Here is a 243,793-nt window from a genome sequence, read left to right on the forward strand (position 1 = left end):
ACCAAAAAATTAACCAAGGTAGGCACTAGGCAGGTAGTAACTGTCTTTATAAAGGCAGGCATAGTTAACAACAGCACATGCAGCAGCCACTTCATGTTCCCCTGTGTCCGACAACAGGGGCCAGGAACTCACCTTCCACCCAAGCCTGGTTGATTTTCAGGAAGGTGAGTTTGTCCACAGAGGCGTGGGAGAGCCGAGAGCGCTTCTCTGTGACCACGCCACCGGCCGCACTAAAGCATCTCTCTGAGAGGACACTGGAAGGAGGGCAGGATAGGAGTTCCAGGGCGTACTGGGAAAGCTTGCTCCAGATGTCCAGTCTCTTGACCCAGTACTCCAAGGGGTCCACGGGGCTGTCGGTGTCATTGAGCCCACTGGATGGGGATCAGTGAATAATGGCGCACAGCGCCTATGCATAAAAATGGCGCCGCATTAAAAACATACGCTTATCGCTATTTATCGTTAGTACTGCATAATAATGGCGCACAGGGAAAAAAGAAGAAAAACGGCACACACTAACGTTATTTATCAATAGTTGCACACACTAACGTTATTTATCAATAGTTGCACACACTAACGTTATTTATCAATAGTGGCACACACTAACGTTATTTATCAATAGCGCCCTATATAAGGCAAACTGCAGATGGTATTTAACTCCAAAACAGTGAATGGATTTAATGTAACACTGTCAAGGTTAGGGTTAGGAACCACCAGGGAGGTCTTAGGGTTAGGAACCACCAGGGGGGGGTCTTAGTGTTAGGCACCACCAGGGGGGGTCTTAGGGTTAGGCACCACCAGGGGGGTCTTAGGGTTAGGCACCACCAGGGGGGTCTTAGGGTTAGGCACCACCAGGGGGGTCTTAGGGTTAGGCACCACCAGGGGGGTCTTAGGGTTAGGAACCACCAGGGAGGTCTTAGGGTTAGGAACCACCAGGGGGGGGTCTTAGTGTTAGGCACCACCAGGGGGGGTCTTAGGGTTAGGCACCACCAGGGGGGTCTTAGGGTTAGGCACCACCAGGGGGGTCTTAGGGTTAGGCAGCACCGGGTGGGTCTTAGGGTTAGGCACCACTGGGGGGGTCTTAGGGTTAGGCACCACTGGGGGGGGGTCTTAGGGTTAGGCACCACCAGGGGGTCTAGGGGTTAGGGATAGGTACAGGGAGGGTTCTGTGTCAGAGTAGGGTTAGGTATAGTTACAGTACAATATACACCACCAGGGGGTCTTAGGGTTAGGAACCACCAGGGGGGGTCTTAGGGTTAGGCACCACCAGGGGGGTGGTTAGGGTTAGGCACCACCGGGGGGGGGGGGTTAGGGGTTAGGGATAGGTACAGAGAGGGTTCTGTGTGTTAACGCTAAATAACAATAAGGCTTTAACGCTAAATAACAATAAGGCTTTAACGCTAAATAACAATAAGGCTTTAACGTTAAATAGCGATAAGCGGCAAACGGATTAGCGGCAACACTGTGCGCCATTATTCACAGGCGCCATTTTCAGATGGATGCCGCTGGATGACCCCATATAGTCAGACACCATGGTGGTCAGTCGTTGCTTGTGCTGGTTGGTGGTCAGGGCCGGCGCTACCATAGAGGCAGAGGAGGCAGCTGCCCCAGGGCCCCAGAGCTTGTAGGGGCCCCCAGTGGCTACAAGAGGAAAAAAAAATTTTCAAATCGGCCTTATAGTTTTTGAGAAAATCGATTTTAAAGTTTCAAAGGAAAAAAAATACACATTTAAAAACCTGCCGACTTTAATGGTTGATAGCAAATCCACCTTAAATGCTAGAAACCCTAAATTTGCAGGATATGTTACTGAGATCATTAGGAATAAGAGGAAAAAACTATTTTTCAAAAAGACCTTATAGTTTTTGAGAAAATCGATTTTAAAGTTTCGGAGGAAAAAAGTATACTTTTAAATGCGGTAAATGTCACTTTTAGTAGCAAACCTAACGGTAGTGTAATTTTACATGCATCAAACGAAAGCGCAATAAATCTCCTGACAGGGTTTCCAGGGGGTCCATACGCAGCCGCAGCGCTTTGGCCAGAGATCGCTATACAGCCGCAATATGGCTGTATGAAGATCCCTGGCATTTTTTTGTCTATTTTCCCAATTTTGTTTTTATGTTTAGAGTGTGGGAATTTTTTTATTTTTTTTTTAAATTATGTGGGGTCCCCCCTCCTGAAACTTTTTAACCCCTTGTCCCCATGCAGGTTGGGATAGCCAGAATGTGAAGCTCCGACTGATTGGGACTTCACACCCTGACTATACCAGCTGCAAAAAAGGTCCCCTAATGCCGATTTTTGTTGCGGGGTATATGTTGGGGGGGCCCCCCAGGTTTATTTTGCCCTGGGGCCCCATTGTTGCTTAAACCGGCCCTGCTGGTGGATGCTGTGGCGGGCACCTCTGTTCTGGGCTGCTGCACTGCATACAGGCTCTTGCTTAGGCTCTTCAGGTCTCCGGGGCGCCAGTTGCTGCTGCTGCTGCTGGTGCTGGTGGTTGTTGTTGTGCTGCTAGTGGCAATGGCAGGCACCTCTTGCTGGCTTGGCAGAGCAGTTACAGTGGGGGTGGAAGGCTGGGGGAATGCTTCCAGTAGTCTGCGCACAAGGGCCTCCTTCAACTCCCTTGTGCGTTGCTCGGTGGTGGATGGCGTCATTAAGTCTCCCAGCTTCCCCTTCAGACGGGGATCAAGCATCAAGGTAATCCAGATGTCCTCCCTTGAACGCATCTGGATCACCCGGGGGTCCCTGCGAAGGCAGCGCAACATGTGCACAGCCATGGGAAACAAGTGGGCCCTGCCAGCAAGATCTTCCTCGTCCTCGCCATTGTCCCATAACGCATGCCTGTCCTCTTCCTGTGCCATGTCGTTGTCCTCCTCAAACCGCCATCCACGTACAACACCTGCTGCACTCTGCTCCTCCTCCTCCTCCTCATTCAGGTTAGGGACCTCCAACTCTTCCACTACCTGCTGTGAGCCCTCCTCTGAGCTGGACTGTGCTGCCATCTGCTCCTGTTCTTCCAACTGCCTCAGGGCTTCATCCCCACGCTCAATTAAATTGTCCATTGCCTGCTCCAGTAGACAAACCAAGGGTAACCACTGGCACACAGAGGCCCGCTCCTCACTGACCATCTTGGTTGCCTCCAGGAAGGGACTCAGCACCAGGCATACTTGCTGCATCAGTGTCCACTGAGTGGCAGTAATCATGGGGACTTGCTGGTTGCTGGGGACACTTGGGTCTAGCATGTAGGCCCTAAGAGCCAGCCTGTGCTGACACAGCCGCTCCAACATGGCCAGAGTCGAATTCCAGCGAACTGGCATGTCGATGATCATCCGGTGTTGTGGCCTTCCATAATGCTGCTGTAAGGTGGACAAGAGTGCAGAGGCAGTGTCTGACAGGCGGAAAAAGCGTACCACCGCCCGGGCATCCTGCAGCAGCTCGCTCATCCCCTGGTAGGTGCGCAAGAAGCGCTGCACCACAAGATTGAGCACGTGGGCCAATCAGGGGATGTGCTGGAGGTTTCCCTGCTGCACTGCTGCCACCAGGTTGGCCCCGTTATCGGCTGCCACATACCCCACTTCCAGGCCTCTGGGGGTCAGCCACCTCCGCTCCTGCTTCCTGAGGGCGGCCAGGACGTTGGTGGCCGTAAGCCTCTCCTTCCCCAGGGTCACCAATTTTAAAAGGGCTTGGCAGTGCCGAGGCTTGGCGCTGCTGCTGCCGAGGCGGGCTTGCTTTCCGGGTGCAGAGGGAGTGTCGTGACAGGACCCTTCTGCATCCCCCCTGATCCCGCGTGGTGGCACCACTAGCTGGGCTGATGCGCTCTTGTCCTCCCTCCCTTCCATCAGTGTCACCCAGTGGGCCGTAAAGGACAGGTAGCGACCTGTCCCAAATCTGCTACTCCACGAGTCCATGGTCACGTGGACCCGCTTGCCCACAGAGTAGTCCAGGGAACGGGCCACGTTTTCCACCGCAAACTTGTGGAGTGCTGGGATCGCGCTCCTGCTGAAATAGTGGCGACTGGGGACTTGCCACTCGGGGATGCCAAATTGGAGCAGCGTCCGCATGGCGCTCCCCTCCTGCACCAGGGAGTAGGGAAGCAGCTGTGATGCCATGGCCCGGGCCAGCAAGCCATTTAGTTTGTGGATCCGCCTGTGGCTTGGAGGCAGAGGCTTGGTCAGACCCTGAAAGGTGTCGCTCAGCAGGGTCTGACGACGCTGGGATGCAGGGGAGACAGAGGAGAGAGACGAACACTGGCTGCCAGCCTCAATGTCTGTGTCCTGAGTAGCCGAGGTGGAAGAGCGCTTGCGTGCTACTACTGCTGCTGCTGTGGGGGATTCACGACCCTGAGGGAGGGATGATGCTTCTGCGCTGGTGGGCCTTCTGCTCTCAGGAACCCCTGCCAGCAGTGCCTGCTTCCTCTTAAACTCCGCATACTCGCGGCAGTGGCGGCTTCTCAGGTGGCCCTGGAGTGATGAGGTACCCATCTTGCTCTGACTTTTCCCACGGCTCAATCTTTTGCTGCATAACCTGCACACCGCATACCTTTTGTCATCAGTACATTCATCAAAGCAATCCCACACTGGTGACTTTAATTTACTGCGGCCCCCACTAGCAGAGGGTGCAGCGGAACAATGTGTGGTAGTAGTTGCCGGGGGTTGCATGGTGGTGGTGCCGGCTGAAGCAGTGTCCTGTCTACTTCCTCCACGCCCACTGCTGCCGATGCCCCTGCCCCTGCCTGACATATGGCGATATCCTTGCCTAGGCCGAGGTGACTCGTCATCCTGCTCTGCCTCTGACCATTCTTCCACGGACTCAGCAGGCTGCACATAGTTAGGGTCCACAACGTCGTCATCATCAGCAGCATCATCATAATCCAGCTCTTCCTCTGACTCCCCCGCCTCCTCTTCTGTCCCTACATCCCCAGACACAGACCCCTCTTCTTCATCACCAGAACTCAACAACGCTTGTGATTGTGGCCCGATCTCAATCTCTGCCACATCAGTCCCCAGTAAGTCCTGAGCTTCTTGCATCAGCAGGTTCCCAGATGCTGGACTGAGGGACAGAACGCTGTCATCCTGGGAGGGCTGCTGACCAGTGGGTGCTGGGGTGGATGTCACAACAAGCGTGGGACGTTGGCTGCTGCTGCTGCTGCTGCTTGGAGTGGTGCTCACAGTAGAGGTCTGGGAGGAAGTCATGATGTCCATGAGTACGTCAGGTTCCATTTGCTCAACCACCACACTGGGAACAAAAACTTTAAAATATTTGGACAATGGCGTCCGCTGACTCGGCCCAGGCTTTGCTGCCCCCCTTTCTGCTGCATCACGACCACGTACAGCTGGGCGTCCTCTCCCTGGACGTGGAGCAGTCCCAGAAGTGGCTGAGGCAATTGAACTCCCTTTCCTCTCACCCCGCGAAACCCTGCCAGACATGTTGCTAGTAATGAATCACTGGATGCAGTGGGCACAGTACAAGGTCACTGAAGGATGCACCAGGCACAGTACAACGGCACTGAAGGATGCAGTGGGCACAGTACAAGGTCACTGAAGGATGCAGTGGGCACAGCAGTGGGCACTGGATATACAACTAGGTCACTGAAGGATGCAGTGGGCACAGTACAAGGTCACTGAAGGATGCAGTGGGCACAGCAGTGGGCACTGGATATACAACTAGGTCACTGAAGGATGCAGTGGGCACAGTACAAGGTCACTGAAGGATGCAGTGGGCACAGCAGTGGGCACTGGATATACAACTAGGTCACTGAAGGATGCAGTGGGCACAGTACAAGGTCACTGAAGGATGCAGTGGGCACAGCAGTGGGCACTGGATATACAACTAGGTCACTGAAGGATGCAGTGGGCACAGTACAAGGTCACTGAAGGATGCAGTGGGCACAGCAGTGGGCACTGGATATACAACTAGGTCACTGAAGGATGCAGTGGGCACAGTACAAGGTCACTGAAGGATGCAGTGGGCACAGCAGTGGGCACTGGATATACAACTAGGTCACTGAAGGATGCAGTGGGCACAGTACAAGGTCACTGAAGGATGCAGTGGGCACAGCAGTGGGCACTGGATATACAACTAGGTCACTGAAGGATGCAGTGGGCACAGTACAAGGTCACTGAAGGATGCAGTGGGCACAGCAGTGGGCACTGGATATACAACTAGGTCACTGAAGGATGCAGTGGGCACAGTACAAGGTCACTGAAGGATGCAGTGGGCACAGCAGTGGGCACTGGATATACAACTAGGTCACTGAAGGATGCAGCAGTGGGCACAGTACAAGGTCACTGAAGGATGCAGTGGGCACAGCAGTGGGCACTGGGTATACAACTCGCCGTCCTCCCAGTGTTGCCAACCTTTTATGTTATTTTTTTACTGACAAATACCTAAAAATTTACTGACAAAAGATTGTTTTTACTGACAAAATCCCCTGCGCCGCACGCAGAGCGGCGTGCCAAAACTGGGCGTGGTTATGCAACAGAATGTGGGCGTGGTCATGGGTGGGGCCAAATATACATGATTTTAGTAGTGCTGTAAAAGGTCTGCCGGGGAAGTTTGAGCTCTGCCATAGTGTTTCCCCTCCTTCCCCTAAAATATATGTAATTTTAGAGCATTTCACCAAAAATCCACGTAATCTGGCAGAGATTCTTCCAAAATACAGATAATATGGCAGTGGTTCCCTAAAAATATATGTAATCTGGCAGCAGCGATTCCCCCAAAATACACTTAATCTGACTGCAGTGGTTCCCAAAAAATACCACTGCCTACCTATTGTGGGGACACCTATAGACCTGGGATTGTCTATAGGTGTACCCACAATAGGTAGCCAGAGGTATAGATGTCCCAGAACAGGTAGCCAGGGGTAGAGATGTCCCCAGAACAGGTAGCCAGGGGTATATGTGCTCAGTATATGTAGCCAGAGGTATATGTGCCCAGTATATGTAGCCAGGGGTATATGTGCCCAGTATATGTAGTCAGGGGTATATGTGCTCAGTATATGTAGCCAGGGGTATATGTGCCCAGTATATGTAGTCAGGGGTATATGTGCTCAGTATATGTAGTCAGGGGTATATGTGCCAGAGGTATATGACCCCAGTATATGTAGCCAGAGGTATATGTCCCCAGTATATGTAGACAGGGGTATATGTGCCCAGTATATGTAGTCAGGGGTATATGTGACCAGTATATGTAGCTAGAGGTATATGTCCCCACTATATGTAGGCAGGGGTATACAGTATGTGCCCAGTATATATAGCCAGAGGTATATGTCCCAGTCAGGGGTATATGTCCCCAGTATATGTAGGCAGGGGTATATGTCCCCAGTACAGTGTTCTCCCCAGGGCTAATTAGGTGGGCGGGCCGCCCGGCTGATTTGAAACCCCGCCCGCCTGGTGACGTGCTCGCCTAGGGCTTCTAAAACTTCACATAGGAGCGCTCCATTGCCTGCTTTCAATCAGCGCCAGCCTCTCACAATAGCAAAGGCTGAGGCTGTGCACTGCAGGAGCGCTCCTCTACCCCTCAGCTCAAGCATTTTGGTAAGACAGGGATTGGCTGAGCGGGTTGTAAGGGGCGGGACTCATGCACCGATTCTCCCTCCCGCCCTCCAGTAAGTAGTAGTAGATCTATGATCTGACAGAGCCTCTCTCGTCAATAAAGAGAGAACAGGCATGCTGGAGCCTGAGCAAGCAAGGGGCAGACTGGCAAGGGGGAGATTTCCTCTGTCCGCATCCCTCTGGTATGTAAATGCCTTGCTGCAGCTGTTTGTTTTTGCCCCGCATCTCAATTATTAACCCCACCCCCAGCACAGTGTTCATACTTTCCTGATGTGCCGGAAGATCTTGGATGCCCGATCATTAGCTGCTGCCAAAGGTGATTCTTCCCGTGCAGATATGCAGGCTAGGACAGTGCCAGGCAGAGTGAATGGAGTAGGGGGTGGAGAAGCAGCCAGCAGGACAGCACAGGCGTCACTCGGTGAGTCTGTTCTTAAAGGGAAGGTTCAGGGACGATTAAGAAAAAAAAAATCCGCATCCACTTACCTGGGGCTTCCTTCAGCCCGTGTCAGGCAGGAGGTACCCTCGGCGTCGCTCCGCAGGCTCCCGGTGGTCTCCGGTGGCGCGCCCGACCTGGCCAGGCCGGCCTTCTTCTGCGTTCCAAAATGCGCCTCACGGCGGCGCGCTGATGTCATCGGACGTCCTCCGGGCTGTACTGCGCAGGCTCAGAACTACCAGCTTCCTGATGGTTTATGGCCAGCCGCAGTCCTCCCTGAAGTTTTAGTCTCCTGTCTGAAGTCAGATAGTCTGGACAGGAGATCTGACAAAAGTCATTTTTTTCCCCGTGTAATAAAGTTGAGTAAAGCCAGGCTGAGGAGCTGCGGTTTGATTACCATCAGCATAGTCATAGTCCGGACTCAGGAGGAGATCAGGTTACGTCTTTTCACACATACAGCTTGTGCAATGTTGCAAGGAAGGGCTTCCGGGATGGCTTCCAAATTTGTTTAGAACTCTTCATGTAAATATCAATGAATAAACTATGTGCATTGGTGGTGTCAAATTCCTGCTCATAACTATTGCAATTCACATGGCTGTTAATTCCCATGGGTGTTAAGGTCCGTACACACGCCTGACTGCAGGCAACGACGGGTCCGTCGTCACCTCCCGCTGGGCGGGTTTTCAGCAGACAGTCCGGCGTGTGTACAGTCTGTCGGCGGACTGATAATGCTGTACACACGCCGGACTGTCGCTGGAACGCCCTCCCAGCACAGGTGACAACGGACCCGTCGTTGCCTGCAGTCAGGCGTGTGTACGGGCCTTTATTCCTGCAGGGGTTATCATAATCCTTATCATATCTATAGCCACACACTATCTGCAATACCCTGGGACAGGCCTCCTCCCCCTGCAGGAATAACATCAATGTGAGTTAACAGTCATGTGAATTGCAATAATTATAAGCAGGGACACACTGGAGCCTGTGCAGAGACTAAGCAAGTTTATGTGCACATGGTGTAAAATGTATTGGTTATTGCATTTCACATGCATGTTATTTCATATTAATGGTTTCCTGGGGGAGCGCGGTATTGCAGATAATGTGCAGGGGCCATATATCATCATCAGTTATAAATATGGCCCCTGTACACTATCTGCAAAACAACCTGCCTTCAGGAAATAACATCCATGTGAAATAAGCCATGTGAAATGCAATACTCATGAGCAGGGACACTGAAGCCTGTGTAGAGTGGCCATACATCAGGCAACTTGGCGGCTGATCAACCATCCGATTTGATTATAATCGAAACGGATGAAAATCGGTGCCACCAAGTGCATGTCCGATCAACACCATTACCAATTTCGGGCAGAAATTCGCCACATATCGTTTGAACAAGCTGCAAGATGTAGGGCAGCCATAGTAGATCAAGTGCACAGAGGTAATGGCCAGAGGATATCGGACCTCTCGCCATCGGAGTGACGAACACGATAAACCCCCCGGTGCTGTTCCACCTAGTGTATAAATGTGCATTTATACAATACCTGTCCTATGTCACCTACCGCTCTGTGCCCATCCCTCTTCTGGTTCATCCTCTTCCATTAGCGCCCCATATGCCGCCAACATATAGTGCACGTGTGACATCAAATGCACCCTGCGCTAAACGTCCCACCAGGCTACTTTTTCATGCCACCCGGCTGGAAAAAAATTCTGGGGAGAAGACTGCAGTATATGTAGGCAGGGGTATATGTCCCCAGTATATGTAGGCAGGGGTATATGTCCCCAGTATATGTAGGCAGGGGAATATGTGCCCAGTATATATAGGCAGGGGTATATGTGCCCAGTATATGTAGCCAGGGGTATATGTGCCCAGTAGATGTAGCCAGGGGCATATGTGCCCTTTTTGTAGGCAGGTTTATATGTGCCTAGTATATGCAGTAGGGGGTATATGTCCCCAGTATATGTAGGCAGGGGTATATGTCCCTAGTATATGTAGGCAGGGGTGTATGTCCACAGTATATGTAGGCAGGGGTATATGTCCCCAGTACATGTAGGCAGGGGTATATGTCCCCAGTATATGTAGGCAGGGGTATATGTCCCCAGTATATGTAGGCAGGGGTATATGTCCCCAGTATATGTAGGCAGGGGTATATGTCCCCAGTACATGTAGGCAGGGGTATATGTCCCCAGTATATGTAGGCAGGGGTATATGTCCCCAGTATATGTAGGCAGGGGTATATGTCCCCAGTATTTGTAGTCAGGGGTATATGTCCCCAGTATATGTAGGCAGGTGTATATATATCCCCAGTATATGTAGCCAGAGGTATATGTCTCCAGTATATGTAGGCAGGGGTATATGTCCCCAGTACATGTAGGCAGGGGTATATGTCCCCAGTATATGTAGGCAGGGGTATATGTGCCCAGTATATATAGCCAAGGGTATATGTCCCCAGTATATGTAGGCAGGGGCATATGTCCTCAGAATAGGTAGCCAGGTGTCCCCCAGCAGGAGGGAAGCAGCGCAGAGAAGGAGAGCTGTGGGCACAGTGGGGAAGGGGGGCCATCCCCCCCTCCTTCCCTCACCTGGGGGCTCTCCCTCACTCGCTCTCCCCTCTCTGCAGAAGTAAGTGTTGTGCGGCGGCTGGCAGCGGGCGGAACTTACCTCAGTCTCGTTGAAGGCGCGGGATGGATTTGCCACTAGTCTGGTCTGGTCCAGACTAGTGTTGGGCGAACACCTAGATGTTCGGGTTCGCGAACGTTCGCCGAACATCGCCGCGATGTTCGGGTGTTCGCGCCGAACTCCGAACATAATGGAAGTCAATGGGGACCCGAACTTTCATGCTTTGTAAAGCTTCCTTACATGCTACATACCCCAAATTAGCAGGGTATGTGCACCTTGGGAGTGGGTACAAGAGGGAAAAAAAAATTTGAAAAAGACCTTATAGTTTTTGAGAAAATTGATTGTAAAGTTTCAAAGGAAAAACTGTCTTTTAAATGTGGAAAATGTCATGTTTCTTTGCACAGGTAACATGCTTTTTTTCGCCATGCAGTCATAAATGTAATACAGAGAAGAGGTTCCAGGAAAAGGGACCGGTAACGCTAACCCAGCAGCAGCAGCAGCAGACGTGATGGAACAGGAGGAGGCGCAGGAGGAGAAGGCCACGCTTTGTGAGACACAACAATCCAGGCCTTGCATGAGGACAAGAAGCGTGCGGATAGCATGCTTTGTACCGCCATGCAGTCATAAATGTAATAAAGATAAGTGGTTCAATAAACAGGGACCACGCGGCAACGCTAACCCAGCAGCAGCAGACGTGATGGAACAGGAGGAGGCGCAGGAGGAGAAGGCCACGCTTTGTGAGACACAACAACCCAGGCCTTGCATGAGGACAAGAAGCGTGCGGATAGCATGCTTTGTACCGCCATGCAGTCATAAATGTAATAAAGATAAGTGGTTCAATAAACAGGGACCACGCAGCAACGCTAACCCAGCAGCAGCAGACGTGATGGAACAGGAGGAGGCGCAGGAGGAGAAGGCCACGCTTTGTGAGACACAACAACCCAGGCCTTGCATGAGGACAAGAAGCGTGCGGATAGCATGCTTTGTACCGCCATGCAGTCATAAATGTAATAAAGATAAGTGGTTCAATAAACAGGGACCACGCGGCAACGCTAACCCAGCAGCAGCAGACGTGATGGAACAGGAGGAGGTGCAGGAGGAGAAGGCCACGCTTTGTGAGACACAACAACCCAGGCCTTGCATGAGGACAAGAAGCGTGCGGATAGCATGCTTTTTACCGCCATGCAGTCATAAATGTAATAAAGATAAGTGGTTCAATAAACAGGGACCACGCGGCAACGCTAACCCAGCAGCAGCAGACGTGATGGAACAGGAGGAGGCGCAGGAGGAGAAGGCCACGCTTTGTGAGACACAACAACCCAGGCCTTGCATGAGGACAAAAAGCGTGCGGATATAGCAGCAAGGCTTTTTGCCGCCATGTAGTCATAAATGTAATACAGATGAGAGGTTCAATAAACAGGGACCGGAAACGCTACACCATCCCAGATGTTCATTGGTCATGTTACTTGGTTGGGGTCCTGGAGTGTTGCGTAGTCATTTCCAATCCAGGATTGATTCATTTTAATTTGAGTCAGACGGTCTGCATTTTCTGTGGAGAGGCGGATACGCCGATCTGTGACGATGCCTCCGGCAGCACTGAAACAGCGTTCCGACATAACGCTGGCTGCCGGGCAAGCCAGCACCTCTATTGCGTACATTGCCAGTTCGTGCCAGGTGTCTAGCTTCGATACCCAATAGTTGAAGGGTGCAGATGGATTGTTCGACACAGCTACGTCATCTGACATGTAGTCCTTGACCATCTTCTCCAGGCGATCGGTGTTGGAGGTGGATCTGCACGCTTGCTGTTCAGTGGGCTGCTGCTGCATGGGTGTCAGAAAATTTTCCCACTCCAAGGACACTGCCGATACCAATCCCTTTTGGGCACTAGTTGTGGCTTGCGTTGTTTGCTGCCCTCCTGGTCGTCCTGGGTTTGCGGAAGTCAGTCTGTCGGCGTACAACTGGCTAGAGGAGGGGGAGGATGTCAATCTCCTCTCTAAAGTCTCCACAAGGGCCTGCTGGTATTCTTTCATTTTGACCTGTCTGACTCTTTCTTCAAGCAGTTTTGGAACATTGTGTTTGTACCGTGGATCCAGAAGGGTATAAACCCAGTAATTGGTGTTGTCCAAAATGCGCACAATGCGTGGGTCACGTTCAATGCAGTCTAGCATGAATTGAGCCATGTGTGCCAGAGTCCTACCAGAATCCTCATCATCGTCTTGTGAGCGTTGTGATAGTTGTTGTGATGCATCCTAGTCGTCACCTTCCTCCTGGTCTGCTTCTGCTGACCATTCGCGCTGAATTGTGGAAGTCCAACGTGCACCGCTCTGGCCCTCGTCAGTGGTGGCATGAAATTCCTGCTCCAACTCCAGCTGTTCCTCCTCCTCTTCTTCGTCATAGCTGCTGGGGCCAGCGTTCCCTGAGGCGGATGGCCTGATGTTAGTACCATCACGCTGATCGTTTTCTCCTTCAGATTCCCCCAGTTGCATCATGACAGCTGTTTCCTTAATTTTCAACATTGACCTCTTCAGTAAACACAGCAGTGGTATGGTAATGCTGACTGAAGAGTTGTCACTGCTCACAAGCAACGTGGATTGCTCAAAATTTTGGAGGACTTGGCAGAGGTCCAACATGTTGGCCCAATCGGATCCACAGAAGCTTGGCAGCTGTCCGGATGCGCCTCGGTACTGCGCCGTCATGTACTGGACCACTGCACTCTTCTGCTCACAAAAGCGGGCTAGCATGTGCAGCGTAGAATTCCAGCGCGTAGGGACATCACACAGCAAGCGATGGTGGGGGAGATTGAAGCGCTCCTGCATCTTGGCGAGTGCCCCCGAAGCAGTACTGGAATTTCTACAATGTTTGGCCACTCGACGCACCTTCAACAGAAGATCGGCCACGCCTGGGTATGTCCTCAGGAACCGCTGAACTACTAGGTTCATCACGTGCGCCAGGCAAGGGATGTGTGTCAGCTTAGCCAACCTTAAAGCGCGAATGAGATTACTCCCATTATCACACACAACCATGCCCGGTTTCAGGTCCAGCGGTGCCAGCCACAAATCCGTCTGTTCCTTTATTCCCTTCCAAATTTCCTCCCCTGTGTGCTGCTTATCCCAAAGGCAGATCAGCTTCAGCAACGCTTGCTGACGCATGCCAACAGCTGTGCTGCACTGCTTCCACGATCCTCCTGCTGCTGGGTTAGCGTTTCCGGATGAGGTACAGCTTTGAGATGTGTTGGAGGAGAAGGAGTCAGAGAGGTAGGTGCTGCTGTTGTTATCCAGTGGGAGGGACGGCGGTGCAGCTGCAACACCCGCGCTGTAGCAGGTGAGGAATCGCTGCCAGGCTCCACAAGGTTCACCCAGTGCGCGGTAAGGGAGATGTATCGACCCTGGCCGAACGCACTCGTCCAGGTGTCAGTGGTGAGGTGAACCTTGCAGGCAACGGCATTCTTCAAGCTTCGGGTTATTTTGCTGACCACGTGCTCATGCAACTCAGGCACTGCAGAGCGCGCAAAGTGGTAGCGGCTGGGAACCACGTAACGTTGGATGGCCACTGACATCATGCCCTTGAAGCTGTTTGTCTCCACCACTCGATATGGCAGCATTTCGCAGGCCAGAAGCTTGGCTATGCTGGCTGTTACTGCCACGGCCCGGGGGTCATTTGCTGGCAATTTCCTCTTGCGCTCAAACATCTCCGACACAGATAACTGAACCGTAGCGCTGCACACGGAAGGGCTGTTGGTTGTTGTGTTTGATGAAGACTGGGAGACCTCAAGAGCACTACTCCGGAAAGTGACAGTGTCAGCGTCGTCTGATGTTTGTGAATGTTGTGAACCACGCAATGGCTGGGCTACCGCTGCTGCTGAGGTGGGTCTGGTGGTGAGTCTGGTGAACCCAAGGGAGGCAGTGTTGCTGGTACCCTGTCCTGCCGAGTTTGCCCACAGAGTGGGATGTTTGGATAGCATGTGGCGGCTCATGCTGGTGGTGGAGAGGTTGTTAATACTTTTTCCCCTGCTCAGGCGGGTCTTGCACACCTTGCAAATCGCCATGGTAACATCCTCAGTGCAGTCTTCAAAGAAAGCCCAGACTTTGGAGCACCTGCCTTGCTGGCGATTTCTGTTTGCTCCTCTTTTGCCTCTCACTTGAACTTCCACGCTTGTGGTGCCTGAAATTGCGCGCCGCCTACCTTGTGGCACAAGGCGAACTCGTGCAGCAGTGGGTTCTTCAACAGACTCATCTGTGCTGCTGCTACGACGCCGATGTTCTCGTTCACAAACAAAATCTGGGTCTCTGTCCACATTGTCCATACCCTCCTCTTCCATCTCCTCAAACTCGTCATATGTCATTGTGGGGGGCCGCCGCCGTGGAGTAGAGCTCCCCAGAACAACCTCTGCGCAGCTCACTCCAACGTCGTCTTCCAGATCTTGTCGGCCGACCTTCTGCAATTGCAACCCCTCCTGCCCAACTTGCTCTGGGATTTGGGTTTCCGAGTCCTCCTCGGACTCGACTTGTATTTCAGTGCGCGGTGCATTTCCCACAGTTAATGGTTGTGAATCCGGTCACAACATTTCTGGCTGTTCCTCCATTGACCTTTGAAAGGTGGAAGTTTGTTGGGCTGGGAATAGCTCCTGCGAATACCCCATTGTGTCCTGAGGTAATTCATCGGACTGGTTATCTGGCAGTTGTGTGCGTGGTGTCGCTGCCGGTTGTGTCAGCTTTGTGCCCACTGGCTCCTTGTAACTGGCTGAGGACTCGGACCTCGTGCGTGATGTGCTGGTGCTGCTTAACCCACTGCTGGACGCTTGAGAGGTCATCCAAGTAATTATCTGGTCCTGTTCTTTTGGATTTGTGAGGGTTGTTGTCCTGGACAACATGGGCGGTATTGAGTGGGTTTTCTTGGGTGCTCCCCTGTGGCCTGTACGTGAACCATCAGGGGAAACACCTCTTCCCTTGCCCCTCCCTCTTTCACCGGATTTCTTCCTCATTTCACTTATCCTTACAGTACACGCTGACTGGCAGCAGTACAGTGGCAGTACAGAAATGCTATACAGTACCACTATTCCCAGCCAGGGCCGGATTTGTGGAAAGGCCTGGGAGGCCCGTGACTAGGGCGGAGCCAAGGAAGGGGCGGGTTCCAACAAGGCAGTCAAACTCGTGTGTGTGTCCCCAAAGCCGACCACACTGTTCCACGGAGATGAGGGATAACATTGCTTGTCAGTAGCAGCCGCTCCCGCCCCCTCCCCTGCTCTGCTCTGCACACACAGAAGCATGTCTGTGTACAGCAGCGGCGGCTACAGACAGGGCAAAGAGCGGGCAGCTTTGCTAATATGACAGGAGAGGAGCAGTGGCTGTATCACTGCATCCCTGCTCGCTGTCATTCTCTATAGACGAGTGTTAAGCTGCCCCACCCCCGCTGCCTCTCCCGTGCTTGTGTCTGTGTCCCGGCCAGCTGAAGCACAGCAAGAGGAGAGGAGTTCAGCTCAGCGTTCAGCCACGATGTGATAGTGAAAAGGTCCTGGCCTCGCATCCAGCTGTGAGAGGACATTTATGATTCAGTGGAGGAGGGGACCCGGGAAGTGTAAGTTGATAAAGATTAACTCTCTCTGTGCTTGTGCTGAACTCATCAGGTTTAAAATGAGACCTAAAAACAGCAACACAAACATGATTTACATACCTGGGGCTTCTTCTTGCCCCCCATAGTGTTCTTGCCCCTCAGTTCCTTTCGACTCTATCATATAACTGGTACCCCTCTTAAAAAGTTGCAATTGGCCTGAGTCGCAGCTATGGTGCATGTAATGTCCTGTGTGCGCAGTGCCTCCTCAATCATGCTCCTCAGCGGCTGTGCCCAGCGTCCCCAGCCAGTAACATGCTGATTCTTTCCAAACCACACGTGCAGAACGCTCTGGGCCACGACTGCCTTGCCTAGCTTCTCGGAAGCATGATCAAGTACATTACATGCACCATAGCTGCGACTGTGGCCAATCGCAGATTTTTAAGTGAAGCAACAGCAGATGGAGATGAGTCTAAAGGAACTGAGGGGCCAGAAACACTATAGGGGGAGAGGAGGGGGCTGAAGGAAGCCTCAGGTATGTGTCAATCGTGTTTTGTTTACTTTACATTTTCTAGAATTGTGTGGTGGTTTTACTTAATTTTAAAAACAAACAAAACTGTACTTTTACTTAGCCCCTTCCAGCCCCCCATAGTCCCTGAGAGGTCCCAAGGTATTCTCTGGGCCCCCTCCGGTTTCCCACTGGTAGCTGCATAAGTTTGGCGACTGGGACTGCAGGCGCACCTACTGCGTATGCACGGTCCCATCCATGTGTTCTTCTCTAGTATACCCCCCTCTCCATCCTGGCCATTTAACCCATACTGTGGCTTCCAGTACTGGTGCCTCTGTCCTCCTACATAAGGGGTGAGAGGGGGTTCTTCTGGCTACTTATACTGCTAAGGGGGGGAATGGTTACCTATACTGGGGAAAGTGGTCTTCTGGGTACCCATACTGCTGCCTGGGACCCACTTGTTCCTTGTGGTTGTGCTCTTATCTGTGTACAAGCACAACCGTACTGGCCCAGTCCAATAACACGAAGCTGCTCGTGCACAAAGAAAAAGCCATACACAAGTGGCTTTGTGCTACTGGAAATATGCGGCTCATGCTTGCGCATGCCCAGTACAATTGTGCTTGAACACAGATGGAAGTGCAGCCTCAAAGAAGAAGAGGGTCCCGAGCAGCAGTGGTGAGGTCTGAAAATGCTCAGAGGGTCCCAAAACTGGACCAGTGGGCACCAGGAGGATCTACTATAGTAAGTATCTAAGCTCATTTTTATTTTTGCTTCAGGTTCTTCACTTTAGGGGCCCTGACACACCAAAAAAACGTTTTTGCAGGTAGTTGTTTTTTAAAAATGCTTCCATAAAATTTGCATTGAAAATGCGGTAAAATCGTGGCTAAATTGCAGCGATCAGGATTTTTTGAAAAATCGCGATCTCGGCTATTTTGCTGCAGTTTTAATGTAAGTCAAGAGAAGCATTTTTTGAAGAAGAAAAAAAACAGCAAAACACTTTTTGGTGTGTCAGGACCCTAAGATTGTATGTTTGGAGAAAAATTGTATGTAAGTTGGGGGAAAGGAGGGGGGCGTGGACCTCCTATTGGTCAGGGGGGCGGCTGGTGACAGTGGGCCTTGGGCGGTAAAAAGTACAAATCCGGCCCTGAGCACAGCAAGAGGAGAGGAGTTCAGCTCAGCGTTCAGCCACGATGTGATAGTGAAAAGGTCCTGGCCTCGCATCCAGCTGTGAGAGGACATTTATGATTCAGTGGAGGAGGGGACCCGGGAAGTGTAAGTTGATAAAGATTAACTCTCTCTGTGCTTGTGCTGAACTCATCAGGTTTAAAATGAGACCTAAAAACAGCAACACAAACATGATTTACATACCTGGGGCTTCTTCTTGCCCCCCATAGTGTTCTTGCCCCTCAGTTCCTTTCGACTCTATCATATAACTGGTACCCCTCTTAAAAAGTTGCAATTGGCCTGAGTCGCAGCTATGGTGCATGTAATGTCCTGTGTGCGCAGTGCCTCCTCAATCATGCTCCTCAGCGGCTGTGCCCAGCGTCCCCAGCCAGTAACATGCTGATTCTTTCCAAACCACACGTGCAGAACGCTCTGGGCCACGACTGCCTTGCCTAGCTTCTCGGAAGCATGATCAAGTACATTACATGCACCATAGCTGCGACTGTGGCCAATCGCAGATTTTTAAGTGAAGCAACAGCAGATGGAGATGAGTCTAAAGGAACTGAGGGGCCAGAAACACTATAGGGGGAGAGGAGGGGGCTGAAGGAAGCCTCAGGTATGTGTCAATCGTGTTTTGTTTACTTTACATTTTCTAGAATTGTGTGGTGGTTTTACTTAATTTTAAAAACAAACAAAACTGTACTTTTACTTAGCCCCTTCCAGCCCCCCATAGTCCCTGAGAGGTCCCAAGGTATTCTCTGGGCCCCCTCCGGTTTCCCACTGGTAGCTGCATAAGTTTGGCGACTGGGACTGCAGGCGCACCTACTGCGTATGCACGGTCCCATCCATGTGTTCTTCTCTAGTATACCCCCCTCTCCATCCTGGCCATTTAACCCATACTGTGGCTTCCAGTACTGGTGCCTCTGTCCTCCTACATAAGGGGTGAGAGGGGGTTCTTCTGGCTACTTATACTGCTAAGGGGGGGAATGGTTACCTATACTGGGGAAAGTGGTCTTCTGGGTACCCATACTGCTGCCTGGGACCCACTTGTTCCTTGTGGTTGTGCTCTTATCTGTGTACAAGCACAACCGTACTGGCCCAGTCCAATAACACGAAGCTGCTCGTGCACAAAGAAAAAGCCATACACAAGTGGCTTTGTGCTACTGGAAATATGCGGCTCATGCTTGCGCATGCCCAGTACAATTGTGCTTGAACACAGATGGAAGTGCAGCCTCAAAGAAGAAGAGGGTCCCGAGCAGCAGTGGTGAGGTCTGAAAATGCTCAGAGGGTCCCAAAACTGGACCAGTGGGCACCAGGAGGATCTACTATAGTAAGTATCTAAGCTCATTTTTATTTTTGCTTCAGGTTCTTCACTTTAGGGGCCCTGACACACCAAAAAAACGTTTTTGCAGGTAGTTGTTTTTTAAAAATGCTTCCATAAAATTTGCATTGAAAATGCGGTAAAATCGTGGCTAAATTGCAGCGATCAGGATTTTTTGAAAAATCGCGATCTCGGCTATTTTGCTGCAGTTTTAATGTAAGTCAAGAGAAGCATTTTTTGAAGAAGAAAAAAAACAGCAAAACACTTTTTGGTGTGTCAGGACCCTAAGATTGTATGTTTGGAGAAAAATTGTATGTAAGTTGGGGGAAAGGAGGGGGGCGTGGACCTCCTATTGGTCAGGGGGGCGGCTGGTGACAGTGGGCCTTGGGCGGTAAAAAGTACAAATCCGGCCCTGTTCCCAGCAGCTTACCAAACACACAGGAGATACTCACTTCCCAAACAGTTCTCTGCTGCTTATATAAAGCCTGCAGGCTGCTTGTAAGCCAATCAAGAAGTGCACATACACATTCCCAGCAGCGACACAGAGCACAATGCTATACAGTGGCGGGTGAGCGGTGTACCACTATTCCCAGCAGCGACACAGAGCACAATGCTATACAGTGGCGGGTGAGCGGTGTACTACTATTCCCAGAAGACACAGAGTGGCAGTAAACAGAATGCTATATAATGTGGCTGAGCGAGGTACACAGAGTGGCAGTAAACAGAATGCTATATAGTGTGGCTGAGCGAGCGGTGTACTACTATTCCCAGCAGACACAGAACAGTAAACAGAATGCTATATAGTGTGGCTGAGCGGTGTACCACTATTCCCAGCAGCGACACAGAGCACAATGCTATACAGTGGCGGGTGAGCGGTGTACCACTATTCCCAGCAGCGACACAGAGCACAATGCTATACAATGGTGGGTGAGCGGTGTACCACTATTCCCAGCAGCGACACAGAGCACAATGCTATACAGTGGCGGGTGAGCGGTGTAGCACTATTCCCAGCAGCGACACAGAGCACAATGCTATACAGTGGTGGGTGAGCGGTGTACTACTATTCCCAGAAGACACAGAGTGGCAGTAAACAGAATGCTATATAGTGTGGCTGAGCGAGGTACACAGAGTGGCAGTAAACAGAATGATATATAGTGTGGCTGAGCGAGCGGTGTACTACTATTCCCAGCAGACACAGAACAGTAAACAGAATGCTATATAGTGTGGCTGAGCGAGGTACACAGAGTGGCAGTAAACAGAATGCTATATAGTGTGGCTGAGCGAGCGGTGTACTACTATTCCCAGCAGACACAGAACAGTAAACAGAATGCTATATAGTGTGGCTGAGCGAGCGGTGTACTACTATTCCCAGCAGACACAGAACAGTAAACAGAATGCTATATAGTGTGGCTGAGCGAGGTACACAGAGTGGCAGTAAACAGAATGCTATATAGTGTGGCTGAGCGAGCGGTGTACTCAGGCCCGGGCCTAGACTTTATGCCGCCTGAGGCAATTTTCAAAGAAATCGCCGCTGCCCCCCGCCCCCCCCCCCCCAGCCGTGGGTGTGGGGGGCCGCCCGAGCTGGAGGGGACAGCGGGCAGGAAGGGGGTATTGGGCCTAGCGGCGGGGAGGGGGGTCGGACCCCCCCCTCCCTCGCCTGGGTCCCCCGTCCTCCGCTCCCCTCCAGCTTTAACAAGGTCCGTGCTGGCTGCAGCTATTTGTAAGAGGCAACAGGAAGTGACGTCAGTGGAGCGCACGCTGACCTGAAACGAGGAAGAGGTGAGTAATCCCCGCCCGTTGCCTCTTACAAATAGCTGAAGCCAGCACGGACCTTGTTAGGCCCAATACCCCCCTTCCTGCCCGCTGTCCCCTCCAGCTCGGGCGGCCCCACACACACACGGGCGGGTGCCGTCCCCCCCCCCCCAGAAGTGCCGCCTGAGGCAAAAGTTTCACCCCGCCTCATGGGCGGGCCGGCCCTGGGTGTACTACTATTCCCAGCAGACACAGAACAGTAAACAGAATGCTATATAGTGTGGCTGAGCGAGGTACACAGAGTGGCAGTAAACAGAATGCTGAGCGAGCGGTGTACTACTATTCCCAGCAGCGACACAATGACTGGGGGGACCCTGGCTAGCGTGGCTGGAGCGCGAACTACCCTGCCTGCCTACCCAAAGCTAAACCCACAGACAAATGACGGAAATATGACGTGGTTCGGGTATTTATTTACCCGAACCACGTGACAGTTCGGCCAATCAGAGCGCGTTCGGGTCCGAACCACGTGACCTGTTCGGCCAATCACAGCGCTAGCTGAACGTTCGGGGAACGTTCGGCCATGCGCTCTTAGTTCGGCCATGTAGCCATACGGTTTGGCCGAACACCATCAGGTGTTCGGCCGAACTCGAACATCACCCGAACAGGGTGATGTTCTGCAGAACCCGAACAGTGGCGAACACTGTTCGCCCAACACTAGTCCAGACCAGAGCAGCGGCACCAGAACTTCCGGCGCTTGGTACGAGACGGAGGTAAGTTCCGCCCGCTGCCAGCCACCGCACAAGGCTGATTGGCCGCCCTTATGGACGCTGCTGAATTCCTTACGGAATTCACGGGCAGCTAAATTTCTAACAAAATTTACGGTATGCCGTAAATTTACGGGTGGTTGGCAACACTGCGTCCTCCTGCGTGCCTCCGTTCAGCCGCTATCAGCCCCGGTAACTGGCTAAGTTGCGGCAGTCAGGGTCTTCTGCACATGTGCTGGAAAAAGCCCCGAGTAAGTATCAAATCTTTCTTTTAGGATGTCTCTGGTTTACTGTATTGTGTGTACCTGTGGCGAAATTTCAGCAAAAGATATTTACCTTAGGTAAGGGAAGCTTCGCGATAGGGAAGCAGGAAATTTGGGCACCTGTGGCTAATTGGCTAGTTGGGCCCTCCATAGTCACTAATGCAATATATTGCCTATAAGTTGCCAAAAGCAGAAATTTGGGCGCCTGATAAATAGTGGGTATCCGAGAAAGTGTGTGGGTGCTGGTGAAGGATTCCTAGGCAGCATAAATCCAGTAATGAAGGAGGAGTCTGCACACAGACTTGTCAGGAACTCAAGTGTTTAATGTCCCATTACACACATGCAATTTAAATCTCACCAAAAGGGTGTCGGGCTTGTCCAACTAAAATGTTTTGTTTTGAAAATGATCGTTTTGAAATTCGTTTGAGAATTGTCCTTTTCTAAATTATCATTTAGAAACATATTGTTTTAGAAATGTACCTTTTTTTGTATTTACGTTATCTGCGGCAGTGAAAGGAGGTGTTAAAGTTAGGCATCAAGAAGGGGGGTATTAGGGTTAGGCGTCATAAAGGGGGTCTTATGGTTATGATGGGTACACACGTCAGATAAAAGTCTTTGGAAAATGGAAGATTACAAACCAATTTTACCCCCTTCCATGTAGTATGAGAGCCACACCTGCACAGTCTATTCTATGGAGCTGAACTCCCCATCAGATAAAAATCTTTGCAAGGTGCTGCACACAAAGATGCTGTACACATGCAACAGATCAGTATCTGCAAAAGATCAGTTCCTGCAAAAGATCCGTTCCTGCAAAATGCATTTATAGTCTATGATATCTGCAGATCTCGTACACACCTTGTTTAACGGACAATTATCTGCAGATCAGATCCACCAGGGTGGATCTTCAGATCGGCAGATAATTGTCTGATCTGCAGATGAATGTCTGTTAAACAAGGTGTGTATGAGATCTGCAGATATAATAGACTATCAATGCATTTTGCAGGAACGGATCTTTTGCAGGAACTGATCTTTTGCAGATACTGATCTGTTGCATGTGTACAGCATCTTTGTGTGCAGCACCTTGCAACGATTTTTATCTGATGGGGAGTTCAGCTCCATAGAATAGACTGTGTAGGTATGGCTCTTATATTATACTACATAAAAGGGGGTAAAATTGGTATGTGATCATTCATTTTCCAAAGACTTTTATCTGACGTGTGTACCCACCTTTAGGCGTCAGGAAGGGAGGTTTTATGGTTAGGCGTCAGCAAAGGGGATTTTAGGATTAGGCGTCAGAAAGAGGAGTCTTAGGGTTAGGTGTCAAGAACGGGGGTTTTAGAGTTAGGCGTCAGAGTGGGGGGGGGGGGGGGTTTCTATGTGAGAGTTGGGTTAGGTTTAGTTGTAGTACAATATGGGTAATACTTACCAATGTTTTACAATCGTCATTACCACTGTAAATATCTTTCCATTTTCATTGTTAAATATAGACAATATTTTGACATTTCGGCTTCGCCTCGTGGCCCTTTTAATATTGGTATTTTAATATTTGTATTATTCTAACGCAGATAAAGATAAACAATTTTAAAAAAATTGTTAAAGACAATATTTTAACACATCGGCTTCTGGATAGTTCTGGGTAGTCTCCTCCACCTCCACCATTTCACAATCCTTTTTGAATATATTCTGCAGGATAATTCTGCACATTTTGTCAGTTTTCTCCATCAATAACATTAGCTGTTTTGAAAAAACGTGCACATTTTCCTTCATTTGAACACACATGTTGTACAGAAAATTCCTGCAGAAAAACACGCACAGAAAACTGACAAGTGTGTCCCAGGCTGTCTCAACACACTTGGTTTTGTTAGGCCCGTTTCATACTGGCAATCGGATCTGTGAAAATGGATCTGAACAGTGAACACCGGTCGATCACATCCGTTTTCACTCCATTGCCAATCCGTTTCCCTTCCACTGCTTCTGTTTCGTTTTCCCCACATCCCCCCCAGACCACCCACTCCCTTAGTGAATTTTTCTATTTTCTATATTCCCCCAATGCTGCGCTTCAGCTTCCGTTTCAGGTCCACTTGGCTGTGGTGTCTGGAAAAATTGGTGCTGCAAGAAACTTGTAGTCTGTTCAGCGGAACGTACGGAATGGTGCAGTACAAACGGACGCATGTGAACGGTTCCATAGGTTAACGTTGGATCCGTTCACAATCCGTTTGTTTTTTTATCGCAAGTGTGAACCAAGCTTTAGGATATTGGTCACACTTGAGGCCATAATAAAAAAGAAACATTCTCCCGCAGCTGAATCTGCATTCTTCCCTGGCATTGGGAAGTATTATGTGCATGTTCACAAGTGTGACCCTACCCTTAGAGAGGAACTCCAGTGAAAAATAATGTAATTAAAAAGTGCTTAATTTTAACAATAATTATGTATAAATGATTTAGTTAGTGTTTGCTCATTGTAAAATCTTTCCTCTCCCTGATTTACATTCTAGTAGCAGTAGGGTATTGTACCGTGTTAGCATCAGTAAAAGCAAGAAGTTTTAAATCAGGATGATACCATTTATTGGCTAACTACAAATGAATAAGAATAAACAAGCTTTCGGCCTTGCAGCCTTCGTCAGGTTTACATCCTGTTAGTTTGCAAGCTGGTGGTACAGACAGCTTATATACATGCAACATCAAAAAGGAAAACAGATATTTTTTTCAAGCATAAATACGTCATTAAGATGCCTTAATACAACCAGACCATCTAAATGAGGTAAGATAAGGATCCTTGTTTACTCCATTGCTCACAGACCTGGTATTAGGATTGACCCAGAGGTATCGTAAATTCTTAGTTCACAAGTTCAGCTAGAGTGGCTGAGACCGTTCATATATCATCAATCTCATACCAATATAGAAAGTTGTTGTCCTTATTCAAACCCTTCTGCATAGCTTTGAACCAATTTATAAATTTTGTTTCTGCTATTAATCGGTCATTTGACGTTTTGAAGCCGCCCTTCAGGGCAGTGACACGAAGATCATCCATGCTGTGTCCGTTGGACCGAAAGTGTGTAGCAACTGGGAGTCCAGATTTGGTATCATTAATAGTGTGCCTGTGTCCATTCATACGTTTGCGCAGTGTTTGTCCAGTTTCTCCCACGTACATAACATTGGGGCATTTAGCACACATGATCAGATATACCAGATTGGTGGACCCACAGGAAAATTTACCTTGTACTCTGTACTCCTGTTGTGAACCTGGTATCGTTACCCTGTCAGTGGAGTAAATGTGTCTGCAGGTCCCACATATTTTTTGTCGGCAGGGTGATGTTCCGTTTTGTTGAGGCCTATTCAAAGAGCTCCTGACAATCATCTGTTTTAGATTGTGTGGTTGCCGATATGACAAGAGAGGAGGTTTAGGGAATATCGTTCTAAGTCTGTGATCCTTGTGTAAAATGGGATGACGTTCCTTAGCAATCCTCCTTAAGATTTCCAGGTGTGGGTTGTAGGTGACAACCAAAGGGACACGTTCCTCTTTCTGGTTTTGCTTATATTTCAGGAGTTCAATCCTGGGGATGTTGCTGGCTTTCCTGATTTGGGCCTCAGCCATGGGAGGACTGTAACCTTGTTTAATGAAAGTGTTCTTAAGGTGATCCAGGTGCTTGTCTCTGTCCATCCTGTCAGAACAAATCCGGTTGTACCTTATAGCTTGGCTGTAAATTATAGAGTTCTTAATGTGCTTGGGATGAAAACTGTCATATCGTAGGTATGTGGGACGGTCTGTAGGTTTGCGATACACAGAGGTTTGTATGTTGTTACCCCTGATGTATATGGTGGTGTCCAGAAAGTTTATCTCTGTGTGAGAGTAGGTAAGTTTCAATTTGATTGTAGGATGGAAGGCATTGAAGTTCCTGTGGAACTGGAGATCATCCTCACTTGCGGACCAGATGATTAAAATATCATCAATGAAGCGGAAGTAGGCCAAGGGTTTTATGCCACATGCATTGAGGTATTCCTCTTCGATTTTGGCCATGAATAGATTTGCATACTGTGGAGCGAATCGCGAACCCATTGCCACGCCCATCTGCTGTAAATGGAGGTCCTGTCCAAAAGTGAAATAATTATGAGTGAGAATGAATTTGATCAGTCCAGTAATAGGCGTACAGGATACCACCCACCTCCTGAACAAACTGACAGCCATCGGCCCAGTACCTGAGGGAACCATACTGGCCACGATGGACGTGGAGTTCCTGTACACGAACATTCCCCATGATGATGGTATTGCGGCCTGCCGTAAATATCTTCAGGGTCAGGGCATACCTGTAAAGCCTATTACTGGACTGATCAAATTCATTCTCACTCATAATTATTTCACTTTTGGACAGGACCTCTATTTACAGCAGATGGGCGTGGCAATGGGTTCGCGATTCGCTCCACAGTATGCAAATCTATTCATGGCCAAAATCGAAGAGGAATACCTCAATGCATGTGGCATAAAACCCTTGGCCTACTTCCGCTTCATTGATGATATTTTAATCATCTGGTCCGCAAGTGAGGATGATCTTCTCCAGTTCCACAGGAACTTCAATGCCTTCCATCCTACAATCAAATTGAAACTTACCTACTCTCACACAGAGATTAACTTTCTGGACACCACCATATACATCAGGGGTAACAACATACAAACCTCTGTGTATCGCAAACCTACAGACCGTCCCACATACCTACGATATGACAGTTTTCATCCCAAGCACATTAAGAACTCTATAATTTACAGCCAAGCTATAAGGTACAACCGGATTTGTTCTGACAGGATGGACAGAGACAAGCACCTGGATCACCTTAAGAACACTTTCATTAAACAAGGTTACAGTCCTCCCATGGCTGAGGCCCAAATCAGGAAAGCCAGCAACATCCCCAGGATTGAACTCCTGAAATATAAGCAAAACCAGAAAGAGGAACGTGTCCCTTTGGTTGTCACCTACAACCCACACCTGGAAATCTTAAGGAGGATTGCTAAGGAACGTCATCCCATTTTACACAAGGATCACAGACTTAGAACGATATTCCCTAAACCTCCACTCTTGTCATATCGGCAACCACACAATCTAAAACAGATGATTGTCAGGAGCTCTTTGAATAGGCCTCAACAAAACGGAACATCACCCTGCCGACAAAAAATATGTGGGACCTGCAGACACATTTACTCCACTGACAGGGTAACGATACCAGGTTCACAACAGGAGTACAGAGTACAAGGTAAATTTTCCTGTGGGTCCACCAATCTGGTATATCTGATCATGTGTGCTAAATGCCCCAATGTTATGTACGTGGGAGAAACTGGACAAACACTGCGCAAACGTATGAATGGACACAGGCACACTATTAATGATACCAAATCTGGACTCCCAGTTGCTACACACTTTCGGTCCAACGGACACAGCATGGATGATCTTCGTGTCACTGCCCTGAAGGGCGGCTTCAAAACGTCAAATGACCGATTAATAGCAGAAACAAAATTTATAAATTGGTTCAAAGCTATGCAGAAGGGTTTGAATAAGGACAACAACTTTCTATATTGGTATGAGATTGATGATATATGAACGGTCTCAGCCACTCTAGCTGAACTTGTGAACTAAGAATTTACGATACCTCTGGGTCAATCCTAATACCAGGTCTGTGAGCAATGGAGTAAACAAGGATCCTTATCTTACCCCATTTAGATGGTCTGTTTGTATTAAGGCATCTTAATAACGTATTTATGCTTGAAAAAAATATCTGTTTTCCCTTTTGATGTTGCATGTATATAAGCTGTCTGTACCACCAGCTTGCAAACTAACAGGATGTAAACCTGACGAAGGCTGCAAGGCCGAAAGCTTGTTTATTCTTATTCATTTGTAGTTAGCCAATAAATGGTATCATCCTGATTTAAAACTTCTTGATTTACATTCTGACATTTATCACATGGTGACATTTTTACTGCTGGCAGTTGATGTCAGTGGAATGAGATGCTGTTTGCTTTTTTGGCAGTTGGAAACAGCTGTAAACAACTATTTCCCACAATACAACGAGGTTCACAGACAGGAAACTGCCAGGACCATGATCCTGACATCACACTGTGGGAGGGGTTTCACCACAATATCAGTCATACAGAGACCCCTGATGATCCGTTTGAGAAAATAATAGATTTCTCATGGGAAAGGGGGTATCAGCTATCAGAATCAGATTCACCTTTATTTGCCATTTACCACAGGAGTCATACTCAGAATTATTTGTGGTTCACATGGCATAGACAAGAACAGAAAAGTAATATCAAACAGGATAACCAAAAACGCAAAACAGACAAAATAAAGATGTGCATTGGTGCATATAACGTCCAACATGTAATATTTCGGGGAGATATATATATAAGGTCCACATAGAGTTTGCATGGGATATGCATAAGGTCCAAAGTTAGTTTAGTTCAGTTCCAGCCAGGCTCTAACCGCAGGAGGGTCAAATTACAGCGAGTTGGGCTATCGCAAATCAAGCGTCTCACTGGCAAGTTGTTTCTCCGCTGAATATCGGCAAAGCGTGCCATGGCCGTGTAAGACCACCTGAAATACCCACACACCTTCCTGGACTGCTTTAGGACGTCCTGTAAGCCTGGGTACTTACACATAAATCTCTGAATTATGAGATTCAGCACATATGCCATGCAGGGTACATGTGTCAACTTTCCCAAATTCAAAGCCGAAAGGAGATTGCTGCCATTGTCACATATCACTTTGCTGATTTCCAGTTGGTGTGGTGTCAGCCACTGATCCACCTGTTTGTTAAGAGCAGCCAGGAGAGCTGGTCCAGTGTGACTCTCCGCTTTGAGGCAAGACATGTCTAAGATGGCGTGACACCGTCGTACCTGGCATGCAGCATAGGCCCTGGGGAGCTGGGGCTGTGTAGCTGGAGAGGAGATCGCTGCACCAGTAGAGTTGAACTGCCACTCAGCCAAGGAGGATGACGATAGCGAAGAGGATGTAGCAGGAGGAGAGGAGGTGGCAGGAGGCCTGCCTGCAAGCCGTGGAGGTGTCACTAGGTCCGCTGCACAGCCACGTACTCCCTGTTTGCCAGCGGTCACCAGGTTGACCCAATGGGCTGTGTAAATAATGTACCTGCTTGGCAGACCAGGCATCCATGGTCAGATGGACCCTTGACCCAACGCTGTGTGCCAGGGATGACACCACTTGCCTCTGAACTACATGGTACAGTTTGGGTATCGCCTTTTTAGAGAAATAATTCTGGCCTGGTATCTTCCACTGCGCTGTTCCAATGGCCACAAATTTACGGAAGGCCTCAGAGTCCACCAGCTGTTATGGTAACAGCTGGCGAGCTAACAATTCCGTCAAGCCAGCTGTCAGACGCCGGGCAAGAGGGTGACTGGCAGAAATTGGCTTCTTCCGCTCAAAGATTTCCCTCACGGACACCTGACTGCTACTGTGGGCAGAGGAGCAGGAGCCACTCAAGGTGAGTGGCGGAGTGGAGGAGGGTGGCTGTGATTGTGAAGGTGCAAGGGAGAAAGCGACTGAAAATGATGCACCTGAAGGAGGAAGAGGAGGAGGGTGGCTTTTCTTTTGTGTGTTGCTTTTCCCCTGGTGCTCTTCCCATTACAGTTTGTGCCTTTTCTCCATGTGCCTTCGTAAGGCAGTTGTCCCTACGCGGCTGTTGGCCTTTCCAAGGCTCAATTTTTAGATGTAACAAAAGGAAGAAGTCCCGCTACACCAGTTGGTCGGGTGAAAGTAGAAATCCTTTATTGATATTTCAATCCATCATCAGTGTTGCAATAAAAAGCTCACGCGTATCGGAGCATGGAATGGCTCCTTAATCATAGCATACTAACATGAATGGCTATATAGTGCATTAGGCCACACCCCTAAAGGTGTGAACCCTGTGCTTAAAGATATACACAACATAATATTTAAAAGGTGATTAATAGCACCATAATGCATATATAAAAAATCCTCATTTTAAAAACAATAGGCACAGCATGACATCACATCTCAAAAACCTACCAAAATCTCTACCCCATATTTAAAATAGACTACAATATCGCACACATGGTGGATAGTATTCATTAGTATTAATCATAGAAAGTGTTTAAATCAAGTCTGGAGTTTAATCCTGTAGGGGATCGTGTCCCCAATTTCCAAATCCAGAAAGCCTCCCGTTTCAGAAGCTTCCCATAGATATCACCTCCCCTCATTGGGTATGAAACCCTTTCTACACCATGGAATCTAAAGCCTGCCATATTGCCCGAATGAACATGAAAAAAGTGCCTAGAGACACTTGACGCATGGGTAATATATTCTGCATTTCTAAGACATCTCCCTGCGCCATGATAGTGCTCAGAAATTCTCTGGCGGAGAGGGCGGGTGGTACATCCCACATATTGAACCGCACACTCCACACAAGTAACCAGATACACGACATTGTGAGTGTGACAATTAATATATTGTCTAATATCATGGCTAGTGTGTCTAGAGAGTGAAACGGCCTCCCGGGTCTGATCGTGAACATGGCAGAATCTACATGTACTGTATCCACATCTGTATGAACCCAGATATCTCAACCAAGTGGGTCTGGGTCTGTTGGTGCTCTGAAACAAGCTAGGGGAGAGCTTCGAACCTAAGGTAGGAGCACGTCGTGAAGAGAAGCCACAGCCCTCCGCCAGTACAGCTTGTAATTTAGGATCTGAGTGGAGAACAGGCAAGTATTTTTTAATGATTTTTACAATCTCAGAATATTCTAGACTGTAAGAGGTTACAAAGTTAATACCTTTATTTAGTCGCCTGTTCTCCCTACCAGATCGGGAGGACAGAAGATCGGCCCTTGTCTTGCGTAGAGCCCGACTCCTGGCCTCCAAGATATGATTGTCCCGATATCCCCGAGCTTTAAGCCTGGATCGGACCAGATCTAATTCTTGTTCTATTCTATCTGGATCTGAGCAGTTCCTAGCTGCTCTAATCATTTCTCCATATGGGATGGATCTTAAAGTATGTTTTGGGTGGCAGCTAGTGGCTAAAAGTAAGGAATTGCCCGCACACTCCTTCCTAAAGGTTCTGGTCAGTATTCTCCCTGTTGCGACACAACCAGTCAGATGCAAATCCAGAAAATTCATTTCAGTGGCATGATAGGATATGGTAAAGGATAAATTTAGATCATTATTATTACAATATGTCAAAAATGTCGGGACGTCTCTCTCCGGCCCCCTCCAAACCAGCAGCAGATCATCTATGTATCTAGAATACCAAAATATAGACTCCGAAAAGGGGTTGCACTCTCCAAAGATGCGGAGCTCCTCCCACCATCCCATGTACAAATTTGCCAGGGATGGGGAGAAATTGGCTCCCATAGAAGCTCCGCATCTCTGGAGATAGTACACCCCATCAAACATAAAATAATTTCTGCTGAGCAGATGATCCACTGCTAGAAGGAGGAAGTCACAGACAACAGAAGTGAACGATCCATATTTCCTAATATGAAAATCCAAAGCTCGAAGAGCTAATTTGTGAGGGATCGAAGAATACAGGGAGGCTACATCCATTGTGACCCAAACAGAAGATTGGTCCCAATGGAGAGATTCTAAACTGGATAGCAAATGGGTTGTGTCACGTAAGAATCCAGGTAAGCGGCGCACTAAAGGTTGGAGACACCCATCCACCCACTGTCCCAGGCGCTCCCCCAGAGAACCAATCCCAGCCACAATAGGGCGGCCCCTGGGAGGAACATCCGGCTTATGGACTTTGGGTAAGTGGTGGAAAATGGGCACTATGGGTGCCTCCACCAAGAGATACTCCCGCTCCTTCTGGCTGAAAATACCCAGTGAAACCCCCAAATCAAGTAACTGCTGAAGCTCAGCTTTAAAGATCTGTGTGGGGTCACTGGGTAGGACCTCATAAGTGGTTGTATCCTCCAGCTGCCGCAGCGCCTCTCTTTGGTAGGCAGATGAATCTAGGACCACCACAGCCCCCCCTTTGTCTGCATTGCGAATGACTATCGCTTTATTATTCTGGAGGGACTGTAGTGCTTCCTGTTCCTGCCGTGTCAAGTCGGAAACCGCCTTATTAGCTCTTTTAATTCGCATAAGATCCTTTTCCACCAAATCCTGGAAAGTATCCACAATGGGGGTTCTGGCCTGGATGGGGTAGAAGCGGGAATTGGAGGTGGCCACGGGGCCCAAGGCCGCCCCGGAGGCTGGGCCATCACTCATGCTGGACAACTGGTCCAACGTGAGGATGAGAGAAGCCTCCTGGAATGGAGGGATCTGCCCAGCCTCCGGGGCGGGAGAACTGTGGGGCCCCGGGGACACCCCCGACTCGCCCCCCACACCATCCAAGCCATCACCCCCTAAAAAGTACTTCTTGACCATCAGGTTGCGGACAAATTTGTTCACATCCAGCATGGTGTTGAAGATATCAAAGTGGTATGAAGGTGCATAAGATAAACTTATGAAGCTGTGCCTGACCAAAGGACCTAAACAAGCCTCCATTGATGTGAGTAGCCACCCCCATTCCATGTTGTATACTAAAGGGAACTTAGAGGACTGGATAAGAAAGGGGGCTATTCCCAAATCTTCCCATGTCCAGGAACTCATTAGGGGCTTTACAGCAGCCAATGAGGAACATTGTAAAGGCAATAATAGCACCACAATTTCCTCTATACAGGACAATTTGCAAGCTCCTGACACATGCAATATAGATATGTCTAAGGACAGTGCTGTTTTTCCTGGGCAAGATCTTGTTATTAATAGATCAACTTCAGATCCTCTTTCAGGTGCACAGGCAGCCAATCAGGTTGGTTTAGAACCAGCAGAGTCAGAACCCGATTTTGCATTGGACATTTTAGGTGAACTTTTGATGTACCCCGATAAGATCGACAAATATATGTCTGTTTTTTCTAAGCAGCCAGGAATGTATAATATTGATCCTGCTATAAATCTGCAATCTTCCTTTTCAGGTCTAGAGGGTCTATTAGACAAAGAAACTCGATTGTGGTGGGACATTACTACTTTGAAACATTATGTGGCTGAGGGAATGATTCCTAGGGGGTTACACATTAAGAAAATCCCAACTACCATCTATTCGAACCAGTTTGTGATCGAATGGAACCAGGTATTAACCGATTGTTCCATTCGTCTCATGAAGCTGATTATAGTATATGAGGAACAAAAATTGACAGACATCAAAGTTCAAATCTCAGATACTAGAAGAGAACTGAACAAGTTCTCTTCTTTTGAACATTTTGATGAACTTATGAACAAAATGAAAGAAAATGTCTCCAAACTAGAGAACCTAATTATGAACACTAAACGTACCAAATTCCTCAGAGATTCTGGGGACTATAAAAACAATGTTGTGTATGAATGGGGTAGGTGGGAAACATTGTATAGATCACCCAGATCTATTCTCCGCAGACCTAGACACAAAAAAGTTAGTTTTAGCTCTGCAGACAGCATGGGTTCAGCCCCAGACTCACCAGACAATAGAGAGGAGAGGATACAGTCCGTCTTCTCTGGCACTCCCAAACGGGGGGGGGACCAGCGCGGACCGACTACACAAGAAACCCCTCCGGGTCAACCGACCTATTACCAACGCCCCAAGAAGAACAGGGGGAGGTACAAGAAAGGGAAAGGGGGTGGAAACGGACCAGGAGGGCAGGCCGAAAGAAACGGAAAGTGATCTATCCCCCAGCCATTTCTAATGTAATTAATCTATCTAGTGTTGAACTCTCCCAAGCCCAGATTTCACTCCTCTCTAGGGGTTTATCTTATGCACCTTCATACCACTTTGATATCTTCAACACCATGCTGGATGTGAACAAATTTGTCCGCAACCTGATGGTCAAGAAGTACTTTTTAGGGGGTGATGGCTTGGATGGTGTGGGGGGCGAGTCGGGGGTGTCCCCGGGGCCCCACAGTTCTCCCGCCCCGGAGGCTGGGCAGATCCCTCCATTCCAGGAGGCTTCTCTCATCCTCACGTTGGACCAGTTGTCCAGCATGAGTGATGGCCTAGCCTCCGGGGCGGCCTTGGGCCCCGTGGCCACCTCCAATTCCCGCTTCTACCCCATCCAGGCCAGAACCCCCATTGTGGATACTTTCCAGGATTTGGTGGAAAAGGATCTTATGCGAATTAAAAGAGCTAATAAGGCGGTTTCCGACTTGACACGGCAGGAACAGGAAGCACTACAGTCCCTCCAGAATAATAAAGCGATAGTCATTCGCAATGCAGACAAAGGGGGGGCTGTGGTGGTCCTAGATTCATCTGCCTACCAAAGAGAGGCGCTGCGGCAGCTGGAGGATACAACCACTTATGAGGTCCTACCCAGTGACCCCACACAGATCTTTAAAGCTGAGCTTCAGCAGTTACTTGATTTGGGGGTTTCTCTGGGTATTTTCAGCCAGAAGGAGCGGGAGTATCTCTTGGTGGAGGCACCCATAGTGCCCATTTTCCACCACTTACCCAAAGTCCATAAGCCGGATGTTCCTCCCAGGGGCCGCCCTATTGTGGCTGGGATTGGTTCTCTGGGGGAGCGCCTGGGACAGTGGGTGGATGGGTGTCTCCAACCTTTAGTGCGCCGCTTACCTGGATTCTTACGTGACACAACCCATTTGCTATCCAGTTTAGAATCTCTCCATTGGGACCAATCTTCTGTTTGGGTCACAATGGATGTAGCCTCCCTGTATTCTTCGATCCCTCACAAATTAGCTCTTCGAGCTTTGGATTTTCATATTAGGAAATATGGATCGTTCACTTCTGTTGTCTGTGACTTCCTCCTTCTAGCAGTGGATCATCTGCTCAGCAGAAATTATTTTATGTTTGATGGGGTGTACTATCTCCAGAGATGCGGAGCTTCTATGGGAGCCAAATTCTCCCCATCCCTGGCAAATTTGTACATGGGATGGTGGGAGGAGCTCCGCATCTTTGGAGAGTGCAACCCCTTTTCGGAGTCTATATTTTGGTATTCTAGATACATAGATGATCTGCTGCTGGTTTGGAGGGGGCCGGAGAGAGACGTCCCGACATTTTTGACATATTGTAATAATAATGATCTAAATTTATCCTTTACCATATCCTATCATGCCACTGAAATGAATTTTCTGGATTTGCATCTGACTGGTTGTGTCGCAACAGGGAGAATACTGACCAGAACCTTTAGGAAGGAGTGTGCGGGCAATTCCTTACTTTTAGCCACTAGCTGCCACCCAAAACATACTTTAAGATCCATCCCATATGGAGAAATGATTAGAGCAGCTAGGAACTGCTCAGATCCAGATAGAATAGAACAAGAATTAGATCTGGTCCGATCCAGGCTTAAAGCTCGGGGATATCGGGACAATCATATCTTGGAGGCCAGGAGTCGGGCTCTATGCAAGACAAGGGCCGATCTTCTGTCCTCCCGATCTGGTAGGGAGAACAGGCGACTAAATAAAGGTATTAACTTTGTAACCTCTTACAGTCTAGAATATTCTGAGATTGTAAAAATCATTAAAAAATACTTGCCTGTTCTCCACTCAGATCCTAAATTACAAGCTGTACTGGCGGAGGGCTGTGGCTTCTCCTTACGACGTGCTCCTACCTTAGGTTCGAAGCTCTCCCCTAGCTTGTTTCAGAGCACCAACAGACCCAGACCCACTTGGTTGAGATATCTGGGTTCATACAGATGTGGATACAGTACATGTAGATTCTGCCATGTTCACGATCAGACCCGGGAGGCCGTTTCACTCTCTAGACACACTAGCCATGATATTAGACAATATATTAATTGTCACACTCACAATGTCGTGTATCTGGTTACTTGTGTGGAGTGTGCGGTTTAATATGTGGGATGTACCACCCGCCCTCTCCGCCAGAGAATTTCTGAGCACTATCATGGCGCAGGGAGATGTCTTAGAAATGCAGAATATATTACCCATGCGTCAAGTGTCTCTAGGCACTTTTTTCATGTTCATTCGGGCAATATGGCAGGCTTTAGATTCCATGGTGTAGAAAGGGTTTCATACCCAATGAGGGGAGGTGATATCTATGGGAAGCTTCTGAAACGGGAGGCTTTCTGGATTTGGAAATTGGGGACACGATCCCCTACAGGATTAAACTCCAGACTTGATTTAAACACTTTCTATGATTAATACTAATGAATACTATCCACCATGTGTGCGATATTGTAGTCTATTTTAAATATAGGGTAGAGATTTTGGTAGGTTTTTGAGATGTGATGTCATGCTGTGCCTATTGTTTTTAAAATGAGGATTTTTTATATATGCATTATGGTGCTATTAATCACCTTTTAAATATTATGTTGTGTATATCTTTAAGCACAGGGTTCACACCTTTAGGGGTGTGGCCTAATGCACTATATAGCCTGCGAATACATTCATGTTAGTATGCTATGATTAAGGAGCCATTCCATGCTCCGATACGCGTGAGCTTTTTATTGCAACACTGATGATGGATTGAAATATCAATAAAGGATTTCTACTTTCACCCGACCAACTGGTGTAGCGGGACTTCTTCCTTTTGTTACACATGGACTTTGGCTATCGATTTCCGTGCTCCCTCTTGGTCATACATGTGAGTGCAGCGGTCTCTTTTCCTTCCTTCTTGTATTTGCTCAATTTTTAGAGGCAGAGAAAACAGATGGCATTGCTCTGATCTAAGGCAGACACACTAAAACATTTCCAAACCGCTGATCCCCGCTGGGGTGATGGCACTATGGTGGCATCAGCAGCTGATGCTGAAGGGCATGTTGGCTGGCTGTACACAGGTGACGATAAATGGCGCCAGACACTGCCACCAGCTGTTTCTGATGACAAGCTCCCCCTGCTTCTTTCAGCAACTGGTCTCCTCCTATGCCTCTCTGACTCCCCCTCGGAACTGTCCCCTTGGTCATCTTGTCTCTTGGGAAACCCACGTGGCATCCGTATCATCATAATCATCCTCCCCAGCTTCGCTTGCCTCAGACACCTCATAAACTGCACCAACAGCAGGTACTTCATCATCCTCCTCCTCACACGTTACGTTCATAGTGTCGCCTAACTCAAACATATGAGGTGGTGTAACTTGCATAGCGCCTTCATCTTGTTGTAACAATAATGGCTGTGAATCAGTTAATTCCCCACCAAATAACTCCTGCAAAGTGTCAAATGCAGCGGATGTGGTGCTTGTAGAAGCGCTGGTGGCTGAGGAAGATGAGGTGTTTTTTTGTTAAATAGTCAACCACGTCCTGACAATCTTGGGAGTTGATGGAACGTGCCTTCTTCTGAGCACTGTACTTTGGTCCAGGGCCACACGAAATCACATCAGCATGACCTCAAACAGACCTGCCGGGTGGCCTTCCACTGGGCCTGCCTCTGCCTCTACCTGTTTTGTCCATATCGGGGAAGGGGAGGGGGGGATGAAGTGAACGGTATGCACTGACTTGACTAATACAATGTGCAGTCCCACAGGTGCAGTGAAAGGTATGCAGTGACTGGTATTACAATACAATGTGCAGCTGTCACACAGGTGCAGTTAACAGGTATGCACGGTGTGGTATATTACACAGCGTGCGATCACACAGGTACTGTGAACAATTATGCAATGACTGGTATTACAAATGTGCAGCTGTCACACATACAGACACACAAGTAACGAACAGGTATAGTGACACTGCGTGCGCTCACATAGGTAGGTGAGTGCACTGAACAACAGATAGGTATATGCAGTGATGGGTATTACAAATGTGCAGCTGTCACACACACACACACAGGTACCGTACAGGTACAGTGACACTGCGTGCGCTTACGTAGGTAGGTGAGTGCACTGAACAACAGGTAGGTATATGCAGTGATGGGTATTACAAATGTGCAGCTGTCACACACACACACACACACACACACACACAGGTACCGAACAGGTACAGTGACACTGCGTGCGCTCACGTAGGTAGGTGAGTGCACTGAACACTAGGTAGGTATATGCAGTGATGGTTATTACAAATGTGCACCTGTCACACATATACACACACAGGTACTGAACAGGTACAGCGACACTGCGTGCGCTCACGTAGGTGGGTGGGTGCACTGAACAACAGGTAGGTATATGCAGTGATGGGTATTACAAATGTGCACCTGTCACACACACACAGGTACCGAACAGGTACAGTGACACTGCGTGCGCTCACGTAGGTAGGTGAATAAGTTTGCGTGAATAAGTTTGCATGCGAACCGTTCGGGCCATCTCTAGCGATGTAAACCATGCCCTGTGATACGGGCATTACCAGAAGACTCTAATGGACACCAGTGCAAATTCTACGCTGGACCCCACAATCAGCTTTCCTCAGACACCCAGGTGTAAGTAGTTGAAAAGGAATGGTTTGTTAATGATAACCACAAAGCACACATTCAGGTGATCATTACTACAGCACCAATAAAGAACTAATTCAGTGACTGAAGGAGGACCCAATGTGGGCCCCTTAGATCCAGGGCCCCAGTGCAGTCACCGCCTCCGTATGGGCCCTTTTTCACTAGAGGCAATTTGATTCAAATCGCAAAACGATAGCGATATTTAAATCGCTAGGTTGCTGATTTTGAGAGCGATTGTGCAATACAAATGCATTGCGTATAAAGAATCGCAATCGCATAACAAAATTAATGAAAAATTGCTATTGCTGGCGCTTGTGACTTGCGATCGCTAGTGGAAAGCACCCTATCCCTTATTGCTACACCTCTGCTGGCAGAGAGGCCAACCCATTTTCCTCTGCTGCAAGCTGGAGAAAAGGTTTTAACTGGTGGAAAATTCTATAGGTAGATAATAAATAGTGGATAAACTTCTTGCAAAATTTATATTTACAACTAGCCGACCAGCGGCGTAGCATACGCCACATAAGAGGGTAGAGGGCAGGAAGGGGGTATTGAGCACAGCAGCAGGGAGGGGGGGTTGGACCCCCCTCAACTGGGTCCCCCATGTGTGCTCTACCCCCAGCTTAAGCTCAGCAGGAACCCCCCCCCCTCACCTGGGTCCCCCATGTGCACTCCCCCTCCAGCTTAAGCTCAGCAGGAACCCCCCCCCCCTCACCTGGGTCCCCCATGTGCACTCCCCCTCCAGCTTAAGCTCAGCAGGAACTCCCCCCCCCCCTCACCTGGGTCCCCCATGTGCACTCCCCCTCCAGCTTGAGCTCAGCAGGAACCCCCCCCTCACCTGGGTCCCCCATGTGCACTCCCCCTCCAGCTTAAGCTCAGCAGGAACTCCCCCCCCCCCCCCTCACCTGGGTCCCTCATGTGCGCTCCCCCTCCTGCTTAAGCACAGTAGCAGCCGCCACTATTAGTAAGAGGCAGCGGGCGGGGATGACTCACCTCTTCCGTGTTCCATCGTGCGTTCCACTGTCGTCACTTCCTGCAATGTATTGGTGTAATTTGCCTTTTTAAAACAGAAGGAAATCTGCAATAATTGAGCTATAAGGGCCCTTTTCCACCTGCAGTCGCTAGCGTTCACGCTGAACGCTAGCGATTGCTGAATCGCAAAACCGGCGATTCCCCGATGTTTTGCGGCCGCGATTTTGCTATGCTATGCACTGCATAGCAAAATCGCGGCAAATATCGCTCCGCCGCGCGTTCGCGTTCGGGTAAAAAACGAATCGCGGTAGTGGAAATGACCTACCGCGATTCCTATGTTAAAAAGCAAACCGTAGCGATTGTAAAATCGCTAGCGGTTTGCGACTTTGCGATTCAGCCAGCGCAAACGCGCTGGTGGAAAAGGGCCCTAAGTGAACATTTGTGGTTACCCACAATGCACTGCTACTAAATATGCAAACTACCCCTTTTCCCCCTTGGTAAGCCAAGCAAGCATCCAGAGCCGCTGGTGTATAGCAAGCATATAGCTTTAAATTTTACACAGTCATATCAAACCCACATGTAGACAGCCTGTTTCAGCCTTTTGGTCCTCATCAGTACATGGCAGGGATTGATACGGCTGTATGAGATAGGGCTTGGACCAGTACAACAGAGTAACCAAGCAGCTCAGGGTGACCCAAACCACTCGGAATGTATAGGGGGATAAAAGGGACCAAAAAGACCTTCCTACTAAAAAAAGCAAAGCTTGGTGTAATTTGCCTTCCTAAAACAGAAGGAAATATGCAATAATTCAGCTATAAGTGAACATTTGTGGTTACCCACAATGCACTGCTACTAAATATGCAAATAATTTCTTTTCACCCTTAGTAAGCCAAGAAAGCATCCAGAACCACTGGTGTATAGCAAGCCTACAGCTTAAAATTTTACACAGCCATATCAAATCCACATGTGACAGCCTATTTCAGACGTTTGGTCCTCATCAGTACATAGCAGGGGTTGATAAGGCTGTATGAGATAGGGCTTGGACCAGTACAACAGAGTAACCAAGCAGCTCAGGGTGACCCAAACTACTAAGAATGTATAGGAGGATAAAAGAGACCAAAAAGCCCTCCTACTAAAAAAAGCAAAGCTTGGTGTAATTTTCCTTTCTAAAACAGAAGCAAATCTGCAATAATTCAGCTACAAGTGAACATTTGTGGTTACCCACAATGCACTGCTACTGAATATGCAAATTATCCCTCTTTGCCCTTGGTTTGATATGACACTACTTCTTCTTTTTGATTGGACCAGCCCATTCTTCTTGCTTGGACCGGCCCTGGGGGCAGGGCGCTACTTCTTCTTCTTGCTTGAAGGTTGAGGCACTTACTCTATTATATATATAGATAAGGGCACTTTTCCACTAGCAATCGCAATCGCAAATCAGAAAGCGACTGATTTTTCATTAACTTTGTTAATTGATTACCATTGCGATTTTTCATACACAATGCATTTACATTGGACAATCGTTCTCTAAATTGCTCCAGAAAGCGAAATTGCGGTAGTGGAAAATACCTACCGTAATTCCTCTCTTAAATTAGCAACCTAGCGATTTAAAAATTGCTAGCGGTTTGTGATGTAAATCAAATCACCTCTAGTGGAAAAGGGCCCTAAGTGAACACTGACCACAACTACAGTTTATTTGAAGCTTTGCCACCGTTTGATGCACAATCCGTTGTGTTGGTCAGGGGTTTAAGCCTCAGGTAACAGGCCAAGCCTCTACAAAGCACATCCACAGATCTGGCTGAGATTTAGGAGCGGAATTCTCCCTCTGAGAAGGAGGAGTCGTTGCCAGGAATGTTGTAAACGAAAGCGAGTAGAGGAAGTCTGTGCTAGGGGAAGTTACAGAATGTGCTTTAATCGCCACAAGAGGAACTGAAACGGGACTTTCTGAAGGCAAATTCCATCCTCAAGGTACTATTATTGTGTCTGAGAAACACACAGAGGCTGCAGTATTCAAGTACCACAGAGGCTTCTTTGTTAACTGTTAAATGGTAACAAGAGAAATCAAGCCTGATGTGAGAGGATTACAAAGGCATTGGTTCTCCTTTAGAAGGTGCTACTTCTGGTTGTTGTATTTCAGCTGTGCCTCTATTACCACTGACCCAGCATGAGGTGGCAGATAAGATGTGTTGACTCTCCTGGAGGCATACTTGCCACAGGTGTGTGATTTGGACACTGCTGGAGCCGAATGATCAGCGTGACCGGTCTAAAGGTACCTATATCGAAATAAATTATTGCACCATTCGCTCCAATGCAACGCTATGGGCCATTGATCTGCTGCCAGCAGCCGATCGACCTAGATTTTCCATCCAGACCGATCAAGCAAATCGATTGAAATTGGTTGTAAATCGATCGGTTGGTCGATCGATCATGCTTCCTGCTGCATAAATTTCTAGCCGATTCGATCAGCTCGGTCTATTCGGCCATATATTGATGGCAGAAAAATCGACCAGTGTACGGGCCCCTTAAATATTTTATTTTGAATAAGTAGCTAAAGATGACATTTTAAAAATGAATAGGCACAAGTTACTCTCTCACTATTCAATCCAGCAAAAAATTTAAAATTCTTCAGTTTAGACACTTGAGGTCCTTTCACAGCTCGGCCGTTGTGTTGCTATTTCAGTATTATTTTTTGTGCAAATTTCCATGCTTGCTTTTATTTTGTTGTTATTATTGATTTAGAAAGTGCCAACATATTCCGTGGCGCTGTACAAAGTAAGAAACAAATGTGGGGTACATAATACAGACAATGGTGTACACTAATATACAAAATACAGAAATGGTGAATTGGTACACAATACAGAATTGGTACAAAATACAAAATTGATAATTACAGTGGCAAAAGTAACATGATGAATAAATGCAATTTTTATGAAAAATGTGAAACCAATTTTTCTGTGAACACTAATGAATTTACATGACAATCCATCTAACTCCAAATTCGCATTTGAATTTGAATGCAAAACACAATTTTTTAATGCACATTTTCTGCATTCCTATTGACTTGCATTGAAACCTGAATTGCACATTGCACTCAAAAATAAGCAGAGCTGCCGACCAAATTTAAAACGCAAAAAAAAAAAATCGTATCGGCAAAGTTGCATATGAATGCAAATGAAATGCAACTCCATTGAACTACATTTGATGTGCGGCAATCTTGATTTTGGGAATTCGCAAATCGCACACAATTTTTGACACATCTGAACCCCGCCTTTGTGAATATACTGCACGGCAATTGCACAATTTCACTTTACAAATGAGGTTGCAAACAGGGAAGTAAATTGTGTTGCGTGTAGTAAATTATTAACATGCTGTAGCTTTGGGAAAAGTTGACTTGTAGGATGATGACGTTTATAAGGCTCCTTCACAATAGAATCAAACAAGACCTTAGATCTTCTAGAAAGATAAGAGGCATATGTAAATACTAAATCATTATTTGTATTCTCAGACCAGAGGTATAAGACAAGACGCAGAACATTTATATCGTGCCTTTCTCCTGGTGGACTCAAAGCATCAGAGCTGCAGCCACTAGAACGCTCTATAGGCAGTAGCAGTGTTAGGGAGTTTTGCCTAGGTTGTCCTACTGGATAGGTGTTGACTTCTGAACAGGAAGAGCCCAGGTCTCCTGTGTCAGAGGCAGAGCCCTTAACCAGTACACTGTCCAGCCACTGCTGTTCTTTCTGTTATTTAACTCTCTAATTTGATCCTTTCTTTTTTTGTTTTGTGTTGGGTTTTTTTTGTTTTTTTTGTTTTGTTTTGTTTATTTACTTTTTGTTTTGTTTTTTACTTTTGCACTAGTGGGATTGTATGGAAGCCACATCTGTGGACCCTCCATGGAATTTCTGGAATTAGTGTACTTGGACTCTGTTACGCTCTGAATTCTTGTCCAGATCAGCTGAACTCTGCAGATGCTTTTCAGAAGGGTAATGACAGTATAAAGTGCATCTCTCTGTCTGTTGTACAAAAACTTAAAGGAGGGAAATAGGAGCAAGACTGAGGATTACGTCCAAAAATTGTCACTAAGCCTACAGCATGGTAAGTAATTTAAATGTATCCTATAGTTATAGTTATAATAAAGCTGCCAATTGCAATCCCTTTGTAAACATGCCAGTTGTCTGTCTGCTTGCTAACCTTATGGGTTCAGTACTTTAGTTTATATCACATAGAACATACCTCCCAACCTCTGGAGTCAGGAAAAAGATAAGATATACCCCCTGCCACACCCAAATTTTACATGTGCCTCACCCTCTCTCTCCCATATACAGTTCCTTGGTCTCGAGTGGCCCCCCTTCCTCCTTTATACAGTTATCTGTTGTCTAGTGGCCCCCTCTCTAACCCTATACAGTTCTCTGTTGTCCCCAATTCGCTTCTCTGGTAGTCTAGTCCACCCACCCCCAATGGTTTCCCTTGTCATCTAGTTCCCCTCGTCCCAAATGGCTTCCCTGGTAGTCTAGTGCCCCCCCCCCAATTGACAATAGATTCCCAGACTTTCCAGTATTGCCCCCTCCCTATTCTCAATGGCTTTCCTGGTAGTCTAGTGTCCCCCTCATTCCCAATGGCTTTCCTGGTAGTTTAGAGCCCCAATATTCCTTCCCTGGTGGTCTAGTGCCCTCTTCACCATCCCTAATGGCCCCCAGGTGATCTAGTGTTGTGCTTGCTTCCCTATATAGCTCCCCTAGTTGTTATACTCACCACGGTGGTCTCCTCTGTCGTTCCCGTGCGCGTGTCTTTAGGCGCGCGCGAGCGGGTGCGCTGAGCTTTATAGTCCATTCTGGGTCTTTACGGAGTATGGCGTTACGCTGTACACGCACACACGTTAACTGTTATGCGCGCATGCACAAATCATTGCGCGCATAGAGAGTTGCGCACTGTGCATGCACAGGCGTTAATTCCGGCGCCAAGTTCAATCTGCCACAGTATATAAACAGCACTGCCCTATATTGCAGTGCTGTTCGTTCTGACAGTTTGTGGCATTTGTACTAGTGTTCCTGGTGTATTATCCGTTTGATTCCTGTTGTGACCCCGGCTTGTGACCTCTATTATCCTCTGATCTCCGCCTGTCCTGACCTTGGCTTGTGACCTTGATTATTCTCTGATTGCCGCCTGCCTCGACCTCTGGCCTGTTACTGGAATACCTCTCATACCTACTCCGCTAAGCAGCGTCCCCTGTTCTCTAAACCACTGTGGGATCATTTTCAGCGCAACCTGGTGGGCACTAGGCAGCGAAGTCCGGCATCCCCACTAGGGGGGTGTTCCAGCATTCCCACTAGGGGGGTGTTGGTGAAGACCCGTGGTCATTTAGACTCTGTGCTGAGGTGGATCTATATCAGTGGTGCGGTCAACAGTTCCCGTATCATAACACTAGTGGTCTAGTGTTCCCCTTAACCCATATGCCTTACCTGGTAGTAAAATGTCTTCCTAATGGCCTCCCTACCCCATCCACAATGACTTCCCAGGTAGTCCATTGCTTTCATGTGTCCCCTATATGCAACCCCCCCCCCCCCTCCCATCCCCCCTGCCCTTGTGTCCTAGGCTTCCTCCTTCTCCTAGACCAGCCAATTAGCCTTTGGGGAGTCAGGCCTGACTTCATTCCTCTCTCCCTCTTTATGGGCCCCCGTCTTGCATCCCCTATATAGAAAGTAGATACTCTGAGTCATTGAAAATATTAAAAAAAAACGGGCTCAACACAACCCAATTTAATAATGACACTGTCCAAATTCTTCAATAATATCCACTAAACTGCATTAACCAGAATAGTGTGCATAAAGTCTTACAGTAATACCACGTACAAAAGTTAATACAGTTTAAGACGCAATGATAATATCGTGCGTACTTGTCAGCCTCAAACACACCTGATTGACACATACAAATTAAGTTACCGTTCATGTGTTACTTATAAGCATCATGTATTACTGCAGGTTAGTAACGAAAGCGAACTACGGTAGGTTCCCACTGTTATGTTTTATGCATTTAAATACTGTGCGTAACACGCAACATGTCTACAGCTTATGCGTTACACTTACACTACACCACAGTTTAGTATATATACCCTGTATTGTCTCATTCCTGTTAGTGGAGATATACTGTAACCAATAAACAGAATATATTCTGGTTTAAAGCAAGATCCTAATTTTCTTGAACACGGTCAAAGTAATCTTAGGCTTATGGTGACCCAGAACCGCTGTCTGAGTGTCCTGATTTTTAAGTAAACCTTTGAGATAGAAAAGTGCCACTGAGAGGGACTCACCTTGGGAGGGGGAAGCCTTCTCTGCAATCTCGTTCCATTCCTGGGACTCCCTGCGCATGCGCGATCGCTCCAACTAGCTCGGGCTCTGGCGGAAATAGCCAAGCCTGATCAGGTCTGTACTGATGCACAGGTGCAGACGGCTGGTGCCTGCGCTGAAGCATGAAACTGATCCAGCCCAGCTACTGTATTTCTGAAGAAAGCTGAGCGGGATGGAGCTAGCGTGTATGCGCAAGGCGTCATGAAGAGCCAACAAGCAGACTTTTGGGTGTAACTGTGAAGGAGGACAGTGGAAGCCTCTTTAGGATCCAGAGGCTCCCTGTCCCAAAGTATGTACCCCCTAGGGAGACTTTTTTTTGCTACAGGTACACTTTAAAGCAGCCAATATAATATGTCAGCAACACAACATTTGTATTCCTATATTGTGTTGTGAATTCATTTCTAGTTCTTGGACATCCAGTCCATAGTGACTAGAGCAGGGCCGGATTTACCATATGGCACTGTAGACATGTGCCTACAGGCGCCTGATGATGGAAAGGCGGCTCACTCTCCTCCCCTAGTGCCTCCTTCCTTATGCAGGGTCTCGAGCTGATCCAAAATGAGGTTACTCACCCAGCTCTCGGCATTCCACCGATGAGATCTCCCTTCAGTAGAGGCACCACTGGCTACTTAATACGGAGGGTATCTGTGACTACCTAATGCTAAGGGACAGCTGTAGCTACCTATGATGGGTAAGGGAAGTAGAGGAGAAGTGACAGCTGGGACAGCCAGCATACTTGTGCTGCGCTTCAGTTGGGGTTTGTAGATTCAAGGAGAGCGAAGTCTAGGGTGCCAGGACATCTGTGCCTATCGACTCCTATGATGTAAATGATGTAAATCCGGCCCTGGGCTAAAGTTACTATAACAGCCAGCACAGGGAAATGATGTCAGCTGATTTTCCTGTCTTTCTTGTTTTTAGCAGAAGGAAACAGTACAGTATGTTGCAACACCAGAGCTACAAAAGGTTTAAAGCAGTCCAGCGTCCAAAAAGCTGTCTTGGAAAAAAAACACAGAGAACCCGAAATACAGGAAGCAAGGATACAGAAGACTTCAGGAATAGGTACGGTACATTATTTCATCTAATATTCATACAGAGTGCAGGGTTGTTGGTGGGTTTTTTTTCTGTCTTTCTTGCTTGAGTTCTCCTTTTTTTGCAGAGAAGCTGCTGACTGCTAAAAAGACATGCAGGGAAGGGAAGTAATAAAGGGAATTATTACGTCACATTAAGGAAAATGTTAGTGTTTGAATAAAGAATCATACTCCAACAAAGCAAGAATGCTGCGTGTAATAAAAGTACTATTCAAAACACTGCGCTGATATATAGCATACAATGGGTGTGGAAAATGGTGGTGCGCTTCTTTACAAAAAATAAAAACAGCATAAGGCCTCTTGCACACTGCAAGCGATTCCGATTCCGCTTTTTAATCGTTTTTTACCTCCGATTCCGATTTTTAATCTTTACTGCATGCTACGTTTTTTGATCCATTTTTCTGTTGAATGTATTCAGGGAAAATCGGAATTGAAAATCGGAATCAGAATCGGAAAACGGATTTGCAGTGTGCAGGGAGCCTAAAGCATATATAAGATAGCGCTACAATTCCAAGTATAAGTCCACAAGCAGCAAATTTTGACAATAACAATCCTAGTTGGATAGCTGCAGTCCTAAATTCCTTTCCAAGCCAGGAGACATGCCTGACAGGATAGGATTCCTCAATAGATGAAAGCCTCCACCACACCCTCAGGTTAGGACACTCACCTTTAGGGTGGGTCTCACAACGCCTCTGGGATGTCTACCTAGGCAATCCCCAGCCTGTCACGATCCTCCTGTATGCTCTTATGCGGCTTGGAAAGAATATTCACCGCAAACATAAAATACACATGCTTCCTTAGAGTATTAAATAAAAATACACGAAGCAGGTCTTTTTGGCGCTCTCTGGCTGCCATGCAGCGCCGGGTATGGGCGCCGCTATAACAATAATGCTATAGCTCCACAGCCACATTCGTGTAATTCGTATGTCAGCAATAGCCAGACCCACACATTACACCACCAGGGGGGGAAACTCGGCTTCTCCCCCCGCCCAGCTGACCAACGCCAGGACAATACGTACGCAAGGTAGTCCCTAAGCCAGGCTTTCTCAACCAGGGTTCCTTGAGTACTCTGCAGGGGTTCCTTGGCATTTTCTCCCAAAGAGGAGGAAGTAAATAGCACATAATATTAGGGGATTCTGTAAAAAGAAGCACTAAATTGGGGGTCACCGTCAGAATAATTATGAACAAATTAATAAAATGCACTAGAATAAGGAGATAATATGATAATGAGGGGCATTGTAATAAGTGGTAGTGAAATAAACAGACACACCTACTTTTAAAGTCCATGCCAACTGCAAAATAAATGCAGGGGTTCCTTGAGAGCCCCAAAAATATTTTCAGGGTTCCTTGAGATCCAACAATTATTTGCAGGGTTTCTCTGGGTTAAAAAGGTTGAGAAAGGCTGCCCTTAGGCCCGGTTCACACTTGCGGTTGTTTGCCAAACGGACCGGATGACCTGACCGGATCCGGATCGGAACCGTACGGTTCTGATCCGGATCCGATCCGGATCCGGTCAGGTTGCATCAGGTGTCCATCAGGATGCGATCCGGATCCATTTGGCAAAAAAACGTTAAAAACAAAAAAAAAGTTGGGGGTCTGGGAGGTCAGCAGAAGGGGGACCTGTGGAATCAGGCCCTCTGCTGTTTAGCACTCACCTCCACCTGCGACATGCTGCCAACATCTCCGGATCCGGATCCAGCTGTGCTGCTCCACTCCAAAATGCTTGCCCATGTGTCCCCATCCAATATCGCCGCAACAATCCCCATAGGAAGTGGGGTAGAACATCCGGATTTCTCAGCCTGTGTGTTGTGCGCTCTCCGGTTCCCATTGGTTTGTATTGGCCGGATGGTGCACTCCGGCTCCGCCCCGGATACGGCTGCCGGAGGAGCCGGATGAAAAAATAGCGCATGTTGGAACGGAGGCCGGAGTCCGGATCCGGCCCGGATCCGGTCCGGCTCCGGTTCGGCAGAACGGACGCATGTGAACGGACGCATAGGCTTTCATTGCTATGCCGTGCGTCCGTTCCGTCCGTTCTGCAAGCGGTGCGGCTCCGGCACGGCGATTCCGGAGGGCCACCGCAAGTGTGAACCGGGCCTAAGCTGAAGCAGAGCTAATGTTTTCTAAATAAAGAGCACTGCAGCTATTCCTCCCTTCATTTAGGCCTAGATTTCAAGGAGGATGTTTGTAAAACAAATGCAATGAGACTATAGCATGCATGGGTTTATATAGGTGATTTTCAAGTCTTTGCAAACATTGTAAACCAGGCGTTTAAACACCTGAATACGCTATAGATACATTGTGCATGCTTTTTCCATGAGTTTATAGATACTTTAATGGCCTCAAACACAGCACACTGCATTTAGTTACATAATAAAAAAAAGTAATAATTTCAACCAACAGTTAGCAATCCCTCATTTATTTGTTTTGAGAGCATGTTAGCGATCCTTCATTTATAGACTTTGTGTGAGCATGTGCCCTATCCCCCCCCCCTCCCCGATTTTAAATGACCGCAAGTATTGATGCCCCCAGTATAGGTAGCCAGGTATAGGTGCCATCAGTATAGGCAGACAGGTGTAGATGGCCCCAGTATAGGTAGACAACTATAGGTGCGCCCAGTCTAGGTTAGCTAGGTATAGATGCCCCAGTATAGGTAGCGAGGTATAGGTGCCCAAGTATAGGTAGCCAAGCCCAAGTATAGGAGCCACCAGTATAGGTAGCCAGGTATAGGAACCCCCAGTATAGATAACCAAGTATAGGTGGCCCCAGTATTGATAACTAGGTATAGGTGCCTCCAGTATAGATAACCAGGTATAGGTGCCTCCAGTATAGATAACCAGGTATAGGTGCCTCCAGTATAGATAACCAGGTATAGGTGCCTCCAGTACAGGTAGCCAGGTATAGGTGCCTCCAGTATAGGTAGCCAGGTATAGGTGGCCCCAGTATAGATAGCCAGGTATAGTTGCCCCCAGTATAGGTTAGCTATGTAGGTACCCCAGTATAGGTAGCCAGGCTGTACCCCCTCCCCTGGCAGCTACTCCTGTACCCCCTGGAGTCGGGCGGCCCCCTCCTCCACCACAGTTCCTGGGTCCCCCTCACTGCATCCCCGTGCGGGATGCAACAGTGACCTCAGTTGTGACCCACAGACACTGAGATAGGAAAACGGTTCCCCTGTATATGCGCCGCTACTAGGAGAGCCGCTCTCCGGTCTCACTGCCTGCGGGTCACACCTGAGGTCTCTGCTGCATACCCCGCCGGGCATGCAGAGAGGAGGATTTGGGGACCAGGAGGTAAAGAAGCAGTGGTCAGGGAGGAAGTGGGGTGGGATAACACCCCTTGGAAGATGCCTCCTGACGCACACGGTTCAGGTGGCACCATACTAGGTTCGCACCTGGGTGCCCCCCTAGTATCAGGCAGCCAGAGGTGCTCCCTAGAATTAGGCAGCCAGAGGTGCTCCCTAGAATTAGGCAGCCAGAGCACTGTTTTAAAGTTATAGGTTATTGGTTTAATTTACATTGTGAATTTTTGATATTGCTAAAATACATTTTTTTTCTGTACAGATAAATTTTCCAGAGATTTAAAATACACATAAGAGAAAGGGAGGGGGAAAGTGAAGAGAAGCAGAAATGATACCATGCTGATGCAATGTGAGCTTATTGCTAGTGGTAAGTGGTAAGTAGAGGTCTCAGATGGCTAACCTCAGGAGCTAAGACATTGATGTGCGCACTGTATACTCCGTTACTTTATACTTCACCAACCTCAGCGCTTTTCCTTAAACAATTGCAAATGTACAAACTGTGCTTTTTAAATATTATTTCAAACAAATATATTTACAAAGAAAATAAGTAATGTACAATGCATCAATGATGTTATATTTACAAAGCTTGCCAGGCTTTCCAGCATCAAAACTCAACACCAGTAGCATGCCTAACATTATGTATATAGCCTAGTACAGGCATGGGCAAACTCGGCCCTCCAGCTGTTACGGAACTACAAGTCCCACAATGCATTTGCCTTTATGAGTCATGACTGTGGCTGTCAGACTCCTGCAATGCATTGTGGGACTTGTAGTTCCTTAACAGCTGGAGGGCCAAGTTTGCCCATGCCTGGCCTAGTACGTCTAACAGGTTTGATTGGCTTAAAGTGGACCTGATCTCTTGCACAGGGGCAGGCCCGGATTTACAGGAGCCTATAGGCACAGATGTCCTGGCACCTTAGACTTCCCCCTCTATGAACCTACAAACACCTGCCGCACCGCAAGGGTGCTCCCTGGCCCAGCTGTCACTTTTAACTTACTTCCCCTGCCCGTCATAGGTAGCTACAGGTGCCCTTTAGTATTAGGTAGCCAGAAGTACCCTCAGTATTAAGTTGCATAGGAAAAGAGGGATGGAGGAACTTGAGGAGCAGAGTGAGCCGCCTTTCTATTATGTGGGATGTGGGAGGAAACCAGAGTGCCCGGAGGAAACCCACGCAGACATGGGAGAACATACAAACTCCTTGCAGATAGTTGCAAGAGAGTTTAGCTTGTCTAATTCCCCCTCATCTGTGACTAAGCACAAGTTGTAATTTGATCTCTCAGCTGTGTCAGCTGGCTGCCTCCGCAGAGCAGCTAATTTAAAAGCACAAGTTGTTAACAATATGTCTGCTTCCATTAAAGCAGGAAGTAGACCACACTGCAGATTTATTGCAGGATTTATTTCACCAATGTTCTTCTTTAACAGTTATTATGTTGTTGCTTATCTTCTAGAGCAGAGAGGAAGTTCTGAGTTCAGGTCTGCCTTAAGTCTTGTACACTCATTAGATATGTTACAGCTTTTTCATTGGTGGGAGGGGGTGGTGCTGCGTCCAAAAGAACCCTGATTGGAGGGAGAGGGAGGGACTGACAGAGGTGGCAGCTTGAAACTTCCCCTGCCTCAGCCGCTCAGGAATAGACTGTCTATACCGTGGTGCGCACATACGCATTAAGGATCATGGTAACAGGCACGACCCCTACCAACCCAGCGGTGGGGAGGGTTTCGGGGTGGCTTACAAAATGTCAGTTGGGGCTTGAGCCCGGGTAAGCCCCAGTGTAGCGCCGCCCCTGATGGTGATGCTGATAATGGCATTTTGGTACTGAAGTTATTTAGTGTTTTGAAAATGTCCAAAAACTTTAAATAACCTTAGTAAGAAGATGTTATTAGCGGCATCAGTGATACATTACCTGGTCCCGGCGATCCCGTCTCCTCTCCACTTCCACTTTAGTTTGCAAGAGTCCTGCAGCCAGTCAATCACCATGCGGAGACTGAAGCCGCATGGTGATCAGCTGGCTGCCGGACTCATTCAAACTAAAGGGGCCCATACACCTAACGATTTTCCCGCCGATATACAGCAGATTCGATCACTGTGACCAAATCTGCTGTGAAATCGTTGCGCAAACGCTGACGGAACGATCGATTTCTGTCCGAAATCGATCGTTCCCGTCGATCCGTCCGTGCGGAAGATTTTGCTCAATCGCCGGCAGGTCGGTAGTGCATTCATAGCGGCGTTCGAATGTCCGACAACCGACGCTAGCGGCAATACATTACCTGATCCGGCCGGCGCGTATCCCCGCTGTCACCGCTGCTCCTTCTCCGCTGGGTTCCGGCAGGAACCTTCACTTCCTCCTATCCAGACAAGAAGTTTAAACAGTAGAGCGCCCTCTACTGTTAAATTTCCCCGGACGTGAAGTGAAGCTGGAGCCGAGCGCGGAGAAGAAGACAGCGGAGACCTGGGGACTCGCGCCGGCCGGATCAAGTAATGTATGCAGGGGGGGCGGCGGCAGCTTCACAGATGGTGAATTGGTTTCAGGCTGAAATCGATTCACAATCTGTTTGCAGTAAAGGCAGCCTTACGATCCCTCTCTGATCAGATTCGATCTGTTGGTCGATCTGATGGCAAATCGACCAGTGTATGGCCACCTTAAGTAGTAAGTGGACGATGCGATGGCCCCGAAGCAGGTAATGTATTCAAATCCCCTGCCTACTCTCACACTGAACCCTCCCTCTACCTGTGCCTCAACCTGACCGCTCCAGCCCCGCTGCCTAAGCCAGGACCAGCTGCCTAACCCAGGACCAGCTGCTTAATCCAGGACCCGCTGTTTAACCCAGGACCCGCTGCTTAACCCAGGACCCGCTGCCTAACCCAGGAGCCACTGTCTAACCCAGGGCCCGCTGCCTAACCCAGGACCAGCTGCCTAACCCAGGACCCGCTGCTTAACCCAGGACCCACTGCTTAACCCAGGACCCACTGCTTAACCCAGGACCAGCTGCCTAACCCAGGACCAGCTGCTTAACCCAGGACCAGCTGCCTAACCCAGGACCAGCTGCCTAACCCAGAACCAGCTGCTTAACCCAGGACCCACTGCTTAACCCAGGACCAGCTGCCTAACCCAGGACCAGCTGCCTAACCCAGGACCAGCTGCTTAACCCAGGACCCGCTGCTTAACCCAGGACCAGCTGCCTAACCCAGGACCAGCTGCCTAACCCAGGACCAGCTGCTTAACCCAGGACCCACTGCTTAACCCAGGACCCACTGCTTAACCCAGGACCAGCTGCCTAACCCAGGACCAGCTGCCTAACCCAGGACCAGCTGCCTAACCCAGGACCAGCTGCTTAACCCAGGACCCACTGCTTAACCCAGGACCCGCTGCTTAACCCAGGACCCACTGCTTAACCCAGGACCCACTGCTTAACCCAGGACCAGCTGCCTAACCCAGGACCAGCTGCCTAACCCAGGACCAGCTGCCTAACCCAGGACCAGCTGCTTAACCCAGAACCCGCTGCTTAACCCAGGACCCGCTGCCTAACCCAGGAGCCGCTGCTTAACCCAGGACCCGCTGCCTAACCCAGGACCAGCTGCCTAACCCAGGACCAGCTGCTTAACCCAGGACCCACTGCTTAACCCAGGACCCGCTGCCTTACCCAGGAGCCGCTGTCTAACCCAGGACCCGCTGCCTAACCCAGGACCCGCTGCCTAACCGCTCCAGCCACCCCGCTGCCTAATGACAAAATCCCCCCCCCCCCCCCCCCCCGCTGCCGGAGGCAGCAATGGTACAAGCCATGATAAGTGGCTAGGAGATTAAATTATGGCGCCCGATAAGTAGCGGGCACTAGACGACTGATATTTATCAAGCACCATAATTTAACCTTCTTGCCGCTAATCTGGGCTTGTACTATTGACGTCTACGGTGGCACCATTTTTATAGGCGCGTGTCCTTCGCCATTTTTATCTGATCCCGTAGGGAAGTGTTTGTAAACACTGGGAAGCGGAGAGAGGAAGGGGATGGGGCATCTCTTCAGGAGATAAAAAGCAGGCAACACAGGTCTGGTTTTATCATGTTTATGATATATGCTCACAGTATCGGACTGGGAGGTGGGAAAGCTGAGGAAATCCACTTGCTTGCCAAGCAGCAGTAATCATGTGTTGCTGTTCATAGTCAGGGCTGTTTCTGGCCATTTTGGTGACCCAGGCAATGCACCTTTTGTTTCACTACCCCAATCTTGCAAACAGAAAGATAATAAGCTACATCAATTAGTTTAGCAGGCGCCAATAAGAAATTGATGGTTTACATAGAAATAATGTTGTTTCCCAAAATAAGTTTGTAAAGGATACACAAATTATTACCAGGCCCTACACATCGCACTGGCCCAAACTCACTGAACTCACATAACAAACCCTTCCAATAACAGTTTTAAAGGGTTTGTATCCACTTCATAAACATGATACAGTCTGGGTCTTTACAGCTGAGATATTGTCCTGCAAATCCAATCAGAGTTACAACAATCGACACAGCAGTGCCCATTTAGGTGTTAAAATTACCATCCATCCCTTTCTCAATGGAACCAGCAGTTGGTTATAAAAATTCCATAAAACACAAATTCCATATTGTAGTGTGCTAAAACTAGCTCTGTGGTGCCCCCTCCCACAGTTGGCACTCCAGCAGCTGCCAGGTATGCCTATGCATACATTTGAAATCGGCGCCGGGAGATTTATCAGTATATGGCTGATCCTGCTTCTGCACAAGTCCCGGCCGTGTTAATTACTATTCCCCCTCCAGGCCGCCATGGATAGTGGGGAATGATATAATTCCGCTTCCAGCGATTGCTGGAGGCCGAATTATTGTGTTGTAAAAGCAACTTCGGCTCCGTCTTCTGACGGTGCCGACGTTACTCACTGAGCGCCGCTATACATGTAATTCCTATTATAGTCTATGGTGGCACCAGCTGCGGCCAAATCTAGCAGCGCTGAAAAGCACTGCTCTGATGCCTATGCCTAAAAATGGCCCTGTTCACAGTGAAGACTTGCTACAGGTTTCTATAGGGAATGACAATACATGGTTTCTGCTGCTTGGCCAGCAGGTGTATTTCCTCCTCAGCTTTTTCACCTCCCAGTCCGACACTGTATGCTTAACTGGTATTATTCACTCTGAAAAATATATATATAGATTTACAGTATATATATATACATATATATATTACATGGGTTCACTAAGTAAGCATTCATTTTTGTCCCTTCATAGATTCCACCTTTGGGAACAATGGACACAGACCGATGTAACATATTCTGCTGTTCCTGGCTTCTTACGTTTATGTTCCTGCCCGGCTACACTGCTCTGCTTTGCACCAGGTCTCAGAGACAGACGAACAATGATCCCTCACTGCTCACGCAGCTGGATTTATCAAAGTGTAACATTAGTAGACTTCAAGTAAGTGATTTCAAATTGTACCCCAATTTGAGAATTCTGGATCTCTCTAATAACCATCTAGAAGCTCTAGACTTTGCAGTGTTCCAGTTCAACGCCGTTCTTGAACACCTGGACATCTCACTCAACAGACTCCATACTCTGGACTGTAGTTCACTGCAATTTATAAAAGGCATCAAATATCTGAATATGTCCTATAATCATTTTGAGACAGTGGATCTTTGCCAGGAATTTGGCATGCTGAGAGCATTGGAACACATCGGACTAAGTACTAAAGAGATAGCTAAAGATGATTTTATGAATATTACACATTTGGAGCTTAAGAGTGTATATCTAGGACTTGAAGACCTTTGGAAATATTATAACGGTAGTCTGCAGTTACTGAAAACTGAAAAGTTACATATAACTGCTCCTCAGAATCTCTTGTCCTCATGGTTGTTTTATGATGCCTTTACTGTAGCCACTGTGCTGGAAATCTCCCAGATCAGATATCCTGCAAGTCCTTTTTTATACCTTGACAACAACTCAAGAGTATCGACCCTTATATTCAGTGATATTAAGGTACATTTTCATATCATTAGTAGATATCTAGAGACTGTGTGGCATTCCAGCGTTAAATATGTCTCCATTAACAGGGTAACCATCATAGAAGAGTTTAACTATCTACCCATTAATGTCTCAAAAGGCTCAATAGAATCTTTACAAATTGAAAACGTTATTCCACAGGTGTTTGTATTTTACGAGCATCCCTTGAACTTATTTTCAAAGATGCTTCTTAAGAATTTAACTCTGTCCAATGCAGAAATTACTTACTTCATTTGTCCTCCATACCCAAGCATTTTCCAATTTCTGACCTTGACTAATAACGGAATCACTGATGGAGTTTTTCAGCAGTGTGATACCCTACATGATCTTCAGTATCTTAACTTACACAACAACAGACTAGAGAAGTTGCTTTATGTGTGTTCAATGACTTCAAGGATGGATTCTTTAAAGCATTTAGATGTAAGTGACAATTTTTTGTCCTATGATCAAGACACATGCTGTGTTTGGTCAGAGAATTTGGTCTTCTTAAACTTGTCAAACAACAAACTAATGGATTCCGTATTTAAGTGTCTGCCAACAAGTCTGGAGGTTTTGGATCTCTCTCGAAATAACTTGCAAAGTGTGTCCAAGGACATTAAAACGTTAAAATACTTGAGGGAACTGAATCTGGCATTAAATCAACTGAATAATCTACCAGACTGCAGTCAGATGGGTAAGAAGCTGGTAGTCCTAAATCTTGATAATAACATTATACTTTCTCCATCGGGTGAATTTTTCCAAAACTGCCAAAATATAAAGACAGTAAGTGTTCAAAACAATAAATTTGTGTGTAACTGTGAAATACGATCATTTGTAAGTTCAGTCCAGAAATTTCAAGGAAAACTTGAGGGATGGCCCACATCCTACAAGTGTGAGCTTCCAGAAGAAAACAGAGGAATAATCCTCGAGGAATTCCATCTGTCTGAGATATCATGCAATGTTTCCCTTTTAGTCGGCATTGTGGTCGGTTCCACTTTGATTCTGGTACTGCTGGTGTGTTTTACATGCAAATATTTTGATTTACCTTGGTATATTCGGATGATTTTCCAGTGGCTCAGAAAAAAATACAGAGCGAGGAACATTGATATGAGACAGATACAGAAAGGTAAACATTTTCATGCCTTTGTGTCCTACAGCCAACATGACGGTGATTGGGTTAGAGACTTTTTGATACCAAACCTTGAGAAAGAAGGTGGCTCAATAAGAGTCTGCCTCCACGAGAGAGACTTCATTCCTGGCAGAGCCATCATTGACAATATCATCCACTGCATAGAGAAAAGTTTCAAGTCTATCTTTGTTCTTTCTCCTAATTTTGTTCAAAGTGAATGGTGCCATTATGAACTGTATTTTGCACAGCATTCGTTGTTTGGCAAGAACTCTGAAAACTTAATACTAATTTTGTTGGAACCTATACCTCAGTATCTTATTCCCAATAAATACAGTAGACTGAAAGCCTTAATGAAGGAAAGGACTTACATGGAGTGGCCAAAGGAGAAAGGTAAACATGGCCTGTTTTGGGCTAACCTCAGAGGAGCAATTCAAATAAACCTTCCTATTGAGGAAGAAGAGTTGGTGCAAGCGGAGGAACCTGATAACCATGGAGAACTTGATGTTGACAGCCATTCAATTAGCTTACATGAAGCTAAACTGTGACAATGAACATGACTAAGGGCCGGTTCACACTGACGGCAGGCGGCGTTGGGGCGGCCAGGAAGTCGCGTCGTCCTGTGACGTCCCGTTCGGTGGCGGCGGTACAGAGATCGTCGCGATCGGCGTTTCTCGTCCCCGCAGGGGGACATGAAGCCGCGCCGGCTAGCCGTCCCTGGACGTTGCATGCGGCTTCTAGGGACGGCCGAAACGATGCGTTAAATCGGGATCAGAACGCCGCGTTTATGCAATCGACGGTAATCGACGGTAACCGCGCAATGCTAAACGCTCCTATTCACTTGAATGGGAGAGTTTAGCCGATGGGTCCCGAACGCTTGACGGTAGACGCCGCCAAGCGTCCGTGTGAACCGGCCCTTACAGGTAGCTACACACTTGTAGATTGCCACCCGATTTGGCAAAAAGGTTGATCCCTTTCTCATAAGAGAGGGATAAATTCCTTTCACACACTGTAATCTATTGAAAGTCCATCAAACTGCAGCGTTACACTGGTTAATCCAATGCAACTCTATGAGCCATCATGATCAAATCTGAATCGAATGGAACAGCAAAATCTATAAATGTGCGGCTAACTTAAAGTGAACCCAAAGTGAGAGTGATATGGAGGCTGCCATATTTATTTCCTTTTAAACAATACCAGTTTCCTGGCAGTCCTGCTGATATATTTGGCTGTAGTAATATGTGAATAACACCAGAAACAAGCATGCAGCTAATATTGTCAGATCTGACAATATTGTCAGAAACACCTGATCTGCTGCATGCTTGTTCAGGGTCTATAGCTAAAAGTATTAGAGGCAGAGTATCAGCAGGAGAGCCACGTACCTGTAACTGGTATTGCTTAAAAGGAAATAAATATGGCATCCTCCATATCACTCTCACTTCGGGTTCACTTTAAAGAACCTATGTACAAGTAACAAAAGGCTTGATGCAGAGGGGAAAACAGGAGGGAAAGAGGCTTCAGCCAATCAGGCTGCATTAGTTAAGTCTGCGGGGAAGTACAGAAGCATAAAAGGACAACCCAGCATGCCCTGCAACTTCCTTTTTGTGTACCAAATTTTGTGTGTACCAAATAAGAGTCAGGTAAACTGGGGAATGATAATTTATCAACAAGAAAAGTAATAGAGATTTTAACTTTTGGATTGCCTGTTTAGCATCCTTATTACTTGTTTACCAGATAAAAATAGTTTTTTAATTTTTTGCCTTACAGTTACTCTTTAAAGGACTTCCGAGGCCAAATGTTCCCCCCAAAAATTAAAAAAGTTAGATACCTGCATAACTTTGGTGGACACAGAGGACGCCGTCCGCGCCATCTGTGCCATTCCGCCGGGTCCCCGCCTCTCAATATCCCCTTGAATGGCTCTCGACCCCACGGCCCGATCCACGCTACAGGAAACATCCTGTTGCATGGATCGGGGAGTTGGCTCTAGTGCTGCGCAGCCGCAATAGCGGCAATGCGGAGTACGTAGCCGCGGCCAGCGCTGGCGGCCATCTTTATACAGGCAGCAGAGCCCGACCCTGGCTGTGGGGTCAGGAGCCATTCGAAGGGATATTGAGAGGTGGGGACCCGGCGGAACGGTATGGAGGGCGCGGACGGCGTCCTCTGTGTCCACCAAAGTTATGCAGGTATCTAACTTTTTTATTTTTGGGGGAACATTTGGCCACGGAAGTCCTTTAAAGAGGAGCTGTTATGTACAGGGTCTCAGAGAAAAAAAACACATATATCAGTAGCTAAATATTGGCTGTACTTACATTACATATGCATTTCACTGTCCACGTTTGGATTTCACAGAATTTTTATATAGTATTTGCAGAGATTGATGCTCCTGACAGCTCATGGCAGGTTCCATGTTTGACTGTCTTGTATGAAGCCAATTGTGATGTAATATCCTCCCTTACCCTGCTTCCTGATGATTCGACTCACAAAAAAGATCTGGATCAAAGATCCTAATGGCTCATGATCCGGAAAACACTACTGTGCAGTGAATATTAATTAGCCATGTGGCTCGGAACAATAGCGGACTCATGCAGTATACTCGGAACATGTGCCCTGTGAACAGCACATTGATTTTTCAGTGCTGTGAGCTGGGCTGCAAGATACAAGCTGCTGTAACATGAGCCTGTAACTTCTCACTGTGAAAGCAGCCTTAGGGCGGGATAGGGAAATGAAGGGGAGGACCAAGGCAGTGCAGTAGGGATAAGAAGCAGCCCCAGCATGCTTTGCAGTATCTGTTATGCGGCCTGCCGGCCTCCTTAGGAGCTTGGGAATAAAGAGGCTTGCTATTCAGCAAAAATCAAAGTAAAAGAGATTTTTAACTTCAGTATTGCCTTTTTGGCTTCCTTCTAAACTGTTTAACACAGGAGAATAGAGGTTTAAATTAGCTTTTGCAGCTTGACAGTTACTCTTTAAGTTGGACTTTGGGGGTGGTCAAGTTATTGGAACCTATTAGCGAGACCCATTGTACTTGAGTAGAGATGTAGGCGAACAGCTCGTGAGCTGCTTGCCACAAATAGCCGGCCTCTACTACTTCCAGGTCGCAATGTCCCGGAGTAGTACGCATGCCCTTCTTTGCACACGTCCTTTAGTACGACGCGCATCGCCTGGCCAGGGCATGCATACTAAAGGGCACATGCAGACACTGGCATGCGTACTACTCCAGGACATTGCGACCTGGAAGTAGTACACGGCCAGACTGCACATAGAGATTTGCTGGCGAGCTGTTCGCCAGCATCTCTATACTTGAGTAGCGCAACTGTTGGTGCAGGAATGAGCGCTAAGAATGGTAATGCCCTTTAGTAACATGTACTACTAGAGTACTGCGGGTCGCGTTAATAACCAGTGGTACATACTGCCGGAAGTAAAGGTAATATTGTTATGCGCTGTCTGTGCAGAGGAATATTACCGCAAGTCACCGCACCTGTCCCAAAGCGCGACAAGATAGCTGGTTCATAGCACTGTTCTTTACTGCTGCAGCTGCCTCCTATTTATAAAGCAACCATAAATGAGAGAAAGAAACAGTATTGATGCTTTCTTATCCCTGCCATGTTATCATTGCAGATGTGGTTGGCTAGCAGACTGCAGTCATTTATCAAGCATCACCTGCTTGAAGGTAAAAATATCAATGCATGTCAGTGGGGAAAGGTTTCAGATTGTTCTTTTCTTACAGGCTAAGTCAGTGCACATTACAACAACAACAACAACAAATAACATTTGTAAAGTGCTTTTCTCCCGTGGGACTCAAAGCGCATAAGCATGGCTCCGACCATCGTGGTACAGAGGAAGAATTTTATAAATCTGGAAATGCCAGGCTAAACAGGTGGCTTTTCAGTCTGGATTTGAATAGCTCCAGGGATGGTGCTGTCTTTACTGGATGTGGTAGGGAGTTCCAAAGAGTAGGGGCAGCATGACAGAAGGCTCTGTCTCCAGATTTTTTGAGGTGCACTCTGGGAGTGACCAAGTTTATAGAACTTGCTGATCTGAGGTTGTGAGAGGTGTGGTGCAGCTTCAGCAAGTCCTTCATGTACCCAGGGCCCAGATTGTGCAGGGATTTGAATGTCAGCAGTCCAATCTTGAAGAGTATTCTCCATTCTACTGGTAGCCAGTGCAGTGAGCGAAGGATCGGTGTAATGTGACAGTGGCGAGGCTGGTTTGTTAGCAATCTGGCAGCAGCATTCTGCACTAATTGCAGGCGACGCAGGTCTTTTTTGGGGAGGCCAGTATAAAGGGCATTGCAGTAGTCCAGCCGTGATGTGATGAAGGCGTGGACTAGGGTTTGAAGATCCTCTGGGGGAATCAGATGTTTAATCTTTGCAATGTTCTTCAGATGAAAGAAGGAAGATTTAACTACAGATGAAATTTGGTTTCTGAAACTCAATTCCCCATCGATTAGTACGCCAAGGCTGCGCACAAGGTTGGAGCTGTTTATGTCTGAATTCCCAATCCTGATTGGTGTTGCTTTAGGATAGAGCTGTTTTGATGGCGAGCACTGGCTTTGGACAAACAGGACCTCAGTTTTGTCAGCATTCAGTTTCAACCAGTTATCATTCATCCATGCCTGAAGCTCAGCTAAGCAAGAGTTTATTTTTGGGGTAGGGTCTGTTCCACTAGGTTTGAAGGACAGGTATAGCTGTGTGTCATCGGCGTAGCAGTGGTACGTCAGGCCATGTCGTTGGATAAGTGTACCGAGTGGCAACATGTAGATTGCAAACAGCAGAGGGGATAGGATTGATCCTTGTGGCACTCCGAATTGTAGAGGTGCAGGTTTGGACATTATAGGTCCTAGGGATACTCTCTGTGTTCTGTCAGTCAGGAATGATCTGAACCACTGGAGGACTGATCCACTGATGCCACAGTACTCCTGCAGTCTGTTAAGCAGGATTTCATGGTCAACTGTATCAAAAGCAGCTGAGAGATCCAACAGGATTAGGATGGAGCATTCCCCTCTGTCCCTTGCCATGAGCAGATCGTTGCAGACTTGGATGAGGGCTGTTTCACAGCTGTGGTGTTTCTTAAAGCCAGATTGTAGAGGGTCCAGGATGTTGTTTACTGACAGCCTGGTTTCAAGTTGCAGATAGACAGCCTTTTCAATAACTTTACCTAAGAAGGGGAGGTTGGAGACAGGTCTGTAGCTGCTCATAGCATCTGGATCCATGGAAGGTTTTTTAAGAAGGGGCTTGATGATTCCTTCTTTTAGAGAGGTAGGAAACCTCCCTGCTTTCAGAGAGCAATTTACTATTTTGTGAAATGCTGGACCTAGCAGGTCAGGGCATTTCAGCATATGTTTAGTTGGTCCAGGGTCCAGGTCGCAGGTTGTCTGGCGGAGACGACAGAGGATGTCTGAGATCTCTTCCTCACTAATACTTTTGAAATCAGTCCAGGGTGTTAGGTTGTTTTTGCAGCGAATTCCTTTAGTTGCATGAGTCTTGGGTGCTGTGGACTGAATGAGAGACCGAATAGAAGATACTTTGTCAGCAAAGTAGCAGGCAAATTTCTCACATAGCTCCTTTGAGGGAGTTATAGTGGGTTTTAGACAGGATGGATTACATAGTCTATCAACTGTGCGGAATAGTTGGGCTGGTCTGTTGGCGGCCTTTGCGATCTCCTGTGATAGGTAGGAGGATTTTTTCTTGGTGATCGCATTTTGGTAGCTCTACCGGTGAGAGACAAGGGTGTGTTTATCGTTTGAATCCTGAGATTTTCGCCACTTCCTTTCATTAGTACTGAGAAAATGCATTGCAGTCAATGCTTCTCTCCCATTGCATCGCCAAATTATCACACTGTGCACTATTAGCACATTTTTCATGAAAAGCCATTCTAATGTTTTAGAATAATTCTCCACTTCACATCACTAGTGAGTATTTGATTTCTGTCACTTTATGAATATGATGAAAATGGTAAGTTACATGAGATTAAAGGGAAGGTTCAGGGAGGGTGGGTAAAAAATCAAAATCAATTTCCACTTACCTGGGGCTTCCTCCAGCCCGTGGCAGGCAGGAGGTGCCCTCGGCGCCGCTCCGCAGGCTCCCGGTGGTCTCCGGTGGCGCGCCCGACCTGGCCAGGCCGGCTGCCAGGTCGGGCTTTTCTGCGCTCCAAGTCCTGGTACTTCTGCGTCCCACGCCGGCGCTCTGACGTCATCGGACGTCCTCCGGGCTCTACTGCGCATGCGCAGTAGTTCTGCGCATGCGCAATAGAGCCCGGAGGACGTCCGATGACGTCAGAGCGCCGGCGTGGGACGCAGAAGTACCAGGACTTGGAGCGCAGAAGAGCCCGACCTGGCAGCCGGCCTGGCCAGGTCGGGCGCGCCACCGGAGACCACCGGGAGCCTGCGGAGCGGCGGCGAGGGCACCTCCTGCCTGCCACGGGCTGGAGGAAGCCCCAGGTAAGTGGAAATTGATTTTGATTTTTTACCCACCCTCCCTGAACCTTCCCTTTAAGAGGGTCTCTCCTTTATAAAAGTGCATTTATCACCACTATATAAATAGGACCCTATGTTTAATAGTTACATGTTTTACAGTAGATCAAATGTCAAGAATGTTTACACTTACGTTTACATACCAAGAATGTTAATACTAGCGTTGCACACAAAAAATATGTTGAATAAAGCACAAATAGCACAAATTATTAGTAGTAGCTGTACAATAACTATTTCTACTATCTGACACTGTGATTTCTTCCACTTTGTTCATAAAGTGTGAGCGCTTTGAGTCCGAAAGAAGAAAAAGCGCTATACAAATGTTCGGATTATTATTATTATTTTAATTCATTACAAGGTACTGTTCTTTACTTTGCTCCACTATATGACAGGTGTTGTACAAAGTACAAGCTTTGATAGTTGTTCTTTAAAGGACAGAGACAAAACAATAAAAGTACACTCAGTGTAAATATTACAAGTCAAGGACAGTATACTGTATAAGTTAAAGTGGTAGTAAACAGGGGGAGAAGCATTTATTTTCAGTTCTGTGCTGTAACACTTTCAAGTCATAATAGTTTCTTAGCAGTTTCAGCATTGCTGTTTCTGCTGGATCATTTAGTGTGGTTCCGCATTAAGCATGGCTACCACCTGAAGGAAGAAGCTGTTTATATGCATGGAAGTTTTTGTTGTAATTGACCGGCATCTCCTTCGTGAAGTCATAAGTTGGAAGATGCTGTAATATGTACGAACAGAGGCGCCAAGCAGAGTAAAACAATGTTCTAAAAATGATAAAAAGAGAGAAGTCGAGGTGGACTTACCTCCCTCTGGTAGTGGACATATACTCAAATGCAGAGTAAAAAATATACAATTTATTCACAGCTCCATAAAATCGCAATGCGTTTCGCGGTCAACAGTCCCGCAGCGGGACTGTTGACCGCGAAACACATTGCGATTTTATGGAGCTGTGAATAAATTGTATATTTTTTACTCTGAGTATATGTCCACTACCAGAGGGAGGTAAGTCCACCTCGACTTCCCTGTTTTTTATCATTTTTAGAACATTGTTTTACTCTGCTTGGCGCCTCTGTTCGTACATATTACAGCACGATTAAGTCCACCCCTGGTGGAGGGGTTCTTTCCACATTTTTCCTATCTACAGAGAGCGACTTTTATACCTGAGTGGAGTCAGGTACTAATACTCCCCACCTGCCTGTCAAGTGGTTACCTAATGGTAACCCACCTTTGTGAGTATAAGAACCTTTGACATTACATTATATATTGTGCTTACCAGACAATATTGCACTATTGCCTCTTGGTGTCCTCTGTTTTGTTTTTATAAGTTGGAAGATGGAGTGAGCAGGGTCAGAGGCAATCCTGGTTCTCTCTTTCTGCATCTGCTAATGTAAAGATCCTGCAGGGAAGGCAAGCTACAGCCAATAATTCTTTCTGTTGATCAGAGGATGCGCTGCAGTCTCACCTTTTCTCGTATGGAGCATGAGCCGAACCAGAAAATCATAGTTGATGTCATGATGGATTCGATGATTGCAGTGTAGTACTGCACCATTCGTTTTTGTAGTAGGCCAAACCTTTTGAGCTGCTGTAGGTGGTACATCCTCTGTTACACTTTTTTGATGATGGTGACAGTATTTTTGAATGACTCTACCCAGGTCAGCGTAGATACATTTATTATTAGGGAGAGGTGCTTGAGGGGAGCTCTTCTACAAATTGTAATAAAACGTATCTAAATATAATATCATAATTCTAAGCTGAGAGGTTCTCTGCGACAGTAAGTGAAATTCTGATGCTTTGCACAAAAACTTACATGTGTAATGTGTCTCCCCTGTTTACTAGGTACTTTTTTTAATTAACAGACCTCTGGCAGTTATTAATTATTTATACAAGTAAAAAACGTTAACGGGACCCTGAGCTTTGATTAAAAAATTTTACTTACCTTGGTCCACCCCCCCCCCCCCCCCCCCACACACACACACACACACACACACTCCATAGCCCGCAAGGTCCCCGGTGTCCTCCTGGTCCCTTCCGTGGTCCTGGTCCCAGCTCCAGTAATGCGTCACTTTTGGCTGAATGAAAGAGACCTGCGCATGTGTGGATCTCTAAGTCTGAACCGCACATTCGCAGGAATTTTACGCCAGCCGGCGTAAATTATTTTTTATATTATTTTTTAAATGCCATCATCTTGCTTTTGAGATGTTCACCTGACCACTCAGCCTCTTACCTCTCATGGATGTGCTAGCAGAGAGCAAGTTAACTTTTTTGCAGGTCATAAAAGGCTTACTTGGGCAGAATGTAAAAAAAAAGTTTTAACATTTCTGTTCTTATAAATGTGTAAAGTTAAATAAAGACATTTTTGGATATCTTTACTTGTCCGTCATGTTTTACATTTTCCTGCAGGAGCTGCTGAACAAATAAATATGGTTGCACGGTATCAACATGATGATAGGGGCAGCATGGTGGTGGTGTAGAGAAGGGCTTCCCAACTCTGTCCTCAAGTACAGTAATGCCTGGTACACACCATGCAATTTCTCATCAGATCAACATATTGAATCGATAATGTCCGACAGGCAGGCCCGCCATCAGGGGGGGACATCCGTGACTCCCGTCACGGGCCCGGGCCTGCAGGGGGGCCCCATCCCCGCCGCGGCCCTAGCGGGTGCCGCCCGACCGCCGCTCAACCTCCCCTGGCCGCTGCTCCCTCCCTCCATCCCTCTAGCCGCCGCCTCCGCCGCCGCGTCAGACCTCGATCAGGCGGCGACAATAGTGCGGGCGCTAGGACCCAGCGCCCGCACTGATATGCGGAAGTGACGTCACTTCCGCATATAGAGCGGGTGCGTCCAGCGCCCGCTCTTACTGGTCGGGTCGCCGCTGATCTTGAGGTCTGACGCTGCTGGCAGCCTGGCAAGGTAGGGGAAGCAGCGGTGGCGGCTGGGGGGGGGGGGCCTCCCTGTCACTCACTCACTCACTAGCTAAAGGGCCTCCCTGTCACTCACTCCCTAGCTAAAGGGCCTCCCTGTCACTCACTCACTGCCTAATGGGGCTCCCTGTCACTCACTCACTAGCTAAAGGGCCTCCCTGTCACTCACTCCCTAGCTAAAGGGCCTCCCTGTCACTCACTCACTGCCTAATGGGGCTCCCTGTCACTCACTCACTAGCTAAAGGGGCTCCCTGTCCAGGGCCGCCATCAGAAATTTTGGGGCCCCTCACAAATCATCAGTCCGGGCCCCCCCCCCCCCCAAACTGAGAAATGTGCGTAGCCATTACATGTTGGCAGAGCTAGTTGGAGACTTGCTGTCCACAAATTAATCACGAATAACCACGGTGGATACTCGTGATTCAAGTTAGCTCTAATTGCCACAGCTGAGCGGCTAGATGCGGCGGGGTTAATTACCCAGACCGCCGCTCTCCGCCCAGCGTTTCAACGAGGTGCAAGTTTCCGAATGGACGCGTTGCAAGCCTCGATATCGAGCACTTCCTCCTTCAAGCCGGAAGGAGGAAGTGCTCCATCATTTTTTTAGAACCTCCCAGTTTTATTTTCTGTTTAAAAAAACTAAAAAAGTAGGTTTAATGCTATTGTCTCATATGGTAATGATTCAGCTTTTCCCATAGTCTCGCAGTTAGCAATCATGTGACCCCCAACAAGACAAATTCAGCAATCATGAGTCCCCCAACAAGACAAATTCAGCAATCATGAGGCCCCCAACAAGATAAATTCAGCAATCGTGAGACCCCCAACAAGACAAATTCAGCAATCATGAGGCCCCAACAAATCATGAGGTCCCCAACAAATCATGAGGCCCCCAACAAGACAAATTCAGCAATCTTGAGGCAATGAGGCTCCCAACAAATCATGAGGCCCCCAACAAGTAAAAATTTAATCATTAGGCCCCCAACAAGACAAATTCAGCAGACATGAGGCACATAAATAGACAGCATTTCACATAAATAGGCATAATGCCCCCTTATTATGGTAGACACCTCTCACCTGGATTCTGACAGGGACCCCCAGGTTAGGTAGTGAGTGACATGGAGCCCTTTTAGGTAGTGAGTGAGTGACAGGGAGCCCCTTTAGGGAGGGAGTGAGTGACAGGGAGCCCCTTTAGCTAGTGAGCGAGTGACAGGGAGCCCCTTTAGGGAGTGAGTGAGTGACAGGGAGCCCCTTTAGCTAGTGAGTGAGAGACAGGGAGCCCCTTTAGCTAGTGAGTGAGTGACAGGGAGCCCCTTTAGCTAGTGAGTGAGTGACAGGGAGCCCTTTTAGCTAGTGAGTGAGTGACAGGGAGCCCCTTTAGCTAGTGAGTGAGTGACAGGGAGCCCCTTTAGCTAGTGAGTGAGTGACAGGGAGCCCCTTTAGCTAGTGAGTGAGTGACAGGGAGGCCCTTTAGCTAGTGAGTGAGTGACAGGGAGCCCCTTTAGGGAGTGTGTGAGTGACAGGGAGCCCCTTTAGCGAGTGAGTGAGTGACAGGGAGCCCCTTTAGCTAGTGAGTGAGTGACAGGGAGGCCCTTTAGGGAGTGAGTGAGTGAGTGACAGGGAGGCCCTTTAGCAAGTGAGTGAGTGACAGGGAGGCCCTTTAGCTAGTGAGTGAGTGACAGGGAGGCCCTTTAGCAAGTGAGTGAGTGACAGGGAGCCCCTTTAGCTAGTGAGTGAGTGACAGGGAGCCCCATTAGGCAGTGAGTGAGTGACAGGGAGGCCCTTTAGCTAGGGAGTGAGTGACAGGGAGGCCCTTTAGCTAGTGAGTGAGTGACAGGGAGCCCCATTAGGCAGTGAGTGAGTGACAGGGAGGCCCTTTAGCTAGGGAGTGAGTGACAGGGAGGCCCTTTAGCTAGTGAGTGAGTGAGTGAGTGACAGGGAGGCCCCCCCCCCCCAGCCGCCACCGCTGCTTCCCCTACCTTGCCAGGCTGCCAGCAGCGTCAGACCTCAAGATCAGCGGCGACCCGACCAGTAAGAGCGGGCGCTGGACGCACCCGCTCTATATGCGGAAGTGACGTCACTTCCGCATATCAGTGCGGGCGCTGGGTCCTAGCGCCCGCACTATTGTCGCCGCCTGATCGAGGTCTGACGCGGCGGCGGAGGCGGCGGCTAGAGGGATGGAGGGAGGGAGCAGCGGCCAGGGGAGGTTGAGCGGCGGTCGGGCGGCACCCGCTAGGGCCGCGGCGGGGATGGGGCCCCCCTGCAGGCCCGGGCCCGTGACGGGAGTCACGGATGTCCCCCCCTGATGGCGGGCCTGTCCCTGTCACTCACTCACTTGCTAAAGGGCCTCCCTGTCACTCACTCACTAGCTAAAGGGCCTCCCTGTCACTCACTCACTTGCTAAAGGGCCTCCCTGTCACTCACTCACTCACTCCCTAAAGGGCCTCCCTGTCACTCACTCACTAGCTAAAGGGGCTCCCTGTCACTCACTCACTCGCTAAAGGGGCTCCCTGTCACTCACACACTCCCTAAAGGGGCTCCCTGTCACTCACTCACTAGCTAAAGGGCCTCCCTGTCACTCACTCACTAGCTAAAGGGGCTCCCTGTCACTCACTCACTAGCTAAAGGGGCTCCCTGTCACTCACTCACTAGCTAAAGGGGCTCCCTGTCACTCACTCACTAGCTAAAAGGGCTCCCTGTCACTCACTCACTAGCTAAAGGGGCTCCCTGTCACTCACTCACTAGCTAAAGGGGCTCCCTGTCTCTCACTCACTAGCTAAAGGGGCTCCCTGTCACTCACTCACTCCCTAAAGGGGCTCCCTGTCACTCGCTCACTAGCTAAAGGGGCTCCCTGTCACTCACTCCCTCCCTAAAGGGGCTCCCTGTCACTCACTCACTACCTAAAAGGGCTCCATGTCACTCACTACCTAACCTGGGGGTCCCTGTCAGAATCCAGGTGAGAGGTGTCTACCATAATAAGGGGGCATTATGCCTATTTATGTGAAATGCTGTCTATTTATGTGCCTCATGTCTGCTGAATTTGTCTTGTTGGGGGCCTAATGATTAAATTTTTACTTGTTGGGGGCCTCATGATTTGTTGGGAGCCTCATTGCCTCAAGATTGCTGAATTTGTCTTGTTGGGGGCCTCATGATTTGTTGGGGACCTCATGATTTGTTGGGGCCTCATGATTGCTGAATTTGTCTTGTTGGGGGTCTCACGATTGCTGAATTTATCTTGTTGGGGGCCTCATGATTGCTGAATTTGTCTTGTTGGGGGACTCATGATTGCTGAATTTGTCTTGTTGGGGGTCACATGATTGCTAACTGCGAGACTATGGGAAAAGCTGAATCATTACCATATGAGACAATAGCATTAAACCTACTTTTTTAGTTTTTTTAAACAGAAAATAAAACTGGGAGGTTCTAAAAAAATGATGGAGCACTTCCTCCTTCCGGCTTGAAGGAGGAAGTGCTCGATATCGAGGCTTGCAACGCGTCCATTCGGAAACTTGCACCTCGTTGAAACGCTGGGCGGAGAGCGGCGGTCTGGGTAATTAACCCCGCCGCATCTAGCCGCTCAGCTGTGGCAATTAGAGCTAACTTGAATCACGAGTATCCACCGTGGTTATTCGTGATTAATTTGTGGACAGCAAGTCTCCAACTAGCTCTGCCAACATGTAATGGCTACGCACATTTCTCAGTTTGGGGGGGGGGGGGCCCGGACTGATGATTTGTGAGGGGCCCCAAAATTTCTGATGGCGGCCCTGATCTGATCAGGTAAAAACAAAAGATCGGAAACCTGATCGGACCTGTCAGATATTATCAGTTTAACCCATTGATCTAATGGGAAGTTGCATGAAGTGTTCCGAGGATTAAACCCCCATTATCAAGCACCGACATGATTGGCTGATGCGGGATACATGTAGTTTTTGATTGCTTGAGAGTCAATGTTAAAAATAGGCCTAGCTAAACCAGTACTATGCCCCACACTGTATATTTACTAGGGATGATCAATAAGATGCAATTTCTTCTTAAATTATGAAAATTTTTATGCAAATGTATGCAGTTTGAAAATGGACCAATCAATTTAAACCCAGGTTTAAATTGATTGGTCCATTTTCAAGCTACATATATTTGCATAAAACATTGCATACATTTGCATCAACTCAGAAGAATTTGCATATCTTTGATCATACCTAATAATTACTATAAACTCCGTATTAATGTTGAAATACCGTAATTAAAAACAAATTAAGACAAAGAACAGACTTAACTTATGGAAATGTAACAGGCAGGGGCGTAGCAATAGGGGGTGCAGAGGTAGCGGCCGCATCGGGGCCCTTGGGCCAGAGGGGCCCCGAAGGGCCCTCCCTCAATTACAGTATTAGCTCTCTATTAGTCCTGTGCTCATAATAACCACTTCTAATAGATACTTTGATTAGTGGTAATCATTAACAAACTGTTCCCTATCCCCTTCTTGCACCTCTGACACTGTAGTTGCCATTGGCAGGTTTTGGTGCGTCGTATCAATTGTTATGTATAGAGTGCTAGGGGGGCCCCATTGTAAAACTTGCATCGGGGCCCACAGCTCCTTAGCTACGCCACTGGTAACAGGGTTTATTACTGTATAAAGAGGTGTAAAAGTAACTTTATGAATCCTGCAAGGCCAGGATTTTTTTTCTGGTAGCTTGAGATTTCTGGTTAACTGAGTTCTGGTTAACAGGGGGTTACTGAACCCCCAACGGTGCATGTTTTGCAGAAAACCAAAAACATTTACAGATGGGGTAATAAGAGTCTGAGGGGAATTTATTAACTACATCTGTGGATTTCCACAAAATAAGTACTATTAATGGGAACTGGAAAAGGTGCTCTGATTCAGTGGATAGCACTCTTGCCTTGCAGCGCTGGGTCTCTGGTTTGCATCCCAGTCAGGGCACTATATGCATGGAGTTTCTATGTTGTTCCTGTGACTGCGCAAGTTTCTTCTGGTAGCTCTGGTTTCCTCCATCATCCAAAAAATATACAGGTAAGTTACCTGGTTTTGCCCAAACTTGTCTCTGGACTATGATGGATATATGACTATGGTAGGGATTAGATTGTGAGCTCCCTGAGGGACAGATAGTTACACAACTACAAAAAGAAAGATGTCAGCACTATATAAATAGTAAATAATAATAGGTAGCATGAATTTCTCTTTCTGCTGGTCATGTTACGCAAAACTGAAAACTAACTTCAGCCACATCAGGATTCAATGTTGACAGTCACTGCTAGGTATCATGGGAAATGTAGTCCTATGTGCTAGTAGCTGGCAGGAGGCACTGGCAGCATTAACATCAGCTGTACAACTAATACAGTACATATAGAAGGGATAGATTAGTGATGTCATCAAAATATACAAAACCTGTGCACAGGGTTGATATCATGCTATGCAAGCAACAATCCAGTAGGAGGACCAAGTGATGGAGGCCTCACTGTCCTGTTTTTACTTGAGAGTAAATTTTACCTGTAAAAGAAACTGTAGGCATGAGCAATTTAGGATGACTTGTTTATTAATTTCTACTGGTTTAAATTAGAAATCAAACTGCTTAGGTCTGTCAGTGGGCAAGGGTTCCACGTTCAGTCCTGTTCTTAAATGTAGGTAGAGAAGTGGGACAGCTCATAATGTCATGTGGTAGGCAATCTACAGTGTTAACCATTTAAGGATGACGCTAATTGAGAAATCTATGCCCTGTTTTGATGCTGATCTGGCTGCCAGGGCGTAGATTTCAATCCTTAGATGCCACTTTTGTCGCTCCCGACAATCTCGCCTATGTCTCCCCGCCGCAGCTCACTCACTCTACCGTCTCTATAATGGCAGAACCCTGTGAGCTGTCCATCAACGAAGGCGGCTCCTATTGGCTTACATTGACAGACAGGGTCAGGAGCCAATGAAAGCGGCTCCTGACCGGCTCACAGGAACTCTGCCGTTATAGAGACAGCAGAGTGGGTAGCTGAGGTTCCTGGTGTGCGACGGGTATGTGCAGCGATTCGCCGGTATTTGTTGGTGGACCACCATTTCTGGTACCAGCGGTCTCTGGCCCTTTAAGGGGGCAGAGACCGCTGGTACTTAAGTGGTTAAAGCACTACTTCAATCTCATTTTTTGAATGCAACTCTGATAATACATTTGCATTAATTAGTAACATGCAAAGTTTTGGGGATTTCACAGATGCTGTATATACTTCTGTGACTGCTGGGAAGTCATTTATGTAGGTTATCAATAAACTTAATTTATTTTATGGACAACAGAGGTGTGCAGATTCTGCACAATAAGTTGCTGGATGTAACACATATGGGGGTATCAGAGATTGAAGAGTAGGGATAGTTGGAGATACAAAGAAGTCCTTTTTTTTTTCACTTTTTGAATTCTGTGATTGGAAGTGTTGGACTCAGAAGTGTTGGACCAGTCAGAGAATGCAGAATTTTATTGCGGTAATCAGAATACCACGCAAATTTTAGGCCAATCACAAGACTCAGGAATTCTTGGCAGTATCCAAGTCTTGTGATTGGTCTAAAATTACCACGGTAAAAAATGATTGTAAATATCAGTTTTAATGTCAAATGTGCATGAAAAATGTTTGCTCCAAAGAAAAATGATTGCTTGATATGCAAATGATATGAAAGAAGAAACAGAGTGACGGCTTGCAGTGTGATGGGATTCTGCCATAACCCTTTGAACATACCAAGCCCATTAATGTGGATTTTATTCCTCGCCCTCAGCAAATTCTATCCCATTAAGTAGATCACAAGCTCTGGACCCATCTGAAGAAGTAATAACATTATCTTTTGTTTACATTCCTTTGTCAGATACATTCAGTAAACATTAGCAAACTGTTGAAACTGAGCTGTACTGAGCTAAGAAGCAGAGAGCTGAGAAGTGATCACTAGATAGATTTTAACCACTTAAGCCCACGGGGTTGTTTATTTTTTGCATCTGAGCTACTTTAATACATGCTACCATAATTAAAACCCATGTATTTTATTTGCCCATTTGTCCCACTTATTACACCATTTAAATTAGGTCCCTATCACAATGTGTGGCGCCGATATTTTATTTGGAAATACAGGTGCATTTTTCATTTTGTGTCCATCACCATTTACAAGCCTGTAATTAAAAAAATATATATTAATATACTACTTTGACATGCATATTTAAAAAGTTCAGACCCTTAGGTAACTATGTATATTTGTTTTTTTAATTGTAATTTTTTTTTTTTTAATAAAAAAAAATGTATTTGGGTAATTTTTGGTGTGGGAGGTAAACAGCTAATTTTAAATGTAAAAAAATATATTTATTTAATAAAAAATGGATGTGGGTGTAGTTTTACTATTTGGCCACAAGATGGCCACAGCCAACAAGTCCTGGAAGCGGGATTGTATGCTTCCAGGAAGCATTAGGAGGATGGGAAACTTTTTGTTACTCAGAAAAACCGCAACCTCTGATAAGAGGCTGTCGGTTTTTCTGTGGGGGGCTTAGATCAATGAATGGGATCTATAATCCCATTTATTGATAGCTGAGCTAATGGCTGGTGGCGGGAGCGTGCGAGGGAGCGCGCATGGGAAGGAGCCCGGCCCGCGGGAGTGCGCACAGCCTATCTAGACGAGAATGTTCGGCCAGATAGGCCTAAGTGGTTAATATATAAATAAAGCATCTATGCAATACAATGCGATGGCAACTTTTAGAGCAGATAAACTGTACTTTGGGAATTTGTAAATTGTAAACAGACAGAATTACTTGTGCACAAATGTAAATATGGTAACTGTATGGGTAATAAAAAGTAGGAAAACACATTGTAATTGATATGTCACAGTTTTCTCCCACTTTAATATATTACAGTGGACTAATGAACAAGAGCAGGCATCTACATATAGCAGGAGATTGCATCTTGAGTTTGAGCAAATTATTTGAAACCCAAGTAGCCTCTGAGGAAGTGATGCTGTGGTCATGAAATGTGCATCCACGTGTGATTAAATGCATTATGTTTTGTGCCGTTTCCGTTTCTGTAGTATGTTTAGGTAAATAATTGAAATTCATGTTTTTTTATTACAATTTGGACGGCATGATGATATACACAATGGGCTCTATACACAAAACTTCTCATAAATGACTTACTTATCACCTAACTGATAAAAAATAACTTTTTGGCACATTTACAAGCAAAATAATCACTAATATTATTTAATATTTGATATTGATTCAATATTACTTTTCTTACCTTAAGGAGACACTGAAGGGAAAAAAAAAATAATTATGATACAATGATTTGTATGTGTAGTACAGCTAAGAAATAAAACATTAGTAGCAGAGACATAAGTCTTAGGGCTGGTGCACACCAAAACCCGCTAGCAGATCCGCAAAATGCTAGCAGATTTTTAAACGCTTTTTTTTATTTTTATGAGGCGTTTTGCTAGCGTTTTGCGGATTGCTGCTGCGGTTTTCAGTATAGTAGATTTCATATATTGTTACAGTAAAGCTGTTACTGAACAGCTTCTGTAACAAAAACGCCTGCAAAACCGCTCTGAAGTGCCGTTTTTCAGAGCGGTTTGCGTTTTTCCTATACTTAACATTGAGGCAGAAACGCACCCGCAATCCAAAAAATGCCTCACCCAGGCATTTTTCGTTTCTGCAAAACGCCCCCCGCTCTGGTGTGCACCACCCCATTGAGATACATTGACCAAGCAGATCCGCAGCCGCAAGCGGATCTGAAAACGCCCAAAAAGCCGCTCGGTGTGCACCAGCCCTAATACTGTTTCCAGTACAGGAAAAGTTAAGAAACTCCAGTTGTTATCTATGCAAAAGAGCCATCGAGCTCCATGACTTTCAAAGTCTCAGAGAGCTCTGTCTTCTGAAGCTTACAAGTGTCTGTAAATGTATTTTCTTTTTTTTCTGCATAGAACGGTTCAAAGGTTCACTTGCTTGCTCTGGAAAAATCATTTAGAATGCTGAGTGTAATGTGTAAACTGCAAATATTAGAGAATGATGCAATGTAATTAAAAAAAACTATATAACTGAAAATAAAAATATGATAATATTTTCTTTGCTACTAATGCTCTAGTAATTATCCTTACTACACAACCAATTCATTATACCATATATTTTTTTTTCGCTTCATCGTCTCTTTAGTTATATTTTATTATTGCTTTTTGGGGCCCATATGCAATTCACTTTTTCTCTTGAGTTTTCTCCTTGGTGATATTTTCACAACTTATTAATAAAATACGTTTTATACCCCCAGCAAGCAAGAAAATACTCAAAATAATTTTGATAGTACTTTTTTGTTATTTTTTCAACTGCAAAATGGTTAAAAGTTGTTTTAACCAGTTCACATCCTAACTACAGTATAATCACGTCGTTGTAAGTGGCTCATGAAAGCCACACGACGTGATTATAAGTCACTTCACTTTAATGAGCACAGCGTGCGTGCTGGCACGCGCCTGGGCTCATTTACCCCCCTCCCTCTAACTACACTAACTAAGGATTCCCTCCCGGGGGTCCGATCCTCCCACTCCCCGCTCGATCCCTTTTACTTGAGCATATTCTTCCCCCATGCTGCAATGCTGGATAAGCATGAAAACAACATATCTCACCTCGTTCCAGCGCGATCAGCCTCCCCTCCGTGCATCACCGCTGCCTGTGTCATTATGCCAAATGGATCGGGTCCCGGCTTGATGACGTCATCAAGCCGGGACCCGATCCGTTCGGCATAATGACACAGGCAGCGGTGATGCACGGAGGGGAGGCTGATCGCGCTGGAACGAGGTGAGGTATGTTGTTTTCATGCTTATCCAGCATTGCAGCATGGGGGGAGGGTTGGGGGGGTCAGCATTTCGCCACACATGGCTATCTGGGGGGGGGGTGACACATGGCTATCTATAGGGCAGGGGGGGCAGAGGCACACTTTGCTATCTATGGGGGGGGGGGCGCAAATGGTCTGGCTATCTATGGGGAGGGGGGAATAATGCAGCACATCTGGCTATCTATGGGGGAAGGGGGGTTTAAGCAGACCATCTGGCAATTTTTTGTGGGGGGTGGGTGTCAAAAGGACATTTAGCATTTTATATGGGGGCTAATAGAGGCACATTCGGCTATACTGGGGGGGCGTTAAAGGGGCACACCTGGCTATCCATAGGGGGTGGGGGGAATAGATGGGTACATCTGGCTGTTTATTGGAGGGGGGAGAACAAAGGGGACACCTAGCTGAAAATGGGGGTGTGGCATAAAGGGGCATATCTGGCTTACAGAGGGGCACATCTGGCCTTTTTGTATAGGGGAGGGGCTAATAAGGGGTACATCTGGCTATCTATACTGGGGGAGATAAAAGGGGCACACTTGGCTATCTATGGGGGGATGGGGGAGTAAAGGGGCACACCTGGCTATCTATGGAGGGGGGAGGGGCACATCTGGCTAACTACGGGGGTCGGAGCTAATAAATGGGCTTAGTTTGTTTAAAATATGTATGCCTTCAGCGTATATTAGTTATTTCGGCAAATACAGCTTGTGATTACTGATAAAGTGCAATGCAAATTTTTTTTTTAAAATACACCTTTATTTACAAGTAATATATTGTTATTGTTACCATACATTGTACTAGGAACATAAATTAATTGTTGAAATAAACAGGACACATGGGCAAATAAAATGTGTGGGTTTGATCTACAGTAAAACTTTTTATTTTCAAACTGTAAGTGTTGAAAGCTGAGAAATAATGACTTTTTCAGTTTCTATTCTCCTTCTTCCTTTTAAAATACATGCAAAATAAAATAATTCTTAGCAAAATGTACCACCCAAAGAAAGCCTCATTGGTGGGAAAAAAAACAAGGTATAGATCATTTATGTGTGATAAGGGCTGATAAAGTTATTGGCTAATGAATGGGAAGCGTGTGAAATGTTGAAAATTGCTTGAGATTTTTAGGGGGAAAAGCCCAGGGACGTGAAGTGGTTAAAGAGAGGATGAAAAATTATCTTCTACAAAAAACTAAGGAGAAAAAGTGAATTGCATATGGGCCTGGGAGTCTAAAAATATAGCATATATAGGGCCATATGCAATTCACTTTTTCACATGAGTTTTCTCCTAGGACATCATTTTTCACTTTCAATTTAAAATAACTTTCCAGCACTTTTCAACTAAAAAAGTACCAAAAAGTAGTTGGAAAGGTGCTATCAAATTTATTTTGAGTATTTTCTTGCTTTCTAGTGGTTTACAAGGCATTTTATTGACAAGTTTAAAAATATCAACTTGGAGAAAACGAAGTAGGAAAAGTGAATTGCATATGGGCCATAAGGTGAAAACAGAGGAAAATAGGTGAAAAAGCTTTGTGAATCATGCCCAATGCCAATAAAGCCCCATTTATTTTTGTTTTTTTTTATTTATTTCTTGTTTAACAGATTCATATGTTTTTAAAGCAGATACCTAAGGCTGCAAATACTGTACCAGCACAAATAGTATCGTACTATGCCATGTATTGATAGCTCATTGAAAAAATGAAGGTTCTGCCATTTTGTATTGGACAAAAACAACACAGCTTATGCTGCTATCTCCCTCTAATGCCGGGTTTTTTAAAAATAGTGTCATAGCTCAATTGTGTTTTATCATAAGAATGTATACATACAATCTTTGTTAATAATCACATTTTGTAATGAATAGTAGAGATGCCGCCGCGCGGTCTGGCGGCGGGGCGGTTGTCTCCGCGTTCAGACCGGCGGTTTCCGCACAGCAGCATGTGTCTGGTTTGCCTGGGCCTTCTAGTGCACACAGATGGAGAGCTACGCGCGCGCGTGCTAGAAGGCAGGACCTTTATGCCAGCAGGAGAGGTATCAGCTGATCAGGACGATCAGCCGATTCCAGCTGAACTCCTGATTGGCTGAGTGGCTGGGGCGGCGCTGAGGAGCGTTGGAGTATATATACATCTTGCCTTTCAGTTGCTGGTTGTCTACCGTTGCGAATACTTACATGTGAGCACTCAGACCTCAGTCAGATCCCACAGTGTGTTACCTGGGAATTCACACTTAGCCAGATTACGCTCTTGTTATTACTGTGTTATACTTTAGACCAGTTCCAAGGTGTTGAGACCAAGGACCTCACACCCAAGCGTAGGATTATTGTGTCATTGCTGTGTTATACTTTAGACCAGTTCCAGGGTGTTGAGACCAAGGACCTCACACCCAAGTTAAGGATTACTGTGTCGGGGGGCGTGGCCAAGATGGCTGACTAGCTAGACGTGCTTTCAGGAGCTCCGCTGCCCAGTTTGCTGAAAATAGGCTAAAATACATTCAAACTGCCTTCAGAGAGTGACTAATAACTTGCTAAAGGTTGCCTGAACGCAGAGACACACTGGAGTCGTGGTGTCTTCCACCTGCCGAGAGCTTAGAGGGAGATTCCAGCCACAGACTGGCTGAGACGTCAGACTGGGAAAGTGTGCCCGGACCGAGCAGATCACAACGGAACCTTAACAGGTACCAACCATATTCCCTGATGCCTCCCAAAGCTCTTAAAAACAAAGAAAAAGAAGATGGGGCTGACATGGCTGAAGCCCAAACTGCTACACCTGCACAGTCTAAGTCGGCACGAACAAAACAAACTAAAGAGGGAGACAGCATGGCGGAACCTACGGAGGAAGGGCCCCTGCCACCAAGCACCACTGAAATATTGGAGGCTATACATATCTGCCAGTCTACCCTCACCCAGAAAATTGATAAGATGGAGATCAACCTGGGGTTGCTGCGAGAAGATTTTAGTAAAATCAAGCACAGAACTACTGAACTCGAACAACGTACCTCAAACTTGGAGGACACAGTCCAGGTGCATCGGATCGCTGTTCCAGGCATCCAGCAGAGACTCACACAGCTGGAGACCCATGCTGTTGATGCTGAAAATCGTAACAGGAGAAGTAACCTCCGCATTCTCGGGATACCAGAGAAGGCAGAGGGAACAGACATGGAGTCCTTCATTGAATCTCTTCTCAAAAAGCTGCTCCCGGAGTCCACATTCTCCGCATTCTTCGCGGTGGAGCGAGCACACCGCCTAACCACGCGGAAGGAAATTCCAGGCAATCATCCAAGGCCCATTATACTGAAGCTACTGAACTTCAAAGACCGGGACGAAATCCTCAAAGCAGCAAGAAAGGAAGGGAATCTCTACTATCAAAACTCTCGACTGATGATCTTCCCAGACTACACTAATGAAACACAGAAGCAGAGGCGCTCGTTCCAGCAAGTTAAAACCAAGCTACGTGAGCTACAGCTGCCGTATTCTATGCTGTTCCCTGCAAGATTGCGTGTGCAGGAGGGAGATAAGGTGCATTTTTTTGAAACCCCAGATGAGGCTACTACCTGGCTTGATGCTCTTAAAAAGCAAGGGAAAAAGAAATAAGGCTTTCCACACGGCCAGGTTATAACGCTGGCTTTTACGTGAGTACAGGAACTTTAGTGTTTCCCCTGAATATATTGCCTTCTAAACTGCCCTACACTTATTAATGGCTGCAACTTGTTTTTTTGTGGCTCATCCATGTGCTTATACTTTGCTTTTAACTACGCCATCTTGGTTGCTGCATAATGTGCAAGGGGATTTTTCTCTTTCCCGCCTTGCATACCCTAAGCCTGCCTTCGTTAACTCCCCTTAGCCCGGGAAAAGTAACTCCTCCCTTATGTATGATGGAGGCCATTCCTCCATCCCTTTCACTGCACTTCTGGCTTTGCCCGGGAACTTAACGCTCCACCCATGTAACCTTGCAGACTTTTCTGTTCTATAGTGGTTCTGATATGCTGCGGGACTCAGGCAGACACATTGCAAAGTGCCTAGCAATCACATGTTCGAGCGAAACCATCATCCTCCCTTTGATATGAACTACTCCATAGAATATTTATGCAGATAATTCTTGCTGTATGATGGCAGGGCATTCGTGAAAAGATTGCAGTCTCTGTGCTCTCTACAGCCAGCATCATTTATTAACCTAATTTTGCATTTTGTTCAAGTTTTAACCTGTTATACCACGACATGTTTCTTCGTTCTATCTGTATAGTACTTGTTACACTGCTATTATTCTTTTACAAATGCTGGGATATATGCATTCACAACGGGTCTCATGCTATGCTTAAAGAGCTATGTGCTTTTGAACTGGATATGCTACTACATAAAATGCGCTAATACCTTAATCATAAAGGAAAGGGGACCGGCTACACTATATCTAGCTCAAGGGCTAGTGGAGGGATGGTGTGTTGGTATATATTTCTATCCCTAGAATAGATTAACTGACCAATCTCCCCTTGACAGGCATATAGTAGACGTGCTGCATCAAGAAATGCTCTTGGCTCTTTCTAACGAGTATATATTGAATATAATACAAGCATCCGCTCTTTTCCTCTCTTTCATAATGAAAGGTTACTATCCGCTATTGTTATATATTATATATATTTATATTTCAACCTGATAGGTAAATTCCCATCACCCTGCTCTATAGCTATATTTGAGTAATGCAGGTAGCCACTTAGCAATACCTAATAGTGCAATTACATTTTGCATACTCTGAACCTCTTCCCATAAAGAACAATAAGGGTGTTTCCACCAGAGGGCGCAATTTTCAAGCACTATAAAGACATTCCTTTGCTGATATACCACCTGGCCAGATGATTCAATAGGAGAGGAGGTCATCAGAAAGGAAAAGAGAAGTGATCAAATGAATAGGAAGGAGAGGAGAGGAGGGGCGGGCAGCATCCTTACTCTGTTCTGGATCTTATGTGCAGCTAGTCAAATGTAGGATGTATGTGGATAACCGGTCCCTATGTACATATATCTTTATTTCCTCAAAAATATAACTTAATACAGCTGTACTGAAATGAGTCAACTAGACTATTCATGTATGTAGCAAAGACCTTACTTAAGCAATACTTCTCATGCTGGCTGTGCTTTCCTGCACAGTGATATGCTGTGGTGTTGGGGACTCCAGATCCTCACATTACATTAGACTTCTGTTTCCATCACTAGTAGATTGGGTGGTGTGGGCTGCTGCGGGGTGGGCCCTATACCCCGGCCGGGGTTGGGTCCCGTCACTGAGCTGTGACTATAATAGTCCAGTTTAAACCCCGATCCTCCCCTGGCCCCGTCACTGGGGCCCCCCCGCAGGGGCCCACTGATAGACACCATGCACATGCGCTCCATTCAGTGCACGAGAGGTGTTCCTAGCATAGCACACAACTGCGCATGTATAATGTATAACACAGAGTATGGGTACATAACATATGCTTATCTAATGTAACTATCCCAGTGACGCAACAGAAATGTTAATAGCTAATATTAAAGTTTTCTGACTCCTGGTAGTAAGGCACAACCAGGTGCTGCTGGGCAGCGGAGCTGCTCTACTTTGCATCGTCACCCCCACACACAGGTATTGTCCTGAATTAGATAAATGCCTGTGGTCTGGAACGGATCTAGGTACCTGGGTGTTATATAAGTTAGGGAAGAAGCTGTGGTAACTGTTTATTTGTTTATGTTCGGGTTTATTACCGCAGCAGGGCACTGTTTATATGTTTGTATGTATAGGAAGAAGTTTCTTTATGCACATAATTCCCATGTTACATCTGAAGGTGTTCTGGAATATCCCAATGTTCAATTACCTGTGATATGTAAAAAACAATTCAAATTTCACTCACGTATATTGATATTTCTACCACTACAATATGGAAGCACCGGTTAAAGTTATCTCTTGGAATGTTAGGGGGCTACGCTCCTCTTTCAAGAGATCATTAATGTTTCAGTACATTCACAAATATAAACCCCACATTCTTATCCTACAGGAAACGCACTTAGATAGCCCCTTGGTGAAAACACTACACAAACCATGGGTGAGCAGGGCTATACATTCAACCTATTCCACTTTCTCAAGAGGGGTCTCGATCCTAATCAGTAAAGCACTAACATATAAAATGCTACACACATATATTGATCCGGAGGGAAGATACATTATCTTGCACATGTCAATCTTTGGAGTTGCCTTCTGTATAGTAGGAATATATGCCCCTCCCCCATTACAAACTGCATTGATACACCAAATAATGACTAAATTACAAAAATATCTCCCAGCCAAGCTGCTCCTTATAGGAGACTTCAATGATATACTAGAAGTCCCAAAAGATTCCACAAATCGCACTAGAGCGCCGAATGCTGAGTTGGTACAATGGGCAGATGCTATGTCGCTTACTGAGATTTGGAGATGGAAGAACTCCGAGAGAGTTGCTTTCTCCCATTTTTCCTCCACTCACAGATCTGCTGCCCGTATTGATTTGGCATTTGGTAACACAGATTTACTAACTCATGTTCACTCAGCAGCGTACTTACCTAGCGGTCTATCTGACCATGCGCCACTTGAGATTACTTTGTACATTGGTGCATATCGTAATAAGTCTATATGGAAACTACATCCAAAATGGATTGCAGATAAAGATATGGGAGGGGCAATTTCTTCAGCCATCCAAAACTATTGGGACATTAATGCAGGTACAGCTACTCCCCAAAACACATGGGATGCCTTTAAAGCCACTATTAGGGGGGAATACGTTAATCGGATTTCAGCCTGTAGAAAAGAACATGACCTTACTTTAACGCAACTAGTCCAAAAGGAAGACCAAACTACTACGACATATGCAGCCACCCCTGATGATGATTCTTACTCTAATATGATGCAAAGTAAGCGACTATTAAACTTACACATGACGGATTTAACTAAAACTTCCCTCACAGAGTGGCAGCAAGCTGTGTTTGAGAAACGAGACAAAAATGGCAAATTATTAGCAAACATAGCCCGCAATCCCTCTGAGCAATCAAATATTCCAGAAATTAGGCTGGAGAACGGTGCCATAACATCTAATCCCTCTGAAATTCTGTTACAATTCCAGCATTACTACAAGAACCTCTATACCTCCAAATTCATAGGCGATAGAGTGCAACTTGCCAGTCTCCTTTCCCAGATAACGCTGCCAACTCTAGACATAGACTCATCTAAAGCAATAGATAAAGACATTACGGAAGAGGAGGTGGTGGATGCGGCCCTATCCTTCCCTTCCCAGAAATCCCCAGGCCCTGACGGGATACCAATCGAATTCTATAAAAGGTATATAAGAATATTGGCACCACATCTAACCAAATTATATAATCATAGCTTGTCGGGCACCGGCCTACCAGGCTCCTTTTCCCAGGCACATGTAATTTTAATACCCAACCCGGAGAAAGACCCACTGGAATGTAGCTCCTATCGCCCCATATCGTTACTAAACAATGATCAAAAAATACTTACCAAAATCTTATCCTCCAGAGTTAATAAATACATAACAGAAATCATAGATCCAGACCAAACAGGTTTCATGCCACAGAAAACAACAGATATTAATATAAGACGTATCTATACCCATATTCAAATGTCCTCTGATATAGTTACCCTGAGAGCAATTGCTTTTCTAGATATACAGAGGGCATTCGATTCGGTCGAATGGATATATCTTTGGGAAATTTTGGACAGGTTCGGCTTTGGCCCCAAATTTGTTTCCTGGCTCAAGTTAATATATGATAATCCCAAATCTAATATAAAAATCGGTCAGACATTATCTTCTGATATATTTTTATATAGAGGCACAAGGCAGGGATGCCCTCTCTCTCCGGCCCTCTTCGCGATAGCCATAGAACCGATTGCAGCGGCTTTACGCCAACACACACACTTAAAGGGCTTTCGCGTGGGGGGGCTGGAGGAGAGGGTGTCCCTGTATGCCGATGACATGGTACTCTATCTAGAAGACCCTAGCAGCTCTATTAAAGGTGCACTGGATGTTTTTAATAACTACTCCCCTTTATCGGGTTTACATGTTAACTGGTCTAAGTCTAAATTATTACCCCTTACTCAAAATGCACCTATACAAACCCCAATGGACTCAGTCACCAAAATTAAATATCTAGGTATATGGATATCCCACGATTCGCTTGACTTTTATCAGGACAACCTCCTTCCCCTACTTCAGTATACCAAGCAAAAACTCGCTGGTTGGAAATGTCTTCCCCTCTCGCTAATAGGAAGGATCAACTTAATTAAGATGAAACTTTTGCCCAAATACACATACATATTTAGAAATTCCCCCATATGGATTCAAAAAAATTTTTTTACACAAATTAACTCTTTATTATGCAGCTTTATATGGAATAATAAAACTTCGCGCATCAGTCTTAGGAAGTTACAGCGGCCATGGACCGAAGGTGGCTTGGCCTTTCCTAACTTGTACAAATATTTTATAGCTAGCCAACTTGTCACAGCTCATTGGTGGCTGGTTCAGGACCATTCTAACTCTTCCATGATTCTGGAGGCGGCACACCTTGGCTCATTTGAAGCACTAGCACAGATTTTATACAGAGGTCTAAAAGCACCGTATCCACTACTAATTAATATGAAAGTTGTTATCAGGGCCTGGAATGTAGTGCACTCCTGGTACAAAGCTCCATATAACCGAGTTTCTCCTAACATACCTTTATGGAACAATCCAACTCTTATACAATTCTTTAAAATTCCGGACCCAATTATCTGGATAAAAAAAGGGGTCTTCCAACTGTCACACATTATTTCCAACAGTACCTTAACTGACTTTGACACTTTAAAAGAAAATTTCTCTTTAACTAACTCGCAATTCTTTAGATATATCCAAATAAGACACGCTTTTCGCACTCAATATAAAGACGGAATAGTCAGGCTACAAACTACTGAATTAGAAGACATCCTCAAAAAAGAAGACCTGAAAAAAGCTTTATCTGCCCTATACCAACACATAATTCTTCTTACAGAGCCTCACTCATCGATATATAAACAGCCCTGGACTAACCTAATCCCTAGTATTGACGACGAAGACTGGGAGAATGCCCTTATAAAACCTTTTGAATACTTAATTGCTACTAAAGACAAACTTATACAATTTAAAGAACTACATAAAGCTTACATGACCCCAGTTAAATTAGCTAAATTTAATGCGGCTGGCTCTGGTAACTGCTGGAGATGTGGGGAGGCGTCAGCAGATTTTGACCACATTTTTTGGGTATGCCCTAGAATAGTCACACAATGGGTTGAAATATGCAAATACATTACACGTATAACCAAAATAAATGTACACCCAGAACCACTACATTGTCTCCTTGGTGAAGTAACAGCCTTGGCCCCAACTAGAGCCCAGAGATCCTTAGTTGGATTACTACTATATTATTATAGAAAATGCATACTATTACAATGGAAGCAATCGGACCCCCCGTCACTTCCATACTGGAAAAACTTAATCAATTCCTCTCTACACTTATACAAAGCTGCTTACATTGCTAGGGGTTGTGCTTCCAAATTTCACAAGGTATGGGACATATGGGTCAAAAATCGGGACACGGCTGTTCCAGACTAAACTAAATATATCAAAAAGAGGGTTAAAGGCTAAAGGATGATGATGTTGCCTCTCTTACTACAGAAATTACAGTAACTGTTGCGATATTGCGATATACAGTACAGAGTTTATTGGCATAACTAAACAGATGTCAACATAATTTGACAGTTGTACTAAATAAGTGAGTATGTGACTCTACTCAGTATAAATATCCGGGGAGATTGAACTAAAATAATATTAGGAGACATGGGAAGTTTCTCTGTTTATTCACCATGATATACAAGATATAAACTCATTGCTATGTGTTGAATACCTCAATATATTATTATAAATGTAGAATGCTTTGAACATGGGTCTATAGATGCAAATCTTCTTCTTATGGATGTGTTCGTTGTTATCCCCAATCTGTGTTAGGGGATATGTTGTCTTCATTGTTTTTTCTTGTTTCAAAATTCAATAAAAAGAATCTTTAAAAAAAAGGATTACTGTGTCATTACTGTGTTATTCCTTAGACTAGTTCCAGTGTGTCGAGACCAAGGACCTCACACCCCAGACTAGGATTGTGCTTTATATCTGTTATGACCATTTGCTCTGTCGACCTCTCTCTTGCTTTCTGATTTGGTACCTCTGCCTATCTGTCTACCAGTTGCCAAACCTTGCCTGTACCTGGTTACCGAATCAGCCTTCTGTCTTTGTACCTTATCTGCTCGTGTGTTGCCGACCTGGCTTGCCCGACCCTCCTGGCTGTCACTTCCTCAGAGTGTTCAGTCTGTCTGTACTACCCATGACACTATTCCACCAAGTGTTAGCTGCAAGGACTCTTGCTCCTCAGAGAGTCCTACCTGCAGAGCAGCCAGTGGTCTCTACCCCATAGGAGTCCCCTGGCTGCAGTACAGTCTGATTACCAGTTTACCAGGGAATCACTGGCTGCCAGATTATCTCTATCCCCTCTATTAGGAGATAGTCCCTCCACAGCCGAGGGCCACCTGCTCCTCAGGTGGTCTCTGGCAAAAGTAATCTGTGTCTCCCGCCTCTCAGGAGATAGCCTACAGTTGCACCAAACACTTACACTTCATTAGGTGTCCAGAGGTTAGTCATACTTGTATTATTGGTGATTCTGCAGATCATCCATAATCAGGTATACGGCTTCTTGCACACTGCAAGCGATTCCGATTCCGCTTTTTAATCAGTTTTTACCTCCGATTCCGATTCTGATTTGCAGTGTGCAAGGAGCAAACTGCAAATCTGAATCGGAATCGGAAGTAAAAACAGATTTAAAAACGGAATCTGAATCGCTTGCAGTGTGCAAGAGGCATACATCTGTATTGTTGATGATTCTGCAGATCATCAATAATCAGATTCTCTCTGTGTGCTGACACCAATCGTTACAGAACGGCAGACCTGAAAAACAAAATGGACGCACTCAACAGCCGTCTTGATGGACTAACCACCTCGGTGGAGACTTTCATCAGGGTGTTGGACGGCCAACAGAGTCAGATTACTGCTTTGTCTGGATCCATACAAGTCCTTCAAACGCTGTGAATGCAGTGCGATCTCCTCCAGTTACAGACTTGCGTATGCCTGTACCCGAAAGGTTTTCTGGTCATAGATCTGACTTTCAGAACTTTAGAAATCGAATATTGTCTTATTTTGAGTTGAGACCCAATTTATCAGGAACTGAGGCACAGAGAATTATGTTTATTAAGACCCTTTTGTCAGGGGACTCACAAACATGGACATATATCCTCCAGGCAGGGCATGAGGCTTTGTCATCGGTTGAGGAATTTAAGGACATGGCCATAATTTACGATGATCCGGACATTGCTTCTACCGCTGAGCGGAAGCTTAAAACTTTACATCAGGGTAAGGATCCGGTAGAAGTCTACGCAGCTGAGTTCAGGAAGTGGGCTGATTGTCAGCTAGGTGGGGGACATTTGCTTTGTTAGACTGTTTCCTATCAGGATTATCAGATGCAGTTTATGATCTGATGCTGGGACACCCTGAACCAAAATCAATTGATGAGGCAATCTCTTTAGCAGTACGGGTTGATCGCCGTTTGCGCTATCAGAAACAAACCCGGGGTAGGAATACTGTGAGATATGTCTCCTACGCCTCTCCTCCACCCGTTTCACCTCCGCCAGAGCCAATGCAAATTGGACAATCAAAATTGACACGGGTGGAAAAGAATCGCAGGAAAACAGAACAACTCTGTTTGTACTGTGCAGAGGAGGGTCATAAGGTACAGAATTGTCCTAAAAAGTCGGGAAACGCTGCCGCCTAGGTGTAGTCAGAGGTAATACCCTAGGCGCTCAGTTATTACCTCTAAACAATAATCGTCTGCTCCTTTCCTGTTCTGTCACATGGGAGGGTCAGACTGTTCCCACTGAAGCTTTTCTAGACTCTGGTTCAGCGGCTAACTTTATAGATTACGAGTTTGCAAAGAATTTGGGGATTCCCCTACTCCCGTTAGACCAACAACTATTGGTCACTGCGGTAGATGGCTCTCCTCTGCAAAGTAGACACCCCCTTTCTCGGACCCCTGAGTTGATGTTCAGTGTTGGGGTGCTACACAAAGAGAGTCTGCAGTTTCTGGTCCTGCGTATGGCCACCTCCACCATTATTCTTGGCATGCCATGGTTACAACTTCACTCCCCTCAGATTGACTGGGCTTCAGGTCAGCTATCGATCTGGTCTACCCATTGTCATCATCACTGTTTAGCAAAAGTAACCGTAGGAAACACCAAGATTCAGGTTAAAGGGGTGCCAACTCAGTACGCCGAGTTTGCTGACGTATTCTGTCCCAAATCAGCAAATAAACTTCCCCCTCACCGTACCTTCGACTGTCCCATCGATTTAAGAGCTGGTTGTATGCCTCCTAGGGGTCACCTCTATAATCTATCTGGCCCTGAGAAACTGGCAATGCAGGAATATATTAAAGAGAACTTGGCCAAGGGTTTCATCCGTCCCTCTCGTTCACCAGCAGGGGCAGGATTCTTTTTTGTAAAAAAAAAAGATGGAGGCCTTCGTCCCTGCATTGATTATCGGGGCTTGAACAAGATTACAGTGAAAAATCGTTACCCATTACCTTTGATTGATGATTTATTCACTCAGGTTACCAACGCCAAGATTTTCTCTAAACTAAATTTGAGAGGCGCATACAACCTAGTTCGAATTAGGGATGGTGACGAATGGAAGACGGCCTTCGACACACCCGACGGGCACTACAAGTATTTGGTGATCAGGCGCGGAGCTAGGGGGGGTCGGGGTAGGTCAAGTGCCCCCGGGCGCCGGGTCCCTAAGGGCGCCCAGCTGAGCTGATTTTTTTTTTCTGCGGAGGGGAGCAGCGCAGAGAAGAGAAGAGGGAGAGCTATGCGGACGGTGGAGAAGGGAGCCATCTCCCCCCCTTCTCTCACCTTAGGGCTCTCCCTCCCTCCATCGCTGTCCCCTCCGTTATTGTCCGGGTGCTGGCGCAGCGGGCGGGACTCACCTCCGTCTCGCTCCAGCGCCGGCCGGAAGTTCGGATCCCGCAGCCGCTGCTCTGGTCTGGACTAGACCAGAGTAGCGGCAGATCCATCCGCGCTGCGACGAGACGGAGGTAAGTTCCGCCCGCCGCTGCCAGCACCCGGACATTAATGGAGGGGACAGCGAGGGAGAGAGAGCAGCTCTCCCTCTTCTCTGCGCTGCTCCCCTCCTGCTGGGGAGGCAGGGAGGGGGACACCTGGCTACCTACTCTGGGCATATATACCCCTGGCTACATCTACTGGGCATATATACCCCCTGGCTACATCTACTGGGCATATATACCCCTGGCTACATCTACTGGGCATATATACCCCTGGCTACATCTACTGGGCATATATACCCCTGGCTACATCTACTGGGCATATATACCCCTGGCTACATCTACTGGGCATATATACCCCTGGTTACATCTACTGGGCACAAATACCCCTGGCTACATCTACTGGGCACAAATACCCCTGGCTACATCTACTGGGCACATATACCCCTGGCTACATCTACTGGGCATATATACCCCTGGCTACATCTACTGGGCATATATACCCCTGGCTACATATACTGGGCATATATACCCCCTGGCTACATCTACTGGGCATATATACCCCTGGCTACATCTATTGGGCATATATACCCCTGGCTACATCTACTGGGCATATATACCCCTGGCTACATCTACTGGGCATATATACCCCTGGCTACATCTACTGGGCATATATACCCCTGGCTACATCTACTGGGCATATATACCCCTGGCTACATCTACTGGGCATATATACCCCTGGCTACATCTACTGGGCATATATACCCCTGGCTACATCTACTGGGCATATATACCCCTGGCTACATCTACTGGGCATATATACCCCCTGGCTACATCTACTGGGCATATATACCCCTGGCTACATCTACTGGGCATATATACCCCTGGCTACATCTACTGGGCATATATACCCCTGGCTACATCTACTGGGCATATATACCCCTGGCTACATCTACTGGGCATATATACCCCCTGGCTACATATACTGGGCATATATACCCCTGGCTACATATACTGGGCATATATACCCCTGGCTACATATACTGGGCATATATACCCCCTGGCTACATATACTGGGCATATATACCCCTGGCTACATCTACTGGGCATATATACCCCTGGCTACATCTACTGGCAATATATACCCCTGGCTACATCTACTGGGCATATATACCCCCTGGCTACATCTACTGGGCATATATACCCCCTGGCTACATCTACTGGGCATATATACCCCCTGGCTACATATACTGGGCATATATACCCCCTGGCTACATATACTGGGCATATATACCCCCTGGCTACATATACTGGGCATATATACCCCCTGGCTACATATACTGGGCATATATACCCCCTGGCTACATGGACTGGGCATATATACCCCCTGGCTACATATACTGGGCATATATACCCCTGGCTACATATACTGGGCATATATACCCCCTGGCTACATGGACTGGGCATATATACCCCCTGGCTACATGGACTGGGCATATATACCCCCTGGCTACATATACTGGGCATATATACCCCTGGCTACCTACTCTGGGCATATATACCCCTGGCTACATATACTGGGCATATATACCCCTGGCTACATATACTGGGCATATATACCCCCTGGCTACATGGACTGGGCATATATACCCCCTGGCTACATATACTGGGCATATATACCCCTGGCTACATATACTGGGCATATATACCCCCTGGCTACATGGACTGGGCATATATACCCCCTGGCTACATATACTGGGCATATATACCCCTGGCTACATATACTGGGCATATATACCCCTGGCTACATATACTGGGCATATATACCCCCTGGCTACATATACTGGGCATATATACCCCCTGGCTACATATACTGGGCATATATACCCCTGGCTACATATACTGGGCATATATACCCCCTGGCTACATGGACTGGGCATATATACCCCCTGGCTACATATACTGGGCATATATACCCCTGGCTACCTACTCTGGGCATATATACCCCTGGCTACATATACTGGGCATATATACCCCCTGGCTACATATACTGGGCATATATACCCCCTGGCTACATATACTGGGCATATATACCCCCTGGCTACATGGACTGGGCATATATACCCCTGGCTACATATACTGGGCACATATACGCCTGACTATATATACTGGGCACATATTATTCTCCTGGCTACATATACTGGGCATATATACCCCTGGCTACATATACTGGGCACATATACCTCTGGCTACATATACTGGGCACACATATCCCTGCCTACATATACTGGGCACATATACCCCTGGCTACCTGTTCTGTGGACATCTCTACCCCTGGCTACCTGTTCTGGGGACATCTATACCGCTGGCCACCTATTCTGGGGACATCTATACCGCTGGCCACCTATTCTGGGGACATCTATACTGCTGGCCACCTATTCTGGGGACAACTATAGACCTGGGGCTACCTATTTTTGGGGAACCACGTCAGATTGAGTGTATTTTGGAGAACTGCTGCCAGGTGAGAGGTGTCTACCATATTAAGGGGGCATTCTACCTATTTATGTGAAATGCTGTCTATTTATGTGACTCATGACTGCTGAATTTGTCTTGTTGGGGGCCTCATGGTTACTGAATTTGTCTTGTTGGGGGCCTCATGATTTGTTGGGGGCCTCAAGATCGCTGAATTTGTCTTGTTGGGGGCCTCATGATTGCTGAATTTGTCTTGTTGGGGGCCTCATGATTGCTAAATTTGTCTTGTTGGGGGCCTCATGATTGCTGAGTTGGTTATGTTGGGGGTCTCATGATTGCTGAATTTGTCTTGATGGGGGGGGCTCATGATTGCTGAATTTGTCTTGGAACATGCTGGAAGGTACATACTGAGGGAGGGTGGGTGAGCGTGAGCCTGCTAACCTCCATATACATTTGGCTCCACCCATAACCACGCCCACATTTATTATGTGACCACGCCCCTTTTTGGCGCGGCGCAACCTTGACTTTGGGGGGCGCATTAATAGTCTTTGTCCCCGGGCGCTGAAAACCCTAGCTACGCCTCTGTTGGTGATGCCCTTCGGGTTGTGTAACGCCCGGCCGTCTTCCAGGAGTTGATTAATGAGGTGTTCAGAGAGGTGTTGGGGAAGTTCGTCTTAGTATATCTGGACGATATATTGATCTTCTCGTCCAATCTCTTGGAACATCGAAAACATGTTAAGTTTGTATTAGGGAAGTTAAGACAGAATCTGCTTTACTCTAAATTAGAAAAATGTCTCTTCGAAGTCACCTCTGTTGCCTTCTTGGGGTACATTATCTCTACGTCTGGCCTCTCCATGGATCCTGGGAAAGTCTCTGCTGTTTTGGAGTGGCCTCAGCCTGTGGGATTGAAGGCACTCCAAAGATTTTTGGGCTTTGCCAACTATTACAGGAGATTTATAAAGGGATACTCCTCAGTGGTCTCGCCTCTCACCAGTCTCACCAAGAAGGGTGCTGATACTTACCACTGGTCAGCAGAGGCACATTCTGCTTTCTCTACACTGAAAAAACTGTTCCGTTCTGCACCCATCTTAAGACATGTGGATGTCACCTTCCCCTTTATCGTGGAGGTTGATGCCTCAGAGGTTGGGGTGGGGGTTGTATTGTCTCAGCGCTCGGGTTTGCAGGGCAAACTCCACCCATGCACCTACTTCTCTCGTAGGTTTTCACCCGCAGAGAAAAACTACGATATAGGCAACCAGGAGCTTTTAGCTATTGAATTAGCTTTTGAAGAGTGGCGACATTGGCTAGAAGGTGCAGAACATCCTATCACAGTTTATACAGATCATAAAAATCTGGAGTACATAGAGGGCGCCAAGAGACTTAGCCCTCGTCAGGCACGGTGGTCTTTGTTCTTTTCAAGATTCAGATTTGTAATAATGTATGCCCCTGGAAGTAAAAACATGAAGGCCGATGCCTTGTCCAGGTGTTTCGAACCCGAGACAGTACAGCCCTCAGCCCCTGAGACCATTCTTCCTCAGAGGGTAGTCCTGGCAGCCACTGAGACCTGGAAGGATTGGACAGTCACTCTGAGTCCTTACCAACAGGATGTTCCAGAGGGGAAGCCCAGGGGGTGATGTTTGTACCACTGCCTTTTCGTCTGCAACTCCTACATCTGTTTCATTCCCACAAAAATGCTGGTTATCCCGGGGCCACCAGAATACAGGATTTACTGGCCAGATGTGCTTGGTGGCCTACGTTAGCAACAGATTGTAAGGAGTTTGTGAGGGAATGTGCAGTGTGTGCCAGGAGTAAGCCTTCTCGCCAGGCACCTGTGGGTACTTTACAATACCAGTGCCAAGTGAACCATGGACTCATCTGTCCATGGATTTTGTAGGAGAACTCCCCAGGTCTGAGGGCAAGACAGTCATTTGGGTGGTAGTAGACAGATTCAGTAAGATGGCTCATTTTGTTCCATTAAAAGGACTCCTCTTGGCCCAGGAATTGGCTGATCTTTTTATCCAGCACGTTTTCCGGTTACATGGTATTCCGGAAAATGTAGTGTCAGATCGGTGAGTCCAATTTGTATCAAAGTTTTGGAAAGCTTTCTGCCATCAGCTGGATATGGACCTTGCATTCTCATCAGGCTACCACCCACAGACCAATGGCCAGACTGAGAGAGTTAACCAGTCCCTGGAGCAATTTCTCAGATGTTATGTCGCAGATGCTCAGTCCGATTGGGTAAAATTTTTGCCATTTGCGGAATTTGCGCACAACAACCTGAAAAGTTCCTCTTCAGGATTTTCCCCATTCCAGGTAGTGTCGGGAAGATCACCCAAGTTTGCCCCATTACCTGTGGCGTCTACACCATTCCCAGCCTTGGAGGATTGGCAGAGAGCTTTGAGGGAGATTTGGGGAATGGTTAAGAGGAACTTGGGGAAATCTTTCCAGACCCAGAAAAAACAGGCAGACAAAAGAATGGAAGTTTTCTCCGGGAGACATGGTATGGGTATCCACTCGGCATTTGGCCCTGAAGCAACTGTCACCCAAACTGGGTCCTAGATTCATAGGACCATTCCCAGTGGCCAGAAAGATTAATAATGTCACTTATGCGATTGATCTCCCAGCCAGCATGAAAGGTGTGAGATCATTCCATGTGTCTCTGTTGAAGCCGGCAGTGCACGTGGATTCCTCTCCCCCCCCCCCCCCCCTCTGTGTTGGTTGATGACGAACCTGAATATGAGATTGAAAAGATTCTGGACTATCTCTTAGTGCAAAAATCTGTGCAGTATCTGGTCCACTGGAAAGGATATGGTGTGGAGGAAAGAACTTGGGTGCCAGATTGGCGCATGCATGCGGAAGAATTAAAGAATTTCATGACTCACATCCTGAGAAGCCGGGTGGGAAGTGTCCGGAGACCACTCCTCAGGGGGGGGGGGGTACTGTAATGAATAGCGGAGATGCCACGGCGCGGTCTGGCGGCGGGGCGACTGTCTCCGCGTTCAGACCGGCGGTTTCCGCACAGCAGCATGCGTCTGGTTTGCCTGGGCCTTCTAGTGCACACAGATGGAGAGCTATGCGCGCGCGCGCTAGAAGGCAGGACCTTTATGCCAGCAGGAGAGGTGTCAGCTGATCAGGACGATCAGCTGATTCCAGCGGAACTCCTGATTGGCTGAGTGGCTGGGGGCGGCGCTGAGGAGCGTTGGAGTATATATACATCTTGCCTGTTAGTTGCTGGTTGTCTGCTGTTGCGAATACTTACGTGTGAGCACTCAGACCTCAGTCAGATCCCACAGTGTGTTAGAACCAGGTGGACCTGGGAATTCACACTTAGCCAGATTACGCTCTTGTTATTACTGTGTTATACTTTAGACCAGTTCCAAGGTGTTGAGACCAAGGACCTCACACCCAAGTTTAGGATTGCTGTGTCATTGCTGTGTTATACTTTAGACCAGTTCCAAGGTGTTGAGACCAAGGACTTCACACCCAAGCTTAGGATTACTGTGTCATTACTGTGTTATTCCTTAGACTAGTTCCAGGGTGTCGAGACCAAGGACCTCACACCCCAGACTAGGATTGTGCTTTATATCTGTTATGACCATTTGCTCTGTCGACCTCTCTCTTGCTTTCTGATTCAGTACCTCTGCCTATCTGTCTACCAGTTGCCAAACCTTGCCTGTACCCGGTTACCGAATAAGCCTTCTGTCTTTGTACCTTATCTGCTCGTGTGTTGCCGACCTGGCTTGCCCGACCCTCCTGGCTGTCACTTCGTCAGAGTGTTCAGTCTGTCTACCCGTGACACTATTCCACCAAGTGTCGGCTAGCTGCAAGGACTCTTGCTCCTCAGAGAGTCCTACCTGCAGAGCAGCCAGTGGCCTCTACCCCATAGGAGTCCCCTGGCTGCAGTACAGTCTGATTACCAGTTTACCAGGGAATCACTGGCTGCCAGATTATCTCTATCCCCTTTATTAGGAGATAGTCCCTGCACAGCCGAGGGCCACCTGCTCCTCAGGTGGTCTCTGGCCAAAGTAATCTGTGTCTCCCGCCTCTCGGGAGATAGCCTACAGTTGCACCAAACACTTACACTTCATTAGGTGTCCAGAGGTTAGTCATACTTGTATTATTGGTGATTCTGCAGATCATCCATAATCAGGTATACATCTGTATTGTTGATGATTCTGCAGATCATCAATAATCAGATTCTCTCTGTGTGCTGACACCAATCGTTACACATTTATTGCTTGTTAAGCGCTGTTCACATCCAGGAAAATAAATCTACATTTACCAACTAAAATTGTTACATTGTTGTAGACATATTGTATAAACCACAGGGATTAAAAATGAATTTTGAATTTTGCTTGACTGAGCCTAATTTACCCCATTTCTATATTCAAAGTCTAAGGTTTGGTTTGGCCATGGAGGGTGCCTTTCATCAGACATATACAGCATGTCTGCACTTTCTGATGAAGGGGACCCTCCGTGGCCCCGAAACAATTGTCAAATGATGTGTTGACTTGCATTAAGGAATAACTACTCGTACAAACTTACTCTGGTGTGCTAACCAAACCTTGGACTTTGCTACTTGTACTAGGTGTTTCGCTTCGCACCTTGGTTATGCACCTACATATGGTAAGGTGTGCCAATTCCAAAACCCCTGACCATTTCTATGTTCAATCAGGGGAAAAAAATATCCCTCAGTATTGTGATATTTCAGATGAAATGACTGAGGCGCGCTACACCTGCTATTGCCGAAATTCTGTTTTGTCCCCACGTATATTGCCTGATGAAGCGGGCTTGGCCTGCGAAACGTGTTGCACTGCACTTTTTGGGGTACTATATAATAAATGTGATTGCCACTATTCAGACAGTCTTGTTTGACCAGGTTTTGTCCATTTTTATCCTGCTGGCGCCTCTGTTCTCCTACTGCGAATCTGATTAGAGAGAGATCTGCCGGCTGCCCGTAACTGCAGGCCAATTCTTGATCAATTGCCGACTCGATGCTGTCCTCCCTAGTGTCTAAAGCCCCCACCCCCATGTCAAATGCCCCCCCCCCCCCCGCGTTGCCTAATGCACTATAGTCAGTTTATCTGGAGTTGACGTGCTACATGAGGGGCCTGTCTATGCAGAGAGCACATTGGAAGTTCACCGGATAGCATAACTGTCTTTCTTTGCTCTACCTTGGATCTGTTTGTCTCCCCGCCCCCGGCAGATTCTGAATCTGGACATTAGAGCTGTACGCTCATTACGGTCACATGACAGTGAGTCTGGAGCTCTAGCAGCCTGGTCAGAAGCTCTTGCTTTGCGAGGATGGAAGCTGGAGCGAGAAGAGGAAGCTATGCTTTCATCAGTATGCTCCAATGTGCGCTTTGCATGGGGGTAAGGGTGTCACATTGGAGGGTCAGCTAATCAGCAGGTCACAGCATTTGGCCAATATTTAGGGGTGTGGACTTATCTGTAGGGTAGCTTAACCCGCAGTAAAATATGGTACTTGTTTCTATTTTAAGCTAGTCCTATAAAAGATGCATCATGAAATATTCTGTCAAATGTCTTTTATTAGGTTTTTAAAAAACAGTAACAACAAAATTAGTGCAGCAACTAAGTACAAAGCCGAGAACAATGTTACGATGGGGTATATTCACTAAACTGCGGTAATCAGAATAGCATGCGTAAGTAGAGCATAATGCAAAATGGCTTTACCGTATACATGTAAGCAATGATAATAATATAATACCATGCATGATGTATTTGTAAATTGTGCATAACAGGTGCAAACACACCTAATGGAGACATGAGTTAAAGTCTACCAAAGATGAAATTTAATAAAGCATTTATACTTACCTATGGCTTCCTTCAGCCCCATTTAGGCCATTGGCTCCCTCGCTGTCCTCCCGGTCAGGGCCGGATTTGTGGAAAGGCCTGGGAGGCCCGTGACTAGGGCGGAGCCAAGGAAGGGGCGGGTTCCAACAAGGCAGTCAAACTCGTGTGTGTGTCCCCAAAGCCGACCACACTGTTCCACGGAGATGAGGGATAACATTGCTTGTCAGTAGCAGCCGCTCCCGCCCCCTCCCCTGCTCTGCTCTGCACACACAGAAGCATGTCTGTGTACAGCAGCGGCGGCTACAGACAGGGCAAAGAGCGGGCAGCTTTGCTAATATGACAGGAGAGGAGCAGTGGCTGTATCACTGCATCCCTGCTCGCTGTCATTCTCTATAGACGAGTGTTAAGCTGCCCCACCCCCGCTGCCTCTCCCGTGCTTGTGTCTGTGTCCCGGCCAGCTGAAGCACAGCAAGAGGAGAGGAGTTCAGCTCAGCGTTCAGCCACGATGTGATAGTGAAAAGGTCCTGGCCTCGCATCCAGCTGTGAGAGGACATTTATGATTCAGTGGAGGAGGGGACCCGGGAAGTGTAAGTTGATAAAGATTAACTCTCTCTGTGCTTGTGCTGAACTCATCAGGTTTAAAATGAGACCTAAAAACAGCAACACAAACATGATTTACATACCTGGGGCTTCTTCTTGCCCCCCATAGTGTTCTTGCCCCTCAGTTCCTTTCGACTCTATCATATAACTGGTACCCCTCTTAAAAAGTTGCAATTGGCCTGAGTCGCAGCTATGGTGCATGTAATGTCCTGTGTGCGCAGTGCCTCCTCAATCATGCTCCTCAGCGGCTGTGCCCAGCGTCCCCAGCCAGTAACATGCTGATTCTTTCCAAACCACACGTGCAGAACGCTCTGGGCCACGACTGCCTTGCCTAGCTTCTCGGAAGCATGATCAAGTACATTACATGCACCATAGCTGCGACTGTGGCCAATCGCAGATTTTTAAGTGAAGCAACAGCAGATGGAGATGAGTCTAAAGGAACTGAGGGGCCAGAAACACTATAGGGGGAGAGGAGGGGGCTGAAGGAAGCCTCAGGTATGTGTCAATCGTGTTTTGTTTACTTTACATTTTCTAGAATTGTGTGGTGGTTTTACTTAATTTTAAAAACAAACAAAACTGTACTTTTACTTAGCCCCTTCCAGCCCCCCATAGTCCCTGAGAGGTCCCAAGGTATTCTCTGGGCCCCCTCCGGTTTCCCACTGGTAGCTGCATAAGTTTGGCGACTGGGACTGCAGGCGCACCTACTGCGTATGCACGGTCCCATCCATGTGTTCTTCTCTAGTATACCCCCCTCTCCATCCTGGCCATTTAACCCATACTGTGGCTTCCAGTACTGGTGCCTCTGTCCTCCTACATAAGGGGTGAGAGGGGGTTCTTCTGGCTACTTATACTGCTAAGGGGGGGAATGGTTACCTATACTGGGGAAAGTGGTCTTCTGGGTACCCATACTGCTGCCTGGGACCCACTTGTTCCTTGTGGTTGTGCTCTTATCTGTGTACAAGCACAACCGTACTGGCCCAGTCCAATAACACGAAGCTGCTCGTGCACAAAGAAAAAGCCATACACAAGTGGCTTTGTGCTACTGGAAATATGCGGCTCATGCTTGCGCATGCCCAGTACAATTGTGCTTGAACACAGATGGAAGTGCAGCCTCAAAGAAGAAGAGGGTCCCGAGCAGCAGTGGTGAGGTCTGAAAATGCTCAGAGGGTCCCAAAACTGGACCAGTGGGCACCAGGAGGATCTACTATAGTAAGTATCTAAGCTCATTTTTATTTTTGCTTCAGGTTCTTCACTTTAGGGGCCCTGACACACCAAAAAAACGTTTTTGCAGGTAGTTGTTTTTTAAAAATGCTTCCATAAAATTTGCATTGAAAATGCGGTAAAATCGTGGCTAAATTGCAGCGATCAGGATTTTTTGAAAAATCGCGATCTCGGCTATTTTGCTGCAGTTTTAATGTAAGTCAAGAGAAGCATTTTTTGAAGAAGAAAAAAAACAGCAAAACACTTTTTGGTGTGTCAGGACCCTAAGATTGTATGTTTGGAGAAAAATTGTATGTAAGTTGGGGGAAAGGAGGGGGGCGTGGACCTCCTATTGGTCAGGGGGGCGGCTGGTGACAGTGGGCCTTGGGCGGTAAAAAGTACAAATCCGGCCCTGAGCACAGCAAGAGGAGAGGAGTTCAGCTCAGCGTTCAGCCACGATGTGATAGTGAAAAGGTCCTGGCCTCGCATCCAGCTGTGAGAGGACATTTATGATTCAGTGGAGGAGGGGACCCGGGAAGTGTAAGTTGATAAAGATTAACTCTCTCTGTGCTTGTGCTGAACTCATCAGGTTTAAAATGAGACCTAAAAACAGCAACACAAACATGATTTACATACCTGGGGCTTCTTCTTGCCCCCCATAGTGTTCTTGCCCCTCAGTTCCTTTCGACTCTATCATATAACTGGTACCCCTCTTAAAAAGTTGCAATTGGCCTGAGTCGCAGCTATGGTGCATGTAATGTCCTGTGTGCGCAGTGCCTCCTCAATCATGCTCCTCAGCGGCTGTGCCCAGCGTCCCCAGCCAGTAACATGCTGATTCTTTCCAAACCACACGTGCAGAACGCTCTGGGCCACGACTGCCTTGCCTAGCTTCTCGGAAGCATGATCAAGTACATTACATGCACCATAGCTGCGACTGTGGCCAATCGCAGATTTTTAAGTGAAGCAACAGCAGATGGAGATGAGTCTAAAGGAACTGAGGGGCCAGAAACACTATAGGGGGAGAGGAGGGGGCTGAAGGAAGCCTCAGGTATGTGTCAATCGTGTTTTGTTTACTTTACATTTTCTAGAATTGTGTGGTGGTTTTACTTAATTTTAAAAACAAACAAAACTGTACTTTTACTTAGCCCCTTCCAGCCCCCCATAGTCCCTGAGAGGTCCCAAGGTATTCTCTGGGCCCCCTCCGGTTTCCCACTGGTAGCTGCATAAGTTTGGCGACTGGGACTGCAGGCGCACCTACTGCGTATGCACGGTCCCATCCATGTGTTCTTCTCTAGTATACCCCCCTCTCCATCCTGGCCATTTAACCCATACTGTGGCTTCCAGTACTGGTGCCTCTGTCCTCCTACATAAGGGGTGAGAGGGGGTTCTTCTGGCTACTTATACTGCTAAGGGGGGGAATGGTTACCTATACTGGGGAAAGTGGTCTTCTGGGTACCCATACTGCTGCCTGGGACCCACTTGTTCCTTGTGGTTGTGCTCTTATCTGTGTACAAGCACAACCGTACTGGCCCAGTCCAATAACACGAAGCTGCTCGTGCACAAAGAAAAAGCCATACACAAGTGGCTTTGTGCTACTGGAAATATGCGGCTCATGCTTGCGCATGCCCAGTACAATTGTGCTTGAACACAGATGGAAGTGCAGCCTCAAAGAAGAAGAGGGTCCCGAGCAGCAGTGGTGAGGTCTGAAAATGCTCAGAGGGTCCCAAAACTGGACCAGTGGGCACCAGGAGGATCTACTATAGTAAGTATCTAAGCTCATTTTTATTTTTGCTTCAGGTTCTTCACTTTAGGGGCCCTGACACACCAAAAAAACGTTTTTGCAGGTAGTTGTTTTTTAAAAATGCTTCCATAAAATTTGCATTGAAAATGCGGTAAAATCGTGGCTAAATTGCAGCGATCAGGATTTTTTGAAAAATCGCGATCTCGGCTATTTTGCTGCAGTTTTAATGTAAGTCAAGAGAAGCATTTTTTGAAGAAGAAAAAAAACAGCAAAACACTTTTTGGTGTGTCAGGACCCTAAGATTGTATGTTTGGAGAAAAATTGTATGTAAGTTGGGGGAAAGGAGGGGGGCGTGGACCTCCTATTGGTCAGGGGGGCGGCTGGTGACAGTGGGCCTTGGGCGGTAAAAAGTACAAATCCGGCCCTGCTCCCGGTCATCCGTGGCCGGCCCAGTCTCCCTCTCCAGTCGGCTCAGTCCGGATGTATTGCACGTGTACGGCCCGGCCGCACACCTCCTCCATCACACTCCTGTCACCTGCAGCATTCTGCGTCTGCGCAGTAGTACTGCACAGGTGCAAAACACTCCTGGTCACAGGGGCGTGTTGGGAGCACGTGTGTGCCGCTGGGTCACGCATGCACTGTACTACTAGACTGGTGGCAACTTGTGGAAGAAACGGGCCTACCAGCGGCCCGGGAGGATGGCGAGACGTACAGTGGCCTAAAGAGGGGTCTGAAGGAAGCCCCAGGTAAGTATAAGTGCTTTAAATGTAATCTTCAAGTTACTATTCATAAATAACAAATATGCTTAATATAGTACCGCACATAGTAAACAATGGTAATTAGTTACGCGCAGTAATATTTAAATCCTGTGAATTATGCATTACACTGCACAGCAGATCAGTGAATATAATCCAATGATTACAAAAGTAGATAGTAGGGCGAGGTCCATTGTTAGAATGACCAGGTGCAAGGCATACCGTATAATTTAATTGGAAAACTTGAGAAATACTAATGATAATAATAATAAAACAATAATGAGATAAAACAATAATGAGAAGAAATAGTATCAAAATGATAGTCATAAGCTCACAATGAAATGTTCTAATTTATGTTGTAACACTTGCTAAGAGAATTGCAAGAAAAGTAATCTTCATATAATACTTTATCAAACTAAAGCTACCCATACACTGCCTTGATTTCCTGCCGATATACAGCAGATTTGATCACTGTGATCGAATCCGCTGTGAAATCGATAACGCAAATGTTGACAGTTCAATCGATTTTCATCTGAAATCGATCAATTCCGTCGATCTGTCCTGGCTGAAAATTTTGCTAGATCGCGGGCGGGTGGGTCAGGAGCAGTAATCGACCAACGCAGCATAGCGGCAGTGATACATTACCTGTCCATGCTGACACTTTCTCTGGCTGGCCTGTCTCTTCATTACTTCCTGTCTCCTACTGTGACAAGCCAAGGTTTAAACAGTAGAGCGCCCTCTACTGTTTGTACTTCTGCTCGTCACAGGACGGGACAGGAAGTGAAGAGGAGGCATGCCAGCCGGAGAAAGTGTCAGCACAGACCTGGGACTCACGCCAGCGGACAGGTAATGTATCACTGCTGGCTGGGGGAGCACACGGGGCGGCGAGCAGGCGGCAGCTCCACAGGTTGTGAATCGATTTCAAGCTGAAATCGATTAAAAATCTGTGTGCAGTAATGGGCAGCCAACAGATCCCTCTGTGATCAGATTCGAGCGGAGAGGGATTTATCTGTTGGTCGATCTAGTGGCAATCGACCAGTGTATGGCTGCCTTAAAAATTCTTTCACTGTACATTTGACTCTCCATGAAAAAATACTGAATTTTGATAGACCTAGGACACCACTGGCCAAGATAAGGAAGGCCATTGTTTGGCAAAAAAGAACAGGGTGTTTTTAATCATATTTTATTTACTGTACATAGTGCCATCATTTTCCATGGCACTGTACATACAGAGTGCAATATAGACAATAATGTGGGCCATAAATACATACATATTTCTTGCACAGTAAAATTCAAACATCCAACAACAGAAAAACAAAATATAAACATCATGGACGGTACATGGTTCATTCTGACCCATATCTGTTTCCAGTGTAATGGGGAGTACTATCTCCAGATAAGTAAAACAGCCATGGGGATCAGAAAAAGTGTAGAGAAACCGAGAGCCTAATATAGTGTAGTATGTTAAGCATAAATGAAGTAAAGGTTATCGTGAGAAAATTATACTCACAAACGTGGGTTACCACAAAGGCAACCACTGTATAGGCAGGTGAGGAGATTAGACCTGTCCTCACTCAGGGATCAGAAGTTGCTCTCTGTAGATGCGAAAGGGGGTAGATCACCCCTCCACCAGGGGTGGACACGGTATAGCAGTAGGAGAACAGAGGCGCCAGCAGGATAAAAGCGGATAAAAACTTTAAAATTTGCTGGGAGTAAGTGGTGGACTTATCTCCATAAAGCAGACACGAAAGACTGTCTGAATAGCAGCAATAACATTTATTAAATAGTTCCCCAAAAAAGTGCAACGTGTTTCGCAGGCCCAGCCCACTTCATCAGGCAATAAACGTGGGGACAAAACAGAATTTCGGCAATAGCAGGTGTAGCGCACTGATGAAGCGGGCTGGGCCTGCGAAACGCGTTGCACTTTTTTGGGGTACTATTTAATAAATGTGATTGCTGCTATTCAGACAGTCTTTCGTGACTGCTTTATGGAGGTAAGTCCACCACTTCCTCCCAGCAAATTTTAAAGTTTTTATCCGCTTTTATCCTGCTGGCCACTATGGAGATCAGGTTCACTCTGGGCTACACAAAGTTGTCCAATGGGAGTTATCATTTATATATGGACATAGGGGCCATGGTGCAGTCCTGGTGGTCTGGAAACGGTTCATTGTTTATGCCTTGTCCATGTCTCTTTGATATAGTAAGCACCACAGGGATGAAAACACCCTGGCCTTGCAAGCTTGGGTTTGGGTTGGAAACATTAGTTTAAGGAACAAAGAAGCTTAGTGGGTGGGGCAGTGAAATTTGACTTCTGGTGCAGATGTGGATATGTCTCTAAAGCAGGATGATGATATTATATGTGCCTAACTGAATATGGGCATTTTAAGGATGTTCTTGAAGGTATCAAGGCATGAAGCGTGGTGGACAAGATGTGGAAGGGAGTTACGGTACACATGAGTGAAGAATCTTGTAAGAAGTCCTGAGTGCAAGAGTGAGGAGGTGACTACAAAGGAGAACAAGAGGGTTTAATGTAAGTAACAAAGTTTCTGGGTCAGATGCTATCTAGGAATTAGAGAGGAAATGTATGGAGGGGGACAGCTTATGTCAAGCTATAAGAGAGGGTTAGGAGTTTGGTTAGGAGTAGGACTTTGTACTGGATCCTCTGAGTAATTGGCAGCTAACTGACAACTATTTAGAGGGCTATTTAAGGGGTGATCTGCTAACAGGTGACTTTTTTTTGTATTCCAGTTTTAAAAATCAGATCACCCCTTTAAGATTACCATGTGTATAAATGGCTGATCTGATTTTTTTACTATATTAATCACATCCCATAATTATCTTAAAAACAAGGAACACCAAGAGCCCCAATAGTGTAATATGTACTGGTAAATGGTTACTAGATAGAGTGAATATTAATACTCACAAACCAGGGTTACCATTAGGCAACCACTGTAAAGGCAGGTGGGGAGATTGTCCTGACCCCACTCAGGAATAAGAAGTCGCTCTCTGTAGATGAGAAAAAAGGGGGTTCAACGCTCCACCCAGGGTGGACTCAATATTATGCAGGAGAACAGAGGCGCCAAAAGGATAAAAAGAAGCTAAATGAGTTGGTAAATAGAGGAGGTAGTGGTGGACTTACCTCCTCCAAGTAGACACACAACGACTGTAGTAAAGACAGTCAATATATTTTATTTATTAACTCCAAATATGCAGCGCGTTTCGCAGGTTTGATCCCGCTTCATTGGGCAATAACAATGCAGCAATAGCATATGTGGTCAGTAGAAGAGCCAGGCACCTCTGTGAGGTAACAATATAAAAGATACTTAGCCCATTCTGGGCAAAGTATCTTTTATACTATTATCCACTTGTGCACTTTATCTCTATAGGCTGTTGTTTTAAATGGTTTTAATATTTTTTGAACTATCATGAGTGTCAAACATATTTAATTATGCAACGGGACAGGACAGGAGACAACAGGAGCCCAAATAGTGCAGTATGTCACACTGGTGGAAGAAAAAGTAGTGGTAGGTGAATAATACTCACAAGGGTGGGTTGCAGAAGGGCAAGTGAACACAGTAGGCAGGTGGAGATGCACAACCCCGACTCCACTCGAGTTTCCAGACAGGACAGGACTGGAGTAGGTCGTACTCTTGTAAAAAGATATACAGCCCAATCGACCTATAGGGTGGTGAGGACCACCAAGGATCAAAATGGGCTGATACCCCTCCTGAAGGTAGGTAAAGGCACAAGACAAGGGGAAAGAGGCACCCAGATGTGATAAAAAATATGTTAAAAGCAAATAACATGATAAGAGAGTGAGGTAACTTACCCCAATGAAGACAAATTCATGTGTTAGATTATTTTTTATTATTTTTATAATGCATGCTAATTAAAAAATTAATCGAACACATGAATTTGTCTTCATTGAAGTAAACCACCTCACTCTCTTATCATTTAATTTCTTTTTAACATATTTTATCACATCTGGCTGCTTCTTTCCCCTTGTCTTATACTGAATTATGGATCATGTTGTAATAAAGATCATTTAAAAAAAGTTGACAAACATCTGGAGTGGTGCTTTTTCTAGGGGTTTGCTTTGTTATTTGTGGGATGGCATCATCTGTGTGCAACTTCCCTATGGTGTCTATGGAACTGAAAGCTCTGTGGAGCCACCGCATATAACACAGGGAAGCCTATGATGTTTCCAAAGCATTAGGCTGCCAACAATAAGAGGATTTGGGGTACTGTGGTGTCCTGGTGCATTTTACTTGAGTCTTTATGAGTTAAAACCATGTCTGTATTTTGAATTTTACCTGGATATTCCATTAAAAACAATTCCTGATTGAAAACTGTACCTTATAAAGACCAAAAGTTGCTTTCCATCGCAATCTAAATGAACTATATATACATTAATGATTTTACATTTATTAGTAACTACTATGTGTAATAATGTACCATCAGAAAGCACTGCACTCTGAGATGAGAGCCATATAGTGTAGCAGCCCCATGGTCTGTTACTGCTATGCTTCTGAACTTGTATTCCATACAATGCCCAAGGCTAGCTATCTACTACACAATATTTACAAACAACTAAAGCTATTTCCATAGTGGCTGAGAAACAAGGCAATCAAATCAAAGCATGGTTTTTGTATAAACTGATCTCCTGCCATTTCATCACCATTATTATCCTACTGCTTAAAGGGATGATCCGAGCATAATAAATAAAAAGATCTACTTACCTGGGGCTTCCTCCAGCCTCTGGCAGCCATCCTGTGCCCTCACCGCAGATGCGGACAGGCATTTACTGCGCGTGCGAGACCGCGCTCACATAGCCTGGAGCGTTCTGCGCAAGTGCAGAACTACTGCGCCTACGCAGAACACTCCAGACCACGTGAGCACGCGCGAGTGGCACTCACGCAGGCGCAGAAGATGTCGACCTGGCCAGGTCGGCATCTGCAATAGAGGGGACCTGGGGCCACCGGCTGGGAACGGAGCTGCGGCAAGGGCACAGGACGGCTCCCAGGGGCTGGAGGAAGCCCCAGATAAGTAGATCTTTTTTTTTTACTATGCTTGGACCTTCCCTTTAAAGAGAACCCGAGGTGAGAGGGATATGGAGGCTGCCATATTTGTCTCCTTTTAAACAATACCAATTGCCTGGCAGCCCCGTTGGTCTATTTGGCTGCATTAGTGTCTAAATCACACCTGAAAAAAGCATGCAGCTAATCTTTTCAGTTCTGACAATATTGTCAGAAACATCTGATCTGCTGTATGCTTGTTAAGGGTCTATGGCTAAAAGTATTAAAGGCTGAGGATCAGCAGCATACCTAGGCAACTGGTTTTGCTTAAAAGGAAATAAATATGGCAGCCTCCATAAAACTCTCACCTTAGGTTCATTTTAAATAAAAGTGGTAAGTAATATTTGCCATGAATAGGAAAACTTGGCTTCCACGAAGAGCAGATCTCAGAGTCATTTACAAGATCTGCCCATCTAAGGCTACTTTACATCCACTCAGCAGTAGCTGAGATTGAGATTAGGGGCTTGATTCACTAAAGTGTGATAACTGCTGTGATATCACAGCAGTTATCACGTGATAAGTGCTATCACAGCAGTTATCACGTGATAACTGCTATCACATATCATAGCACTTATCACGTGATAACTGCTGTTTCACGTGATAACTGTTGTGATAGCACTTATCACGCTTTAGTGAGTCAAGCCCAATGGCTTGCATGCACATTTGCACATCCAAAGCTTCTAGGCGTGATAACTGAGTTATCATGCTTTTGTGAATCAAGCCCTATGGGTCATACCACAAAACTTTTCATTATTAATTAACCACTCTATGTGATCGGAATGTACTATGCGATCAGAATACACTATTGGCCACAACTAGTGGCCAGCACAATAGTCTTCCTGTGCACTTTCACTTGGTGCATACTAAGACTCAGGCTATGTATTTTCATGCTTACATCAAGGTCATACCTACAAATAGTGCCCCCCACATGGCCAGGGGGGCCATCTGCCAGGGGTCATATAAGAAGTATGTCCACCATGACCCACCCCAATAACAGGGAAGCCACCACAGTTTGGCAACATGAACACCTGCTCTGAAGTGGGGTGGCCCTGTACTGGAGGTAAGTAGGGCATGAAGTTGAGGTTCCCTATGACCCTGCACCTCCTTTCCCACAAGGGCTATTCACCCTAAAGTTACGCCTCTGGCTCACTGGTTGATTGCTCACTTATGTACTCGCTTTGGGGAATTTCATGATGTAAATCTGATAATTTGATGCTAATTGCTGCCTTTACATTAGCCCAAAATAAGGTATGTTTGTTTCTGTCTTTTGGCCATTCCAGATATGTTCTTTTTGTCATAAGAGCTTTCAGTTTGGAATACTTTGAAGGAATGATATACTGAGGGATTGGCTCAAGCAAAATTAAAATGAGGTTGTCCTTCTTTTCAGTAAGCAGCTGTTGATGAGCAAAGTATAGTTCGTAATGACACCACTCACTTTGAACAAAGTGAGGAGATAAAATGAAGATGGACTTGTAGCTCCTCTCAATGCTGTTGATAATGTTTTCAACAATGGGCTTTCCAGGCACAAAATTCCTCTCATGCTGACAGATGCGTATTGAGTTGTCCATGCTCTCTATACTTGGCAGCATAACATTCTTAACCCAAGATGCATCATGTTCACTATAAGAGACAAAAGCATGAAAGTCAAAATCTTTATCTAGTTCCCAATAACCACTCTTGGATCTTCTAGATCGGTGCTTTGACTTTGTCCACTGCCAAATCATTTTTAAATACCAAAGCACATCACAATACTTGCACACCCAAAACAACAGCGCAAGACCAACAATTACAGGAACAACAATAACTGGGACCAGTATAAAGATGTTGCAGTATATTTCAGGTATGTAGACATCTAACAAGACAACCCCTTCTAAGTTGTCCGGGCGATCACAAACATAATTATTTGGCCAGCCAATCACTTTTTTAGTTGAACGCTTTGCTTCACCTATGAATTTCCTGATTTCACAAAAACAATGGAAAGGATTTTGTCCAATGTCCAAATAGGTTAATCTTAGGCATTTGTGCAGAAATTCAGTTGTTGGGTAAGGAATTTGGTTGTGTGCAACATTGAGCACCATTAATCCAGGAAACAAAGAGCAATCTGGCAGATCAAAGAAACGATTATAAGCAAGGTTAAGGTATTCCAATTTATCAAAATAAGTCATGTTTAATGGCACAAGAGATATATCATTTTTGGCCAGATTCAACCATGTAATATTCTTCGGCAAACACTTAAAAACAGAATCGCCCAAAGAACAGGAACTCAGATCCAGCTTCCTTAAGCTCTGGGACCAGTTGCATTCTTCCTCACTGTAATCGAGCTGGTTCCGACTAACGTCAAGGTATTGTAAGGAAGACATTTTGTTTGTCATTGAGCTCACCCTCGCTAATTTTTGTAACTTATTGTCTGCCATTTTCAAAGTCTTAAGCTTAGTTAGATTCGCACAGTTTTGAAAGACATCGTCTGTCATTGCATTACTGGAAAAGTCAATGTGTTGAAAGTTGCTAGGTTTTAAAGGACATTCCATAAAAAGGAAATTGGCTGACGTTATGGTCAAATTTTCAATGTTCATTTCAGAAAACAATCGGTACAAAATTGTCTGATCAAATATAAAAACTTTACATTGAACACGGGTCACATAAAGCTCCTTCATTGAAGAGTGAGAATAGTTAAATGGAGCTCTAAGGATCACCCCTAACAAAGTAAAGTCAGATAGTTCAAATCTTTCAACCGGCGAGTGCCATATAACCTGAAGGACGTATGTTAGAATATCCCATCGTAAAGAAAGATTGCTCATAGTTAAATGGGTGACCCGGGAATTATAAGCTATTACTTTAATATAGTCCTTCATTCGTTCCTGCCATGTGTCAAAATTGGACAGTTCCAAAAACTCAGATGTATTGACAGCATCAAAAAGTATGGAGATGGTGTAATTTTGCATTGACAAGGAAGAGAGATGAAGCTTTGATGTATTGAGCATGAGCAGGCTGCCATTTTCATACTCTCTTAGGTTATCCAAATTCAGGAACACATTTTGAAGTTTAAGGTGAGAGATGCTGCTTAAATCAGATCTTCTAATAATCTCTGCTCCTAATCCTAAGTGTTCAAGTTGTACTAGATTCGTCAAACCTCTACATACAGACAGTGTTCTGAAATGGTTATAGGAAATATCCAGATGACGAAGGGTATCTGGAAATGTACAAGAGACATTCTCAAGCTTGTTGTTGGATAAATCCAGATGTTCCAAAAGTTTGTTGTCATCAAATAGTTGCCTGTCCAATTCGATGACTGCGTTGTATGAAATGTTCAGAACTCTGAGATGGAGCAAGTAGTTGAAGTTTGTCGCTTGAAGCTTTTGGATATTATTATGTGATAGATCCAGCACAGTTGTTTGTAAAGTCAGATTCTCCGGAACGGCACCCAGTGACTGGTAAGAGAAGTTGCTTACAAAGTCCTTATTCTCCATGATTGGTTGTTCCACACAATGCACACTTATAAACATCGAGGCAATGGTGAAGATGAGGATGCTGGATTCAGCCATGTTGCTTTCTTTTAATGGAGTATGTGGGTTAAACCATATTTTCATAATAGACTTTTTCACCTACAATTTAGAGAAATAAAATTAATTGGAAAGGACCTAATTTACCAAAATGTGCAATACTTACTGGAATAACGACTTCAATAATAACAATATATTAATATTAAATTAGATGATGATGATGACTGCTGGTAAATAATGATGCAGCATTTCTCTGTTATTAAATACACATGAAAAAATGAAATTATTCAGTGATTCATCTCTAATTCTAATCGGTGCTGGGAATATGTGGAATAATGTGCAGAATTTTTTTTTCTAGAGTTCTGACTGCATTTGTATTTGCTGTGAGCAGGTACTGAAAAATGAAACACAAAGAGCAGTCTTCCTTACACATTTATACAGTAATAGCAGCATGTAAAAAAAATACACCCAGCAGATTAACCACATTTTGCCACACTTCTGGGTAGTGAAAGTATAAACCGGTGTGGGAACAGCAACAGCAACAGCACCATGTGATCGTGTCCTCTTGCCTAGGCACCAACACAGAGGACAGTCACTTTGGGAAGGGGGTCAGGGCATGAGGCCTAATGCACTGAGACCTTTACTGTCTCACTAAGCATAGGGAGACCTGTGGAGTACTGAGGTGGAATATGATGTTGTTGTGCAATAGCTACAGGTCCATAATAATAAGGGAGGTTTGACATCAGAAAGTGAAGTGGGTGGGGCTAAGTAAATAATGGGGGAGGAGGCAAAACCACCAGTGTAGCTAAGATAGTCAATGAAGCAGTGCCCAAATTAAAGGAAACCTTAAAGTGGATCCAAAATAAACTTTTACTCATTGAATAATTGTGTTCCTTTCATATAGTTTATAGGGCATTCCTCAAGCCAAATACTTTTTTGTTTTTTTTAATACCCTCCCTATAAACTAAACAAACCTCGCCCACAGCTTTTCACAGTGCCTTGGCATTTTCAGACAGTAGCAAGGGCTTATGGGAGCTCAGTCTGGGCAGGAGGAGGGGGAGGTGTTACTAGCCAGAGATTTCAGAGGCAGAGGGGAGTAGGGAGGAGGAGAGGGGACTGACTTTACACACAGGCAAGCTGATAGCATCTCCAGCCCTCAGCCTGTGACAATGTGACAAATAGAACATGGCTGCCCTCATTGTATCACAGGAATAAATAATCATAAACTGTCGAAGCTGTTTGCAGATAGATTTGCTGTGTAAACTATCTAAACTTTAGATAACATATATAGACCAGTTACTTCTTATAGTTAGTTTTTCATCTCGAACCTAGTTTAAAAGTTTAAATCTAGTTTAACTTACCTGGGGCTTCTACCGGCTACCTGCAGCCTTCCTGTGCCTGCATCGTGACATACCAATCTTTTGGTCCCCTGCAGTGACCCAGTTTTGGCAACTCTGCCCACTGTGCTGCCTGCGCCCACTGCACCGGGAGCATCCTGCGTATATGCAGTACGCGATTTTCTCGCATGCGCAGGAGGCTACCGGTGAAAGAAGCATGGTCGAGGACACGTGTGGTCAGGGCCACGTAGGCACAGTGGCCATCGACTGGCTGAGTTGCCAAAAACGAAACTGAGTCGCTGCAGATGACTGGAGCATCGGTCTGCCACAGCACGGGCACAGAACAGCTGCAGGGGGACAGTAGAAGCCCCAGGTCAGTTCATTTGGATTTTTTTCTTTGCCTTAAGGTTTTCTTTAATAGCACTGCTTGGTTAAATTTGCCTTCTTAAAACAGAAGGAAATTTGCAATAATTCAGCTATAAGTGAACATGTGTGGTTACCCACAATGCACCACTACTGAATATGCAAATTATCTCTTTTCGCCCCTGTAAGCCAGACAAGCATCCAGAATCATTGGTGTATAGCAAGGCTATAGCTTTAAATATTACACAGCCACACCAACGCCACATGTAGATAGCCTGTTTCGGGCTTTTGGCCCTCATCAGTACATGGCAGGGATTGATATGGCTGTTTGGGATAGGGCTTGGACCAGTAGAACAGAGTAACCAAGCAGCTCGGGGTGGCCCAAACCACTAGGAATGTATAGTGGAATAAAAGAGACCGAAAAACCCTCCTACAAATTCCACCAAGCTTTGCTTATTAGTAGGAGGGCTTTTTTGGTCTCTTTTATCCCCCTATACATTCCTAGTGGTTTGGGTCACCCCGAGCTGCTTGGTTACTCTCTTTAATAGCACTGAAATGGAACATACAGTATATGCAGGGAGAGGCCTTTTCTAAACACTGGCACTATGGAGGTATAAGGCTGCTCTTTATGAAACTTTACAATTGTTTTAATTTTCTTAGCTATAGTTTAGATTTACTTTACAAGCCTTCAAAGATGGAAGTAGGTTGATTTGGCACGCTGTCTTAATACACGCTCAACCTACTGAAATGCAATGCTTCGCTTAAGCACCCAATAACAAAGCTATTGGCAGACACCTGTGTTAAGCAAAACAGTTTACGCAACATGCCGAAACTTAGTAAATGTCCAAGACACTGAAGCCGAGATGACAGACGATATAAATTGCTTAGGGATAGGGACTTATTAGGAGGGTTAGAGGCAGGGACAGGGTAGCGAGAGACTCATATTTTGTTAAAGTAAGACAGTTAAGAGTTAATACTGGGGAGAAGGTTAGGCCTCGTTCACATTACACGCGTTGCTGTCTTATTTCAGCAACGCATGCAGGATGCAGACACACACGACATCAGAAGTGCATAGACTGCACTGGCTGATGTTCATACTGCATGTGTAGCAGACCAGTGTGGTCCACAAATCTAAAGATAATTGGGCAACAATTTGCCCGTAGCAGCAGTCCCCACATACTTGATCATCTTACCCATACTAGAGATAGTGGGCGGGGCAAACCTTAACATAGAGACATTTCAACAAGGTAACTGACCAAAAATAGGTTATAAGCCACCTTAATATATCAAGTATCAAAATTTATTTAAACAATTGGGAACATGCAAGAAAAGTCTCAAAATGACATACACATCAAATGGAAGCACATATGATTCAAAAATTAAAATTGCCTAAGCAAAAAACTGATGTAGCCATCAAAAACAGCATTCATGATAAGCATTCCGGTTTAGTAGAACAATTGGACAATCCCCTGGTGTGGTCCACAAACGCATGCTGCTTGCATTTTTTGCCCAAACGCATGGCTGTCCCATTCACTACAGTGAATGGGAATCAGCCACGCAATGCATGCAAATGCAGATGACGTGCGATCGTATGCGTTGCAGTCCGATCGCACAGCCATGTGAAGAAGGCCTTAGATACAGGTGTCAGGAAAGGAAAACCTCTCTGCACTGACAACCTCCCTGAGTACTTTAAATGCCATTTTTATACGAATAAAATTTGGATTCGCAACTTAAATGTGCCCTCCGCCTCATTGTGGATTGAATTGTTGTTCTGCTGAGGAGGTGGGCACTTCTAGTGAACTGCTGGGTGTTTTGTTGCACCTCACCTCTACTTTTTATGACAGGGGGAAGAAAAGGGTTAATATTAGGTAGGAGGTTAGACACCAAGAAGGAGTTAAGATCAGGGGGAGGTTAGGGTTATGTGCCAGGAAGAGGATTAAGCATTCGAGGAAGAATGTAGTAATAAAGAGAACCTGAGATGAATAAATAGAAAAGTTTTATACATACCTGGAGCTTCCTCCAGCCCCCTTCAGGCTAATCGGGCCCTCGCCATCCTCCTCCACCTTCTAGATGTTCCAGTAGAGGCACCATTCTCCTAGACAGTCGGGGCGTACTGCACAAGTGCTGCTCGCCCCCGAGGCTGGGAGTGTTCTGCGCCTGGCACCGACTGGAGCATATAGACAGCGGAGGAAGACAGCAAGGGGGGAGGGGGGGGGCTGGTGGAAGCCCCAGGTTTGTATAAAACTTTTTTATTTATACATCTCAAGTACACTTTAAGCATTAGGGGATGTAATATTTGTGGGATCAGTATGGGTTAGATGATTGACGGGGAGCTATACCAAAACACCAATGAAAACACTGCTGCAAAAGCACGCAGAATGCGGAGAATTTTCTCTACAGTCAGAATTAATCTGAGTTTAGGCCTCGTTTACAATTCATGCGTTGCATCCAATCACACACCAACTGCGCTGCCGTAGGTTGTGCTGCTGATCTCAATCCCTACAGTGAATGGGTCAGCTTGTGTTGCTGTGCTCCGCATGTAATCAGACATTGCAGTCTATGCACTTCTGATGTTCTTGCGTGTCCCACACCATACTGTAAACATACAGAACATCGCATTGGACTAAGTAGATTCAATAACCAATGTTTAATTACCTAAAATTGATGAATTAATCAATCAGGTGTCAGGTATCAATCATTAATCTTCCAAATCTCTATGCAAAGTCCAGTTTGAGCCTAGGGGATTTAACACTCAGCGATAGCAAGACCAAGAGGCAAGTCAGAACCCAGGTAACATCTCTATTGCTTACCTGAATGGCAGAGTAGGAAATAGCTATACCAACACTCTGTGTATTGGTAGGAGGCACTGACACAAACTGCACTGAGTCCATACATACCCTGGACGACCTCTGTGTGCAGCGATTGCTGCTCTCCCCTGCAGTCGCTGTGGGCTCACAGTGTAAGGGGATTGTGAAAGTGAAACTACAGGTCTGACTCACAATCATGAGCTTATTACTTTCTGTAGATTTGATAAACATACAGTGGAGTCTCAGTTATCCCCGATGGGGATCGGCTGATGCTGGATAAGTGTGCTTTCTGGTTGCTTGAGACTCTGTGTTAAAAATAGATCATGAACTCTGTATTAAATGTTAAAATACTGTAATTGAGAGTATATTAACCTTGGGGGAGCTGTGGAACCCAGGCTTTAAGCCCAGGAGAGCCCATAAACAGCTGCGTGCTAAAAGGAAATATCAGGCAAAATGATTAAAAATAGATTTACTTACCTGCGGCTTCCTCCAGCCCCCGGTGGCTTGTGTGTCCCTCACCGCAGCTCCGCTCTCAACGGGTCACCCGGGTCCCCTACATAGCCCCAGGTAAGTAAATCTGTTTTGCCTGATATCTCCTTTAACCACTTCACAACTGAGGGGTTTTACCCCTTCAGCATCCAAGCAATTTTCACCTTTCAGCTCCTTCCATTCATTTGCCAATAACTTTATCTCTACTTATCAGAATTAAATGTGTTAAATGTGTTTTTTTTATCACTAATTAGGCTTACTTTGGGTGGTAAATTATGCCAAGAATTATTTTATTCTAAATGTTTTTTTATGGAAAAATAAGAAAAAAATTGGAAAAAAATCCTTATTTTTTAGTTTTCGGCCATTATCATTTTTAAATAATGCATGCTACCATAATTAAAATCCACGTAATTTATGTGCCCATTTGTACTGGTTATTACACCATTTAAATGATGTCCCTATCACAATGTCTGGAGCCAATATTTTATTAGGAAATAAAGATGCATTTTTTTCAGTTTTGCATCCATCATTAATAAAAAGCCCATAATTTATAAAGTAACAGTATTATACCATCTTGACATACATATTAAAAAAGTTCAGTCCCTAAGAAAACTATTTATGCATTTTTTATAATTGTAAATTTATTTCATTGTGTTTTTTTACAAAAAAAATAAATGTTGGTAACTATTGGGGAGTGTGGGAGGTAAGGGGTTAATTTAAAATGTAAAAACAGGTCTTTGCATTTAAAAAAAATACTTTTAGATGTAGTTTTACTATTTGACCACAAGATGGCCTCAGTCTTTTTTTTTATACGTCCTGTAAGCAAAATATGTATGCTTACAGGAAGTGTACTGAAGATGGGAAACTTTTATTTATTAGAATGATCGTGCAGCTTCTCATAAAAGGCGCCGATAATTGCTACGGGGACTTAGATCAATGATTAGGAATTGCTTTCCCATTCATTGATCTCCTGGTGGGCAGATGGCAACATGAACGAGCGCACAAATAAGCGGGAGCGGGTACAGTAGTGGTAGCAGCGGGAGTACGTATATTTACTCCCCTGGGCGGTTAGATGAAGTCTGCAGGGGAGTAGATATACTGTACTGGAGCTGTGAAGTGGTTAAAGGCTGAGATTGCTGGTTAGTTGAGTTCCGGATAACCAGGACTCTGCTGTACATATATACTCAGTGTTGATGCTGGTCAAGTATGGCAAGTTAAAAGCAGCACAGATTTCGTCACGCTGTTTTACTTTTATGAGTAATGAAGTATTACAAATAGTTTTCAAAAGTTTGTGAGAAAAGTCTCCGAGTAGAAAATACAAGCAATCCGCTCGTCAGACTTCACTTTTTATTTTCCCACTGACAAACGTTACTGATTTACTTCTACCTCAGTTTTCATAAAAGAGCCCCAGCGCCTGAGTTCATAGTGAGTTCATAGGTGTTATCTAGGATAACATACATGTATAGGCATATGCCAGCATGTAACAGACGAGCTGTACTTACAGCGCTTGTTGTTGTTGTCAGAGGTGATCGCCATACATTGCTGTGTGCCGTGGCACCGCTCTGTGCAGTTGTGATAGAGCAGGAGGAAGTACAGATCCTTGGCGTATAAATAATGCACTGCACAACCTTCCAGTGGGCGTCTCTCCTTTCTTCGCTGGCTCTTGTTTTGCAAATACAAAAGGTGTATTCAACTGTTCAAATCACAAGCAAACTTCCCCTTATGCTGCAGCAGAGTGAAAGAAAAGCTTGCTTCCATTATTTTTATGCAGTGGGCTGTATCACATTGCTTGTAAATGATTTCTATGCAAAAATGTTTACATTACATTTGTATGATTTAAAACACAACACTAGGCAGGCAACAGAAACATTGCGTGCACGATGAAGAAATACATAATTAGAGGCAGGCCCGGATTTATATCACAGGAGCCTGTAGGTCCTGGCACCCTAGGCCTAGACTTTGCCCTCCATGAACCTACAAACCCCCGCTGAACTGCACCACAAGTGTACTGGCTGGCCCCGCTGTCACTTCTCCCTTATTTCCTCGCCCGCCATATATAGCTTCAGGTGCCCCTTAGCATTAGGAAGCTAGAGGTGTCAGGAACATAGCAGCTAGTTATGAGGCTGGTGATGTAAGGAATACAGGAGTATATTTCTATCATTTTTCTAATCTGCTGTGTATTATGTCAAAGGTGTAGATATGCCAGGCTAGATTCATGGACTGTTCATGTGATTGTGTGTGTGGGTCAATAGACCTACATTTGCATTGAATTCCTCTGGAAGCAGGGGGCTGGGATATTAGCATACAGTTCCTCTGGACAGCCAGAAAACAGGTAATTAGGAAACACTTAATCAGACAGTTGCTTTGTAGCCTATACCGGTGGTCCGACCCTGTTGTCTGAATACTGTCGCAGAGGTGTATGGTGCTTGGAAGCAATTGTCACCTGGACTGGCTGCAGTATGCTTTGAAGCAGATCACACCAGCCTGAGCCAGGACTTTACATATGATATCCTGCTGGAATATGAAAGCCTTGCTCAAGTTGTCACCTGGGGATGGGAAATCTCTGTAACGATCAAGAGCGTACAGGAAAAAGCCTTGAAATTTGCATGTCACAGCTAGCCCAGGTGTGACAAGTGGCTTGGCAGACCGTGATGTCACAAACGGGGAAATTGCGTTAGTCTTGGGGCAAGAAACTGCCTCTGGCCAGGAAATGGCTTATTATGCCAAGAGCAGTCAAGTCCCCACCTTTGATTTGCTGTGAAATACACTTTTAAAACTAGTTCCTCCCCTTCCCAATGAAGTTGCAGCCTCCAGGCGTATCTCACAGTATAAAACAGAAGCTAGGATAGCCACAACTCATAGCTCTCTGGAGATAGCAAGGAGGCTAAGGGCTGCCCGACTACTGGTCGAAGCGGCGTTCTCCAGACAATGACGTTCAAACAACGCGGTAACGTTTATTTTTCCCTTTTATTTCGGCAACCTGTCTTGTGTGTATCTTTGTAAACTCTTAATCTTGTAACTTTTTACTTTGTAACTTTTTTACTTTGATTTTTGTACATCTTTTGTATATATTAAGTTCTTCATTGTTCCATGTTTTTTTCTGGAATATTAAATTGTTATTTAAATAAGTTTGACTTCTGCTGTACTAAACGAACACTCATAGCCTAGAAGAGACTGAAGTGTAACTGTGTATAAATCCATGCCTAATTGTACGTTTGGGCAACCCTACCGTATTAGATTGTAATTGCATTGTGTGTGGGGGTGTTTGTCATACGTTGGCCTAAAGCGCGCAGCTGACCCAACGTACGAAAATGCCAGTGCGAGTAGCTCGACAGCAGAGTGGCTAACAGTATTGTTCGGAACGACTGTTAGTAGTTTTGCTTCACTACAGTGTAAGATTGCAACTGTGCGTGTGTGTGCGTGGCGTTCCCGTATTCGGCCTAAAGCGCAAAGCTGACCCGAATACGAAAACGCGGATTGCGTGCTGAGCACTCGACAGCCAAATGGACGTGTCTAGCAAACCGCTAGTGGTGGCAGTAAGGAACTTTTAATGGTGGTCACAGCCTTGTCTGTAGCTTGACTAAGGCTGCTCCCCGCTTGATCTGGTCAAACCCCCAGTCGGGAACCGTATACACAGGCGTGCCGCGGACCGGTTCCTGACATAGTTGGCTGGCAGTGGTGGGATCGTTTAGTACATTAGTACGCAGTTTAGCTTGCTATTCTGAGTACTAAAGGCTGGAAGCTTGCTAGAAGCAACTAGCCTACAGAAGTCTACTCAGTGCAGAATATATATACTTTTTTTTCTCAAAGATAAACACTTGGCATTTTGCTCCCCTCCCCTTTTTTCTTTTTATTTTGCAACACGATGGCTCAGAAAGCATCCAGCTATGCAAGGCAAAGCAAAGAGATACTACTCAACCTGTGTGAGCACAAAGGCATCGAGACGGTGAGCGGCCAGACTAAGGAGCAGTTAGTTAGTGCGCTCGAGGAGTATGATGAGGCAGAGCAAGCCCGTGCTTCAACGCCAGCGGATGCAGCTCACGACACGCCAGATGAGGAATCGCTCCCGCCACAGGATGCGAGTGAAAACGATGTCCTGGATGATCCACCGAACACGGAGATGACATCTCTGGAAGCTGATCTACAGCTACTGAACTCGGCTGATCCTGAACTGCGCCTAAAGCTGATCCTACTGCACCGACAGGCAGAGAAGGAACAAGCGGCACAGCGACTCCAGGCCGAGAGGGAACAAGCTGCACAGCGACACCAGCTGGAGATGGCTAAACTTCAGCAGCAGAACCGGTCTGCGGGACCCGCAGAACGCGAAGGTGAGCGAGTCCACAGAATCCCCCTGGATAAGTTCCCCGCTATGGACAAAGACTCTGACATAGACACTTTCCTGCAGGGGTTTGAAAGGACTTGTCGTCAGTGTGGGGTGCCCCGTGAGCAGTGGGCCAGATACATCACACCAGGGCTGAGAGGCAAGACCCTGGAGGCGTTTTTGAGTCTCCCCCAGGAGGAAGAAACAGACTTTGAGGAAATTAAGAAAGCCATTATTGCGCGATACCACCTCACGCCAGAGGTGTATCGCAAATGTTTCAGGACAGTGCAGCGAGGTCCTAATGACAGTTACCTGGATCATGTGTGCAACCTGCGTACTGCCTTCCAGCAGTGGTTAAAAGGACTGTCAGTCAAAACCTTGGATGCCCTGCAGGAGCTGATGATAAAAGACCAGTTCCTACACACCTGTCCTGTTGAGGTCCGGCTGTTTGTGCTGGATCGAGAACCAAAGACAGTGGATGAAGCTGCGGAAATGGCCGATTCCTACACGGCCCATAGAGCACCCGAGTCCCGGAGGACTACTCCATCCAGCTGGAGGGGAGAACAGATTGCTAAACCTGTTTCACCCAGCACCCAGAGGAGGCAAGCACCGCTGTCTCCTGGATTCAGGCAACCAACCACTGATACCCGGAAATGCTTTGTATGTGACAGGGTGGGTCATATCAGCATGACTTGCCCGGAGAGGAAGAGGGAGGCCCCAAAATCCAGTGAGGCCTCAAACCCCAGTGAAGTCCCAACTGCTTTGTGTGCTACCAGGAATGCCACTGGCTATGCAGAGAATCTGCAGCTTGTCACGGTTGGGGGTACAGTTGCCACTGGGCTGAGAGACACTGGAGCAGAAGTGAATCTCATATATCACCAGCTTGTGAACCCCGAGCAGTACATACCTGGGAAAATGATTGCTGTCAGAGGGGTTGGGGGTGTCACCCCCGCCATACCCACCGCCTTGGTCCACCTGGATTGGGGGGCCAGCAGCGGAATGAAGGAAGTTGGGGTAACTGACAAAATCCCCACCAACGTTTTGCTGGGTACTGACCTGGGATGGTTAGTAGCCCGGTATGAGCCTAATCTAACCCCCGTGGAGCCCGCCTCCCCAGCAGAAGTTCAGGACTCTTGCAAGGTACTATTTGATAACTCTGTGCAAGTGGGGGGTGCTGGTGGGCCCCCAGGGGCTACGGACTGTATACTAGGAACCAGCCCTAGTGATTCTCCAGTGCCTAGGCCTGGAGTGGGACATGTTGATACAGAGAATGCAGAAACGGATGATGTCATTTATGACGCATGGACTATCGATGCGATCGATGCAGGAACTGTTGATGCTACTGGTGAAGTGCTGAGTAGCAATGTGTGCAATGCTGCAGATAATGTTGATGTTTTATGTGATGTCCCAAATGACAATATATGTAGGGCTGATAAGGCTGATGTCATATGTGTTGTGCTACATAATGCTGTGTGTCATGTGGACACTATGTCAGCTGCCGGAGTAACCAGCAGTGTTCGCTGGGCTGCAGCAGATGAACTGCCCACTGAAGGGGCAGACGGCACCAGGCCAGATCTTCCTCCTTCAGATGTTTTCAAGACCAAAGGTGATGTGGTTTATGATATGTGTAATGTGGGCGCTCCCTCAGCTGCCGTGGTAACCCGCAACGCTAGCGAGTCTACAGCAGAGGGACTGTCCACTGAAGTGACAAATGTTGCTGGGTCAGCAACATCCACTTCGGAACCTGACCCTGAGGGCCCAGGAGCCCCTCCATCTGCAGCCTTCCTGGAATGTGTGACAGGCAGCACTGAGCTTTCTGGGGCTGTTCGATTTGACAGCAGCCTGGAAGAGTTCAGGGGGCTAGCCAGCAGGTCACCAGCTGGGAAGGGCGGGCTGAGAGGGTTCTGGGAAGTTATTCCCTCGGAGCTGTCCGAAGTGGAGGAGGCAGACCGGCAGATAATCGTTCCCCAAAGGGACCGAGAGATAGCTCCTGCCACTATAGAGAAAGTGCGGGTAGTGACGGTCGGAACCCGTCCCCAGCTGCAGCACTGTCTCTATGGTCGCGAATTCACGGTCGTCACTGACCCGAATTCCCCTGGTTGGTTACGTCAGGTTGCCAAGGGCAACGACACATTGCAGCAACCTGACCTAGCTTTCCAGTCGTGTAGCTTGGAGCTAACTGACAGGTGGGGAACCCTCCTGAGGATGCTAAAGGGTTACCCCACCCGGCCAGGCCGTCAATGTAGGCTTTGGCAGGATGATTCATTAGAATCATCTGCCAGCGCCATCTGGAAGAGGGGGCTTGTCAGGAATATAGCAGCTAGTTATGAGGCTGGTGATGTAAGGAATACAGGAGTATATTTCTATCATTTTTCTAATCTGCTGTGTATTATGTCAAAGGTGTAGATATGCCAGGCTAGATTCATGGACTGTTCATGTGATTGTGTGTGTGGGTCAATAGACCTACATTTGCATTGAATTCCTCTGGAAGCAGGGGGCTGGGACATTAGCATACAGTTCCTCTGGACAGCCAGAAAACAGGTAATTAGGAAACACTTAATCAGACAGTTGCTTTGTAGCCTATACCGGTGGTCCGACCCTGTTGTCTGAATACTGTCGCAGAGGTGTATGGTGCTTGGAAGCAATTGTCACCTGGACTGGCTGCAGTATGCTTTGAAGCAGATCACACCAGCCTGAGCCAGGACTTTACATATGATATCCTGCTGGAATATGAAAGCCTTGCTCAAGTTGTCACCTGGGGATGGGAAATCTCTGTAAAGATCAAGAGCGTACAGGAAAAGCCTTGAAACTTGCATGTCACAGCTAGCCCAGGTGTGACAAGTGGCTTGGCAGACCGTGATGTCACAAACGGGGAAATTGCGTTAGTCTTGGGGCAAGAAACTGCCTCTGGCCAGGAAATGGCTTATGCCAAGAGCAGTCAAGTCCCCACCTTTGATCTGCTGTGAAATACACTTTTAAAACTAGTTCCTCCCCTTCCCAATGAAGTTGCAGCCTCCAGGCGTATCTCACAGTATAAAACAGCAGCTAGTAAAGCCACAAGTCGTAGCTCTCTGGAGATAGCAAGGAGGCTAAGGGCTGCCCGACTACTGGTCGAAGCGGCGTTCTCCAGACAATGACGTTCAAACAACGCGGTAACGTTTATTTTTCCCTTTTATTTCGGCAACCTGTCTTGTGTGTATCTTTGTAAACTCTTAATCTTGTAACTTTTTACTTTGTAACTTTTTTACTTTGATTTTTGTACATCTTTTGTATATATTAAGTTCTTCATTGTTCCATGTTTTTTTCTGGAATATTAAATTGTTATTTAAATAAGTTTGACTTCTGCTGTACTAAACGAACACTCATAGCCTAGAAGAGACTGAAGTGTAACTGTGTATAAATCCATGCCTAATTGTACGTTTGGGCAACCCTACCGTATTAGATTGTAATTGCATTGTGTGTGGGGGTGTTTGTCATACGTTGGCCTAAAGCGCGCAGCTGACCCAACGTACGAAAATGCCAGTGCGAGTAGCTCGACAGCAGAGTGGCTAACAGTATTGTTCGGAACGACTGTTAGTAGTTTTGCTTCACTACAGTGTAAGATTGCAACTGTGCGTGTGTGTGCGTGGCGTTCCCGTATTCGGCCTAAAGCGCAAAGCTGACCCGAATACGAAAACGCGGATTGCGTGCTGAGCACTCGACAGCCAAATGGACGTGTCTAGCAAACCGCTAGTGGTGGCAGTAAGGAACTTTTGAGGGGTCACAGCCTTGTCTGTAGCTTGACTAAGGCTGCTCCCCGCTTGATCTGGTCAAACCCCCAGTCGGGAACCGTATACGCAGGCGTGCCGCGGACCGGTTCCTGACATAGTTGGCTGGCAGTGGTGGGATCGTTTAGTACATTAGTACGCAGTTTAGCTCGCTATTCTGAGTACTAAAGGCTGGAAGCTTGCTAGAAGCAACTAGCCTACAGAAGTCTACTCAGTGCAGAATATATATACTTTTTTTTCTCAAAGATAAACACTTGGCATTTTGCTCCCCTCCCCTTTTTTCTTTTTATTTTGCAACACGATGGCTCAGAAAGCATCCAGCTATGCAAGGCAAAGCAAAGAGATACTACTCAACCTGTGTGAGCACAAAGGCATCGAGACGGTGAGCGGCCAGACTAAGGAGCAGTTAGTTAGTGCGCTCGAGGAGTATGATGAGGCAGAGCAAGCCCGTGCTTCAACGCCAGCGGATGCAGCTCACGACACGCCAGATGAGGAATCGCTCCCGCCACAGGATGCGAGTGAAAACGATGTCCTGGATGATCCACCGAACACGGAGATGACATCTCTGGAAGCTGATCTACAGCTACTGAACTCGGCTGATCCTGAACTGCGCCTAAAGCTGATCCTACTGCACCGACAGGCAGAGAAGGAACAAGCGGCACAGCGACTCCAGGCCGAGAGGGAACAAGCTGCACAGCGACACCAGCTGGAGATGGCTAAACTTCAGCAGCAGAACCGGTCTGCGGGACCCGCAGAACGCGAAGGTGAGCGAGTCCACAGAATCCCCCTGGATAAGTTCCCCGCTATGGACAAAGACTCTGACATAGACACTTTCCTGCAGGGGTTTGAAAGGACTTGTCGTCAGTGTGGGGTGCCCCGTGAGCAGTGGGCCAGATACATCACACCAGGGCTGAGAGGCAAGACCCTGGAGGCGTTTTTGAGTCTCCCCCAGGAGGAAGAAACAGACTTTGAGGAAATTAAGAAAGCCATTATTGCGCGATACCACCTCACGCCAGAGGTGTATCGCAAATGTTTCAGGACAGTGCAGCGAGGTCCTAATGACAGTTACCTGGATCATGTGTGCAACCTGCGTACTGCCTTCCAGCAGTGGTTAAAAGGACTGTCAGTCAAAACCTTGGATGCCCTGCAGGAGCTGATGATAAAAGACCAGTTCCTACACACCTGTCCTGTTGAGGTCCGGCTGTTTGTGCTGGATCGAGAACCAAAGACAGTGGATGAAGCTGCGGAAATGGCCGATTCCTACACGGCCCATAGAGCACCCGAGTCCCGGAGGACTACTCCATCCAGCTGGAGGGGAGAACAGATTGCTAAACCTGTTTCACCCAGCACCCAGAGGAGGCAAGCACCGCTGTCTCCTGGATTCAGGCAACCAACCACTGATACCCGGAAATGCTTTGTATGTGACAGGGTGGGTCATATCAGCATGACTTGCCCGGAGAGGAAGAGGGAGGCCCCAAAATCCAGTGAGGCCTCAAACCCCAGTGAAGTCCCAACTGCTTTGTGTGCTACCAGGAATGCCACTGGCTATGCAGAGAATCTGCAGCTTGTCACGGTTGGGGGTACAGTTGCCACTGGGCTGAGAGACACTGGAGCAGAAGTGACTCTCATATATCACCAGCTTGTGAACCCCGAGCAGTACATACCTGGGAAAATGATTGCTGTCAGAGGGGTTGGGGGTGTCACCCCCGCCATACCCACCGCCTTGGTCCACCTGGATTGGGGGGCCAGCAGCGGAATGAAGGAAGTTGGGGTAACTGACAAAATCCCCACCAACGTTTTGCTGGGTACTGACCTGGGATGGTTAGTAGCCCGGTATGAGCCTAATCTAACCCCCGTGGAGCCCGCCTCCCCAGCAGAAGTTCAGGACTCTTGCAAGGTACTATTTGATAACTCTGTGCAAGTGGGGGGTGCTGGTGGGCCCCCAGGGGCTACGGACTGTATACTAGGAACCAGCCCTAGTGATTCTCCAGTGCCTAGGCCTGGAGTGGGACATGTTGATACAGAGAATGCAGAAACGGATGATGTCATTTATGACGCATGGACTATCGATGCGATCGATGCAGGAACTGTTGATGCTACTGGTGAAGTGCTGAGTAGCAATGTGTGCAATGCTGCAGATAATGTTGATGTTTTATGTGATGTCCCAAATGACAATATATGTAGGGCTGATAAGGCTGATGTCATATGTGTTGTGCTACATAATGCTGTGTGTCATGTGGACACTATGTCAGCTGCCGGAGTAACCAGCAGTGTTCGCTGGGCTGCAGCAGATGAACTGCCCACTGAAGGGGCAGACGGCACCAGGCCAGATCTTCCTCCTTCAGATGTTTTCAAGACCAAAGGTGATGTGGTTTATGATATGTGTAATGTGGGCGCTCCCTCAGCTGCCGTGGTAACCCGCAACGCTAGCGAGTCTACAGCAGAGGGACTGTCCACTGAAGTGACAAATGTTGCTGGGTCAGCAACATCCACTTCGGAACCTGACCCTGAGGGCCCAGGAGCCCCTCCATCTGCAGCCTTCCTGGAATGTGTGACAGGCAGCACTGAGCTTTCTGGGGCTGTTCGATTTGACAGCAGCCTGGAAGAGTTCAGGGGGCTAGCCAGCAGGTCACCAGCTGGGAAGGGCGGGCTGAGAGGGTTCTGGGAAGTTATTCCCTCGGAGCTGTCCGAAGTGGAGGAGGCAGACCGGCAGATAATCGTTCCCCAAAGGGACCGAGAGATAGCTCCTGCCACTATAGAGAAAGTGCGGGTAGTGACGGTCGGAACCCGTCCCCAGCTGCAGCACTGTCTCTATGGTCGCGAATTCACGGTCGTCACTGACCCGAATTCCCCTGGTTGGTTACGTCAGGTTGCCAAGGGCAACGACACATTGCAGCAACCTGACCTAGCTTTCCAGTCGTGTAGCTTGGAGCTAACTGACAGGTGGGGAACCCTCCTGAGGATGCTAAAGGGTTACCCCACCCGGCCAGGCCGTCAATGTAGGCTTTGGCAGGATGATTCATTAGAATCATCTGCCAGCGCCATCTGGAAGAGGGGGCTTGTCAGGAATATAGCAGCTAGTTATGAGGCTGGTGATGTAAGGAATACAGGAGTATATTTCTATCATTTTTCTAATCTGCTGTGTATTATGTCAAAGGTGTAGATATGCCAGGCTAGATTCATGGACTGTTCATGTGATTGTGTGTGTGGGTCAATAGACCTACATTTGCATTGAATTCCTCTGGAAGCAGGGGGCTGGGACATTAGCATACAGTTCCTCTGGACAGCCAGAAAACAGGTAATTAGGAAACACTTAATCAGACAGTTGCTTTGTAGCCTATACCGGTGGTCCGACCCTGTTGTCTGAATACTGTCGCAGAGGTGTATGGTGCTTGGAAGCAATTGTCACCTGGACTGGCTGCAGTATGCTTTGAAGCAGATCACACCAGCCTGAGCCAGGACTTTACATATGATATCCTGCTGGAATATGAAAGCCTTGCTCAAGTTGTCACCTGGGGATGGGAAATCTCTGTAAAGATCAAGAGCGTACAGGAAAAGCCTTGAAACTTGCATGTCACAGCTAGCCCAGGTGTGACAAGTGGCTTGGCAGACCGTGATGTCACAAACGGGGAAATTGCGTTAGTCTTGGGGCAAGAAACTGCCTCTGGCCAGGAAATGGCTTATTATGCCAAGAGCAGTCAAGTCCCCACCTTTGATCTGCTGTGAAATACACTTTTAAAACTAGTTCCTCCCCTTCCCAATGAAGTTGCAGCCTCCAGGCGTATCTCACAGTATAAAACAGCAGCTAGGATAGCCACAAGTCGTAGCTCTCTGGAGATAGCAAGGAGGCTAAGGGCTGCCCGACTACTGGTCGAAGCGGCGTTCTCCAGCCAATGACGTTCAAACAACGCGGTAACGTTTATTTTTCCCTTTTATTTCGGCAACCTGTCTTGTGTGTATCTTTGTAAACTCCTAATCTTGTAACTTTTTACTTTGTAACTTTTTTACTTTGATTTAAGTTCTGCATTGTTCCATGTTTTTTCTGGAATATTAAATTGTTATTTAAATAAGTTTGACTTCTGCTGTACTAAACTAACACTCATAGCCTAGAAGAGACTGAAGTGTAACTGTGTATAAATCCATGCCTAATTGTACGTTTGGGCAACCCTACCGTATGAGATTGTAATTGCATTGTGTGTGGGGGCGTTTGTCATACGTTGGCCTAAAGCGCGCAGCTGACCCAAGGTACGAAAACGCCAGTGCGAGTAGCTCGACAGCAGAGTGGCTAACAGTATCGTTCGGAACGACTATTAGTAGTTTTGCTTCACTACAGTGTAAGATTGCAACTGTGCGTGTGTGTGCATGGTGTTCCCGTATTCTGCCTAAAGCGCAAAGCTGACCCGAATACGAAAACGCGGATTGCGTGCTGAGCACTCGACTGCCAAGTGGACGTGTCTAGCAAACCGCTAGTGGTGGCAGTAAGGAGCTTTTGAGGGGTCACAGCCTTGTCTGTAGCTTGATTAAGGCTGCTCCCCGCTTGATCTGGTCAAACCCGCAGTCGGGAACCGTATACGCAGGCGTGCCGCGGGCCGGTTCCTGACAAGTGGTACCCTCAGTATTAAAGGATACCCGAAGTGACATGTGACATGAAGAGATAGACATGTGTATGTACAGTGCCTAGCACACAAATAACTAGGCTGTGTTCCTTTTTTTCTTTCTCTGCCTAAAAGGGTTAAATATCAGGTATGTAAGTGGCTGACTCAGCCCTGACTCAGACAGGAAGTGACTACAGTGTGACCCTCACTGATAAGAAATCCCAACTATAAAACACTTTCCTAGCAGAAAATGGCTTCTGAGAGCAGGAAGGAGATAAAGGAGGTCAATAGTTCATAGATTTTAACTCTGGCATACTTCAATGAATGTGGCATGAGCAAAAGCAATAAAACAGTTAAAACTTAAAAAGTAGATTTAAACATAAAATAAAACTGTGGCATATCTTAAAAAAATCATTTTTAGGAGAAAGAAGAGAGATACAATCATTTATTTCATTAGTTTACTTTCGTCTTGGGTGTCCTTCAAGTAGCTAGAGGTATTAGGTAGCCAAAGGTACCCTCAGTATTAAGTAGCTAGTGGTGTTCCCGACTGAAGGGAGATCTCGTCAGTGGAATGCAGAGAGCTGGGTAAGTAATGTCTTATTTACGCTCTGCTCGGGACTCTGTACAGGGAAGGAGGGAGGCAGTAGGGGAGGGGAGCGAGCCGCTTTTCCATCATCAGGCGCCTGTAGGCACGTGCCTACAGTGCTCTGTGGTAAATCCAGCTCTGAGTAGAGGTTTACTTTGGTGAAATCTGCATGCCAGAGGAAGTGCCCATATACTTGTCTATGAGACATTCCTCAGCACATTAAATCGCTGTGGTATATCTTTTCTGTTTTGTGTTTTTTGTTTTCTCATGGTACTTTATCAATAATTGCAAGACCTTATTTGTGAAAGTAACAGTAATATACCCTAATGACATACAGTATCTAATGTGAGTACACATCTCACTTTTTTAACACTTTGAGCTGTATGCAATAAACTGCATACAGTTCACGTGCAGTGAATTCTGCCCTATTCTTTGGGGACAATTTATAAAAGGCTGTGCGGGGGAAAAAAATTGGGTTTGAGAAAATATCGCGTTCGGTATTTTAGACTTTTGTGTGCTAATTTGTAAAAATTTTCACCGGTGCGTTAGAGTTTGGTAAATTACGGAAGCCTATTGCCAAAAATCTGTCCGTAACAGCAGAAGAGAGTGGAAAGTCACTGTGTTATTACAAACTGTTCCATGCAGTGAGGGCATTACAATAGTAAGAGGCATCCTAGACATCCCTTTAGATGTACATGTTTTGTTATACTGCCTCTGCTTGATCTGAATCTGTCTATTAGTCTTTCATAACATTCTATTTAATTGCCACAGCTTAGATGAATTTCCAAGAAACTTTACACATGCCATGCTTAGGTGATTTTCCCCACTAGCTCCTACACATCTTCAAACAGGAACCCAAGAGGTTAAACAACCAAACAGCCTAAGGTATTCAGGGGAAGCCTGTTTTGTTCTGAACTCGTTCTGCTGCTGCCTGGAGGGTTTAAAAGCTTGTCCCACAAGCAAAGGCTGCGGCTCCTATTAGATTCCATCATCCAGACTTGCAGAAAACAGGGGCTGTTTCTATTGGCTCCCTGCTCCTGTCAGTCACAGCTGCCTCTGCTTCTGCTTGTGAGTCACGCTCCTAGCACAGTCTCCTCGCACGGATACCACATTGTTTTGTGGCTTTACCGCTTGTTGTAGGTTTTATGAATTGACATTTACTGACATGTGTTGAGATATTTACCAAACAAGTCCGTCATTTACCTCGCTGCTCGGTAATTTCAGCTTTTCATATGGTAACCGCATTTATGAATTGACATTAAGTGCTCAGTAAAATCAGCTAATTTCTGCATTACCAAATGTGGTAATGCTTTATGAATCGACCCTATTGTGCGGTTGTAAGGCTTGACACACTATTTGCCCACAGATCTGCTCCTATGCCCCAATCTAACACCACCGTCTTCACCCTGTGTGGCGTGTCCCCTCTTGAACAGGAGGTGAGGAAATAACACCTGCCCAACTTCGATTACACTCAGGCATTTAAATGGAACCTAAACTGAGAAGGATATGCATTTTTCCTTTTAAAATAATACCAGTTGCCTGACTCTCCTGCTGACAGGGGTGAGCCTGGGGTGCCTGGCACCTGGGTGCAAGATTTTCTCTGGCGCCTATGGGCGTGGTTAAATTAACCGCGCCCAACCACATAACTACACCCACACCTTCTACCTCTTTACGCATGCATGTGATACCCCATTCCTACCCCTCTTACATGGGTTTGCTCCTGGCTGGCTTTGGCTGCCTGCAAGTCTGCTAGTCTCTGGACTGACTCAGGCTGAGAGGCTCTGCGAGTGCGACGCAGTCACACACTGCGTATTTATGGCTGCCTGCGGCCACCCTACTCTCGCTCGCTGACGTCGGCTCCTCCCCCCTGCCAAGCCCAAGGTGGGCTGCATGTATCTTTCCCATTGCGCCGCGCAGCCTGCCAGTGTTGCCAACCTTTCACGTTATTTTTTTTACTGACAAATACCTAAAAATTTACTGACAAAAGATAATTTTTACTGACAAAATTTCCCCACTAAATGCACATAAGAGACAGCTTTTCCCCATGTAAATGCACATAACAAGAGACCGCTTTTCACCAGTAAATGCACATAACAAGAGACTGCATTTCACCAGTAAATGCACATAACAAGAGACTGCATTTTACCAGTAAATGCACATAACAAGAGACTGTGTTTCACCAGTAAATGCACATAAGAGACCGCTTTTCACCAGTAAAGGCACATTAGAGACAGCTTTTCACCAGCAAATGCACATAATAAGAGGCAGATTTTCACCAGCAAATGCACATAATAAGAGGCAGATTTTCACCAGCAAATGCACATAATAAGAGGCAGATTTTCACCAGTAAATGCACATAATGACAAACAGCCAGTGTCCCCAGAATATATAGCCAGGGATATATGTGCCCAGTATATGTAGGCAGGGGGTATATGTGCCCAGTATATGTAGCCAGGGGGTATATGTGCCCAGTATATGTAGCCAGGGGGTATATGTCCCAGTATATGTAGTCAGGGATATATGTGCCCAGTATATGTAGCCAGGGGGTATATGTCCCCAGTATATGTAGCCAGGGAGTATATGTGCCCAGTATATGCAGCCAGGGTTATATGTCCCCAGTATATGTAGCCAGGGGGTATATGTGCCCAGTATATGTAGCCAGGGTTATATGTCCCCAGTATATGTAGTCAGGGGGTATATGTGCCCAGTATATGTAGCCAGGGGGTATATGTGCCCACTATATGTAGCCAGGGGGTATATGTGCCCACTATATGTAGCCAGGGGGTATATGTGCCCAGTATATGTAGCCAGGGGGTAGCCAGGGGGTATATGTGCCTGGTATATGTGCCCAGTATATGTAGCCAGGGGATATATGTGCCCACTATATGTAGCCAGGGGGTATATGTGCCCACTATATGTAGCCAGGGGGTATATGTGCCCACTATATGTAGCCAGGGTTATATGTCCCCAGTAAATGTAGTCAGGGGGTATATGTGCCCTGTATATGTAGCCAGGGGGTATATGTGCCCAGTATATGTAGCCAGGGAGTATATGTGCCCACTATATGTAGCCAGGGGGTATATGTGCCCACTATATGTAGCCAGGGGGTATATGTGCCCACTATATGTAGCCAGGGGGTATATGTGCCCACTATATGTAGCCAGGGGGTATATGTGCCCACTATATGTAGCCAGAGGGTATATGTCCCCACTATATGTAGCCAGGGGGTATATGTACCCACTATATGTAGCCAGGGGGTATAGGGTCCCCGTTTAGGTAGTGAGTGATAGGAGTGTACCCCCTCTTCCCTCTCCTCCCTCCCCTCTAGCCGCTGCTGCTCCCGCTCCCCCCTCACCTTGCATTAGCTTCAGACCTCAATCAGCGGGCGACCCGACCAGTAAGAGGGCGCCGGACGCACCCGCTCTATATGCGGAAGTGATGTCACTTCCGCATATCAGTGCGGCGTGCTAGGTCCTAGCGCCCGCCCGCCTGATCGAGGCCTGACGCGACGCGGCGCCGGCGGCCGGCTAGAGAGAGGGAGGGAGCGAGCTTCGGCCACAAGGGGAGAGCGGCGGCGACTCTCAGAGGCAGGCGCCTGGGTGCCTTGCACCCGCAGCACCCGCCCAGGCTCGGCCCTGCATGCTGATCCTGTGTCTCTAATACTTTAGCCACAGCCCCTCAACAAGCATGCAGATCAGGTGCTCTGACTGAAGTCAGACTGGATTAGCTGTATGCTTGTTTCAGGTGTGTGCTTCAGGTGTGTGCTTCAGCCACTACTGCAGCCAAAGAGTTCAGCAGGACTGCCAGGCAACTGGTATTGTTTAAAAGGAAACATCCATATCCCTCTCAGTTAAGGTTCCCTTTCAGGTGCAAGATATAGAAGCTGAATGTAGAGTAGACAAATAATCTACCAGAGCCAAACAGGAACAGACAGTAGCAACCCAGAAATAATCCAAGGTCATACCCAAGCAATCAGATATATTGAGGTACAAAATGCTAGGCAAACTCAGGTCACAGAGGCAATCCAAAAGGTCGGTCAAGGCAGCAATCAAGGGAACAAGCAGGGTCAGAATCCAGGTAATCACAATATTCACAGATATAGAGCACCCAGCAGTTAGCAGGCTAACGCTATCATGAGCAATGATCAAATGAACAGAGCAGACTTAAATATCACAGGCATCCAATCAGTGGCCGGCCACACTCCCAACAACCAATCATACAGTCGCAGCACACCTGCCTGAGTGTCAGCTGACTAATGGATCAGCTGACACTGAACACAATTAAGCCTGTTTAAAGAGACTCCGTAACAAAAATTGCATCCTGTTTTTTATCATCCTACAAGTTTCAAAAGCTATTCTAATGTGTTCTGGCTTACTGCAGCACGTTCTACTATCACCATCTCTGTAATAAATCAACTTATCTCTCTCTTGTCAGACTTGTCAGGCCTGTGTCTGGAAGGCTGCCAAGTTCTTCAGTGTTGTGGTTCTGTGATGCATCTCCCCCCTCCAGGCCCCTCTCTGCACACTGCCTGTGTATTATTTAGAATAGGGCAGCTTCTCTCTTCTCTCTTATCTTTTACAAGCTGGATAAATCCTCCTCTGAGCTGACTGGGCTTTCACATACTGAGGAATTACATACAGGCAGAGCTATCTGCACTCTGCAGGAAGAAAAAGCCGGACACTTCAGTGGAAGATAGCTGCAGGGGGAAAGAAACACACAAATGATCTCTTGAGATTCAAAAGGAAGGGTGTATACAGCCTTCTTGTGTATGAATGTATTTTCTATGTGTGGACATACTGTACATCAATCTACTTCCTGTTTTGGTGGCCATTTTGTTTGTTTATAAACAAACTTTTTAAAACTGTTTTTAACCACTTTTAATGCAGCGAGGAGCGGCGAAATTGTGACAGAGGGTAATAGGAGATGTCCCCTAACGCACTGGTATGTTTACTTTTGTGCGATTTTAACAATACAGATTCTCTTTAAGTGTCAGCTGACTAACAATGTCAGCTGACACTAAGTCTTCCTGCGTCTGAGCGCGTATGGCTGACACCTGAAGCCGTATGTGCGATCCCCGTCCTGGCAGCAATGTGCACGCACAACCCAGTCGGGAAGGCCGCTGTGGTTGTCATGCACGCATGAAGATCTGGATATGTGCAGATTGGAGGGCCCGGCGAGAGGAACAGCTGCATCGCGGGACACCTCAGGTAAGTTCCTGACAGCGGTAAAAATTTACACACGTAATTATACTTAATGCAGTTTATTGCATACACCCTTTGATACAAGGTAAGGAAGTCAGTGTACAGCTTGTATAACAGTGTAAATTATTTAAGAAGGGCAAAAAATCAGATCCGCGAAATTATAAGCCTGTAAACGTAACACCAGTTTTTATTTGAGGGGTTACTAAGAGACACTATATGAAACTTCATAGTAGAAAATAATCTTATTTCTCAGCATCAGCATGGGTTTACTAAGGACAGGCAGGGCTGGCCCGCTCATGAGGCGGGGTGAAACTTTTGCCTCAGGCGGCAAAGTTCTAGTGGCGGCATCCGCCCATCTGTGGGTGCGGGGGTGCCGGCCACCGAGCTGGAGGGGTAGCTGGCAGGACGGGGTATTGGGCCTAGCGGTGGGGAGGGGGGGTCGGACCCCCCTCCCTCCCCTCCCTCGCCTGGGTCCCCCGATCTGCGCTCCCCTCCAGCTTTAAATGTAGCGTAAGCAGCCGACAATTTTTTCAAGACTTGCCTCAGGCGGCAAAAAGTCTAGGGCCGGCCCAGAGGACAGGTCCTGTTTAACTAACATGCTCAGCTTTTATGAGGTAGTGAACGCTAATGTGGGTATTGGGAATGCTGTAGATGTGATATACTTGGACTTTGCAAAGGCCTTCGACACTGTTCCCCACAACAGTCTGGTGCAAAAGTTAAGGGATGCAAGGACTGGGGAAGAGTCTGTGTGCAACTGGCTAATGGACAGAAAACAAAGAGTTGTGGTCAATGGATCATATTCAAAGTGGATGACTGTTAGCAGTGGGGTTCCACAGGGGTCAGTACTGGGTCCAGTGCTCTTCAATAAGTTTATTAATGACCTAGTAGATGGTGAAGTAGAAAGCAATGTTGCTATTTTTGCAGATGATAGAAAATTGTGCAGAATCATCAACTCTCAGGAGGATAGTGTGAGGGATAGCGGACCCGCTGCCAGCAGTCATGAGGCAGCGGGCTCCGCTTCCCGGATTCTCACAGTCGGCGTGCAGCCGAGCGGGGCTGTGCAGTCGGCGGAGTCCGTATGCTCGGCGGACTCCGCTACGCAATTGCCTCCTGTGGGGTCTCTTTCACCGGCACTCACCCGGCGCATAACGCGTGCGCGCGCAAGGAGGCAGGATCTTTATGCCTCAAGACGGGGAGTCAGCTGACCAGGCTAGTCAGCTGACTCCATCTCCACTGGGGATCGGCTGGGGCTCCAGGGCGGTGCAGGACAGCTCACTTGCTACAAATAGGACTTGCTACTCAGTAGCAAGTTGTCTGCTGTCGTGAATACATTCTGTGTTAGCGCTCAGACCTTAGTGCAGTTCCCTGGTGTTGATACTAAGGATTTCACACCTTAGCTTAGGAATATTATTGTATATTGATCTGTGTTTTGACTCTTGCTATCCCTGACTACTCTATCTCTTGCTGATCTTGTACCTTTGCCTATCTGATCCTTGTTGCCGACCTCTGCCTGTTTACCGATTACTCTTCTGCCTTCCGCTCCTGTACTGCTGCCGAACCCTTGCCTGTCTGACCTTTCTCCCTTCAGTGGAATGTCTCCCACTGGAGGGTTATCTCTGAGGCTTGCCTCTCTGAGACGCCTGCCCCAAGCAGACGATTACTGCTGGGGGTCGAGATTCCTCACTCAGCCTGGTTAGAGGATCTCACTCACGGGGTTCCCATTCAGAGGTAACCACACCTCTGAGGAATTGCCGTGTGGTGGACATTTCCACTTTTGCTGGTGTCCAGAGGTTAGCAATATATCGGATTATCGGTGATACTGCAGATCATCAATAATCGGGTATACATCTGCATTCTTGGTGATACTGCAGATCGCCAATAATCAGATTCTATCTGCGTGCTGACACCGATCATGACAGATAGTGACATATTGCAACAGGATCTGTATAGGATGGCTATATGGGCACATAAATGGCAGATGAAATTCAATGTTGAAAAATACAAAGTCATGCATTTTGGTCCTAACAATTGTCTAGCACCATACAAAATAAACAGGATACAGATGGGAACATCAAACTTGGAGAAGGACTTAGGAGAACTAATCGAGAGCAAGTTAAATTGTATTCAGTACCAAGCCTCTGCAGCTATATTAAATAAAATTTTAGGATGCATTCAGGCCCGGATTTACATTACAGGAGCCTATAGGCACAGATTTTCTGGCACCATAAACTTCACCCTCCAGAAACCCACAAACCCCCGCCGGACCGCACCGCAAGTGTGCTGGCTTACCCAGCTGTGACTTCTCCCTTACTAGTCATAGGTAGTTACAGGTGTCCCTTAGCATTAGGTAGCCTGCTAGTGGGCCCCGACTGAAGGTAGATCTTATCAGCGGAATGCTAAGAGTTAGGTGACTAAACTCTCATTTATGCTCTGCTCAGGACTCTGCATAGGGAAGGAGGGAGGTGCTAGTGAAGCAGAGTGAGCCGCCCCTCCATCATCAGGCGCCTGTAGGCGCGTGCCTACAGTGCCTTATGGTAAATCCGGCCCTGGATGCATTAAAAGGGAAATAAAAACTTGGGATGCTAGCATAATATTGCCTCTGTTTAACTCTCTAGTAAGACCACATCTACTGTAGAATAAGGAATCCAGTAGTGGGCAACGCATTACAGGAAAGATATTGCAGTTTTAGAGCAGGTTCAGAGACGAGCAACAAAATTGATTAATGAGATGTAAGGTTTCATTTACCAGGAATGATGAGAGCCTAATAGGAGATCTAATTAACATGTATAAATACATCAGAGGGCAACATAAAAAAGCCATTTATTTAGGAAATGATTCTTTACAGTAAGAGTGATTAAAATGTGGAATGTATTGCCACAGGAAGTAACTATGGATAATTCTATTTATGTGTTTAAGGGGGGCTTCAATGGTTTCCTTGCTCCATCCATGGCTATAATTACTAGGTAATTCCCGGTGGTGTTGATCCAGGGATTTTATCTGATTGTCATCTGGAGTCAGGAAGGATTTTTTTCTCTTTTGGGGCTATTTGGACCATGCCCTCTAAGGGGTTTTCACCTTCCTGTGTATCAACAGGGATATGTGAGGGTGCAGGCTAATGTACTTTATTCTCTAGTCGAACTCATATGTCTTTTTTCAACCCAAATAACTATGTAACTATGTAATATAACTCAATACAGACATTAATGTCTAAACCACTGTAAATAAAAGTGAGTAAACCCCTAAATGAAAAATGTCAAAATTATGTCCGGTTAGTTTCGCTCCCCTAGGTCATGTTACTCATCAGCGTTACAAGGTCTCAGATGTGAATGAGGAGCAGGTATGTTAAATTTAATTCTATCGCTCTCACACGCTCTCACACTGGTCACTGGAAGTTCAACATAGAACCTCATGGCAGAGAAGTTGAGAACTCTCTGAAAGCTTAATAAAATAATTGTTGTTTTACAATAAACATGGCCTAGGCTATAAGAAGATTGCCAACACCCTGTAAATGAGCAGCAGCATGTTGGCCAAGATCATACAGTGGTTTAACAAGGCAGGTTCCTCTCAGGCCAGCCATAGTTGTCCAAAGGAGTTGAATGTAATTTCTTAGCGTCATGTCCACAGGTTGCCTTTTGCAAATAGACATATGAGTGCTGGCAGCATTGCTAAAGATGAGAAGCAGTGTGCAGTGCTTCCTGGGGAGCACAGTCCAATGTAACACACAAGGACTGGCACCGCTGTATGTATCAAAGCTCTTTATTTCATAAGTGTGGCGTAAGTGAAAGGCCGCTGTTTCGGGTGAAAAACTTTTATCAAACTGCAATAGCCATTTTATATATATATATATATATATATATATATATATATATATATATATATATATATATATATGTATATTGATAAAGGGCTTTCACCTGAAACAGTGGTCTTTTACTGATGCCACACTTATGGACTAAAGAGCTTTAATACATACAGCGGTGCCCGTCCTTGTGTGCTACTTTGGTACAGAGTATATGACAATAACAAGTTTATTGCTTTTGATTGTTTGTCCCTAAAAATTATTCACTTGACTTAGGCCTCAATTCTAAACTACGCTAAAATTCAATTAAAATTAGGCCACAAGCACCTTATTTGATATTAAACTGGATGCACAGCAATCCATTATTCTAAAGGTGCAGATCATAACCATGCTTGGCATGTAGTATATACTACCATGTCCTTTATATGATGCTGCTATCCTTTATGTACAATGTGATCTGCTAAACTTTATACATGATATTATTTTTGTTTAGGCACTAGGAGGGTGGATTCGACAAAGGTATTTGGTTGGCGGTTTTGTTTTAGGCACTTGAGGGGCTAATTTTTGGCACTAGGAGGAGGGATTAGGTTTAGGCATTAGGTGGGGCAGTTTCATTTTAGGCACTAGTAGGGTAGGGTTCAAGTAAAAATGGGCGCCGGGTAGTGCATAGTAAAATATAGGTAATGTAAAATACAGATAATTTACTACTAGCAGCACCACCTGGCATCACCGCAATATGTACTCTACAAGAGCTGCCGCAATATGTACTCCTCAGGGTGCGCCTATGGCTGTTTTTCAGTCCATTTTTTGCATTAATTGTTAAAGTGCTATTCTTTGTATGCATAGCCATTCCAGCACGGCGACCCCAGAGCTGCCCTAAAGGTGGCATTTAACAAAACAATCCCCTGGACGATTCATCATCCGATTTGATCATTATGATCATGCAGTTTCACTTCGTTTGACCATTTCTGAAGGATCCTAATAATTGATTAGGACAATCGATTGCCCAGGGGATTGTATCGATAACGGTCACCTTTAGGTTAGATGCCCTGAGCGAAACTAGACTTTGGTTTGGTATAGTTAGCAAATATTCCCCAACATTGGTACCCAGATGTGCCCCCAGTATAGAGAGAAGATGTGCCTCCCCTTAGTATAGGTAGCCAGCTGTGTCCCAGTGTTAAGTTGCCCCCTTCCTCCTAGTATAGGTAGCAGATATGATATAGGCAGCAGATGTGTTCCTGGTATTAAACCAGGCATGGGCAAACTTGGCCCTCCAGCTGTTAAGGAATTACAAATCCCACAATGCATTTGCCTTTATGAGTCATGACTGTGGCTGTAAGACTCCTGCAATGCATTGTGGGACCTGTAGTTCCTTAACAGCTAGAGGGCCAAGTTTGCCCATGCCTGTATTAAACGGTTTTCCGAGTATAGGTAGAAGAAAAGAAGAGGGTCCTGGTGAGCAGTGGTGAGGTGGAGGAAGATTGTAGAAGCCTCTAGATCATCCAGAGACTTCACTCTACTAAGGTTAAAGGGACCCTGAGCAGTAAAAAAAACCCTGAAATCTAGACTTACCTGGGGCTTCCTCCAGCCCCCCATAGCCCTTAAGGTCCCCCAGCATCCTCTTCAGCTCTTCCTTGGTCCCACTGGTGGCTCCAGTAATCTGACAACTTTGGCTGAAGTCGCGCATGCCAGTCCCTGTAAGCATCCTGCGCATGCGCGGTTCAGTGTTTAGAGAACCGCGCATGCGCAGGACACTTACAGTGACCGGCATGATGACGCAATGGGTGCACGCCGGGGGGACTCACGTAACTTCAGCCAAAGTCACCGCATTACCGGAGCTGCCAGCGGGACCAATGAAGAGCCGAAGGGGATGCCTGCTCAGCAGGGCCGGCCCTAGACTTTTTGCCGCCTGAGGCAAATTTGAAAAAATTATTGCTGCCGCCACCGCCGCCAAGCTGGAGGGGTAGCGGGCAGGACGGGGGTATTGGGCCTAGCGGCGGGGAGGGGGGTCGGACCCCCCCTCCCTCGCCTGGGTCCCCCGTCCTCCGCTCCCCTCCAGCCTTAAATAGATCAGAAGCGCTACTCGTAAGAGGCAGTGGGCGGGGAGTACTCACCTCTTCCTCGCTCGATCCAGCGTGCGCTCCACTGACGTCACTTCCTGCAACGCCGTCCACTTACAATACAGTGGGCGGCGTTGCAGGAAGTGACGTCAGTGGAGCGCACACTGGATCGAGGAAGAGGTGAGTCCTCCCCGCCCACTGCCTCTTACGAGTAGCGCTTCTGATCTATTTAAGGCTGGAGGGGAGCGGAGGACGGGGGACCCAGGCGAGGGACGGGGGGGTCCGACCCCCCTCCCCGCCGCTAGGCCCAATACCCCCTGTCCTGCCCGCTACCCCTCCAGCTCGGCGGCCGGCTCCCCGCACCCACCGACGGGTGGATGCCGCCCCTAGAAATGTGCCGCCTGAGGCAAAAGTTTCACCCCGCCTCATGAGCGGGCCGACCCTGCTGCTCAGGGTCACTTTAAGTATCTAACTTTAATTTTTTCCCCCCACAGGTTTACTTTAAGACTGGGATCACATGAAATGTTTTTCAAAGGTGACGCGTTACTGGTTGTAACAGTGATCATTTACAAAAACATGCACAGATTGTCTCAGGGAAGGTATGTTCCCTTGCACCAATCAGTGCTACCTTTAAAGCCACTGGGAGCATGCGTGGATCTGTGTGCACATGCACTAGGCACAGGTATGCACTCGTGGGAACTGCCGGGAACATGTTCACATGCGCAATCTCATATGCATGGCAACAGGGCAGCACGCATTTGAGGCAATATTTTGAGCCTTGAGCTTCTGATAAAGTTTCATAGGGCATAGATATACTGACTTCTATATAACTGTATGGAGGTGGGAGAGGGACCACTAGACTAATGGGCACACTTATGCATTGAGTAGAAGCACATTCTACCAATTCAATGCTACATGCATCTTATATGTAACACCTAGCTGTTCCATTCATAAGTACCAAAGCATTTTTGCAACAAGCACCACCATCTGTGTTGCAGAACAATGCAATAGTGTGTGTGCCCAGGCCCTTGATTGGAGCTGACACTATATACCTTATTATATTTTAGGGGGATATGCCGCCAAATGTGATGTCTGTTGCTCACACTGCTAAACTATGCTTTTTAAGTTAATAGACATAAATGTCTATTTTATTACATCTCATATGGCTGTATAATAACTAGAGCATTATTTTTGTATCAAAGCAGAGGTGGCTTCATCCAACAATTTGCAGGCCCACTTTCTTTGAATCACGCTGCTGCTAAGTTCATGAACATTTCACCCAGTCATTGACCACACCCACTTTTGCTCCATAGCCACACCCATTTTCATATAGCATGCCGCAGGTATTCTCCAGCTTGGTATCCAGAGGTCACGGGGATATTTCAGGAACCTCCGTGCACAAGTGCTTCATTCTACTGGGTATGCACAGCACAGAGGTATGTCCATGCTGGGTCCACAAATTGTCCGTACCTCTCCTCATTCCCCCTGGTCCCCATAATCACTCCTTGAAAAATTAGACTTCTGCCTAAAGAAGGAGGCAGGCTTGCTGCAATGTTTCCTCCTATCCCTTTGCCATTAAAAGTAACTTTCAGTGGAGGAAGTTGATACTTACCTGGGGCTTCTTCCAGCCCCGCAGTCTATCAGGTTCCTCACTGTCCTCCCCAGTCTGCTCCATTTTGCCACTGTGACCCCAATTAAAGTCCGAAATTGGCTTAGCCACAGACTACTGCACATGTATGGCTTCCGTTCTGTACCTCCTCGATCACGAACTGGGCAGGCACAGAATGCTCCTGGCCATGGGAGCGCGATTGAGGAGGTGCGTGTGGCCAGAACAGCACATGGGTGACAGCGACACAGCGGAGTGGACCAGAAAGGACAGCGAAGGACCTGATAACTCAGAGGGATAGAAAAAGTCCGAGGTAAGTAAATGTTTACTTTTTGCATCCAAGGGGAGTGAATGGGGCACTGAAAATAAGAGAAAGGTAGGGTGATGGGAGGAAACAATTAGGCAAGCCTGAGGTGGACAACCGTCCACCTCAGGCTTGCCTTATTGTTTCCTCCCATCACCCTTCCTTTCTCTTCTTTTCGGTGCCCCATTCACTCCCCTTGGATGAAAGTACAACACACAAGTATGTGGAACCAGCATGAACGTACCTCTGTGCTCTTCGCCTCAAGTCAGGTGTACCTTAAAGAAAATCTGTAACCAAAAAAACTCACCTAGGGGTTACTCACCTTGGGTGGGGGAAACCTCCGGATCCTATTTAGGCTTCCCTCGTCCTCCTCGGTCCCACGGTGGCGGTGAAAATCCTCCCAGAGCGGCGGCGATGTAAATATTTACCTTTTGGCTCTAGCTCAGGCGCAGTATCCGCTCCTTCCCAGGAAGATAGGCGGAAATAGCCGATCTCCGTCGGGCCGCTCTGCTGCGCAGGCGCAAGTCTACTGCGCCTGTGCAGTAGAGCGGACCCGACGGAGACCGGCTATTTCCGCCTATCTCTGTCAGAAGAGCCGCAACAGCGCCCCCACTGGAGCCTGGAAAGGTAAATATTGAACAGGCTGTCGGGTCTGTTGGGCCGCTGTTCGGAGGGCTGCAGGGAGACCCCCGTGGGACAGAGGAGGACGGGGGAAGCCTCATTAGGATCCTGAGGCTTCCCCCTCCCGATGTGAGTACCCCCCAGGGGACGTTTTTATTGTTACAGAGTCTCTTACAGAGTCTCAAAGTGTGCCTATAGCAAAAAAAAAAAAAAAGTGCCCCTAGAGGGTAATTACCTTGGGTGGGGGAAGCCCTGGATCCTAAAGGGTTAAAGAGGCTTACTTCATCTTCCTCCACATCCCTATTCCAGTGCTGGGACTCTCGAAAAAGAGCTTGTTGGCAGCTTGCACAGATGCACTAGTACCATCCCGCTTAGCAGAGCCGGATCGGGTCCACACTACTGCACAGGTGCTGGCGGGACGGTGCTAGTGTGCAGAGAGGCCACACTTCGGGGATCCCAGCGCTGCAATGAGCTGACGTAGGAGAATGGGGGAAGACACTTTAGGATCAAGAGGCTTCCCTCTCCCGAGGTAAGTATTTCACTTTTAAATTTTTGCATGCTCACAGGTTTACTTTAAAGATACTCTGTAACAAATTTTTCAGCCTTAGTTCTTCTATCCTATAAGTTCCTATGTCTGTTCTAATGTGCTCTGGCTTACTGCAGCCTTTCCTAATTGCACTGTCTCTGTAATAAATCTTATCTCCTTTCCTCTGTGGTGTCTGTCAGGCTAAGGCTTGAATGTGTGGAATGTGCAGGGCTGCTTGTGATTGGATAGAAGCGATACACACCCTCTGCAGGCCCCCTGCACACTCTGTATGACTCACACACTCTGTTTATGTGAGCCTATCACAAGCTGGTTAGTTTGTTTATAAACACTGCCTAAAACTGTTAATTACAAGCCAGGATTGCAGCAGAGAGTGGCAGAAACAGCACAGAGGGGCCCAGGAGAAAATAAGGAATAGAATGGTATGCTTTTTAGTGTAAGAATATTAGAGTACAGATTCTCTTTAAGCAGCTGATTGTGTTGAAGTAATGACTGAGGAATGTCTCCAATCAAGGCCAACTGAAGTGACAAGAATAAGGAGGCTGACATATTTATTTCCTTTAAACAGAACAAGTTGCCTGGAAACCCCGCTAATCTATTTGGCTGCAATAGTATCTGAATCACAACAGAAACAAGCATGCAGCTATTACTGGGCCTGATCGCTGCTGAACGGCAGACCGCAGGAGGACAGCAAGGGACTCACATGTGCTTATGGAGCTGGAGGAAGCCCCAGGTGAGTATAAAATATTTAGGATCCCCCAGCTCTGGTTTCCTTCAAGAATGAGACTCAGTTATTGTGTTCAGGATGTTAGCCTGTAGTTGTACAGCTGGTAGGTGCCACCCAAGTCATCCACCTATTTAGTAATGCCCTAAATCACTGATGTTGGCATGATCAGCTCCACTGGTAATTGTAACTGTAAAACCTGATGCGTTGCCATCAGCCTTTGGTTTGTGAGGTAAAAGTATGATTGTTCTTGTGTCTATCAAATTAACTGAGTAGCTTTGCAGTAACTACCTTCATTCACTAATGCCCTGCTGCTGAGAGCTGTGTAGAACTCCTAGTAGTAATAATGTAAGTTTCTGAGGAAAAGTCCCTTGAACACATTAGATTAATATCTAGGTCACTTCACCACACCCAGCTACCAATGTAATGCAAAAATGCTGCAGTGTTTCCTGAAAGGCTAGACGCCTGTGTGCAGCTGCACAATATAGCCTGTAACACTGAAGCATAACATCGCCTCTCTTCTGGGTGTGTCCACTACTTAGGGGATTTTTTGGGGCATTGGTGAAGGGAGGCCATGAAAAAGTGATACTTGTTCATCTCCAACCTCACACCTGAGACCAGGGGTGTAACTACAAATCACAGGGCACTTAGCAAAACTTTCATGGGGCCCCCTTAATGTTCACACCCCTTCCCTTGCCTCCCCTTGGTGGCCCTCACATCATTGGGGTCCATCATGCAAGAATCATAAAACAAGTGTGGTCATCAGGAGGATCTTCACACCCATAACAGGTGTAGCCACTAAACACTTGATCTGGAGTATCAGAGAAAGGGAAGCTTAGTAGTTGGGGCCCTCCCACACCTCTGGGCCCCTCTGCAGTTGTTGGGGCTGCTCCCTCCTAGTTACAGGGTGCATATCATTTCGGCGCCGCTCAGTTCGGTGCGGTGAGAGCCGAAGGACGGCTCTCACTGCTGCTGCTAAACTCCAAGGCGGCGTTAACTACTATTCCCCCTCCGAGTTGTCGCAACTCGGAGGGAGATGGAATTCGGTGTCCGGCAGCCGCCAGAGCCCCGAATTAGTGGTGCGCGCCTCGCGAAGCATAGCATTGCTGCTATGGGGTGCCCAGTTTCGGTGCTCGGCTCACAGAGCCACGCGCCGAAATCAGCTGATGCACTAGTTACACCCCTGCCTAAGACTAGGCCTCTTAATTACCAGGGTAGTACTGAAGAAAGAAATTTCCCGGTAAAAAGCACCACTTTCATATCATAATTCCTTCATCCAAAGAACCAATTCCATGCAATTATGTTCAAAAAGTTACAAAAGTTTATTTAAAAGCCCCCCAAAAACGTGTCATTCATACAGACCCTTCTGATGAAGAGCCTGTTTTAGCCACACTATGCATTAAGGGATTATCATTGCGTGGACTCTTCTCCAGACCTCATTTTCTCTTATGGGTTTGTATGGTCATACAGCAGGTAGTATCATATCTTAGTATTTGCACTGCCATTGCACTTGGGCTCATTCACTTGTATTCCTATTATATGAATATTGTTATACTTTACTACTATTTATTATTTAATAACTGATGGTTGTTGCTTTCATCTAGCACTTTTGTGTACACTATAATTATTGCATGCTATATGTTTACTGTATGACCCGGGTCATACTCCTGTATGGGATATTGCAGCCCCTGCTGGAGAGGTTTTGTCCTTGCAGTATCTGTATTATGACATGGGCTGTTCGGTCCTTGTTATTATTTTAATTGTTTTTAAGTCAAATGACACTTTTTTTTGGCAATCAAATAAACTTTTGTAACTTTTTGAACATAATTTCATGGAATTGGTTCTTTGTTCTTTTGATCAAGGAATTATGATATGACACAGATGCTTTTTACAGGCGTTGCGTTAGGGGCACGTTATGCGACCTTAACGTCCCCTAAAACGCAACGTCTTGGTGTGAAAGAGGCCTAAATATTTTTCTATAAATGTTTTGGGATTGTAGAATAAATCATGTGAGTCTCCATTAATTCTTAAGAAATGTGCTTTGATATAACAGTGCTTTGTCTTCAAGTCTAATTTCATGAGACTCCTTCCTCCTTCCAAAGCCGCAAGGAGGAAGTATCGGAGTTACATGAAACATGCAAGTAGTGAACTCCCCATGAACCTGTCACGCTTGTTTGGTACTGAAACAGTGCTGAGGTGTGGTGTTCAGGAGTATTCAGGTGTTCCGAATTCAATATGCCAAATACAAACACCAACACTAGTTATTTATCCTTTGTTGTATCACTACCCTGGTAATTACAATAAGAGCAACAGGTACGCACCACTATAAGAACAATAATTATGGCTATGCACAGTGTGCTAGGGAAGAGATATGGATAGAACTGAAGAAAGAAATTTCCCTGTAAAAAGCACCTGTGTCATATCATAATTCCTTGATCAAAAGAACAAAGAACCAATTCCATGAAATTATGTTCAAAAAGTTACAAAAGTTTATTTGATTGCCAAAAAAAAGTGTCATTCGACTTTAACCTATTTTGGTTCCTGGACGTAGAAACTACGTCCAGGAACCATGCGCGCTCCCGCGGCCGATCGCACGCGTGCACGCGCGTGATCGGCCCGCGGTTTGTTAGCCAGGCAATCAGTGAATCGGGCTATGGTGCCCGATCACTGATTCCTCTCCCCCGCTGAAAAAGCGACAGCTTCTCTCGGAAGCTGCGCCTTTTCTGGCTGTTACCTCCCCCATGCGTCGCTCTAAGCGTATGTTACGCTTAGAGTGACGTCATGTAAACAAACTCATGGCCGCCGCCTTCTTCTGCCCAAAAAGTAATACTACAACTAAAAGTAAAAAAAAATAAAAATGAACACACATTTACATTATAAACCTATTGTTTACATCCCACCCTCCCAAAACTACCCAAATAAAATGTTAAATATAAAAAAAAAAAACCATTACAATTAAAAAAAAAAAAACATGTAAATATTTACCTAAGGGTCTAAACTTTTTAAATATCAATGTAAAGATGATATATTTCTATATTTTTTTTATTTTAAACTTGTAAATAGTGATAGATGCAAAACGGAAAAAAATGCACCTTTATTTCCAAATAAAATATTGTCGCCATGCATTGTGATAGGGACATAATTTTAACAGTGTAATAACCGGGACATAAGGGCAAATACAATACGAGAGTTTTAATTATGGAGGCATGTATTATTTTAAAACTGTAATGGCTGAAAACTGAGAAATAATGATTTTTTCCATTTTTTTCTTATTCTTCCTGTTAAAATGCATTTACAGTAAAGTGGCTCTTAGCAAAATGTACCCCCCCCCCAAAGAAAGCCTAATTGGTGGTGGAAAAAACAAGATATAGATCAGTTCATTGTGATAAGTAGTGATAAAGTTATAGGCTAATGAATGGGAGGTGAACATTTCTCAAGTAAAAACGACGGAACGCGAATGGGTTAAAAACAATTAAAATAATAACAAGGACCGAACAGCCCATGTCATTCCACCACAGGGGATAATACAGATACTGCAAGGACAAAACCTCTCCAGCAGGGGCTGCAATAGCCCATACAGAAGTATGACCCGGGTCATACAGTAAACATATAGCATGCAATAATTATAGTGTACACAAAAGTGCTAGATGAAAGCAACAACCATCAGTTATTAAATAATAAATAGTAGTAAAGTATAACAATATTCATATAATAGGAATACAAGTGAATGAGCCCCAGTGCAATGGCAGTGCAAATACTAGGATATGATACTACCTGCTGTATGACCATACAAACCCATAAGAGAAAATGAGGTCTGGAGAAGAGTCCATGCAATGATAATCCCTTAATGCATAGTGTGGCTAAAACAGGCTCTTCATCAGAAGGGTCTGTATGAATGACACATTTTTGGGGGGCTTTTAAATAAACTTTTGTAACTTTTTGAACATAATTGCATGGAATTGGTTCTTTGGATGAAGGAATTATGATATGAAAGTGGTGCTTTTTACCGGGAAATTTCTTTCTTCAGTACTACCCTGGTAATTAAGAGGCCTGGGCTCATATGCAATTCAGTTTTTCACCTGAGTTTTCTCCTAAGTGATATTTTTAAATTTCTCAATAAAATGCCTGTTGAACCACCAGCAAGCAAGAAAATACTCAAAATAATTTTGATAGTACTTTTGTACTTACGTCTCAGTACTTTTTCAGATGAAAAATGCTGGAAAGTTATTTTAAATAGAAGGTGAAAAAGTATCTCCTAGGATAAAACACAGGAGAAAAGTGAAATTGCATACGGGCCCTGGTCTTAGGCAGGGGTGTAACTAGTGCATCAGCTGATTTCGGCGCGTGGCTCTGTCAGCCGAGCACCGAAACTGGGCACCCCATAGCAGCAATGCTATGCTCTGCGGGGCGCGCACCGCTAATTCGGGGCTCTGGCGGCTGCCGGAAACCGAATTTCATCTCCCTCCGAGTTGCGACAACTCGGAGGGGGAATAGTAGTTAACGCCGCCTTGGAGTTTAGCAGCAGCGGTGAGAGCCGTCCTTCGGCTCTCACCGCGCCGAACTGAGCGGCGCCAAAATGATATGCACCCTGTAACTAGGAGGGAGCAGCCCCAGCAACTGCAGAGGGGCCCAGAGGTGTGGGAGGGCCCCAACTACTAAGCTTCCCTTTCTCTGATACTCCAGATCAAGTGTTTAGTGGCTACACCTGTTATGGGTGTGAAGATCCTCCTGATGGCCACACTTGTTTTATGATTCTTGCATGATGGACCCCAATGATGTGAGGGTCACCAAGGGGAGGCAAGGGAAGGGGTGCGTTTTCTATTGCGTTTTGCACACACACGTGACCTGGGGAAAAAAAATGGGAACCGCAGAGGGAAATGTACACTAAATCGCAGTAGTACGTGTTTTTGATACGCGTCCATAGACTTTCATTGCGTCCGTTTCTGTGCGTGACGCACAGAACTGCGTGCAGCAATGCGGATGAGAAACGTATGTGTCTCATACGCATACATGTGAACGAGGCCATTGGAAAGCATGGATAGGCGTTTCTATGCGTATATTGTACCCGTACGCGTTCCCTCAAATGGCTAGGAACGCACATAGTCTGAACAGGGCCTAACGTAGCCACATACGGGTATAAGCACAGCATGCTGCACTTTCATTTAACGTGCAGCTTTATACTCGTATGCAAAGTGGGCACTGTGAACAGCCCATTGATTTTTAACTGCTGTGAGTTGGGCGGCGTTACAGGCTGCTGTAATGTGGGACTTTAATGTCCCACTGTGAAAGCAGCCTTAAAGCAATACTGAAGTGAGCTGAAAAAAAAAATTAGATACTCACCTATGGAGAGGGAAGGCTCTAGATTTCAAAAAGCCTTCCCAGTCCTGTCTCCATCCCTTTTCCACTGCCAGGCTGCTGGTGAAGCTCTTCATCCAGCCTGGCCTAATACCTCTCTGGCCTTTCTCAATTAGCCTACGAAAGTACTCGCGCCACCAAGTGCTTCCGAAGATGAGACGATCCATACTGCACATGCCCAAGTCCGGACTCACCCTTGTGCAGTACAGATGCGCCCATCTTTGGAAGCACTCAAGGATGCAAATGCTTCCGAAGTTTGCCGTGGGGTTCCATAGGTTAAAAAATTCAACTGAGGACAGCAGTAAAAGAGGGATGAAGAGAGGAACAAGGAGGCTCTATGGGAGACTTCCCTCTCCATAGATGAGTATCCAACTCAGTTTTTTTCAGCCGCACATTGTGATGTCATGATGCGTGGTATACGTACTGTGCTTGTATATCAAGACGTTGCTTGTTTAAAAAGTCAAAATGTCATACAATGTAATGTTTTTCTTGTCTTACAAAGCGCTTCCAAGTTCGTCCAGCAAGCAGTGGCGACCCCCGCACAGCTCCTCCTCACCGCACCTACCACAGCTGGTAGAGTTCTGGGTATGCAAAGTACACAAAATCGTGTGAGTGCGATCATGGTGCGCGTGGCTCAGGGCAACGCATGCGCAGTAGCCGCCTACTGGCAGCAACCGGCCAGCTTTTGTTGTGGGCACAGGATGACTCCAGGAGGCTGCCAGAATCCCCAGGTAAGTTAAAGGACAACTGTAATGAGAGGGATATAGAGACTGCCATATTTATTTCTGTTTAACCACTTAACCACTTGATGACCCAGCCTTTACCCCCCCTTAAGGACCAGCGCTATTTTTTGTGATCTGTGCTGGGTGGGCTCTGCAGCCCCCAGCACAGATCAGCTGGCAGATCGCCCCCCTTTTTTCCCCCCTATGGGGATGATGTGCAGGGGGGGTCTGGTCGCTCCTCCTGGCTGGCATGTTGCGGGGGGGCACCTCAAAGCCCCCCTCCGCGGCGAAATTCCCCCCCTCCCTCTCCTCCCTTTCACCCCTGGTGATCCGGGCTGCACAGGACGCTATCCGTCCTGTGCAGCCAGTGACAGGCTGTCCCCTGTCACATGGTGGCGATCCCCGGCCGCTGATTGGCCGGGGATCGCCGATCTGCCTTACGGCGCTGCTGCGCAGCAGCGCCATACAATGTAAACAAAGTAGACAAATGTCTCCTACGTTTACATTTAGTCTGCGAGCCGCAATCAGCGGCTCGCAGGCTATTCACGGAGACCTACTCCGTGATCTATCAGTAAACTGGCGCTCGCGCAAGCGGCCTTTCCTGATTAATTAGGGAGGACCTGGCGACGCAGATCTGTGTCGCTGGTCCTCCAGCTACCACTTTGCCGCCGCACGGTATGAGTGTGCGGTCGGCAAGTGGTTAAAGGAGAACTGTAGTGAGTATTATATGGAGGCTGCCATATTTGTTTCCATTTAAGCAATACCAGTTGCCTGGCTGCCGTGCTGGTCCTCTGCCTCTAATACTTTCAGCCATAGACCCTGAACAAGTATGCAGCAGATCAGATGCTTCTGACAATTTTGACAGATCTGACAAGATTAGCTGTATGCTTGTTTCTGGTGTGATTCACACACTTCTTCAGACAAATAGTCCAGCAGGGCTGCCAGGCAGCTTAAAAGGAAATAAATATGGCAGCCTCCACATACCTCTCACTACAGTTCTCCTTTAAGGACCACAGACTTATACCCCCCCCCCCCCCCCCTCCAAATGACCAGGCTATTTTTTTACAATTCAGGCCACTGCAGCTTTAAGAGCTAGCTTCAGGGCCACAAAACTCTGCACACAAGTGATCCCCTCCCCCTTTTTTCTGCCCACCAACACAGCTTTCTGTTGGTGGGGTCTGACCGCTGCTTCAGGCATTTTTTGTTTTGTTTTTATTAATTATATTGTCTTTTTTTATAAAAATTACAATTTTTTTTCTTTACAGTGATCCCTACAGCCCCCCACCTCCCCTTCCCCACCCACAATTGGCGTGCAGCAGTCTGCAAGAGGTTAAACAATACCAGTTGCCTGGCAGCCCTGCTGATCTATTTGGCTGCAGTTTTGTCTGAATCACACCAGGAACAAGCATGCAGCTAATCTTGTCAGATCTGACAATAATGTCAGAAACACCTAGGGCTGGATTCACAAAGCGGTGCTAACTGTTAGCACGCTTGTGAAAAGCCCTCTTCATGGCTAAAGACAGTTTGGGCGTGCTAACTAGCGCTCGCGTGCAAAGGCACAAACGGCGTATCGCGGTGCGACGAAAACGGCCTATAAGGTCGTATTCAGTGCAACATTAAGGTCGCACCCAATTCGACCTTAAAGTTTTGCGCGCTGGACTTTGCGCGCAATCCAATTTTTACTGGTGCGTGCTAAGTACTTAGCACCCTAGTTAGCATGCCCAAAACCTTTAGGCGTGCTAAGTAGGTTAGCACCGCATAGTGAACCAAGACCCTGATCTGCTGCAGGCTTGTTAAGGATCTATGGCTAAAAGTATCAGAGGCAGACTGCCAGGCAATTGGTATTGTTTAAAAGGAAATAAATATGGCAGCCTCCAAATCCCTCTCATTTCAGTTGTTCTTTAGGCCTCTTGCACACTGCAAGTGATTCCGATTCAGATTCCGCTTTTTAATCAGTTTTTACATCCGATTCAGATTCCGATTTGCAGTGTGCAGGGAGCAAATTGCAAATCAGAATCTGAATCGGATGTAAAAACTGATTAAAAAGCGGAATCGGAATTGGAATCACTTGCAGTGTGCAAGAGGCCTTAAACTGATCTATTAATTTGACTTAAAGGACTTGCGCGGTGAAAATTAAAAAAAAAGTTCAGTACCTGCTTCAATTTTGAATCCACGGAAGACGCCATCCCCGCCCTCTGTTTACTTCCGCCGGGTCCCGGCTCTTGTATCGCACTGCCCACCCCCCTTGGCTCCCGACACCACACTCGTTCCTCAAGTAAAATGGCCGCCGGAGCTTGCCACAGCTGCGCAGTCTGCATAGACTCGAGTGCGGCTGCGCAGCTCTAGGGCCTCCCTCCAATACACGCACAGGAGACAGCCTATAGCGAGGACGCGGCGGGAGGAGCCCTAGAGCTGCCAGCCGCACTCGCGTGTATGCGGACTGCGCAGCCGCGGCAAGCTCCAGTGGACATTTTACTTGAGGAATGAGAGCCCGACCCGGGCTGTGGGGTCAGGAGCCAGCCCGGAGGGCAATAAAAGAGCGGGGACCTGGCAGAAGTAAACGGACGACGCGGATGGCGTCCTCCGTGGATTTAAAATTGAAGCAGGTACTGAACTGTTTTTTTATTTTTCACCTTGTAAGTCCTTTAAAGGGGACCTGAAGCAAGTAAAATGATTTAAAATAAACACATGACATAGCTGCAAATGAATATTACATACTAACCTCACCATCAGTCCCTCTCAGAAGCTCACCATTTTCTTCTTACAGTGATCCCTTCCAGTTCTGACAATATTTTGTCAGAACTAAAATTTACCAGTTGCTGTCAGTTATTAATCAGCAGCTGTCAGTTACAACTGAATGTGCAAGGTAATGTCCATGTTTCTCTATGGCTCAAGTGGATGATATTACAGTTTAAGGCCCAGTTCACATTGGCGTTCTGAGCCAAAAGGATCCGGTGAGCGGATCCGGTCTCCGCTTCACCGGATCCGGATGGCTCGGTCCGTGGCCCGGTTCACATAGTGAAAACGGATCTGATCAATGATAGATCGGATCCGTTTTCACTCAGCAAATACATACCTTATTTTCAATAGTAGCCGGCAGTAGAGGCTTCCTCTTCTTCCGCTGTGATTACACAGCGCGTCATGTGACTAGTCACATGACGCGGAAGATGAAAGCCGCTACCGTCGGCTACCACTGAAAATAAGGTATGTATAAACCCTCCCTCACCCACCCGCCCGGCTGCTGCATCCTCCCGTCGCTAGATTCGCAGCGGCCCATGCCCCCATCCCCCGTGGAACGGTCCGTTTCTTCACTAGTGTGAAGAAACATTCAGTTTCCCATTGCCCTAATGCTGCAGTATTTTTTGTCCAGATCCGTTCCGCTGGGCAGAACGGTCCGGAAAATTAGGGTCTGCAGCATTTTTTAGATCCGTGGACCGGAACATATCCGTACCAACTGACGCATGTGAATGGATCCATAGGTTAACATGGCATCCATTCACATCCGTTACGTTTGTACAATATACGTTCCGGTTCCGGAAAAAAACGCCAATGTGAACCAGGCCTAACAGTGTGCTGACCAGGTAGCTGTTATGGGGTAATGGCCAGTCTTAAAATGGACGACGGAGAATTCCATTGATCACAGTGGACAAATGGGACGCAGGAGAGGAGAAAGAGATTGAGGAGTAGACTACACAGGAGGTAAGTATGACTATTGTATGGTTATTTTGACTTTTTATTTTCAGTTCAGGTTCTCTTTAAGTTTCCCAGTCTAGAGACAGTTGATGGAGTCTTCCTTTAGCATTCCTTTCTTCAAGCCATTATACAGGAGTGATTTATAGTAGTGCTCTGCAGCATACATTATAGATAGAGCTGTTTGCAGAGATGAGTCCCTCACACTGACCATGCACTGTGCCACTAGAGAGAGAGCTGCATCCTGTCTCCTCCAGCCAGTGTACGTGGCAAGCCATGGGGGAGGAGGCTCCCAGCACATCACTGGAAGGAGGGACGCTGAACGGTAAGGAAGTTTTGTTTCTATTTAGTCACTCTGAGTTCTGCGCACAAATGTATCACTTCTCCAGCACATTCATACAGACATGACGCTGCAGTGGCAGCGGAGAGCACCAAACATGTCACAGTGTAACCACTTATTACTACCACTTATTACTAGTGCTACCAATAGCTGCCTATGTCAGCTGATTATCACAACATTACAGTATTACAACATGTTCATACATCATTGTGCTTGTCGTCTGCCTCATGCAGTAGGACAAGCCTATTACTGCTTATTTATTTATACACTGTAATCTGCAGTAATATTTTGATAATAATTCAAGTCTTTCCACTTGATTTGCAAGGCTGCATTTCAGGTATTTCCCCAGGGGAGGCGCTGCAGGCTTAGAAATCTCTCTACAGACAGGGATTTCCCACAGCCAGAGAAGTCATAGGAGTGACGTCACGGTGTCAGTCCCCAGCACTAGAGGGAATGGGTGTAGTGGGGTGGAATGAGGGCTCCTGTCTGCAGCACGCTCAGGAGAAAAGTTTTACTTTATATTTGTTTCAGTGTGCGTGGGCTGCTTCTTTACTATACAAGTCTGATGATCATTTATTTTATGGATCGGAGATTATGAAGTTGTCAAGAAATAAGGATTAATTGTTTTAATGGGTGTAATGAAATGAAGGAATGAAATGAAGGAGGGGTTATTATTTTAACCCATTCTTGACTAAATAAAATAGACCAGTACTGTTATAATTGATTGCTTATCTGTCTGAGGGAAAACAATGGCTTTATAGAAAGATTACAAGTGTTGTTTGTTGTCTTTGATGCTTTTGTTATGAGTTTTGTTGGGACTGGAGCTGTAGGCAATAACAAGCCAGCAGGGGGAGGGTTAATCCCTGAGCATACAGCGTGGCAGTGTGGCATCTAATCTCCTCTCCGGCTGCCGGGAGCTCTATGTGAGTATATCTGGCTTCAACATCACAAAAACATTAATGTTTGCATTTAGGAATACGTTTATTTTTGCAGACATTGCCAGTGTACAGCTCTAAGTAGAAGGAGCAAACAGTGTCACTAATAGGAACTGCTGGGGGAGGACAGGTTATTATTTTAGAAATCGTCTTTGTAGGGCTGGGAGATCAATGTTATTTCTTGACAGTTTTTTTTTTTTATTTTTAAGTTATAATTTTACAAATGGCACTTTACATATTTTATGTTGGTTTTTGCCCCCGATAAGTTTATTATAGAGATTTAAAAAATCGTGTGTTTGGAAGCAGTGATAAATTGATGGCTTCGGTGTTATTAAACTATTTACTTTGTGGTTATATAATGCTAGCCTAGTATGCAGCACTTTACAGAGTACATTAAACTGACCATATCTCTTCTGAAAGACGATTTGCGTTCCCTGCGGTACCACACGTTATGCGGCCTCGCAGTCCTATGATGTCCATGCACAGAATACATTTTAATGCAATCTCCTTGAACCATTGCAAAACGATTCTTTCTAATGTTTAATCAATTAGATCTATGTCATTTAATCAATTAGATCTACGTTTTCTGTCTCTCCCATTTAATAAAACTATTGAATACTAGTAGACCCAAGCCCATTTAAAAATGGGCTCTAGGTTTTTTGTTACATAGTTAGGCCCCGTTCACACTTGCGGTTTTGTCAAAACCGCACCGGATGTCCGGACCGCACCGTATCCGGACCGGACCTGATCCGTAAGGTTCCTATCCGGATCCGGTCCGTTTGCATCCGGTTTCCGTGCGGTGTGAACACGGTTGCGGTCCGGATCCGGTTTCTTAAGGAGATAACAACCTGTTATTACCTGGGGTCTGGGAGGTCAGCAGAAGGGTCTGGGGTCATTGTTGGAGACAGGTGGACGTGTGGAGACCATCCGTGGATACAGAGACTGCAGTTGGGACCATGGATCCAGGCATTTTAACTCGTATACCTGGGAATTCTCTGTTGTTCGCCTCCTCGTTATCAGACTAATCAGACATGTTGCTGCCTAGAGCTCCATAATGAAATCGCTGCTGCCCCACCTGAACGCTGGGCCCATGTGGTCCCCATCCAAAATGCATAGGAAGTGGGGTAGAACGTCCGGTTTTTGTAGCCAGTGTGTTGTGCGCTCTCCGGTTCTCATTGGTTTCCATTGGCCGGATGGTGCAGTCCGGCTCCGCCCCGGATACGGCTGCCGGAGGAGCCGGACCAAAAAATAGCGCATGTTGGAACGGAGTCCGGATCCGGTCCGGATCCGGTCCGGCTCCGGTCCGGCAGAACGGACGCATTTGAACGGACGCATAGGCTTTCATTGCTATTGCCGTGCGTCCGTTCCGTCCGTTCTGCAAGCGGTCCGGCTCCGGCACGGCGATTCCGGACGGCCACCGCTAATGTGAACCGGGCCATAGTTACATAGTTATTTTGGCTGAAAAAAGACATACGTCCATCGAGTTCAACCAGTACAAAGTACAACTCCAGCCCGTCCCCCACATACCCCTGTTGATCCAGAGGAAGGCGAAAAAAAACCCACCAGGCATGTTCCAATTAGCCCCAAATGGGAAAAATTCCTTCCTGACTCCAGATGGCAATCAGATAAAATCCCTGGATCAACATCATTAGGCATAACCTAGTAATTGTAGCCATGGATGTCTTTCAACGCAAGGAAAGCATCTAAGCCCCCTTTAAATGCAGGTATAGAGTTTGCCATAACGACTTCCTGTGGCAATGCATTCCACATCTTAACCACTCTTACTGTAAAGAACCCTTTCCTAAATAAATGGCTAAAACGTTTTTCCTCCATGCGCAGCTCATGTCCTCTAGTCCTTTGAGAAGGCCTAGGGACAAAAAGCTCATCCGCCAAGCTATTATATTGCCCTCTAATGTATTTATACATGTTAATTAGATCTCCTCTAAGGCGTCTTTTCTCTAGACTAAATAAACCCAGTTTATCTAACCTTTCTTGGTAAGCGAGACCTTCCATCCCACGTATCAATTTTGTAGCTCGTCTCTGCACCTGCTCTAAAACTGCAATATCTTTTTTGTAATGTGGTGCCCAGAACTGAATTCCATATTCCAGATGTGGCCTTACTAGAGAGTTAAACAGGGGCAATATTATGCTAGCATCTCGAGTTTTTATTTCCCTTTTAATGCATCCCAACATTTTTTTCGCTTTAGCTGCAGCGGCTTGGCATTGAGTACGATTATTTAACTTGTTGTCGATGAGTACTCCTAAATCCTTCTCCAAGTTTGATGTTCCCAACTGTATCCCATTTATTTTGTATGGTGCTAGACCATTGGTACGACCAAAATGCATGACTTTACATTTGTCAACATTGAATTTCATCTGCCATGTATGTGCCCATATAGCCATCCTATCCAGATCCTGTTGCAATATGACACTATCTTCCTGAGAGTTGATGATTCTGCACAATTTTGTATCATCTGCAAAAATAGCAACATTGCTCACTACTGCATCTACTAGGTCATTAATAAATAAATTGAAGAGCACTGGACCCAGTACAGACCCCTGTGGGACCCCACTGCTAACAGTCTCCCATTTTGAGTACGATCCATTGACCACAACTCTTTAGGTGCGTACACACATGCGACTATAGTCGTTTGTAACGATCGTTCCCCGATCTTTACCAACGACGATCGTTACAAAAAACGAACCAACGACTATTAAGGCAAACGACGAACGAGGCAAATCGCTACAAAACAAAGTTCTGTCTTGGCGGATTTTTACCACCGACGATCGTTAGCAAAAGTGGTATATCATTGGAAACGATCGTTCGTACCAGGCTGGACATGCGCATTTCTCTTTTTCTCCAAGGAACTTTACAATTTTATGCGCAGGCGCATTAAGTGCTTTACGTGGTGTAACGTTCGTTCTAACGATATGATCGTTACACACTTTTTACAACTAACTTTACTTCGGTCGTTCTTTCGTCAATTAAAAGATCGTTCGTCGTTGACAACGAACGATCGTTGTCGCATGTGTGTACGTAGCATTTGTTTTCTGTCCATTAGCCAGTTCCCTATCCATGCACACAAACTCTTCCCCAGTCCTTGCATCCTCAACTTTTGCACCAGACTTCTGTGGGGAACAGTGTCGAAGGCCTTTGCAAAGTCCAAGTATATCACATCTACAGCATTCCCAATATCCATATTAGCATTCACTACCTCATAAAAGCTGAGCATGTTAGTCAAACAGGACCTGTCTTTAGTAAACCCATGTTGATGCTGAGAAATAAGATTATTTTCTACTATGAAGTCATGTATAGTATCTCTTAGTAACCCCTGAAATAGTTTGCATACAACTGATGTTAAGCTTACAGGTCTATAATTTCCTGGATCAGATTTTTTGCCCTTCTTAAATAATGGGAAAACGTGGGCTGTACGCCAATCCACTGGGACTCTGCTAGTTGCAAGAGAGTCACAAAAGATAAGATAAAGGGGCTTAGCTATAACTGAACTTAATTCTCTTAGGACCCAAGGATGCATGCCATCCGGGCCAGGTGCCTTGTCTATTTTTAATTTATTTAGTCTTGCCTTTACTTCTTCCTGCGTTAAGTATTTAATATTACAGTTAGAAGATTGAGACTCTTCTGCCTCTGTAATTTGCAACAGTGCTGTTTCCTTTGTGAAGACAGAAGCAAAGAAAGCATTTAATAACTCTGCCTTACCTTGGTCGTCCACCATTGAGTTCCCACCCTCATCCTTTTGTTCTTTTGTTGTTGTTTTTTGCCGCTGCCAGTGCGCACACCCGCCCACCTCGCTCGCCCGCCTCGCTCCCTAGTCCCACCCAGCTGTCTGTGTCCCCACATGCGCAGTACGCAAATAACAGGGACAAACACTGGACGCAGCGACACAGGTTTTATAGTATAGGATGATCTAAAAGAATTGCAGTTATTTAAATACCCTTGTCAGATGTCAACCTGTTATTAGCTGTAATGTGCTAGCACATCTGTTTTGGCGGAGCAGTGCTTTTCGGCGCTGCTAGATTTGGGCGCAGCCGGCGCCGCCATATACTATAAAGGGAATCGCAACTGAGCGGCGCTCAGTGAGTAACATTGGCGCCGTCAGAAGACGGAACCGAGGTTGCTTAAAAACACAATAATTCGGCCTCCAGCAATTTCTGGAAGCTGAATTATATCATTCTCCCACTATCCATGGCAGCCGGGAAGGGGAATAGTAATTAATACGGCCCGGACTTGTGCAGAAGCAGGATCAACCATATTCCGGCTGTATCCTGCGCCCAAGTCTACCGGCGCCGATTTCAAATGTATGCTATTTTGGCCCCATGCTAAGGCTGGAGTCACACTGTACGCAATGCATAATGCACACGTTATGTGTGTGAACTGCAATGGAGACTGGACATAGGCGTTCATTCAAAGCCTGCATGCAGCAAGTTAGAATAACGCGATCTGTTACAAAACAGATGTAAACAGTCTCAAAGAATTGTAAGGTCAGTGAGTTGACATGCAGAATTATTCTGCAACGCAACTGATGCAGTGTCAAAGGACCCTTAGGCCAGGGACCCACTAAAAAGTGCAAAGCGTTATAGCAATCACTAGCAATTTGTGGTAGCACTTTTTCAAGTGATTTTGGATGCGATTTCCCTGCTCCTATACAATACATTAGACTGGAAACGCTCCCAAAATGCTGCATGTCCTGTGATTGTGATTTACCTGATCACAGTCACTCTAGTGGAATCTGTTCCATTAATTACATTGGCAGACTATTCAGGGAAATTGCTAGAGATTGAAAGCAGTCCCTAAAGGCTCCAAAAAATGCTTTAGTAGGATCCTACCCTAAGGCCTGGAACCCACTGAAAACCGCAAACGCAAAACGCAACCGCTAGCGTTTTGTCTGAGCGGTTTGCAAGCGGATTCATACGCGTTTTGGGTTGTGTTTTGCAACATTGTATTTTTTTCCCCAGCGGGTGCCTAACGTTTTGCGTTTTTATCCTGATTGGTCCTGTGAATTATTTTTCATTTTGTTACAGTGTGCTGAACCGCAAAACGCTAGCAAAACCGCTCAGTTTAGGTTTTGCTGAGCGTTTCCGCTAGCGTTTCAATACTTTACATTGAAGCGCTAACGCTCCCAAAATGCTGCATGTCCTGCGTTTGCGTTTCTGAGAAACGCAAACGCTCCTGTGGAAGTTGCCCCATCCATTAACATTAGCCCAGCGTTTTGGCAAACTGCTAGCGTATCGCAGCGCTGCCAAAACGCTGCCAAAAGCGCTCCTGTGGGTTCCAGCCCTTAGAGAGGTTTTCTAAACATGTGTAGCGTTTTTTGGAGCGTTTTTTGTAGCATATTACAAATATTGTTACAGTAAAAGCTGTTACTGAACAGCTTCTGTAACAAAAACACCTGGAAAACCTCTCTGATCTAGCGTTTTTCAGAGCGGTTTTCCACTTTCCTATATTTTAACATTGAGGCAGAAAAGCCAAACAAATCTAAAAAATGCTGCAGCCCCTGACTTTTTGTGTTTGTTGAAAAAATGAGTTGCTTTGGTGTGCACCAGCCCATTGAAATACATTAGCCAAGCGTTTTTCTATTCCCAAGCTCCAGAAGCGCTCTGGTGTGCACCAGCCCTAAACATGCCTAGAATTGCTCTGAAATCTGCTTCAAAAACCTCTAGCGTTTTGCAGATCTGCTAGAGGTTTTTGGTGTGCACTGGGCCTTGTGTGCACTGTTGGGTATAAAGCCGCATGCTCATAGAAAACTGCTTGCAGGAAGTGTCCCTGTGGTGACCAATCCCCTCTTCATTTTTTTTCCTGCTTGTTTCTCAACTTCATCAGGTTTGCTGCTAACTTCATGTATTAGGCCCCTTTCACACTTGCGGTTTTTTAAAAACCGGAACGGATGTCCGGACCGCACCGGATCCGGACCTGATCCGTACGGTTCCTATCCGTATCCGGTCCGTTTGCATCCGTTTTGCGTGCGGTATGAACACGGTTGCGGTCCGGATCCGTTTGAGATAACAAGCTGTATAATAATACCTGGGGTCTGGGAGGTCGGCAGAAGCTCTGGGGTCGTTGTAGGGCCTCACCTCCTCGTTATCAGACGTATCGGACATGTTGCTGCCGGGGAGCACCAGTGTGAGGTTGCTGCTGCTCCACTCTGTGGGCGCTGGGCCCATGTGTCCCCGTCCAGGATGGCCGCTGTAGCATGGAGGAAGCTTGGGAGGTGGGGTGGAGCGTCCGTTTTTTACGGCCAGTGTGTTGTGCACTCTCTGGTTCTCATTGGTTTGTATTGGCCGGATGCAACAGTCCGGCTCCTCTCCGGATACGTCTGCCGGAGGAGCCGGACCAAAAAATAGCGCATGTTGGATCTTACGCCGGAGTCCGGATCCGGTCCGGACGGAACGGACGCATGTGAATGGACGCATAGACTTTCATTGCTGTGCCGTGCGTCCGTTCCGCATGCGGTCCGGCTCCGGCACGGCGATTCCGGACGGTGACCCCCAATGTGAACCGGGCCTTACTGTGCAGGGAGACATCATTAATATAGATGCAGACTCCCTGTGGTGACTGCCAGTATAATGGATACAGAGGTACCACTGGTAACATTTATTTCTGTATATTTCCGTATGGGGGTGGGTAACAAAAAAAACAACTGGCTTGAGCTTTGCTGGGTGTGATGTTACGCTCAGACAGCACCTTTGTACTTTGTACCTTAATGTTTAAGGAATGACTCATTCTTTTTTGCACTGCTGGATTACTGTGCTACTTTGAATCTCTCCAGAAAACCTGAGTAAACATCATCTATTTTGGCAAATGTAAAAATAGAACGTCTATAATTTGTCAATATAAATAAATGCACATACATTTTTTTTCTTCTTTTTGAGTGCAGGTGAGTTTGCACCACATGAACCGGAATTACTGTGGGCTGAACTGGATTTTGCACAGGGCTGGTCAGATTTAGAAGATGATTAATCGAGTTAATAGTAATCAAACGTTTGCCTTCCCTATCTGATTACTTCAACCTACAAAAGTTCTACTCATTCTGAAAGCCCCTTTTAGGGCCCATTCACACTCAGACGGTTACAATCACTATCTCAGGTTCTCTTTAACCATTTCAGCCCGCTGGGATTTTTCACCTTATGCATCAGAGCAATTTTCACCTCCCATTCATTCGCTAATAACTTTATCACTACTTATCACAATTTATTGATCTATATCTCGTTTTTTCCGCCACTAATTAGGCTTTCTTTGGGTGATACATTTTGCTAGGAATTATTTTTTTATAAATGCATTTTAACAGGATTAATAAATTAATCAGAAAAAAATGGAAAAAATTCATTTCTCAGTTTTCGGCCATTATAGCATTTAAAATAATCCACGCTACCATAATTAAAACCTATGTTTTTTATTTGCCTGTTTGTCTCGGTTATGACACCATTTCAATTTTGTCCCTATCACAATGGATGGTGGCAATATTTTATTTGGAAATAAAGGTGCATTTTTTCCGTTTTGCGTCCATCGCTATTTACAAGCTTATAATTTAAAAAATGTTCGTAGTATACCACCTTCAAATGCATATTTAAAAAGTTCAGACCCTTCGGTAACTATTTTGTCTTTTTTTTTTTGTCTTTTTTTTTTTCCATAAATTTTATTTGGGTAAAATTTTGGTGTGGGAAATAGTTAATTTTTAATGTTATTATATGTGTAAAACCTATGTAGATGTAGTTTTACTATTTGGCCACAATATCGCTACCTTGAGGGTTTTTTTTTCCCCCTCCTTGTGCTTCTCGCTAAGCGCAAGCACAAGGGGGATGCGGAAATTTTTACATGTAGAAAGACTGAAGCCTCATGTAAGAGCAGTTCGGTTTTTCTGTTGGGGACACGGATCGGTGATCGGGAACCATGTTCCCGTTCACTGATCCCAGGTCTACCGGGGGACACCGCAGCAGAGCAGCTGCCCTGATGTGAGCTTCACGTTCGGGTGGCAGAAATGGTTAATGATGAAGGATCTAAACTTTTCTGCTTAAAGTAGCCATGAACTAAGGAAAATATTTTGTGGATTAAGCCCATGGTGGGTTAGATTAGCTGTACCTGACCTTCCTCAGGGTGCTTGTTGTCTTCAGGGTCCCTCCCATTTCCCTATCCTTCTCTCGCACAACTCCCAATACTTAACTGGGCGCGTGCGAGTCTGAACCGTGCATTCGCAGTGAAAGAAAGCACTTGTGCACGTCTTTTGTGCGCAAACCCTTCCTTTTACTGGGCATGCACGGTTCAGATTTCGCAGTTCAGTTTTGTTTGTGTATGGCCACGGGCACTGCCTCCACCTTATACAACTGACGGGACAGTCAAATATTAAAGGGTCGGGGAGATGGATGGACCCTGATATGACTAGTATGAAGAAGCAGGCACGGATTTACCATAAGGCACGTGCCTACGGGTGCCTGATGGTGGAGAGGCGGCTTACTCCCCTCCTTGAGTGACTCCATCCCTCTTCCCCTATGCAAAAGTCCCAAGCAGAGCGTAAATGAGAGGTTACTCACACAGCTCTCAGCATTCCATGGATGAGATCTCCCTTCAGTCTGAGGCCCTAGTAGCTACCACTTAATACTGTGGGTACCTCTGGCTACCTAAAAACGCAATATAAATGTTGTGTGTCTAATGCTAAGGGCCACCTGTAACTGCCTGTAAAGGGCAAAGGAAGTAAGGGAGAAGTGACAGCAGGGAAAGCCGACACACGTGCGGTTCGGCAGGAGTTTGTAGATTCATGGACAGCAAAGTCTAAGGTGCCAGGACATCTGTGCCTACAGGCTCCTGTGATGTAAAGCGGGATAAAACTCTGACATAACATTCAATAAAAAATGTGATTTTCTACCTTTAATTACCCATGCAGCTATCATATTTGCTTTTGTGCACAAGTAATATTGTCTGTTTACAAATTACAATTTCCCAAAGTGTAACGATTGGGGAATTATCTCCGAGGTCAGCACACAAGCTGTGCGCTGACACTGCGGAAATCCTCCACAAGCGTCTGAATAAGAGAACCCAGATTTGGTGCGAAGCACCTGTAGAGGGGAATTCCCACCGGCAGATGGAGCTGTGGAGTACAGAGGAACAAACCCTCTGCACTGCCACAGATGCCAGATAGGAATTGTACGAAGGGAAGCAATGCAGGACAAGATAGCCCCTAATGAGAGAGAGAGAGAGAGAGAGCACAGAGACAGAATGTATGTATGTCCACCAATCTAGTCGCCACACCAGCGAAGACCAAGTGGGAAAGCAATCGCCAGAATGGCGATCGCTAATAGTGACACGAGACTGAGTAAAGACAGAGCATAGGTGAAGTAAGAAAGGCACAGCAAACAATAACAATCAGAACGCCAAGGAAAATAACAAACGCACTTGCTAAACGCGGTCTCCGCACGAAAAGCGCAACAGAGACAAAACACACCAACCCTGAATAACAAAAGAACACAGGAACCACAAACAAACAACAAAGACGCTTGCTAATCGGTTGCCTTACCTCAGGCAACAGCAAGCGTTTAATCCAGACCGACAGATAGGCCGACAACAGAAACAAGTGAGAAAGGACCCACTGCTCTTCCGAAAGAGCGAGTGCGATCCACACAACAAGACAAACAGAAGGAGCAACCAGCAGCAACTGCAGCTGAGGTTAAACTCCAGGACAGAATACAGGGAGATCCACCGCCTCTAACGCTAGGGCAAGTGCGATCCAAACAGACAGAGCGATTTTCAGTCGGCCGCCGCTGGCGACAGAGCAATCGCAACGGAAAGACAAAACGATTCACTACCGCCAACCGCTGGCGACAGTGCAATCGCAAGGACAAGACAAGACAGAATAGGCAGTACAAATATAACACAAACCTGACTGCACTAAATAGGAATGCAAGGAGCACTCCCAAAGGGTAACTACTCTAAGCTAGCAATAATAGCCTACAATGAGCAGAGGGCTGAGACTCCAGGCAAGTTAGCAGGAACAAACCATCATGACCAGCAAAGAATTCTGGGAGGAGATGGTATTTATACTGCAAGCCATCAAAGGAAGCAGCTAAGCAATTTGCATGACAAGTGGATGCAAATTCCTCATCAGAACAGCAGCTCTGCAACTCACAGAGTGAAGATAGGTCTCTTTTCCAGAGACCTGCAGCACTCAGACCTAAAAAATGGTCAAAAAGCTGTCTGCCTGTGCAGACAGCAGAGCAGATCATTACACAAAGTACAGTTTATCTCCTCTGAAAGCTGCCATTGCATTTTATTGCATAGCTGCTGTATTAATATATAGAATCTATCTAGTGATCACTTCTCAGCTCTCTGCTTCTACAGCAGAGAAAGCTCATTTTCAGCACAGCTAGGAATGTATACTAATTGTACCAGACTAAGGAATGTAAACAAAAGATAATGTCATCACCTCTTTTATGCGGCCAGAAGCTTTCCACTGAACCACGGAGCTTTCCACCGAAGAATAAAGTGTTTAACTTTTTGAATGCTGTTCTGCTACAAATGTTTTTGTGGTAGATTTTATGCTGTAAATCTTTTAGAATAAAAAAAGAAATGCTGAGTTTTATTCCACTTTAATCTACAACATACTATCTCATTTGAGGTGTATTTTAAGAATAAGGAAGCAAGCGGGATCAGATTGGATTATACTGCAGGATAGAAGATGGAAGACAAATTTGTCCTTGTATGCTGCTATTTTGTTGAGCAGCTAGCTATACTTATGGCTCTTGATAGACAAGTAATAAGAATGACAGCTAGACGAAATGGAATCAGTAGGAGATTTGTTTACTCCACGGATTTTGGTGCACAAAAAAAATGAAATGATATCTTTGTAGACAATCCCACTAACTGTAGAGTATGCTGTAATTAATGTTTTTACTCGGATGTTTTAACATAGCTGTTTGCCTTGTTTGTAGCTAAAATGTCGAGTGAGGAAAGTAAAGCAGACGAGGACAGTGCTGGGGATAGTACGGAGACTGTACAAGCTAAGATGGCAGACCTGGTGTTGGGTGAGAATTGGAAGGTCGCTCCAGAAGAAAGCCCACAGAGCAGCCAGGAGCACCAGACACCTGATTCTGAGCCAGCTCCAAACTCCGAAGCACCAATAACCCAACAGCCGAAAACCCAGGATAACCCGCTGGAGTGTTGTGAATCTGTGAGCTTGGAGCCACCAGCTGATAACCCACCCAACCAAGAAGAGCAGGAACATCCTGTAAGTCTGTTTTTTCCCTACATAGTCCTGTGAACTAGAGATTAGTGATAGGATGCTAGTTTTCAAATGTGTTCAAAAAGTGGGTGTGGTCATGGGCGGAGGCAAATGTACAGTCCAAACCACTGCCCGCTTGATCACCACAACTCAATGTACTCCTTCCCACCTGCCCTTTCCCTGGCTCACCCAAACTTCCCCCACCATATTACTCCCAACCTTTTGCCCCCCTCCACCACTACCACATGCTATTCCTCCACCTGCTTCCTTAGCTTGTCCCCCTACTTTCTCCCTCCACCCTCTCATCCCTAGACCCCCACTGGTCCCTAAACTACCAGCCACCTCCCTCCCAGCCCCACCACACTCCTCTTGCATCTGCAGACCTCACCATAATAATCTCATTCCCATCCCTACAACCCCCAGGCACTCTCTCCCTCTGTTTTGTGGTTTCTGGAATGCCAGATCTGTCCGCAACAAGTTCACATCCAACCATGAGCTCTTCCTCTTCAAATTATTATTATTATTTATTTATAAAGCGCCAACATATTACGCAGCGCTGAACATTAATTTAGGTTACAGACAATATTTAGGGGTGACATACAGCAATATGACAATACAGGAATACAAGAAAACCAGATCATACACCATAGCATGAGTACCAGGTAATGCTTAGTCAGTCACTGGATGGAGCATGGAGATTAGGCAAGTTAGGTTCACTCAGATGCATAGCATGGGTGCACAGTAATGGAGGTGCAAGATCAGGTAGGACACAAAAGGAGGAGGACCCTGCCCAAAGGCTTACAATCTAGAGGGAGAGGTAAGGACACGAATGGTAGGGGACCAGAGTTCAGCTGTAGGTTTAGAGCACTTGTGAGGGGTGGTAGGCCAGAGTGAAAAGGTGAGTTTTGAGGGCTTTCTTGAAGATGTTGAAGGAGGGGGCTGCCCTAATGGGTGGAGGTAGGGAGTTCCATAGTGTTGGAGCAGCTCTTGAGAAGTCCTGGAGGCTTGCTCGCCCTCACCTTGCTCGCCCTCACCTTGCTCGCCCTCACAGAGACATGGCTCACCCCCTCTGACTGTACCGCAGCCGCTGCTCTCTGAACCTAGCTGCCATCCAGACATAAGGAGACAACACGACTGGAGGAGGGGTGGGTCTGCTTCTTTCTGCATCCTGCACCTTCCGGGTCCTATCACCACCCCCTTCCCTGCACTTCTCATCCTTTGAGGCCCATGCAATCTGCCTGTACCAACCTCTCCCAGCCATCATTGCGGTCCTATATCACCCTGCATCTGCTCCAACTTCACTCTTCCTTGACAAACTGGCCTCCTATTCTCAAAGTCCACCTCCCTCAGCAACCTGGACATCGCACCTTTCCCTATCACCTCCTCACCTTCACCATTTCCCCATCAACCACTTCTCACCCCACCCATCAGCCTGGTGGATGGCAGAGAGACCTAATCTCAGCCCAAATGTCCTAGCAAGTCCCCTTCTCTCCCTCTCCTCCCACCTACCCACCCTCACATGCCCCAATGAGGCGGCTGCACAATATAACCTGGCCCTCTCATTTGTTTTAGATCAAGCTGCCCCCTCAATCTTCTGCCATAACAAGCCCCCAAACCCCCAACCTTGGCACAATATCCACACACGCAACCTCAGGAAAGTAACTCGAGCAGCTGAACGGAAATGGAGGAAATCACGTCTCAATTCTGACTTCCTAGATTACAAGGCCAAACTCCTACTCTTCCACACTGCCCTCTCTGAGGCTAAACAAAGGTACTTTGCAGCACTGATTGGTACCCAAGCTTCCAACCCTCGACGGCTTTTTGCTACCTTCAATTCCCTTCTCAACCCCACTCCTCCACCTCCCAGCTCCTCCCTCTCAGCCAACGACTTTGCCAACCGCTTCACCACTAAAATTGCAACAATATGCAATGAAATTTCCCTCCTCCATTCCTCCCTTCCCAATACCTCTCCGGTTGTCCCCTTGCCTTCCCTACCAGCTGTTCTCCTGTCTCATCAACCCCTCACCTCTTTTCCTATTGCCACCATTGATTAAGTCAGCCTGCTGCTAGCAGCTAACCCCCCCCCCCTCCCCGACACCTCCTCCCCCTGCGATCCTGTACCCACAAATACCCTTCACCCCCACTTCCCTGACCTGGCCCCAGTCCTCCCCTCCTTGTTCAACCTCTCCCTTTCCACAGGCACCTTCCCCAAAGCCTTTCGAACAGGCCGCTGCACTTCCCCTGCTGAAAAAAAACCTCATTCAACCCATCCGTACCCTCAAACTACCGCTCAATCTCCCTCCTTCCCTATGCCTCTAAACTCCTCGAACGCCTTGTCCACCAACGCATTACCCAATACATCAACACCAATGCCCTACTTGACCTCCTACAGTCTGGATTCCAACCTGCACTCTCAACTGAAACAGCCCTTGCCAAGGTGGTCAACGACCTTACCCTTGCCAGGGCCAAAGGCAGTTATTCCATCCTGCTCCTCCTTGACCTTTCTGCAGCATTTGATACTGTAGACCACCCCCTCCTCCTCCAATCAATACAGCCCATGGGCATCCATGGTCTTGCCTTGGCCTGGATCTCCTCCTACCTATCCAATCGCTCCTTCACAACTTCCTTCAATGTACCTCCTCAACCCCTGCCCCCCTCTCAGTCGGGGTCCCCCAGGGCTCTGTTTAGGGCCCCCTTCTTTTCTCCATATACACTTCCTCATTAAGCAAGCTTATCTCCTTCCTGGGCTTTAAATACCATCTTTATGCCGATGACACTCAGATTTACCTCCATACCCCTGATCTCTCATCCTCCACCATAAACAAGGTCTCCTTATGTTTCCCAACAATTTCCTCCTGGATGGCAGCTAGGCTCCTGAAGCATAACCTAGACAAAACTGAGTTACTGATCTTTCCACCCCATGCTGCTGCACCCCTCCCAGATTTCCACCTCACAATCGACAACACAACCATTCGCCCTACCTCCCCAGGCCCGCTGTCTGGGTGTCACCTTGGACCCTGTCCTCTCCTTCATCCCTCACATCCAAAACATCACCAGAGCCTGCAATTTCCACCTCCGTAATATCTCCAAGATTCGCCCCTTCTTAAGCCCGGACAGGACCAAACTGCTCATCCATGCCCTCATCATCTCCCACCTTGATTACTGTAACGCCCTCCTTTCTGGCCTCCCCTTGAAACGCACTGCCCCCCTTCAATCAGTGATGAACGCGGCTGCAAGACTCATCCATTCTTCGCACCGCTATGCATCCACATCTCCCCTCTGTAAATCCCTGCACTGGCCCCCTATCCGTTTCAGGATAAGTTTCAAGATTCTATGCCTGGCGTATAAATCTGTGCACAAAAACCTGCCCTACCTACATCTCAGCACTTGTTCACAGGTATACACCAGGTCGCCCCCTCCGATCCTCCAATGACCTTCTCCGCACCGCCCCACACATTTCCCGCTACCATGCCCGCCTGCAGGATTTCTCTAGAGCCGCCGCCACCCTCTGGAATGCCCTTCCACCGCCCATCAGACTTTCTCCCTCCTTCAACACATTCAAGCAAGCCCTCAAAACCCACCTCTTTAAAGGGAACCTTCACTGTGGGCGAAAAAAAAAAATTCACTTACCTGAGGCTTTCCCAAGCCTCCTGCAGCCGTCCTGTGCCCGCGCCGGTCCTTCGGTGCCCTCCTGTCTCGCGCGGGCACAGGACGGCTGCAGGAGGCTTGGGAAAGCCTCAGGTAAGTGAATTTGTTTTTTTCGCCCACAGTTAAGGTTCCCTTTATCGTGTGCTCCTGTCCTATGACAGCCTGTACTTGCATTACTGGGCCTACCTAACCAGCCCATATCGCATGATCATGTATTTTGTACAATTTCCCTTGTATAACTTTGCTCTATGTTGTATAACCTTGTTATGTCTGCCATCCTTGTATCATTGTATATATTTATTGTCCAGCGCTGCGTAATATTTTGGTGCTTTATTAATACAATTAATAATAATAATAATACATGATCCTAGCAATGGTGAAATTCAAAGACCCACAGCCCAGTAAAACATAGGATTTAAAGACCAACTGTAACGAGGGATATGGAGGCTGCTGTATTTATTTGCCTGGCTGTCCTGCTGATCCTCTGCCTCTAATACTTTCAGCCATAGACCCTGAACAAGCATGCAGCAGATCAGGTGTTTCTAATGCTGGGAACACACGAGACGTTTTTTTTCCACGCTATTCTACGCTCTATCGATTTACCACTCAATTCTCCGCTCAATTCTCATATCTTCCTCTCGTTTTTCTTATCTTTTTTCCATTTACTTCTATGAGGATTCGAGCGGTAAAACGATTGAGCAGAATATCGGACATGACGGAATTTATCAATCAAACGCATCTATCGTGCGGGAAAATGAAACGTGCGTTCCCAGCATAACATTTTTGTCAGATCTGACAAGATTAGCTGCATGCTTGTTCCTGGTGTGATTCAGACACCACAGCAACCAAATAGATCAGCAGGGCTGCCAGGCAACTGGTATTGTTGAGCAGGAAATAAATATGGCAGCCTGCATATCCCTCTTCCTTCTGTTGTCCTTTAAAGAGACTCTGTAACATTAAAAAACGCCCCTGGGGGGTACTCGCCTCGGGTGGGGGAAGCCTCGGGATCCTAATGAGGCTTCCCACGCCGTCCTCTGTCCAACGGGGGTCTCGCTGCAGCCCTCCGAACAGCCGGCGACAGACCCGACTGTGACTTCAATATTTACTTTTGCAGGCTCCAGCGGGGGCGCTGTGGCTGCTGTCGGCTCCGAAGTAGACAGAAATACCCGATCTCAGTCGGGTCCGCTCTATTGCGCAGGCGCCGGAGACTTGCGCCTGCGCAGTAGAGCGGACCCGAAGGCGATCGGGTATTTCCGCCTACTTCGGAGCCGACAGCCGTCAGAGCGCCTGTGCTGGAGCCGGGAAGGTAAATAATGACGTCACCGCTGTACGGAGGGCTGCAGCGAGACCCCCGAGGGACGGAGGATGGCGTGGGAAGCCTCATTAGGATCCTGAGGCTTCCCCCACCCGAGGTGAGTACCCCCCAGGGGACGTTTTCACGTTACAGTTCCTCTTTAAAGCAAACATCCATTCCATTTTTCAACCTTCAATTTTCTCACGTTGGGGCTCCTTGGAAGTTTCTGAAGACAGGTACTTTCATACTGAGCATGTGCGAGCCTGGACTTGCATGCAGTATGGATTTGCTCATCTTCAGATATACTCAGGGACCCGAGTACTTCCAAAGGCTGCCTGAGGAGGGCTGAAGGAGGTATTTGACCAAGCTGATCAAAGAACTCCACTGGCGCCTGGTGGTTCTGCTCACTTCGGGTATACTTTAATTTCATTAGTTGCCCTAGTTACCATAACAACCATGTGAAGTGTGATAAAATAAACCTGTAATAGAATAGACGCTTTTTAGATTATAACTAAGCAATCAGATCCCCCACATAACAATTAGGCAGAATAATACCCTACAAAACAGAGCATTCATCAATGAGTGCACCAAACATCACAAAAGCACATCATTAAGCATCAGCTCCAATCAACATAATAAGGTCCTGGGCACACCATCTTATTGCTCTGCAATGCAACTGTCTGTGCCTATTACACAAATGCTTGTTACCTACCGTATGTTTCTCTCTTTAGCAGAGGTGACCCCATTCATCTATACTGAATGGTAGAGCTCTGTGTTGCACTGAAAATGCACGCAGCAGTGCAGTGTCAGAACATACTGCTGTGCAGCGCATAAATGTGCTTTCTACACACTGAAATATCCACTAATACATAAGGAGCACCCCCCCAATAAAAAATATACAAGTAGGCAGGCAGAGTCCCCTCATGTATTATTAACCTCCCCGGCGTTCTATTGAGATCGCCAGGGAGGCTGCGGGAGGGTTTTTTTTTTTTTATAAAAAAAAAAATCAATTTCATGCAGCCAACTGAAAGTTGGCTGCATGAAAGCCCACTAGAGGGCGCTCCGGAGGCGTTCTTCCGATCGCCTACGGCAAGCATAAGTAACAAGGAAGGCTGCAATGAGCAGCCTTCCTTGTTTGGCTTTCCTCGTCGCCATGGCGACGAGCGGAGTGACGTCATGGACGTCAGCCGACGTCCTGACGTCAGCTGCCTCCGATCCAGCCCTTAGCGCTGGCCGGAACTGATTGGTCCGGCTGCGCAGGGCTCGGGCGGCTGGGGGGACCCTCTTTCGCCGCTGCTCGCGGCGGATCGCCGCAGAGCGGCGGCGATCAGGCAGCACACGCGGCTGGCAAAGTGCCGGCTGCGTGTGCTGCTTTTTATTTGAGGAAAATCGGCCCAGGAGGGCCTGAGCGGCAGCCTCCGGCGGTGATGGACGAGCTGAGCTCGTCCATACCGCTCAGGAGGTTAAGCAGTGCGCTCCAACTGCAAATAACACAAATAGGCAAAATTTCCCATACATAATTGCACACCGCTCAATTGAATGTGTGGAGATTCTGCCTAATTATGAAATTTTAGGTGGTGAGCACTTTACGTGTACTAAGTAGCCAGAGGTTACCGCCAGTATTAGGTAGTCTCAGGAGCCCCCCGCCCCCCCCCAGGCCATCCAAAAATTGCAAGTGGATTTTTAACATGCCTGACTGTGCAGTCTCCCTTCTTTCTCTTCAACGTCCAATGCTCTGTCTCTCATCGTGCAAGAGTGAGATCACTGTAGCCATGGAGATGGGATGCTGAAGATGTGATGCTGGATAACATGAGTATGTGTATGTATGGCATAGGGATTAGGGCTCCTTGACAATCAGGGCCCTAATCCCTATAGCAATCTGGGCACAGAGCCCATAGATCACAAAACTCAGTCCTCGAGCGCCACATCCATGCTTGTTAAGGATTTTGTATTGTTATACCCTGTATGCTGTTGTACAGCGCCACGGAAGATGCTGGTGCTGTATAAATCATTAATAATTATAATAGTCTGTTTCATTCCCCCCCTTATTTTTGTCTAATCACAAGTTGTAATTTGATATTTCCCTTGTGTCACATGACTGCCATGACAGATGGCAGATAAGCTCATTTGAAAGCACAGGATGTTAAAGAGAGTCTGAAGCGAGAATAAATCTCGCTTCAGACCTCATAGATAGCAGGGGCATGTGTGCCCCTGCTAAAACGCCGCTATCCCGCAGCTTAACGGGGGTCCCTGACCCCCCCCCCCCAAATCCCCTCCGTACAGCGGGGGAGCGCTTCCGCATTGGGGCAGGGCTAACCGCCGCAGCCCTGCCTCCCGCGCGTCTATCAGACGCGTACCTCCGCCTCTCCCCCGCCCCTCTCAGTCTTCCTTCACTGAGAGGGGCGGGGGAGAGGAGGCGATGCGCGTCTGATAGACGCGCGGGAGGCAGGGCTGCAGCCGTTAGCCCTGCCTCCAGGAAGAGCAAAATTTACGAGCAAGTTGGTCGTTAATTTTGCAGGGGGGGGGGTTTGGGGGGTCAGGGACCCTCGTTTAGCCGCGGGATAGCGGCGGTTTAGCAGGGGCACACATGCCCCTGCTATCTATGAGCTCTGAAGCGAGATTTATTCTCGCTTCAGAGTCTCTTTAAAGAGAAACTGTAGCCAAGAAATAAACTTTATCCCAATCAGTAGCTGATAGACCCTTTCCCATGAGAAATCTATTCCTTTTCTCAAACGGATCATCAGAGGGCTCTGTATGGCTGGTTTTGTGGTGAAACCCCTCCCATAAATGTCATCGCCTTACAGCACTGAGGTACTGACATCGCGCTGTGGGAGCCTGGTTGCATTGTGGGAAATACTGCCAGCAGTAAAAATGTCACCATGTGATAAATGTCATAATGTAAATCAGGGAGAGGAAAGATTTTACAATGAGCAAACACTGACTAAATCATTTATACATAATAATTGTAAAAAAAATAAGCGCTTTTTTTTTCCTACATTATTTTCACTGGAGTTTCTCTTTACCAATATGTCTGCTTCCATGAATCAGCAAGTAGAAACAGTGCAGATTTTAGGATTGGTATCCGCTCTAACAAAGAAATGTTTTTGTTTAAAGGTTATAATGCTGTTGAGTATCTTATAGAGAAGAGATGGCGTTCTGAGTTCAGGTCCACTTTAAATAAATCTTCTGTTTGTTGTTTAGGACCCAGAAACATCCGCCAAGGGAAGTGGCTGGTCTACCTGGGGAACATGGGGCAAATCCCTGTTATCTTCTGCCGGTGCCACTGTAGGTGAGGTGACTGTCAGTGGTATTAATGAAATGTTAAGCCACTGTAATACAGATGCATTTGTGCATGTTATTTGTGTTTAGGAAAGTTAGAAGCAAAGACATTCATGCAGTGTGAAAGTTTCAAATACAGAAGTCCTCTGATCTGCTGGGCTGAGGAGGCGGAGCTAGTAGAGAGAACACATACAAACTTTTTTTTACAATCAAGCAAATGATATATTTCAAGGCATTAAAATAGATTTTTGATTATTCAGATATTTGCTGTATTGGGGTGGGGGGTGCAGATGGAGAAAATCTAGGAAAGCGTTGATACACACAGAACAAATAACATGGTGTTTTGTGAATAGGTCACAGTCTGTCCGCTGTTAAGGAGAAGGCCGGAGCCACGCTGAGAATGAGGAGCTCTGAGTCTGAGTCTGGCACCTCTGATGCCGGAGAACAAGGTGAGAGAATATTGCACACACCTCTGGGCCAGGGCAGAGGCAAGAGAGGCTCCAGCCTCAGGGCGCAGTGTAGGAGCGGGTGCACAACTCACTCAGTTATCATACCCCTATTGTGTTTGAAGCAGAGAGAAATAAGAAAAGGGAATACATGGCAGTGACTGCAAGCCAGATAACCAGAGATTAAGGGGTTAGGTGCCCTGGGGCGCCTCTTAAGCTCAACACACACCACACACCTTGGTTGTACAGATTTACCAAATCTATGTAGTATAAGGGCCAACAGATTGAAAATACCTTGAATGATTGAATGGAGAAGCTCTTATACTACATGAAAGTGGTAAGATTGAACAACCAAGATTGTATGGTGTGTGTTGAGCATTAGTCTAATAGCAATCAGTGTGTGACAGCTGGAATGGGAGGGATGGAGGGGCGCACTTTGGTGTCTCAGCCTTGGAGGACCTTGTCCCAGCTCTGCTCTGGGTTTATGTCATGTTTATATTCTGAGAGATATCTGGAAAATCGCATGATGTACCAACATTAGAAGTGGCTACTGAAGAAAATGTCGGATGCTGGAATAGGGGGCTTAGCAGTGGAATGAGGGGACTCAGAGTGGACCAGGAAGGCCTTCCATCTACTTAGGTGAGTGTCACTTTTTTTCCTCATGGTGGTTACAAGTATATATTCACATGTTAGCAAGAGCAAGCACGTGCTAGCCTAGCTAAGGTAAAGGTAACGCTAGTTGTGCTAATAGCGCAATGGCTATCATTCATGAAAGTGCTGTCGGTAAATTAAATCCGTGCGGGGAAACACCGCTGACGGTATCTCAGCCTTCTGGCTGGTCATTCATAAAAATGTTGCCTGTTGCGATAGGAGTGCGGAGATATCCCGCTGTAGGCTGTCGGTAGGCATGCGGAAACAGGAGAAGCTGGCCGAGTCCCTCCGTGCGGTGTTCTCTCTGCTGCTGCTTGGGAGGTCTGTCCCATTCACTTACATGTACTCCACATGCCTATTGCTACATCCAGGAGAGCGGTAATCCCCATCTACATACCGCTTGCATAAAGTTTTATGAATTTACATTTTGTTACTTTTCCGCATGGAATCACTGCACAATGCGGTAATTTATCACTCTGCTCGGAAATGTTAGCTTCGCATGCGGAAACAGCCTTTATGAATTGACATTTTGCTCAGTGTTCAGTAAAGTCGGCTGTTTTTAGCATTTCCGCATGCGGGAACGCTTTATGAATGATAGCCAATGTGTTCTATGGAGCTGCTACACATGCTATTTACTGAATACCCTCCAATTAGTGTAAAAGGAGAGCTGAGGAGAGCAAAGCCCAAGCATGTAAGTGAGATTTGATGGCCACAACTCATGTTGAACATTTTCTTTTCTTTTATGATACAAAGAGCCAGGAGAAAAAGATTGCCTAGCAGAACCTTCTTCACCCGCTTCACCTACCCGTGGTGTGTTTTCTACTTTAACAAATGTTGTACAAAACACTGTGAGTATTTATAATAATTTTAGTTTTTCATGCATGTTTAAGTCTTTCTTTAAAGCACACAACAGCAGAGTCTGTGGCAGCCTTTCTGAAATACTGTAAGAGAGCTGTGAAGAGAGTCACATGATTGGCTGAACAGTCACTGGTAACACTGCAATTCTTTTTACTATTGGACAGTTTTTTTGTTTTATTTTACAGAAAATACCTACATTTGAAAACTAAAATATTTTTAGCTGTGCCCTAAAACCTATAAAATCTTCAAAGATGCTGTAAGAACGAGCTTCCCGGTACCTTTCCAGTAGGCTGGAGGCGGGACAGGAAATGCCACTGTAACAGAAAGTGAAATCATCTCTCCAATAGCGGATATGGAGAACAGAGCATTAAAAAGTGCTGTAAATACTACAAGTATCCAAAAGAGTATAATATAGTTGCAGGATAACCTCAGTTGGCTCAGACTGTACACCAAATGTGTAGTATGGATACAGAGGCGCCAAGAGGATAAAATAATCTAAAAAGTTTAAAACATGAGGCGGCAGTGGTGGACTTACCTCCTCCAAGCAGACACAAAAATTGCTAATGTGTTTGTCAAATACAACAAGTTTATTTATATACTCCGGGGAACAGTGCAACGCGTTTCGCATGTTTGATCCTGCTTCATCAGGCAATAACAGAGCAATAGCATATGTGGTCAGTAGAAGAGCCAGGCACCTCTGGACAAAGGTGTACACAGGTAATGAGCAAATATGCAGCAGAGGCATGGTTAGGAAGACTGCACCTCCGGGCATCACCATGCATCAGAATGTGGTCAAGGGTGAAGCCAAATGTACAAATGCTGTTTAGATAGCCAGACGTGCCCTTTCCCCTGTTCAAATAGCCAGTGTGTCCCCTATAGATAGCCAAGTGTGTGCCCCCCCCCCCCCCCCCCCCCATTTAGATAGCCAAATGTGCCCTCCTTTACATAGCCAGAAGTAACAGCAGAAGACTCACTGGCTCCAACATTCCAGCAATGACGTAATCTTTCCCCTGAAGCGCACCCAGGGTCCTCTCCTTGGTAACAGTGGTGTCTCTTGTCACATGATGCTGCTGTTACCAAGAAGTGGATGCTGAGCGTGCTGCAGAGGAGAGATGGCATCATCGATGGAACATAGGAGCGTTCTGTTATTAATGTTGCCAAACTCCTCGGCAGGGGGATGGAGGTAAGGGGGGCCAGCGCGCCACTTATCACACACTTGGGGGTGTGGTGGTTACACTGAGCGACCTCACAGTGGTGCGCCTGGGGACATATGTTCCCCCTTGTCCCCACATAGCTATGCCTCTTCAAATATGCAAAGGCACTTATCTACTGGTAATTCTAAATTGTGGCTCATAATTAAAGTGTAATGATGTGGGAGATTGGCTCAGATTAGCAAATAATACTCTCCCATACCACCAGGCAATCTATCAAGCAGAGGTGCTCACCACTGGTTTAATAAGATATGGTCAGAGTGGGAACATTCCCCTCATACGAAGTTGTAGTATACTAATAATTTCTCATATGGAATATTTGCAGCATTGTACTCACTGTTCCGGCATTCTCTATATTTTGGAGACTTACTTTTTTAAAGTTTGGGTTAGTCAACGCATATTATGTCAATTCTGCTTTTTTTTTCTTTCTTTTTTTTTTGTACTGTTAACATGTCTGGTTTATTTTGTGTATTTGCACTATGCCTTGATCTTTATTACATGGCTGTATAACACTTTGGGCTTGATTCACTATACCATGCTAACACATACTGCGGTCGCGTTATGCCTTTAGCACGCAATGTGACGTGTGCATATGTTTACATGCATAAAGGTTTGCGATCGCGTGCTAACAAAGGTCTTCGCGTGTTAAAGCAGCAGTTAACACGCAAAGACCTTTGTTTGCGAGCGCAAACCTTTACGCGCGTAAACATATGCACGCGTCACAATGTGCACTAAACGCATAGCGCGACCGTGTAATGAATCAATCCCTTTATGCAGTTCTCCTGTCTTCAGTTACATATCACTGACTGTGCAATTAGTCTGCGTGATCCTCGCACAATGTTATAACAACTTGCCTACTTTACTTTTTCTTAAAAAACCTGTGTGATTTCATTATAAAGAATGAAAAACAAAAAGAGAGTACATCTCTATTAAGGGGCCATTGTAAAGTATAAAATAATATAGCACATTTTAGATCTCCTATAGTATACGATCAGTGGACCTACAAATAGCAATAAACAGTGACTAGTGCTTTCCATTCATTTTTTGCATGTTGTTAGAAAAGTAGTAATAAATGGAGTAGCCTTCATGCATAGCAGTATGAGTAACACTGGCCTGCATTATGTCAGTGAGTTGTATCAGTGCAGTACTGAACAGAATAACACAGGGAATATTGTTTTCTAGGGTAAGAGCGTTCTGAGCGGTGGCCTGGATGCCTTGGAATACATTGGTAAGAAGACTATGAATGTACTCGCTGAAAGTGATCCTGGCTTTAAGAAAACTAAAATACTGATGGAGAAGACAGCATCGTTATCCCAGGTGCATACATAGTGTTCATTATACTGTATATACTGTATATGAGTAGGAGTTGCTGTTAAAGGACATCCAAGATGAAAATAAACTGAGTTAAACAATTGTATCTGTCCTCCTCCTCCTCCTAAAGTGACTTTTTTTTAGCTATCCCTCAGTTTTATTATTAAATCTACTTTTTAAGTTTTTACTGTTTCATGGCCTCTTCTCAATGACACATTCATTGAAATATGCCAGGGCTAAAATCTATGAACAATTGATCCTTTTTTATCTCTTTCCTGCTTTCAGAAGCTATTTACTGCCAGGAAAGTGTTTTATGGCTGCAATTCCTTATCATTGAGGGTTACGCTATAGTCCGACTAGGTCCCGACCCAGACAGAAACTGTCACTTGCATACCTAATTTTTAACTGTTTCAGGCAGAGAAAGAAAAAAAAAAAAGGAACACCGCATAGTTATTTGTGTGCTTAGAACTGTAGATACACATGTCTATCTCATCATGTCACATGTCACCTCGGTTTTCCTTTAAGTGTGTTTTACCTTTTAGAGAGGGACTGAGGAGCTGTTCAAGGACCACTATCATGAAAAATTGTAGAATTATAAATACATTTAAAATGTACTTTCCTTCCTAAGTAAAATGAACAATAAATAACTTTTTCCTATGTTACTGTCACAGTAGGTAATAAAAAGTGGACAGATCTGACAGATTTTGGACCAGTCCATTTCATCATAGAAGATTCTCAGTATTGTGTAGCAAAAGCACTCAGTGGAAAGGATCTATGCAAACATACTGGCCAGTAGGGATGGGCGCGGCTTCGGGTGAGTCCGGATAGTGCTATCCGGATCTCATCCAGTAATGCTGTGCGGGGGGGGGGGGGGGGGTTCAAGCTTACCTGTCTGACGTCTTCTTAGGTATGTCCCTCGGCGCCTCCAATGATGCGGTCCACGTGTGTAAGATAGCACTATCCGGACTCGGCCGAAGTTGCGCCCATCCCTGCTGGCCAGCCTCTGTCCTGAATTGAACACTATTTTGTCAATTGAACTGAGCAACTACTGTTCAGTAAATGCTTTTGTAAATAAAGAAGTACCTGAGAATCCCCCATGAGGAGATGGGCTAATCCAAAACCTGTTGGATCTATGAGATTATTTCTGCTAACTATAGGTCATAGTAAAATAAGATAAAAAGTATAGGGTTTTGTTGTTTTTTTTTTGGTTTTTTTTTTACTCTGGAAGAAGTCTACATTTTAGGTAGGTAGGTACATCCACAGGTATGTTTTTTTACAATTTTCTACAGATAATTTTAATGAAAATACACTTAGTTATCTTTGTGTGTGTCACACACAGCACACACACCATACACACCATACACACACACACACCACACACACCCACGGCCAGCACTACCATAGGGACAACCTGGGCCATTTCCCCATGGTCCCGAGTCTCCAACCAGCTTGGGGACCTTTGGCAGTGAATTAGTGGGCAGGAGGCCCTATTGTAGAACCGGCCCTGAAGAGAGCTCATAAAGAACAAGACTTTTTTTATTCATTTTTTTTTTTTTTTTTAATTTTCTCATTGCGGTGGTATAGATGCTGCGGGAAGCTAAGGAGAAGGAGAAGCAGAGACTGGCAGAACAAGTGTCAGATGAGAGGACGGCTCACTATGGTATGTTATTTGATGAGTACCAGGGCCTGTCACACCTCGAGGCTTTGGAAATCCTGTCTAATGAAAGTGAGACAAAGGTAAGACATGAAAAAGAGGCTTCACTTTTGTCACTGGTTATATGAGATGGAGAATATGATCCTCACTATGACTCACACAATTATCCAGCCTTTAGTAATCTGAAGATGTGTTTTTTCTCTCTCTCTCTCTTTCTTTTTTTTTTTTTTGGGGGGGGGGGGGTGATTGTTTGTGTCCTTGCTGTGTTATTTTGTTTTTGTTTTTCTCTTTTTAACCATGTAAAAACACACTTGAATTGAGTGGAATGCGGAGGCTGACATATTTATTTCCTTTTGAAAAAAGGAATATGTTCCCATATTGCATGATAGTGCAGGAGCCTCTCGCCTTTTCTTGCGGCTAGAATGGTTAAATTTAGCTATTAGAGGGTTATCAATTGAAAATGTCTTGTTCTGTACTTTCCTGCAATAATAATACACCATCAGATTGAATTAAAATTTGCACACAAATTACTATAACCTTATTTACAATAATAACAGTACTGTAATTGCTTAAATTGTGTTGGATCTCAGGGAAATACTAAAAGTTCCTCAACCCTGTTCTCTAAACAATATGTGGACAGTGGACCTATGCTTAGCTGTGCTTAAAGTGGAAGAAAACTCCTACATGACTTTCAATAAAAATGTGTTTTCCTACTGTTTATTACCCATTCAGTTGCCATATTTGCTTTTGTGCTCAAGTAATCTGGTCTGTTTACAAATTACAAGGTCCCAAAGTACAGTGTATCTGCTCTGAAAGCTGCCATTGCATTTTATTTATAGATTATAATATATAAATACAGCTGCTATGTACTTATAATTCCTCATCTGTCTCTGCTTGTCAGCTCAGTACAGTTCCGTTTCACCACGTGACTGGCTGTAACTAATTGTAGCAACTAAGGAATGTAAACAAAAGATAATGTTCTCTCCTCTTCTGATGCAGATCACAAGCTGAAGGAGCTTTCCACTGCACAACTGCTGTGTTTAACTGTTTGAATGCTGTTCTGCTTAAAAAATAAATATAATATTTAGAGAAAAGAAGAAATGCTGAGTTTCAGACCATTTTAAACTGCCTTAAGGGCCTCCGGACACACTAGATTAACTGTTGGGAATCCAGTGTGTGTACAGCAGTCTCTGACTCCTCTCGGGCGCTCCATTGATTCATCTCCGAGACGGCCAAGTACATTGCTTGCCCCACTCACCTGGTTTGCGCTGATGTCACACTCGCACTGCACTGTTGGCCCTTCGCCCTTCCTCTGAAATACATTAGATGGTCTACAAATGCAATTTCACAAAATGCACACAAATAAGTGTGAGTGGCCTCTTATAATGGTGAAAATGCACCACTGCTTGCAAAGACCACCGATAAGCTGCCCATTTCCAATCCTTGCAGGTCCAGACGTATCTGTCCTCTCTGGAAGAGGAGAAGCTGGAAACCATTAAAGCTGAGCTGATTGCAATCAAAGACATTTTCCTGCAGAAAGATTTTGAGAATGGAGAAGAGACCAGTGATCCAGGTACACCGTAACTCAATTCCTGTATAATCCATGAAGAAGAGATAGCTGGGTGCAATGAGCAATAGCAGACCGACTCCAGATTTTTATTATTGGTATTCATTGATAAAACCACTTACATGAAGAGCACTGATCTATATAGTTACAATGGCACCCAAAGGGGAAAAGTGGTCAAGTGTAACGGTATGAGGAACACTGACAAGAAACACTGTGTTGGCTAGATGATTGCATTTGTGGAGTTTTGCAGAGAACCATAAGGCAGTTACAGCACTTTGGGCGCCAATATGCCACTAATGTAATTTATCGGCTATAAGGACAATGCTGGCACATACTGATAAATTTGGGTGCAGTGCCAATAACCAGTGCGCTTCACCCAAATTTAACAATATGCGCCAGCATTGTCCTCCTAGTGGATAAAATACATTAGCGGCAGTGAGCACAGGGCTTTATTGGGCTCTGGGGGCACTCAAATTTTCCCTCAATGCTGCATTGAGGGGACATTTTCCACCCAATAAGGGTAAGACTGGAGAGGGGGTCTTAAGGGCTAGGTTTGTGGTGTGTGGGGGGGGGTCTTAGGGGTTAGATGTGTATGGGGGGGTGTGTCTTAAGTGTTAGGTGTCGGGGTGGAGTTAAGGGATAGGCATAAGGGGGGTTGAAGTTAGTGTCAGCCATTGAGAGGGAGGGTTCTATTTGCGAATAGGTTAGATTCGGACATAGTAAAATTACCGATATTCTGCTATAGTAGGTAATAGAATATCTTTAAAATTACCAATATTCTATTGATGTTATTCTGCGCCCACTTCTACATGCGGCACTTTCATGGGTACGCCCATAAGGTGGTAGTGTGTTTGTACCCTGATAGAAGGAACGAAAAAAACTGGAGAAAAAATTAAAATGGAACAGTTGTCAGATATAAGCAGACTTTGTGCACAGCTGGTTGCTGCGGGAATCTGCACGGCTCTTTTTGTTTTCTTAGTAAATCTGCCAAAAAAGTGTTTTGTTAATTACACATTTCTGTGCACGGTAAATCACAAGCAATAACTTACATTTATTTACACAGAACAGGAAACCGCGTTTGCCAACATGCTTACGGAATTATTATTTGAACTCCATGTTGCTGCTACACCTGACAAACTCAATAAGGTTTGTTGTGCTTTTTGTTGTATAGTGTATTTAGGTATTGTATTACCTCTGATCATTTGTAGGTCGTGTCCTTTTTGCCGATGTACTTACAAAGTGGAAACTGTTTATAATTTGATGAGTAAGCTGGGTATTGGGCAAGGCAGGGCCAATGAATGTCCCTGGTGTACAGCTTCTAAATGCCCATCCACAATGACCTCACTGCCCTGCATTGTGCTTTATTAGTGAAGATACAGGCATAGGGCAAATAGCCATTCCCCACATTGGTGTGAGGCAGTAGAAGAATGATCCGATTGCTGCATTCATATGTGGTAGGCCGGGCCTCCATCTCATATTTAGATAAGGAAACCAGCCTGATTCTATCGGGGGGGGGGGGGGGGGTTATCAATAGTTACCACTATAAGATGAAGATAGAGATGTGATCAACATCTTTATAACACCAATGAAAAGCTAATTCAGTGTGCTTTAGGTGGGACCTTGCAGGTGCTGTCAGTGTCACACAGAGGGTTTGGCGACCATTATAAATGTCTAGCTTCAATTGCAGCAGTTATTATCCAGTACAGTTCACAAAGAAGTAAGGTGCAAGTATGGTTTAAGTGACCCACCGGGAAACCTTATAGGGAATTGGTTAGTGTTTCAACAGTTCTGATGACAGCACCTTCTAGAAATGTTAGGTTTTAGATAGTTTGTGTCCACACTATTCTCCCAATTACAACACATTAAGTTGTAGATTGTGCTGTGATTGGAGAATTGTTCCCTCTGAGGTTTCCTGTTGGGTCACTTACACCATGCTACTATTAAATAGGACCGGGACTTTTGAGGAAATAAAACAGTTTAAAGTGGAACTAAACTCAGATCTTCCGCTCTGCTCTAAAGAACTAGTCGCAGCATGATAACCTTTATGGAAATCCTAAAAAAAAAAACCTGAAGCTTTACCTAGGATTCACATGCCAGTGGGCACTGAAAGGGTTAAGCCTCAGTGTTTATTTATGATGAGAGAGCAGGCAGAGATCCAGCAGTGTATTCACAGCTACTGATCCTGACTTTGATATGGCTAAACAAACACAGCAGGAGAGAATTTCTATGCAAAGCAGTGAGTTTCTGAGAAACTTGTATATGGAATGAAGACTTTTTATTGTGTGCTGTGCAAGAGTTTGGGCCCACTTTAAAGGTAGGTCATAGTCCGAAAGAATGTAGAAGCCATAGGTAATTCAAAGTAAAAAAAATAAATAAAAATACACTGTATTAAATGCTCTAATAAAACCGCATACAATGAGACAAAACATTAAGAATGCTACCCAAGTGGATATTCTCTGTTTGCAATATTAATTGCAACTTTATGTATGATAATTCACAACAATTACAGCGCCCTGATACTGCGCTCATATGCTGAGTCAGGTGTTAATTGGGTCACCTCTAAAATTTTATAAAAGATAATGAATCAAACATTCATCAAACATTCATATTACAGGTGCTAAATTCTAAATAAAACACATTGGCAGGTAGTAACCACATGTATAGTGTTCTTGCTCATATAATGGTTATCATGTGGGAGCGCTCTTCCTAGATGCGTGCAGCCATCAAAATAGAGTTCTTCAGTGAAATGGTTAAGCGCTCTTCTCTGCCTGTTCCTTCTTAAACACAGCAAATATGTCATATAATGAAAAAGCCCCCCCTTCGGGGAAAGACTCACCAGACTTCTAGGCCTCCAAGGCCAATGCTCGCATTCGGGGTATTGGCCACCCCGCAGCCTCTCTGGCAGTCCTCTCTCGGCTATTCCCAGTCTGTGTAATCAAAAAAACGAATTCGGATTTCAGGCAAGGCCACATAGGCCATGGCCTAGGGCACCAGGAAAGTAAGGGGCGGGCTGTGGGCAGCAGGGAGGCCGTAGCAGTTAGCCTGCCATACATTCATCTTGCAACACAGAGTTTGCACACAGCATTTTGCGGCTACCAACAGCCGGATCTGGCACTCGGGGGATGAAGGGGCAGCGAATGGGCACTTACAGTGATCTCTCAGCTGCCTGTCACTCACCAAATGTTCCGCTCACCAAGGAGTTTACAATCTAATCCCTGCCATTATGTCACTAACTGTCCTCAGAGGGGGCTACAATCTAATCCCTGCCATCATGTCACTAACTGTCCTCAGAGGAGCCTACAATCTAATCCCTGCCATGTTGGGTGTGGGGAGTATAGGATGTTGTCGGTCCTGGGGCAGCTGCTTATAGTGGGCCTTGGGCGGTAAAAAGTACAAATCCGGCCCTGCACATCGCGTAAAAGCGTACCAGTTTATTTAAAAAATGGTTCAAAACAGATCAGTGGTGTATAACCACTCATTGGGTCAAAAAAACTTCATCAAGAAAATGAAACACAGACAGCCCCTTGTTTGACAAGCTACCTGATTCCAGGTACAGGGGTATGCAGAGATGAGATGCACTAAGCTTGTGACAAGGCGCACGCCTCTGTCATCTAGCGTCCCTCTCTGCAATATCTTACTGGCTAGTGCTCTAAAAGATACCAAGCCTACTGCACACAGACAATCCCGCCGCGTCCAGCGAGCGTCGTGCGCTATGACGTCACTCCGTGGCTCCACCCAATGTTTCGTTGCCCTAGCAACTCCTCAGGGGCCCGCTGGACGCGGCTCGGTATCTTTTAGAGCACTAGCAAGTAAGATATTGCAGAGAGGGACGCTAGATGACAGAGGCGTGCGCCTTGTCACAAGCTTAGTGCATCTCATCTCTGCATACCCCTGTACCTGGAATCAGGTAGCTTGTCAAACAAGGGGCTGGCTGTGTTTCATTTTCTTGATGAAGTTTTTTTGACCCAATGAGTGGTTATACACCACTGATCTGTTTTGAACCATTTTTTAAATTGGTACGCTTTTACGCGATGTGGAATTCGTTTTTTTTTTTATTACATAGACTGGGAATAGCCGAGAGAGGACTGACAGAGAGGCTGCGGGGTGGCCAATACCCCGAATGCGAGCATTGGCCTTGGAGGCCTAGAAGTCTGGTGAGTCTTTCCCCGAAGGGGGGGCTTTTTCATTATATGACATATTTGCTGTGTTTAAGAAGGAACAGGCAGAGAGGAGCGCTTAACCATTTCACTGAAGAACTTTATGTATGATAAGCAAATATATACTATGTGTATGTGTTATCTGATCTGAATGTAATTACAACTCACGAGTTTCATGTAAAAATGTTTCGTTTCATTGTGCACTGTTTTTGTGTTGTTGTTTGCTTTTGGTGTGTGTGTGTGTGTGTGTGTGTGTGTGTGTGTTCTGTTTTAGAGTATGTAGTAAATGGTTTCTTTATTTTTAACCTTCATTTATTTATATCTTCAACATAGATCAGCAGGACTGCCAGGCAACTAGTATTGTTTAAAAGGACAAACATGGCAGTCTCCATATACCTCTCACTTCAGGTTCCCTTTATGCAACTTTGCAGATCATTCAACTTTTTTTTTCTGTACTGTGTTGGTTCCAATATGCGTTTGCATTTTGTATATTGGTACATAACCAAGAGTCTATTGCTAGCCAAACACAGGTAGATAAATAATGTAGCAGCTCTCTATCAGACCAGCAGGGTCTACCAGCAGTGCAGGTGATCCCTGAAGTAAGTGTACAGTGAAGAGCAGCAATATCTCAATGTGATAACCTTATACATAGTGTCATGTGCAGTGAACCTTCTTTTTCGATGTCCTCAACTGGCTGGATGTTTGCTTCAGTGCACATTAGTTTCAGTAACCCACCTGCAGTACTGGTACATTACACTGATCTGCCAGTGTGTCCTTAAAGAGGAACTTCAGCCTAAACAAAAATACTGTCATTAAGTTACATTAGTTATGTGAATTAAAATAGATAGGTAATATAATCTCTTACCTACCTTGTTTTAAAAGAACAGGCAAATGTTTGATTTCATGAGGGCAGCCATCTTTTTGGTTGAAAGGAGGTGACAGGGAGCATGAGACACAGTTCCAACTGTCCTGTGTGCTGATCACCTCTCCCAGTTGCTAGGCAACGTGAATAACAATATAGGAAATTTCATCATGCTTTGCACAACGTCAGGGGAAAAAAGCCCAGGCAGTTTTTTTTGATGGAGCGGAGCTTAGCTTTTGTAAAGCTAAAAATAGGGCTTATGTAAGAAAAACAAAGTTCTGATGGTGTGAAACTGTTAAAGAAACACCAAGCCTTTTCAGTGCTGCTGAGTAGATTTTTAGTCTGGAGGTTCACTTTAAGGAGGTAACAGAAAAGCGATGACCGGCACTCATATGCCGACTGGTTAAGTGGGTGCGCTGGATCCAGGAGTTGACACTGTGCTCACCACCAATCAGAGTCAGATACGAAAAGCAAACAGGTCGGGCACCAGTGTAATGCTCCAGAGTTATTTTTATCCAGTCTGGTACATACAATTAACATAAAGCAGGGTGAAAGGGACAGCCTGACAGCCTCTGACAAAGCAGGGAGAACCAAGATGTCAGGCCATCCCTTTCACTCTGCTTAATGTAATTGTATGTACCTGACTGGATAAAAGTAACACTGGAGCGTTACACTGGTGGCTGACCGGTTTGCGTCTCCTATTGAATACTACTGTCAGTGTGGCAGGGTGTGGTCAGCATGAAAGACAGGTTTTCAGCTTGGTCTTTTCTGTACAACATATTTAGGCTATGAAAAAAGCCCATGACTGGCTGTCCTCAGAAAGCCCGTGTCCCGACGAGCTGGCAAAAAAACCTGATTCAGATGGTCCGGAGGTGACGGAGATTGTGAAGGAAGACTCCAGAGAGAGTGCTCAGGAAGTAACCACAGCTGAAGAAATACCCACAGCTGAAGCAAAGAAAAGCACAAACACTGAAGTAAATATAAAACACATTTCTTTCAGTCTGTAGAGTTCAAGAACATGAGCACGATTTTACTTTCCTTTTCTAATTTGTTTCCCAAGTGTGTTTGGTCTATTTCTGGTTACTTCATAAAATTGCTCGAAAATTAGAAAGAAAAAATCGAATACTCCTTAGTTTGCCACTTAAAAGGTTCCTGAAGTGGCGTGCATGAAAAAGGGGCACAATGAAATTTTGGCACCCAATTTCAGCTACCATATTCTATGTTTAATTTACCATAGTAAATAAACCTAAAGCCTCATCTACACTGTACAATTTTCCATCAGATCGGATCTATTAGACAGATCTATTAGATAATTTCCAACCGGTCCAATTGGATTGCGATAGATTTTGCAATCGATTTTGGGTACTTATCAATGCAAAATCTATCGCAAAATTGATCTGAAACAATTTGGACGTCTACACATGATGCAATTTCTTATCAGATCACCAGTCAATCTGATTAAAAATTGTACTGTGTAGATGAGGCTTAACACTATTCTTACACAGAACCTCCCTTACCTTAACAGCCTCCTCATACTTAACCCCCCCCCCCCCACGCCTAACCTTTAAAAACACACCTCTCCACATTTAACCCCCCCACGCCTAACCTTAACCACCGAGTACATCAGGTGCAGTATATCTACAACCTGGGAAACTTCATCTGAAGTCCCATGGATATAGATAATCATGTTCTGCTGCGGGCTGGCACCGCTTGCTCCCACGCGGGTACTTGTTACCACCCGTTAGAGGGTAGATGAATGAATGGAAATGCAGTTCCCATTCATCAATGAGATGCCTGCGTCATTGTATCTTTAGAAGTAACATTTTTTTCCATTTTTTATTATTTCCATTAAAATGCATTTAAAATAATTCTTAGCATAATGTACCTACCAAAGAAAGCCTGATTGGTGGCAACAAAAACAAGATATAGATAATTTTGCTGTGATACGGTAAGTAGTGATTAAGTTATTGGCGAAAGAAAGGGAGGAGTGCTGACAGGTGAAAATTGCTCTGGTCCTAAAGGGGAAAAACCCCTCAATGGTCAAGTGGTTAATCAACCGCTCCAACCTGCCGAACCTTAACCCAACCCCTGCCGCCAATCCGCTGCAAATACAATAATGTTAGGGTGCCGCCATAAGTGCCATTATAAATAGTGGCTATACTGTGATATTTGGGCGCATGTGCTGCTTGATATCTCACACTATATATTGAGTGGTATGGGCGCCCAAATTTCACAGTAAAGCAGCTATTTATAATGTCGCTTATGGCAGCACCCAAGTTTCTGCCGATATCGGGGGCCCAAATTTCCCACTTCAACTGAAGTGACATGTAAAAGGAAAAATGTTTATGTAGAGCAGCAGTCCTATTTAAAACTAACCCATGTTTACACTGCATCAGTTGCATTGCATAATAATACGGCATGTCAACTCACTGCTCATACAATTCTATGGGCCTGTTCGCATCTAATAAATCTTATTATAACTTGGAGTTGGTAGGGTTCAGCTCAGAGGTCACAGGAAAAGACTAGCATACCCAGCAACACAAAGAATGGTAATTAAAAGAAGGAATACTGGTGAAACTCGAAAAATTAAAAGATCATGCAAAAGTCCATTTATTTCAGTAATTCAACTTAAAAGGTGAACTAATATATGAAATGGGAACCCTTTGCAGGCGTTTTGGATTAATTAGCTGATTAGAGTCTGACATTTTGAGCCTAGAATATTGAACATTTTCACTATATTCTAATGGTCTGAGATTTTCATTTTGGGGTTCTTATCTGTAAGCCATCACCATCAACATTGTAACAAATAAAGGCCTGAAATATCTCGCTGGTAAAGAGTCTGTCCTATATCAGTGTCCCCTTTTAAGTTAAAATAAAGGAACTTTTGCAAGATATTCACATTTTTTGAGTTTCACCTGTATATGTAATGCTTAAAACTTTGTGAATTGTAAATTTTAATATATGTTACACAATGGGCACTAAAAAAACAAAAACATGAACTAGGGCTAAACTAAAGTTTGTGGAACTTCGTGTGGGAATAGACCACCTATATAATATTCTCCTGCAAAGTTCCCAGCCTTTTCTTAAGTATTTGTTTACCTGTTTTAAATATTCAGTGAAAACGTGGTTATGTGACATGTGGAAATGACTTTGCAGAGCACCTCAAGTTGCGCAGGATAATAAGAGCTATCTCATCCTCTCCATTCAGGACGTGTACATGACATCTATTGAAAGTTTGGCTGAAATCACTGCTCGTTGTATCGAACAGCTCCACAAAGTTGGTGAATTGATCTTACATGGACAAGATGTAGAGAAACCAGTGAAAGACCAAGCAGTTGTCTTAACAAAGTGAGTTAACTGGATATGGCCATAGTCTGTAAAGAAACTTCAAATAACCCTACAATCTCTACAACCAAGACCTTTTTCTGTTAGAATTGTGGTAATTTGCAAAGCATCATATGCATGCTCCTCTATTATTTAGAAGAGTAAATACTTTTTCCTCTGTCAGAAAGGGGATAATACAGTATACTGCCTATACTAGTGTCTATTACAGCCCATGGGCCACTGCGGTCCTTGGTCATAAGCCATAAGATCTCCAGAGGAAGGCAAAAAAACCCTTACAAGGCATTGTCCAATTAGCCCCAAAAGGGAAAAAAATTCCTTTCCGACTCCAGATGGCAATCAGATAAAATCCCTGGATCAACACCACCGGGAATTACTTAGTAATTATAGCCATGGATGTCTAGGTTTTCGTGTTTATTTTTTTCCAAGTTGGTGTGCGTTTATTACATTTCAGGATTTACTATATTTTGTATGTTATTTTGCATGGTGAGAATTGGATGCAGGTGCTAACCTACATTTTTGAAATGCTTTATGTCTTATACACACCATGCAATTTTCCTGTCAGATCGATGGACCAATCGATAATTTCCAGCACGTCTGATCTGTTTCCAATCGAGAAAGGGATCCATTTTGACATCAGTACTACACAAACCTCAATCCCTTTCTTGATCTGCAGCAGATTGGACACAAAATATTGACGCTTTGGGGCACAGTTATGACATTTTTCACTTTTGTTGCCAGCGGTCTAGACATACCGGTAAATGGCTGTATGTTGAGCTATTTTTTGGGACAGCAACTCTACCCTGTTCTGTCACTGACTTCTTTACATTGTATATAAGTGTCACCTCTTCAGTGCTGTCCCATGAAAAAATATAATAAAACATTTTTTAAAATGTGAGCGGTGTACTCACTTTTGTGAGACCAGGTATGTTGTCATAGACTGCAGTTTAGCCTTAACATTGTCTGAATCACTAATCTAAATGTAGCTTGATCTTTTGCATTGGATTCGAAAAATGTACCAGGGCTGGGTTTTACAAAAGCAACTTATAACGCTTACATGTCAAACTGTGGTCTGCAGTGCCATCATATCTGGCCTGCAAGTGGTTTTCCCTCTTTGCATTATATTTGGCCCACAAGCACCTGAGCACTAATACTATATGCAGGGAGGATGGTGCCAGACACCAAGGCACTGTATGGGGGAGGGAACTGCTAGACACCAGGGAGCTGCATAAGGGAGTGAGATGGCCACCAGACATAGTTTGGCCCGCAATGTGGTCCCAGTTTTCAATTTCAGCCCACTCTGTATTTGAGTTTGACACCCATGTATAGAGGCAAAGATTCAGGTGACTGTCTTGGTTTTATTATTTTGATGGAAGAAGCTTCTCTTTTGTAAGTTGGCATGAAACCCCTTTTTTTTTTTTTTTTTTTTTTAATCCATTTTATACTTTTACTTATTGTACACCTTTATTTATATGCAGTGTGTTACACAATCATCAGATCTGTGATCCAGAGGTCTGTCCCTACAGAGAGTGCATAGGAACATTTCAGCTCTTTTTGTACCTTTTTCCATATGTCATAGATGTAGGATGTAGAAGGAAATTATTGGGAAATGAAGCATTCCTCTGCAAACTCTTGTGAACATTTCATTTACTAATGAAAGAATGAACCTTAACAAATAGGAAATCTATCTATCTATCTATCTATCTATCTATCTATCTATCTATCTATCTATCTATCTATCTATCTATATATATATATATATATATATATATATATATATATATATATATATATATATATATATAATCTCTATCTATATTTCAGAATCAAGTTTAATGGCCAAGTACAGGGGTTTGCACCTGGAATTATTTTTGTCACAGACAGGCTCAAGTGGTACACATGACAAGTAATACAGATATACAGTACATAAACAGATATACAATAGTAGTACAGGAGGGCAGTAGAGTAGTTAAATAACTCTAGAATAGTTGGGGTGATGTAACATGGGCGGGCTACTACCCGGGTGTAAGTGCTGGAGCTGGGGAGTGCGGTTGGGAGGGAACGTTGAGGAGGTCAATGGCTTGTGGAAAGAAGGTATTTCTGTGTCTAGTGGTCCTGTTGGGTAAGGACCTGTAGCGGTGGCCTAAGGGGAGAAGACTGAAATAGCGGTGTATATATTGTGTGTGTGTGTAATTCACTTTGTCAGTACAAGTATTGTCATATATTAAATATGATGCCAGATAAAAGTCCAATAATGAAATTCACTATGGATAAGTCCAAGTGCTGCAAAAGGTTTCTGGGTGATATCCAGCAATGCACAATAAATTCAGACGAAATGCGCTCTTGGAAAACCATAGAAGTTGCACAATTACTCAGCCCCCCTTCAGAAAACCACCCACCGGATTGTAGGGTCTATTCAGAATGTTCAGCGCATTCGGGGTATATGGCCCCCCGTCGCCTCCCAGGCTCTCGCCTCCTCAATCCGGTTCAATAGAGTGCAATGTCTCCAGCGTATCTCGCCCACCTCCATCCTTAGTGGTTGTGTAAAGGAGAGGGGAAAAAAGAACACACGGAAGACCAGCTGCCAATAGTGTGATTCTGTATTTATTCAAAATAACTGTTAAAAACAATTTAAAAAGCTGCTCGGCAGTTTGAATACAAGTCTGGTAGGAAGAGTTAGCTTCCACATAGCTGCTATCCTGTCCAGCTCAAATAGAAACACCGCCGCCGTCTGCCCTGTTCGTAATGCCACTAGGACGCCGGGCTAGTCACTGCCGAGCAGCTTTTTATAATTGTTTTTAACAGTTATTTTGAATAAATACAGAATCACACTATTGGAAGCTGGTCTCCTGTGTGTTCTTTTTTCCCCTCTCCTTTACACAACCACTAAGGACGGAGGTGGGCGAGATCCCCTGGAGACATCGCACTCTATTGAACCGGATTGAGGAGGCGAGAGCCTGGGAGGCGACGGGGGGCCATATACCCCGAATGCGCTGAACGGCCTGAATAGACCCTACAATCCATTGGGTGGTTTCCTGAAGGGGGGCTGAGTAATTGTGCAACTTCTATGAAAGAATGAACCTACTGTATATAGGTGCTCAGATGTTAGCCCTGCTCAATAATATGTAATTGTGTAACAACGTGAAGGTCTTTCTGGTTGTTTGATTTGTCTACATACTTTTTAGGTTAACCAGTGCTATGTGTACAGAAGTAACGTCCTTATCAAAGAGGTTTACTGACTGTCTGACCGCTGTTGGGGTAAGTAAAGTGTTGGACAAGCTAAGAAAATTGCACTACATTTAGACTGTAATCGGGCATATTTCACATTGAAGTCCATAATGTCAGTGTCACTGTCCGCTTCATTCCCCAGAATGGTACAGACCATAATAACAATGTGGCAAGGATTCCAGGCCACCTCCATTCAGAACTAACTGGTTGCAGTTAGGCTTTAAGTACAGCTAATGAAAGTACCTGGCTCTTGTCTGTATATTAGATTCGTCTCATTCTCTGCACAGAAGCATTCCATTGGGTGAGACAGAGCAGCACTGTAAGCCACACTTCTCTTCAGGCCGGTTTCACACTTTTAACCCGCACTGCACCACAAGGCAAAAAAAAGCCAATGGAGATTACTGTGCTAACACCGTACTATTTAAAAAGTATGTGTCGCCATAGACTTACATGACTTCCGGTTCTCTACACATTGCTGCTCATGTTGCCCAGCAACGCACTGTTGCTCTTGCGGCAGTTTGGGCACTTCCCCCGAGATGCATTGCTCCGCAGTAGGTCTATGGGGCATTTTCATACCTACATCGGTGTAGCATTGGCCTGCTGCCAAATAGGCCAACACACCTTGCCAGTGTGAAAGGGTCTCAGTGTATGGGCAGCATGTTGCCCATGTAAATGGCACCATCTCCTTACACCACTAGTGTCCTAGGCTCGATTCCCAATCATCTCCCTATCTGCACAGTATATGTGTGTGCTTCCTCCAGCTGCTCAGGTAAACTCCAATAATCTGAAACACCAATGGAAGGTTAAATGGCCTTTCCCCTGAACTGTCACCAAGGAGTTTTAAAACAGGGCTTTATATAGCTTAATTTTGTTCCAATTATTGGCTGGACTTGTGTGCAAAAATATCAGCCAGGATTCCACCTCTCCAGCCACATCATACACCGCGTATGCACAGTGCAGTGCACAATGCACGCTGGATTTTCCTTAAGACACAGTAGGCACGTGCCTACAGGCACCTGATGATGGAGAGGCGGCTCACTCCCCTCCCCGAGTGCTTCCCTACCTCCTTCCCTATGCAGATCCCTGAGTAAAGTGTAAATAAGAGGTTGCTCACCCAGGTCTCAGCATTCCACTGACGAGATCTCCCTTCAGTTGGGGGCACCACTAGCTACCTAATACTAAGGGTACCTTTGGCTACCTAATGCTAAGGAAAACCTGTAGCTACCTATAACAGGCACGGGAAGGAAGGCAGGAGTGACAGCTGGGCCAGCCAGCACACTTGGGGTTTGTAAGTTAGTGGAGGGAGAAGTGTAAGGTGCCAGAACATTTGTGCCTATAGGCTCCTGGGCTCCTAAATCATAAATAGTGGCCATATGTGCTGGGTGTTGGAACTGTAGTCTTAGAGCGTGGTGTGCAATCTTACCTCCAGTGTCTCTTTTATGAGTCACTTTAAAGAGACTCTGAAGCTTGAAAAACCTGTTTAACATAATTGCCCCACCTAAAACGCTGCATTCCCACGGCTGAAAACTCCATAAATCACCCCAAATTCCCTGTGGCACATCGTGGGACTCCTTCTGCATAGAGGCAGAGCTTTGCACTGTAGCTCTGCCTCTACACGCATCCATCTGCGCGGATCGCCGCCTCTCCCCACCCCTCTGTCTTCTTTCACTGAGAGGGGCGGGGGAGAGGCAGCGATCAGCGCTGATTGACGCGCATGGAGGCAGAGCTACAGCCCAAAGCTCTGCCTCCCCCAGCAGCTAAATCCACGACCAGGAAAGTCATGGATTTTTGCCCCGGGAGTTAGGGGTTATTGATTTTTCAGCCACAGAGATGCGGCGGTTTAGGTGGGACAATTATGTTAAACAGGTTTTTAAAGTGAAAACCTGTTTTTTTTTTTGTTTTTTTTTCTTGGCTTTAGAGTCTCTTTAAGTTCAAAATTCACAATCAGTATTTTTAACTACTTCCGTACCAGCAGTCTCTGGCCCCTTAAGGACCAGAGGCTGCTGGTACTGTAAAATGCCTCCCGATGATTCGCCGCACATACCCGCCACTCTCGCCAGTCACGTCGCTCTTCCATTGCTGCAGGTCCCTCTCTCTGCCATCTCTATGATGGCAGAGCTGTGTGAGCCGGTCAGGGGCAGCTCACATTAACTCCTGACCCTGTCCATCAATGTAAGCCAATGGGATTGGCTTACAGTGATGACCGGGTCAGGAGCCAATGAAATAAGCTCCTGACTGGCTCATAGGGTTCTTTTGTCATACTGATGGCAGTGCGTGTGGGTTGCGGCAGGGACGGAGCAGCGGGACTGCGCTGCAATGATTGTTGAAATCTACATCCTGTCAGAGCCGCACAGCCACAAGTAGGATGTAGATTTCAACTGCGCTGGTCCAGAAGCTGTTAAAACAGGAAGATTAGCCATGCTATCCCAGGGGAAAAAAAAAAAATAAAACACACACACACACACACACACACACACACACACACACACACACACACACACACACACACACACACACACACACACACACACACACACACACACACACACACACACACACACACACACACACACACACAGGATCTGCAGCTGTTGGGAGCTCTCTTCTCTGTCACACACAGAGCTACACATAGAGTTAACTGATCAAGTGTGAGGGGAATTTCCCCTCTCCTCATGGCTCAGTCAGCCGTCAGTTTTGGCGTCAGTAAAGTTTGAATGTATTTTGATAACAGTAAACAAAGAGGTTGCTACTAAAATGTATACACCAGTACTTAGCAGCACTTCCCAAACAATTCCTGTGTCCATTGAAAAAAATATGTGAATCGATAGTATTCCTTTAAAAAAAAATGTTTTCTTTTCTCATCCAATCGCTGAGTCACCTCAGCCTTGCTTGTAAATACAAGTGAGCAGAGGATCATGTTTCAGCTAGGCAGCAGTCTGCTCAGCCAATCCGTGAGAAGCAGGAAGATGGAAGGGTCAATAGCAATGGCACAGAAAAGAGCCTGGGGGACTGAGAAAATATAATAACAGCAGAGAGATTCCTGAATAGATTGGAGAGCTTGTACTTTACTTTACTTGTATTTTAAACGCACTGCAGTTTTTAAATAGAATTTTGGTTTTGTGGCTGACAATCCCGCTTCAAACGGGGATCTAATTGATTGGCCACTACAGTCTAAAATGACTGCCACTCTGTCATATGTGTGGAGTGAGCATGGGATCTGTTTGGATCATGTTTGTCCATTGGTTTTTCCTTTCTACTGCTTGTGCTACTTGTGACATTAATGTTATTAATTCTGTATAATGATAGATTTTTGCAGTTTGATTATTGAACTAATGCACGTAAATATGTTGTGTTTATTACAGTGCAAGCTTAAAGCAGAAGTACTGAATCCCATGGCCAACAGCATCCAGCTCGAGGTATTAAACCATTATTATTTTTTTTATTGTACTGAAAAATATTTTCCAACATTTAGCAAGTCGGCTGCCCTCTCTGGACACTCCTGTAATGCAGCCAGAGATAGAAGTCTTGCGTTGTACCAGCCCATGTAACCGGAATGAGATAGATGATCACACAGCATCATTAGGCTTCTGTTCCCCCAGCATCCACAGCCACAAGCCCCCCTCTGAATTTCAGACATTGGTCTCTGTAGTCAGTGGCGTAACTACAACTCATGGGACCCAACTGAAAAGCTTTGATAACACCCCCTCAATGCTCACACCCCTTCCCTTGCCTCCCCTTGGTGACCTTAATGGCCTGGGGGTCCATCTCACAAGGGTCATAAAACAAGTGTAGCCATCATAATCTTCACACCCATAACCAGTGTAGCCACAAAAACACATGATCTAAAGGATAGACCTCTGTATTGAATAAAGGTAAGGTTGATGGTAGGGAGACCTTCACAGCTCTGGGCCCCACTGCCATTGCTGGGGCTGCTCCCCTATAGTTATGCCACTGTCTGTAGTAGTGCGCAGACTGATTGCACCACCTACATCTCGGCTGATGCCTGTAATGCTATTTGACAAAAACAGAGGAAGAATGAAAAAAGTCCACATGATATTAGTACAGGCTTCTAGGCTAATAAGTTACTTTGCGTGGAAATGAATCTTCCTTACACCCCTGTCCAGGCACAGATATTTTCTTAGACCTGTGTAGGTTGGCTTTTTCACTTTCATGCCAGCAATACAGATTAAAAAAAGCTGAGACAGGTGATGTATTGTGTTGCGTGGGTGACACCGCTGGAATGGACATAGGCCAGTTTAGCACCCCAGTATTCTGGTTGGAACATGCTGCTGTTATACATGTGGAATGCGGTTTGGCATTGTCTTGATAAAATAAGCAAGTCCTTCCTTGAAGGAGATGTTGTCTAGATGGCAGCATATGTTCCAATACATTTGTTTATTTTTAAGCAATAGTGGTGCTCTCTTAGACATGCAGACTAACCAATGACACAAACATATATGCACCCGCTTACCATCACCGATGCTGACTTCCCAACTGCGCTCTGATGGTTGGATTGCCCGGTGGATACAGCATCCATGATTTTCTAAAAGAATTTCACATTTTGATTTGCCAAACCACAGGACAGTTTTCTATGTCATTTCAGAGTTTCTGGATCATGTTTATATTTGGTTTCTTATTTGCACAGTAGAGATTTAACGTGCCTTTGCGCATTAGGCAGGGCACTGTGTTCACCGGCAATGGTTTTCATGGTTTTAACCAGGGTCACAGGATGCTAAGTGGACAGCAGGAGAGCAACGAGAGTCTGCGCTGGATAGAGGCCATGTGAGTTATGGCAGAAGCAGGCCACTGAGCACATACAGGTAAAGGGGGCAAGGTGACAAAGAGAGGAGGACAAGAGTCAGAAGCCCGGGGCCATGGGGCACAGCAGGCAGCACAGTAGGCAGGCCCCTTCTGGAGCTTGGCTTGCTTGTACCCTGGCAGCGCCCCTGTGCGTAGCATTACTTTTTTTCTAGAGAAAAGTGACGGTTGCTGCTGGAAATTTGTTACACCATTCAAATGAATGGAACTGCATATTGCCACTTTATAAAAGTGCGATCAGACTTATTACACTGGCCATCAGAACTTTAGGCCGGCCTAATTGGCGGTAGCGGTGCTTTGCGGCCGAGGGGTTGCACCACACCGCCAAAAACAGGCCTTCAGGGATTACAGCATTAGTACACGGTAATCACTGCCTGGCACCTGTCCAACAAGAAGTGAGGCTCCCTTCCTGTTGCGCAATCGATAACGTGTGCGGAAGCATATTGCTAAAATACGCTTCCACGCATGCGTGACTCTAAAAACTGTGGCAGAGTTTTTTTTTTTTTTCTTCTTGAAAATTCTTTTTATTGAAAGTTTCAGGTTAAACAAAAGTAATAACATAAACAAAACAGCCTGACCTCCAACACACACGCAGGTGAGGAGGCAGGAAAACCACAGGAAGGAATGCAGAATATTTTCACAAGTCATATATGTTATTAAGAGAACCATCTTTGATGATCAGAAGTAATACAGTACTCATTTGGTAGCCATAACAGTAAACAGGAGCCAAAATCATTTCCCTTTGTCTATAGAGGCCCATGCCATGAGTAAGATCTATGCCTTTACCAGAAGAAAAGATCCCTCATTAAGTCTAGGATGCTTTAGCAAACCAGAGTGTAAAGCTAATCATGAAAACCTAACCACAATACACTTATGCAGTGTCTTTATTAGAGGTCCAGAGCCCCACACCTTTTTGAACTTAGCTGGGCATCTTACTATATAAGCGGCCTTGTATAGTTGAAGAGAGTTATTAATCAATTTTTCCAATATTGACAGGATGGAGGGGCCGGTTGCTTCCATTGTAGCACAATCGCTTTCCTGTAGTAAAATAACAGTAGGCCCCATCAGTTGTCGCTGGGGTCTAGAGGAGGCAAGTGTATGTACATTGCCAAGGATACAGATCATAGGCTCTGGTGTAATATGTGTCTTTGTGTTGGAGCTCACAAATGCACAAATCTCTCTCAAAGTGTCAGCAATTAAGGGACAATCCCAAAAGGCATGAGAAAAATCAACTCTAGCTGCACCGCATCTCCAGCATAAGCTCGAGCCCTCCCTATTGAACTTGCTTAATTTATACGGGGTCAGATAAGCCTGATGGATAATTTTAAATTGAATTCATTTATCTCTGGTTGAGATCAGGTATTCAAAGGGCTTAACCACCCTGGCGTTCTATTAAGATCGCCAGGGCGGCTGCGGGAGGGTTTTTGTTTAATTAAAAAAAAAACTAGAGGGCGCTCCGGAGGCGTTCTTCTGATCGCCTCCGGCGGCCAGAAGTAACACGGAAGGCCGCAATGAGCGGCCTTCTGTGTTTCGCTTACCTCGTCGCCAGTGGCGTAGCTAAGGTGCTGTGGGCCCTGATGCAAGTTTTACAGTGGGGCCCCCCAAGCACTCTATACATAACAATTGCCACTGCGCACCAAAACCTGCCAATGGCAACTACAGTGTCAGAGGTGCAAGAAGGGGATGGAGAGCAGTTTGTTAGTGATTACCACCATTCACAGTATCTATAGAAGTCATAATTATGAGCACAGGACCAATAGAGAGCTGATACTGTAGTTGAGGGAGGGCCCTTCGGGGCCCCTCTGGCCCAAGGGCCCCGATGCGGTCGCTACCTCTGCACCCCCTATTGCTACGCCCCTGCTCGTCGCCATGGCGACGAGCGGAGTGACGTCATGGACGTCAGCCTACGTCCTGACGTCAGCCGCCTCCGATCCAGCCCTTAGCGCTGGCTGGAACTATTTGTTCCGGCTACGCAGGGCTCGGGCGGCTGGGGGGACCCTCTTTCGCCGCTGCTCGCGGTGGATCGCCGCAGAGCGGCGGCGATCAGGCAGCACACGCGGCTGGCAAAGTGCCGGCTGCTTGTGCTGCTTTTTATTTGATCAAAATCGGCCCAGCAGGGCCTGAGCGGCACCCTCTGGCGGTAATGGACGAGCTGAGCTCGTCCATACCGCTAAGGTGGTTAATCAAAGTATCTTCCCAATCCTCATTGTCTAAATCGGGTATCATTGTGAGCCAGGGCTGCTTATAGACCGTAACATGAGGTTCAGTAATTAATATTATGCTTTGGTAAATTGCTGAAAGGGCTTTTGTGAGGTTCTCGTTTATAATTATATCTCAAATGGCAGAGGAGAGAAGCTTGACCGTCTCTCGCCCAAACTGCGCTCCGAATGCGTGTCTCAGCTGCAAATACCTAAAGAAATAAGAGTTTGCGTCAGGTTTCTTAAATGCATGCACGTTACCATAGACTTACATGACTTCCGGTCTGCCACAGGAGCCGCACGGTAACTTAGGTATACGCTCATGTTAGTTAGGGAACTTCTGGCGCACAGCGGGTAGTATGAACTACCCCATAGACTTTCATTGCCCGGGGGCGTGGTTTGTTAAATTTACCGCAGCGCCCCAGTGTGAAAGGGCCCTCAAACGCTTTACTATAATCACTATAAATATGGTGTCTTTTTATGTTCAAAACCTCATTTTCTAAAGCTGGACTTTAAACCTAGTTACTGTGACTGTGACTTTGCTGAATGTCCGCCTTATGAAGTTTTCCAATGTTAGTTGTCTTTTAAATGAGCTGTGCTGCTGAAATATTGATGCAATATGGCATTGTCTTGTTTTCCAGGGGAATAACAGCACCACCTACATCCAGGATGCCTTCCGGCTACTGCTCCCCATCCTGCAGTTCTCCCAGATCCAGGCTACCTTTTCCAAAGCATAGCCTGATGTACCTCTCAGCCTGAGATATACCACAGCCCGGCTTAATGCTGCTGCTCTGTGTGATGAAAGACTCTAATCTAAATCCTCCTGACAATGAGGAACAGCTGGCTGCTGTCTGCTACATGCAAATTTGCACATTGTAGAAAGTAAACTACAAGTTTTGGCAAGTGTTTTACAAAGCCGATGATTTAGTCTCGCTATTTAATGGTATAATCTGTTTCACGTAAAAACCCACAGAAAAGGCAGTAAGAGGGTTGGACAGATCTGCCAGGCACAGACTCATGCAAAGAAGAGGAGAGGAATACAGTGTATGGGTATACTGAGGAATACAGTGTTGCCCCTAGAAACCAGAAGCCGTTTGCAAATCTCACCTCCGTGTCAGCAAGAAGTAACACCCATAATGCATCACTTCAGGAAAGGGTGTGGGGTATTCAGATCATGGCTGTATGTTCCTGAAAAGTAAGGTGTACACCCAGAGCCACTGTATTATAGCATACCTTGCAGGTAGGCATATTCCATATGGGTACTCACACCCAGGGCATAGCTGGAAATCATTGTGCCCCAAAGCAAAGTTTTGATTCCCCCCCCCCTCCCATACAAATGTTACCTTTGTGCCCAAGGTAGTCCCCCAGTACAGGTAGCCAGCTGTGACCCCTCAATGTAAATAGCCTAAAGTAGCTCCCCAGTATAGGTAGCAAGAAGAGCCCCAAGTATTGGAGCCAGATTAGCCACAAGTATAGGTAGCTGGATCCCCCAAATATACAGAGTATAAAGGGAAGAGCTGGAGGAAGTGACCTACCTCTCCAGGACCCATTTTATCACCGGCTGAACCCACCGGGCCCCCCTTAACTACGGGCACCATAAAAGCTACAGGTCACAGTGTGATAAGTGCAACTTAAGCATGACAAAGTAGTGAAGACCACACTTGAATGTGTACCTTATTGGAAAAGGGGTGCATACGAGATTAGCCTTCACATTTTACATGCATGCTTTATGCTATAAGCTTGTAAAAGTAATAAATGATAATTGTGCTTTAAACCAGCAGTTCTAGATATACACCTGACTTTCCAGGCCATAAAATAATAATTTGGATATTCACTCACTGTGGTCGATTTATCAACCTCATGACATTGAAAATATAAACAGTCAATTAGAATGCTTGTTTCATTGACCAACTGAAAACCTGATACGTTCTTCTATGCTATTATGCCACTTATGTTCAATCCAATATGTATTCCTGAGAAGATAAGTCTGCCTCTATTTGGAGCTGATGCATTGTGGGGCTTTCTTCTCGTCATACAGAGGAGAATTTTGCAAGAAGGCAAACTGTATTTGGCATAACATTTTCATTAAAGGATTTTTGGACCCCATTAGGCCTACTGTACAAATCCTGATGGTTCTGATTCTCCACAACGTAACTGGGTGCCCAGTTACGTTTGTCCTTATACTTTAAACAATCCTAATCTCTTCAGACCATATACAATATAAGGTTCCCTAAATTTCCCAGTATCCAAACTAGATTGTGTCTTTAAACGTGTAAAAAACTGGTGCATTGTTCTCACCAGTCAACCAATCCACGGTAATTTACTACACCATGTGTTGTTGGTTGTCCCGCCACAGCAACAGATGCATGCTAGCCTGGAGGTTAGTGATGCATCTGTACAGCTTTGGCTGTGCACTGACACCCCAGGCTAGCAAAGCGTCTGTTGCTGTGGAGGGACGCCGAGCAGCACAGGATGGAGCAGTTTGTGGAGGATTGGATGAGTGGAGAGAACAATGCACTCATTGCTCAGGCATTGGGGACCACTAAAGATCCGGCGTACTGGAATTTTAGCAGATGTCCGTCGGCCACTGTGCACACATTGGATTCACTCAAATTCTCAGCCGAGGAGGTCTTACTGGGCTGCCACGGCCAGGATCAATACAGAGCAATGTATAATGTGGGATGTACTCTATAAAGCAGGGGTGTCAAACTGATTATGTAACAGGCCAAAATATAAAACATAGTCTATGTCACGGGCCAAATTGTTAATAAGGTTTTAACATTTATTGAACAGTCTCAAATTAAGGGGCATAACTATAGCAACCATGGCAGGGCCTGGGATCCCGCTCCTCCCCCTTTTGTAGGGTAGCAGTAGAATATTTACCTGCGCCAGTGCTGCTTCAGGTCTCCTCCAATCTTCCTGACAGACTCATACGCTATGCTGCTTACCTCTGGCTCTGAATACATGTCATGTGATCTCAGGAGCTGGAGGTGTGGAAGTATAAAGTGTGCAGCTGCCGGTAACAACAGAAGAGGTACGGTGCAGCCCTGGAGCAGGTAAATATTGCTCTGCTCTGCTGGAGAAGGGCGTCGGCAAGGAGGGGGACATGTGTAGTTGTGTGTGCATTTTACCAGCCACATGGGGAGGGGTGGTTGTATCCAAGGAGGAGGCCCGTGGGATGTTGCTGCATCTGCGCTTAAAACTGAGAGGCTGGGAACACACTGAGCAGAAACGCTAGTGTTGCGGAAAACGCACATAATGCAAGTCAATGGGCTGCATGAAAAAAACGCATATACTTGCGTTTTGCAATGTGCGTTTTTAAAAAGGCTGCTTTTGTTGCATATTTTTCAAAAACGCATCAAAAAGTGCATAATGAAAGTCAATGGTGGAACAGAGGTATTGCGTTTTAGTGCGTTTTGTATGCATTTTGCATGTGTTTTTATATGCGCTTTTTTTTATACTAGTTTGATGATGTATTTCCGCTTTCTGTTGACTTTCTAGTGATTTGCATAAAGCGCATATACAAAATGCATATGCTTTTTTTTTTTTTTTAATGCAAACCGCAAACGTATTAAAACACAAAAGAACGCAAATGCACAAACGCATACGCAGCAAAACGCTACGTCTCCTGCACTGCCTAGTGTGCCCCCAGCCACCGTGTTTAAGCTAGAAACACTGTCATCCTCTGGATGGCAAGGCCTGCGGGCTTTGAGTTTGACACCTGTGCTGTACAGGTTTATAATACAGGTGGAAGAGCAGCTTTTGACATGATATAAGTTATAGACCACCTATAATGTGTCCTTCAAATTGTCTTTGCATAATTAGTCATGCTTAGAATAATTTACGCAGCAAAGACTGATATGAAATAAAGAAGTTGTTTTTTTTTTTTTTTAATTAATTGTAATAGGAATATTCTCATGCTTACCAAAGGTTATTCATTCCAGACTTGTTGCACGTGTCTATATAGAAATGCTTGTTTGGCTGTAAAATTTTGCTGAAAGGTTTCTTTAGGTATAATTTGGGATAATTTATCAAATCGAGTGTAATAGCATGTAAACGCTGACCGCTATTTCAGTGAACATTTATACTGATTTGCTGCCTATCGTATAAGGTTCATTAAATGTTCATAAACGTTTCTGGAGTTGTTTTTAAGAATACACCAGCTAGTTTCCTCTTTTATTTTAAAGTAAAATAGAGACCTATAAAAGTTTTGTTTAAATATTTCACTTTTTTGATCATGGTGGTCAGACGTTTATAATAAAAACAAGTCTGATAACATAATAGTTAAAATGAACAGACCTCCCCACTGTAGCTCAACTCTGGATAACATGTTTTTATTTAAAAGTTATTTGTATGCTCTCCGTGGAAGTTTGATTTGCTGAATACCTTTTCTTTGTCTCTGTAAAGTTTCATTTTTCCTCCTTATCTAGACAGCAGCCTTTGGCTCTCTGAACCCTTCCTCCTCGCTTCTGTCACCTTCTATTTTAAACCGTTCTATTTAGTGTTGATGACACAGCATAATGGAGCAACTACATGTTTGGCCTAACGCCCCATACACACGCTCAACAAAAGTCTTTTAAATGCACAATTATCAAACAACTTTTGTTGTTGAAACAACCCAAAAAAGTTGTTTGCTATTGTTCAAACAATTGATAAGACACAGATCAAGTCAATCCAACTGTTGGATTGACTTGAGCTGTGTCTTATCAGTTGTTTGAACAATAGCAAACAACTTTTTTGGGTTGTTTCAACAACAAAAGTTGTTTGATAATTGTGCATTTAAAAGACTTTTGTTGAGTGTATGTATGGGGATTTAAGCTGCATACACCTAACAACTAATGTTGCCACTTGGGAATTGGGACCTGATCCTCTTGGGTGACTTCCCTGGGCTGGCTTGTACGGGCGCGTATCAGCTGTGTAGCTGACAACACCTGTTTCTATGGGGGAGGACAAAGGGACGACGGAGCAGCACATATGTCACGTCACGTCGGTCAGCGAAGGGGTGTCATTAAAGAAGTTGCCTACCACTGGGTCAAGTTGATCCGCCAGGCGGATTGCTTGCAGAAATGCCATCGCTTTTTGGAGGCGTCAGTACACACGCCTGACTGTGGGCTGAGCCGGTCATTATCAGCTGCCACAGACGAATTTAGTCAGGTGTGTGGACGAGGCTCAATTACCGTATTTTCCGCCGTATAAGACGCACTTTTTCTCCCCAAAAAATGGGGAGAAAAAGTCCCTGCATCTTATACGGCAAAGGCAATGAATCCCCAACTTACGGACGCCCGCCGATACGAACCGCCGACCCGACGCCATCAGAGATTCTCTGCCTTGCCTGTGTCCCGCTGTGAGCCCCCCCCCCCCCCCCCCCGCTTGTCTCCACCTACTACTGTGTCGCCAGGTCCCCCCCTGTGAGAATCAGCTTACCTCCTCCATCTTGCCCGCGGCGATTGAAGACATCCGGCTTCTGTGGGCGGCTTCCTCTAGTGCCGGCTTCTAATGACGCGTAATTGATGACGAGTCATTACAAGCCGGCACTAGAGGAAGCCGCACACAGAAGCCGGAGGTCTTCAATCGCTGCGGGCAAGATGGAGGAGGTAAGCTTCTGCCGCTTCTCACAGGGAGGGACCTGGCGACATAGGGGAGTAGAGACAAGCGGGGGGGGGGGGGGGGGGGTTTGAGACTCACAGCGGGACACAGAGTGGAGAGGACACTTGTCGGGACAGGAGGACACTTGGGGGTACAGCACTGACACAGGAGGGCACCATTTAGGGGAGGTCATGTACAAGACGCTCCTGAAATATGGACGCACCAGGTTTAGTTTATTTTTTTTCCCCTGGTTTTTGCCCTCTGAACCTAGGTGCGTCTTATATTCCGGAGCATCTTATACGGCGTGAAATACGGTAAGCGCAATCATTTTGGAAAATCTACTGTATTTGGCTACCTTTTTAGAGGCAGAAATGAACTTTTTAGAGTCTGAGAGAGCGTCAGATCCTGGAAATCTCATTTTTAGCATCTGCAGAAAGCAAGATGTCAGCACTCCTTAACCACTTGCCGACTGCCCACTGCACAGGGGCGGCCGGAAAGTGGATCCCGCAAGGACCGCTGCATGCACAGAGGCGGTGGTCCTTGTACGGGCATGGGTGGAGCGATCGCGTCATCCGTGACGCGATCCTCCGCCGGGGATCGATGGCCGGGGATTTAGCCTCCAGCTCGCCGGCCACTTAGCAGCGCCGGCGGGCGGAGGAATACAAATCTCCGCCAATCCATGCGTATAAGGCACTTTGTTAGGTAAACAAAGTGCCTTATACATGCTTCCTCCTCGCCTCGTGGTCTCATTGTTCCAGAGACCACCAGCGAGGAGGAAGCCATAGTAAGTATACACCACACATTGGTTTTTTTGGGCCACAGCCCCCCTGATCTCCCACCCCAGCCTTCAGACCCCCCCCCTCCCCTCGATCACCCCAGCAGACCCCTGCCAGCACCCTTGCACCCCTCTAAACCCCCCCCCACACACACACACACACACACCTGTCCCTAACTAACGACGCTATCCCCTACATTAGGTCCCTAACTGCCTCCTAATCACCCCTGATCCCCCCCTAACTTTAGATCACCCCCAGACCCCATCCCAGACTACCCCCCTGTATATTGTATACATCTGTATACAGCTAGCTTACCCCCTGATCCCCCTCTGATCACCTGTCTATCACCTGTCCAGCACCCCCACCCATCAAAGCAGACCCTAACTGCCCCGCGGGGGCAACCGATCACCTGCCCAGACCCTCGATTGCCCTCAGACCCCCCTCCTGATTGCATCCCCTGCGCATTGTTTACATCTGTCCTCCCCAGCAATCACTAACTGATCTTCGATCAGTAACCCCCTGTGTCTGCCTCTCATCAGATCAGGACTCAGTCTGCCCCGTGCGGGCTCCTGATCAACCCCCCCACCCCCTCAAATCGCCCTCAGCCCCCCCCCCCCCTAATTACCGTCCGAGTGCATTGTATTTGACTGTGCTGTGATTGTATTAGATTGTGCTGCAATTGTATTCGATTGTCCCGTGATCTGCTTTGATTGTCCCGTGATTGTTTGATTGCCTCTGAGACCCCATCCCACCACCACCTCCACCCCCCATCACCTTCCAAGTGCATCAGATTTGATTGTGCGGTGATTGGATTAGATTGTGCTGTAATTGTATTTGATTGTCCCGTGATTGTTTGATTGCCTCTGAGACCCCACTTCCCGCCACCCCCAACCCCACCCTCCCCCCCCACCACCTCCAACCACCACCTTCCGAGTGCATCAGATTTGCTTGTGCTGTAATTGTATTTGATTGTCCCGTGATCGGGTTTGATTGTCCCGTGATTGTTTGATTGCCTCTGAGACCCTACTCACCACCACCTCCAAACCCCCACCACCCCCAACCCAGATCATCCCCCTGTTACTATCCTAGTGATCTAAAAACAGTGATCAGTGAAAACTGACACTTTTTTAGTATCACTAGTGTTAGCAATTAGGCCAGTTAGCTAGGCCCCTTTGTTAGGGTCAGTTAGTGCCCAGCCCACTGCACCGCATTCACCGATTAGTCGCCGATTAGCGCCATCACTGTCGCTAATCAACATTGGTACTATATAGTATCTAGTGATCATTCCTGATCGGACAGATCTGTAGCAGTACATTAGGGTCACCTTAGTGTAGGCTCCACTAAAAACGCAGTGTTTACCCGATCAGGCCTGATCGTTCGCCCGCACTTGCGTTCAGCCACCCCACTGACCACAGCTTTCTACCTCTCAAATACTCCCTTTTGCTAGGTAGGTGCTCTTTTTTTCTGGGTAGTCTCGGAGGAAAACCCCATAAATTTAGCAGTCCACAATGGCAAGAAGGGGGATTTCCGATGAGGAGGTATACAGGTACATTGACCAGTCGGATGAGAGCGCTTGGGAAGACTCAGCCGACGAATCATCCGGGTCCGAATTTGAACCTGTGGAAAGCAGTGGTTCTCTGACCGAAAGTGATGACGAGGTTTTGGTCTCGGCTAGAGCCAGGCGTACCAGACCCCATGTCGTTACCACCAGACTTGAACGGGGGCAGAGGGCCGCCTTGCGTACTGACGACCTGCTCGCGGTGAAATGGAGGGACAAGAGGGATGTCAACATGGGAGGGGTGGACTTCAATGACCAGAGGTTAGCGCCCTATTTAATTTCCTGGAAAACAAGACGCTGGTATAAGAAAGTGTCTTTTTATCTGATTCAATTGGCAGTTTACAACAGCTTTGTTCTCTACAGTAAGGCTGGGAGAACTGGATCTTTCCTTCAATTTCAGGAACAGATCGTTCTGAACCTCCTGCATTATCAGCTTCTGAGTACCCCAGGTCAACGCATCCGAAGAAAACGTTGTTGTGTCTGCAGCAGTGCTAGAAGAAGGACTGACACCAGTTTTTATTGTCCCAGATGTCCTGACCAGCCTGGCCTATGCGTAGGGGAGTGTTTTGAGAGGTACCACGAGCAGGTACACTATTAGAACCTAGGGAACTCCAGACACAGGAGTAGGCACACACTCAGTGGTCTTTCGTACATTGTCCCAAGGGGAGGAGAGGTAAGCTTGAAAACCAAACAAACAGGTAAGCATAAAAGTCGGAAGAAGGATCAATTTCCATGCTTGATATTGCTGATCTGTGCTGGGTTGGCGATATAAGACTGCATGTTTTAATTTCCTTTGAGTGTGGACACCCCCGGTTTATATGTGATTTACTTTGGGCCTATGATGATACTTTAATGCCACACAGTCATCTCTATTTGCAGGCATATTGCTGTATACTACAGGCATAATGCTGTATACTAAAGTTCTGAGGCCCAGTCACATAAGTTGGTGGCTCACCCTGAGTGCAGGGTGGCACGGGGTGTCTCTCTCCTGAGGTTATCACTGCCATTGATGTGGAGCAAGGTATGTTTGCCGTTCATTTTTCCTTTCAGCCCAGAGTGCATTACCTGTATACCCAATATAAGGAGTATAGCAGAAACTCCTAATACTGGCCATACATGTAATGATTGCAGAGACCCTAAAATGCCAGAACAGACTCCACAAATGACCCCATTTTGGAAAGAGGACACCCTAAAGTATTCTGTGAGGTGCATGGTGAATTAATAGAAGATTTTAGTTTTTGTCACAAGTTCGCAGAATTTTTTTTATTTTTCTTACAAAGTGTCATTTTCCGTTAACTTGTGACAAAAAATAAAATTTTCAGTGACCTCACCATTCCCCTCATGGAATACCTTGTTGTGTATTCTTTCCAAAATGGGGTCATTTGTGGGGTTTGTTAACTGTCCTGGCAAGTGGGCGGGGTGCTAAATTTTGAGCACCCCTGTAAAGCCTAATGCTGCATACACACTTGAGATAAAAGTCTCTGGAAAAGGCAAGATCACAGACCAATTTTACCCCATTCCATGTAGTATGAGAGCCATACTCTACACAGTCTATTCTAAGGAGCTGCACTCCCCATCAGATAAAATCTTTGCAGGATGCTGCACACACAGATGCTGTAAACATTCAAAAGATCATTATCTGCAAAAGATCTCTTCCTGCAATAGATCCATTCCTTCAAAATGCATTCATAGTCTATGAGATCTGCAGATCCTCATACACACCTTGTTTAGCAGGCAATCATCTGCAGATCAGATCCACCAGGATGGGTTTTCAGATCTGCAGATGATTGCCAGATATGCAGATGAAGTCTGTTAAACAAGGTGTGTATGAGGATCTGCAGATCTCATAGACTATGAATGCATTTTGAAGGAATGGATCTATTGCAGGAAGAGATCTTTTGCAGATAATGATCTTTTGAATGTGTACAGCATCTTTGTGTGCAGCATCTTGCAAAGATTTTATCTGACGTGGAGTTCAGCTCCTTAGAATAGACTGTGTAGAGTATGGCTCTCATAGTACATGGAATGGGGTAAAATTGGTCTGTGATCTTGCCTTTTCCAGAGACTTTTATCTCAAGTGTGTATGCAGCATAAAAATAAAATCTTCTATGAACTCACCATAGTCCTAACAGAATACCTTGGGGTGTTTTCTTTCTAAAATGGGGTCATTTGTGGGGTTCCTATACTGCCCTGGCATTTTAGGGGCTCTAAACCGTGAGGAGTAGTCTGGAAACCAAATGCCGCAAAATGACCCTTGAAATCCTAAAGGTACTCATTGGACTTTGGGCCCCTTAGCGCAGTTAGGGTGCAAAAAAAGTGCCACACATGTGGTATCGCCGTACTCGGGAGAAGTAGTACAATGTGTTTTGGGGTGTATTTTTACACATACCCATGCTGGGTGGGAGAAATATCTCTGTAAATGGACAATTGTGTGTAAAATAATCAAAATATTGTCATTTACAGAGGTATTTCTCCCACCCAGCATGGGGATGTGTAAAAATACACCCCAAAACACATTATACTACTTTTCCCGAGTACGGCAATACCACATGTGTGGCACTTTTTTGCACCCTAACTGCGCTAAGGGGTCCAAAGTCCAATGAGCACCTTTAGGCTTTACAGGGGTGCTTACAATTAGGCACCCCCCAAAATGTCAGGACAGTAAACACACCCCACAAATGACCCCATTTTGGAAAGTAGACACTTCAAGGAATTCAGAGAGGAGCATGGTGAGTCCGTGGCAGATTTCATTTTTTTTTTTTGTCGCAAGTTAGAAGAAATGGAAACTTTTTTTTTTTGTCAGTGTCATTTTCCGCTAACTTGTGACAAAAAATATCTTCTATGAACTCACTAAGCCTCTCAGTGAATACTTTGGGATGTCTTCTTTCCAAAATGGGTTCATTTGGGGGGTATTTATACTATCCTGGAATTCTAGCCCCTCATGAAACATGTCAGGTGGTCAGAAAAGTCAGAGATGCTTGAAAATGGGAAAATTCACTTTTTGCACCATAGTTTGTAAATGCTATAACTTTTACCCAAACCAATAAATATAGGCTGAATGGGTTTTTTTTTTATCAAAAACATGTTTGTCCACATTTTTTAGGTGGTAGGTTGTATGAGCGAGCAATAAACCGTGAAAGTTGCAGTGGTCTGAATGGGAAAAAAAGGGTCTGGTCCTTAAAGCCAGTGGTTACCAATTAAATAATAAAAAAAAGTCAGATACTCACCTAAGGAGAGGGAAGGCTCGGTCCTAATGAGCCTTACCTCTCCTCTTCCGGTGCAGCGCTGGCTCCCCTGTTCGCGTCTGCTGCCGCAGGGACTTCGGAGGTCTTCGGGAGCACTCGGGCTCCCGAAGACGGGCCGCTCCATACTACGCACGTGCGAATATAGGGCGCTCGCGCATGCGTAGTATGGAGCGGCCCGTCTTCGGGAGCCCGAGTGCTTCCGAAAGCTCCCTTCGGCTGCGGAAGTGGCAGTATTTGACCGAACTGGTCGAATACTGCTACGGGGGATCCTGCGCGGGACCAGGCACCGGGAGAGGAGAGGGAAGGCTTATTAGGACAGAGCCTTCTCTCTCCTTAGGTGAGTATCTGACTTTTTTATTTGGTAAACATTTACTTTAAGGGGGGTAAAGCCTACGGTCCTCAAGTGGTTAAAGGACTACTGTTGCAAAAATCTTAACATTTAAAATATATGTAAACACATACAAATAAGAAGTAGGTTTCTTCCAGAGTGAAATGAGCCATAAATTATTTTTCTCCTATGTTGCTGTCATTTACAGTGAGTAAAACAATAAAAAAAACAAAGTAAGTATATTATTTGTAGTGTAAAACTACTGTGTGAATCCTTCTGGAGCAACCACAAAGCAAACCCAGGGAACAGAAGCAGATACTATGATGGAAAAACTACATAGTAAAATGAAAACTACATTTCATCATTATTACAAATTCATATTTAATACAGTATATGCCATCTGAAGCTAGCAGGTAGTTCCTGGAGAGTGTTACTCCCAATTGCTGTTTTCTGTGTACTATTCAGAAATTACACATTCTGCTTTAACCACCCTGGCGTTCTATTTATTTTGCCAGGGTGGCTGCGCAGCAGGGGTTTTTTGTATTTTTTTTTTTTTTAAATCATGTAGCTAGCCTAGCGCTAGCTACATGATTCCCCCCCTCCCTGCTCCTTCCCTCCCACCCTTCCGATCGCCGCCAGCGATCAAGCCCGTCCGGAAATCCCGTTCTGAATGGGATTTCCTATAGGGCTTCCCCTGTCGCTATGGCGACGATCGTGATGACGTGACGTCATCGGGAGTCCCGATCCACCCCTCAGCGCTGCCTGGCACTGATTGGCCAGGCTGCGCACGGGGTCTGTGGGGGGACCCTCTTTCTCGTCGGGTAGCGGCGCATCGGCGGCGATCGTTCGAAACACGCAGCAAGCAAAGTGCTTGCTGCGTGTTTAAAAAAAAAAATTATCAAAATCGGCCCAGTGGGGCCTGAGTGGCGCTATCTGGCAGTCATTGACGAGCTGAGCTCATCAATAGTTAAGTGATGAGAATGCAATGAGATAAGACTCAGGCACAATGTGGCTTATGCACTAAATAGTAAGGGCTTGTTCACACTATGAGTGTTTGCAGTTTTTTTGTTTTTTTTTTAAGCACTGGCGATTTTGAAAATCGCCCTAAAAGCGCTTGTGGAATGATTTTCTTTGTGAGTGTTCACATGAGCATTTAGATTACGTGCCGTTCTCAAAAGCGCTGCCTGTACCATTTTCAGAGCATTTTGCCTCAATGGAAGGTATAGGGATATTGAAAAAGCGCTCTATATAGTGATTTCCCGAGCGCTTTTAAGAATAAATAATTGTATTAATTATTTTCCGTGTCAAAGAGTTCACTTCCTGACGTCAATCACTCTGAAAAAGCGCTTACACAAAAACGCTCACAAAACGCTGGGAAACGATTGGGGAAGGGGGGGGGGGGAATCGCACACAGACGCTCAGTGCTGACGATTTATAATGTGAACAAGGTAGTTTTTGAAGATAAATGCATTAATAGAGTTTATCTATGGTGAGATTTACATAGGTAATAATAGACCCTTAACACACCATAGCTTCCTAAGTTATGCAGGTCACAACACAACCTATTAAATCTATATACATTTCAAGATACATGGTATAAAGTGGTATAGCAGAATGGATACATTATTGATACAAAAATGAGTTAAAATGCACATTTAAAAAAAAAACTATGCGGAGTAGAAACTGCGCCTGCCAACCGTATAATCCACTTGCCATGTGAGATAGGACCAAAGTGCACCATACATCACACTTTGCCATGCATACAGTGGGGATCCTCTTCAGGTAAGCAAGGTTCCAGGTATTGAATGCAAATCATATTCGCCCTCAGGCCTATACAGATATGGAACAATTCCTTTTAACAATATACCGTTAGATGCAGTTCCTTAAATCTCTGATCAAATGCTGTTTGCTTGAAATCCACAGTGGCTCATAGTATTTGCAGGAGCAACTGAAGCCAGCTCTCCTGGTCAAAGAAGCATGAAAAAGTCTGTATTCATAGGGCAGCAGCAGCTTGCAGAGAGTTGTATGGCAGGCTGAAGTGGAATCAGGAATCTGCATCCAGATGTTCATCTATCACAATGAGAGTAGGTGCTGAATGTATCCTCTTAGATCTATATCCACCTGAGATAAGAAACAAAACACACATATAAAAAAGGCACACGCTTAACCAAACCGCAAAACAGATTTTGTTCTGTTGGACTACAATCAGAAATGTGTAGGGGTGGCAAACAACAAGATGACCGACTGATAACAGGCGGTTTGCCTGATTCATCCAGCGGATCGACTCGCATGACTGTCAGATTGATATTGTGCAGTTGGCCACATGTGTACAATGCCGTCTGAGCGATGTTATAAAATGCAACCATGTCTTGCAGGTTGTCGTTTTGCTTGCACAAGCCTTAAAAGGAAGGTATGTTCAAACTAAAAGACACACACTGAAATGTGTGAAAAATTCTAGACTTGACCTCAGAGAGCTGATTCACACTACAAGAGCTTATTAAAAGCTAGAGATTTTAAACGTTTCTGCTAATGCAATGCTATGGGGTATTTTTAGAAAATCCCATCGCTACATATAAGATAACATTAGCAGGAGCTTTTAACCACTTTCCCCCAGCGGTACGAATTTTTCCGTCCCTTTTTTTCCCCCCTAAAAAAACCAGGGACGGAGAAATCCGTACCTTCCGCGCTACCGCCGCTGTCCGCGCTCCCGCCGCTCGTGCACACCGCCGCCCGCCCGGAGATCAACAAGTAAAATCCATTCCCGTTCGTTGATCTAAGCCCCCGCAATGATCCGCTACTTCTATTAGAAACTCATTACCTCCCACACTCCCCAATTATTTTTTTTTGTAATAAAAAATAAAAATACATAAATAGTTACCTTAGGGAGTGGGACTGAACTTTTTAAATATTTATGTCAAGAGGGTATAACACTGTTACTTTATAAACTACGGGCTTGTAATTAGGGATGGATGCAAAACTGAAAAAAAATGCACCTTTATTTCCAAATAAAATATTGGCGCCAAACATTGTGATAGGGACATAATGTAAACGGTTTTATAACCGGGACAAATACATTTCATGGGTTTTAATTACAGTAGCATGCATTATTTAAAAACTATAATGGCCGAAAACTGAAAAATAATTTTTTCCTATTTTCCCATTAAAACACATTTAGAATAAAATAATTCTTGGCATAATGTCCCACCTAAAGAAAGCCTAATTGGTGGCGAAAAAAACAAGATATAGTTCATTTAATTGCGATAAGTAATGATAACGTTCTAGACGAATTAATGGAAGGAGCGCTGAAAGGTGAAAATTGCTCAGGTGTTCAAGGGGTAAAACCTCTCAGTGGTGAAGTGGTTAAAATCACAAAGCGCTTAGAAAAGCTCTTGTAGTGTGAACAAGCCCTCAGAAACCTGAAGTGAGAGGCTGCCATATGCATCATCTTATGAACACTGCCGGTTGCCTGGCAGTCTTGCCGATCTGTGGCTGCAGTAGTATATGAATCACACACTTGAAACATGCATGTGGCTAATCCAGTCAAACTTTGATGATTGGAGATCAACACTTTTGTGCAGCTGACTGTATGATAAATGAATGTACAGTATGAAGAACATCTAGATGTACTTCAGACTGATGCCAAGGGAACACTTTTCTGCTTTTATCACTTGTTAATTGATCATTCAACAAGCTCACAGGTCAGAGACATAAGCCTATCATCTGGCAGTTTGATGGTGGGGACAGGCCATTTGCTGGGTCGCGGACAGCGCTGAATCACTGGCAGAATGTCAAACCTCACATCTCCAAGCAAAACTGAGAAAGATTGTGCCTATGGCAGTTTGCTGCAATTCATGTGACACCTGGGTTTGTGTAAAGCATACATGTCAACCTTCAGCCCGCGGGCCAAACTTGGCCCTCAGAGCCATTAAATGTGGCTCTCAAGTGGTTTCCCCACTTTGCATTATGTTTGGCCCACTCTTCACAACCAAGGAAGCTATATTGGAGGTGAAGTCCTAGAACACCAGGGAAGACATATTGGGAGGTAGGGGGGAAAGCACTAAACACTAGGAAACTGTAAAGGGGAGGGTGGGGGTCTCTAGACACCAGGGAACTGTATTGGGGAGGGAAGACTACTAGACACCAGAAAACTTTATAAGGGAGGAAGGTGGTAAGTAGACATTGAGGTTGGCCTGCGACTAGGTCCCAGTGTACAATTTTCGGCCCACAGCTAGGTCACAGTGTACAATTTCAGCCCACGACTAGGTCCCAGTGTACATTTTTCGGCCCACAGCTAGGTCACAGTGTACAATTTCAGCCCACGACTAGGTCCCAGTGTACAATTTCGGCCCACTTCATATTTGAGTTTGACCCCCCCCCCCCCCCCCCCGGTGTAGAGGGATTAGTTCACAAATGTTCGTGTTGCCTCCATATCTTTACAACTCCTCTGGGTGCAGCAAAACTTTCTAGGGAAAAAGTTTGAAGCTACTTGTATTCAGCAATGTGCGCCTAGTCTAAAGAACATACAGTATGTATACAATCATATTATCTTTCATGCATATCTGAAAGAAAATATTTAAAATAATGAAAGCAGCAAATCACAAATTTGGGGGAGGTGTATGCTGTCTGTCTTTTTTTTGGGTGTGTCTATTTTACATTTATTGACTTGTAGTTATATCAGAAATCAAGACTACTAACAGAGCAGTTGTATAAATAGAGAATATTGGTTAGCACCCAGACAAATAAGCAGATGATTGGAGTATGCCATAAAATTCCACAACTTGAAAAAAAAAGTAGCAAGCACTGGTAAAAGCAACCATTGTCTTTGTTTGTTGTGCCAAAGAGTGTGCAGAGAAGTGGGTAGCGATCCGACCTACCATACAGCTTTTTCTTTAGCACAGTCCACATCGTCAGAGGTGTTCTTAAATGGGGTGTAGAGGCAACAAAGGGTAGAGGTTTCAGGAGAGGCCACTGGCTTCTCCCGACACCTCTACTACCCACCGTTGAAGGACACCTCTGATGATGTGGGCTGGGCCCAAGAAATAGCTATAAGTTAGGGGGGATCGCTACCCCCTCTGGGGGGCATCCTTCTTTAAACTCTTTTACCGGTGCCTGCTACTTTTTTCAAGTTTCTCGACACAGCATTTGTACCTCCCCCTGTGCTCACCATATTTATGTTGGCGTTCCTCCAAGAAATGTGTTCTTGAGGATATTTCCCTCAGTTTATCTTCTAGCATCTCTGTTTCCTTGTAATCTGATTGAAGATAAAATTATCATAAGACATGCATGAACATTTTCCATAACCGTAAATTTGCTGGAAAAAAAAATTACAGAAACTTAAAACTGCATATTTCTCACACCTTCAGCTAAGCTGTCACTTGAAATCAAGCAATTTGGCATTTGGGATCTGTTTCCATAGGTCAAGACTTACATCGGGGCTTATAGCTCCTTAGCTATGCCACTGCCCACCTCCATAGATTTGAACGTAAGTGATTGTATTGTATTTTGATCTCTGCTTAAAAAAAAACCCACAACTTTACCGAAGTAGGGAGTTTTTAGCAGCGAAAGTGGCTCTTCTATTGACACAAATTGCAACACGGGAGGTTATTTATTTATTGATAGAGGGAGGGTTCATGTACGAATGGAGGCATGTTAGGTGACAGTAAATGATCTGTAATATTTTACTATTGTAATTACATAGAGCCCAAAAGTAAAATCTAGTTAATTTTATCGATATTCTACTAGTGGTTATCCCCAGTGCCCAAATTACTGCTTCCCCCTTTTTTCATGAACACGCAGGCGGGTAAGTGGGGGGAACAATGCTCCTGGCCAACACTTGACCAAAGCGATACGCCAGGCGAATCACTGGACGAGTGGAGTTGTTGGCTGCTGTACACATGTTGAATTTTTGGCAGAGGTGATTATTATTGGTCGCCTTGACCGAGGTTCATTTAGTTTGTGTACGAAAGCTTTAATCATGTGGCATGCCTATCTTGAGATGATGTAACCACTGTTGTATCTGAGCATGTGTGAATTGGAAACAAAAATATCTCCACAGCAGTGGAGCTGAACCTCTTTCTAAAGGTCCCTACACACACCAGACTAGGGCGGCCGATAACAACCACCAGAGTGTGTGTACAGCGGCCCCTGACCCCTAACCGTCAAGCAATCAGCCTGGCAGATCAACTCACCCCTGCAATGGCCGATCACATTGTCTGTGCCCTCCCCCCCCCCATGCGTCATGCACGCACCGCTCTGTCATCCCTCCGCCCCTCAGCATAGCTACATAATGCGTTGTTGGCTACACAGCTGACATGTCTACAGGCCGGCCAGCGATGTCACCCAAGGGGATCGGGTCCTGATCCCTGGCAAGCGTCATAAATCAAGAAGTGTGTACGCAGCTTTAAAACCCAGAGTCACCATTGATACCAAACAAAACAAAACACATTTATTACTGTCAAGGAGTGTAAGATCATTCATTATAACAGTTACTATTGTACTATAATATGTTTTTTGTCCTTTTATTAGTAACAAGAGCTGAAGCTGTTGACTTTATGAGGATGGTTTATGAGGATGGAGAAAACAATGGCACCCGGCCACTCTAAGTGTACTTATATTTTAAAGGGTGTTTTATAGATTTCCTTGAGTTGTTCTTTTAAATGAGAAACATTGCAATTAACAGTATGAAGCCAAGCTTTTACCATTGCTCTGGCTGCAGAAAATGAAAGCTCAGCTATGGGAAATATTATTTTAGGGCTGAATAATGTGATTTGGGGTTAGAACCAATTTTGGGTTGTTACTGCTGTCTGCATCTCTGACTTTGCCTTACCTCACCTCCTCCCTATGACATTTCCATGGACTTCATGCTTTTAATATTAATCCTGTTAGCTCATAGGATAGAACAGGAAATTAGAAACTGCAACAAGAGCGTGCCAGGGATCCTATGGACCAATTTTCACAGGCTGAACTAGTGTTTTATCTGTTTGTTCCCCAAGCTGTCTGCGGGCAAAATAAGTGTCACAGAAATGTATGGGAACACTGCAGAGAATATGTATAGGCGCTTGGTAGAAGACATAGATTAAGATATAATGGGGCCCTAGGCAAGGTAGTAGATCTGGAACCCCTTGTGGTCCTTTTGGTAAGCTGAAGTAAAGAGAGGTCAGAGAAGGTGTCACAGGGGCGTAGCAATAGGGGGTGCAGAGGTAGCGACCGCATCAAGGCCGTTGGCCAGAGGGGCCCCCGAAGGACCCTTCCTCAACTACAGTATTAGCTCTCTATTGGTCCTGTGCGTGGTAATCATTAACAAGCTGTTCCCCATCCCCTTCTTGCACCTCTGACACTGTAGTTGCCATTGGCAGGTTTTGGTGCACCGTATCAATTATTATGTATAGAGTGCTTGGGGGGGCCCCGTTGTAAAACTTGCATCGGGGCCCATAGCTCCTTAGCTACGCCACTAAAGGTGGCAGGTGGGCCCCGTGACACCCACTAGGCCCCAGGATCCTGCCTAGGTTGCCTTGTTGTGGAGGATCCTGCTCTTCTTGGCTGTTGTCCTAATTACTAAGCAGCATGAATCCATGCGATTATTATTTGGTTGTTGGAAGAAAAAACACTCCAAGACAGGAACACAAATAAGAATAAAAACCCAAAAGAGGTCCTAACCACAATGGATTTATACTTTTTGTACCCCGAGGTCAAGCATGTTTTGACTCCCCTTTCTTGTGTCACATTGCCCCTCCCATTCCATGTGCAGCCCCCTCTTCCATGTGTATCATCCATATAGAGCAGCCCCTCTTTCATGAACAGCTCCCTTGGGCCCCAGTTTCCCTTTTTCATGTGTTGCTCCCCATTTCCACCCTCCTTTTTATACGTAGTAACCCCTTCATGTCCAGGTGCCCAATGGCCCGCAGCTGCCCAAGGCCCTGGCCTTTGTGGCCTTTCCAGAAATTAGGCCCTGACCCCATTTTTACCCTGATGTAGCCACTTGCCGACCGCGCACTCATAACGCGCGTCGGCAAAGTGGCAGCTGCAGGACCAGCGACGCAGTATTGCGTCGCCAGCTGCAGGCTGATTAATCAGGAAGCAGCCGCTCGTGCGAGTGGCTGCTTCCTGTCAATTCACGGCGGGGGGCTCCGTGAATAGCCTGCGGGCCGCCGATGGCGGCTCGCAGGCTAAATGTAAACACAAGCGGAAATAATCCGCTTTGTTTACATTTGTACGGCGCTGCTACGCAGCAGCGCCGTAAGGCAGATCGGCGATCCCCGGCCAATCAGCGGCCGGGGATCGCCGCCATGTGACCGGAGACAGCCTGTCACTGGCTGCACAGGACGGATAGCGTCCTGTGCAGCCCGGCTTACCAGGGGGGGCCAGGTAGGAGAGGGAGGGGGAGGATTTCGCCGCGGAGGGGGGCTTTGAGGTCCCCCCCCCCCGCAACACCCGCAGGCAGGAGCGATCAGACCCCCCCAGCACATCATCCCCCTAGTGGGGAAAAAAGGGGGGCGATCTGGTCGCTCTGCCTGCACGCTGATCTGTGCTGGGGGCTGCAGAGCCCACCCAGCACAGATCAGCTACAACAGCGCTGGTCGTTAAGGGGGGGTAAAGGGTGGGTCCTCAAGTGGGTAGAATAGCTAAAGTACGGTAATAACTTGGCTGCCTGTATGGAAATCACAACTCTGACTGTCTTCCGAGTTAGAGGAATACTATAGTAATGGAATCACTGACTCTAGTGAAGGGGTTAAAGCCATAAGGCAGATCATCCTATTGATTGAAGACTCATATATACATTCTTTTATGCGAGTCCTCAGCTCAGTCAATATACTATATTTGGTCTCTGGCCAAATATAGATTACATCCTTTTACTGCATGAAGCTGGCTGTCTATTTCACATCAAAACTAAGAGGAAAAAAAAGTTTCTTGCCATTGAACCTAATGTTTTATGCAGTGCATATTAGGGGACATTCTGTAGTGACAGTTACTACAGTATGTACAGCATACTCACACATGGTTACTGGACCAGTTTTCTTCTCTTGTAGTACTTTGTAGACAAGAAAAATTAGACCGCACACAAAAACGAGGGGGATCAGACAGAGCCACGTGATGCCGACTGTTCCTGCATAATCTGTATTTGAACAGAAATAAATCTGACATTATAGCAGAAAATCATTAAGAATTATTGATAAGTTATTTTATATAGACATTCATCTGTGCAGTTAATGTTTCTTTCACTGTATAACTGCCACTTTTCATACCAGGCCATTGTCAAATAGTGTATATAAATAATTAGTGATGGTCATGTCTAGAACTCATGGAGAGGCATGCCATTTGTTTGATCAGCTGATAGATTTCAAAAGCTCTGATCACATCCTGGTTTAGCACATGATTACTAGCAAATCAGAGACTTACATACGGTATCTCTCACCTGACCAAACTGATCACATGCTTCTCCATGAGTTCTCCTAGGCATGACCATTACTATTTAATAGTTTTTGTGACCCCTTAGCCCTATTGTTCTCTGTTATCTTATCTTTTCTGGACAATTCTTAAGGCCCATACACACGTCGTTTGAACGTCCCGTCGTTCAGTCGTCCGCACGCCAAATCGGGCGTGTGTACAGACTGTCGTTCGGGTGATAAGACTGGTCTTGAGCGATCCACCCGGCGGATCGCTCAAAATCAGTCTTATCACCCGAACGACAGTCTGTACACATGCCCAATTTGGCGTGCGGACGACTGAACGACGGGACGTTCAAATGACCCGTCGTTCGGAAAAATCCGACGTGTGTATGGGCCTTTATACTTAAAAGGGTCACTGGTTAAACAAGAAGGTGTGGATCTAGACAATGGCCTCAAGGTGGCAAATTAACTACAGTGGAGGTAACGTTAGTAATGAAGAGATAAGATAACTCTCTCACTGTGTGGAGGTACATTTTCTCTTGCCTTATCTCCAGCATGATCTTAGTGAATTGAGGCCATTGTCAAATTTTAATGTAATATTTCCCTGATTATAAAAACAAGAAAAGCCATCCCGTATGCTGTAAGCAGTCTGTTTTCAGAAGAATAGAAATGGACTTCAACTACAGTACTTGTGGATAAGGTTTGGCAAAGAAAGAATATTTTTTAATTTTCTTCTAATGAATTATAGGCACTTGTGTTTGCTGTATGCACTCCCACTTCGGCCATTCTTCTGGCAAGTAAAAAATAAAACAATAAGAGAAAGCAGAGTTTTAAAATGTAAGGTTATATCACAAGTACAAAACCTTTCACCTCTTATACGGTATTGTAATGATGATAAATAGTGATTTACGGTACATCCGGGGCACCAATCTGTTCATCTGGCATCAGGAATGAGAATCTGCAAGGAGTTTGTATGTTCCTGCTGTGTCTGTGCGGGTTTTCTCTGGGTACTCCGGTTTCCTCCCACATCCCAAAAACATACAGATAAGTTAATTGGCTTCCCCCTAAATTGGCCCTTGACTACGATACATACACTACACAATATAGACATAGGACTATGGTAGGGACTAGATTGTGAATCCCTCTGAGGGACAGTTAGGTGACAAGAGAATATACTCTGTACAGCGCTGTGGAATATGTCAGCGCTAAATACTAAATAATAATAATAATAATAATAATTTGTTTTCTCTATCAGGGAAAACAATAGCAAACATGTGTGTTTTCATTCAGAAAGTTTAATTATTCTAGTTGCTATTCAGTGCAAAATTAATAGTGACCATGGCCAGAAGTAATGTAAGAACCTGTATCACACTGTGTTTTAGACTGGAAGAAACCGTACAAAATTATGTATGGACAAAACATCATTCAGTTCCACTCAAAAACATAATATGAACCCTTTCCAATCCATTTTACCAATCAACTTCACCCACTCCCGCCCAGCAATGGATGGCAGCCGAATTACGTATTTCCCCTGAGTCCATGGCGGCCTGGAGGGGGAATAGTAATTAACGCCACCGGGACTTTTCCAGGAGCAGGGTGAGCTGTTTTTCAGCTTCACCCTGTGCCCTAATTTCCCAGTGCTGTTCTTGCATGTATGCGGCTGACCCAGAGCTTTCCATCTTGGGAACGATACTTGAACGGAGAAGAAAACATGAGTTGTGCGAAATTCCGCATGTTGTACTTACATGGAACATGATGTTCAAATTTGAGTGATATGTTGATGAAATCATAATGTTTCCTTGTTCCGCTGGTTTGGAAATCCCCATTATAAACTGTCCAGTTAAGCCCTGTAATAATATTAATATGGATTTCAAGGGGCCGAGGAAGAGATAGATTTCTGTCCTCTGAGTTCACCAGAACAATATGTGTTTCTTCTTCAGAGTAAACCAGATACTGTCCACTAATTGTCAGAGTTGTGTTTTCTGTGGAAATAATTTTGAATAAAATTACATACAGTATGCATATGAGGCACAAAAACTCACATTCCCTTTATTTCTGAAAATTTGTACAATTACTGAGAAGATCATTACATTGACCTTCTAATAAGTTCTGTATAGACACGCTGCTTACCTCCTAGCATATACTGCTCCACGGTAAGGCGAGAGAGTGGAGGACCCACAAGAGCCAGCATACTACGGGCAGAACAATAGGTGGTCAGACAAAAGATACATCCTGACCAATTTCTGAAGATATCCGGCTGAAATGATTACCAGATAATATTGGACAGCTTACCACATGACCAGATCACTGATTACATGCATAGAACAGCACTGAGATATCCAAGCAGTCCTATCACACGCATCCATTGGGGAAGGGGGAGGCGTGAGCAGTGAGCATGGACAGACAAAGGAAGATGTCACACAAGTAGGCAGATTTATAGCATTGCTGGTGTATACTACAGATCAAAGAATTAGAATATCGTGGAAAGGTTCATTTATTTCAGTAATTCAACTTAAAAGGTGAAACTAATATATGAAATAGACTCGTTACATGCAAAGCGAGATATTTCAAGACTTTGTTATAATTTTGATAATTATGGCTTATGGATTATGAAGTCCCCAAAATCAAAATCTCAGAAACCTAGAACATTATTTAAAATCAATAAAACAAAAGATTTTGAATTGAAAAATGTTAGACCTTTGAAAAATATAATCAGTACTCAGTACTTGGTTTGGGTCCCTTTTGCATCAATTACTGTCTCAATGCGGTGTGGCATGGATGCTATCAGCTTGTGGTACTGCTGAGGTGTTTTGGAAGACCAGGATTCTTCAATAGCCGCCTTCAGCTCTTCTGCATTGTTTGGTCTCATGTCTCTCATATTACTCTTGGCAATGCCCCATAAATTCTCAATGGGGTTCAGGTTATGCAAGTTTGCTGCTCAATCAAATACAGTAATCCCATGGTCATCGGACCAGGTTTTGGTACTCTTGGCGGTGTAGGCAGTTGCCAAGTCCTGCTGGAAAATGACATCAGCATCTCCTTAAAGCTCGTTTGCAGAAGGAAGCATGAAGTGTTCCAAAATCTGGTAGACTCTGGACTTAATGAAGCACAGTGGACCAACACCAGCAGATAGCATGGCTCCTCAAATCAACACAGACTGTGGAAACTTCACACTGGACTTCAAGCATCTTGGATTGTGTGCCTCTCCATTCTTCCCCCAGACTCAGGGTCTTGGGTTTTTAAATGAGATGCAACATTTTCTCTCATCAGAAAAGAGGACCTTGGACCACTGTGCAACAGTCCTTTTTTTCTTTAGCTCAGGTAAGGCGCTTCTGATGTTGTTTGTTGTTCAGGAGCGGCTTGACAAGAGGAAAAGCCCATGTCCAGGATCCATCTGTGTGGTGGCTCTAGTTGCACTAACTCCAGCCTCAGTCCACTCCTTGTGAAAGTCCACAACACTTTTGAATGGCCTTTTCATGACAATAATTTCCAGGCTGTGGTTATCCCTGCTGCTTGTGCACCTTTTTCTTGCACAAAACAGTGCATTGTAAGTTGTTGTTTTGTTTTTTTTTACTTTCAAGCTTTATTAGCAAGTGAAAAACATGAACAATAAACAAACATAAACTTCAAATGTTGCAGCAAATCTGGCTAGCTACAGCCAGGTATACAAAATTAGTTAACATAGTAGCAAGGTACAACATATTAAAAAGGTCAAGATATGCAGATGAGATAGTAAGCACAGCAGAGAAAGAAAGCAAGAAAAAAAAGAAGATGAATCATATTTTAGAAAGTGATACTTCAAAAACAAGTCAGTTCAGAGCATTTGAAATGCAAACTTATTGTAATAAATCTTTGTTGGTTGCTGTTGGCAACAACACTACACCTTCGTTCGGCACCATAATCACAGGAAGTGTGATAACTTGACTCTCATCACAGCAAACACCATAGGAGATAGGACTTCGTAGACATCAAAGTTTCAGGAGTTTATTCAGTAAACAGATATACAGATGCTAATCTCTACATGTTCGTTACACCTTAGCGAAGCAATTGGTCTGTAGTAAGTCCTCTTTGCGTTACAGGCTCTTGGTCAATTTCTTTTGAATGGCAACCAGGCTTTCTCTTATGTTACATCTATACTACGTTGCACTTAGGCCTATATATAGCATACAGTTAGATAAGATGACAAGACATGAAGACATTACAAAAAAAGTAGAAAGTGGAAGTCATCAGCCAAAATTCAGAAGTAGCAGCAGTACCCCCCCCTCCCCCCCCCCCCCCCCCCGGGAGCTCGTTAGCTCTTCTTATACTAACTCTGAAGAGTTAAAGGTGACATCATCTGAGCAGGGACTGATCAATACCTCATCGCCTGCTATTGGCTGATAAGACCCCATGATATCCTGACAAGTACAGTCTTTACTGCGCATGGCCTGGAAAATTCCATGTTCCGGGGACCTGACTTTTAATCTAAAAAGAACATTGTTTACATTTAAACAACTCGATGTTTACAGAACAAGACTGCCTCCCTGTCTGTACATCGTAGCCTTGTACCGACCGAATCACACTGTTCTTCAGTGCTTCTAGAAATTCTCCTTAAAGGTATACTCTGCAAATCAAGTCTTTTAACTAAACTCAGTTAAAGTAACTGAGACCTACGAATTCATATAATACTTAAATTCTAACGCTTATCTTGTGAGTCACGAAATTTGTTCCAAAGAGCCCAAACTTTGACATATAATGTGGAGCAGTCCTATCCTGAGCCGTAAGAACAATCTTCTCCATGTCCACAGTATGCAGGGGCGTAGCAATAGGGGTTGCAGAGGTTGCGTCCGCATCGGGGTGCCAAAGGGCCCTCCCTCAACCACAGTATTAGCTCTCTATTGGTCCTGTGCTCATAATAATCACTTCTATAGATACTTTGAATAGTGGTGATCATTAACAAACTTCCCAATCCCCTTCTTGCTCCTCTGACACTGTAGTTGCCATTGGCAGGTTTTGGTGCGCCGTGTCAATTGTTATGTATAGAGTGCTTGGGGGGGGGGGGGGGCACATTGTAAAACTTGCATTGGGGCCCACAGCTCTTTAGCTATGCCACTGGCAATACATTTAATTCTGTCCCACCACTGAGGCCTAGTGCACACCAGAGTGGTTCTGCTGCGGTTTGCGATCCGCTTGCGGGTGCGGATCCGCTTGGGTAATGTATTTCAATGGGCTGGTGCACACCAGAGCGGGAGGCGTTTTGCAGAAACGCATACTCCCGGGCTGCTGCAGATTTTGGATTGCGGATGCGTTTCTGCCTCAATGTTAAGTATAGGAAAAACGCAAACCGCTCTGAAAAACGGCACTTCACAGCGGTTTGCCAGGCGTTTTTTGTTACAGTAGCTGTTCAGTAACAGCTTTACTGTAACAATACATGAAATCTACTACACCAAAAACGCTTCCCAAAACCTGCAAAATGCTAGCTGAAACGCTACAGAAAAAGAAGAAAAAGCGTTTCAATATCTGCTAGCATTTTTAGCGGATCTGCTAGCGTTTTTTGGTGTGCACCAGGCCGAAGTGATTGTGAAGGCCTCAGTCGATTTCCAAACGCAAGGCATAACTGCTTTAGCAGTGTTGAGGAGGTGAATGAGCATGCATCGTTTATAGGATTTAAAGGATAGAGGTACCTCATGAAGCAGGTAAGTCAGGGGGAAAGGGAGTATCAACAGAGGAGATTTCTCCTGCCCAATAATAGACCTGTAAGTTTTTTTTATCTTTTAAAAAAATACAGTTATCATTAGGAGGTTTGTTCAATAACATTTGAATTGTACTTGTAATAGTTAATAACATAAGAATTATGCTGTTATTTACATCAATTATTCAGGTAAATCAGAAAAATATAATTTGGAACAGGGTATATAAGAAACTTTGGCCCCTGGTTCCTACCTGCTAATTCCAGGTCTCCATAGATAGGATGTGCTAGTCCTAGCTGTTCACATTTGAAATTGGTGGCGTTATTGAAAGAGATCTGGAGAGTGACAGAATATACTGTATTGTTTTGTACAGCAGTTTCTCGGACATCTGTGGTGTGGTTTTCTGGTGTAATACATATTATGGATGTGGATAATGCTGTGGAGCGGTAGGAGGACAACTCATTGAAACAGACATCCATGCATGTCAAGAACATGGAGTCACCTGAAAGAAAGGAAAATAAGAAATAGTGATTTTGAAATGTATTTATAGGTAGGCATGCCTAAACAAACAGCTAGATAGAGAGTTCTTGTTCTTTGCAATACACACAGCTGGGATTTGCTCACCAGTTCACTGACCTACTTGCTGTCTGCTTTTTGGACTGACAATCATACAGGTACATCTGGTCATCATGCTGTTTTGGCCATTTATTGCAAACCACTTAAAGGTCCATACTCACGGGGGACGGCCGTCGCCGCAACCACGTGGCACGCGCGTGTTGCGGCGACAGTTCCCCCGTGTGTATTACGCGCGCGCCCTGAACCGTCGCCCGTCGGAGCTGTCGCCAGGCGATTGACATGTTCAATCGCCGGGTACAGCTATCGCCGCAACCTCGCCGGAACTGTCGCTGCTCCCGCGTGTGTACGCGGGATAGCGACAGGAGACCTACGCAAGTGAATGGAGCAACCGGCCGGGGGATGCTCCATTCACAAACAGCTTCCGCCGCGTCTCTGCCTTTCTGGCGAGACGTGTGGACAGCTGTCGCTGGCAGGGAGCTGTCGCTCCCTGTTCACGTGCACACATGCAACGGGGGACAATTGTCCCCCGTGTGTATTTAGCTTAAGGGCCAGGGGATTTATGGCTGATCTGTGCTGCATGGGCTCTCCAGCCCACAGCACAGATCAGGAATCAGCCAGGGCGATCAGATTTCCCCCCTTTTTTCCCAACTAGGGGGGGGGATGTCCTGCTGGGGGCTCCGATCGCCGCTGGCTACTTGTGCCTTGCGGGGGGGGGGGGGGGGGGCGCTTCAAAGCCCTCCGCAGCGATTCCCAGCCTCCCCATCCTTCCCTCCCTCTCCCGCAGGCTATGGGCGGCACAGGATGGAGATTCGTCCTGCGCTGCCTCTAATAGGCTTCAGCGTATCAGACTGCGCCGATCCCCGGCCAATCAGAGGATTTCTTCCCCGCGTGTTTACATTTAGCTTGCGAGCCGCAATCGGTGGCTCGAAGGCTGTTCACGGAGACACCCGCCGTGAACTGACGTGTAATTCCACTTACGACCAGCCGCCGCCTATCGGCGTTAGGCGGTCGTTAAGTGGTTTTTAATCTATTTCTATTTCCCTGATCTCGTCCAAGCCCAGTACTTCATTTGCTGTCCACTGGCTTCCAAAATATGCTTTTCCACCACAAACCTGATTTTGGTTTAATAGTGCTGTGTGGCATTTTTACAGATAATACCACCAGCTGAACTGGAAAAAGCATTTAAAGAGAACCCGAGGTGGGTTTGAAGAATGTTATCTGCATACAGAGGCTGGATCTGCCTATACAGCCCAGCCTCTGTTGCTATCCCAAACCCCCCTAAGGTCCCCCTGCACTCTGCAATCCCCCATAAATCACAGCCGTGTTGTGAGGCTGTGTTTACATCTGTAGTGTCAGTCTCGGCTGCTCCCCCGCCTCCTGCAGAGCTCCGGTCCCTGCCCCCATCCCTTCCCTCCAATCAGCAGGGAGGGAAGGGATGCAGGCGGGGACTGGAGTTCTGCAGGAGGCGGGGAAAGCAGCAGACTGACACTATAGAGATAAACACAGCCAGCTCTGACAAGCTGTTTGTCAGCAGTGTGGCTGTGATTTATGAGGGATTGCAGAGTGCAGGGGAACCTTAGGGGGGTTTGGGATAGCAACAGAGGCTGGGCTGTATAGGCAGATCCAGCCTCTGTATGCAGATAACATTCTTCAAACCCACCTCGGGTTCTCTTTAAAGGATTAATACGTGAGAAATATGGAGACTGACATATTTATTTCATCTTAAACAATACACATCTCCTGGCTGTCCTGCTGATGCTCTGGCTCTAATACTTTTAGCCAGAGACCCTGAACAAGCATGCAGATCAGATTTATCTGACTGAAGCCTGACAAGATTAGCTGCATGCTCTGTTCCAGGTGTGTGATTCAGACACTACTGATGAGCAGGACAGCTACGCAACCGGTATTGTTTAAAAGGAAATAAATATGGCAACCTTGATATGTCTCTCACCTCGTCAGTTTAAACTTTTAACCTCCTGGGTGATAATCCCGAGCTGAGCTCGGGGTATGTCGCGCAGGAGGAGTTCTCAGGCCCTGGTGGGCCGATTTGCATATTTTTTTTTGTTACACGCAGCTAGCACTTTGCTAGCTGTGTGTAACTTCCGATCTCCGCCGCTCGCCGCCGATCCGCCGCTACCCGCCGTACCACGCAGCCCCCCGACCCCTTGCGCAGCCTGGCCAATCAGTGCCAGGCAGCGCTGAGGGGTGGATCGGGACTCCCTCTGACGTCCATGACGTCGTTGACGTTATCCCGTCCCGTCGCCATGGCGACCGGGGAAGCCCAGCAGGAAATCCCGTTCTGAACGGGATTTCCTGCTTACTCTGATCGCCGAAGGCGATCGGAGTGGGTGGGGGGATGCCGCTGCGCAGCGGCTATCATGTAGCGAGCCCAGGGCTCGCTACATGATTTAAAAATTTTTAAAAAAAAGTGCTGCGCCCCCTCCTGGGCGATGTAATTGTATCCTGGGCTCGCTACATGATTTAAAAAATTAAAAATTAAAAAAAAGTGCTGCGCCCCCTCCTGGGCGATGTAATTGTATCACCCAGAGGGTTAAATGAAACATTTTCATTTTTATAGTATAAGGTGAACAGAGGCGCCAAAAGAATAAAAAGAGAAAACTTTTAAAACATGGGAAGGCAGTGGTGGAGTTACCTCCTCCAAGTAGACACAAAAGGAGGAGGTAAGTCCACCACTGCCTCTCCATGTTTTAAAAGTTTTATCTATTTTTATTCCTTTAGCGCCTCTGTTCACCTTGTACTATACGAGTGTCCCCCCCCCCCCCCCCCCCCTGGTGGAGGGCTGTTACCCCTTACTTCTGATCTATGGAGAGCGACTTCCTAACCCTGAGTGGGGACAGGCTTAATCTCCCCACCTGCATCTACAGTGGTTGCCTGAGTGGTAACCCTGGCTTGTGAGCAGGGGCATAGCAAATAGCAATAGGGGGTGCAGAGGTAGCGACCGCATCGGGGTCCTTGAGCCAGAAGGGCCCTCCCTCAACTACGGTATTAGCACTCTATTTGTCCTGTGCTCATAATAATCACTTCTATAGATACTTTGAATAGTGGTAATCATTAACAAACTGCTCCCCATCCCCTTCTTGCACCTCTGACACTGTAGTTGCCATTGGCAGATTTTGGTGCGCCGTATCAATTGTTATGTATAGAGTGCTTGTTGGGGGCTCCATTGTAAAACTTGCATTGGGGCCCACAGCTCCTTAGCTACGCCACTGCTTGTGAGTATAAAGATACTTACTCTATCATCAATTCTTCCTTACTTGCATACTTCACTATATCGGGCTCTCTGGGTCATTCTTTATTTGCCTTTTCATTTTTATGGTAATCATTTGGGCTTGATAATGTTTTTGTTCCATAACAAACAGGGGTTTTTGTTATTAGCAATAAAATTATATACATTGGTTTTTCAAAGTTTGTGAACTCCATTGTCCTGTATGTTTATATATATTTGCTGCCCGCAAGTGTAATTTAAATTGCGTTTGTGCATTTTTCGGTCATAATGAAGTGTGTTTTGAGTGCGTTTGCGCTTCTCACATGTGTTTTGCTTGCGCTTTACTGCAATTGAGTTTCGCGCATATGAATCGTAAGAGCCTTTTTGTGCAGTTTCTATGCATCTCTGATATGCGTTTTATGCATTTTTGGGGGAATGTGGCCAGTATAAGCACACATTTTAGATGTCCTCTCTGGCTCATCAATAGGAAGTCAACAGGAAGCGGAAATACATCATTAAACTTGTTGTTTTTTTTAAAAAACACATAACAAAAGCAATAAAACGATATACCTCTGCATCACCATTGACATACAGTGGGTTGCAAAAGTATTTGCCCCCCTTGAAGTTTTCCACATTTTGTCACATTACTGCCACAAACATGAATCAATTTTATTGGAATTCCACGTGAAAGACCAATACAAAGTGGTGTACATGTGAGAAGTGGATCGAAAATCATACATCATTCCAAACATTTTTTACAAATAAATAACTGCAAAGTGGGGTGTGCGTAATTATTCGGCTCCCTGAGGCAATACTTTGTAGGACTACCTTTTGCTGCAATTACAGCTGCCAGTCTTTTAGGGTATGTCTCTACCAGCTTTGCACATCTAGAGACTGAAATCCTTGCCCATTCTTCTTTGCAAAACAGCTCCAGCTCAGTCAGATTAGATGGACAGCGTTTGTGAACAGCAGTTTTCAGATCTTGCCACAGATTCTCAATTGGATTTAGATCTGGACTTTGACTGGACCATTCTAACACATAGATATGTTTTGTTTTAAACCATTCCATTGTTGCCCTGGCTTTATGTTTAGGGTCATTGTCCTGCTGGAAGGTGAACCTCCGCCCCAGTCTCAAGTCTTTTGCAGTCTCCAAGAGGTTTTCTTCCAAGTTTGCCCTGTATTTGGCTCCATCCATCTTCCCTTCAACTCTGACCAGCTTCCTTGTCCCTGCTGAAGAGATGCATGATGCTGCCACCACCATATTTGACAGTGGGGATGGTGTGTTCAGCGTGATGTGCAATGTTAGTTTTCTGCCACACATAGCGTTTTGCATTTTGGCCAAAAAGTTCCATTTTGGTCTCATCTGACCAGAGCACCTTCTTACACATGGTTGCTGTGTCCCCCAGCCCCCACATGGCTTGTGGCAAACTGCAAACGGCACTTCTTATGCTTTCTGTTAACAATGCCTTTCTTCTTGCCACTCTTCCATAAAGGCCTACTTTGTACAGTGCATGACTAATAGTTGTCCAATGGACAGAGTCTCCCACCTGAGCTGTAGATCTCTGCAGCTCGTCCAGAGTCACCATGGGCCTCTTGACTGCATTTCTGATCAGCGCTCTTCTTGTTCAGCCTGTGAGTTTAGGTGGATGGCTTTGTCTTGGTAGTTTTACAGTTGTGCCATACTCCTTCCATTTCTGAATGATCGCTTGAACAGTGCTCCTTGGGATGTTCAAGGCTTTGGAAATCTTTTTGTAGCCTAAGCCTGCTTTAAAATTTCTCAATAACTTGATCCCTGACCTGTCTCGGACCTGTCTTGGACCTGTCTTGTGTGTTCTTTGGACTTCACGGTGTTGTTGCTCCCAATATTCTCTTAGACAACCTCTGAGGCCCTCACAGAGCAGCTGTATTTGTACTGACATTAGATTACACACAGGTGCACTTTATTTAGTCATTAGCACTCATCAGGCAATGTCTATAGGCAACTGACTGCACTCAGATCAAAGGGGGCCGAATAATTATACACACACCACTTTGCAGTTATTTATTTGTAAAAAATGTTTGGAATCATGTATGATTTTCGTTCCACTTCTCACGTGTACACCACTTTGTGTTGGTCTTTCATGTGGAATTCCAATAAAATTGATTCATGTTGTTTGGCAGTAATATGACAAAATGTGGAAACTGTCAAGGTGGCCGAATACTTTTGCAACCCACTGTACATTATGTGCGTTTTAGATGCATTTTGGAGAAATATGCAGCAAGTTCAGCATTTTCTAAAATGCACATTGCAGAACGCAAACAAATGTGTTTTTTCATGCAGCCCAATGACTTACATTATATGGATTAAAGCTAGTGTTGGTAGCGTTTTACGCAAAGCTGGCGTTTCGGCCTAGTGTGTTCCTACTGTGACTTGGCCATACCAGAAAATTAACTTTATTGTTAATGAAGGGAATGTCAGAGAAAATGAAAAAAAAAAAAAAAATCAACTTACCTGAGCTTCCTCCAGCCCCTTGCAGCCATCCTGTGCCCTCGCTGCTACTCCGGTCCCCTCCAATGTAAATGCCAACCTCACCAGGTCGGCATCTACTGCACCTGTGCAAAAGCCGCTCCTGGTCGCGCTGACGTCATCTGGAGTGTTCTGCACGTGCGCAGAAATACCGCGCCTGCGCTGTACACTGCAGATGATGTCAGCACCAAACCGACCGGCTCTCGCGCAGGCGCAGTGGATGTCGACCTGGCAAAGTCTGCATCTACACCAGAGGGGGATGCCCGGGCCACTGGCTGGAAGTGGAGCTGCAGCAAGGGCACAGGACGGCTGCAAGATGTGAGAGTTTGAGAGGCATTCCACTGCCTATCAACTTCCCATGGAAAAGAGGCCTCAGTGCTTTTGATTTTAAAAGCTCTTGCTAATGTAATGCTATGTGTGTGTGTTCTCACTTGAGCCATGTGATTTTTTTTTTCAAAATCACCCATAGCATTGCATTATCAAGAGCTTTTCAAATCACTAGCGCTAAGGCCTCTTTTCCAGGGACTGTTGATAGGCAGTGAAATGCCTCTCAAACTCTCACAACTGCCTGGTAACTGCTCACTGTTGTCCCCCGTGCTGCGGACTATATTTACAGCTTCCCCCCTTGTTGTCCCCCGTGCTGCGGACTATATTTACAGCCTCCTCCCTCGTTGTCCCCCGTGCTTCCGCCTGTAACACACTTCAGATCAGCGGCGAACAAGAGATCGGAGCCAGTCAGACCGGCGCATGGCAGTCGCGCGGTGAATTTGAATGCAGGAAGTGACATCATCGGTCACCTCCAGCACTTAAAGTTCCCGTGCGGCTGCCATGCGCTGGTGTGGCTGGTTCCTATCTTCTGCCAGCCGCTGATCTGAAGTGAGTTACAGGCGGCAGCACGGGGGACAACGAGGGGGGAGGCTGTAAATATAGTCTGCACCATGGGGAAATAGTTTAAAAAAAAAATTTGCGCTGCCACAGCATGGAGCAGGCATAAGGGGGGCCGCAGCAGGAGGCCTGGCGGGTCGGATGCGGCCCTCGGGCCGCCAGTTGGACAGCACTGCACTAGACAGAAAACCATGACTCATGCACACAGACTCACAGCTTTCTGCCTGACCTGCTCCAAAGCCATTAAGTGAGACTTACCGAGCAGGGCTTAGTGAATTGAAGCATGTTTGTTTGGTAAATTACATAACTTCTACCACATGGAGCAAATCTTAGGCCTCTTTCACATTGTTGTTCTCCTGCACGCATTGAATAGGCTGCGCTGTGTCATCGAGAATCTGCGGTGCGACGCTGAGTAGTGGCGGTAGTAATCAATTAACCCGACAGTGAAAAGCCGATTCCCGGCGATAAAATGCTCCCAGGTGCATCGTACCGCAATGCACCTAAATGCAGGGTCGGGTTGTGAAAGGTAAAACGAAAGTCTGTGGACTTTCATTTACCTTGGTCAACGCAAAGTTTCGACTTTGTGTTGAAACGCTTAAAAAGGTCTGTAGTGTGAAAAAGCCCTTAGTGAATTTGGAAAAAAGTGGAAGATACCTGCCCTTAGTGAATTGAGACCAATGTGATTTAAAAGATACCTGAGGTGACGTGACATGATGAGATAGACATGGGTATGTACAGTGCCTAGCACACAAATAACTAACTATGTTGTGCTCCTTTTTTTTCTTTCTCTACCTGAAAGAGTGAAATATCAGGTTTGTAAGCGGCTGACTCAGTCCTGATTTAGACAGGAAGTGACTCCAGTGTGACCCTCCCTGATAAGAAATTCCAACTATAAAACCCTTTCCTAGCAGAAAATGGCTTCTGAGGGCAGGAAAGAGATAAAGGGACAATAGTTCAAAGGATTTTAGCTCTGGCATACTTCAAAGAATGTGTCATTGAGCAAAAACAATAAAAAACAGTTAAAACGTAAAAAGTAGATTTAAACATAAAACTGGAATATCTTAAAAAGTCATGTTTAGGACAATTGTTTATTTCATTAGTTTATTTTTGCCTCCGGTGTCCTTTAAGCCAAAAAGTTATATTCTGGTTTTATCCATCCACAAAACATTGTTCCAGTATCCAGTCTAGCAAACTGTAGACGGTCATGGTCAGCTATTTTTTTGCCCCTGCTTTCTACTATACAGTACATACACTTTTGCTGTTCAGTGTTGATGGTGATGGTGGAATCATAAACATCAACATTTCCTATTATGAGACAAGCCTTCAGTTCCTTAGAAATTACCCTGGGTTCCTTTGTAGCCTCTTGAACTATTACACAACTTGCTGTTCAAGTTGTGGTTAACCACTTGGGTAGGGTAACAGCAGCTTTGAATTTCCTCAATTTGTACACAACCTGCCTGGCTGTTCAATGGTGGAGTCCAAACTATTTGGCGATCAGTCTTATAGCTTTTTCCTGCTTTATAAACAACACTATGGATGAGCAAGAACACCCTTGCAAAATGCGAGGAGGTGAGAGTGGAATATGCCACGTTCATCTGGCCGCAACTCATCTGGCCACCACCTGCATGTGTTCCATTGGCGCACCCTTCAGAGACGGAACTTCCAATGGTTTAATTTTGTTTAAAGAGAGTCCGAGGTGGGCTCATAATTAAAAAAAAAAAAAAAAAAAAAAAAAAAAGTAGGCTACCTGATCCGGGGGGGGGGGCTGAGCGGATCAGGTAGCCTCCAAAACCACCGCTCCCCGCTGCTCCTGTGGGCCGCACTGGCCCACTTTTGTGACCTCTGCAGGAATGAGAGGCTGTTTCTCATTCACAGCATGCAGGGAGGCGGGGGAGCAGCAGGGGGCGTGGCCAGGGAGAGAGTGCTGCCCAATGGCAGCTTTGGAAAATCTGTAGGTATGCCCCTGGCTAGCGTTTTGAACAGGGAATCACTCTCCCGTTTTTACCTCAGAGATGGTGACAAATAATGTCGCCTATACCGGGGGTAATGCGGCGGTAGGGGGGGGGGGGGGAACATAGAGGCATGTCATGAGGCAGAGAACATGCCTCTGTGTCCCATCTGCCCTCCATGGAACCGCCGCAGGTTCTCTTTAACTAGGTTTTCTGAACATGTTTTTAGAAAATCAGATGATGTTTTAGGTCACATTCATATCAAACACTCCTCTCTCTGCATTTCCCAGCCCTGCGTGGGCCCTTTAAGGACTGCCAACCCGGCTACAACTGTGACCCCCTTGTCCTACACCCCTGGTGACTGCCATATGTCTATAACTATATACAAGTTACCGCATGGATGTTAAATGAAGGTGTACCAAATTTGGGCAATATGTGTTGAGTAACCCGGCAAAGCAGGAAATGAGTGATGCAGTAGCACAGGGTTAGAGGAAGAAGAGATGTAAGTCAAGAGATTAGGGACCTATTTAAAAGACACAATGGGCTTGATTCACTAAACCATGATAAGTCATATCACGGCTGTTTTCGTGCGCATTTTCGCGATTGCGAATTTTCAAATTTCGTTTTCACGCACGGAAATTTGCATTGGTGTGCGCAAACGCAAAAATGTGCGCGAAAACGGCCGTGATATGACTTATCACAGTTTAGTGAATCAAGCCTTATGAACCTATTGATTACACGCTTTTGAAGAAAATTGGGATAATATATCTCTGAATTCATGTTATAGAATTGAAGCTGTTCCTAAGAAAGTGTAAGGGGATTGGATACAGCAGAACACATGAGAACTAATAGTTTAGCTAAATAGAAATAGTTTAATATTGAACATGATGTATTAATCATGAAGAACAGCTATACATGGGAGACTAACAGATTCTTATTAGTGCTATGCTTAGGACCCTGTCGGTATACTCTGTCACGGGGTCATATGAAAAAAAAGATGTGTGTGGTGCTGTGATCATTGCACCGTCATAGTGTAAAACCGGCTTTAAACTTTGGTTGGAGACCTATTTTCGGAAGCCCTTATATGTCAAAGAAACAGTGAAAGACAACTTCAGATAAGGTTTAAAGTGAACCTCCAGACTAAAAATCAACTCAGCAGCACTGGAAAGGCCTGGTGTTTCTTTAACTGTTTCACAGCAGCAGAACTTTTTTTCTCTTATACAAGCCTCATTTTTAGCTGCACAGAAAAAAACTGCCCGGGCATTTTTCCCCTAATGCTGTGCAAAGCATGATGGGATTTCTGATGTTGTTGTTCTTGTTCTGCTTTTTTGGTGCAATTTTTTTTTTTTACATTTTGAATTTGACATTTGAAGCCTAGCACATGCCGCTGGGAGGGGTGATCAGGACACAGGACAGTTGGAACTGTGTCTCCTGCTCCCTGTCACCTCCTTTCAACCAAAAAGATGGCTGCCCCCATGACAAAGATGGCAGCCCTCATGAATCACAAACATTTGCCTGTTCTTTTCAGGGCTCGTTTCCACTATTGCGGTGCAGAATCGCCTGGATTCCACCGCTGATGAAATCGCATGCAGGTGCGGTTTTTTACGCGTTATTTTACGCGATTACGCATGCGATTTCGCATAGGTTAGGCTATATGCGTTTTTAACCATGTCACTGCCTGTGTTAATTTACTTTGGTTTCTATGCGGAATCGCACGCGTAATCGCGTAAAAAAACGCGTAAGAAAAACGCATGCGATTTCCCTATTAAATACATTGCCTGCGATTCGCATGCATTCCACTCGCAGGCGAATTCTGCGGCTCTTTTGTGCGTTTTTTTACCGCTGAAAAAAACGCACCTCAACAACGCTACAGTGGAAACAGGCCCATCCACTTGCATTACATGTGCAAATCCGCATGCGTTTGACGCATGCGGATTCGCGATAGTGGAAACGAGCCCTGAAACGGGGTGGGTAAGAGATTATATTAACTATCTATTCTAATTGCGGTGCAGAATCGCCTGGATTCCACCGCTGATGAAATCGCATGCAGGTGCGGTTTTTTACGCGTTATTTTACGCGATTACGCATGCGATTTCGCATAGGTTAGGCTATATGCGTTTTTAACCATGTCACTGCCTGTGTTAATTTACTTTGGTTTCTATGCGGAATCGCACGCGTAATCGCGTAAAAAAACGCGTAAGAAAAACGCATGCGATTTCCCTATTAAATACATTGCCTGCGATTCGCATGCATTCCACTCGCAGGCGAATTCTGCGGCTGTTTTGTGCGTTTTTTTACCGCTGAAAAAACGCACCTCAACAACGCTACAGTGGAAACAGGCCCATCCACTTGCATTACATGTGCAAATCCGCATGCGTTTGACGCATGCGGATTCGCGATAGTGGAAACGAGCCCTGAAACGGGGTGGGTAAGAGATTATATTAACTATCTATTCTAATTAACATAACTAATGCAACTTAATGACAGAATGTTTGTTTAGGCTGAGGTTCCCCTTTAACTTCAGTGAAGTTCAAATGGTCAATAGCTCTGCTCTTTTTCAAACTGCAAATATTAGAGAATGATGCAATGTTATAAAATAAAGCTATATAACTAAAAATAAAAATATGAGACTCTTTTCTTTGCTACTAATGTTCTATTAATTGTCCGTACTACACAAACAATTCATTATATCGTGAGTTTTGGGGGTTTTTTCGCTTCAGTTTCACTTTAAGGGCTCGTTTCCACTTGTGCGTTCGTTCATACGTGAATTTTACCGCAAATTCGCGTACGTTTTCGCATATATTAGTAAGTATGCTAATTTAACCATGTCAGTTCCTGTGTGTTTTTACATTGATTTTATGCAAAAACGTACGCGAATTTGCATTGAAAATTCGCATAGCAAAAATGCATGCAAATTTCCTATTAATTACATTGTATGCAAATCGAATTCTGATGGCTCTGCTGTGCAGATTTTCCTTGCACAGAAAAACGCTCTGTTTTCCTGGCAAGTGGAAACAGGCTAATTTAGGCCTCTTTTCCATGAACTGTTTATAGGCAGTGCAATGCCTCTCAAACTCTCACAACTGCTCACTGCTGCCTGGTAACTGCTTCTTGCTACATGATAACTGCTCATTGCTGCCTGGCAACTGCTTTCTGATCACAGAGCTCAACAGTTCGTGGAAAAGAGGCCTAACTTGTATTGGTTATGCGATTCTGCGCGCAGAAAACGCATGCAAATTCGCAATAGTGGAAATGGAACCTCAGGCGTCTATTCCATAGGCAGTTGATAGACAGTAAAAGGCCTCTTTTCCACGAACTGTTGAGCTGTGTGCTCAGCAAGCAGTTGCCAGGCAGCAGTGAGCAGTTACCAGGCAGCGACAAGCAGTTACCAGGCAGCAGTGAGCAGTTGTGAGAGTTTGAGAGGCATTTCACTGCCTAGAAACAGTTCGTGAAAAAAGAGGCCTTACTCTCACAACTGCTCACTTCTGCCTGGTAACTGCTTGCTGAGCACACAGTTCAGCTGCCCATGGAAATGAGCCTTAAAGAGAACCCGAGGTGAGTTTGAAGAATATTATCTGCATACAGAGGCTGGATCTGCCTATACAGCCCAGCCTCTGTTGCTATCCCAAACCCCCCTAAGGTCCCCCTGCACTCTGCAATCCCTCATAAATCACAGCCACGCTGCTGACAAACAGCTTGTCAGAGCTGGCTGTGTTTATCTCTATAGTGTCAGTCTGCTGCTCTCCCCGCCTCCTGCAGAACTCCAGTCCCCGCCTGCATCCCTTCCCTCCCTGCTGATTGGAGGGAAGGGACGGGGGCAGGGACCAGAGCTATGCAGGAGGCGGGGGAGCAGCTGAGACTGACACTACAGATGTAAACACAGCCTCACAGCACGGCTGTGATTTATGAGGGATTGCAGAGTGCAGGGGGACCTTAGTGGAGTTTGGGATAGCAACAGAGGCTGGGCTGTATAGGTAGATCCAGCCTCTGTAAGCAGATAACATTCTTTAACCATCTTAGCGGTATGGACGAGCTCAGCTCGTCCATCACCGCCGATGGCTGCCGCTCAGGCCCTGCTGGGCCGATTTTGTTCAAATAAAGAGCAGCACACGCAGCCGGCACTTTGCCAGCCGCGTGTGCTGCCCGATCGCCGCCGCTCTGCGGCGATTCGCCGCGAGCAGCGGCGAAAGAGGGTCCCCCCAGCCGCCTGAGCCCAGCGTAGCCGGAACAAAAAGTTCCGGCCAGCGCTAAGGGCTGGATCGGAGGCGGCTGACGTCAGGACGTCGGCTGACGTCCATGACGTCACTCCGCTCGTCGCTATGGCGACGATCTAAACAAAACAAGGAAGGCCGCTCATTGCGGCCTTCCTTGTTTATTCTGGGCGCCGGAGGCGATCAGAAGAACGCCTCCGGAGCGCCCTCTAGTGGGCTTTCATGCAGCCAACTTTCAGTTGGCTGCATGAAATAGTTTTTTTTAAATTTAAAAAAAACCCTCCCGCAGCCGCCCTGGCGATCTTAATAGAACGCCAGGGTGGTTAAACACACCTCGGGTTCTCTTTAACATTCCTCTAAAAGGAGCATTTTCTTTTACCTATTCTGCTGTTCAACTCTCAAGATTTTAATGTGCGTCAAACTGCACTTAGGCCACACCAGCACAAGACATCAGTAGGTGACTCCTAGCCACCTGATGAGTAGCCCAATTTTTATTTCCTGTACAGCTGAAGAGTCAGGTTGTTAGTATAATATGCTGTATAATGATGCATTTTGCAACAAGATCTGATTCTCCTAACAAAGGGATATGAGTAACTTACCATCAGCAGTCTTGAACCAGTCAGGAATAAGGAGAACAAGCAGGACGATAATTCCTAACAAGAGTTTCAGCAGTGGAGATGTTGCCATCAGCAGGCACATGTAGCTGCAAAACCCTGCTCATGCAACATTCTAAACTTCTCACCGGTTCACGTTGCTGTACTCAGTCACTAGTCATTTCCTCATTCAGCTCCTCTTCTTCTTTCCTTATCGCAAAGAAAGTCACACGCTTGAAAGACTAAGTACAGATCAGACAGAATCTGCCAGCATGTGATTCTCATGCATGTTTTGTTTTTAGCGTTATTCTGCATCAGTGTTTCTGTGGTTTTGTAGACATACATAGTTACATAGTTATTTGGGTTGAAAAAAAAGACATACGTCCATCGAGTTCAACCAGAAAATAAAGTACAGTATATGTATTTTTAAAAATGTATTCCAAGCAAACAGTTAAATAAAAAAAAACAAGTTTGAAAAAACAAGATACTTGAAATGTCTTACCTTCCAAAAGAGTTGTAATTCTGTCCAGCCAGTCTAGTGATTCAGATTGCCTCAATAGCATAGGCCACATACAGACATCAGACTATAGTCTTTGGAAACTGAAAGATCACAGACCAATCTTACCACCCTTCATGTAGTATGAGAGCCATACTCTACACACAGTCTTTTCTATGGAGCTGAACTCCACATCAGAAAAAAATCTTTGCAAGATTCTGCACACACAGATGCTGTACAGACACAAAAGATCAGTATCTGCAAAAGATCTGTTCCTGCCAAAAATCCATTCCTGCAAATTGCAATGATAGTCTATGAGATCTGCTGATCATCATACACACATGATTTAACTGACATTCATCTGCAGATCAGATCCACCAGGATGGATTTTCAGATCTGCAGATCTGCAGATGAATGTCAGTTAAATCATGTGTGTATGATGATCTGCAGATCTCATAGACTATCATTGCAATTTGCAGGAATGGATTTTTGGCAGGAACAGATCTTTTGCAGATACTGATCTTTTGTGTCTGTACAGCATCTGTGTGTGCAGCATCTTGCCAAGATTTTTTCCTGATGTGGAGTTCAGCTCCATAGAAAAGACTGTGTAGAGTATGGCTCTTATACTACAGGAAGGGTGGTAAGATTGGTCTGTGATCTTTCATTTTCCAAAGACTATGGTCTGATGTCTGTATGTGGCCATAGCCCGGTCTCTGACCCCACTTGTATTTCTAACATACAGACTGGTCAGCGACAGCACAAGCCAGATAAATAGGCAGTGCACACTGAAGCCATCATCACTATGCTCTCTCCATTCGGGCCCTTTCCCACTCTGGGCTCTATTCATAAAACTTTACCGCAAGTTTTCCGCTCAAAACAGCGGACTTTCCCGACCATTTAGCAAAGTGGGCATTCATAAAAGCTGTTCCCGCATGAAAATCTACAATCCCCCAGCAGAGCGAGAAATTTCCGCCTTCTGCAGTGTTTTTCTAGATTTATCTAGAAAAAAGTAACAAAAATGGCCATTCATAAAGATTAGAGGAAGCGGTATGTGGACGGGAAATACCGCTTCCTCTGATTTAGCGAGAAGCCTGCGGATTACATACAAGTGAATGGGACAGACCTCCCAGAGAGAGCAGCGCACGGAGGGACTCTGCCGGCTTAAGTGTTTCCGCATGCCTTCCGACAGCTTACCGCCAGCCTTCAGCGGGAGATCTCCGCACTTGCATCGCAGCTGGCAAGATTTTTATGAATGACCACCCAGAAGTCTAAAATACCGTTGCGGTATTTTACCCAGGGCTGTGGAGTCGGAGTCGGAGTCGTGGAGTCGGAGTCGTGGAGTCGGGCAATTTTGGGTGCCTGGAGTCGGAGTCGGGAAAAAATGCACCGACTCCGACTCCTAATGAATTTGTAACTGTAATTAAAATAGAAAATATGATAAAATGTTCTATTTCTCAGATAATAGTCATTAAAAATAATGTATATATACAGTATATATACAGTAATAGCTGTGCTTAGTCCACAAAAATGAAATAAACCAATCAAAATTAGTTACTTGTGCTGCTTCAATAAAGCAGTCCCCGTATTTTTAAAGTCAGATATACATATCTGATTGTGACTGTATATATGATGTGTACACAGGAATCTCTTATATATACTAAATAACCTCTATGCTGTAAGTATAAAGCCTGATGTGTAGCCATGTCACTAATAGAGATGGTCAACGAGATGGAAATAATTCTGCATTGATGCTGATTTATGCAAATGTATGCACTCCCTTTGCTGATGAAATCAAATAATTTGATATGTTATTAAAATTTGGTTTGGTGACTACAAATTAAAGGGTAACTGAGACGGATGAAAAGTAAAGTTTTATACATACCTGGGGCTTCCTCCAGCCCTCTTCAGGCTAATCAGTCCCTCACTGTCCTCCACCACCCGGATCTTCTGCTATGAGTCCTGGTAATTCAGCCAGTCAGCGATGTCCGGCCGCATGCCGCTCCCACAGCCAGGAACATTCTGCACCTGCGCAATAGTGCTGCACAGGTGTAGTATGCTCCTGGCGGCGGAGTGTGTGCATGCGCACTACACCTGAGTGGCTCAAGTACCTGGACTCATAGCAGAAGATCCAGGTGGTGGAGGAGGACAACGAGGGACTGATTATCCTGAAGGAGGCTGGAGGAAGCCCCAGGTATGTATAAAACTTTAATTTCATCTGTCTCAGGTTTACTTTGTTACACAGTAGTACTATACTCTACATATGCACTCTCCACAGA

At 45.9% G+C, this 243,793-nt stretch overlaps 4 protein-coding genes across 7 annotated transcripts; 2 read left to right on the plus strand and 2 right to left on the minus strand.

Moving 5' to 3' along the window:
* Positions 1 to 17,811: 17,811 nt before the first annotated feature.
* Positions 17,812 to 58,870, plus strand: LOC137564711 (toll-like receptor 1). Of its 2 annotated transcripts, none has more exons than XM_068278454.1 (5): positions 17,812 to 17,918; positions 43,092 to 43,328; positions 46,496 to 46,636; positions 50,223 to 50,334; positions 55,199 to 58,870. In XM_068278454.1, exon 5 carries the CDS (start codon positions 55,217 to 55,219, stop codon positions 57,617 to 57,619), a length of 2,403 nt encoding a protein of 800 aa, XP_068134555.1. In that variant the 5' UTR covers positions 17,812 to 17,918; positions 43,092 to 43,328; positions 46,496 to 46,636; positions 50,223 to 50,334; positions 55,199 to 55,216; the 3' UTR covers positions 57,620 to 58,870. The 2 variants fall into 2 exon arrangements, with proteins under 2 accessions (XP_068134555.1, XP_068134554.1); XM_068278453.1 differs by having other exon boundaries at positions 50,223 to 50,327.
* Positions 58,871 to 99,967: 41,097 nt separating this feature from the next.
* On the plus strand, positions 99,968 to 202,283 carry FAM114A1 (family with sequence similarity 114 member A1). Of its 3 annotated transcripts, none has more exons than XM_068278456.1 (14): positions 99,968 to 100,081; positions 165,714 to 166,009; positions 174,147 to 174,234; positions 174,578 to 174,673; positions 176,075 to 176,169; positions 178,573 to 178,707; positions 180,286 to 180,438; positions 181,805 to 181,928; positions 182,986 to 183,068; positions 187,727 to 187,915; positions 190,150 to 190,289; positions 193,469 to 193,541; positions 196,874 to 196,927; positions 201,169 to 202,283. In XM_068278456.1, the coding sequence occupies exons 1-14, from the start codon at positions 100,051 to 100,053 to the stop codon at positions 201,262 to 201,264; spliced, it is 1,653 nt and encodes a 550-aa protein (XP_068134557.1). In that variant the 5' UTR covers positions 99,968 to 100,050; the 3' UTR covers positions 201,265 to 202,283. The 3 variants fall into 3 exon arrangements, with proteins under 3 accessions (XP_068134557.1, XP_068134556.1, XP_068134558.1); XM_068278455.1 differs by lacking the exon at positions 99,968 to 100,081 and adding an exon at positions 153,776 to 153,828; XM_068278457.1 differs by lacking the exon at positions 99,968 to 100,081 and adding an exon at positions 154,668 to 154,766.
* Positions 107,716 to 117,184, minus strand: LOC137546077 (toll-like receptor 6). The gene is made up of 2 exons (XM_068268059.1): positions 117,111 to 117,184; positions 107,716 to 110,714 (listed from the first exon to the last, which is right to left on the minus strand). Exon 2 carries the CDS (start codon positions 110,697 to 110,699, stop codon positions 108,246 to 108,248), a length of 2,454 nt encoding a protein of 817 aa, XP_068124160.1. The 5' UTR covers positions 110,700 to 110,714; positions 117,111 to 117,184; the 3' UTR covers positions 107,716 to 108,245.
* An 11,227-nt stretch (positions 202,284 to 213,510) lies between the features above and the next one.
* Positions 213,511 to 241,177, minus strand: TMEM156 (transmembrane protein 156). Its single transcript, XM_068268075.1, has 6 exons — positions 241,028 to 241,177; positions 227,329 to 227,577; positions 223,152 to 223,388; positions 221,013 to 221,132; positions 217,185 to 217,271; positions 213,511 to 214,141 (listed from the first exon to the last, which is right to left on the minus strand). Exons 1-6 carry the CDS (start codon positions 241,125 to 241,127, stop codon positions 214,065 to 214,067), a joined length of 870 nt encoding a protein of 289 aa, XP_068124176.1. The 5' UTR covers positions 241,128 to 241,177; the 3' UTR covers positions 213,511 to 214,064.
* Positions 241,178 to 243,793: the final 2,616 nt, after the last annotated feature.

The sequence above is a fragment of the Hyperolius riggenbachi genome, chromosome 1, assembly GCF_040937935.1.
Source record: "Hyperolius riggenbachi isolate aHypRig1 chromosome 1, aHypRig1.pri, whole genome shotgun sequence".
In the NCBI taxonomy this organism is placed as follows: domain Eukaryota; kingdom Metazoa; phylum Chordata; class Amphibia; order Anura; family Hyperoliidae; genus Hyperolius; species Hyperolius riggenbachi.

What these genes read in the sequence shown, in the direction of transcription:
- LOC137564711 (XM_068278454.1), top strand. Translation starts at nt 55,217, where the DNA reads ATGGACACAGACCGATGTAACATATTCTGCTGTTCCTGGCTTCTTACG.
- LOC137546077 (XM_068268059.1), bottom strand. Translation starts at nt 110,699, where the DNA reads ATGAAAATATGGTTTAACCCACATACTCCATTAAAAGAAAGCAACATG.
- FAM114A1 (XM_068278455.1), top strand. Translation starts at nt 153,780, where the DNA reads ATGGGGGAGGAGGCTCCCAGCACATCACTGGAAGGAGGGACGCTGAAC. An exon ending in AGAAAAGCACAAACACTGAA is followed by an intron (nt 187,916 to 190,149) that starts GTAAATATAAAA and finishes CTCTCCATTCAG; the next exon opens with GACGTGTACATGACATCTAT. An exon ending in CCAACAGCATCCAGCTCGAG is followed by an intron (nt 196,928 to 201,168) that starts GTATTAAACCAT and finishes CTTGTTTTCCAG; the next exon opens with GGGAATAACAGCACCACCTA.
- TMEM156 (XM_068268075.1), bottom strand. Translation starts at nt 241,127, where the DNA reads ATGTGCCTGCTGATGGCAACATCTCCACTGCTGAAACTCTTGTTAGGA. An exon ending in AACTGGTCCAGTAACCATGT is followed by an intron (nt 217,272 to 221,012) that starts GTGAGTATGCTG and finishes ATCTTCAATCAG; the next exon opens with ATTACAAGGAAACAGAGATG. An exon ending in GGAACGCCAACATAAATATG is followed by an intron (nt 214,142 to 217,184) that starts GTGAGCACAGGG and finishes TTCTTATCTCAG; the next exon opens with GTGGATATAGATCTAAGAGG.